Source organism: Pongo pygmaeus, chromosome 2 (genome assembly GCF_028885625.2).
Source record: "Pongo pygmaeus isolate AG05252 chromosome 2, NHGRI_mPonPyg2-v2.0_pri, whole genome shotgun sequence".
NCBI classification, from domain to species: domain Eukaryota; kingdom Metazoa; phylum Chordata; class Mammalia; order Primates; family Hominidae; genus Pongo; species Pongo pygmaeus.
Window position 1 is genome coordinate 45,181,384 of NC_085930.1, and position 288,358 is coordinate 45,469,741.

The 288,358-nt window shown below is 38.6% G+C and overlaps 4 protein-coding genes, 2 long non-coding RNA genes and 1 pseudogene across 14 annotated transcripts in view; 2 read left to right on the forward strand and 5 right to left on the reverse strand.

Annotated features, from left to right (window-relative positions):
* Window positions 1-24,071: 24,071 nt before the first annotated feature.
* Window positions 24,072-60,759, reverse strand: BTLA (B and T lymphocyte associated). 2 transcript variants are annotated; one of them, XM_054481568.2, is made up of 5 exons: window positions 60,558-60,759; window positions 40,695-41,009; window positions 32,481-32,624; window positions 31,068-31,114; window positions 24,072-27,698 (listed from the first exon to the last, which is right to left on the reverse strand). In XM_054481568.2, exons 1-5 carry the CDS (start codon window positions 60,643-60,645, stop codon window positions 27,423-27,425), a joined length of 870 nt encoding a protein of 289 aa, XP_054337543.1. In that variant the 5' UTR covers window positions 60,646-60,759; the 3' UTR covers window positions 24,072-27,422. The 2 variants fall into 2 exon arrangements, with proteins under 2 accessions (XP_054337543.1, XP_054337544.1); XM_054481569.2 differs by lacking the exon at window positions 32,481-32,624.
* A 26,922-nt stretch (window positions 60,760-87,681) lies between these two features.
* Window positions 87,682-89,773, reverse strand: LOC129033819 (olfactory receptor 7E24-like; annotated as a pseudogene).
* A 6,828-nt stretch (window positions 89,774-96,601) lies between these two features.
* ATG3 (autophagy related 3) lies at window positions 96,602-125,506 on the reverse strand. 2 transcript variants are annotated; one of them, XM_054480021.2, is made up of 12 exons: window positions 124,983-125,494; window positions 121,917-121,958; window positions 117,439-117,488; window positions 114,347-114,417; window positions 112,688-112,795; window positions 108,194-108,243; window positions 105,925-106,006; window positions 102,257-102,291; window positions 101,846-102,001; window positions 100,609-100,736; window positions 98,388-98,456; window positions 96,602-96,872 (listed from the first exon to the last, which is right to left on the reverse strand). In XM_054480021.2, the coding sequence occupies exons 1-12, from the start codon at window positions 125,052-125,054 to the stop codon at window positions 96,791-96,793; spliced, it is 945 nt and encodes a 314-aa protein (XP_054335996.1). In that variant the 5' UTR covers window positions 125,055-125,494; the 3' UTR covers window positions 96,602-96,790. The 2 variants fall into 2 exon arrangements, with proteins under 2 accessions (XP_054335996.1, XP_063517700.1); XM_063661630.1 differs by having other exon boundaries at window positions 96,602-98,456; window positions 124,983-125,506.
* A 147-nt stretch (window positions 125,507-125,653) lies between these two features.
* Window positions 125,654-147,233, forward strand: SLC35A5 (solute carrier family 35 member A5). 5 transcript variants are annotated; one of them, XM_063661628.1, is made up of 8 exons: window positions 125,654-125,772; window positions 126,917-127,065; window positions 132,670-132,768; window positions 134,053-134,183; window positions 137,069-137,136; window positions 143,621-143,781; window positions 144,254-144,401; window positions 145,753-145,923. In XM_063661628.1, coding segments are annotated over exons 1-7 (729 nt in total). In that variant the 5' UTR covers window positions 125,654-125,770; the 3' UTR covers window positions 144,373-144,401; window positions 145,753-145,923. The 5 variants fall into 5 exon arrangements, with proteins under 5 accessions (XP_063517698.1, XP_063517697.1, XP_063517699.1 ...); XM_063661627.1 differs by having other exon boundaries at window positions 143,621-144,401; window positions 145,753-147,233; XM_063661629.1 differs by lacking the exon at window positions 144,254-144,401 and having other exon boundaries at window positions 145,753-147,233.
* Window positions 147,234-148,667: 1,434 nt separating this feature from the next.
* On the forward strand, window positions 148,668-166,631 carry LOC134739155 (uncharacterized). The gene is made up of 3 exons (XR_010125677.1): window positions 148,668-148,847; window positions 159,762-159,847; window positions 160,047-166,631. It is a non-coding gene; the product is annotated as an uncharacterized LOC134739155 (long non-coding RNA).
* A 1,824-nt stretch (window positions 166,632-168,455) lies between these two features.
* On the reverse strand, window positions 168,456-205,733 carry CCDC80 (coiled-coil domain containing 80). 3 transcript variants are annotated; one of them, XM_054480010.2, is made up of 8 exons: window positions 203,643-205,733; window positions 200,747-202,635; window positions 192,862-193,018; window positions 182,091-182,227; window positions 179,843-179,991; window positions 173,165-173,268; window positions 170,349-170,429; window positions 168,456-168,954 (listed from the first exon to the last, which is right to left on the reverse strand). In XM_054480010.2, exons 2-8 carry the CDS (start codon window positions 202,622-202,624, stop codon window positions 168,608-168,610), a joined length of 2,853 nt encoding a protein of 950 aa, XP_054335985.1. In that variant the 5' UTR covers window positions 202,625-202,635; window positions 203,643-205,733; the 3' UTR covers window positions 168,456-168,607. The 3 variants fall into 3 exon arrangements, with proteins under 3 accessions (XP_054335985.1, XP_054335984.1, XP_054335983.1); XM_054480009.2 differs by having other exon boundaries at window positions 203,046-205,733; XM_054480008.1 differs by lacking the exon at window positions 203,643-205,733 and having other exon boundaries at window positions 200,747-202,657.
* An 80,991-nt stretch (window positions 205,734-286,724) lies between these two features.
* Window positions 286,725-288,358, reverse strand: part of LOC129033938 (uncharacterized) — a 12,567-nt gene continuing 10,933 nt past the window's right edge. The window contains exon 5 of the long non-coding RNA XR_008501708.1: window positions 286,725-286,967. This is a non-coding gene — a long non-coding RNA (uncharacterized LOC129033938). The remainder of the gene's footprint in view (window positions 286,968-288,358) is intronic.

A 288,358-nucleotide genomic window follows, 5' to 3' on the forward strand; every position in this document is an offset into this window, starting at 1 on the left:
AACAACTAAAAGCAGAGATGAACTGAATGAAATTGAGATGCAAAAGTCCATAGAAAAGTATAATGAAACCAAGTGTAGGTTTTTTCAAAAAATAAATGGGATTGATAGACCACTAGCTAGACTAACAAATACATGGGGAAACTTTCCATGCTCTTAGAATGGAAGAATCAATATTATTAAAATGGCCATTCTGCCCAAAGCCATTTACAGAGTAAATGCTATTTCTATCAAATAACCAGTGTCATTCTTCATAGAATTAGAAAAACCTATTCTAGAATTCATAGGAAACCAATAAAGAGCCTGAATAGCCAAAGAAATCTTAAGCAAAAAGGACGAAGCTGAAAGCATCACAACATCAAATTATACTACAAAAGTACAGCAACCAAAAACACCATGGTAGTGGTACAAAAACCGACACATAGACCAGTGGAACAGAATAGAAAACTCAGAAATAAAGCTGCACACCTACAACAGTCTGATCTTCAACAAGGTAGACAAAAACAAGCAACAGGGAAAGGATTCCCTATTCAATAAATGGTGTTAACTGGCTAGCTATATGCAGAAGAATAATGCTGGAGCCTTACCTTTCACCGTATACAAAATTAACTCAAGATGGATTAAATGTTGAAATATAAAACCTTAATCTATAAAAATCCTAGAAAAAAATACTAGGAAATACTCTTCTCAATATCAGCGTGGGCAAATAATTTTTGACTAAGTCCTCAAAAGCAATTGCAACAAAACCAAAAATTGACAAGTGGAACCTAATTAAAGAGTTTCTGCAGAGCAAAAGAAGCTATCAACAGAGTAAACAGACAGCCTACCAAGTGGGAGAAAATATTCTAAAGTATGCATCTGATAAAGGTCTAACATCCAGAATTTCTAAGGAGCTTAAACAAATCAACAAGCAAAAATTAGCCTCATTAAAAAATTGGCAAAGGACATGAAGAGACACTTCTCAAAGGAAGACATACAAGTGGCCAAAAAACATGAAAAACTGTCATCAGCACCAATCATTAGAGAAGTGAAAATTAAAACTATGAGATACCATCTCACACCAGTCAGAATGGCTTTATTAAAGTCAGAAAACAATAGATATTGGTGGGGCTGCAGAGAAAAGGGAATGCTTATACACTATTGGTGGGAATGTAAATTAGTTCAGACACTGTGGAGAGCAATTTGGAGATTTCTCAAAGAAGTTAAAACAGAGCTACCATTATACCCAGCAATCCCGTTACTGGGTATATACCCAAAGGAAAATGTATCATTATACCAAAAAGATACAGGCACTCATATGTTCATCGTCATGCTATTCACAATAGCAAATACATGCAGTCAACCTAGGTCCCCATCAATGGTGGACTGGATAAAGAAAACGTGGTTCACATACACCACAGAATACAGCCATAAAAAGAATGAAATCATGTACTTTGCAGCAACACAGATAGAGTTGGAGGTCATAATTCAAAGCAAATTAATGCAGGAGCAGAAAACCAAATACTGCATGTTCTCACTTATAAGTGGGAGCTAAACATTGAGTATACATGGGACATAAACATGAGAACAATAGACACGATGGACTACTAGAGGGGAAAGAGAGGGAGGGGGGCATGTGTTAAAAAACTACCTGTTGGGTACTATCCTCCCTATATTTTAGATATAGTTGGTACATATGCAGGTTTGTTACATGGGTGCAGTATACCCATGTAATATACATTTTTAAATGCATCAATTTTCTTGTTTTGTTCAATTGGAGGATGTAGCTACTAATTAGACATTTTTAAAAAAAATATACATTTAATTACATAGGCCAAAAAATTAATTTTATAGGACAGAATGAGAATACAAAACGTATATAAGTTGAGGGGAATAGAAAAAAGGCAAAAAAAAGGGAAAAAACAAAACATGCTAAATATGAAGAATGAAATAAGAAATAAGTTCAGTGAAATAAATAAACATTAAAAATGAATGAGTTATATAGCTTCAAGACAGAAACTCATTTTTTAAAAACCCAGGTATGTACTAGTTCATATTTATGGTGAAAAAAATAAAAACTACAGTTGTCTCTGGGGGTATGGAATATTGGCTGGGTGGGGACATAAGGAAATTTCTGGAGTGATAGTAGTTGTTCATGTCTCAATATGAGATTCATTTACCCAGGTATATGCATTTTTCTACTCAACAAATGCACCTGTTATTGCATGCAATTTTATATTTAAAAGCTCTAAAAAATGTAACATCTAGTTAATGTTGACAACACGAAAGTAACTGGAAGAATATTTTTGATGGATAAATTGATATTTACAAATTGTCTTGAAATATATCAGTAAAATAAATTGATTGTTGGATGGATAGATATGTGATAATGCAAGTATAGTTTAAGGTTAATAACAACATATGTTGTAAGCAGCAATATTCAGATAGCCAAAAAGTAGAAACAATTCAAATGTCCATCTACTAGTGAATGAATAAACAAAATATGATAGATCCATACAGTAGAATATTATTCATTCATTAAGAGGAAAGAAGACTGATATATGCTACAGCACAGATTAACCTTGAAAACGTTATGTTAAGTGAAAGAAGCTAGACTAAAAGGTCATATCTTGTGTGATTTCATTTGTATGAAATGTCCAGAATAGGCTAATCTGTAGAGACATAAAGTAGATTGCACTCAAAGCATATTATTGGCTGAGGCTTTTAGAATCACCAATAGAGATGTTTTTAATAGTATTGAGGTCTGGGATAGATAGATAACCCTCTTCTTTTCCCTTTTAAGTTGGGCAGTTAGAGTTAGACTCAGAGCTTGACTGATAAAAATCAAAAGGTCAGCCGGGCGCGGTGGCTCACGCCTGTAATCCCAGCACTTTGGGAGGCAGAGTTGGGCGGATCACGAGGCCAGGAGATAGAGAACATCCTGGCTAACACGGTGAAACCCATCTCTACTAAAAATACAAAAAATTAGCCGGGCGTGGTGGCGGGAACCTGTAGTCCCAGCTACTCGGAAGGCTGAGGCAGGAGAATGGCCTGAACCCAGGAGGTGGAGCTTGCAGTGAGCCGAGATAGCGCCACTGCACTCCAGCCTGGGCAACAGAGCGAGACTCCGTCTCAAAAACAAAAACAAAAAAAACAAAAAAAAATCAAAAGGTTAATTTACTACAATCAAAAGATAGATTGGAGCATATAGCTTAAATACAGAGCTACAATGAGTTTTCTAATACTTTATGTAGAATTAAACTGAGATCTTCCTATATTGTCTCACAGACACACGTGCACACCGAGAGACAGAGAAAGAAGGGGGCAAGATAAGCTCCACTACCACTAGGAATAGGAGAGCAGACCAGAATGATCCTGTCACAGATCCAAAGTGAGAGCAAACCCAGAAGTTTGATTCCATGTCACAACTTCACTGGGCAGTTGTATCACTTCTCTTCCCCTTTGGTGAGAAAGGAATAGAGAATTATAATTATTTTTCACATAATATTCAATGTTGAATGGAGCGGAGTAAAAATTCATTTTCATTTTCAGGCACATTAATAATCAGAGATTATGTGTTTCTCCCATTAGATATCTGTCCAAAATGATTTCTTATAATCATGTATATGTGCATAGAATTTTGCAGTTTACAAAAGATTTTCTCATAATTATCTTATTTGACCCTCACAGGGTCCTTCTGGGATGTAGCAAGCTGTGGGGCTTCAAACAGGAATCCTGGAAGTAACTAGGAACCTTGTAATTCTAAAATCTACATGAAGATTCCCATGACACTATTGTTATAGGATTTTTTTATTATAATACATGTCTCATTTGCCATAACATTTCAGACCCATTTTACTTTATTTTAGGACACAAAGGTCCATAAATAATGAGAGGTATCAAAAGGCAGAAAATGAAAAATAAGTGAAATTAGATTAGCATAAACAACCAAATGTATCGTTTCCATCCTCAACATTCTCCCTGTCCATTAGCATCACTTACCTTGTTCAAAACCTGAGGAGTCCTCCTTTATTTCTCCCTCTTCCTAGTCCCACATATCTAGCAGCCAAGTTCTAAAAACTATACCTCCATATCACTCATATATTACCTCCTTTTCAATACCCATCACTGCCTCCCCTCTCCTCACACAAACGTCTGTTAACTGGTTTCCCTAACTCCAGTTCTGCATGTTCCTCGTCCATCATCTATGCTACAGATAAAATGACCTTTCAAAAATATACGTCTGATCACCACCCCTTCCCACCCCTGGTGGAAGATGCTGTCAATGGGGAAAAACCACAGCTATTTTCAACTCTTTTTTCTTAATGCTACTAACTAAAGAATGTAGTTGTGTTCTCACAACTCCCTTGCACTTAGTAATAACTATAGTGCTCATTTTGGGCCACGAGCTATAAGAAATTCTGTTGAGTGGCTTCTGAGAAAGTTTTACTTTTTAAATAAAAGAATCCATGTGCTAAACCTTCCTAACATGAGCCAGTGCTAGTTCTGAAAGAGATAGCTAAGAGTATTATTCTTTTGCCCTGAAACACTCTAATGGAAATAGCATGATTGCATTTCTTCCTGGGATTGCGATCCGTTTGCAAGTGCCCTTTCCTTCCACTATGATCTCTCATTGTTTCCAATTATTGCCTTTTAACACACACATTGCCCCCCTCCATAGCTAATTTTTTTTTCTCAGTAGGTGTACCATTTACCCACATAGTTGGTAATAACAGAAGCTATGCTAATATTTCTCTTTGGCCGCACAACCAGGAAGACTTCATAGTATTTGAAAGGTAAAGAAAAATAGGTTTAGCCCTGCCTCTTGGAAACAGAATCACATTTATAGTTACCCAAATTTGGCTACATGGGACAAAGTTATGATCCAGCCAAAAATATCTGTAAAATTATATATTGTCAAGATAAATGGCATATTGTGTCTTATTCATTTATATCAGCTTTCTTGGGCACATGTAAATTTCAACCCAGGCCTGGTATCCGTAGATAAGGCAAAATGAAAAAATTTTGTGAAGTGAGAAATTTACAAAGTTGTGTAATTTCATTTTCTCCCACCCCTCCTTCTCATCTCCAGATCTTTTGGAATAGTTCCAGTGAAGTCTTCACTTTATTTCCTGTAATATTCAATCATTTGAATGAATAACTCTGAAAATATTTTTTCAATGCCTGTTGAGAAACAAAGGATTCAAATCCCATTCCAATTTTTCAGTGAAATCACTGCTCTGAGCATGAAAGACAATGTGGTATAACCATGTAACATTATTTTTCTTTCTTGAGATGGAGTTTCGCTCTTGTTGCCCAGGCTGGAGATGTTCACTTCTATACATTGGTAGAAGAAAAGCATGTACCCTAATCAAAAGAAATATATTTAAGTGGGCAAAATTGATGGATACTTTGCTTTTCCAGAACCTTGCAAAGTATTCTCAGACGTTGCTTCTCTTACCAGACAAGCAAACCCATTGTAGTACTGTCTCAATCCAGTTAAAGCCTATCTGTGGCCCCCTGGGAATACCAGTAATGAAAGAATAATCCACCTGCCAGCTTTGTACTTGCCTCTGTCATCAAGTAACCTTACTCAAACCATTCCAAGAGATTTCTGTTTTTGTAGATGAAGCTACAGTTTCTTACCACATTAGTCAGGTAGGGGTGCACTGGAGCATAAATTGCACAACAGAGATGGTTCCTCCTTGGCGCAAAGGGTTGGTCTGTCATACTTTAGCATCAGTTAGTCAGTCATTAGCTGTAGGCGGTGGTGGGAGAGTGGATCTTAAATATCTTTTTACTTTATTCCCAGTATAGGGCCAGAACACTTACGTTGCATAAACATCTGGTGGCCATCATCTGAGAGCTATTCTCCAGGAAAGTATGTGGGTAGACATCTGTGATCCATTAGCTGCCAGCACTTACAACAGCTTGGGGATGGGTGTAATTGCTGATAAAAGTGATTTGGGAGGGGCACCAACATCATCTCATATACCTGCTATATCCCACTTATAATCTCACACACACACATAATTGGTTTGAGAACTCTAGCTAAAAATGTATTAAAGAGGAGGCTGAAAAATAGTTTAGAAATATTATTGATAAAGCAGTAGATGTATAGTATGAAGGAAGTTGATGGTGTGCATTGTAAGAGGAAATAATTGCCTACTATCTGGGTCAATTTGGAAAGATAGACACAAACAGATTTAGTAAGGGTAAGCACAATGATAAGCATGAGTGCTCACCAGTTAGAAAAGAATTTTTAAAACTCTGGTGGCAGAAAAATTGTTGCAAGACATTTATATAATTTGAACTTTTACCAGCCGTTCCTTTTGAATAATTATTACCTGCGCCTGATCAGAAATGGACTTGGATATAAAACTTGGGGCCAGCACTTCTTTGTTTCTGTATAAAGATGAAAAAACTAGGGTGCAACATACACATTTGTAATACGTTTTCCATCACTACACCTGGAATGGTCTTATACTAATTTGTCTCCATATTTCTCCTCCTCTCTTGGTCTCTAACCTCCCTGAGGGTAGAGGGTGGATCTTAAATATATTTTTACTTTATTCCCAGTAAAGGGCCAGAACACTTATGTTGCATGAATGAAGAAATGAAAGGAATACTAAGAAAATGGTCTAAGGAGCTACAATCTCATCTCGAAAAGTCACCACTTCAGTGGTAAAAGAATCATTAGATACTTTTGGGTATCTACCCGTTATTGTTCATGGAGGCAGTTTCAGGCTTCAGGTTTGTTTGGCTCACCCATTTTCACTCCCTCAGGGTTATTAGAGTGAAGTTAAGTTCTAATTACAGCTTGATTCTTAAATGCCAAGGGAAAAGAGTAAGGTCAGGAAATAAAAAGTCAATAAGAATTTCCAGCTCAGGCAAAAATAGATTCTTTAGGAAAACAAACAATATTTAACTTATTCTTTGACTGAAAGATTGAGAAGTTGAGTATAAACCTATTCATGTAATGATGACAGAATAGGTTTTAGAGTTATTAACACTGTATTATACTTGAGTAGAACCTAAGAGATCAGAAATTCTAATCTTCCAAATTCAGAAATTATGTAATAATATTGGGTGTTTTTCGTTTTAACAATAAACTTTGGTTTTCCTTAGGCAAAGCAGGAGCTTCCTTTAGATGCCAAGGCGATTTGGGCCAGTTATGCAGAATTTGCCTGTATTAGTTAGGGTTCTCCAGAGAAACAGAACCAATAGGAGGGGGAGAGAGAAAGAGAGGGTTTTTTTGTTTTTGTTTTTTGGTTTTTTGGTTTTTTTTGAGATGGAGTCTCGCTCTGTTGCCCAGGCTGGAGTGCAGTGGCACGATCTCAGCTCACTGAAACCTCCGCCACCCGGGTTCGAGCAATTCTCCTGTCTCAGCCTCCTGAGTAGCTGGGACTACAGGCGCCCACCACCACACGTGGCTAATTTTTGTATTTTTAGTAGAGATGGCATTTCACCATATTGGCCAGGCTGGTCTTGAACCCCTAACCTTGTGATCTGCCTGCCTCAGCCTCCCAAAGTGCTGGGATTACAGGTGTGAACCACTGCACCTGGCCGAGAAAGAGAGCTTTTTAAGGAATAGGCTCAGATGATTACGGAGGCTAGCAAATCCAAAATCTGCAGGGTAAGCCAACAGGCTGGAAACCCAGGGAAGAGTTGCAGTATGAGCCCACAGCAGTCTGCTGGCAGAATTTCTTCTTCCCAAAGGAAGATCAGTTTTTTTTTAAGGTCTTCAGCTGACTGGATGAGGCACATCCACATCATGTAGGATAATCTGCTTTACTTCAAGCCTGCTGATTAAATGTGAATCTCACCTTAAAAATACCCACACAGAAACTTCTAGAATGATGTTTGACCAAATAACTGGGTACCATGGTTTAGCTAAGTTGACACATAAAATTAATCATCAATTGGCCCAATCCTTTGCAAACCTATCAAGTATTCTGCTCCATTTGCCCCTCATAATTCACAGTATAATTTCTCCTACTCTGAGTCTTGTGCATTCATTCACTAGTTCATCATTTAATTCTTATCCCTAATTTTTCCTGGTGGCTTCTGTGTATTTTAAATATCAACCACATCCTCCTCTGAATTAGTTGAGAAGTAAAATTTTCTGTGCTTTTTTTTCCCCTCAATAGGGACTTTTATTCATACTTCCTTTCAAGACTTCAGAGTAAGATCACAGCAATGAAAGAGAATGATCATGAATGAGCAGTTACCCAGTAATCTGGCATTGCAAGCAAATAAGTGATTCATAAGATAAAAGCTCACACCACAGGTTACCACACATTACTAACCAACAGAGATATTCAAGCAACACTTTGAAAGATAATTTCAATGTTTTCTCCATTCTAAGAGTTTGGCTTAGGAGTTTATAGGATTTTTTAAAGGCATAATATAAAGAAAATAAATTTCTTAGGATAATATGTTTCTATTTCACTGAACAGTCCAGGCAGACCAGACAAATCATCAACTGTGAATATGCTCAGCACATTCTTGTTACATTACTTTGGTCATTCTCCCCACTGACTTGAACTTTCACTTGCCAATTCCAACCCCTCCATCAAGGCATTAAAATCAAAAGGAAGAAAGAAAAAAATGCAAAACTTTATATGAGACTATCTTTATCAACTGAGACTCCACATCAAATTCATTCTATATAGTTGATGTTGCCAAAGATAAACAAAGCCAGATACCAGTTAAGGCGGTAAACTTTTTAAACCACCTTAGAAAACTGGCAAGATCTGTTAAAGCTGAATATATGCATAACCAATAATCCAGCAATTATATATGGAGGTATATACCTAACAGAAATGTAAACAAATATGCATCAAAAAATGTGCACGTTTACTTATAGTAATATTATTTATAACAGCCCCAAACTGGAAACAAACCAAATTTTCATCAACAAAAGAAAGTACACTTAAATTGTGAGATATTCATGCATTGGATTACCATAGTACAGAAGAGCTAATTGTTGCTATAAGCAAAAACATGGATGAATACTAACATATAAACGTATAATGTGTGTATTAATCCGTATTCAAGCTGCTGATAAAGACATACCCGAGACTGGCAAGAAAAAGAGGTTTGATTGGACTTATGGTTCCACATGGCTGGGGAGGCCTCAGAATCATGGCGGGATGTGAAAGGCACCTCTTACATGGTGGCAGCAAGAGAAAATGAGGAAAAGCAAAAGCAGAAACTCCTAATAAACCCATCAGATCTCATGAAATTTATTCAATGTCATAAGAATAGTACGGGAAGGACCAATCCCCGTGATTCAGTTACCTCCCCCTGGGTCCCTCCCACAACATGTGGGAATTCTGGGAGATACAATTCAAGTTGAGATTTGGGTGGAGACACAGCCAAACCATATCAATGTAGAATCTCTCAGATACTGGGAGACAGTTCTCCATGAGGCTCTCACTTTCTGCATACCTTGTAAAGCAAAACATTAAATACTTTGTTTCAGATTCTTTTCCAGGATATTTGTATAGCTAACAACATTGGAAGATAAAGATAGTGTCTCCCTTCAGAGCAAAGGGAAGGCATGCTTACTACCCTTTATGAAAGATTTAGGTTCCTTGTGTTTGGAGTTTTCTCTTGTAATGTAACCCACCATTTGAAAAGGCATTTATCTGAACCCATCTGTATCACCCCACAGGACTTGAGGGGCAAGGCAAACTGGCACGACTATGCTGATGGTTATGTTACTTGCTGGGCTGTGAGGAATGATATCCTTTGTCTCAGTCCCAGGAGTCTCATGTCTTCTACCAGCATTCATGAAACTATGAGACCCCAATTTGTCAGCTTACAAGCAGGGTAAAAATCTCAGACCTTTAGGGGTTCTTGATTTTAAACTCAAAAATTACATACTATATGATTCTATTTGTGTCAAGTCCAAAAGCATTAAAACTAACCTATGGCCTCTCCCTCTCCCTCTCCCTCTCCCTCTCCCTCTCCCTCTCCCTCTCCCTCTGCCTCTCCCTCTCCCTCTCCCTCTCCCTCTCCCTCCTTTCTTCGGTTTCCCTCTCCTTCTTTTTTCAGTCTCCCACTGTTATCGAAGCTGGACTGTACTGCCATGATCTCGGCTCGCTGCAACCTCCCTGCCTCGGGCTCCTGTGACTCTCCTGCCTCGGCCTGCTGAGTGCCTGGGATTGCAGGCGCGCGCCGCCACGCCTGAATGGTTTTTGTATTTTTGGTGGAGACGGGGTTTCGCCGTGTTGACCGGGCTGGTCTCCAGCTCCTGGCCTCGAGGGATCTGCCTGCCTCGGCCTCCCGAGGTGCTGGGATTGCAGACGGAGTCTCGCTAACTCAGTGCTCAATGGTGCTCAGGCTGGAGTGCAGTGGTGTGATCTCGGCTCGCTGCAACCTCCACCTACCAGCCTCCTGCCTTGGCCTCTTAAAGTGCTAAGATTACAGCCTCTGCCCCGCCGCCACCCCGTCTAGGAAGTGAGGAGCATCTCTGCCTGGCCGCCCATCGTCTGGGATGTGAGGAGTGCCTCTGCCCGGCTGCCCCGTCTGGGAGATGAGGAGCACCTCTGCCCCGCCGCCCCGTCTGGGAGGTGAGGAGCGCCTCTGCCTGGCCGCCACCCCGTCTGGGAGGAAGTGAGGAGCGCCTCTGCCCGGTTGCCCCATCTGGGAAGTGAGGAGTGCCTCTGCCTGGCCGCCACCCCGTCTGGGAAGTGAGGAGCGCCTCTGCCCGGCTGCCACCCCATATGGGAAGTGAGGAGCGCCTCTGCCCAGCCGCCCCTTCTGGGAGGTGAGGAGCGCCTCTGCCCAGCCGCCCCGTCTGGGAGGTGAGGAGTGCCTCTGCCCGGCCGCCCCGTCTGGGAGGAAGTGAGGAGCGCCTCTGCCTGGCCGCCACCCCGTCTGGGAGGAAGTGAGGAGCGCCTCTGCCCAGCTGCCCCATCTGGGAAGTGAGGAGCGCCTCTGCCCGGCCGCCACCCCATATGGGAAGTGAGGAGCGCCTCTGCCCGGCTACCACCCCCTATGGGAAGTGAGGAGCGCCTCTGCCCGGCCGCCCACTCTGGGAAGTGAGGAGCGCCTCTGCCAGGCTGCCCACTCTGGGAGGTGAGGAGCGCCTCTGCCTGGCCACTCCATCTGGGAAGGTGAGGAGTGCCTCTGCCCGGCCGCCCCGTCTGGGAGGTGAGGAGCGCCTCTGCCCGGCCGCCACCCCGTTTGGGAGGAAGTGAGGAGCGCCTCTGCCCGGCCGCCACCCTATATGGGAAGTGAGGAGCGCCTCTGCCTGGCCGCCACCCCGTCTGGGAGGAAGTGAGGAGCGCCTCTGCCCGGCCGCCACCCCATATGGGAAGTGAGGAGTGCCTCTGCCTGACCACTCCGTCTGGGAGGTGAGGAGCGCCTCTGCCCGGCCGTCACCCCGTCTGGGAGGAAGTGAGGAGCACCTCTGCCCGGCTGCCCCGTCTGGGAGATGAGGAGCACCTCTGCCCGGCCGCCCCGTCTGGGAGGTGAGGAGCGCCTCTGCCCGGCTGCCATCCCGTCTGGGAGGAAGTGAGGAGCGCCTCTGCCCGGCCACCCTGTCTGGGAGGTGTACCCAACAGCTCCAAAGAGACAGCGACCATCGGGAGCGGGCCATGAGGACGATGGCGGTTTTGTTGAAAAGAAGGGGGGGATGTGTGGGGAAAGGAAGGAGAGATCAGATTGTTGCTGTGTCTGTGTAGAAAGGGGTGGGCATAGGAGACTCCATTTTGTTCTGACTAGGAGAAATTCTTCTGCCTTGGGATGCTGTTGATCTATGGCCTTTCCCCCAGCCCCCTGCTCTCTGAAACATATGCTGTGTCAACTCAGAGTTAAATGGATTAAGGGCGGTGCAAGACTGCTTTGTTAAACAGATGCTTGAAGGCAGCATGCTCTTTAAGAGTCATCACCACTCCCTAATCTCAAGCACCCAGGGGCACAAACACTGCAGAAGGCCGCAGGGTCCTCTGCCTAGGAAAACCAGAGACCTTTGTTCATGTGTTTATCTCCTGACCTTCTCTCCACTATTATCCTATGACCCTGCCATATCCCCCTCTCCGAGAAACACCCAAGAATCATCAATAAATTCTTCATAAATTTAAAACAAACAAACAAACAAAAAAAAACTAACATATGATGTTAGAAGTCAAGATAGTTTCCTTGGGGAGCAGGGATGTGGCTTTAAGGAGGCATTGGGGAGTTCTGGTCTTCTAGTTGTTAATCTGGAAGAGTAATTGATTACATAGGTTATCCCATTCAAATTCAACAATCTGTGCATCTATTATTTGTGATTTTTCTCTATAAATATTTATTTCCATAAAATTTCCGCTTAAAAGTGTTTTTAAAGCAGAGGAGTTGGTGACTAGAATACCGCAGATTGCCAAATTAACTAATTAAAAAACATGTGCAACTAATTATTTAGAACTCAAAATAGAAAGGATAAAGAACTGAACAACTAAAAGGTTAAAAAAAATGGAGGAAAGATCCAAGAGGAAAAGTATGCTTTTAGTTGAGATTCCAAATGTAGACGAGAGTCAAAAAATTGACATGTTTAGATATATGCTGTTTGAAATTCAGAATTGCAAAGATAATAAGTGATTTCTACATAGGAAGAACAAAAACAGAAACAAAACAACAGATGAAAAATATATATCTCTTATTTAGAACAGACTTTGTTTATGATGCTCATTTGCAGAACTAAATAAAACTAGCTACAACATTTTGAAAGAGGGAGAAAAAAGTTACCTTATCATGTATATGTGAAGATAACAGAAGTATATTCTCAGATGTAAATGGACTCAAAAGATACATGACTCACTTAACTCACTGGAAACAAAGTAGGGGAACAAATACTCCAGCTGCCTGATAAAGGAATCTAAATCAATATCCAAGAGTAGGAAGACATGGTGCAGAAGAGAAACAGCAAACCATAAAAACAATCCTCAGTACTCTTAATATAGTTATATATTACTCAGAGATGCATACTCATAATTAAGCCTTATATTTGACAAATATGTACAGTTTCTCTTAATTTATTTTATTCTTTCTTTTTAACAAAATTGCATGTTCCTACAAGGCAGAAACCATGGTTTATATGACTTTTCTGTCCTTCCTTGGGCCTGTTGTAGGATTAAAGACATGAAATATAGGAATTGGAGAGAACCAAATAGCCACCCAAGTGCTTGGAGAGAACCTTCCTTGGGCCTGTTGTAGGATCAAAGACATGAAATATAGGAATTGGAGAGAACCAGATAGCCATCCAAGTGCTTGGAGAGAACCAAGTAACGATACCAAGCCCCAGTATGGCATGTAAATTTTGTCTTGAAGACAAACTCGTCAACAGAAGTGGCTTTTTGGAATGTCATATAGATTGATGTAACTGAGTGTCGTGGACATGATAGGAAGGTTATCTCTACAGCCAGTTTTTGTAAACCTTCATTTTTCATCTGAAAAGTTGGTACCCCAGAGAGGATGAGGTAAATGCCTTATTCACAAACTATTCAATCTCTCCCCCATGCTTATTAAATATGTTCCACATTTGTCAGCATGACAGTTAAGACCCAGTATAGTCTTCCTAGGGCTAGGGATATAGGAAGGTCCAGTAATATCTTTTTTCAGATATAATTATTTTTATATGTAAGGAATTCATTTCTTTTCTTAATTTTCTCCAGAGGCCATTCCAGGTACTTCATTTCTCTGGCTGTTACAGGCATAACCCACACCTGATACCTTGAATCATATCTCTCCAACACATATGCAGATGCATGGGTTAGGTTTGTGAGAACATAAGCCTGTAGATTAAAATGGGGACTAAGAAATTAAGAGGAAACAAAGCTTCAGCCAAAAGGCTCTCTAGACCAGATCAAGACAGAATCTAGTCTGGAATGTCTATTGGGTCAAACTTTAAGTAAATGATCAAAAGTAATTCTATAGGTAAGCTTTAAAAATTGAGATCGTGGACATTTCAAGTAGAAATAGGAACTCAGTTATGGAAGACCATAGAATTAGTATAGAAATTCCATATCCTTGGTACTAGGAAATAAGGATAGACTGTATTGAAAAATTAGTTAAGGCCAGGCACAGTGGCTCATGCCTGTAATCCCCACACTTTGGGAGGACAAAGTGGGCAGATCGTGAGGTCAAGAGATCGAGACCATCCTGGCCAACATGGTGAAACCCCATCTCTACTAAAAATACAAAAATTAGCTGGGCCTGCTATATGCCCTTGTGGTCCCAGCTACTCGGGAGGCTGAGGGAGGAGAATCGCTTGAACCCTGGAGGCAGAGGTTGTAATGAGCCAAGATTGTGCCACTGCACTCCAGCCTGGGCCACAGATTGAGACTTTGCCTCAAACAAAAAAAAAAAAAAAAAAAAAGAAAGAAAAAGAAAAATTAGTTAGGCCAGATTATACCTAAATGTAAGAATAAATAATGTCAATTTAATGGAAATTGTTGATTCAGTGGATTTCTATATAAAATAACATTTATTTAAAAATAAATATTTGCAGTGTTTCCAGTATGTATCAGGCATTATTTTGGAAATGAATACATATACATGAAGAATACAACCCCTGACTTCAAGGGATAAGTGAATGAAAGGGTCAGATTACTTTCAGAACACAAAGAAATAATCATAATCCATAATTGTGAGGAAACACAGAATGGGGTAGAAATAATTCTGCTGGAGAACCTATGAAGAACTTATAAAAAAAAGTGACACTTGAATTAAATCTTAAATGAGTGGGAATTGTCCAGGATGCAAAATGGTGGAAAACATGCAGTCAACAAATGGAAGAGAATGCATGTTCAAAGCTACAGAGGTATAAAATATTATGGGAACATAAAGAGCTTACAGGCTGTGAATTAGCAGGAAGGCTGTGGAGAAGAGTATCTTCTTGTTTCCCCATGCACATGCTGAAAAAGTAGAACTCAACACCAATTTTGTAGTGCTATGATTATAAAGACTTAATTTTAAAGACATGCTGAATGCAGTGTGAAAGCAAGTATTACTGTATTCAGGATTTGACTGAAATATCAGTGACCAAACTATTGTATAGAAAGACAATCAAGCTGGGCGCAGTGGCTCACCCCTGTAATCCCAGCACTTTGGGAGGCCGAGGCAGGCGGATCACAAGGTCAGGAGGTCGAGACCATCCTGGCTAACACAGTGAAACCCCATCTCTACAAAAAAAAAAAAAAAAAAAATACAAAAAATTAGCCAGGCATGGTGGCAGGTGCCTGTAGTCCTAGCTACTCGGGAGGCTGAGGCAGGAGAATGGCGTGAACCCAAGAGGCTGAGCTTGCCGTGAGCCAAGATCGCGCCACTGCACTCCAGCCTGGGTGACAGAGCAAGACTCCGTCTCAAAAAAAAAAAAAAAAAAAGACAATCAAATGGTGATCCCCATTTATGTGCTTGCTATCTCTGCAAAGATGCAAAGATTCAGGGACGCTAAGGCTAAGATGATTTATGTTTTCTCTTCTTAGATACTGGCTATGCTTTTCTGTCTATTGGATATGAAGGAAAGTGGCAAAGATAAAGCTGGGGGTGTAAACTGGAACCAAACTGCAAAGACTTTAAAATGTCCTGCTGAAGAATGCGCAGATTATTATCCTTATCTGTGTTGATGTTTAGGAAAAGAGACTACAGAGGGTTGGCTCTGTGACATACAGAGAGAGGGGAGCCAGAAAGCATAGGGGGCTAACAGAAATATGAGAACTTAATGAATCACATTGATAAAGTAAATCCCTATGTATAACAACACTTATTTTGTGATAACATTTATTAAAAACTTTGGAAGAGTCTAGTTACAAACCAGGGCAGAGAAAGCATCCCTGGCAAAGGTACTGAGAATCTGCACTTAAACCCAAACCAATATAAAGCCAATATCCTGCAGTCCCAGGCTGAAGTATTTACCCAAGCAATGTCCTAAAAGGACAAGAAGAGGGGAGCTGTGGCTATAGATATCCAAATTAGAGAGACTGAAACCATCAGGTTTCCTCAAGTCCTGTGAATAAACTTTCCCCAAAATAGGGCAGGGAGGTCTGGGAATAGAGACCAGCTCCAGGAAATTGGGCTGACCAGAATAAATAGGAAAATAGCCCACAGAGAGTTGACCAAAATAATAAGGCAGGGCCCTCTTCCCGCTATTCCCAGGGTCAGAAGTGAGAGGGGGTGGAAGGAGAAATGTTTTGTAACCAAAGGATATAGGCAAATTGGCTTTTCAGAGTACAATATTTTGACAGACTACTGCCTCTATTGCTGAGTGTTCACAAATTCATTTCTCAGTCAGGAATTAGCTAATACTGTGTTTCAGCCTAGGCAAGGGAGTGAGACCCCATCTCTAAATTTTTTCTTTAAAGGAATTAGCTAAGACTGCTTCTAAGCCAAGTTGAAACACTTCAGGAAATTCTCTCAATAGCCAACTGCTCTTGATTCTCTGGGTGTCAAGGGGTAGTGGAGTCACTAGGAATGTTTTGAACTTCATTGTCAGGAGGTGGGATGATGCAGAGGTGGAATAACTATCCAAGCAAGGTAGTTCTGTCCCTGACCAAGGATGTAGCCAACAGGGCTCTTTAAAACCCAACCGTACACATTTTAAAAAGTCTCCTGTTCTGGCTGATATTCATCGGCAATGTGTACATTTAACAGCGACCTCATCAGAAATGTTGATCGGAGCTGAAAGCCATTGTCCTCAGATATGATTTAAATGTAAAAAAGAGCAAAAGGTTGAGGAGTCTGAAAATCCAAAAGCTTCTGGGACTTCATTAAGAATCTTCTAGGGATGAACACCTTCACTATGTCTCTATAATACAAAGTTTTCCTCAAAGCTTCTTCACTTATCCTTTGCTTCAAGCACGCCACCCACTCTGACCCAGTTTCTTCCCATTTCCATTTCTCTCAATTTATTCCCTTCAGTCAGACAACCTGGTTGGACCATCTGCCTGGACATGGATTTAGATTTGCTCTGCATACTACTTCTCTGATGTGCCATTTTAGTTACATATCCTATGACCTATGGGCACCCCACTTGCAGTGCCATGGGCAGCTCGAGCTCTCATGACAACACAGCCTTGGTCTATCCTCCTTTGCTTCCACATCTTAGGTGGAAGATCCTACAGGCAAGGAAAAAATTCATGAAATATTCCAAACAGAAAGCATCATTAATTGGACCTGCTTTAGTAAATACATGAATTAACATTTTTTATTGCCAATGACAGAATTCTAACTTTAACTGGCTTATGCAAAAGAGCAACCTCTTTAAGCACTGTTTCTCATCAACTGAGATTTTCACTGGCTTCTACCTCATAGGGATGTTGTGAGGATCAAATGAGATGAACTATGCAAAACCTGTAGCACACTGCCTGGCACATAGCTGGAATTATATAAAATTAGCTACTTATATATCCAACTGTATTCTGATGGATGGCCAATGACTTCGGAATGTTTGAGAAAAGTAGCTTTTCTCTCACATTAGTTTTCATGCCTCAAGGCCTCTTAATTAAAAGCATCTGTGAGAACCAAATTGTGGTTGCTCTCTTTGTTTCTAGTGTCTTGATTTTGTAACATATGAGAAAAACTGCTTCTGAACATGCTTGACCACACTAAGGCCAGATTGATGCCCTTCCATGAACTCAGAGCACTCAAATAAATGTTAATCTTCACAGTTATCATTAGGTGAGACAATTGCGTATTTATGGCTCTTTCACAGGCTAGAAGCCTTCTAAAAATTTCTTTGAACCCCACAGAGCTTAACACAGGGCCTGGCGTGTAACAGACTTACACAAAAATATGTGTTGGGTGAATTAATGAATGACTAGAACAGCAATTTTTTAGCATTCTGGATATGATACAGAGCTGTAGGGTTGTTTTTCTCTTTTACCTACTGGAGGTATTGTTTTTGTTGTTCCTGGAGATGTGTTTCACTTAGTTCTAGTACATTATTCTTTAAATATTTTACGGATTTACATTTGGAAATATTTTATTTAAGGCTTTAAAAATCATTAATGATTAGAGAAATGTACATGCCCTTTTTCCTTTCAACTTAATAAATAATATTAGGAATTTATGTATATACTTCATATACATAAATTCAAAACTTGGATTTCAGGGCTCTTAATAAAAATCTTTAATTCCATACTTCTGTTAATTTTTGGCATACAAGAAAGCTATATTTCTAAATATATTAACATACATACTTGCTGTATACTATATTATCCACATATTATTTTTAAACAATAATATCACCAGGCATGGTGGCTCCTTCCTGTAATCCCAGCACTTTGGGAGGCTGAGGTGGAAGGATCACTTGAGCCCAGAATTTCAAGGCTGCAGTGAGCTATCAGCATGCCACTATACTCCAGTATGTACAACAGAGTAAGACCCTGTCTCAAAAGAAACAAAGAAACAAACAAAAAATAAAATAAAAATATCAATATGACCATGACAAGCACAAAATGAAGATTAAAATATCTTTATGGTTCTTTTTGTTCTTATAATATATCCCTGCAAGGTTGTATAGTCAAAACACTGAAGTCACTTGACATAATTATTCTATGTGGTATGCCATCAGTCTATTATACATTTAAGTTTGTTTCAGTTTGTTTTCAATTTGAGGAATTGCTTTTTATTTATGAAGTATTATTATTTAATTATGCAAATAATTTTCATTATTTCTAAGTCAAACCCTATACCAAAGTACATTCACTGGAGTCTCATTTCCATCCTTAATCATTGCACACTATTCTCTCCTCCCTCTAAGAGGCAGCCATTTAAAAATTTTTAGTTTTCATTATTTGAACTAAGTGTATATGTACACCTATTAATTTTTATGTCTGTATGTATACGTGTGTGTGACTGTGTGGATAAGTATGTTATATCTACTAATAGTACCACTTTTTGAGATTTCTGAGATGCTTTAAGATATTCAAGATACAATGCAGAATAGGCAGTGTTTTTTTTTAAAAAAAAAAAACAGATTGTTTGAACTTGGAGGTTGTTCTGGGTTTTTGTAGAATTATACATACCACAAAGTCAGTATTTTTAAAGCATTATCAGCGAAAAGAGTTTAAAACTAGGACATTTTGTGTGATATGTGGGTTTTAACAAATGGGATACACTCTGGTTTTCCCAAGACCACTAGGGTGCATTTTTAGCTTACAGATGACAAAACTTACCCTTAACTGCAATTTTGGTTCAATGGTTTATTCCTAAATCCTTGAGTCTCTTCTTTCTTTGACTTTGTCACTGTTTCTCCTTTGTTTTTCCAACATATCGATGTTTCTCCAGGGGCAGGGAGCTGTGGTGAAATATGTCAGGTCTGCCTAAGCTCCATATCTTCTCCCATCACTGTTGTTAGGAACCTCTAGATTCTCTAATTCTTCAATTCTCTTCTCCAGACAAATCTGAATACTTGTTTTTATCTGGAGATTTAAGCCCACCTCAGTCTAGTACACAGTCTGAATGGGAATTATGTTAGAGACTCCTGCATTAAAATGCAGTTGGCTCAGAATTCAGCTTCTTTCATGCTGTTGGGCTCTGTGCTAGTTTCTTATACTACTTGTCTAATCTCTGGACGTTGTCATTTAGATTCCTGACCTCCTGATTGTAGACTGCTCATTTTTGTCTCCTCCTGTGCACACTTAACCTGATGACCATCTTGTACTCTGTCCTTGCCATCAGCATGAGTATTATTTCTCCAATGTAGTGCCATATCTTTGCCTAGTTCAATTCCTTCCTTCTACTGATGGCCCAGCATTGATAACTGGGCAATTGCAAGCATCACCACTCTTAAGCAGGGCTTAATGAGACAATCCTGAGATGGTTTCAGCACAAATCCAAGGCTTTCTTATGAATACTACAGAGTCTAGAACAATCCCAAATTCTTCTCCTGCTCCTCAAGTTGGTGCTGTGGTAAGAACATAGGTTCTACAATCAGATTACTAGGCTGGGATTTAGTTTCTATCACTTATTAGTGATGAGAACTTGGACAAGTTACTTGATGACTGTGGGCCTCAGTTTCCTGATCAGTAGAATGAGAATGATAACCACTTACTTCATAAGGTGATTGTGAGAATTAAACAAGTTGTACATTTAAAAGACTTAGAGCAGTGTTTGACACACAGACAAGCAATCAATAAATGGTAGATATCAATTATTATAAACACTTTATTATTATTGTCAAGGGATCATCAAGAATTATAAGAGGTAAAATATTGTGGAGTGCTTATAAATATATGATTATGAGCCATAGAAAGCCCTAAAGCATAGGTCTCAATTTCATATAGCAGTTAGTCAATCTGTGGGCCAGCTCCACTATTACTTGGAATACTTCCTTGGAAGAGATTGACTATAATACTTCTTAATTTGAAATTTTAAACTTTTTTTTTGAAAGATGCATAATAAACACTAATGTTATTCAAGTAAACTTAGGAATCATATGTTGTCCAATCACATTATAGCATACTATTCAAAGAAAACACACATTTCCAAAAGTTTAAAGAACAACGCAGTCTGTCATTATCCAGTTTGGAGCTAACATTTTTAATTATTTTAAGGTAGATTGTCAATGGCAAATGAGAAAGTTTGAGGTTTCTAACCTGTATTTGGTTGTGACCTCATAGGGTTTGCTAAAATTCTACTCAATACTGTTCTTCCTTGTATTTAACCCCAAATAAAATCATTTATCAACTGTTAAACATTTATTAAGACTTGGATAAGTTTTAATAACATTGTCTAAAATAAAAATAAATTTTATGCCTTTATCAGCATGTCAGTTATGCACATCTGTGATAGCCAAAAAGCTTAAAGAGAAAATCGTTGCCAATAGATCTTTCACAATGTTTTGTATAATATACAGGAAAGAGCTTTGGCTACCTACATTGTATTTAAGTGGCAATTACAACTAAAATTGGTGTTACATTTTGTAATTCCCTCCCCATAACCTACTCTACAGCCACTGGCTGCCTGGCCAACAATCTCAGAATGTGCCATCCTGTTTTGAATGGCTCTTTTCTGCACTTAAAATTCTCTCCTCCCTTTCTTCTGGCTCTAAGAGGAGCACAAATGACATTTTTTGACTTCCCTGAAAGAAGTAGTTGTTTCTTGTTTTTAATTCATTCAGTTCAGTAATTTGACATTCAGCAATTACTTACCATATTCCCAAACTAGGAAAAAGTCATTGTTTCTCTTTCCTCATGTTCTCACTTTAGCTTTGATATAAGGTCCTCCTATGATCTGCCCTCTTGCAGGCTTCTCCTTACAGAAAGAGAATTGATTTAACATACTGGTGTGATGGGTAGAGCTTCTCACCCTTTTAACCACATTAACCTCTGAAAGAACATCTTGCATCAGAGGCAAGGAGGTTGTAGTTATATCTCTGACCCTCATCTGCAATCAAGGAAACTTGAAGCAGGCTGACATTCCCCACATGACTGGCTAGGTATCTTTCTGTAGACTTAACTCTCCTATAAAGGGGTCTCAAAGTCAAGCAAGATTAGATGGGGGAATGGGTAGGAAACATATTTTGGTTTGGGGCCCAAGCTGTGCTTGTCAATCCATCTTTATTATTAATATTATCCCCAATCTGACTCTTCCATTTTTCAGTTGGCTAACAATCTGTAGAGCCAGAGGAGTGTGATTATTTAGGGTTCCCTCAAAACCCTCAGTCTCAGGAACATGAACTCTACTACAATGAACAATATACATAGTTCTTATACTCAAGAAACTTAAAATTCGATGGTGTTTTCACAACATTTTGCACCTATCTCCACAACAGAATTCAACAATGGGATTATAATTTTTTGTTTAACTTCTACTTCTTCATCTATACCATAAGCAGTGTCAGGCAGGAATGAAATCTTTCTCAACCATACTAACCTCAGAACCTAGCAAACTGGTAGGTGCTAACAGGTGGTTATAAATTGGGTGCAGATAAAACAGTTGCCATGGAATGTTTCACCTGACCAACTTCAAAATAAGGGGCTGATTTTAAAGATTAACCCCCAGAACTTATTTTTGAAACTGTAAGTTGATTTCTAACACAGGACTTTCAGTTCTCATGTTCTCAGGTTTAGCAAAACTTCTATAAAATAGTACTGTGCTCTCTCACTTGTCATTTTTACTTTGTGGCCTTTCCTGTTTCTGCCTAAAATAGAACTTTCTAAATTAGTCTATCCTATAAATGTGACTTGGAGTCCTACCACACCTGACTTTGGGTGGGGAAAGATGGGTTCATAAAGGTTGAGTGGAACACAAGATTCACAAACATCAAAGTGCATACTGACTACCTGAAGATCTTGTTAAAATGTAGATACTTATTTAGCATGTGAAGGCTGAGATTCTACATACTAACAAGCTCCCAGACAATTCCCATGCTACTGATGTGAGGGCCATCCTCTGAGTATCAAGAGAGTAGATGACTCACTTTGCAAACACAGTCATTCATTAATTAAACATTATTTAATCATAATATGTGCCAAACACTGAGCTAAAAAACTGGGGAGGAATGTGACATAGTCCTTGCTCAGAAGAAGCCCACAGTCTAATGTTACAGGAAACATAATAAGAAATAAGTGCTATGAATTATACTGAGAGGAAGAGAAGCCACAGACTGAAATAAATTGTTTGCCAGTGGGAGCTAAACAAATGGCACACATGGATGTAAAGATGGAGAAAATACGCCCTGGAGACTGTGAAGATAGTGGGGAGGAGTTGAGGGTTGAAAAATTCCTACTGGATACAATGTCCAGTGTTTTGGTGATGGGTATACTACAAGCCCAACACTCACCATTATACAGGTAATACCCATGTAAAAAACATGCACATATACCCCTTGAATCTAAAATTTAAAAAAGAAAAAAAAAAAGACTACATGCTATCTAGAAAAAGAGACATATTTGATAAAGGTTGTTATCAAAACTATACAGAGAACTCTTAAAATTCAACAAGAAAATGAACAACCCAGTTAAACAATGGGCAAAAGATCTGAACAGACACCTCACCAAAGAGGATACATGGATTACAAATAACTATATGAAAAGATGCACAGAAGTGTATGTCATTAGGGAATTCCAAATTAAAATAATGAGATACCACTACGCACCTATTCGAATGGCAAAATTCCAAAACACTGACAACACTAAATGCTGGCTAGGATGTGAAATAACAATAAGTCTCATTTATTGCCGGTGAAAATACAAAACGGTACAGTTACTTTGGAAGATATTTTGACAATTTCTTACAAAACTCAACATACTTTTACCATACAATCCAGCCGTCATCCTCCTTGGTATTTACCCAAAGGAGTTGAAAATTGAAATGTGAGTCATAACCACAACAATGCTGTCTCACACCTGTCAGAATGGCTACTATTAAAAAGTCAAAAAGTAACAGACACTGGTGAGGTTGCGAAGAAAAGGGAACACGTATACACTGTTGGTGGGAGTGTAAATTAGTTTAACCATTGTGGAAAGCAGTGTGGCAATTCCTCAAAGAGCTAAAAACAGAACTACCATTTGACCCAGCAATCCCATTACTGGGTATATATCCAAAGGAATATAAATTGTTCTGTTTTAAAAACAAACACATGCATATATTCACTGTAGCACTACTCACAATAGCAAAGCATGGAATCAACCTAAATGTCCACCAATGGAAGACTGGATAAAGAAAATGTGGTACATATACACCATGAAACACTACGCAGCCATGAAAAAGAATGAGATCATGTCCTTTTCAGGAACATGGATGGAACTAGAAGCCATTACCCTTAGCAAACTAATATTGCATGTTCTGACTTATAAGTGGGAGCTAAATGGCCGGGCGCGGTGGCTCAAGCCTGCAATCCCAGCACTTTGGGAGGCCAAGGTGGGCGGATCACAAGGTCAGGAGATCAAGACCATCCTGGCTAACAAGGTGAAACCCCGTCTCTACTAAAAAATACAAAAAAAATTAGCCGGGCGTGGTGGCGGGCACCTGTAGTCCCAGCTACTCGGGAGGCTGAGGCAGGAGAATGGCGTGAACCCGGGAGGCGGAGCTTGCAGTGAGCCGAGATCGCGCCACTGCACTCCAGCCTGGGGGACAGAGCGAGACTCCGTCTCAAAAAAAAAAAAAAAAAAAAAGTGGGAGCTAAGTGATGAGAACACATGGAAACATAGAGGGGAACAACAGACATTAAGGCCCACTGGAGGGTCGAGAGTGGGAGGAGAAAGAAGATCAGATAAAATAACTAATGGGTACGAATAGGCTTAATACTTACTTGGGTGATAAAATAATCTGTAAAACAAACCTTCCATGACACTGGTTTACCTGTATAACAGACCTGCCATGTACCCCTGAATTTCAAATTGAAGTTTTTCTAAAACCCTGCACACAAATGTTTAGAGCAGTTTTATTCATAATTGTCAAAACTTGGAAGCAACAAAAATGTCCTTCAGTAGATGAACAGATAAATAAACTGTGGTACATTCTGACAATGGAATATTATTCACCATTAAAAGGAAATGAACTATCAAGCCATGATAAGACATGGGGGAAACTTAAATGCATATTACTAAGTGAAAGAAGCAAATCTGAAAAGGCTACATGGGGCATGACGCCAACTGTATGGCACTCTGGAAAAGGAAAGCAATAGAGGCAGTGGTTGTCAGGGGCTTGGAGGGAGAGATAAATGAGTAGACCATAGAGGGTTTTTAGGACAGTGAAACTATTCTGTAAATCACTATAATGGTGGATACATGTCATTATACATGTCAAAACCCAAAGAACTGCAAGTGTGAACCCTCATGTAACCCACGAACTTTGGTTGACAATGACATGTCAATTCTAGTTACTGATTGTAACAAATGCACCACTGAAGTACAGGATGTTGATGATGGGAGAAACTGTGCATGTGTGGGGGAAGACGGTATAGAAACTCTCAATGCTCTCCGCTTAGCTTTGCTGAACCTAAAAGTGCTCTGAAAAAAGTTTATATATTTAGCAAAATAGATATGATCGCGCCAGAGAATTCATTCTGGGGACTAGATAGTTTCGGTTGGTGCACAAAACTGATCAAATAACCCACATATACCAAACCTAGCCTCTACTAGGTTTCTCAAATTGTGGACACTGGGAAACATATTAAAATTGGTTGGCATGTCCTTTAAAGATGATTAAAGAGCCATTTTCTAGACCTCCTGAATCAGAATTTCTTAGTGCTGCAAGTTAATAGTCTGCAGTTTAGCAAGTTATTGGGGTCACTTTTATGTGTCAGGAGGTTTAAGAATCAGTATTCTATTCATGTCCACACATTTTGGGGTACAAAAGCAGATGCCAAATTGATTTCAAATAAGTTTTAATAACTTTACCTTCTCATTGAGCACAATCAACAAGCTTAAAATTTGTGAAAAACCATTAAATTATCTATGTATTCTTTTTCTCAAACCCTCTATAAATTAATGAAATAAGCCATGTAAATAATAGTGAAATAGATTCATTTGGGAAAATGCATGTATGTCTCTGACACCATTTTGAAAAGGAATAAAAACATAAATGATTTGTGATTTTGGCAAACAGTACAAATATATTAATACATCTTAGAGATGAAATCATTATCAGCATTATCTTTACTACAAGACATACTAAGAATATTTTAAATAAGACGGAAATATTTTGCTTTTAAGTTTGAGAGAATCATGAAGGAACTGTTCAACTTTGTGTGTTCATCTGATAAGAGGACAGCTAAATGTATCCTCCCCATATTTCCTGTTTCTATTTTTAAGAATACCACAAGCAGCTATTCTAACATGTCTTTCTTACATAAGTTGTCCACAAATGCAGCCTGGCTAGAACAGCCTATCTCGAATTGGTTGCTTAAAATTCTAGGTGTAATTGGCAAAATAACAGTGACTCAAAAGAATATCTGCACCCCCAAATCTAAGGAGCTAAAACTTAATGCCGGTGTTACTTAAGAAAATCTCTCCACCACAAAACCTCAGTTTTGTCTTTTTGTATATATACCCCACTTGTACTCTGAACTCCATAATTTCACATATTATTTTCTTTAATGACCTATTTACTCTAGTATTTTGAGCTTCATAAGCAAACTGAAAATATAATGTCAATTTGATCAGTTTCTCGTGCACCATTTCTGTTGTCACCCACCCCACCTAACACACACACACACACACAGAGATCACATTCATTTGTGCAGCAGCTCAGCTCACATATTTGTTCAAATGGATTTTAACCTTTGCTATCCACTTTGTATGAAGACTATTACATTATTCAGTAGCAGCACCTGAAAATTCGAATAGCCTCAAACTGTTGAATAAAATTATAGGCTATTTTTGAAATAGTTTAGCTCAAGTACTTTGGAAAGTCCAAAAATCTGAATCCATCTTTTGCTATACTCTTAAGTGGCTGCAACCTCAGTATTTTAAAATAAATGATTAGCAAACTAAAATATGTCACTACAGATGATTTGCCCTGATTCCTTAGTAAGAAGAACAGCAAGATGCAGATGTGGTGAATGAAAGCAAATTGACCCCTACAGACCAATTAAATATTCTGGGTTTTCCTCCATTCCATTAATTGCACTTTAACTTGCTATCAAGTCAAGCATGAAGCAGTTTAAGCTATCTTCACTTGTCCAATGATACCTATTCTGACTAACTTTTAAACTATTCAGATGCCCATAAGTATATTAATTCAGCAGCATTATGTCACATTCCTATCCATTAGTCTATGTGACCCAAACAGTGAGTCTCTACTTTGCTCATAAATGTGCTATACATTGACTGCTCCATTAATACCTATATTTGCTTATCAATCTAACAGAGTAGATATAAGCATTTGTTTGCCAGATATGTGGAACATCTACCCTATATCCAATTGGTATATTCTATATTTTTATTGCACCATTTATTATTTTCATTTTCTCATATCAAGCCTAAAATGATTTCTCCTTTGCGTTTAAGAAACACCATTCTTAGACTGACACAAGAAAAATTTCTTATTATGGAAGACTGACTTGAAATGTACAATCATTACTGTATTTATGGTTGGTTAGTCAAATTGCATCATTTTGTTTTCAAGAGTGTGTAGTGAACTGATCCAGATAACACAAACCTCTTTTCCCTACAAGTCTTTCCAATAGCTTCAAAGGCAAGATCGAGTTTGTATATTGGGTAAAATGTAGCTAAATTTAAACGTTCTACTATTCTGCTACTCATGATGTCAATCAGTTTTGGAGAGATTTTGTTATTCAAGGCTGTAATATAAAAAGCTCCCAAATAAGTTTCTGAGAGAAATTTTAATCATTTGTCCTATGGACCCTTAAGACCCAAGCACTAACATGAACATTTCTAAAGTAAAAATTCTCAAATTGAGAAATATTATTTGACATCCTGTTGGGCCCAGACAATGATGTCAACATGCTGATCATTCAATGGTCCCTGTTGGAGTCAGAAACAGACTTAACTCCTCACACATATGGATGCATATTCTGTTGGTGCTTCTTTTACATTTCTTGCCAGTCTTGAGTTCGGTCCAATGACAGAATGGTTGAGGGAAGCATAAACAATGCCCGGTTTGTTTTCTTCCAGGCATGGATTAGAATAAACTTCAGACCCTTCCTGCATCCTGAAACAAAGGTCAGGGTCATTATCATAAATTCCAGTTTCTGATAGCAGTACTTGGGAATTTTGCCTGGTGCTTGCTTCTGTTTGCTCACTCTTAAGGTGAGCATCAACCTATAATAGAAAAAAAGATGGTTTTAAGTGACACTTACGGCCATGGTAGTGCACATTCATTAGCAAACTATGAATGAAAGGCTTAAATGGAGTCATGTCCGTTGTGAGAAATAATCTACTGTTCCTCACATACTCTGCTGACATCTACATTTTCAGCTAAATCTCAATTATTAGAGGATGAAAGGCTTGAGAATCACTATGTCACCCCTAAATAGTTATTTTGTGCTTTATTACTGGTCACTTTTGAGGTCACGGAACATTTTTTAATCCCCCTTCAAGATAAAAAGCATAGCCCAAATTGATGGAAAAAGCAAAAAATATCCTATGAAAACTTCAGGCAGTTTATAACATGATGAATAGCATTTAATGCAGTTTAGAATAAAAAGATTAAGGATAAAGCAGAACAGATACCCCCTAAGAGGGCAGAAAGAATAAATATTATGAGTTAGCCAAGATATATTACTATAATTTGAGACCTTAAATTTAAAAATTGATGTCAGTTTTGGAAAGATAAAGCTTAGAAAAAGTTCTAAAACAATATTCCAGTTGTTATTCCTATCAAAAGAAAATCTTTTTTTTTTTTTTGAGATGGAGTCTCACTTTGTTGCCCAGGCTGGAGTGCAGTGGCGGGATCTCGGCCCACTGCAAGCTCTGCCTCCCGGCTTCACGCCATTCTCCTGCCTCAGCCTCCCGAGTAGCTGGGACTACAGGGGCCCACCACCTCGCCCGGCTAATTTTTTGTGTGTTTTTAGTAGAGACGGGGTTTCACCATGTTAGCCAGGATGGTCTCCATCTCCTGACCCCATGATCCCCCCACCTCGGCCTCCCAAAGTGCTGGGATTATAGGCGTGAGCCACCGCTCCCGGCAAGAAAATTCTTACCGTTTCAAATATAGCCAAATATCTTAGAGCTTCTGAGAAAGAGGTGAGTTTGTAAAAACAAAAAGTAAAATTAGTCCTGATGTTTTCTCACTCTTCAGTTATTTATTAGCCACTCCTACCTATACAAAGGTTCACCTGACAAAGAAGATGTGTTCATTCTAGGGGCTATTTCAGTTTTTTAAATTCAAGTTTTGCCCATCGATTTATGCTCTTGACGTCTGGCCTAACTCCTTTAAGGTATCAGGTCCACAGTCTTTGAAAGTCAACATACTTTATCTGGTCCTTTGTCATCCTCATTGTGATGTATGCAGTAGGATGTCTATGGCAGATTTCCTTGGCAGAGCTCTATCATGCAAGCATGTCTGGCTTTACCCTGAGAAGCTAGGTAAGAATTCCTGATACAGTGCCACCCTTTGATGTGGTGGCTGCCCAGAAATAACAGTAAGGCTGAGCGACTGAAAGAGGCAGAGGTTGCTTGGCTAAGATAAAAAGTACTCCCAACTCCACTGAAAGGAGCCTGGTTGAGGTCAGTAGGTGGCACACTAAAGAAGACTGTCAAGTGAACTGAAAAACAGCCTTTAGTCTGCAATATATCAACAGGATCCTGTGATACTTTTCAATCTGTTTAAGCCTGTCAATTCAGTTACCTGTCTCTCATCCCAAGAAATGGCTCATTTCCATGAAAAATTTTGTTAAAATGAATGGAGCAAAAGAAAATATAGTGCTCTGCAGCACCCCTGCCGTGGCACCCTGTCAAAGTGGCTGGGTGCCACAAGGCCAATGCACCACAATGTGGTGGATAGAGATGATAAAGCCAGAAACAGCAATCCCACCTTACATTCTTATGGCAGGTTACAGTATACAAAGCATTTTAAAATTTGTATTTATAGTGTATGTTTAGATATAATTCACATGCCATAAAATTCACCCTTTTAAGTGTACAATTCAGTGGTTTTTATTAGGCAAGCACTTTATACCCTCAAAGGACCATTTTGGATTAAGATCAGAGCTTTGGCTTTTATATATACCAGTTATGTTTGTACCAGTTCCTTTCCTGTCATGTTTATACCAGTTCCTTTCTGTACTTTGATTTCTCCACAGTTCCCAAACTAGTTTTATGTTAAGAAATATTTAGCCCCAAGGATCTAATATGGTATCCTTTTGATTATTTTCTGAAATGCTAGACAACTGAAATGGGGCAAAAATCTTCAAATTCCTGTTAATGTAAAAAAAACACTTTAAAACAAACTTCCCAAACAATTGCACATACAGAAAATACCCTTTTGAATTAAGCTTCAAATCGTAATTTATCCAGCCTACACAGGAAGAAAAATGTCCACAGCTTAACCAACCTGGGTTTTACTTGCACAGTAAATTATTTAGATTTTTATCTTAAATAATTTCATAGCTCTCTGGCCTTATTGTAATCAAGTGAAATTTTTATTATTATTTACTATAGAAAGAAAATAATATTTAAGAAAATTTCCCTATTTGAGGGAACAAAGCCTTAGCACCCAACACAGTGCCTACTGTGTTGCTCATGAAACTGTGTTTTCATGATACTCATGGAAACTTAATAGAAATTGGTCAAGTTGAGTGTACTTGGTTTGGTTTGAAATTAAGCAGCTTGGTGGGGAATGTTGAATGCCATTTAATATTATATATAGAATTATTGGCTGTCTCAATTTTGTCTTTTGTGGATTTTTAAAAGGGTTACTACCTCTTTATCGCTATTCTTCCTTACTGAAACACACACACACATCACGTTCCTTTGCAGTATCTCATTTATGACTGTTTAGTTTTAATTAGAGAGCTTCAGAATGCTTTTCCACAAATATATTGCCTCATCTTGCATTCTTTTTTAGTTCTAATATCTCCATGACATTCAACTCAAAAGAAAAGCCTATATTTACATTCCAAACCTTGTAGGAAAGATTGACTCCAAAATTCCCTTCCTTTAGTCTGAGTGGTCCCTTCCTGGATGAGCCCATACACGTTGTCAGGGACCTCTGTGTAATAACTAAGACAAAGATCATGTCTCTATTTTGCTGGTGCTATTTATGAAGATATCTAATCATTTTATGAGGTTATTTATGGGTTCATTCTTTCATCAGCTCCCTATTCTCTTCCAGAAAGACCTTAAGGTGTTTACATAAAAAATAAGTGAATAGCCTGAAGCCACATAACAGGCAAGAGCAGAGTCAAGTTTGTATGGTTCAGTCTCTGACTTTTCTGTCTTGGATCTGGACTGCCTTCCATGAACTTCCAAAGAACCACTTATTATGAGACTTGTTAACCCTAAAGAGTCTTTGCTGCATAGAGAGCAGAATGCAAAATTCACATTTTTAAAAATGGGTCTATGTATATATATATATATATATATAACATAGAATAATGCCTGGCACATGGCGTTACATAAATTCATTGAATGAATATTAAACACAGTATAACACAAATTGCATTGTTTCAACAGATACATCAAGCTTACCAGGGTAATTTCCCTTCCTGCTGTGTCAGAGAGTTCATTTTGCTTTCCTGGAAGACAAAAAGAAAAAGAAGTAATCAAAAGGAGTAAAGAAAGCAGAAGTAAACCACCTTGCCACCCATGCTTACCCTGTTGAATGCCAGGGATAATGTTGTTAGTTTTGGCTTGTTAATTTGCTTTGCCTAGCACACACTTGTTTGTAAGAATTCACACTGACCAGCTCTCTCTCTGGTTCATCACTTTTCAGTCCACATAGCCCCATGGCATATCTAAGAGGAAGGGCAGGGATCTAGTATATCACTTGGAAGAGACTGGAAGTCCTTGCTCTGGGGACATTCCATACTCAATGCCAGAAATGCTGCTGTCCTGTCACCTGTGCAGCCAAGATCTCCTACTACCTAGTTCACTTTGGATGTGGTAAATCAAAAGATTTATCCCTGACTCCTTTTCTGAAGTTCTGAGAGAGGTTCCAGCAGTCTCAAGAAAGATGATGAAAGATACAGAGAGGCCATAGAAAGAGCCATGGAGCTGCAGATGAAGAATTGGGGTAAGAGAGAATTCTTCAGAATCCAGAGAAGGTTCTGAACTCCAGAAGTTCTCACTCCAAAATACCAGAAGCACTTTTGCCCAGTCAAAGTTTATTCCTGTGTCACACAGAATAAGGGTTGCTCTATCTAGCTCAGTTTCTATAGCTACACTGTAGCTGGTGTTGTGAAAACAGGAATGGGAGAGGATGGAGGAGAAGAAAAAAGAAAGAGAAAACTGAAGTAGTTCAGGCCAAAGCTAGATCAGAATTCTCTATGCTCTCCTCTCTTACTTAACATGCTTGGTCATAACATTGAGGGAGTTCTTGCAAAAGTAGAAAGGAATTATTTTCAAAATATCACACCATTCCCATCATAGCCAAACCCACATTTTTCATATGCATTATTGTTGGGTAAGGATTCAGGTCAAGCACATGTTTATAATGGCAACAGAAAGTACAGACATATTAATTTTCTCTGGGGACATTGGTTCTTCAGTTAGATAAGGGTGTGTGTGGGACTGGCATGATGTGGTGTGGCTGTGAAAAGAGGATAATACAAAATAAATCAGATATCTTGATCTGAGAGATTGTTTCAACTTCCAATCCTGTTAAGGTTTAGAAGAGCTCTTTCTCACACAAACCTAAGATTGATGCAAAGAGAATGATGAAGTCTCAGCAATGTGCTATGCTCGCCACATTGACTCAAGGGAGCCCCAACTAACCCATTTAACTTTTTAGCACAAGTATGAGTTGTCTTCTAGGAAATCATTATCCATGGTTTACAGGGTTGGGAAAGAAAACAACAGGAAGAAACTAAAAATCCTTTAGCCCCAGAAATAAGAATGGCCCCAAATGTGTGGTACTGGGGGCAGAGGGAAAATAGAACCCACCTTGGTGCCTTCTCAGGCAGCAGAACAGGCAGAAACAGGTAGTGATGAGTAGAGGCAATCCCCCCAAAGGAAGTAAACTATACAGGAGCCATGGTCTGCTTGCCATTTCGTCCTTGGAGGGTCGTTCTGAGGCACTTTTTACATCTGGAATGTTAGTAAATGCTAAAGAGAGTTAGGAAATCTGAGATATATTGGGATCAGCAGCACCCCTCTGCATTGTCAGAACTTGAATGAAGGAGATTTCAGGCCAATGCCTCCACTTCCCCTTCAGAGGCATTCCTCAAGAATCCCAGTGCCCTCAGCCACCTCTTGCTTTCTTGCTGAGCAGATGTGGCTCTGCAATAATTTATCTTTTGCAGAAACTCTTTATTCTGATAGAGTTAATCTTCCACAGAACAATCTTCATGATAGCTGTCAGAAGGTACTTCATTAAGCCTTTCTATTTACAGTATCTAACTCTCATATTCATCACTTAAGTAGGAAAACCATTGTCTTTATTTTGTCCCAAGAATTGCTCCAAGTCAGATAGCTAGTGAGTGGCAATGGGAAGCAAGCCAACATGTTTGTAACATGAAATTCAAGTTTCTTCAACACAATGTCCTTTCCTTGTCTCATAACTTATCAGAATCTCCAAATATCTAATACTTTTGATATCCTCAAAAGTGCTCTGTATGGCACAAAGCTAATGCGCATTACTATTGATCAATGTTAATATGCATTGAGGCCCGGTTTGTCTGCAGTTGTTCACAGCTCATTAGCAGGTTGTGAAACAATTTAGTAGGTCACAAATAGCATTTTAAAAAATGAAACAGAAGAGGATAGAAATCATCAGAATGCATCACACACACTAGAGCAGTGGTTCTCAAGCAGGACAATTTTGGCTCCAGAGAACATGTGGCAATGTCTGGAGACATTTTTGGCTGTAACAAGGTAGGGGGAGGGAGGCTGGCAACCAGTGAGTAGAAGCCGGGGATTCTGCTAAACACCCTACACTATACAGGATGCAACCCCCACTTAGTGCAACAAAACATTATCCAGACCAAAATGTCAATGGAGAAACTCTGTCTTATGGTTAAGTATGACCTTACGAAACGTTTTTATATTTGTATGCATTATGGGTTGTGATGTAAGATCTAGTTTTTTTTGTTTGTTTGTTTGTTTTTAATTTTGGGTTACTGTTAACACAATATGAAAAATACTGGAGTAAGATATTCTAAGGTCTGGCCTGGTGGCTCACACCTGTAATCTCAGCACGTTGGGAGGCCGATGCAGGCAGATCACTTGAGGTCAGGAGTTCGAGACCAGCATGGCCAAAATGGTGAAACCCCATCTCTACTAAAAATACAAAAATTAGCTGGGGGTAGTGTGCACCTGTAATCCCAGGTACATGGGAGGCTGAGACAGGAGAATCACTTGAATTCGGTAGGTGGAGACTTCGGTGAACCGAGGTGGTACCACTGCACTCAGCCTGGGTGACAGAGTAAGACTCCATCTCAAAAAAAAAAAAAATTCTATTAATTATATTATAATGTTATTTTGTTTGGCTAGATGCTTGGGTTTGGGGTAAAAATGATTAGAGGCAACTGAAGTTGCACAAAAAGTGGTTTGGTTATTCAGAGTGGTAACAAATGTTGTCTATTGATGCTGCAGCTGCTGTTGAGGTTAGCGAGCAGCCAAACCACTGCCAGGAGTGCCAGAAACAGCTGTCTGGGGGAGGGTCTTGGATAGCAATGGGGACTATGGTTTCTACAACGGATACCCTAATACAAACAAATCTGCTGGATCAAGAAGATCCAACTTCTGTTATTTCTTTAACCACCAAAACAAAACTAATTTCCTTAATTTTACTTGATTAGTTTGATCAAATAAAACTAATTCAGAACAAACTGTTTCTCTATTTCAGAACAAACTCAAGACTCCCCCTAACTTATTTTGAATTTGTTCTGAAATAAAGAAATAAGATAAATAACTGAAATTGATTGAGAAAATGATGAGGGTGTACACTCACATGTGTCCAAAACCAGAGCTAGCCTTAGGGAGGATTCCAGTGTTTGCACACTACCAGAGAATACAAAAATCTATCTCAAGATCAGTAAGCACAATTTGTGGAACATCACTCCAAGATCATTGACACAAAGTAAATATCTGGGCTTATTTTGAAGCTCACTGAAAGACTGTAAATACAACACAATCTTTGTCGGTCTGCTTTGATCTCCTCTTCCCCATTTCTTAAGCATAAGGACACAGTATAGCTTGCACAATGATATCACAGGCACCTGGAATAACAAGAGGCACATTCAGCAGGTGCTCCAAATCAGGGTGGAAGCCCACAAGGACTTCCTGCCCTCTCATTCCACACCCACTTTCCTGCCACAGATAATGATCACATTTTGGGGAAGTTCTTTTTTCTTTTTTTTTTTTTTTGAGACAGAGTCTCGCTCTGTCACTCAGGCTGGAATGCAGTGGTGCAATCTCAGTTCACTGCAGCCTCCACCTCCTGGGTTCAAGTGATTCTCCTGCTTCAGCCTCCTGAATAGTTGGGATGACAGGCGCCTCCCACCGTGCCCAGCTAATTTTTTGTATTTTTAGTAGAGATGGGGTTTCACCATGTTGACCAGGCTGATCTCAAACCCCTGACCTCAAGTGATTTGTCCGTCTCGGCCTCCCAAAGTGCTAGGATTACAGGTGTGAGCCACGACGTCCAGCCTTGGGGAAGTTCTTAATCAGAAACTGACCAAGGGAAGTTTGGGAAGGGTGAAGTGGCAGGCCAATGGATGTTTCAAGGACTGTTCCCCAGCTCCGTCAACTTTTCCCCTAGGACTTTGGCTTGTTTTGCAAGGTGCTTTTCTTCATTCTGGGAGAAGAGTGCTTTCACAAGAGCATCCAAGCCCCAACTCTGTCACAGTCCTGTTCTTACATGAACTTTTAACTTGAACATAAACAGCAAAAGAGGGTCACTTATAAAAACAAGAAAATGTGCAAAATCACTTCAGAAATATATTTCACAGGAAAAAATAAAATATTTTTTATCAGACCTCCAAAATTTCTTTATGAAAAGCATTGTCCTTAAACATATTTCCAAAATATATTTTTCTCCTCACCTTATACTTAGTTCACTGAGCACTTTCAGGTTCAGAAGGAAAAGGAATTTTTCTTTGACCCTCCCTGTTATTTTTGTTTTCACCACTTCACTAAAGAAAAATGCACACCTAGATTAAATTAGTTTTAAATCCACACAGAGTTTAAATTAAAGTTAATTCCTAAACAATCTACCTTTTGTGAAGGAAGTACAAAAAAAAAAAGAAATATTACACAAATTCCGGCCTTCCAGGACATTATAATCTTTCATGAGACCTAAAAGACATTTCCACACATTACTACAGTGAAAGGAAATGATAAATGAGAGGCACAGACCTTAAATGGCATAAAAATTGGTAAAAAGGAGTGATCCCTTCCCCTCAGGTGATCACGAGAGGCTTCCTTAAGAACTTGGAAAATGAGCTGAGATTGAAAGGAGAGGTAGAATTTCCATAGGTGGAGACAGATGAATGGGTGCTCTACAAGTGGCAAGAGCAGCATACACAGGGCAATGATGGAGATGTGGTTATGGCAAGTAAGGCCGTTAGGCTACAACTGAGAGGCTCTAAATGGAATCCAGAAACAATCTAGAAAGGTGGTGGGATCAAACTATGGAAGACTTTGAATGCTGGTAAACAAAGATGAGCCCAATATTGTGACCACTGGGGATGCTATGCAAGAGAGTGTTGTTATGAAGGAAGTGTATGAGGTAAATTAAGTGTATTTGACTGATATTGACCAAAATGGGGAAATACTAAAGACAAAGAGTCCAATCGTAGAATTAATTGGAATTATTTAGAAGGAAGATAATGATGGTGCGAGATGCTCATAGAAGCAATTGGAGGAAACACATCACAGAGTGGAATGTTGTGGAGAGACAAGAGTAGGAAGCCAAAGAAAATTCTCTGGGATTTTCCATGAGGATCAAGAGCATTAATTAACAAACTGATAAGGAAGGGAGTGATAAGAAGGGTAGGTGAGTAGGAAACTAGGAGAGTAGAAATGTTCGAAAAGAAACTGACAAGGCCCTTCATGTCTCCTATTTACCTCTTAGACTTTCTCTTTCACCACTTCATACTTCACATACTTTGTTCCATAAAACCCGCAAAGGCACAGGATTTAGGAGGGAATGTTATTCCCTTTCCCCTAAAGTTGGGTTCTTTCCTTCACAAAATAGATAGATTGTTGATCCTAATCTCAGCCCCAACTTGATCCCTAGAACAGGCACCTTTATACACTTTACAAACTATAGACTATTTTTAGTCATCATGAATGACCCAAATATGGGATAGAGCAGAAATTGTAATGCTACTTTTGTGTAATAGACTTTTGTATCACAATTAATTATTAACTTCTGACCTTGCATCTGACCTTGGCTAAATTCATCTCTCGTATAGAAGTAGATTAGTTCTCATAAAGAAAGACTGAATTACACAAGGCTTCTCTTCCAAGGAAGGTGGACTCAATGCCTCAAAATTTAATTTTATTATACATTATGTTAATATATTATATAAATTAGTTAATAGCACTTATTTATTCAATAGTATATATCATTCTAGAATTAACATTTTGCAGATTTTCCTTATTTTTGTAATTTATTTTGCCTGTTTAAAAAATAGTATTTGTTAAAAATTCAATATTTTGTCTCATTAATGTGAATTAATAAAGCAATTCTTTCCAGAAAGTGTTCATTCCATACATCCTTAATATAGGCTTCTCCAGGTTGATGAAGACAATTTTTGTCCTTTGCATATACTATGTTCTTTAATTCATTTACAAAGAAATATTTAGTGAGCCCCTACCATGTGCCAGGTACCCTGCCATCCATCATACAGAGCAAAGATGTTTAAGACACAGCTTCCATCCTGAAAAGGTTTATAAGCCAGTGCATGGATGGTCACAAGTAATTAGCATCGAGCTTGACGCTATATTTGCAAAAGCAGAGTCCCTAACTCTGCCATCGATTTCTTCTACATTTCATAATTGAGGGTTGTAGCTACTACTCAAGTGCTATGCATTTTTTCATGGGGCTGCTGTAAGAAATTTTAAACTAACTTAAAGCATTTTAAAAGAATTTCAATGGATTCCTTCACTGGGCTACTTTAAGGGAGTTGAAAGACACTCAAAAGTAAGCATATAAAGTAACAAATTAATTTTAAAAAGAACAGTTGTAAAATGTATGCATTCAAGTGAATGATGTCCATAAAGGAACTAAACTGTATGAGGCTGCATCCAGAGTTCAGCCATGCTGCTATTGCAATAACGCTCTTTTGAAATTTCTCCTTCCCAGTAACTTTAAGGGTCAATTTATGAGCAACAAAAGAAACTCCACCTTATTTCTTATAGTTAAAGGGCACTCTTCTTTGATCCAAATATATTTTTATTGTGGTAAAATACATATAACATAAAAATTACCGATTTAATCATTTAAAATGTACAATTAAATGGCATTTAAGATATTCACAATGTTTTGCAAACATGACTACAATCTAGATTCAGAAGATATTTATCACCCCAAAAGGAAACCTTCTACCTATTAAGTAGTCATGCCACATTCTTTATTTCCTCAGCCCCTGGCAACCACCAATCTACTTTCTGTCTCTATGGATTTGCCTATTTTGGATATTTCATATAAACAGAATCACATTGCACGTAACCTTTTGTGCACATCTTCTTTTACTTAGCATAATGCTTCTGAGGTTCATCAATGTTGTAGCATACATTAGTACTTCACTCCTTTTCATGACCGAATAATATTCTGTGTGTGGATAAACTACATTTCCTTTATCCATTCATCAGCTGAACATTTAGGTTGTTTCTACCTTTTGGCTATTGTGAATAGTGCGGTGATAAACATTCACGCACAAGGTTTTGTGTGAACATATATTTTAATTTCATTTGAGTATTTACTTAGGAATGGAATTACTGGGTACTGTGACAACTAGGTTTTATCTTTTGATTTTGAGGAACTGTTAGACCACTTTCTAAAGTGACTGCACCATTTTACATTCTCATCAGCAATGGATAGGGTTTCTATTTCTTCACATCCTTGCTAATACTTTTTATTTTCTGTGTTTTTTTTATTCTAGTCATTCGATGGGTGTGAAGTGGGTTTTCACTGTGACTTTGATTTGCATTTCTCCAGTAACTAATGACATTGAGCATTTTTTTCATATGTTTATTGGCCATTTGTATATTTTCTTTGATGAAATGTCTATTCAAGTCCTTTGCTCATTTTAAAATTAGGTTGACAGTCTATTTGTTGTTGAATTTTAGTGTCTTTTGATGCACAAAAGTGTTTAATTTTTATGAAGTCCAATTTATCTATTTTTGGTGTTATTGTTGATTATGCTTTTGTAATCATATCTAAGAAAGCACTACTAAATCCAAGATCAGAAACATTTATCCCTGTGTTTTCTCTTAGGAAACCAGAGTTTTATTGTTTTATATAATGTAGTTTTTATAGTTTTAGCTCTTCTACTTAAATGTCTGACTTATTTTGATTTCTTAAAATACTGTGTGAGATGGGGGTTCAAATTAATTCTTTTACATATGAATATCCAATTATCCTGGCACCATTTATTGAGACTATTCTCTCCCCACTGAATAATCTTGGTACCCTTATCAAAAATCAATTGACTACAGATGTATGGAGTTTATTCTGGACTCTCAATTCTATTTACATTGATCTCTTTGTCTATCCATATGACAGTACTACTCTTTTTTTTTTTTTTTTTTTTTACAGTCATTGTGTAGTAAGTTTTGAAATAGGGAAGTCTTAGTTTCAGTTTTGCTCTTTTTCAAGATTGTTTTGGCAATTCTGGGTCTGTTGCAACTCAATGTGAATTTTAGGATCAGCTTTTTTATTTCTGCAATAGCAACAAAAAGCTGTTAGGATTTTAGTGGAACTGCATTGAATCTGTAGATCACCTTGGGGAATATTGCTATCTTTACAATATTACATCTTTCAGTCCATGAATACAGAATGTCTTTGCACTTATTTACATATCCTTGAATTTCTTTCAGTCATGCTTTCTTTGTTCAGTGTACAAGTCTTTCACCTCTTTGGTTAAATTTATTCTTAAATATTTTATTTTTTTGATGCTATTGTAAATGGAACTCTTTCCTTAATTTTCTTTGTGGATTGTTTATTGCTAGTGTATAGAAATAGTGGAATTGCTAAATTCATGTATTAGCTTTAATAGTTTTAAATAAATTTTTAAGAATTTTTCTACACATAGGTTCATGCCATCTGTGAATAAAGTTTTACTTCTTCTTTTTTTCTAAGTTAGATATCTTTTATTTCTTGTTCTTGCCTATTTGCTCTGGCTAGGATTTTCAGTTTAATGTTAAATGGAAATGGCAAAAGCAAGGATCCATGTCTTGTTCCTGTTCTTAGGGGGAAAGCTCTAAGCCTTTCACCATTGAATATGATGTTGGCTATAAAATTTTTATAAACCAAGTATTTTTTACTCTCACCTACTCCCCTCTCTATGTATTTTTTCATGTTTTATTCAGCTTGGTTTCCCCGAGCTTAACTTCTATCTGTCCTTCCTCGTTGTCAAAGCATATTAAAGGCCTCTTTCGGGGAACAGGGGACAGAGATGAAGCTCTGAATATTCCCAGAAAATCACTAGGAAGTCAGTTAGTTGTTTGCTGTTTTTCCTCTAAACAAACTGTGAACTATTAAGAAGTGTATAATTGCCTAAGCATCACAAACATAACTTCAAGAAATTGTAATGAACAAAAGTAAAAGAAAAATGAGAAAAAGAGAAAAAAAAAACAAACAAACAAGGACAATCACAGAGCTATTCGCAACTATAGGTATTCACTTTATAATTTTTTCAATATTTCAGTGGTCTACTTTTAGACTTATCAAATAAATTTTATAATCCCTAAAGTCAAAAACAATAACTTTTATTATCTATTTCTCTACTCTCCTCTATCTCACTCACCTCAAACACACACATACACACACATATGTACACACTGGCACATAATAATCTGTGAGGTGTAGCAGATTTCAGATGTGCTATAGGAGTTCCTTTCTAACATAATCACTTGAGAAACTGAACCCCCCTCTTCCTGGAAATATTATGAGAAAAATATCAGATGGTCTAGGTGTTGAGAACTCACCTGTCACATAAAGAGTTGTTGAGTGGCTTTCAATGAGATTAGACTGAAAATTTGCAGAACAGCGGTACGACCCATTGTCATTAGGAAGCACTGGTTCAAAATGTAGAATAAAAAATGAAATGTTATTCTCTTCTTTCCAACTTGTTTGTCTGTCTTCAAGTTTTACACATGTTGTTCCATTGAGCTTGCACCAAGTCACATGAGGCCTGTTAGCACAGTGTTTCACAGGGCATTCTAGTTCAAAGGGATATCCTGCTAAGATGGAGTGTTCAGATTGTCTCTTTATATAAAGCTGTACATCACATGATTCCTTCCCTAAAAGATAAAAACAAAACTAAAATCAAATATGTTCTTCTGGAAGTACCATATATATGTGATTTCAATAGTTCTCAAGCATTATTTGGTAATTTTCAAAAACAACCCCCCAATTTCTAGTAATTAAGCCTCACTAGCAGAATGTCTCATACATATTAGGCACATAATAAATATGTTTAAAAAATGAAATAAATCATTTAATCTTCTGTCTGTCAGGCCTCTGAGCCCAAGCTAAGCCATCATATCCCCAGTGACCTGAACGTATGCATCCAGATGGCCTGAAGCAACTGAAGATCCACAAAAGAAGTGAAAACAGCCTTAACTGATGACATTCCACCATTGTGATTTGTTTCTGCCCCACCCTAACTGATCAATGTACTTTGTAATCTCCCCCACCCTTAAGAAGGTTCTTTGAAATTCTCCCCACCCTTGAGAATGTATTTTGTGAGATCCACCCCCTGCCCCCAAAACATTGCTCTTAACTCCACTGCCTATCCCAAAACCTATAAGAACTAATGATAATCCCACCATCATTTGCTGACTCTCTTTTCGGACTCAGCCTGCCTGCACCCAGGTGAAATAAACAGCCTTGTTGCTCACACAAAGCCTGTTTGGTGGTCTCTACACACGGACACGTGAGACACTGTCTTAGTCTGTTTTCTGCTACTATAACAGAATACCTGAGATTGGATAATTTATGAATCACAGAAGTTTTATTTGGCTCATGGCTCTGTAGGCTGGGAAGTCCAAGAGCATGGTGCCAGCATCTAGCAAAGGCCTTTGTGCTGCATTATCTCATGGCAGAAAGCAGAAGGTGAAAGGGAGCACACAAGACAGAGAAGAATGGGGGCCAAAATTTATCCTTTTATCAGGCGCCCACTCCCGTGATAACTAATCCATTCCTACAATAAGGGCGTTAATACATTCATAACCTACTGATCTCTTAAACGTTCCACCTCATAATACTGTTACAATAGCAATAAAATTTCAACATGAATTTTGGAGGGTGCATTCAAACCATAGCATTCTGTCCCTGGTCCCCCAAAACTCATGTTCTTTTCACATACAAAATACATTCATTCCATCTCAATAGCCCCAAAAGTTTTAATTTATTGCAGAATCAACTCAAAACACCAAATTCAGAGTCTTATCTAAATCAGATATGGATAAGATTCAAGGCATGATTCATTATGAAGCAAATTCCCTCCAACTATGATCCTGTAAATCAAAACAAGTTATCTACTTCCAAAATATAGTGGTAGGACAGATATAAGATAGATATTCCCATTCCAAAAGGGAGAAATAGGAAAAAATGAGAAAGTAACAGGTCCTAAGTTAGTCCAAAACCCAGCAGAGAAATAAAATGGCATTGCTGGGCTTGGTTGATGCTTCAGCACTCACAAGTTGGAGACTCCTACCTGCAGCTCTCCCAGGCTGATGCTTTAGGCTAATATAGCTCCACAGTTCTGGAGTCTCAGTGGCGGTCCACTCCCAAGGCTCCACTAGGCACTGACATGGGAGTGGACTCTTCCTGGGCCCTCAGACTGTCCACAACATCCTTTGAAATCTACATGGAGGAAGTTGCGGCCCACGCCTCTTGCATTCTGCTAAACTGCACACTTAACAAGTGGGTGCCACCAAGGCTTACCAATTGCACCTTATGGAGTGGTGGGTTGAACTGCACCTGGGCTCACTTGAGCCATGGCTGGAGCAGCCAAGGAGCACTGTGCTGGAATTCAGAGGACAGAAACCTGAGGCAGATCTGGGCAGCAAGCCTGTAAAGGGCATTCCAGTTTCCCCTGAAATCAATTTGCCCTCTGAGCTCTGAGCCTATGATGGGAGGGGCAGCCTCAAAGGCTTTGAAATGTCTTCAGGGCCTTTTTCTCAACTTCTTGAATAGTACTTCACTCCCTTCTATCCATATTAATCTCCTTAACAATGGTCACTAGGCCACACCCTTAGTATTTTCTCCCAAACATGCCTTTTCACTTTTTATATGGCTAGGCAGTGAATTTTCCAAATCTTTCTCTTCTGCTTCTCTTTTAATTATAAATTCCATTTTTAAGTCATTTTTTTCCCTCCTGCCTCTTACTGTATGCAGTTCAAAGTAGCCACACAGCAGCCTAAATGCTTTGCGGCTTAGATATTTCTTCCACCAGATATCCTAAATTATTGCTCTTAATTTCTGCTTTCCATAAAGTCCTAAGACATAGATACACTTCCACCAAGTTCTTAGCAACTGTATGACAAGGATGGCCTTTACTCCAGTTTCCAATGGTTTGTTTCTCATTTCCCTTTAGTTATGCACTTGGTGTTGATTTGTATTTTTTTTATTTTCCAGTAAAGTGAAGGCTAAGCGCATGATCCTGAAAGTATTTTCTTTTAAATTATTTTTTTCTCCACTCTTACAGTTCTTCCTTAGCCTTTCTTTCTACGTTTCGAACTACGGTCTCTCTTAGCAATGTCTAATTCATCTCCTTCATTTATTTATTTCACTCATTTTCATGCATTCTTCTGAATAGATGTACAGTATCATACATTATAATGACAGAAGCATAACAGAGATTATAGCCAAAACTCTCTTTTAAATACAAGACAGCTAAAGGCCTTGCCTGTGATTACACAGCTTGTCAGATGTTGAACCAAGGAGCAAATTTTGACCCTGAGTTTCTCATACGTGTCTATCCAGAACAAGGTTTCACCTTATTTCTACACCCTTGCCAGCATAAATATTCTCATTTTATCTATTTCCTCACACCTAATATACCTTTCACTCACATCCTACTTAAAAACCCTTCCTGCTCACATCTCATTAATCCCTGCTCAGAATAATAGAAACTTGATTGAGTTTCCAGGAATCAGAGTGAGAAAAAGGACCTGCAGAAAACTTTTGGAACCTCTTAATATTTATTTATTTATAACTGCTTTGAGACCTCAAACAAGTTCACTTTAAGACTTCTTGATTCAGTTGCTTCCAAAAGTTTAGAACTAAAATGAAACCAAACTGAAAGGTAAGTTATACGGATGAGGTTTTCAAAAAAATGAAGAGAAAGGGTAAAATATTTTACCAAAAGGAAGTGTACCTGAATGTGGTTAGACTTATGACAAAAAAGTAAGAAGGCCAGAGGCAGAAAGGTCAAGTGAAACTCTTGTCTCCAGAAGTCCGTTCCTCTCCCTGAAGTTAATAGACTCCCTCAGCCTCCTAACTTCCCTTTTCATTTTCTTGGATAAGTCAATAATGGTTTATGGAGCCTGTAAGTCTGTGCTAGAATTATGAACAACAATGAGATGGTTATAGACAAAGATCTTTTACCCTCAAAGAGTTTACCATTTAATTGGTAGACCAGGAGTATCTAACAATGAGGGCACCTTTCTTTTCTTTCTTTCTTTTTTTTTTTTTTGAGACAGAGTTTCACTCTTGTTGCACAGGCTGGAATGCAATGGCGTGATCTCGGCTCACCGCAACCTCTGCCTCCCAGGTTCAAGCGATTCTCCTGCCTCAGCCTCCCGGGTAACTGGGATTACAGGCGCCCGCCACTATGCCCAGCTAATTTTGTATTTTAGTAAAGACGGGATTTCTTCATGTTGGTCAGGCTGGTCTTAAACTACCAACCTCAAGTGATCAGCTCATCTCGGCCTCCCAAAGTGCTGGGATTACAGGCTTGAGCCACCACACCCGGCCAGAGGACACCTTTCTAGAATCAATTTACTATACACCACTCTTTATTTCTTTCAGTTTACTGAGCTGAAAGCAAGGCTTGAGGGACCTTGCATGCTGGTTGTTAGGAAGCCTAGGAATAAATCAGATAGGATGTCTGCATTTGTGGAACTTGCCTTCTAATGGGAAATAAAAATGAATGGCAATTGGGAGAGTGTTATATAACACTGTAAAGAGGTACAAATAAGGCCGGGCATGGTGGCTCATGCCTGTAATCCCAGCACTTTGGGAGGCCGAGGGAGGTGGATCACCTGAGGTCAGGAGTTTAAGACCAGCCTGACCAACATGGTGAAACACTGTCTTTACTAAAAACACAAAAATTAGCCAGGTGTGGTGGTGCGTGCTTGTAATCCAGCTACTCAAGAAGCTGAGGCAGGAGAATTGCTTGAACCCGGGAATTAGAGGTTCCAGTGAGCTGAGATCATGCCACTGCACTCCAGCCTGGGCAACAGAGTAAGACTCTGTCTCAGAAAAAAAAAAAAAAAAAAAAAAAGATACAAACAACTTTGCATGGGTCTGCAGAAGGTTAACTTCAGCCGGGGCAAAGCTTCATGGAAAGGCTACACTTGAGCTGAACCTTGGTGAATGAGCAGCCCTTTGCCAATCAGAGCAGTGCGTGTGACAGGGGAGGTATTTTAAGAGTGAGGAAATGAAACGGAAAAGTCTTAGAGACCGGGAACCTCATGATAGATTTAGATCATTGATACACAACTGGATCATGGTTTTCTGACTTAGTGACATGGAGACCACTGGTTGTTTCAGAACAAATGGAATAAGCATTAGGCAGGAGTTTGAACTTTGCTTATCCACCATGAGAAAATACAATGTCTAATTTTGTGGGGATATTTATAAAGGGCGTGGAAACAGCTACAAATGAGACTATTCATTTGAACATTTTTGTTTCAAATGCTAACACACTGAGCGAATTTGATAGTCCCCCGGTTTTGCTGGTCCTCAGTTTCTTCAAAATAAGATGAAAGGATTGAACTGTAAAAGTAGGAAAGTTCTAACTCACCATCCCCTGACCACACAAACACACACAACTTCACCTTCCTTAATGTGTGACTGAAACTATGAAACCACTTCTAGCCTGCAATTTCTATTTCTATTACAATATATTACCTTTCCATTTAGCCATAGGGCTATCACTTGATGTTAGTGGCACAATTAGACATCACTTCAAGTTCTGTCTTTTGTGACTGTATGCTCCGGAGCAGTGCGCAAAGTGGGTTAGGGGTGGAGAAAAGAGCTAGCTTTTTGTGTTGGTGGCATCACTGATTCACAATAAGATTATGGAAACATTGCAGTTCCTAAATATTCTTATCAGCAGGATAATGATCATTCACAATCACACTGACTGGCACAGGAATTTTTCTTGAATGGAGGAATGAACCAATGATGAATGTAGGATTGCAAGCAGGCATTAGAAATCAAGAGTACTCCCTCTGTGCATGAACAAGGTATTATAATACTTCCTATCTCTCAGAGGCTAACACTGATGTTTGTAGTGTAAAAATGACCCACTGAGACAAATAGCACAATTCTACTTTTTTAAATTAATTATTTTTTTTTAGATGAAGTCTCGCTCTTGTTGCCCAGGCTGGAGGACAGTGATGCAATTTCGGCTCACTGCAGCCTCTGCCTCCCAGGTTCAAGCGATTCTCCTGCCACAGCCTTCCTGGTGGCTGGGATTACAGGCACCCACAACCACGTCCGGCTAATTTTTGTATTTTTAGTAGAGACGGGGTTTCGCCATGTTAGCAAGGCTGGTCTTGAACTCCTGACCTCAGGTGATCCACCCACCTCTGCCTCACAAAGTGCTGAGATTACAGGTGTGAGCCACCGGCCCGGCCGACAAATAGCACAATTCTAATTGTCCATCTGACAAGCTTGTTAAGACCCCTTTTCTGCTTGTTCTGAATTACGCATATCCATCTTATGATACTTAGGACACACAAAGCTATCCCCCAAAAGTTTGTCTTATCAAATAAATATTTCCTGAAGAGGAATAACTATCATAGTTGCTTTTGGCTGTTACTCAACTTCCAACTATCAGTTATTTTATTTCATTTTTTATTTATGTATTTTTTGAGACAGAGTTTTGCTCTTGTTGCCCAGGCTGGAGTGCAATGGAGCGATCTCGGTTCCCTGCAACCTCTATCTCCTGGGTTCAAGCGATTCTCCTGCCTCAGCCTCCCAAGTAGCCGGAACCATCAGTTATTTTTATTCCTGCTCTTATTATCTCTGCTGTTTTTCTCAAGCATTCATATCTGATGATAGGAAATTTTCAATGCTAAAAATGATTAAAATAAATACATGCAGTAAAAGAATAAAAACTTCTGGCCGGGCACGGTGGCTCACGCCTGTGGTTCCAGCACTTTGGGAGGCCGAGGCGGGTGGATCACGAGGTCAGGAGATCGAGACCATCCTGGCTAAGACGGTGAAACCTCGTCTCTACTAAAAATACAAAAAAAAAAAAATTAGCCGGGCGTGGTGGCGGGCACCTGTAGTCCCAGCTGCTCAGGAGACTGAGGCAGGAGAATGGCGTGAACCCAGGAGGCGGAGCTTGCAGTGAGCGGAGATCTCGCCACTGCACTCCAGCCTGGGTGACAGAGCGAGAATCCATCTCAAAAAACAAACCAACAAACAAAGAATAAAAACTTCTACTCCCCCCCAGGCTCTTATATAACGAAATATCCCTTGTTAAGTCACTATAGGTTTAGAAATTCTTTCATTTTTAAAATTTTTATCAAAACCACTAGTGATATATATATTTCACGATCAGGTGGTACCGATGATATTTTATTTTAGGTCTGGAGTACATCATTTGAGCAACCCCTTTCTCTATACGTAAAAATATTTTCAGAAATAATCATGAGATAAAATAAGTAATAAAATGGCCAGAAAAGAAATATAGACAATGAATATTTTCTTGTGCTGAACTTCATGTATAAAACCATACAAATTAAAAAATGTTTAAAAAAATATTAAAATACAAAAAAAGGAAAAACATACAGGTATTTATTCAAACATTTTTATATCCACCTAAACAGTATGAACTTTGATTCTTTAGTCTGATATAATAGTTTATGTAAATAATTGTTCAATAACTAATAAATCGGTTGTATTAAAACTGAAATTCTGCAAATATACAATTTAAGTAACTACTAAATTGTAACACTAAAGTTTTATTTTCTAAAGTTAGTTTCAAAACAACATTAAAAAAATTTCAGTTGTAAAAATATTAATCAATCTAACATTTCATGCATGAAATAAAGTTGCCAAGTCGAAAATTTTATACATCACAATTTGTATCCTTTTCACTGTTTTAAATTTTAAACACAAATAAAAATTCAAGAAGTTTGCACCAAGTGACAAAAATGAAACAGCTCCTGTTCTGCTTCTTTGTCTCAGCATTCTCTGTGGTATTATTGTTTATTTAAAATTGAATGTTAAAAGGCTGGAGTATGTAGTACCATAGAGACCGAGGACACAAAGTTTCCCTGGAGGAAACTGGAGTGATCCTGGACATTATAAATTTGCTATCAAAATGAATACAAGTAGCTGAATTGTATATGTCCAAGGCCAGCTCTATAACTGGGAAGTTCTCTGAGTTAACTTGCAAGTAGAATGCAATGTTTGTCAAATGATATATACTACAAATGTGCTAATTTGAAGTTTACATATATATCATAAAACTCAATGGTAACCATAGTATTTAGAACTTAGACCAAAAATATTTTGAGGGGTAAATATTTCACCTTTGACATATTTCATATTTGCTAGTATGTGGTGATAATTAAAAGGAAACCGGCCGGGCGCGGTGACTCATGCCTGTAATCCCAGCACTTTGGGAGGCCAGGGCAGGCGGATCACCAGAGGTCGGGAGTTTGAGACCAGCCTAACCAACATGGAGAAACCCTGTCTCTATTAAAAAACACAAAATTAGCTGGGCATGGTGGCGCATGCCTGTAATCCCAGCTACTCAGGAGGCTGAGGCAGGAGAATTGCTTGAACCCAGGAGGCGGAGGTTGCTGTGAACTGAGATCGCGCCATTGCACTACAGCCTGGGCAACAAGAGCGAAACTCTGTGTCAAAAAAAAAGAAAAAAAGGAAATCAACTTTTAGTTGTTTTTAAATTCAGTACAGACAATGGACCCACTTGTTCACACCCAGGAGTGTGGATATCCCACTGTCCTTGACACATTAGTAACGACACAGTTTCTAGCACAAAGAAGAGGCTGAAAGTCTTACATCACTTTTCAATTTTGCCATTAGATTTTTATTTTATTATCTTGGATATGATATAATCTCTCAGAGCTTTCAGATCCCTCAAGAGGAAGACAGTCTTTCTGGCTGGGTCAATCAGGAAAGGCTTCATGGGGGAAGATAAATCTCTTTCTTCCTCCAAGCCAACCCCCAGGCAAACTTGGTCCTCCTCTCATTATCACAGTATAATACCATTATCTACCTAATCACATTAGCCAGAACCTGGGGAGCCATCTTAGTCTCCTTCCTTGTCACCGTCCCATTCCATCAGCCACAAAGTTCAATTGATTCAGGATGGAAAATGTCTTCCATATTTGTTACCATGACACTGCCTTAATTTGGATCTCATTCTGTTTCATGTGGATTATTGTCACAGCCTACCAAATGGTCTTCTACATTCCAAACTTGGCCTTGTTTCCCTCCCTCCACCTCAATCCATTCTCCACATCACTGTCACAGTTTCCTTTTTTTTTTTTTTTTTGAGGTGAAGTCTCGCTCTGTAGCCCAGGCTGGAGTGCAGTGGCACAATCTTTGCTCAGTGCAAGCTCTGCCTCCCGGGTTCACGCCATTCTCCTGCCTCAGCCTCCCAAGTAGCTGGGACTACAGGTGCCCACCACCACACCCGGCTAATTTTTTGTATTTTTAGTAGAGACGGGGTTTTACCGGGTTAGCCAGGATGGTCTCGATCTCCTGACCTCATAATCCACCCACCTCAGCCTCCCAAAGTGCTGGGATTACAGGTGTGAGCCACCACACTGGGCCTAGCCCCTGCTTCTTTATGTAAACTCACCATACCCTCATATCCCCACTCCCTAGCAAATGTCTGATGCTATTTTGTGTGACATGCATCATTCTTTTTTTTTTTTTTTTTTGAGACGGAGTCTCGCTGTGTCATCCAGGGTGGAGTGCAGTGGCACGATCTTAGCTCACTGCAACCTCCACCCACTGGGTTCAAGCAATTCTCCTGCCTCAGCCTCCGGAGTAGCTGGGATTACAGGCGCCTGCCACTGTGCCCGGGGAATTTTTGTATTTTTAGTAGAGATGGAGATTCACCATGTTGGCCAGGCTGGTCTTGAACTCCTGACCTTGTGATCCACCCGCCTCGGCCTCCCAAAGTGCTGGTATTACAGGCATGAGCCACCGCACCCAGCCGACATGCATCACTCTTTATAATTACATATGTGTTCATGTTTCTGTCTTCTATCTAGTCTGCTACTTCCTTGATGGTGTGTTACCTTTCTATGTAGTACTGGCTGCACAGCAGAGACAGCTAAGCCCTTAGAGAGGTGGGCTAAAAGGCACTGAGGTGAAGAACATATGCAGCTCAACATACCTGGCAGTGGTTAAGTTATAACTACTAAAGAAAAGCTAGACTTTACAAGTATTCAGTTTGAAAAGGCCTGATTTATGTCCACTCAGGGGTGGATATTAAAAATATTTAACAAGTGACACTCCACGGCCATTCAGCTACACAGACTAGCTGATCAGAAAGGAGTGCCAGCCACAAACAACTGTATAGTCTCATAACTCCCAGCTGAGCAAGTGTAGTTGCTGAGCTGAAGAGAGTAGGTAATTTTTGAAACCAATTAGCCATTAAAAAAAAAAGAGGGTTATGATTATGAATATTTTGTAAAATATCATTATTTCTTATTTTTAAATACCGTATGTTTTGATTATAACCATTATCATGAGGAAAATCTCACCTGAGTTTCACTATGTCTCCATTGAAAAATTCTTACAAATTTATGGAAACTTCAAAGTGTTTGCAACCATTGAAAGAAATGAATGACTGTAATGAATGCAGATTGCCTTAACTTGAGCTAAGAAAGTATCAGAGTTTAACATAGAAATTAAACAAATGATTTTTTGAGAAACTAAAATGATTACTAACGGTATAATATACCAATACTTTTCTGTGACATCAACCAGGATTTTAGCTTCTATCAGAAGATACTATCACAGACAAACAACAAGCAAACCAAAACTTCAGACACATGCTGGGGAGGCTACAGAAGGAAAGAAGTTTTTACACTCAGGAGCAAAAAATCCTCCAGATGATATGTTCTGCCTTACTTTAGAAGGCTGGAATGGTAGAGAGGAGGGGAGAGATGATGGCCACCAGAAGGGAAATAATCTGTCTCACAAATCTTCCCTTGAAATTAGAGTTTAGGGATCCCATAAGGCAGTGGTTTGCACATAGTCAGGGCAAATCCACACACAGCAATAGCAGCCATGGAACCATACTTCAAGGATCTTGGGAGGACATTGACTTGCATACCTTGGGAAATCACACAGACGACATCAGAAAACCCAGATAGCATACTTTCCCATCATAAAGTAGCTGACATACACTCACAAAATCAGAAATGTGGTGACATGAGGTTAGGGTGGGGGAGTTCCACCTCATATAGAAAGTATTCATTTAATGTATTATGTAATGTCTATTAAAGGTATTACTTTAACTCTGTGGTAAATAAACCACTCCATGAGTCAGATGGTCTCAGAAGTACTAGGAATACCTGGAGAAAATTAAATAAGTATGATACACACAAACGTATGTTAAAATCAGAGCTTCCATTGTAAAAGTGACTATTGTTACTTTAAGGAAAACCCTGTGATTGTTCTCACGAGTACAATGAAAACTGACTGGCCCTCAGTCCCTTCTGTAAAATGAAAGTATATTTACATACGTCTTACCTGAAAAACAACACTAAAGATACAGATCATAGACAATACAGATCACAGACAAGGATGTAGTATGCAAGAGTAGATTTAACTTATTCTCTGTGGATATTACCTGATATTGGTCTTTAGACAAGAAGAGCCATTTTCTCCCGGGGTAAACACACACACACACACACACACACACACAATGTAAAATTTCCTTCACAAAAATGGAACTGGAAAGTATTAATGCCAAGAATACACAGGGCATAAATCTACATTTATGCCCATTATTAAAAAAAAAAGACAAAGAACCATGAAACAAGAAAATTGAGAGCATTTTCACAATCATCTTTTATTATTATTTCCTCTTAAAAATCCCCTTCTTATAAAAACATATCTTCTTATATTCATATATGAAACTTTTCTTTAAGTTTACTTTCATATGGTATTAGCACACTTTAAAGCAATTTCTTCTACAGTTAGAATTTCTCATTGTTAGCATAGTATGACTATTTGGCAAGTAAATTTGAAGACTGATCTCTTCAATTCAGTTGTATTGAGCCACTGAAGACTTTAAGCCATCTATCTCTTGATTTTATCATGTTTGAAATAATTCTGAACTTGTTTTGTCTAAAATCAGTCATTCTAGTATTTGTCATTGCTTTTTCCGACATTTAGCAAAGCTTACAATGTCCCCATGTCATTTCCTCTCCTTGAGATATTTAAGAGTAGAACAAGAAGAGATCTTTAGAGGTCATGAGGTCAGATGCCCAATGGAAAGTTTAAGTTACATTTAGGAGATCACCTCCAGAATCACTGCTACACATTCCTTGCCACTTGCTCACAAGTACACTCCACCTCACATTATCTATACGCTGTAGACCCAAACTAGATCCATCTTAACAGAAGGAAAAAAAGAATATGACTAATATTTTCAAAGTTCTTATTATGAGGTAGGCACTTTTAGATACCAAACATGTATTGTTTCATTTGACCCTCACGATGGTTTTATGAGGGAATTACTATTATGGCCTTTATTTTTAAGTTGAGGAAACTGGGTATTAGAGAATATAAGCCACTTGCCCAAGGTCACCAGCTGGTAGGAGGAAGAGTCAAAGCTAGGACTTTAACCCAGGCCTGGCTAACTCCAAAGCACAAGCTCTTATCCAGTAGGGTTGTTGTGAAAGTAAATGAGAACATATAGGAAATATTCTTAACACTATGCTTGGCACATAACAACAACATTAAGTACAAGATATTATTATGTTTTCTTATAGGATGAATTTAGGGAAATCACACAGAAGTTGAGTCATTGTCCAGAGGTGTAAAGCCTATGAATGGTAAAGACAAGATGGAAACACAGAAGGCTCTGCTTAGTGAAAAATTACTCCCAACAACCATTCTAGGGATCAGCAGTGGTGCATAATAACTAGTATATATACCAGGCAAAAATATGTATATATAATAGAGAGAAGAAAGGCAGCACATCCAATATAAGCATGCTCTTCTTTTATGTGGGAGACGAAATTCTACAGAAATATATTAACCAGCAAGGCTTGCCTTGGTCAAAACTAGAAAATTGAAAAAAACTTTGTCCTCTGATAATTTTCTAAGCTTGCTCTCAGGACTTCTTCGTTACATCTCTGCCAAGTCACAAATGTCCCCTTGCAGATCTACCCTATTGGTCACTGACTTTGCTTCTCTAAGCCAGAGGATTCATATGCATTGCACTCCTTAGAGCCCTGTCTATTCTATGTAACAAGGATGAGTTTCTGGTGGTTTTAGTCGGTCAATATGTAATTATCGCCCTTGAATAGTAAAAGCTTCTAGTCAACTTAATGAGTCCTAAAGAACAATGATTTATGATGACAATGTAGAGAATAGCTCTGGTCCAGAGAGACTTTGACTGCCTGTTACACATAGGCCCAGTCCTTCAGAGAGGCTAAGTTTTCCACCTTGGTCACAGGGACTTCAGGAAGAAACATAGGGCAGCAAATGCAGAGAGCATACCTGAGAAGCTGTTGACAGTAGCATCAGTGAACACCTCTGGCATTTGATCAGAAACCAACATGAGTATTTCTAAATATTGACTTCAGTAGAAGGATGGTTACTTGTGATGTTCAGATTAAGTGTGGCTTATGTATTATGATTGGAAAGGGAGAGTCCATCTCTACTTTCTTCCCAGATACTTCCTCGCTCTCTAATACATTCCACCACAGACATCATCACACTGAGATTCATTGGCATTTTCAAAGCCCTTGAAGATACTAAACAATACTTACGTGGAGAGAATCTGCTAAATGTCTTCCAATATTAATTCTCATCTTCTAATATTATAGAGGAAAATGAAGTGGGGCCATAACCCCTCAGACAAAAATCTCAATGCCCCAGCCTCCCATGTATCCAAATACTGGATAATAGGCCATTTGTGATGTGTGTTGAGTTCCAGGTTGTGCTTATAAGATGAACATGGTTATCAAGAAGGCAGAAAAGAGAAATTAAAGAGCTCTGCCAGCTAAACTTGATGTTTTCCTGGGACTGATCTAACACTCTTCTGGACTCTGTTCTAAGTGAATCTCACATTGTATGTGTTCAGATTCTGAGCATACTAAAAATGACACCTCTGCATGCATACACACAGACACATGCACACAAGCCACCTCTTCCATTGAGATAAACATGTAAATCAGGTCCATAACCATGAGAGTATACCAGAAAGGTACAAAATGTTGAGCTTATTTTGAGGTAAGAGAATGGAGAATATTAGAAAAGTGAAGCAAATCGCATATGATACAATTCACTGACACAATACAACTCAAGCGCATGATTCTCAAACACTATTAGCATTTCTTCATGACCAAGGATAAGAGTAGATAATGCTTTTGGCATTTTTCTCACAGTCTTCGTGACAAAAATGCCAAAAGCAATTGCAACAAACTGAAGAACTTCTGCACAGCAAAAGAAACTCTCATCAGAGCAAAAAGGCAACCTACAGAATGGGAGAAAGTTTTTGCAATCTACCCATCTGAAAAAGGCCTAATATGCAGAATTTACAAGAAACTTAAATAAACTTACAAGAAAAAAACAAACAACTGCATCAAGAAGTGGGCAAAGGATATGAACAGACACTTTTCTCTCTTGTGTTTGGAGACAGAGTCTCACTCTGTTACCCAGCTGGAGTGCAGTGGTGCAACCTCACTCACTGCAACTTCTGTCTCCTGGGTTCAAGCAATTCTGCCTCAGCCTCCTAAGTAGCTGGTCTTAACAGGCGTGTCCCACCATGCCCAGCTAATTTTTGTATTTTTAGTAGAGACAGGGTTTCACCATGTTGGCCAGACTAGTCTTGAACTCCTGACCTCAAATGACCCACCCTCCTCAGCCTCCCAAAGTGCTGGGATTACAGGCGAGAGCCACCACACCAGGCCTAAACAGACATTTCTCAAAAGAAGACACTGGCTGGGCGCGGTGGCTCACGCCTGTAATCCTAGCATTTTGGGAGGCCGAGACAGGCGCATCACGAGGTCAGGAGAACAAGACCATCCTGGCTAACATGGTGAAACCCTGTCTCTACTAAAAATACAAAAAATTAGCCAGGTGTGGTAGCAGGCGCCTGTAGTCCCAGCTACTCAGGAGGCTGAGGCAGGAGAATGGTGTGAATCCGGGAGGCGGAGCTTGCAGTGAGCGGAGCTTGCCCCACTGCTCTCCAGCCTGGGCGACAGAGCCAGACTCCGTCTCAAAAAAAAAAAAAGAAGACATTTATGCAGCCAACAAACATAAGAATAAAAGCTCAACATCACTGATCATCAGAGAAATGCAAATCAAAACCACAAGGAGATAACATCTCACGCCAGTCAGAATGGCGATTATTAAAAAGTCAGGAAACAATAGATGCTGGCAAGGCTGTGGAGAATTAGGAACACTTTTATGGTGGGAGTGTAAATTAGTTCAACCATTGTGGAAGACAGTATGGCGATTCCTCGATCTAGAACCAGAAATACCATTTGACCCAGCAATCCCATTACTGGGTATATACCCAAAGGAATATAAATCATTCTACTATAAAGACACATGCACACGTATGTGTATTGCAGCACTATTTACAATAGCAAAGACACGGAACCAACCCAAATGCCCATCAATGATAGACTGGAAAAAGAAAATCTGGTACATATATACCATGGAATACTATGCAGCCATAAAAAAGAATGAGATCATGCCCTTTGCAGGGACATGGATGAAGCTGGAAGTCATCATCCTCAGCAAACTAACACAGGAACAGAAAACCAAACACTGCATGTTCTCACTCATAAGTGGAAGTTGAACAATGAGAATATATGGACACAGAGAGGGGAATAACACAAACCAGAGCCTGTTGGGGAGTAGGCGGAGAGGAGAGGGAACTCAGAGGATGGGTCAATAGGTTAAGCAAAACATCATGGCACACGTATACCTATGTAACAAACCTGTACGTTCTGCACATGTATCCTGTTTTCCTTTTTTAGGAGAAATAAAGAAAAAAAAAGAGTAGATAATAATATCAAGAGTAATTTATAGAAGACTTTTGTGAACTCCAAATTTTTATTTGTGGTTGATTCCCAATTGTCACCCAATGTTACTTTAACAGGACTATTAAACTAATGAAATGTTGGACTAAAAGAAAAAAAATTAGCTAAATATACACAGCACTTAATGGCATGCCATGCACTATTCTAAGTGTTTTACGGAATTAATTCACTTAATAGTCACAACAACCTTATAAGATTATTCTCCCATTTTTTTAGATGAGAAAACTGAGAACCAGAGATTTTATAGTCACAAAACCATTAAACGGCAGACACAGGGTACTAATCCACGCAGTCTGGCTCTAGAGTCCCTGATCTTAGCCACTATACCACACAGCTTCTCCAAGGAACAAAGAAAATAATTATTTTTTGGACCTGATTACAAAAGCCTGTAAATATTTTTCTTTTAACAATTCTGAACTCTACATAGAGATGAAACTCACAAATAATGGAAATTAAGTAGGAAAGTCCCACCATGAGGCAAGATAAATAGTTTTGACCTCAACTTTACGATAGAGGAAACTTTGGTAGTAGGACAGAGGAAGCAAGAAATTTAAAAACTTCTCTGTGATAAGAAAAGTATATTCAAGGCTGCAATGAGCACAGGGTTAATCTTTTCGTGCTTTAATTCAAGAAGTCCTGTAACCACAGAATGCATTCCTAAACATTTATTTAATATATGGCAGGCATTGTTGTAACAATACATAGGCACTTGGCAGAAGACAGAACTCTATCTCTAGCATTCCTCCATATGCACATTTCAATAGGAACAAATAGCTGAAGCCATAGAAATATGCCTTATAAAGATACTGTGCTACAAAACCTGAACTTCAAGGAATGATTTTTTTGACCTAAAGATATGGCCAGTTTGTGGTAGAGCAAAACAATCTGTGTGGGATGTGGAATATGGTGTTTAAAAGCTGGTCCATGGACCATACTAGACCATCATAATAAAGGGAAAAAAATGACACAAGCCAGACCAAAATGGAGACATAGCCCTAACCACTGTATTCTCGAAAGAACCAGAATACAGCTGTCCTTCCCTTACTGAACCAGACTAGGATTGCTTTTTTTAAAAATCACAATAACCAGTAATCAATCAAACAGTTCCAACTGCCTTTATTCTGCATCATATATGGTGCTAGGTGATACCCAGACATTAACTGCAGTGTTCCTGCCTGCCTAAAGGTGGAATCCTTGGTTGATCCTCAACTGAACTAGGGTCTAGGGCAGCCTCAGACAAATGGTCCAGGATGACAGGGCAGACAATGGACAGAGACACTGCCACTTGCAGTCTAGTTCTTGCCAGCATGATCTGCCCATGAAGGGAAGGTATTGACATTTTTATTACTTCTTTCAGGACAGAAACTGTATGCCACACACTGAGGGGCAAGTTTCTTTAATTTTTTGGAGAAATACAAAAAGTAAGCAAGCATACTTTTGTAATAAAGAAGGACCTTAAACAGGAAGTTTGTAGAGAACATTACATTTTTTCCAGCCTTATTATATATGCAGCCTCACTCCTAGGAACAAGGACACAGATCTCACATTGCTTTGAAGTAGGGGGAAAAATCTTCAAAGGCTATCTTTAAACCCTTTGAAAATGTGTTACTGTAAAGAACTCAGCAATTAAGTAAATCACAGGAAATCCCCAAGATATAAGGTAGTTAATGTGGTTTTAAAAAATGGAGCCATTATTTCTGCCTGGGAGAAGAAATTTCACCAAATGTTCCTTCTCTTAACCTATAGCTTTAATTTAATGCAACTGCTGCTGCAATCCATTTTATCAACTGGTATATATCTGACCAGCACTTCACTCAAGTCTTTCCCTTTTTTTTGAGTGCAGTGGTGTGATCTCAGCTCACTGCAACCTCCGCCTCCTGGGTTCAAGCTATTCTGTCTCAGCCTCCCAAGTAGCTGGGACTACAGGCACCTCCCACCACGCCCAGCTAACTTTTATATTTTTAGTAGAGACAGGGTTTCACCATGTTGACCAGTCTGGTCTTAAACTCCTGACCGCAGTTGATCTGCCCATCTTGGCTTCCCAAAGTGCTGGGACTCCAGGCGAGAGCCATGGCTCCCAACCATATTTCATTTTCTGAATAATTTGATTCACTGTATTTTGGGCTAAATATATCGCAAAATATATTGTACTTATTTATTTTATTTTTAACTTTAAAAACTCAACTATTTTAAATAATAATATTAAAACATAATTCTCATTTAATTACATGGAGGTTGCGTGGTGAAAATAATTTAGGAAAAATACCACTAACATTTATTGAGCTTTAAATATGTGCACTTACTATGCTAGGCACTTTACCCATATTATTGCATTTACAGTCTTCACAGCAGCCTCATAATTTAGGTACAATTATTATCTCTATTGTACAAGTGAGGAAACTAAAGAGAAGAGAGAGACTTAATCAATGCCATACAGTAAGTGGCAGAGCCAGTAAACTAACCCAGTTCTAACATCCAAGTTAATTTTTGCAAACACTAGGTTGCACATTGGGAGAAATAAATGTCATATCCCACCATCAATGTGGTTTAGCACTGAAACTCATTGTTCTTAATTTCATAGAGAGTAGTTTATGTATCCTTCAAATGGGGAAGAAATCTATTTAATAATATTTGACTCCAGTTGTAGCTATGTGACTGTAGGCATCTGACGGAAGGTGGAAAATTCAGTCAACCATCTAAGCACCTAGTTGACTTAATACTAGATACTTATAAACATAAAGATGCTTGGGTAACTAAGGACTTTTTTACTTCACATTTGGTTGTATGGCATCCTGGCATCATAGAGACATATTCCAAACTACACAGTTTAAAATTATAGATGGACTTTCCAGAGCACCTCCGTGGTCAGATTTTCTAATTTAAAATTGCAGTAGCCAAACTGATAAATGTGTGCTTGTAAGGAATAATAAGACAGAATACTTAAAACCTGAAAAATCGCTGGGCATGGTGGCTCATACCTGTAATCCCAGCACTTTGGGAGGCTGAGGCAGGTGGATCACTTGAGGTCAGGAGCTCCAGACCAGTCTGCCCAACATGCATTGCATCCATAGCTTGGCTGACTTTCTTAAAAAACAGGTTGATGGCAAGAAAAGAGAACTGAGTAGATGTTATAAATAGTTAAGTACAAATCTATCACTACTTCTTGCGAAAATGCTCTGGCTGCCACACTGATGGTGAACAGATAACTTGTTCTTTCCAAAGTGAGTGTAGTAGAGTGTTGCAGTGCTCAGTTGGGTAGGACAGATGTTGGATAATTGGGGTTATCCAACATCTCTACTAAAAATACAAAAATTAGCTGGGGGTGGTGGCAGGTGCCTGTAATCCCAGCTACTAGGGAGGCTGAGGCAGGAGAATCAATTGAACCCGGGAGGAAGAAGAATCGATTGAACCCGGGAGGCAGAGGCTAAAGTGAGGCGAGATCACGCCATTGCACTCCACCCTTGGTGACAAGCGCAAAACTCTGTCTCAAAAAAATAAAAAAATAAAACCTGAAAAATCAGAAGCTTCTGATGAGCCACTCATAGGCTTTTCCTCTTGATAATATGTGGGTTCCTATGTCAATATAAGGTAGGAAGTGACTTTACAAGAAAAAAGAAATTGCCTTTTTTTTTTTTTTTTTTTTTTTTTTTGCCTGTATAAAGTCTTTGCAGGGGTGGCTAAATATCATCTTTGCAGAATCCAACTTATTTTCTGTGTTCAATTGACAACCGAGTAGGAGCCATTCCCTTTCAACAAAATAGAAGCAATGACGAAAAGTTCTGCTCCTATATTTTGTAGCATTTTCTCAATCGGTATTCTCAAGGCATACATCCCAATGAAGCAAGTATAGAGATTTTATTTAGAGGCAATATTATTTGAGGGTAACCATGGAGATATGTATAACTCCGATTATCCAACAACTGTCCTACCCAACTGGGCCCTGCAACACTCTACTGCACTCACTTTGGAAACGATGAGCTCTCTGTTCATTATCAGTATGGCAGCCAGAGCATTTTTGCAAGAAGTAGTGATAGATTTGTACTTAACTATTTATAACATCTACTCAGTTCTCATTTCTTACCATCAACATGTTTTTAAGAAAGTCAGCCAAGCTATGGATGCGATGCCTATGATTAGGCAGGTGAATACCATGTTCTAATTTAGTTTATGCTCTACCATGTCTTCGGTAAGCAAATGTAACTGCTCGGTTTCATCTACGATTACCCACTTAGTATAAACGTTACACCGTACTAAGTTCAGCAAGGGAAAATATTGCCTCCAAGACCCCCTGAGAAATAAAACCAGAAATAACCTAAGCAGGTGCCTTACCATGGATGTTCCAGATGTCCAGATACGGGATTAGGAAGAAGACCCAAAATAATTTCCCAGTTCCAAGCATGACAGGCAATGTCTTCATTTCCTGCACATATCAGGGAAGAAAAAACTGCTCAAGTAGAAGGCTTTGCTTCGTCTTCTGAGTGCTGCAGAGTTGGGTCAGTTTACCTACCCCAGTGGCATCTGTGAAATAACTAAAAAAAAAGAAGAGAGAGGTGATAAGAGAGGAGAGTAGGAAGAGCCTGGATGATTTTGTGAAACAAAGTGAGCAGAAAGACGATGTGGTACTCTGTTCTGTGGTTTTTGCTTGTTGTCAGGTTGGCTGTTCACTTTCAAACACTCTGATCTGCAAAGCAGCTCAGTCCTTAACTTCTCCTTCCGCTCCACCACGTTTTTGCCCCAGCTTGAGGTTTTTCCTGCACTCAACATTCAGTGAAATGAGCAATTAAACTTTAAAGAAATCTATATTGTTGCAGTCTTTAAGTTGAGATTTTAATCAAATTAAGGTCAGGAAATTTATGGTAAAACTATCAATGGTAAGTATACATTTTCCCCTTTGTGATAGCTTGTGATTATGAAACTTCTTTTATGTAAAAGATTTTAGGTTTCTTTTTTTTCCTGTACATGTCACAGTAAGATGAGGATGCTTACTGTCATTAAACCAGTGAAGATTTATCTGAGGTTATGGAGAAAATGAGTGACAGGAAGCACTTCCTCAACAGAAGAAGGAAAAGCAGCCGTCTTTAATCTGTGGATACATATCAATGGAACAAGATCATCATTAATATTGGCTACATGTTCTCTCTAGATAATAAAGTTCTAATCTAAAGGAGATCTTGAATATTAATTAAAGGAAATTTCCATTTTAAACATTCTTCGTGCAGTTGTTGTCTCGATGAAGTAGAATAGAAACAGTAAAGGAAGAAATGGAAAAGTTCAAGATCAGATAGCACAGGCCACTATAGGTCTGTTTTCTCCACATCCACTTGTAATAATTAGCTTAGCTTATAGTCATAGGAGCTAATCAAATTCACCTGCCATTTGAGACGCCAAATGAGAGATCTAGACTTGTGGCATTAGTGATCATTGACAGAAGTCGATTATATAAGTTTTTTCCTCAGAGACTGATGATTTTATTCCAAGGCCAAACTTCAATGGTTTTAAGTTCAAGGAAAGTTTTAAGAGCAAAGTAAGTGTATAGATTGCTGGCCATTTTGACCTGACATGGGAAACTGATGGGCAATACTTAATTCAGAGCTCCCAATTGAGTTGCCAAGGGTAAATTAAAATTTAAAAACAGTTATCATGTATTTATTGAGTCAAACAGACAATGTGCTATGATTGGAGATGAATGATGAATCAGTTGCTATTGCTGATTTTAAAGAACTCATTCAACCAGTATTACGACTTCCTCACATCCAGTTTTAGTGTTGGTCCTATAATATAGCATAATACAGAGAGGGTACACATAGCCTTTTAGAATTTCTGTTATAATCAAATAAACATCCTGGGAAATATTAATGCAGTATTTTCACAGCTCCTTCCTTTTCCTGCGTTCACAGTAGAGTAAAAGCTTCTTGAGGCAGCTGAAGCAAGGCTCATTGTCCGTTTAAAATGGCCCAGAGGTCAAAAGCCATAACCTTATGGCTTATGGGTTACATAAGCCCAAACCAGAGAGAGATCATATTAACCTTATCTCAGCTTAAAACTGTTATGTCACTATTTTAAATATTTTTCATATAAAAAAGTCCATGCTAATTAGACAAAATTTGGAAAAAATCTTATGTAGCATCTAATATATTTTTAAAAGATTTATATATTTCTTGCTTTTATTAGCATGCCTAGCTCTTTATCCCTCCACAGGTAGAGTCCTGAGTGTCCCACTATAGATAAAACCCTGCCTCTGAATCTCACTCCTGTCTTTGTTCTAGTAAAAAAAAAAAAAAAAAAAAAAAATGGAAAGAAGCCAGACTCAGAAATTTATTATCGCAGTAACAAGTCAATCTTGCCTTAGACTTATAACTTTTGTAATCCCATCATAATTATGTATATTGTTTGATCCAAAAATTACAATTTTCATTTATATTTGCAAATTTAAAGAGTTCACTACATTCTTGAAAACGATGGCATTACATATTGAAACAATTTTAAAAACATGAACGTTTAATCAGTTTTATGTTGAAAGACAAAAAGGAAATAGAATTTAGTATCTTCAAACTCTCTTTACAAACATCTCAGGAACTACTTGGAGGGCAAATTTTTCAGTTCACTTGCAGACTCAGTTGCTTTCATGAATGATGAAGCAGCTATACTTTCTGCAATATTTTTCCCCCAGGTGATCAGAGAACCAGCAATCACAAAACATGACACAGGATCCTGGAAAAGTCTTGCCCCTGATGTTAGACAATCCCAAAGAGATGAATCTTGGTTCTGATCTTTTTAACTTTCCCCAAAAACATTCCATAGCTTTACTGTAAAAGTAGTCCAGCATTCAAAATCTTTGACATTTTTCTTTGTTGTTTTTTTTTTATTTTTATTTTTTATTTTTTATTTTGAGAGGAGTCTGGCTCTGTCGCCCAGGCTGGAGTGCAGTGGCGCGATCTCCGCTCACTGCAAGCTCCGCCTCCCGGGTTCACGCCATTCTCCTGCCTCAGCCTCCGGAGTAGCTGGGACTACAGGCGCCTGCCACCACGCCTGGCTAATTTTTTGTATTTTTAGTAAAGAGGGGGTTTCACCGTGTTAGCCAGGATGATCTCGATCTCCTGACCTCGTGATCCACCCGCCTCGGCCTCCCAAAGTGCTGGGATTACAGGCGTGAGCCACCACGCCCAGCCAATCTTTGACATTTTTTTATTTGATGTCATTTTTTCACTAATGTTATTGTAAGCAATAGTTTCTATACATTACTGTATTTTATAATCAGCCTGGACACTTTTTATAAAATTGGTGGAATTTTTTAATCCTATCCATTTCCATTGAATCAGAATCTCACAAGGTGAAGGCCAGATATCACTATTTTCAGAAAACTCCAAAGTTGATTTTGATATACTAGTTTGAAGGAATATTTAGAAACCAATTATGAGTTGGCAGGGGATATAAGCTTTTGAATCACATATGTGGTATCAAAGCTTTTTCAGTTACTAGCTATAGAACCTTTCATAGATTTTCTATGTTCTTAGAGTCTGTAGTAGACACAGAAATGCACTTCTCAGATCCCCCTTCAAAGATGTGTTTGCTCTTAGATGAGGGGAATGCAATAGGCAGAGTACGTCCAACTGTAAACTTCTCCCAGGTCTGCTTAGTTGAGACACACCTTGACCAAGGTCATGCTTTGCCATGACAGCTTGCATCCAATGATGGAGCAATGAAAGTATACAGATTTCTGGCCATTTTGAACTGACATGGGAAGCTGATGGTCAATACTTGATCCAGAGCTCCCAATTGAGTTGCCAAGGGTATATTAGGCCTACATCACAGTTTCTTCCTCTGATCCCTTCCTTTCACAGTTGTTGATCCCTAATCTATCTATGTTTTCTTCCAGAGAACCAAATCTGCTCCACATTTCATTTTCCAGTTCTTTAAAACGTAGTAACAATACCTATCTCTTTTGTTGGTTAACTGAGGTGATATATGCAGAGTAATCAGTAAATTGCAACTATAATCATTCTGGAACCAAGAAGCCCTGTATTAATAAGCCAAAATTTAATGATGGTGGAACAAGTTGAAAATGGTGGAGCAAGTTGAAAATACTTGCTAATGGGAGTCATTGTTGCATAGAGATCAAGACTCTAAAGTAAATGCCGTAATAAAGCTTTGATTAGCAGAGGAATTGTGTAGCTTAAAGATGGTCCAAATTACAAAAACATTCGCAAAGGGGCCTTAGGTCTATATGTAGCGTCTCATGGTTCCATGTCTTATGAACTAAAAATCAAGTAATATGCACCCAACATTTCCATGATAGTGTTTAAAAAAATTTCATAAGCAATGTTTGATTGTTGAGTGAAGTATTATTTGCAATAATAAAACATAATAAAGTGAGGAAGCCTCACTTTTAGGACAATTGGTCTCCCCAGATGAAGAGAATAGAGTATTCGTAGTTCAAATTCTTATATAACAGTAATCAATTCCAATTGAATAATATTTAGCCCATTTTGATAAAAACTGCTATGGTTTGAGTGTGGGTGTCTCCTTGAAATTCCTATGTTAGAACTTAACCCCTAAAATGATGGCATTAAGAGATAGGGGCTTTTGGAATGTGATTAGGTCATGAGGGCTCTGCCCTCATGAATGGAATTAATGTCTTTATGAAAGAGGCTTCAGGCTGGGTGCTGTGGCTCACGTCTGTAATCCCAAACTTTGTGAGGCCAAGTCAGGAAGATCACTTGAGGCCAGAAGTTCAAAACTAGCCTGGGCAACATAGTAAAACCCTGTATCTACAAGAAACTTCAAAACTTAGCTGGATATGGTGGTATGTGCTTGTAGTTCCAGTTACTTAGGACGCTAAGGCAGGAGGATCATTTGAGCCCAGGAGTTCAAGGCTGCAATGAGTTACGATCGTACCACTGCACTCCAGCCTGGGCAATGGAGTAAGACCCCATCTCTAAAAAAGGCTTCGGAGAGCTGTCTGCACTTCCATCTCTTCTACCATGTGAGGACACAGCATTCATCCCTTTTTGCCCCCTTCCACCTTGCTGTCAGGGGGCAATAAGAAGGCACCATTCTGGAAGCAGAGAACAACCCTCACCAGATACTGTATCTGCTGGAAACTTGATCTTGGACCTCCCACTCTTCAGAACTGTGAGATATATATTTCTCTTCTTTCTAAATTACTCAGCTTTTATAGTGAGCTATGATTGTGCCACTGCTCTCTAGTCTGGGTGACAGAGCAAGACACTGTCTTTAAAAACAAAGGAACAAACAACAAACAAAAATTACTGTTTAAGGTATATTGTCTTACCAGCACAAATGGAAGAAGATAGTCACATAAGTTTCTGCAAAGATGTTTTCCAGGCCATGGTGCATCAATGGTCCCTATTAGAAAGCATCTTTAAGCTAAGGGCGAAAATGTCAATATGACTAATTTTCAGTTGTTAGGGAAATAATACACAGACACACACACACGTTCCTATTCAGAAAAGGGAATACAAGAAACATAGGTAGCCACTGGTCAATAGCCAGGGTGCCCTGCTGCAGCAGTGGGTGAAGTTTCTTAATTAGCCCACGCAATAGCCCCAGCCTCTGATCCTTGGAAGGTCTTTCTAGTTTTTGAAAATAAAGCTCAATGGGAGCAGACTCTGAGGCAGAGACTAGTATGCAGGAAGTTTATTAGGGTGTGCACTGGGAATCATTAAGCGTGGAGACAGAAAAGAGAACCGAATTCAGCAGAGGGTAAAGGGACACGTCAGGATGTGATACAGTCTCAGCAAAGGCCTCAGCAAAGCAGAAGGTCTGAAGCTGGGTTGATCCTTTATAGTTTTGAGTTTGGCCAAGGAGGTTGGGACTTTATATACCTGCAATGACCAGTCATTGGATGCAGGCTGTCTCCAGGAAAGGGGGTTTGCTTTTGGGTAAAGAACTTCTCTTCAGCAGTGGAAAATTCCCATACAAGACTGACGGCTGAGGGCTGTTAGCCAGGAACACTCCCCACAGCTTGGGGAAATAAATTCTTCAGTCCTGAAGAGGATCTGAATGGTGCATCCATAGCTTCCACTACACTAGCTCTCTTTCCTTGATGATCACAGCTGAGGTGGGCATTAGAGAAGATGGCTTTGGGGGATACAGAGCTTCATCATTCTATTTCCTAGTTGTGCAAGTTAGGGTCCAGGTAGACTTTTGGTGTTTAACCTAGTCTATTATAAAATAGTCATAGAGTTCTCTCAGACATCTGGTAGGATTTCTGTCTATTCTCTTTCAGTAAGTTTTGTGCACAAATAACCGCAGTTAAAGAATTTGTGCAGTCGTGGATTTTTCAAGCCAAAGAGATTTACTAGCCATTATGCTCTGCCCAGCCTCCAGTTCACATTATAATGATAGCTAACCTGAGACTATTTAAAATTCGACTTGGTAGAAAGGCAATTCTTAATCTTCTCTTTATGAGCGAGTTCCCACTGTCAGGCAAAGAACTCTTATAGAACTTTTTGGAAGAGAACTCGAGGTCAGAAACTTATCCTCCTTCTAAGGCTACAGTTTTCCAATTGGGGTAAGGAAGCAGCTGGTAAAATAAAAAAATTTTATTTTTTAGAGTGGCTTTCACAGCAAAATTGAGTGGAAAGTACTGAGTTCTCATATAGTCCCTGCCCCCACACATGCACAGCCTCCTTCACCATCAACGTTGGCATTAGGGTAATACATTTATTACAATCCATGGATCTATGTTAACACATCAGCATCACCCAAAATCCATGGTTTACATTAGGGCTCACTCTTGATGTTGTATATTCTATGGATCTTGACAGATGTATAATGACATTTATTCACTGTTATAGTAACATAAAGAATAGTTTCACTGCCCTGTAAATCCTTTATGCTCTGTCTAATCATCCTCCCTCCACCCTAACACCTGGCAACCACTGTTTCCATAGTATTGCTTTTCCCAGAATGTCATATAGTTGGAATCAATGTAGCCTTTTAAAGTTGGCTTCTTTCACTTAGTAATATGCATGTAAGTTTCTTTCATATCTTTTCATGGCTTGTTAGCTCATTTCTTTTTAGTGCTTAATAACATTCCATTACCTGGATGTACCATAGTTTATTCACTTATCTACTGAAGGACATCTTGGTTGCTTCCAGATTTTGGCAATAATGAATAAGCTTCTGTAAGCATCTTTGTGCATGTTTAGGGGAGACATATGTTTTCAATTCATTGAGTAAATATCATAGTTGAATTTTTTAATGCAAGATACCAAATTACTGAAGGCTCAGCCTACTTAGATTGCAGACCACAGGCCCATAGCCTCTCTTAGCCAAGTCCTATTCCTTCTACCTCTAGTTTGAGTTGATCTGCATCTTCATCCTAATATTTTGGTTAATGTTTCAGGCTTAGTCAGCATGGGTTCTGCCATGTAAGGATCGTTTAACACCATATAACTAGGTTCACTAGCTTTCCAGGCTGAAAATTCAAACTCTTAGCATCTTTCTCCCTACTTCCTCCATGAAACCAAAGCCACAGTTTAGAATATGATATACTCTATACACAGTCCTGATAAAAATGACTAGTTCGTACAATAGTCTCTGACTAGTTTAATGAGAAAGGAGTCATTTTAAATTTCTTGAAGTGCCAGAAAATGAACTTAGATGCTATATAGTGAGAAGTAATACAGCAAAGAGAAATGTCCAACTATCCAACAGAGTTGCATTAGCAAAAATCATGCTGCTGCCTCTGTGCTTAGTTCCTATGAAGTCAGAGACTAAACCTTCACCCATACTGTTCTGGAAAAAATTACCTCCATGACAGTGCTATCAGAAAAGTCACATGCCTCATGATGTCCACACCATATTCTAAGTCTTACTCAGCTGTGTGCTCAAAAGCTGTCACATGCAGACTCCCAATTGCAAGGGAGGCTGGGGAATGTGATCTTTAACTTGCCTGCTTCCAGAGTCCCAGAAGATTTGAAGATAAAAAGGAGTTGGAGTTGGAGTTGGAGTGGCTCTCAAACAAGGGTGGTTTTATCCCACAGGGAAATTTGACAATGTTTGGAGACATTTTTGCTTATCACAGCTGGTGTGGGGGTGCTATCAGCATCTGGCAGGTAGAGGCCAGGAATGCTGCTAAACATCTTACAATGCACAGGAGAGACCTCACACCAAAGAATTATTCAGCCCAAAATGTCAACAGTGCAAGGTGAGAAATCCTGGTATAAAGTGAGCAGACCTACTGTTTCTACCTCAAAGTCCCTCCCCTGATTGATTGATAGTCCTTGCTGGCAGTGAAGGCCCTAAGATTCATTTCTGGAGACTCACAAAGCAGAAATCTGAACTCCACAGTCTTATGCTTTCCCCGCTGCCACCTCTCCCTCTGTCACACACATACACACACACACACACAATCACTTATTTTAAAAAGCATTGAAATAAAGATAGAGACTATGTTTTATGACCACCTGAGTTTCAGTCTTCCATCCCACTTCCCACCTGCCCTTGTGTTATTGCATCTTGAATCTAGAAAAGCTTATGATAAATATAAAACTCTTCTTCAATCCAAACTTGAAGAATTTGAGCATGTACCTACATCAGTCTCTCACCAAACTCATCTCTAGTTCCGTTTTAGACTGGGTTCCCTCAGAAGCAAACCCCTGTTCAACGATTTGAGTGCAAGTAGTTTATTTGTAGGTGTTCCTAACATAGTAGAGGGGTGAAAGCGTTAGACAGGAAAGAAAAGGAAGCTATTAATTAGTTTGTTCTCCAGCTGTGGATTACCATTCGTGGATAAGGCATTTAATCCCTACCTCTAGGACTCTGAGAGCCAACACTGAACATAGGCTTCAGTTATCCCACTCAAGGGCTGAGAGAGTTGGCACATTTATGCATTTTATTAGTTTCTTAGAGTTCCTGTAACAAACCACCACAAATGCGATGGCTTAACGCAAATTTATTATACAACAATTCTGGAAGTCAGAAGTCCAAAATGGGTCGTACTGGGACAAATTCAAGGTGACAGCATTGCTGCATCTGAAGGCTCCATGGGAGAATCTGTTTCCTTGTCTCTTCCTCTTCAGCTTTTAGAAGCCATTTGCCTCCCTTTGCAAATAGAAGGTGTGTCCCCTTTATCTTCAAAGCCAGCATCAGAGTATCTTCAAATTTCTCTCTGACTATGAACTCCTTCCACTTCTAAGGAAGAACCCATAGGATAAGATTGAGCCCATCTGGAAAATCCCTCAGCCCTTGAGTGGGATAACTGGAGTGTATGCTTAATGTTGGCTCTCAGAGTCCTGGAGGTGGGGATTAAGTGCCTTATCCAACAATGGTAATCCACAGCTAGAAAACAAACTAATTAGTAGCTTCTATCTCTTTCCTGTCTAACCTTTTCACCCCCAGTTATGTTAGGAACACTTCCAAATAAACTACTTACACTCAAGTCCTTGAATTAGGGGTAGTTTCTGGGGGAACCCAGTCTAAAATACAACTTGATATGAGTTTGGTGAGAGACTGATGGAGGTACGTGCTCAAATTCTTCAAGTTTGGATTGAAGAAGAAGAGTTTTATATTTATCATAAGCTTCCATCTCAAGATCATCACTTAATCACATCTGGAAAGTATCTTTGCCATGTGAGGCAACTTATTTAGATTTTGAGGATTAGGCTGTGGACATCTTTGGGTGGGCCTTTACTCTGTCAACTGCATACATCTCCTCTCATCAGTCATTAGTTGAAGACCGATTCCAAGTATAGCACTAGCACTTCAGCCTGCCACTCGGGTAAGTCAATCAGGCTCTGGTAGTCAGGGAAAGCTCACAGGAAAAGAAAGGCAGGTGCCAGCAACTGGAAATTAGGAAGTGTGCAGCAAAGTGAGAAGGTGAGGGATAGAGGTGGGGATCAGCCACCATCTGCTGCAAAAGGCACAAACACTTTTTTTCTTTTTTTTTTTTTTAGCTTTTGTTTTGTTTTAAGAGAGGAAGGAAGGAAGGGAGACAGGACAAAAATCACAGGCCCTATGCAAAGTTAATGTTTATATACAAGAAAAGTTTATATAAGTGTGGAAGGGAGATGCAGAGTTCAACAAGCAAACCACTGTATTTTTTAACTCTATAGTAAAAGAGAAACACAACTCTGAAGAATCAAAAAACTTTCTCCCTTGGAAAGCAATGTATTAAAAGAAACAAAATACTTTAGAAAACTTTCATGTTCTTAATATGATTCAATAGTTCACCGTTCATTTTGAGAAGATGGTGGTGGCAGCAGCATAGTTTTTAAATCTTTCCAAATACTCACGTCCAAATAAATACGGTAACTATATAACAAAATCAAAAACTCATGAATAATTTTTACAAAAAAAAACAGGTAATGAAGTGTGTCACAGAGTACTATATACAAGTAGATGAAGACAAATTACCAACAGGCATAAATCTGCATACAACAACTTCTGTGCAAGAGGAAGTAGAGGGATGCAATGGGACATCTGACAGAGCTGAGAACAAGAGAACCCTCAAAATAGCTAAGAGGAACTCACTGCAGCACACAGTGGGCCAAATGGGTTCAGCAGCTGAACCTGGGAGGGGTGTTCCAGCCTCTATAAATGTTCAAAACTAAGCCACCATGGCTTCCTCCCAGGAAGCCAACACTGTATAGAAATTGCTGGGAGTGGCATCAAAATAGAAAAGAATAGTAATAATAAAGATGAAGAAAAGAAAAAGTTATTAAAAGGTAGAAAGAAAAACAGTTCAAAAAGCAAGCTACTATATTTTTTTAACTCTCTAAAGAGAAAAAGCAAAACAGAAAATACAGCCCTCTCAAAGTAGAAAAACTACCCTGTATCATTCCTCCTTCTAAAAGTTTGGAAAAAAACTAAGAAACAGGAAAGTGGTGAGGTCAAATCCCATACGAAGTTATTAAAAGAAAAGAGAATAAAGAACAGAATAATTTTCCTACAAACAATGAAAGCATGCCAAAAAGACATGTCCACAGAATAGATTCTTAAATTAAGTAACACAAGATATGAAAGAACAACATAAGTTGGAATCCAAAAAACTCAAAATGAGGCAACAATTCAGAAAAGAATTAGAAATAAAGAAACTCATTTTAGAAACAAAGGCTAAACAATAAGGAACACAAGAATGACTCAACTCAACAGATAATGCCTTTATAAAAAGAGAAGGTGAAAATAAGACTTTTAAAAATGCACAATAAATGAATAGATAAAAAGGACTGAAAGTAACGAATATTGAAAGTAGGCCAAGAAGATTTAATATATGGTTAACAGAAACTCCTTATGAAGAAAATCAAAGCAGGAGAATACTAACAAGTATAATTTTTTAAAAAGCCTCAAATAAAAAAATAATGTTCTCCTAAGACCACTATGTGTGTAATGTGGAACAAAGTAATTGTGGAATCATCTACTTCTACCAATTGCTATGTCTTTGAGAATTATAATTCTCCAATTCTCCATGTAAAGAAAGGAAATACAGATAAAATATAGAGTTAGGTCAAAGACTCTGGAAAGTTGGATAGAATTGGAGATCATTATGCTAAGTGAAGTAACTCAGGAATGGAAAACCAAACAACATATGTTCTCACTCATAATTGGGAGATAAGCTGTGAGGATGCAACAACAAAGGAATGATACAATGGTCTTTGGGGACTCCGGGGAAAGGGTGGGTGGGGCATAAGGAATAAAAGGCTACACATTGGGTACAGTGTACACTGCTTGGGTGATGGGTGCACCCAAATCTCACAGATCACCACTAAAGAACTTATTCATGTAACCAAGCACCACCTGGTCCCCCAAAACTTATTGAAATAAAAAAAATAGCCATTTGACACTGACTAGTTTCCTAATATCTACATCCAGCTGAACCACCCTGGGTAATGAAAAATGTCTATATTTTGCTTCTATATCTGCCCTGATTCTTCTGACTTCAGGGAAAGAAAAGAGGTAGTACAAAAACCAAGGTTTTCAGTAGTAGTAGTAGAACCACCTTCTAAAGAGGACCCAAACAAGACAACAATTGTCCAAGGATGACAAAAGGTTTTAGGGCAGCCATAGTTAAAGACACATTGAGAAGAAAATTTGTAACCTCTGTGGCACACGATAATTTAGCATAACAATTATAACTGTTACTGACAATGTATACCAAGTCATATCAGAATTATAGGAGTTTCCCTTGATCTTGGAACACATATCAATAACACAGTTATACAACTACAGCCCAAACGAAACCAAACACCATTTCATATTTGACAATTACAATTTAGTGTAATTTTTATACTAAATATGCCAAATTATGTCATTTTTGGACTTTAGGGAACCTAATATCTTAAAGGATTAATTAGGTCAGAAAAATACATAATTTTTGATTTGATTTTGGAAAGTTTATTAAATATCAAAGGTTTAAAACACTTGATATCACAGGTCATTGTAAAATAAGTCATTCATTTGACCAAAGTGATAACTCAAGGATTTCAAAAAAAAAAAAAAAAGGTAAGAACCTTTATTCTTTGGGAGAGGAGACTTAATTTTCAAAACAATAAACCCTAATGAAATAGCATGAAGCCTATTAAATTTGTTTTTCAAAATTTTATTAACAGTCTATAAAAGTTTAATCTTGACCATAAGATATAACTTCCATAAGCCTTTTATAACCTTTATAACATTTATTAAAGAGTCAGTTAATGCTTCAAGAAAACCTTGTTAATCTGACTCAAGAGCCCATATACTGGTCTTGCATCAGTGTGCCTTTGACATTAGTGATTAACTTATAGAGAAACTGAACTTATTTTATCTCTCAAAATTGGCCATTACAATCTTTACACATCTCCCTCTTCTGTGATAGTCCCAGGGCCTCAAGGAGTTGAATAGCTTTAATTTCTGGCCCTGTGTTTCAGGAATACAGTTATTTTGATTGGTATCTTCTACTGGGTGTGAAATGAGGCTTCCATTTTGGTCAGTGTTTAAGATTTAGCAGGACATGGTGTCCTTTTTAGACCCAGGAGTCGAAGCCCTGTAACTCAATGTCACAAGGACTTTAAAAGCACATACAGAAAGATACATGAATGTAATAACCTTAATTAAATTTTTTTTATTTCATTCTTTGTCCTAAGCACACCAAAACTGAATAATGATGGCACAGGAATAGTTTTGATAAACCATAAAATCTGGCAGGCCAGTTACCAAAAGGCAAAAGAAAGGACCTTCTGCCCTCCACAGAACATTATGTTGGAAGAAAACATTTCCTTTAGATCTTTCAGAAAACATTGTTAGCATCAGGCCACAACAAACAGAACTCAAGGTAACAAATTTATATGAACTGAAAATGAGTTGAAGGGGAGTATTACTATTTTGCACCCTTTAAAAGGGAAGAGAAAACTGAAAATGGTGAGATGCAATAAAAGTTGAACTTTGAGTTTAAAAAATTAAAATATATTATAATTTATTAAGAGTAAAACAATCCCTTGGCCAGGTGTGGTGGCTCACACCTGTAATTCCAGCACTTTAGGAGGCCGAGGTGGGCGGATCATGAGGTCAGGAGATCGAGACCATCCTGGCTGACACAGTGAAACCCCGTCTCTACTAAAAATACAAAAAATTAGCCAGGCGTGGTGGCGGGCGCCTGTAGTCCCAGCTACTCGGGAAGCTGAGGCAGGAGAATCGCTTGAAACTGGGAGGTGGAGGTTGCAGTGAGTGGAGATCGTGCCACTGCACTCCAGCCTGGGCAACAGAGTGAGACTCCTTAAAAAAAAAAAAAAGAAAAGAAAGAGTAAAACCATCCCTTAAGAAAATTTCATTGTTCTAACCAATTATTTAATGTATAAGTGTTTTTTTCTTACATCAAGCCTAATCTCTAGAAAGACCATTATAATTTCCCTTTAATTATAGACAACTTTAACATATAAAAGTTTTTTGTAATATATAAATTCTCTTATTGTGACTTACACAGACTGTTCATGACATGCTTGGACTTTCTGGTTTGTGCTGAATATCCCTTTTCTTTAAACAACCTGTCATTTTATTCCAGGACTAAACTTACCATAAATGATTCTTTTTCATATAAAATTATGTCTCTTTAAGCTTTCTTACAGAAAAAAAAAAACCTCTTTATTTTTAAAACTTTCTTTATATCTCTTTTATTTTCTGGTTCCTTTTGCCTTGTTTTATACATAACCTTTAAATAAGCTTTGAATTAGACAAAAATTGTTCACCTTTTAAAAAATGACACATTTTTGATTTTAGAAAGAATGCTTTCCTACAATATATTATTGGAAAATACCCAAATAATGGACTATCTATTATTTAATATAACTTTAGATTCTAAATTATAATGAGTTTGTCTACCAGTATTTGTCCCATTACATTTGCCCAATTATTTTATTTTAATCATTTACCTAGATTGTTTATGAAAATTGCAATAGTCATTATTTAAAGTTATGGAACTGCCATTGCAAAATTATAACTGAGACAGTGAAAAAGATCTGACTTAACTGACTCCACCTTGCTTCTAACCTCCAACCTGTCCTTGTTTATTCCTGTGCATAGGCCAAACTAACTTTGGGAGGAACTTAGTTTATAGTTTAGCTTTGAAACAAAGATGGTAACAGTCCTTTTCCAAAACATACCTTACTGCCTGTGGACTAGACCTCCTAAAGCCACAAGATAAGAAGTTATGGTAATCATACTAAATTCAAGATGTAGCTATTTTCATTAAACCAATATCAATGTCTTATTTATTAAAAATTACATAAGCAAAGATAATTCTGTATTAGATTGGGTTTATAGTTTTGTAACCCCTGTGCCAAATTTTGACACCTTATAGAATTTGGCAGGGATAAGTAGGAAATTGCTTGAATAATAAACACAAACAAAAATGTATGCTGGCAATTTGTAAGACATTTCTAATATTAATTTAGCAATAATTTTAAAGCTAGCTTATTTACTAAAGATTTTACTTAAGTTATGTAAACTTGAAAAAGCATTTGACTAGTCCTTTTTCCTGATAACATATTTGATTCAAGCACTTTTATTTTCATAAGCCAATTAATTAGAGCTCCTTTATATATTTTCAGTAGTGAAACATTGTGTACTCAACGCATAAATACATAGATGTATTAGGTATGCTGACAGACGTACACTTTATAGATTCTTAAAGATCTTTTTTCCCTATCTTAAGACTTTCAAATTTTTTTTTGTTTTTTTGAGATGGAGTTTCACTGTGTTGTCCAGGCTGGAGTGTAGTGGTGCGATCACAGCTCACTGCAACCTCTGCTTCCCAACTTCAAAGAATTCTTGTACCTCAGCCTCCTGGGTAGCTGGGATTACAAGCATGTGCCACCACGCCTGGCTAATGTTTTTGTGTTTTTAGTAGAGATGAGGTTTCACCATGTTGGCCAGGCTGGTCTTGAACTCCTGACCTCAAGTGATCCACTTGCCTCAGACTCCCAAAGTGCTGGGATTACAGGAGTAAACCACTGTGCCTAGCCTCAATTTCTTGATAACCTGTTTTACTACCCTAGGCAGTTGTCAGCTAACTAGCCTTAAATTTGCATATTAAAGGAAACAACTCAGGTGAAAATCAAACAGCAAAATTTACATTATAAGGTACTGAAAGAAAAAGTCTCATGTGCTAGAGGGAAATTAAAATGGATTTAATTGCCAATTCAACATAAAATTACATAAATTATAAAGGCCTTTTAAATATGCACACGTGCACACACACACACACACACACACACACACACACACACACACAATCTTATAGCTTTTACTGCAGAACTTAAGCCATGAGGCAAACACAAATTCACCCACTTGCAAACAAAAAGCTTGCTGAGTCCAAACAGTGCTTTGTATCTTAATAGAAAAATAGCAGCACATTTAAAGCTGGCAGAAAGGAAAATAGGGAAAAAAGAGAACTTAGGAACTCTATAGTTTGCAGGTTGACCTTAGTGCTCTTTTTCATTAATGCATATGTGCACAAATACCATATTACTTCCATTTCACATAAACTCTGGCAAGTGGAGATGCCATAAAACCTATGGAGTGCTTGAAAGGGGATCATTCTCCTTGTTTTCTCCTCATTCTTAGATTATTACTTTCTCATTTTTTTTCTTAAAATAACTGAGCTGTGACCTAGCGTTTTTGTGTGGTGTTGCTGCATGCGGGCAAGACTCCACAGTGTGTTACCATTGAGTCATTTTCATTTCATTTTCACCCTCTTAAGTGTTTCAGTTTCTCTCTCCAGAGGTCTATGACCTGTGAGAGGACTCAAAATGCCAGGTGACCAGCCCTTATATGCGTTTCCTGGATGAGCCTTTTTAAAAATTAATTTTTGTTGGGTATTTCCCTGTAGGGCTGCTGCACAGGAGTTCAACCCCCCTACCCCTTGCCCAAACACACCCACAAGGCCTCTGGTCACTCAGCTGAGTCAAGTGTGTACTACAGTTAATTTTGTGTAGTTTAATACTGCTTTTACATTTGTTTATATTTTTCTGAACTGCAAATGGCACCATGTATGGTGTGTGTTTGCTTGTGTCAGTTTTGATAAATAACTTTTTATATTTCATTATATGTTATACATTCATGACAACTTTTTCTTAATTTTTTTGTTATCTCTAGGCTAAGTGGTTCATCTGAGTTTTTTCAAATTGTCACAAATCTCCAAAAAAATTCCAATATATGTATTGAAAAAAATCCATGTATAAGTTGACCTGCACACTTCAAACATTTCAAACCTGTGTTTTCAATGGTCAACTGCAATTTGAGTAAAGTGTATGGATTCCTGTAAATTCCTTTAAAATGCATTTTAAAAGATGAATTAAATGGATGGATAAAGGTACAGATAGAAGGATAGTTACATTGTTACTATAGTAAAATGTTAATGGTAGAATCAAGATGGTGTGCATGAGTGTTCGCTGTAAAATGAATTCAAACTTTGTTGTATGTTGTAAATAAAATGTTGGGAGAAAAGATGGTTTCACTTGTAAGTGCAAATAGAAACTAATTTTATTTTTAAAAATGCTAAATAATACATTCTAACATTATTAGTGACAGTGTAGATATATAAGAACTCATGTTTTTTTTAATTTTTGTGGTGAGTGTATAAATTAGTATAAACTATTTAGAAGATAGCTTAGAATTATTGTATATATTAAAATAGTAAAGTGGCTGCCAACTTTGTATTCTTACTTCCAAGAATTTACTCCATGGGAATTATCACGCAAGTGTGCAAAGATGTAATCAAGACATAAGTCTTGATTATAACAGAAAAAATATAAGCAAATTAAATGACCTGTTAGATGATTAATTGAACATCCATACAACTAAATACTAGGTAACCATTGTTAATCATAATATAGATCTATTAATATATTTCTTGAAGAAGACGGTCCCCTCATATTGTTTAGTGAACAAGGATTACAGGAAAACATAAATGGTACAATCCCAGTTTTGGTTAATGCATACATATCCATATACACATTTACATATATTCATGAACATATACATCTATATATGTATTTAGACACAAAGGGATCATTGAAGGAATATTCACCAAAATGTCAAAAATATTAGCTCCAAGAGATAATAATGAACCTGATTTTTTATTTTCTTCTTTGTACTTGTTTGCAATTTTTACAATGAACTCATAATCCTTTACAAAAGCACTAGTTACTATTTGAGGTTGTACAGCAGGGAGTAAGACAGAAGGAGAAGGAAATATAGTCCAATAATGAAATAAAATGAAGCAGGCTTTATGTGTTTGTATGGATTGATCTCCAAGATTTTTTATGTGATCATTATAGACTGAAGTGTGTTACACCAAATTTCATGCTGAAGTTCTAATACCCAATACCTAAGAATGTGACTGTGTTTATAAATAGGGTCTTTAAAGACGTAACTAAGTTAAAATGAAGTCAGTAGGGTAGGCCCTAATCTAATATGATTTATGTCCTTGTAAAAAGAGGAATTTTGTACAGATATTGACACAGATTCTAACTTGCCCAAACTTCAATCAGGCTCCCTAACCTTCTCCTAGGCCCATCTGTGCACCTCCTTGTAAAATCCGCTTTATCCAAAAACTCATTTAGCAAGAACCCCTCTCCCCCAGTAGCTGATCAACCGTGATATCTGATCAAGTTCCTCATCCTCCACTATCCCACAGGTAATAAATTACCTTGTTCTGTTTTTAGCAAGAATCCTGTGAAGTTGGTTTAGCTGAAATCTTCCTCACCCCTGATGTTTCCTTTTAGTAATTTTCCATCCATTGACCCCCACCCTGCTCCTTGGCTATAAATTCCCACTTGCCCATGCTGTGTTTGGAATTAAGTCCAATCTTTCTCCCACGCTGCAAAATCTCATTGTGGTGTTACCTATACCTATTGCAATGGTCCTGAATAAAGTCTTCTTCACTGTGCTTTAACAAGTATTATTATTATTATTATTTTTGCATTTCTCATTTTCTTTGTAACATATTAAATGTGTTTGCTTTATGTTCTCTGTTTTACAATTTCAAGATCTGAACTTTAGTTTTTTATTTTATTTTACATTCCGGGGTACATAACCTGCAGGATGTGCAGGTTTGTTACATAAGTAAACACAGGTAAACATGTGCCATGATGTTTTGCTGCACCTATTAACCCATCACCTAGGTATTAAGTCCAGTATACACTAACTACTTTTCTTGATGCTCTTCCTCCCCCAACCCCCACCGACAGGCCCCAGGGTGTGTTGTTCCCCTCCCTGTGTCCGTGTGTTCTCATTGTTCACCTCCCGCTTATAAGTGAGAACATGTGGTCTTTGGTTTTCTGTTCCTGTGTTAGTTTGCTGAGGATAATGGCTTCCAGCTCCATCCATGTTCCTGCAAAGGACATGATCTTGTTCCTTTTTATGGCTGCATAGTATCCCATGGTGTATATGTACCACATTTTCAATCTATCCATCTGAGAAAGGTCTAATATCCAGAGTGTGCAAGGAACTTAAACAAATTTACAAGAAAAAAAAAACCAACCCCATTAAAAAGCGGGCAAAGGACATGAACAGATACCTCTCAAAAGAAGTACAGCCAACAAACATGAAAAAAATATGAAAAAAAGCTCAACATCTCTGATCATTAGAGAAATGCAAATCAAAACCGCAAGGAGATACCATCTCACACCAGTCAGAATGGCGATTAGTAAAAAGTCAAAAAACAACAGATGCTGGTGAGGCTGTGGAGAAATAAGAACAGTTTTACACTGTTGGTAGCAATGTAAATTAGAACAACCATTATGGAAGACAGTGTGGTGATTTCTCAAAGACATAGAACCAGAAATACCATTTGACCCAGCAATTCCATTACTGGGTATATACCCAAAGGAATATAAATCATTCAATTATAAAGATACATGCACATATATGTTCATTGCAGCACTATTCACAAACAGCAAAGACATGGAATCAACCCAAATGCCCATCAACAAGCATTATAAAATAATTTTTTTCTTTAACAATATGCATAGAGGAAGAACACCATGTGAACATGGAGACAACCACCTACAAGCCAGAGAGGCCTCAGGGGAAACAACGCTGCTAACATCTTCTTATACTCTAGCCCCAAGAACCATGAGAAAATAAATTTCTGTTGTTTAAGCCATCCTATTCAATCTGTGGTAGTTTGTTATTGCAGCCTTAGCAGATTAATACAGTGATAAAAGCAAAAGCTGTATCAATATATATAACAGTGGCTTTCACATTTTCAATATATATATAGCAGTGGCTTTCAAAATTTCAAATTTGAAATTTTCAAATTTCAATTTTTTCAAATTTCAAATTTTTCACAATCTATAATATGAAATTAATTTTACCACTCTACCCAGTATGCATAGACAGACATAGCTGGAACAAATAACAAAATTTTTTCTTGCTAATGTATGTTGATATTTTGTTTTATTGTATTCCATCATTTCATATTAAGAAAGACACAATAACTGATTTTGCAACTGATGAACTGGCCAAATGTTAAAAAATGCTAGATAAGAAATGCTATTATTTGTTAAAACAACAACAAAGGCCCCAGCAAACTAGATTCTTTGGATAGAGGCAGAAGGGGCATTTGTGAGCATCTATTTTTTAACTTTTTTTTTTCAAAATAAATCTTATGAGAAAATCCAATATATCAAACAGATAAATGCTGAGTTACTTTGGTAGACAGTGGTGGGAAGAGAAGTGGAGCCTTCCTACTTATCCCTGACAGCCATGATGCAGCTCAACAGCACCAATGGCTCTTGAGCACAGGACTTAAAAACCAAATATTTATTCCACTCCTCTCATTTTAGAAAGGGGGACACTGGGGTAAGAGACAAAGCTGTTAGGAGGGCCAGGTGCAGTGGCCCACACCTGTAATCCCAACACTTTGGGAGGCCGAGGTGAGAGGATCACTTGAGCCCAGGAGTTCTAGATCAGCCTGGGCAACAGAGAAGACCCTGTCTCTATAAAAAATTTTTTTTAATTTAAAAAATGTAAAAGATGTTAGGTGATATGGTTTGTGTCCCCACCCAAATCTCATCTTGAAGAGTAGCTCCCATAATTCCCACATGTTGTGGGAGGGACCAGGTAGGAGGTAATTGAATCATGGGGACAGTTTCTCCCATACTGTTCTTGTGATAGTGACTAAGTCTCACAAGTTCCAATGGTTTTATAGGGAGTTTCCCCTTTTGCTTGGCTCTCATTTCTTTCTTGCCTGCTGCCATGTAAGACATACCTTTTCTCCTTCTGTGATGATTGTGAGGCCTCCCCACCCATGTGGAACTGTGAGTCGATTAAACCTCTTTTTCTTTATAAATTACCCAGTCTCGGGTGTGTCTTTATCAGCAGCGTGAAAACAGACTAATACATTAGGAGACTGAGATTGCAAGTTCTAAGCGAGGAGTGTATAGATATAGATGTACCATCATTCTTCAATAATTGGAGAAGTGAGAATCTCAAATATAAAAGAGATCCATCAATAACATCCATCTCTTCCTTCCATTAAAATAAGAAATATAAAAGTAGAAATAATGCTTGGTAAATCTGACACATCTCCAGTAGGCTCATATACTAACTTAAATCTTGTGCTGTTCCATTGCCCTCTGCTGGATGCTCTTAGTATTTGTGGCCTCAAAACTAGAAGTTCTAGTAGTGGTAGTAGTCACAGCAATAGTCATTATTATCATCATTGTCATTTTAGCAGCAGCCCTGTCAAGGTCAAGCACTGTGCCACATGCTTTACATCCAAATCCTCCTGACAACTCTATGGCTAGATAATGCTCTCCTCATTTTGTAGATGTGGAACCTGGGGGTTCAGAGGTAAATAAACAAACCAGAGGTAAATAAACAAACAACTAAAAGTAAGAGACCCAGGAATTAAATATTGGTTCTAAAGCCTAGGCCTTAATTACTTGCTGTTCATTAAACTTTCAATCTGTCAGCTGTGTTGGTGATAAAACTGGAATGATATTACTAGTTGGGATCTTTTGATTCACTGATTATTAACAATGGAATCACAACGATCTTTATTCTAAAAAGCCAAAAATTATTATCTTCCCAAAATTTACCAAAGAGGAAAAGCTTACTCCTCAACAGAGCAGGAGAGCATGTTTTCAGTTTCTCGAAGTGTGATTCGGGAAACTCCTGCATTGGAATCACATGAGGTGCTACTTCAGGACAGAAAATCCTATGCACCAGGATGTATTTTGGAGGTAGAGAGGACAGAGCTTGTTCCTGAGAGCTGGGATATGTGTTAGTGGAGTGAGTGTAGAGAGAAAGAGGAACAAAAGATGGCTCCTAAAAGTTTTGGCTCAGGACAAATTTTGAGGAGAGTAGTGGCATTAACTGAGATGAGAAAGATTATTAGAGGAGCAAGGGTTTTTATTGTTAGTTCAGTTGTGGTAGTTACTTTTTTGGCAGCAGATATAAAACCAGGAGTTTAGGTTTAGATATTATATTTATGTTGCCATATACGTAACCAAATAAAAATGGTAGAGTTAACTACAAATACATTTTAAAAATTCAGATCTATATTTAAGATCTATTCATGTTGTTTCACGTGTATCTCTTTCTAATTGCTGCATAATCCCTTGTAACTCTATCAGTAGTAAGAGACCAGATTACTTCCAACTCCTGTCACCACAACCAACACAGCAGTGAGCATCCTCCTATACAATCCTTTAAGGTCCTCTGCATGTATTCTTTTGTGGTATAAACTCAAGAGCGAGGTATACTCAATTGGATTTGATACTGCCAGGTTACTCCCTAAAATGGCTGTGCTGGTCTATACCCTATCAGCAGTACACAAGAGTTCCTCTACCTTCACATTTCTTTGAATGCTAATAACTATCCAGCCTAATTTTTCACCAGATAAAGAGGCATCTTACTGCTTTAATACATATCTCTCTGATAAGTTTGAGTATCTTTACACACTTGTTGGACTTTTGGGTTTCTGTAAATTGCCTATTAATATTTCATTGTTTTTCTTTCTTTGCCATGTGATAACTACATATTTATGGGATATATAGTAGTTATTTCAATATATGTATACAATGTGTAATGATCAAGTCAGGGTAATTAAGCATATTCATTATCTCAAACATTTATGATGTGAACATTCAAAATAAAAATCCTCTCTTCTAGCTTTTTAAAAAATACACAATATTTCCCTTACAGTGCTACAGAACACTAGAACTTATTCCTCCTCTTTAGCTATAATTTCATATCTGTTAACGAACTTCTCCGTATCCTCTCCTCCCCACTACTCTTCCTTCCCCACTACCCTTCTCAGACTCTAAAAACCACAATTATGCACTCTATGAGCTCTTTTTTGTTTTTTTGGCTCCTACATATGAGTGAGAACATGTGGTGTTTATCTTTCTGCGCCATCTTATTTCAGTTAACATGCCCTCCAGGTTCATCCATGTTGCCACAAATTAGAAGATTTCGTTCTTTTTTATGGCCAAATAGAATTCCATTTTGTGTATATACACCACCTTATCCATTCATCTTTTGATGGACATTTCGTATCTTGACTATTGTTAACAGTGCTACAATAAACATGAAGGTGCAGGAATCTCTCTGATACATAGATTTTCTTTCCTCCGGATAAATACCCAGTAGTGAGATTGCTGGATGGTAGGGTACTTCTATTTTTAGTTTTTTTGAGAAACCTCCATAACGTTTTCCATAAAGGCTAATTTGCCTTTCCACCAACACTGTAAATCTGCATCCTCGAGAGCATTAATTTTTTGTCTTTTGATAATAACCAATTCTAACTCGGATGAGATATCTCATTGTTTTGTTTTGTGTTTACATGGAGTCTTACTCTGTCGCACAGGCTGGAGTGCAGTGGCACAATCTGGGCTCACTGCAACCTCCGCCTCCTGGGTTCAAGCGATTCTTGTGCCTCAGCCTCCCGAGTAGCTGGGACTATAAGCACACACCACCACACTTGTCTAATTTTTTGCATTTTCAGTAGAGACAGGGTTTCACCAAGATGGCCAGGCTGGTCTTAAATTCCTGACCTCAGGTGATCCTCCCACCTCGGTCTTCCAAGATGCTGGGATTACAGGTGTGAGCCACCGCACCGGCCAGAAGTGCCTGCCTTTTTAAGGCTGAATAGTCTTCCATTGTATGAATGAACTGCAGTGTGCTTTTTCATTCATCTGTCCACGAACCCTTGGGTTGCTTCCATATTTTGGCTGTTGTGAATAATGCTGCTATGAATATGGGTGTACAAATCTCTTCCACTCCTGGCTTCTAATTCTTTTTGGTAGGTACCCACAAATGCAACTGCGGGAATATCTGATAATTCTGTTTCTAATTTTTCAAGTACACACCATACTATTTTCCCTGTTCCTTCACGGTTTTACAGTCCCTCCAATCATATTCGAGCATTCCTACTTCCCTCTAGTTTCACCAATGCTTGTTTGTTTATCATATCCATCCTAATGTGTGGTATCACATTATTGGTTTGATCTGTGCTTCCCTATGATTAGTGATTTTGAACATCATTTTCTATGCTTATTGGCCATTGCTGTATCTTCTTTAGGGACACGTATACTCAAGTCTTCTGACCATTGTTAATGGGATGCTTTGGGTTTCTTGTTGTTTAGTTCTAGCTGTTCTTTATATATTATGGATATCAGCCTCTTTTCAGATATATGATTTGCCAATATTTTTCCTAATCCATGGGTTATCTTTTCACTCAGTTCACAGTGTTTTTTGATACACAAAAGTCTTTGTCATTTAGATGTAATCCAAGGAATCTAATTTTCTTTTGTTGCCTATGCTTTTGGTGTCATATCCCAGAAAGCATTGCCCAATCTGATGTCATGAAAGTGTGGCCAATGTTTTCTTTTAGCCATATTATACTTTTAGCACTTGGGGTTAGGTCTTTGATCCAGTTTGTGTTAATTTTTGCACCTGGTGTGACATAGGGTCCACCTTCATTCTTCTGCATGTGGAAATCAAGTTTCTCCAATACCATTTCTTGAAAAGGCTGCTTTTGCACCAATGAACTTTCTTTTTTTTTTGCTTTATTTTAATTTAAGAAATGAATGTAAATTGTTACAAACTTTTAAGAAAGACATTTGGATATATGAGTAAAAAATTTGAAAATGTTTATACTCGCTAAGATAGCAATTAATTTATATGAAAATATCGTGAGAAAATAATCAAAAATAAAGGAAAATATTGTACACATGATATTTCATTATCAATATGATGTGGGGTTCCTTAGGTAAATTTTGGAATATTTAAAGACTGAAATAGTATGTATCAAACAAAGTCATGCTTTGTGACATATTTCTAATACAATCCTCAATTATATAAACCTTCTTTAGTGATTTCCAACTGATCTGGCTGGATTTTTTATTATTATTATTTAATTTATTGACTTTCATATTTTGGCTCTCATGCATACTAAAGATTTTTTTTAGTTTTAACATTTATTATTGTTATTTTTTTAATTATACTTTAAGTTTTAGGGTACATGTGCACAATGTGCAGGTTAGTTACATATGTATACATGCACCATGTTGGTGTGCTGCACCCATTAACTCGTCATTTAACATTAGGTATATCTCCTAATGCCATCCTTCTCCCCTCCCCCCACCCCACAACAGGCCCCTGTGTGTGATGTTCCCCTTCCTGTGTCCGTGTGTTCTCATTGTTCAATTCCCACCTATGAGTAAGAACATGTGGTGTTTGGTTTTTTGTCCCTGTGATAGTTTGCCGAGAATGATGGTTTCCAGCTTCATCCATGTCCCTACAAAGGACATGAACTCATCATTTTTTATGGCTGCATAGTATTCCATGGTGTATATGTGCCACATTTTCTTAATCCAGTCTATCCTTGTTGGACATTTGGGTTGGTTCCAAGTCTTTGCTGTTATGAATAGTGCCGCAATAAACATACGTGTGCATGTGTCTTTATAACCAATGAACTTTCTTAGCATTCATGTTAAAAATCATTTGAACATATAGGTGAGAAGTTATTCCTGGGCTCAAAAACAAACAAACAACAACAGACAACAGATAAGGATACAGCATGAGCCGGGCACGGTTGCTCACGCCTGTAATCCCAGCACTTTGGGAGGCTGAGGTGGGTGGATCACCTGAGGTCAGGAGTTCAAGACCAGCCTCACCGACAGGGAGAAACCCCCGTCTCTACTAAAAATACAACATTAGCTGGGCGTGCTAGCGCATGCCTGTAATCCCAGCTACTCAGGAGGTGGAGGCAGGAGAATCGCTTGAACCCAGGAGGCAGAGGTTGCAGTGAGCCAAGATCGCACCATTACACTTCAGCCTGAGCAACAAGAGCGAAAATCTGTCTCAAAAAAACAAAAACAAAAACAAAAAACAAGCATGATTTCAGGAGCAGGAAGAGAATAGCTTAAACACCAGCATAATGAGAAAGTTAGGAAGCTTCTTACCAAAGCATCTGGAAATATGCAAGAAATTCTTGTGAACTAAAATTTTTGTACTGTACTTATCAAACACTACAACTCACTTACTCCATCTTTCTGTATTTTGGGACCCAATTATCCACTTCTCTTCATTCCCCATCCCACCCCTTTTCTTCCTAGCGTCTGCTAACCACGTTTATACTCTCCACCTGAGATTCCTTTTGTGTGTATGTGTGTGATGGAGTCTCTTTCTGTTGTCCAGGTTGGAGTATATAGGCACAATCCGGACTCACTGCAACCTCTGCCTCCCGAGTTCAAGAGATTCTTGGGCCTCAGCCTCCCGAGTAGCTGAGACTACAGGCACGCGTCACCACGCCTGGCTAATTTTTTGTGTTTTTAGTAGAGACGGGGTTTCACCATGTTGGCCAGGCTGGTCTCGAACTCCTGGCCTCAAGTGATCCATGCAACTCGGCCTCCCAAAGTGCTGGGATTACAGGCCTGAGCCACCACACCTGGCCAAGATTTTCTTTTTTGTTCCTACATGTAAGTGAGGACATGAAATATTTGTCATTTTGTTCCTGGCTTATTTCACTTAATATACAAACCTGCAATCTAATCCATTTTTTTCTGCAGTGGAGAGGATTTTAGTCCTTTTTAGGCTGAATAATACTTCATTGTATGTGTATACCAGTTTCTTAATTGACACAAATTTCTAAAAAGCAAGTATTTTTAAAATGTCTCAGAATGTTAAACTTTAGGGATACTGTGCCCATTTTATTCTTTTCTATTTCCCATTTTATGGATATGCAAGTGTATAATAAAACAGCAATCAATGTGTGTATAAATCTATAAAGTCAACAAATGTAAAATGAAAATGCTAAGTGGTGGCTGGGCGCTGTTGCTCACACCTGTAATCCCAGCACTTTGGGAAGCCGAAGCGGGCAGATCACCTGAGGTCAGGAGTTCAAGACCAGTCTGACCAACATGGAGAAACACTGTCTCTACTTAAAAAAAAAAAAAACAACAACAAAGTAGCCGGGCGTGATAGTGCATGCCTGTAATCCCAGCTACTTGAAAGGCTAAGAGAGGAGAATCGCTTGAATACGGGAGGCAGAGGTTGCAGTGAGCCGAGATCATGCCATTGCACTCCAGCCTGGGCAACAACAGTGAAACTCTGTCTCAAAAAAATAAATAAATAAATAAAGAGAGAAAAAAGAAAAAAAGAAAATGCCAAATAGTAAGAAAAAACAGCATAATAAAAATTTGTATGGTGTTGAAGGACAATGCATTTGAAGATAATATTTGAAGAAATCATATTACAATTAACTTCTGTTCTTACTCATTGGAGTTTGATGCCTCTAAAAACTTCATCACTGGAACCACCTCTGATGCTTTAAAAAAAAAAAAAAAAAATCCACATACCCACACAGGTGCAAGTAAATCAGAATCTCAGGTCATGAGACACAGGCCTCATCATTTGTAAGTGCCCCGGGTGATTTGATTCAAAGCCAAGATTGAGGACGGGTGACATGGATCTCTACACATAATCTGCCTAAATAGATTCTCTAGAAGCAGTTTATAAAGAAGTTCCACATGAACTCTGGAAGAGGATATGAATTTGATGTACAGTATGTCCTCACTTAACATCTTTGAAAGTCTCTTGGAAACTTCACCTTTAAGCAAAATTATGGATAGTGAAACCACTTATTCCTCATCAACATTACAACTAAACAACTTTGAACAAAACAATGGTGTTGGAGGACCTGCTGTACATTGTTTCCATAAAGTCAATTTTCAGGCAATTCCAAAATGAAGTGAGGACTTCCTGTATATAAAAAGATGGTTGTGATTCCACATGGATGACAGGGTTATTGCTCAGAAACTAAACGAGGCCGCCTAGGTATAGAGGATTCAGTCATGAGGTTTATGCTACACAAAGGATCCCAGGATACTCACCCATTCCAGTTAAAGGCATAATGAAAAAAGCAATATTCACATAGGAAAAGTGGAAAGGAATAAAAGCCATCAAGCAACAAAAATAATGGGACTAAGGGGCAGGATTTGCAGATGTAGAGATTTAACATGGTTGCCCTTTCTTACCCACACAAGAAAAAGGATGGAACAGATCATGAGATTCGACTGTTCTGCTGCGCAGCCTCCACAGGGCACTTTGAATGTCCCTGTTTCTCAGGCTGTAGATAAAAAGAGTTCAGCATGGGGATGCCCACAGCATACATCACTGATGCCACCACACCATTCCTGGGGGTGGTGACACAGCTGAAGTCAGGTACACGCCAATGCCTGTTCCATAAAATAAGCAAATAACTGCCAGGTGAGAGCCCCAGGTGGAGAAGGCTTTACACTTCCCATCTGACGATGAAATTTTTAGAATGGAGGGGACAATTTTATAGTAAGACAAAAGGATCCCTGAAATGGGAAGAAAACCGAACAGAATACTGTCTAAATATATGAATATGCTATTGATGACGCCGTCAGAACAGGCAAGGTTGAGAAGTTGAGATGGGTCACAGAAAAAATTAGAGATTTCCACATTCTTGAAGAAGTGGAATTGTAACACAATCCAACTGTGCAGCTGGGAATCCAACAGGCTAAGGAAAAAAGAAACCAAAACTAAGAAGACACAGAGGTGAGGATTCATGATGACTGGGTAGTGCAGGGGTGACAGATGGCCACAAATCGGTCATAGGCCATCACAGTCAGGAGCATGTCTTCTATACATGCAAAAAGGACAAAGAAAGACATCTGTGTCAGGCAGCCCACATGAGAGATGACTCTGCTATGCGACTGCATGTCCACAATCATCTTGGGAACCGTGGCCGAGGTGAAACCAATGTCAGCCCAGGACAGGTTGGAGAGGAAGAAGTACATGGGGGTGTGGAGGTGGGAGTCAGAGCTGACAGCCAGGATGATGAGCAGGTTCCTCAGCACCGTGACCAGGTACAGGGACAGGGACAGCCCAGCGAGGACGGGCTGCAGTTCTGGATCTTCTGAGAATCCCTGGAGGAGGAATTCTGAGACACCTGTGAGATTCTGTGGCTCTGTGTGACTTGAACACCTCTTTTCTTGAGAAGAAAAGAGGATTGGAAAAATAAAAGATAAAAACCAGCCCTTAATGCTGTGTGTATATTTTGGATACAAGCAATTCACAAGGAATATTTTCACATTTGAGGACCATACACCGTCAGCAATATTTCTCAGTTGTGACAAACCCAGAAATCTCAGAATTATTACATGATTTACTTTTTTGCTATTCAACTCTTTCTGTACATACTACTTTAGAGAAAATCTACTGAAGAATGTTAGAAGACCAAAACGCAATATATAACAAATCCATGATCTCAGTAAAATATGGCCTACTCTTTTCAGAAAAAATAAAATGCAAATAAAAATGTTCTCTCTTTAAGAAAAAGATCTCAGTCTAATTGAAAGAAATTCAGAAGCAGTGAAATACACTTTATTTTATTTTGACACTGTGCTACCAATTCCTTTGATGTAGAATATTTAAAAGGACAATACAAGAGCTAGGACCGCATTATCTAAAAACGAAATCAAACCTTACAGTTCTTAATCAGAAGACCTTTTAACATGCCAGTTACTTTTCATATTAATTATCATCCTTAGGTTTTCTGAAATCATTTCTTCATAAAAATACATGCACACTCAAATATGGGAGATGTGTTTCCAAATTAATTGAATATATAACTCTTGGCCGAGCGCGATGGCTCACACCTGTAATTCCAGCACTTTGGGAGGCCGAGGCTGATGGATCACCTGAGGTCAGGAGTTCCAGACCAGCCTGGCCAACATAGTGAAACCGGTCTCTAATGAAAATAAAAAAAATTAGCCGGGCGTGGTGGCGGGTAACCCTAGCTACTCGGGAGGCTGAAGCAGGAGAATCCCTTCGAACCTGGAAGGCAGAGATTGTACACCCTGTGATATTATTTTTGATATCCTAGGGAGATACTGCTCCTGACATCAGAGTGGGCGTACACCCTGTGATATTATTTGTAATATCCTAGAAAGATATTGCTCCTAATATCACAGTGGGTATACACCCTGTGATATTAATTGTAATATCCTACAGAGCTATTACTCCTAATAATACAGTGGGTGTACACCCTGTGATATTATTCATAATATCTTATGGAGATACAACTCCTGATATCACAGTGAGTGTACACCATGTTTGTACACCCTGTGATATTATTTGTAACAACTTAGAAAAATATTACAGCTAATATCAAAGTGGGTGTACACCCTGTGAGGTTGTTATATACTAGGTAGATATCACTCCTAATATCACAGTGAGCGTACACCACATGTGTACACCCTGTGAAATTATTCGTAATACCCTAGGAAGATATTACTCCTAATATCACAGTGGGTGTACACCCTCTGATATTATTTGTAATAAGCTAGAGAGATTTGATTCCTAATATTACAGTGGGTGTATACTGTGATATGATTTATAATGTCATAGGAAGATATTACTCCTAATATCAAAGTGGGTGTACACCATGTGTGTACACTCTGTGATATAATTCGTAATATCCCAGAGAGATATTTCTCCTAATATCACTGTGGATGTATACTCTGTGATATTATTTGTAATATCCTAGAGAGATATTGCTCTCAGTATCAGAGTGGCTATACACCCTGTGATACTATTCATAATATCCTAGAGATATATTACCTCTAATATCACAGTGGCTGTACACCCTGTGATATTATTCTTAATACCCTATGGAGATATTATTCCTAATATTACAGTGCGTGTACACCATGTGTGAAGACCCTGTGATGTTATTCGTAATATCCTAGGGGGATATTACCCTTAATGTCACAGTGGGTGTACACCATGTGTGTACACACTGAGATGTTACTCATAATATCCTAGGGAGAAATTACACCTAATGTTACAGTGGGTGTACACCATGTGTTTATATTCTGTGATGCTATTCGTAGTATCTTAGAAAGTTATTAGTCCTAGTGCCACAGTGGGTGTATACCATGTGTGTACACTGTGATGTTATTTGTAATATCCTAGGGAGACAGTTCTCATAACATCACAGTGGGTGTACGTCATGTATGTACACCCCGTGCACCCCGTGCTGTTATTGGTTATGTCCTGGGTAGATATTACTCCTAATATCAGGGTGGGTGCACACCATGGGTGTACATTCCGTGATGTTATTCATAATATCCTAGGGAGATATCACTCCTTATGTCATAGTGGGTGTACAGCCTGTGATATTATTCGTAATATCCTTGGGACATATTACTCCTGTTATCACAGTGGGTGTACACCCTGTGATAGTATTTGTAATACCCTAGGGAGATATTACCGTATACCCTGTGATATTGCATGTGATATTTTACGGAGCTATTTCTCCTAAAGTCAGAGTGGGTGTACACCCTGTAATATTCTTCCTAATATTAATATCACAGTGGGTGTACACCATGTGTGATATTTTTTCTAATATCCAGTGGGGGAGAGGATAATATTGCTTCCAATATCACAGAAGGTGTACACCCCCCTGTGATATTGTTACTAATATCCAGGGAAGGAGAGGATGACATTCCCAGTATCGCTGGGGGTGTACCACCCCCTGCTGTGATATTGTTCTTAATATCCAGGGGTGGAGAGAATGACATTAATCCCAATATCACAGGGGGTGTACACCACCCGTTTGATATTGTTGGTAATATCCCGGCGGGGGGGCAGAGGATATTACCTCCAATATCGCAGGGTATGTAAACACCCCCTGTGATATTGTTCCTAATGGCCTGTGAAAGAGAAAATATTACTCCCATTATCGCAGGGGGGTGTTCACCCCTGATGATATTGTTTTCTAATATCGAGGGAAGGAGAGGATATTACTCCCAATATCACAGGGGGTGTACACCTTTTTGTGATATTGTGTCTAACATCCAGAGAAATAGAGGATGATATTACTCCCAATATCGCAGAGGGTGGACACCCCCCTGGGATATTGTTCCTAATATCCCAAAGGGGAGAGGATGATATTTCTCCCAATATCGAAGGAAATGTATGCCACCCGTGATATTGTTCTTAATATCCAGAGAGGAAAAGAATGATATTACTCCCAACAGCGTAGGAAATGTATACCCGTGCTGTGATATTTTTCTCAATATCCAGCGGGGGAGAGGATCATATTACTTCCAATATCACAGGGTGAGTACACCCACTCTGTGATCTTGTTGCTAACATCCAGGTTTGGGGAGGACAACATTACTCCCAATATCGCAGGGGGAGTACACCCCCCAGTGACCTTGTTAGTAATTTCCTGGGTGGAGAGGATGATATTCCTCCCAATAGCACAGGGGTGTACGCCCCACTGATATTTTTCTAAATACTCACGGCGGGAAAGGATAATATTTACTCCCAATATCACAGAAGGTATACATCCCTCCTGTGATATTGTTCATAGTATCCAGGGAAAAAGGGATGATACTTTCAAAATAGCCGGGGTTTTCCACGACTCCCGCGCCGTGATGTTGTTCCTAACATCCAGGTGGGCAAAGAATCATATTACTCCAAATATTGCAGGTGGTGTACAACCCCCTTGTAATGTTGTTCCTAATATCCAGGGAAACAGAGAACGATATTACCACCAATATCGCACCAGGTGTACAACCCACTGTGGTTTCATTTCTAAAAACCGTGGGGGAGAGGATATTACTTTCAATATCGCATAGGTGTACACCCTCCACCCCGTGATACTGTTCCTAATATCCAGAGGGCGAGAGGATGGTATTACTCTTAATATCACAGCAATATTGGTGTTTTACAGCAACATTGCAAGGGGTGGATACCCCCCTTTGATGTTGTTCCTAATATCCAGGGGCAGAGAGGATGATATTACTCCCAATATCGCATGCAATGTAAACCACCCCTGTGATATTACTCCTAACATCCAGGCAGAGAGAGGAAGGTATTACTCCCAATATCGCAGCAGGCGTACAACCCCCGTGATTTGGTTTTTAACATCCAGGGGCAGAGGATGATATTACTCCCCATGTTGCAGGGAGTGTACACACCCCTGTGATATTCTTCCTAATATCCAGAGGGCAACAGGACGATATTACTCCCAATATCGCAAGGGTGCACACACCACTGTGAAACACTTCCTAATATCCAGAGGGAGAGAGGATGGTATTACTCCCAATACTGCGGGGGGTGTACACAGCCCTGTGACAATCTTCCTAATATCCAGAGGGAGAGAGGATGATATTACTGCCAATATAGCAGGGGGTGTACACAACCCTGTGATATTGTTCCGAATATCCAGAGCAAAAGAGGATGATGACTCTCAATATCGCAGATGGTGTACTCCCCTCCTGTAATATTGTTTTTAATACCCTGGGAGGGAGAGGATAAGATTACACTGAATATCGCAGGGAATGTACACCCTCTCCCTCTGATACCCTTCCTAATATCCAGGGGAAGAGAGGATAATTTTACTCCCAATATCGCAGAGGCAGTATACCCCACCTGTGATATTGTTCCTAATATCCAAGGGGGGAGAGGATGATACTACTCCCAATATCGCAGGGGTGTTCACATCCCCAGTGACATTTTTCCTAATATCTAGGGGAGAGACAATTATATGACAGCAAATGTTGCAGGGTCTGTACATCCCTTCCTGATATTGTTCCTAATATCCGGGGGGAAGAGGATGATATCAAATATCCAAGGGGGTGTACACCTCCCTCCCGCTACGATATTGTTTTAATATTCATGAGGGGAGACCATGATATTACTCCAAATATCGCAGGGGTTGTTCACACCCCCTGTGATATTGTTTCTAATATCCGGGGGGGGAGAAAATAATATTACTTCCAATATTGCAGGTGGTGTATACCCCACCTGAAATATTGTATCGAATATCCAAAGAGGGAGAGGATGGTATTCATACCACTATCAAAGTGTGTGTACACAATTGTTGGAAGGCTCATACTACTCTATTTCAAGGTTTACCACACTAATCAAGGTGGGGGGAAGGGCAGGCGTGGTGGCTCATGCCTGTAATCCCAACATTTTGGGAGGTTGAGGCAGACAGATCACTTGAGGCCAGGAGTTCGAAACCAGCCTAGCCAAAATGGCAAAACCCTGTCTCTATTATAAATACAAAAATTAGCCAGACGTGGTTGCACATGCCTGTATAATCCCAGTTACTTGTGAGGCTGAGGCACAAGAATCACTTGAACCAGGGAGGCAGAGGTTGCAGTGAGCCGAGATTGCGTCGCTGCACTCCAGCCTGGGTGACAGAGCAAGATTCTGTCTCCAAACAAAAAAAAAAAAAAAAAAAAAAAAAACATGGGCAAGGGGTGATATAAGCAAAAGAACAGGCACTTCAGTAGAACACTACAGTAATGATTGTTTCAGGCAAGATTCATTGATGAATGCTAAAATTACTAAATGAAATTTAATGAGAAACTGGATATTTTTATTACCTCAAAATATCTCTCCCAAAATGTACTGATTACTGCTGTGGCGGTTTCTCCAGAAAGCAAAGATTAATTCTTTTCCCTTGTGGCTATAAACTTCTATAGACTTAGTGACTCACTTCTAACAATGGAAAGGAATAAATATTAACTATATAGAGTAGAGAAACCTAGCAGACACCACCTTAAATAAGTACTGCAAACTTAGTAGTACTAAATGCAATGAGAAAGGCATAATGCAAAGGGAAAGACACATAACTTCTGTGGTATGCTTCCCCAAAATTCATAACCTCAGGCTAATAATGAGGAAACAACGAACAAACAAATGTAAGTTCAGGAGCACTGTACACCATTTCTGACCATCACTCTTCAAAAGTATCAAAGTCATGAAAGACTTTACACAGAGAAACTGTCACAGATTAGAAGAGACAAAGAGATATGACAACTAAATGCAATACAGTATCGTAGTTTAGATTATGAAATAGAAAAAAACAGTGGGAAAACTGAGGAAATGAATAAAATCTGTAGTTGATAGAATCAGTGTTAATTTCTTAGTAAAATATTAACATACAGGAAGCTGAGGAGTATACAGGACTCTTGTTCTACCTTTGGAACGGTTCTATAAATCTTTATAAAATTATTTTAAAATTAAAAGGTAAAAAAGTTAATACCATTTATTATGTATGTAAATCAGATGTTTTAAAATACTATAAAACTAAAATTAGAAATGAACTCGAAGTGAAAATTTGTAAGATTATCCATAATCTGAATTTCAAGCTTTTCCAAACAAATCTATTGTTCATCAAAACTCAGTTTTCAATGAGTGCTATAAATCTGAACTCATAAAAACACATTTATACCATCAACATACCCGCTTTTGTTAATACACTGGATAACCATACAAATATTTCAGTTGTAAAAAAGATCCTGAAATTTAAAAGGTTTGACCAAAAAATTATTTATGCCACCTAGTGGTGACTGAGATAAATATGACTACTTAACAACAAATGAGGGATTGAAGATGCCTATACTTTTGACAAATATAACTTAACTGGGAGAAAAATGCTGACAATGTGGTAACATTTAATATTTGAGATCACGTAAATTAAAGATACACAAAAATAAAACATTCCAGTAAAATCGGTTTAAAAGATCAATTTAAGAAAGGAGAGCAGCTTTCTGGCTACATGAGCAAGCAGAATATTTTCAAGTATATTAGAGGAAGATGTCCATATTTATTATCTCCATATTATACCATATCAAACACCAGAATACCTCCAAATCATTATCTTCATTATGGAGATTTTCTTGCAATACAATAATTGATTGGAAAAGGGAGGAAAATAAAGCAAGCAAGGAGGGTATTCTTAAATGAGGAGGAGAAAATAAAACAAAACTATGGATGAGATTAGCCATTCCACTTTGTGCAGACTACTGAAAGAACAAAGATGAGGCATGTAGTGGTATAAAGAGAATAAAGGGCTTAGGTTTTCCTCCTTGGCTTGCAGTATGTATCCTAGAGCAGAAAACTTGCCTTTCTAAACTCCTATACCAAGATCTATAAACTGACATGACAGAATAAACTTATTATCCCTTTAAATTCTAGTATTCTACCAGGCAATCACAATAAATATTCCCGAATCCTTAATAAAAAATAATTTTGGTGATATCAGTATCAACTTAACACAACAATTAGGAAACAAGTAATAGTACTTAAGAGTTCATGGCACACAGTAAGCACTTCATAAATATTAACTATTAGCAGAACAGGAAAAGGTGAGAGAAAACAAAAGGAACAAAGAAGAGAAAGAAGAGAAGACAGTCTAGCACACAGTATTTTCTAATCCTAGTTTTGAGACTATTACACACTTAATACCTTCCTCATAAATGTAAATCAAAAATAATCTGTCATCATTCTATATAAGACAGATGTCTTCACTTATTGTTACTTAGGGGAAATCAAATCATAACCTTTTAATAAGACGCAAGAAAAACTCTCTTTGCACTGATTTTTATTAAACAAGTAAGGCTGGTAGTGGAACATATTTTTATTTAATGCATAAACATATAATTCCCTTATTAGAGAAACTGTATATATTGATGAATATGGTCAATGGTCACATCTATGGGTTAATTCTTTAAAAATCAGAACCAATAATTAGGATAGATTTTATGCTCTCTTCATTACATTGTGAAGTGTCTTGTGTAGTCATATTCTATTGTTGGAATGACAGCTTGTACAAATTTCAAGAAAATAAGAAGATACCTAAAGGTTTTTAGCTAAGGAAAATAAGACTTGTAAATAGTTCTATGTTTTAAGCCCATGTTGTAATTATCCATTTTATTAAGCCATTAATTTCTCAAAAAAACCCCCACAAAATCTTAAATTAAGTCTATTAAAGAATTCAACTATGCAAATTTGTGTCTATTTAACATGAGGCTCTTTAAGACTACCTGACCACTCATTCGAATATTGAATTTGAAACTTCTTAATGAGTAGGTGTTCATATAAGCACAATTACTTTGACATAAAAATAAAGGGACAAAGCTATACATGTTTAAATGAGTACAAAATGTACTCATTTACTAGACTCCTTTAAGTTTGCTAGAGTTATGTCAGAAAATGAGGCAGAATAGACTATAAAAGTACTATAGCAAAAGAGAAAAAAATTAAATGAAAATCATGTATAGTAGACTGATTCTAGGTTAGTGTATGTATTTGCCAAAGACTCTGCTCTACTGGACTGTCTTTAATTAAATTCTGAAATATTTTTTATGTTCATTGCACTTAAAAACATTAGGAGCTTACTTTTCATCGGGGGAAACCAATTACTATTATGAATTATATAGACAGTCTTCCAAGTTGCTACCTAGCATCCAGCAGAGATGTGCCAGTTAGGCATAATAGGACTTCAGGAGTAAATATGGTTTGGACTGGAAGTTTTTGGTTTGTTTCAATATCAAATCAGTTCAAAGTTCTTCTCAGGGACATACTTTATTAGCAATGCCCCACAGTCTGATTAGATGTGGCGCCTTAGTCTCCACATCTAATCTAACACATAGTAGCAGAAACCACCACCAAGTCAAGTATTAACCTAGCATCAAACTAATTCAAGCTATCTGGCATGTAAATCATTGACTTTGACTGTTTTTGATGAATCTATGCTATGAGTACATGTACTTTAGGATCCAACAGCTTGCTTGGGCATTAACTTGAATTTACTACTTTTGTCAATCCAAGAAAACTGAGTAGGAAAACTATAGCAAGATACAAGAAAGGTGCTACTGTCTTGAGAAAAATGAACATACTATATTTTAAGAATATATAAAGCACTTCACGTAGTACATTACTTTTTAATTAACTAACGTATTTATTTAAGCTGAATCATTTGCTTCAGAGACATCTCAGACTGACACAACCTAATTTTACTTTTACCTGATGGGAAAGTACATTTTTGATAACATGTTAAACTGGAAATGTACATAAGAAAAAGATACGCATTATTATTCTAAATTAGTAGTTACCTCTGTAACAAGGCTGAGCTACTGCTACACATGGGGACATGTTCTAATCAACTAAGCAAGGCATAACTATCACAATATAACATTTTCTAAATAAATTAAAGACTTCCACTAGGATTTTCAGATGAGAAGTTAAAACAAGTTACAGGTACTATGTCATTAAGGTTACACCAAATTTCTCAAAAAAAAAAAAAAAAAAAAAAAAAAAAAAAATCCTAACAGCCATTTTGCCACTAATCTTACACACAGGGAAGGATACATATGAACTCCAAGTTCTCCCCCTCCTTCTGCAACAGTCTCAATGATTTTCTTCATCACCTCAGCATGCCTAGAAGCCAAAAAAAAAAAAAAAATTATTCATGTAGATCGATTAGACCAAAAGAGGAACACATTTTCATTTGCAAAGAAATCGACTCTATTACTATCATTGAATTAATTTTTAATAGTTACATTATAAACTATCTCCCCCACCACTCCCCAATAACTACAAAATATTTATTAAAATAGTTAAATTATAAAATATCTCCCCTCCACTTCCGAAACACAAGATAATAGATTGTTATGCCATGCAAACAGTTTTGCCAGGGGAGGGCATAATCTTAAAAAGCTATGGTAGTCACAGCAGACACAATGGCATTAGTTAGTGTTCTGATAATTGGGACAGATAATGAAGGCAGAAAACCAGAGAAGAGGAAATCATTCCAGGAGAAGATGTGGAATGACAGCTGTTTGCTCTAAGAAACGAAAGAGTCATACCAGGCAAATTAAAAAAAACAAAAAACAAACAAAAAAAAAAGACACATGGTATCAGTTGGACAAAAAAGCAAAGAGGTATCTATAATCTTGTGATCTGGGCTGTTTATTTAGCTGAGAATAAGCCAAAATTGAGAGGGTTTAAGAAAAGCTAATTGGTTAGAGTTGAGAGGTTTGTATTTGTTTCTTTGTCCTAATGGGTATTCTAAAATTTATCCAATTCTATGTAAAAATAAATTTTTTTGCTTATAATAAGAAAGGTATTTATTTATATGAAGTTTTTGTCCTATCTATACATCCTTTCATGGCTAACTGTTCTCTCTCCTGTGCTATAGAAGAGTGATATCAAAGTTACTATCTAGGCACAGAAACCAAGAAAAAGATAATTTTTAAAGAAAGTCTTTTTAACATACCTTGGCTTCAATAATGCTGCTTCAGTTTTTATGACTATAACCTTCATGACAGAGGCAGTCAACTTAGAATACGAGAGTGAATGTATCATTCCAGAGGATTTGAAGGCACAATCTGAGGCAGCCCATGGAATGGTCTAAAATGTCCTTGAAGTTTTATTTTATAGGCACTCAGATTTTTTGAAATACTTATATCCCATTCCACAATATAGTCATCTATTTTATTAAAATGTTTAACATAATTACCAGTTAAATTATTTTTCCCCCAACTGAGTTAAGTTTACACCTCAGAAAGAGATATGCTTCAGTTTGATAAGCATCATCCTAAGACCTTAAACCATAAGAGGAATCAAGAGAATAAATCTAAAAACTGAAAACTTTTTAGATTACATAATTCAAAACTAAAAATAATGGCTCCTAAATTATTTTTCATAGTTAGCAATTAAAGTTTCAGACATAATAAAACTGAAAAAATGAGCAAGGTCTTCCACGGGGTTAAAGTTTGAGAGTAAAGAGGTTGCAGAATACGAGAAGAAAATATTAAAGGTTGTTTTTAACTAGAGGGAAGAGAAAACAAAATGTTTCATCTAACTAGTCAACAGAATATGAGTTTCAGTGAAAAATATTGTTACTAGTATGTTACCAGTATTTTCCAGTCAACTGGGAAAGTTATCTATTAGAAATAACTAACCTAAAGAAATTGGCATGTAGTAACTTTTTTTTAAGAAAAATTCTGAACTAATCATGTATATAGGTTCAGCTTCACAGATTTGGCTCTGTGAAGACACTGATACAAAGAAAATCCCAACTTATAAAATGCACTTGACTTGCTAAGGCTGACGAGCTCTCAACTGAAGAACATACATCCATATATCTCCTTTCACTAATCAATAAAAGAAAGCAAACAGGTCACCTAGAAAAATCAGAAGGTCAACTCTACAGTCTACATTCACAGAAAGGCACAGTCACAACACCGCAAACCGTATCTAAATGATGACTATTTCTGAGTCAAAAACAGAATCTTCCAAACTGTTCTGGAAGCTAAAAAGTGTAGTAAAATCACAAAGATCCATCTATTCTGTAAACACGAACAGAGAACAAAAAAATTCTTAACATATTAAACTTAAATTGGTGGGTTTTTTTTCCTTTTTCTTACATATTTAAGCACAAGAAAATTTCTAAGGAGGACGAGAGAATTTTACCTTTTAGTCAGAAAATTTTTTTCTGTTAGGGTTCTATGTTTAAAGATTCTCAAGTAATAAATCCATGAAATATACAATCACATCAAAAAATATATTTATCTCTACATATACAGACCTGCATGGGTGAACTGAACACATGGGAGGTGGTGGCAGATGAGGGTGATTTTCAATGGTCACTGTTTTCTTCACATGATCCTGACTGATGTCTTCATACATGTGCTCAACTGTTAAAGGCTGCCGTTGCTGAAAGCATAAAAAATGCTTTGAAATTACTATTTAGGGCTGGGTGCAGTGGCTCACGCCTGTAATCCCAACACTTTGGGAGGCTGAGGTGGGCGGATCACGTGGTCAGGAGATCGGGACCATCCTGGCTAACACGGTGAAACACCGTCTCTACTAAAAATACAAAAAATTAGCCAGGTGGGGTGGTGGGCGCCTGTGGTCCCAGCTACTCAGGAGGCTGAGGCAGGAGAATGGCGTAAACCCGGGAGGGAGAGCTTGCAGTGAGCTGAGATCGGGCCACTGCACTCCAGCCTGGGCGACAGAGTGAGACTCCGTCTCAAAAAAAAAAAAAAAAAAGAAATTACTATTTAGAAACTTTCAGCCTAAATCTCAAGGTTTATAATATATTTAGTTCTCCATCTCACATCACTTGCAATTTAGAATTCTAGACTGTTTAGAATGATTTCTGGGAAATTTTACAATTTATTAATATCAAGGGAGGGACAGGAAGGAGTCACAGCCAAGCTCTGTAACAGCTACCCCCTAATGCAGAAAAAAAAATCTCACAAAAAGACGTTTGTGGCTGTCAAAACATTTTATAACTTTGTGACTCATCTTTTAGACTGATTTTATTTTATTGTTTCCCATGTATAGCCATAAGAATGACAGGTTAAACAAGTTGATTTTCTGTCAATTATCCTTTAATTCAATTAAGCAGATGAGTTTTCTGTCTTAAGGGGAAAAATACATAGATACAACAATCCACTCTCTTCACATGTGACATGGTCATTTTGTAAATGCCTATATATCCAACTGATGTAATCCCAAAAAGAATTTAATAACATAAACCAAGTTAAATTTCCCTCACATTTTGAAGGCATAAGCTTAGAGGTCAAGGAATATGTAACAGATTATTTCTGTTTATGTCTTAGCATTATTGTTGTTACACTGAATAATTCATAGTTCATTCAAAATAAGAAAGAATCAAGTTCAACATTAATCATAAAACTGTAAAACAAATGATTTCCAAAATGTGAAACACTGCAATAAATACTTATGGACCTAATGAAGAAATTAAAACCCAACAATTTAAAATATTGATATTAAAATATAATGCTTTTCATTTTTACCTCATCATAGCCAAATAACCATAATCGTGGAGTCTGGTAATATTTATCGTAAGTGATGTAAAGGTCGTAAGTTCTGGTTTGCAAAATAGCATCTTCACCGCCAGCATCAGTTTTGGCTTTACAAGCTTCTACTATTTTCCTTGTATCTAGGGTAGCCTGAAAATAATAAAAGAGAAAAATTTACAACCATTAAATCATTATGAATGTGACATTCTAGAAAACCTATTTTTTCCATTCTATATTTTGTTTACTTAAGAGTAAATGAACTTGGAACTCAAAGCTAAGTTTTATATGCTATAATCAATATGAACAAATTAGAATTTCTTTGAAAGATCAATATATTATTAGTAAGAACACAAATCCCCAAGTTCATCCATTAAAAATTAACTAAAGAAAACTCAATTTACAAACCTCATCTGTTTCCAACAATCCACTCTCTTCATATTCTGTTATAAAAAACAACAAAAGATTAATCAAGTTCAAGAAAATTCTCTAAACCAATTTAAGTATTACTTCACAGTATCATTCAAAAACTGGGGTTTTGCCTTTGTTTTTAACTGAAGATATTGAATAGATATAAGTGAGCTAATTCTATACTTCCAAAGGCAAAAGCCCAGAGAAAGCCAGCATGTTTAAGGCTTGACATAATAATACTGTAGAGTCCTCAGTGGCTCCACAGTGTACACAAGGCTACTTCTATAACTGCATAAACATGTTCATTAAAGTCATCGGTGACCTCCTCTTTGCTGAATCCAGTGGTAAATTCCCAGTTTTCATCTTAATTGACCTATCAGGAACATGTGGCATGATTTAGTCCCTTCTCCTTGGAACACACTTTCTTTCCTTGGCTTTTAAAATATTTTCCTGGCTTTCCTCCCTCATCACTGAGTGCTGTTTCAGTATCTTCTATGCTGGTTCCTCTTCATCACTTCTACTTTAAAAAGAACCATAATATCAAACGCTGCAGTAACCAAGGGCTCAGTTTCTGGACCTTGTCTCTCCTCTATCCATACTTATTTCTGTAACGATTTCATCCAGACTCAATGACTTCAAATATTGATGACTTTCAAATTTATTCCCTGCCTGCAGACTTGGATTATTTATTTTACATCTCCACTAAATAACTAATGAACACTGCAAATATCTCATGTCTGAAACTGAGTTCCTGACTCCCTCTCCAAAGCTAATCACTTTTGATTTTTCCACATCTCAGTTAATGGTATCTTTCTAGAAGCTCAGGTCAAAAACCTTGGAGTCACCCATGACTACTCCACTTGTCACATGACATCCAATCCAGCAACAAATCTCTTTGGCTCAACTCTCAAAATATTCCAGAATTCTACTGTTTCTCATCACTACCAATGTTACGACCCTAGCCCAAGCCACCATCACTTCTTGCCTAGATTATCAAAACAGCCTCCTGTTGTCCCTTTCTCCCTTCAGTCTATTCTCACCACTGCACAGTGATTCTGTTGAAATGTCACTCTTCTACTTGGAGAAGAAAAAAAAAAAAAAACCCTCCAATGGCTTGTCTCATTCAGTTATGTCAAGACCTTATAGAATCTGGTCCCTGGTTACCTCTCTGACTCCACCCTTTACTATTCTCCCTTCTCTCCTATCTGGACATAAGCATACCTTACAATATTTTACACAAGCCAAACACATACCCACCTCAGTACCTTCGCACTCTTCCCTCAAATACCTAGTTTCATTCACTTCCTTCCAGGCCTTATTTAAATGGTGTGTACTTTCAATTAGGTTTTTCTTGACCAACTTATTTAAAAATTGCAACATTCATTCCCACCCCAAGATTCTCTATCCCCTTTCCTCCTTTATTTTTTCCTTAACACTTATAACTAATACAGTATATATTTTGCTTATCTATTTTTTGTCTCCACTGATTAGAATATAAACTCCATGAGATCATGTCTACTGCTTTATCTCCAACACCAAGGACAATACCTGATAAATACTGTTCTGCCCAATAAATATTTGTTCAATAAATGAAAATTACCTTTATATTAGATACCATTAACACAATTGTTCAGCAAAATTACATATATAGCAATTCTTTAACTCTATCTAGGGGGAATATAATAAACATACTAAATGACTATCAGATATTTAAGGCAATCTCACAGCTTGTACTTTGAAAACAGTGCTTTACTCAAAGGGTTCTATGCTACCCCACCATCCCAACTTGGTCAACTATGTCATTCAGAGACAGATGAAATTCAGAAACAATATTTGTGCAAGAAGGTGATGAGTTCAGTTTCTGACAACTATGAGACATCCAGGCGGAAATGAAACTGAAATAAATCTGAAGTTGAGAATATCTAGGCTAGAGGATTTGATATGGGAGTCCCTAGCATACAGATGGTATGTGAGGCTGCTGTGATCAATTTTGGTTACAAGTAATTCATTCAGATTTCCTTAAGGAACAGCAGTTTACCATGAAAATAAGGACAAGAACTCACTAAAATTTAGGAACAGATATAGCTAGGTTTCATGGGGAATTGAAAGTAATTTTGAAAACAGAAAGGTACTTTTGGTCTAGCAAGCATCACTTGCCATTATGGTGTTTCAACTCTACTTGGCACCATCTTCTACTTCTGCATGCTACAAAACATAATCTATCTCACTCTAAATTCTATGTATTTTTGGGATTCAGCTGCCTTACAGCCTTCAATACCTGCCCTTTTTTCATATTCCTTTCCTTTTTCCAACTTCTTACACATGCACCCTATTTACATATATAAATATATTCATATTTAAACTCTCACAAAGTATTGGATGTAATTTATACGCTATCTTTCTTGTTGCACAAATTTTCATGCCAGACTACAGAATGCCATTACAGACTAAAAAATCTGGGAGTACAGAGAGTAATAAGCAAGGGGAAAAAAAAAGAAACCCATGAAACAGTAACATTTCATAGCTGAGGGAAAGAAAAAGAATCACAGAAGATGACTAGAAGAAAGAGTCCAGGAAAGAGTAAGAAAACCCAGTGTTATAGAAACCAAGGGAGGAAAAAAAAAAAAGAGGAAGATATGGTTAACAGAATCAATGCAGAAAAGGTAAGTGTAATAAAGATAAACTGGATTTAACAAAGAGGTCACCCTGGTGACAGCAATTTTTTCATCTACTTTTAAATATCTGAGGTTTCAAATGTATTGAAAAAGATTATCATGCTCATGAAATACAAAGCTTTGAATAATCATGTGCTCACAGACCCATACTGCTCTGTTCTAGTGGGTTTCTCTCTCTTTTAACAATGATTCACTAATGCAGTGATTCTCAACTGGCAACTCTAGGAGGAGGACTTTTCAGAATCTTGGGAAACTGACAGGATTCTGTGTAGTTCAAAAGGCCCCATTAGCCAAGCACAGTGGCTCACACCTGTAATCCCAGCAATTTGGGAGGCTGAGGTGGGCGGATCATGAGGTCAAGAGATCGAGACCATCCTGGCCAACATGGTGAAATCCCGTCTCTACTAAAAATACAAAAATTAGCTGGGTGTGGTGGCATGCACCTGTAGTCCCAGTTACTCAGGAGGCTGAGCAAGAGAATCACTTGAACCCAGGAGACAGAGGTTGCAGTGAGCTGAGATCGCACCACTGCACTCCAGCCTGGCGACAGAATGAGACTCCGTCTCAAAAAAAGAAAAAAAAAAAAAAAGGCGCCATTGAAACTCACTATCTTCAGGTTTTAATAGAAAAATGCTATCAAAGAGGGAAAAGAAAATACAAAATGCATAATAAGCAAACTTTGTTCTGCTCTGAAATAATTCAGTTAGGAATTAATATCTTGCAACCGTACCCAGTATTAAATATTTATGACTAATAGTTATTCCAATAAAAATGATATTGTCCAAGACTATGTTTGGAGTAAAATAGAAGAGTCCAAGATCAAGATAAGTTTTACACTAATGAAATTTATGAACTAAACATATATAAAACACTCACTAGGCTGCTAAATGCTAAACTTACAACTTAATGAAGAATTCTTAATCCACATAAATTACAAATATTCTAAATCAATATTCTAGTGGAATTGAAGCAAATCTAGAACAGGAATACCTTCCATATCTGCAGCTTCTCCTTCATCTTCGTCTTCTTCCTCTTCACATAGTGTTGAGCAATCTTGAAGTCTTATATTGTCCTTTGAAATTAATTATATTTAAAATCACTTAAGTATATACATTAATTTAACACTGAACACCCATGTGCTAGCACAGTGGTAACCACTGTGAAAATAAGAATGACAAGGCAGTTCTTGTCCACAAAAAACTTAAACTCCAATAAAGATAATGAATTCATATATCAATCATTAAAAGTAATGTGCTAAGTGCTGTGACTGAAAAATAACAAAGGTTATTATGGGAGCACTAAGAGTCATCTAAGCTAACTATTTAATTGCCAGTTGCACTTCCAATAAAACAGTATTTTCGGTTAATCAATTCATTAGTATTAGAAAATCAGTTCAAAATTATACTAACTTGTGCACTTATAATTTAAGGGGAAAAAGTACATATTTGTAAATCAAATATAAGCTAAAATATAAATCAAACACTATTATATTCTAATTTGTTAACAATATCTTAGCTGAATTAGGCAAGTTATCAGACTTTACAGTTATTAAAATGCACAAGGTATCAGTTCAATTTCTTAACTATATTAGCTCTAGAGTGAAAGAACAATATTGACGGACAGGTTTAACATCTGGGTATCGTTTTCACAAAATTAATATTCTGAAAATCTGAAGTCAACATAATACGTGGATAAACTGAACATTTAGTTTTACCTAGGTTACATTTTACTTAGGGGTGGTTTAATTTAACACTAGAAACTTAAGTCATATGTTTAAAACTTAAATCATTCTCACACCCAAAATTGAAACCACAAAACCATTGTCAGTGTCTGAGTAATTATTATATGAGCTAATATCTAACAAATTAATCATTAAGAAAAATTTTCATCATATTGGTGATATTTATACTTGATAAAGTAGAATACAATAGAAATTGACAACCAAGATTAATACTTGTGTTTGGATAGCAAGTATTCTAAGTTACAGAAAATACTAAAGGAATTACCATAAGCCCATCCAAGAAAAACACTACTATCTACACTACTGTGCCATTTATCATTCCCAAAGTCTGAAGCATATACAGTAATGGTCAGAGTAAACAAGATCTTCTGAAACAGCAAAGCAATTTGTGTGATTTCTCCGTAAGTCATTCAAACACTCCAAAAAGTCTAATTTCAAAATGATGAATTCTCAGGCCAAAGAACTAAATCTTAAAGCATAAAACTGTACATTAAAAAAAAAACAAACAAAAAAAACAAAACAAAATAAAAACTTGTCTTCGTTTCTATCACTTTCTGTTAAGCCCCAGTAACAAATCTGGAAAGATCCAAGTGACAAAAACACACAAAGAGTATCTTTTAGTAACTGTTGTCGCTAAAGTGTCATAAGACTAGGAACACAATTATTCCATTCAAATAGTCTATCCTCTAAGTGATTTGACGGTTAAAAAAATAATTAAGACAAGGGTGAAAGCATTTTATATTATTTTTTCATATCATTTCAAACAACTACAGGTATATAAAAACATGAAGACAACTGCGGTTATCTCTCCGAGAAATGAAAAGCTGCTAATCTAATACCTACAACAGCCTAAAGTAACTCAAAATTTCCAAGCAAAAAAACTCTACCCAATTATGTTTTACCCTCATAAATCATGCAATAACACTTAACAGATTAAGCTTCTATTCATTCAAAATGTCATGAATTTGAATGATGCAAACTAAAGTTTGCTTTCAAATTTTCAAAAACAAATAAACCCCAAATTACCAGTAATTGAAGAAAATACAGAGAATGATTAAATTGCTTATGGCACTATTTAAGCTATAAAATTTAAATGTTAATATATCATTAGCATCTACTAGTAAGCAAGTAGTTAATTCTACCCCAACATTCTCCACTTATATGACATTTGGTACTAAATACATTTTAAAACAAAAAAGTCATCTCTTTTAAAGTAGCCTAGAAGTTGTTCCAGTCAGTGAAAATTAGTAGTTTGTACAAGTTACAATCTAAAAGCTGTTTTACTTAACCATACTACAAATTAAGGAAAATAAGAGATGCATTAGGCAGCAGTAGTGTTTTGGTGTGTTGAGACAAAAATGAACGGGGAAGAAAATAGCTGGAATTTAAAAGAGCTTGATAATAAATAACCAGGGTTTTTATAAGAAAGATATGGTGATTATATATGTGTGTGTATAGATAGATAGATAGGCAAATAACTAGTCATTAAATTTAAAAATATAACCAATTAACCAGTACCTTATTTTCCAGTGTGATCTCTTTAACTGCTTCGGTTATTCCTGTAATACCTATGTAAAATTCGGCAGAAAAGAATAACTAAAATTAAACTGTAAACACCCTATTTACTTATTAAAGTAATATAAAAATGCTGAAAATTCTCACAATTTCTCTGAAATAAGGAGGCAAATAATAGTAGTATCTTTACAAATGAACTCTAATAAGAATAGTCACAATGACACCTCCTCAAATTTTGAAAAACTCATTAATATTTTACCATGAATTACTTTCCTTGTTTGAATCTCTATCGCAACACTTTCTCAGAAACAGAACAGTTTGGCCAGGTGCGGTGGATCACGCCTGTAATCCCAATGCTCTGGGAAGCTGAGGCGGGTGGATCATCTGAGGTCGTGAGTTCAAGACCAGCCTAGCCAACATGGTGAAACCGTTTCTACTAAAAATACAAAAGTTAGCTCGACGTGGTGGCGTGTGCCTGTAGTCCCCGCTACTTGGGAGGCTGAGACAGGAGAATCGCTTGGACCCAGGAGGTGGAGGTTGCAGTGAGCCGAAATCGCACCATTGCACTCCAGCCTGGGTGACAAGAGCGAAACTCCGTCTTAGGAAAAAAAAAAAAAAAAAAAAGGGAAAGAGAAGAGTTTAAAAAACTACAGGACTCATATGTACATTTTAATTAAACTTGCATCAAAATTTTCTCAAAAAGCTATTAGTTATCTTAATATAGGCTGATTATCCCTTATCTGAAATGCTTGGGACCAGAAGTATTTCTGATTTTTTTAGATTTTGGAATATTTGCATAAATACTTACTGGTCAAGTATCCCTAATACAAAAATTCAAAATGCTCTAACGAGCATTTTATTTGAGCATCATACCAGTGCTCAAAAACTTTTGGCTTTTGGAACATTTCATTATGATTTTTCGATTAGGGATACTCAATCTCTTTGTTATTTGCTTCAGAAATGTAGGATACCCAAAGGTACTAATATCATATCACATTTATATGGGGCCTTCTACTGTTTCCACATCTTATTTAATCCTTACAATGACTATCTTATGAGGAAGTTACAGTAATAATGTCTTCCTATGAAGAAGTGAAGTCACTGGAGAGATGACTTGCTTGAGTGTTATACCCAGTTAAATGATGAAATTGGGATTAAAATCCATACAAGCTAACTTTTGGTTCAATTCTCTTGTACTCTACTGGGCAAATATCTCAAAACCTACTTGTCTCAAAGAAAGCATTAAGCAGATGGCAGCACCACCAGTCAGCTAGATAACATTTCTACTTCAAAGTACCTGTCAATGTTAACAAAATAGTTTAACAAGGATAAGAAATATAGTAAGACAATAGCATCTAAAGTTACTAAAGAAAAAACCTAAGTACAGAATATGCTTAGCTCCTTTGTTAATCTTCTAAAATTTTGAGATATCTGTTCAACAGGCCTAAACAAAATAAATAGCTCACTTTCACAAACAAAATAGGTCAAAATCCACAGGTCTAGCACAAAGCTTTTACTTCAGTTTTTCTAGAAATTACTATATAATAGGTATGACTATTTCATAACAGTAAAACCCAAATTTTAACATACAAATTGACCGCGGAACATAAAAACAAGGCAAATCAACCTCTTTGTCAAAATATAATAAGTAGTACACCATTAAAACACTTCTAAAAGTAGGATACAGTTGACAAAGAAAAAGAAAGCTCAAATGACCCTAATGAGAGTAATACTCTAAAGGGTTATGATAATTAATTTTATGTCAACTTGACTAGGTTGTGGCACCCAGATGTTTGGTCAAACACCATTCTAGATATTGCTGTGAAGGTATTTTTGAGATGTGATGAACATTTAAATAAGTAGACTGGATAAAGCAGATTACCCCCTACAAGATAGGGGGATATCATCCAATTAGTTGAAGGCCTTATAAGAAAAAGACTGAGGTCCTCCAGAAGAAGGAATTCAGCCTCCAGAACGCTTTAGGACTAAAGTTGCAATATCAACACTCCCTGAATCTCTAGTCTGTCAGTGTGCCCTGCAGAATTCAGACTTGCCAGCCCACATAATCAGATGAGCCAATTCCTCTAAAAAAAAAACAACAAAAAAAAAAACCAAAAAAAAAAAAAAAACACCAAAAAAACCTATCTACCTATATCTATACCTATACCTATGCAATAGTCCTCACTTATCTGTGGGGGATACATTCCAAGACCCCCAGAGGATGTCTGAAAGGACAGATAGTACCAAACCCTACCTACCTATAGATGACGGTCGACCTGATAACCGAGTTGGCTATTAAGTGACTAATGGCTGGGTAGCATATACAGCACACATACACTAGACAATGGGATGATTCACCTCTTGGGCAGAACGGAGCAGGATAGCAGGAGATTTTATCATGCTACTCCCAACAGTGGGGGCAAAAATTAAAACTGATGAATTGTTTATCTCTGTAATTTTGCACTTAATATTTTTGGACCATGGTTGACTACGAGTAACTGAAACCACAGAAAGCAAAACCTACTCTGTATACATCCTATGGGTTCTGTTTCTCTAGAGAACCATGACTAATACACAAGCTAATAGAAGAAAAAGCCCAGGAAAAGCAAGGATAAAGCAAGGGAAACTGAGTTGAATAAGGAACCAGTATCTGGCCTCATAAGTCACTAACTTGACATCAAAAACAATGCACAATCAATGGTTCCAGTCAGTCAACAGAGAATTTCCTACTGATGTGTTGCCAACATCTTTCAGGCATGGAAAAATCAAAGCAGAAGAGTTAAAAGACTTTCACTACTCAGTGGGGGGAGAAAGAAGGATGATTTTTGAAATTACTTTTAAAAGTTTTTCAATCTGTTATTTCCTTTAGGCTTTGATATAGCACTCGACTCACTAATAAGCCAATAAATTTCAGATCAAGGATCCCAAGTCCTGAATCTTTGCCTATAACTCCATAAGGAAAGAGATGGCAGCATCCTTTATTCAGAGTAGAGGAGAAACTGACCTAAGAAGGAACTTTTACCTGGGCAGATACTTAGCCCTCTGTCTATTGCAGTCTCAACTGAAGGCAGCAATTTTTCCCCCCATGGAACATTCAGCAATGTCTGGAGGCATTTTTGGTTGTTAAAACTGAGGGATGCTACTGGTATCTAGTGGTTACAGGCCAGAGATACTGGTAAGCATTCTACAATGCACAGAAAATAATTATCCATTCCAAAAAACAGTGCCAAGGTTGAGAAACCCTGTTCTATTACTACTAAGGATATATCTCCTAATCTCTAGGACTCAAAGGGAGAAAAATGTCTTTAGTATCATGGACTTAAACTTAGAGCACATTTTCCATTCCAAAAAACAGTGCCAAGGTTAAGAAACCCTGTTTTATTACTACTACTAAGGATATAACTCCTAATCTCTAGGACTCAAGGGAGAAAAATCTGTTTTTAGTATCATGGATTTAAACTTAGAGCACATTTTCTTCATCAAAACTAAGTAATAAATGGTAGTGAGCTTCAGCAGCACATGATAATATGCATTTACATACTTATATAAATATAGTGGCAAAACAGTGTTTTAGGACTTTGAATAAAAAAGTATATTCAGGGTTTCAAATAACTCATAGAAACACTTATAAAAACCTTGCATTCAACTCATTTAACAAATGTTTACTGAACAACTTCTACATCATACACTGTGATAGATACTGAGAATTCAACAATGAATCTTTACCTTCATGAAGCTTACAGTACTGAAAATTTCTTTTAGTCGTTATTTAACAAATAATTATTAAATACTTAATAGATGTCAGTTCTCTGGGTAAATGTGAATACAGTATAGTTCCTGTCGTAGAGGGGCACATAATCCAGCAATGGAATGATAATGACATGTAAGCAAGAGACTGTAAAGCAAAGTAGTATGCATATTCAGCATCTCTGAAGGTCTTTTTTTCCCCTCTTTATTTAGAAACTAAGAAAATAATATTGAGTATTTTCAAATTGCAATGGAAGTAGCAGGTATTATAGAAATTTGGCATACTCTGGCCAGACGCAGTGGCTCATGCCTGTAATCCCAGCACTTTGGGAGGCCAAGGCAGCCAGATGACGAGGTCAAGAGATAGAGACCATCATGACCAACATGGTGAAACCCCATCTCTACTAAAAATACACAAATTAGCTGGGGGTGGGGGTGCACACCTGTAGTCCCAGCTACTCGGGAGGCTGAGGCAGGGGAATCGCTTGAACCCGGGAGGTGGAGGTTGCAGTGAGCAAAGATCGCACTGCTTGCACTCCAGCCTGGTGACAGAGCAAGACTCTTGTCTCAAAAAAAGAAATAAATCTGGCATACTCTCTTTTTTAAAATTTGTCCTCCTGCTTTTTTCATGTAAGTCTATTGGGACAAAACTATGCCTTATGTATCCTCTTTTTTAAATCAAGGCTATTATAAAAGATTATGAAAGAGTTTAATTTAAACTAAATATATGTCATTCTATTCTCCTCTTACCTGTGTTGTGATATGTATCTACCCATCCGCCATCACCATCATCTTCTTCAATGATAGCTTCCAATTCATCTGAATATTCCATCTGTTTGCACCGCTTATAGCACGGCACTATAAAAAAAAAGGTAAATACAGTAACTAGCACATAATCTGCTAACCATAAATCCATTAGAAAGAAGAGCTTAGTCCATAAAATAGGGTGTTTATACCACCAAAATACTAAATGAATATTTCACTTTTAAAGGTGATGAAGAGTTATATTCAGCTCACAGACACATAATTATTTGGCTACATTTACCTTTTCCTAAATTGCTTTGTCAGAAGACAAGTAGAAAAGCTCTATTGGGAATGTTCTATGCATTCCTTTAAAACGATGGTCTGTGAAGAACAGCAGGCCGATGTCAGAGATATCATTGTTCAATTTCAGTCTAATGAATAATAATACCTTATTTTAATGGCTTTACCCTCAGAACATGGAGCTATCAGCTTTCATACTCAGTGGTGGTAAAAGTGACCTCTTGTTTTCAAGGCTAAAGTAACTTTCAATATAAATTTTATAATTCATATTTAAGTTCCAGTTATTCACAATGGATAAAACAGTTTAAAATTCACCAACCTTCTGATTTTTACTTCTTTATACCACACTGGTAAGTTGTTCATACAGCAAATGTGTCAATTAACAGGTATTATTATTCATAAGCCTAAGATTGGGTAATTATATGGTAAAAGCATTATGGTATAAAGTCAACAAATTGCTTTTTAATCTCCTGATTTTTATTTTAAACAATCAGGATATAAATTATCAGCCTTTGTAAAAAGAAATATGCTGTAGAAAAGAAAAAACTGCTGTTTTGTACACTTTATTTTCCCTTTCCTATAATAAGTAAATTGGAACAGAAATCAATGTACTGTTTTGTGATTAGTTAGGAACTATAACAACCTTTTGATGTTGTTTTTAAATTTAACTTAATAAATAAAACACTACCTGTTTCAGCCAGGTGTGGTGGCTCACGCCTGTAATCCCAGCACTTTGGGAGGCCAAGGTGGGCAGGTCACCTGAGGTCAGGAGCTCGAGACCAGCCTGACCAACATGGCAAAACCCTGTCTCTACTAAAAATACAAAAATTAGCCAGGCGTGGTGGCAGGCCTGTAATCCCAACTACTTAGGAGGCTGAGGCAGGAGAATCGCTTGAACCTGTGAGCCGAAATCATGCCATTGCACTCTAGCCTGGGCAACAAAGTGAGACTCTGTCTCAAAACAACCAAAAAAAAAAAAAAAAAAAAAAAACCACTACCTGTTTCAAAATATTTTTGTGTCCTTCAATGACACAATGGATAATAACATCGTCAGCTCTGAGCTTTTAGATGTCATAGGTAGTATAAATTTCATTTTCCATACAAAATTTCAGTCTAAAGAAGATTAAAATCAAATACCTAGAAAGATTATGATGAAGCCAACTTCAAAAAAATCCACTTAGAAGTCTAACTTTCCTTAGGGCCCTCTTCCTTCGTATCTTGACAACTATATGTTTTTGGCAAAAAGAAATAACAGAAAGAGGAGATAAAACTAAGGAAAAAATTTTCAAGCAATAGAAAAACCGAGAGCTTCATTTTAATATACCTCTGTGCAAAATTTATTAATATATGCAACATAATTCTTACCATTTTTGGTTACCAAAAATTGTTTGCCTGTTGGTAGGTATGCCTTCACTTTCAATTCTTCCCCTGTAGCCCTTTAAAAACAGTGAAAAGCACCAAAATACAAAATATATTTTAATAGGCAAATATAGAGCAGAAACTATTGCATATAAATCTCAAAATGATATAATCTATACTTCTTAGCAAATTGGTTTAAAATTGATTTGGGAAGGACTCCATTAAGTAATATATGTCAGGGCATGGAAAAAAGCGCAACAATAATCTAAGTGCAATATACTAAGAGATGCAGATAGACCCAAGAGAATTTGGATTAAATATTAGACGAAAAAGGTAGAATAATATAGAACTATTAAGCAACTATTATGTTTGCCTCTAAACAACAATAAAATATGCTGCTCCTCAGTGAGCTGTAGCCCACTGTATAATCTCTCACATTTTTAATCCTAAAGTACTGCTGCTCATCTTGAGAACAAGAAAAGGCAGAAAAAAAAGCTGCATGACATTATGTAACAATGTAGGTGGCTGGCAAAATCCCTGTTCCTATCACTGGATTAAAATCAGAATTAAGAGACAAAAGATGCTTTGAATCATAAAATGACAATATTAATAATTCTTGAAAACAAAAAACCCTTTTATTGAGTGCTCATTAAGTATAGAATTTAAGTCTCCAACATGTTATTTTCAATTAGTCTTCATAACTCTGAACAGTAGAAAATATAAATATCCCATTTTATAGTTAAGTAAACTAAAGATTAAACAGATCAAGTTGCTTATGATCACAAAACTAGGTGGGAAAGCAAGGATCAACGCCAAGTGACTTCAGGGCTCCTACTCTTAAACACTGCTCCCTCTGTGGGTCCAGAGCCAACTATCTACATTTCTGAGCTGCTCTGGCACCTCTTCTTAAGAATTTGTGGGTCATCTGAAAACGGTGAGAGGTGGAGTGGTATGTGGTGTCTTTCACACATATGAGCATAAATTTGGAGTTCTACTGCCTTTTCAAGCTTCAGTCTAAAGTTCAAACCATAGATCTGGGCACAAGGTAAAGTCAGGAAATGCCCTAATTATTATTTGACAGCCTTCTAGACTTCTTTTGACTAGTCCCAAGTGTCAAATTCAACAATGTCATGGCAACACCCGAAGTTCTGAGGGAAGAGTTAAAATAAGGTCATGATAGCCCTTGTGCACGTGAAGGCATAAGCATGGAAATAACCTGTCTCTAGTGCTGATTTAAAATGAATTTTTCCTTTGGCCCAGCAATTTAGCCAAAAGTGTGGACACTGAAGTGGGGTATAATTGAGTTCTAAGTTACAATAAAAGTATTTAAATCACTCTAATTCATAAAATGGAATAAAACTACTAGTACCTGCTAAAAAGATCCTGTCCATATATACAAGCCCCTACAACAATGCTATAAATCAAATACCTAAACTACTTAATTAAGCTGGTAGAACAAAGCAATCTCAATGAAGAAAATGCTTATCATATTGAAAAAAATCCTGAATCAGTTATTTTCACAAAATGAATACTACTGTAAACCTCATTTCCCTATTTGACTTGAAATACATATAAATTATAGACCAGAACCTAGCTAAATATAGTTTTAACAGAAAATCTGGAATACAGAAAAAAAAAAAAACACCTTTATTAAATCAGAGAGCTTCTATGACATGAACTTAATTTTAAATATAGAACAAAAAAACACATGTAGGAGAGAAAAATACATAAAAACAAACATGAAACTTTAGTCTTTTGGTACATAAATAATGCCCTACAGAATAAAGAGTAATTGAAAAAAGCAGTGACAACTGTTTCAGCTACACGGTAAGTATTAAAATGCAGGAGAATAACAGGCCACAGATGAAAGACAGTTTCAAGCTCTTTAGATATTAAGAAAAACATTATCAATTGGAAACTTATTATAGAATTCCTACCCCCAGTCAAAACTATACCTTTCAACTACAATTGAAAAAAAATTTTTAAGAAAAAAGATACATTAAGTTGAAGCACCTATATACAAACAAGGTGATAATTCCAAACAATTCTAGTTTAAATAAAAGTTCTGCCAATATTGGGATCATTTTTTCAGCTACCAACAGGGAGTCTTTATCATGAGTACTTGGAAGTAATAAAACGTTGTTATTATTCAGAATATTTTAAAATATAGATTGTGAAAACTGCTAAATTGCTTAAAGTACTTTAGTAATTAAAATAAAAGCTATTGAAAAAAAGTAAAGCCTCTTAAAAGCAGATTTATAGTGAAGGCCTTAATTGGTATCATAAACCTTTCTTTTAGCTTTAGCTAGTTTCCTAAAGATGGAGCATACTTTTGAACCTAACAGAAAATGTTTATGTCTTATATTTTAAAGAACATAAAACTGCAAAATCTCTGCATTTATTAATGCCACGAACATGTTCAATAAATTTTGTTAATTTGAAAAAAAAAAAAAAACCTGTTCAATTTTTTTTTTTTTTTTGAGACGGGAGCCTCACACTGTCGCCCAGGCTGGAGTGCAGTGGCACAATCTCTGGCTCACTGCAAGCTCCGCCTCCCAGGTTCACGCCAGTCTCCTGCCTCAGCCTCCCAAGTAGCTGGGACTACAGACGCCCGCCACCATGCCCAGCTAATTTTTTGTATTTTTAGAGATGGGTTTCACCATGTTAGCCAGGATGGTCGCCATCTCCTGACCTCGTGATCTGCCCGCCTCAGCCTCCCAAAGTGCTGGGATTACAGGCTTGAGCCACCGCACCCCGCCAAAAACCTGATCAAATTTTATTAAACTATTTATTATTCAAAGAACCAGGTCAGACTTAGATACCATAAAGAAAAGAAATAATAGTAAAGGAAGTAAATGCATTTTTCTCAAGTAAGTCCATCATATTGTGCTAACATAGCAAAATAACATAGGTATAACACCCACTTGTTCTTCCTTTATTTTGAGTATCACTGGGGGCATTGTTTAACAGAAAAATCTGCTGGGGGGAAAGTTAAACTGGTCATTCTAATTTTCATCCATTAACCTATTTTGCAAATTGCTATAATTCTGAAGCCATGCATTTTACTAATTTTCTATTCTTTACTCAGTATTACTTACCATTGCCATGTTGGACAGTGGTGGACTAGGTGATCTCCAGCTGCCACAAACTATTCAGGATTTAGAAGTAATATGAAAAAAAGGAAAAAGAAAAATCAAACATCACTTAATGTGCAAGGTGGCAAAATACCAAACTGATGGCACTAGGTAACACTGAAATCCAGTAAGCAATAAAAATATAAACAGCACCAAAGCTGCTCTGCCAGCCTCAAGATTTATTTTTGATTATGACTAAACTGCAATGTTTTCTAATGTCCATAAAAAAAGTCAAATTAATCTTGGAAGAAAAAACATCAAGTGCTGTTTTTTAAAAATTGTTTTTATAATTGGATTAAGTAATGCCAAAAGCAGTATCATGAAACTGATAAAGATAAGGCTATCAGATTTAAATTGTCAAAATCCATTTTAAGGATACAAACATGTAGACACATTCTTGCCAATGACTGAAAATACAATAAAAATCTGAAAAAAATTACTAAATAGATACAAGTCTATAATGTAAGTCTACTTTATTATATCACAGGGCATACTTCTTCTTCTTCCTCTTTTATTATTTTTAAAAATTTAAGTAATTTTGAAAGCTTTTTTGCACTTCTAAAAGAGAAATGCAGCACCAAAACAATGGGAAAAAGTTAGAAGCTTTTTGGTCTCACTCTGAAAACACCTACAAAATTAACAAATTGAATTGTCTAACAAACCTTAGACTTCCTAAGCGGGCTGAATATTGTACAAGTTTTTGTTTTTCTTCAGAAATAAAAACCAGATTCAGGGAGATAAACTTTAACCATTTGAGAATTATCAGTTTACACGAACATGAGCTGATCTTACTGGCGAACAGAAATCCTACTTATTTCTGAGGGCAGAAAATTTAAGTCCGTTAAGCATAACTGCAGTGTCCCAACTCAAGCAGGATGGGCATTATCAGACCTCTGAGCCCAAGCTAAGCCATCATATACCCTGTGACCTGCATGTATACATCTAGATGGCCTGAAGCAACTGAAGATCCACAAAAAGAAGTGAAAATAGCCTTAATTGATGACATTGCACCATTGTGATGTTTCTGTCCCACCCTAACTGATCAATGTACTTTGTAATCTCCCCTACCCTTAAGATGGTTCTTTGTAACCTCCCTCACCCTTAAGAAAGTTCTTTGTAATTCTCCCCACCCTTAAGAATGTATTTGGTGCCATCTACCCCATGCCCGCAAAACATTGCTCCTAACTCCACTGCCTATCCCAAAATCTATAAGAACTAATGATAATCTCACCACCCTTTGCTCTTTTTGGACTCAGCCTGCCTGCGCCCAGGTGAAATAAACAGCCTTGTTGCTCACACAAAGCCTGTTTGGTGGGCTCTACACACGGACGCGCGTGACACGCGTATACTTGCTAAATTACTTCTGTTTCGCAACAGCTCTAGCTTAAAATCTTGTATTGTTCATGGGTTTATTACACAGCAAAAAATTACAAAATATTTAATCTCTAATATCTTTCTGAGAAAGTATGTCTACATAAAATACTCTAGTTTAATTTGAGCATATAATTCTAATCAAATAAGAATTCTAAGAATAACCTCTTTTAAGATGAAACATTAACAAGATATAGCAACTGGATTCCTGACAGAAACTTTACGTTTCTGTTCTTTTACTTCAAATAATCTTATTAAACAGCCTAAGACAAAAACCAAAATAAAAACAATAGTCTCTTCCCCAAATTTTGAGCACTTCGAGGTCATTGCAACCAGATGCTACATTTAGCTCTGTGGTTATCAGGAACTCATTTATTACCATTAAAAGTAATAATTTAACTAAATGAAAGCAAAATAATTAAAAATAAAAAATTCTTTCATTGTATTGCCTTGAGGTAACAAGACTAACATTTTATCTCATAGTCTCTATAGCAGCTTCTATTTAAAAAGAAGAACACTAGGAGGCAAGAAAAATGAAAAACAAAAAACAAAAAACAAAAACAAAAAAGAACAAAAAACAAAAAAAAAACAAAAAAACCACAGACTTGCACTGATAATGAATACATGTGTACATCTGCCCTCATTAGCAATGGCCATCACAACTTGCTTCATGTGTTCAAATGATACAAGATTCAAATTTCTAAATGATCAATATTGATTGCAATAGCTTTCTCTTAGAGACTAAAAATGTTCTCTTGTGATCTTTATTATCAGTATATAATACTGACTAACTCCAACAAGAATCAATATTTACATCTTGGTGAGCAATTCCATTCCTCAAGCTAACCTCAATTAATAGTATTCTGCTTAAGTCATACATACATCCAACATTAGCTTTTCCTTTTTTTTTTTGACAATACAGTATCAGATACTAGCTGCCTCTCTTTTTAAGCACAATACTGCCACACCTCTGAACGAAAACAAAAAGATAGCTGATGTCTGGCAGAAACTCAGAAACAGCAAGAGGAAACAAACGAACAAATCAACTCAGTATATAATATTTACACAAAGCAAATGATGCCTTCCCATTTCCTCCCCCAGGCTCATTCTACTCTAACTCAATCCTGTAATTGTGCTCTATCCCAATCCTGCATTATGTGCTAGACACCCAGCTGGGCTAATTTGGCCTTGGATTTTTTTTAGAGAGGAAAATTCATAAATTGATTGATGTTTTAATTAAGTGTAACAGTTATTTATTCTAGGACGAATTCCTGTTTTGAAACTGCTTAATTCTATCCAATGACCACAGACTTTGCATCTCTAACTGCAACTATCTATTCAACAATTAGTCATCTTCACAGAGGAAATAAAACCAAAGAGTGCAAGAACAGCATACTTTCATCTCCACTCTTGATTTCAGATAAAGAGCCATGTTCAAATTACACCTCTGTTTGGCAAGAATGTTAATGATATCCTTAAAATCAAAACTTAGTTTTACTTGGCATTTGAGGTAATAAAACCTAAGGCAGAACAGGATCTTTACAGAATGTCTAGCCCACAACCGTTATTTCATAGATGAGGAAACATGAAGCCGCGGCAGGGATAGTTTAACTGATTTCCTCATTAGGAGAAATTACAGAAATAGGTCTAGAAGGCAGGTCTCCTAGGTTATTTCCATACTACCATGTGTCTTCACCAAAAATAAAAGACAATTTTAGGTAAAAGATTAGTTACGCAAACTACTTTTTTTTGTTGTTTTTTCAGACGGAGTCTCCTTCTATCGCCCAGGCTGGATGGAGTGCAGCGGCGCCATCTCGGCTCACTGCAAGCTCCGCCTCCCGGGTTCACGCCATTCTCCTTCCTCAGCCTCCTGACTAGCTGAGACTACAGGTGCCCACCATCACGCCCGGCTAATTTTTTGTATTTTTAGTAGAGACGGGGTTTCGCCCTGTTATCCTCGTGATCCGCCTGCCTGGGCCTCCTAAAGTGTTGGGATTACAGGCGTGAGCCACCGCGCCCAGCACACAAACCATTCTTAAAACTCACAAGGGGCCGGGCGCAGTGGCTCACGCCTGTAATCCCGAGGCAGGCGGATCACGAGGTCAAGGGATCGGGACCATTCTGGCCAACATGGTGAAACCCCGTCTCTACTAAAAGTACAAAACTTACCTGGGCATGGTGGCCCTCACCTGTATTCCCAGCTACTCGGGAGGCTGAGGCAGGAGAATTGCTTGAACCCGGGAGGCAGAGGCTGCAGTGAGCCAAGATCGTGCTACCGCGCTCCAGCCTGGCGACAGAGGGAGACTCTGTCTCAAAAAAAAAAAAAAAAAAAAAAACCCACAAAGATTTGTAACTAGACAAATTCCATCACAACTGAAAATTGAAAGATCAGTTAATTCTCTAGCTCCACACCTTGGACCTTAACAACAGCAAGCCTTATCACACAATAAGGATTAAAATGTTTCTTTCAAAACAGTGAATAAAGTTCTATTGCCAAAAAGAGGTGTTTTCATTGGCAGAAAAAAAAAATTCAAGCTTAAATTGTCTTTTATTAAGAACAACGTAAGTCTGATAAAACCATAATTATTCATAAAATTGAAGCCTGAAAAGGTTTTTAGCCCAATATTTACTTCTCCAGGGACAACAAAATAGAACTCTTAAGAGAAAACAATATCTAAGTAGTAAGCAAAGTTTTCCAATGAAAAACATGAAAACTCACATTTGATGTAAACAGAACCAGGACACCACAGACACTACAAAGCTTACTGCACAGCTCAATATAACACCAATACAAGTCAAGGATAAGTGACATAGGACTCGTTTTGATCCCTTCTTTCACCCTCATTTCTCAATAAAGAGGAACTACAGAGAAATATGAGAAGTGGCAAATTGACGGGGAAGTTACATCTTTTCTTCTATGGGAAGTAGAAATTCCCATAAATCACAGTCATAAAACCTAATTTTACTCAAATCAAAATTAAAGTTCAAGATGTTTTCTTATGAAGCAGAAAAGCCACCTAGTTTGTTATTATTGTAAAATAAAAAGGCTTCAGTATATCTTCAGCACTCACCTCTTCTGGGGTAATTACACCTGTTTCCTTAAACTTTGATTCCTAAAAAAAGCAGAAAGAAAAACAATATTTTATCATGTTTCACTATCAATTAAATATATTTTGGGGGCAATTATTTGCCTGGTGTCCTTCTAGGCAATAGAGCACATACAAAAAAATTAGTCTATCTATCTAATCTATAATCTATCTAATCTACCTATCTACCTACCTCACTGGTATCTATCTACATCTATCTATCTGTTTCACTCACTGGTAATGACCACAGGAATATACAAGTCTAATGTAGGAAACAGACATGAAAATAATTATAATACTATCGGATCAGTGCTATAATAGAGTAAATCTCTATGTAGAAACTTTTTTTTTTTTTTTTTTTTTTAAGATGGAGTTTCGCTCCTGTTGCCCAGGCTGGAGTGCAATGGTGCCATCTCGGCTCACGGCAACCTCCACCTCCCAGGTTCAAGCGATTCTCCTGCCTCAGTCTCCCGAGTAGCTGGGATTACAGGCATGCGCCACCACGCCCGGCTAATTTTTGCATTGTTAGTAGAGACGGGGTTTCTCCATGTTGGTCAGGCTGGTCTCGAACTCCCAACCTCAGGTGATCTGCCTGCCTCAGCCTCCCAAAGTGCTGGGATTACAGGCGTGAGGCACCGCGCCCAGCCAAGCTCTATGTACAAACATTCTAAGATTTAAATAAAAATAAAGCCTTACAGTGATTCTGTGAAATGAACAAATATCTTTATTTTACAGCACAGCAAAAATGTTTTAAAGATGTTTAGACATCTTACAATTCAGCCAGTCTTATTTAAACTGAATGTTAGAAACCAAATCTAGAAATTATTTAGCATTTTCCCCTAATTCTCATCTCCACCAAGATACTGACACACTATTCTCTAAATTTTTCTAAACTTTAAGTTATATGTAAGATTTTCTGGTAGAGTCTACAAAAATGAAAACACTCATTTATAAACATTATTCATTCAACAAATGTTTACTATGTGCCAGACACTATTTGAGGCAGTGGGGATATTTAGGGGTGAATAACATAAATACAAATTTATTCTTACCCTCATAAGGAGTTTCAACTCCAGTTGAGGAAGAAAAGCCAAATGGTAATGAATAACATACCATAAAGAAAAATGAAGCTGAGAGGAATCTGTGGGTGGCTGGGGAGAGATGGCTATTTAAAATAGAATGGTAAGAGAACAAAGACTTCACTGAATAATGACTTAAAAACCTTAAGGAAAGGAATATGCCATAAGGCTGTTAAGTGCAAAGCGCGTTTCAGACAGAGGGAATAGCACATGCAAAGCCCCGAACCAAGAGTGTGCTTAACGGAATAATAAAGAGATCAGGTTAGCTTAAGCAAGAGCAGTCAGGGGATGGAGCAGATGAGATTGGGGCCTCTACCAATTAAGCAGAACCTTAGAGATGATTGTAAGAACTTCAGTGTTTACTGCATGTACATGCTCCAAACAAAAAATGATTTTTCTTAATTTTTACTTGCTAGGAGAAGGCTATTACTTATTTCCTGAGGATTTTGTTTTTTCTCCTTGCCCTCCCTAGCAGGAAACTGTAAGGATTCTCTCTGTAAACAACAGTTTGCACAGGAGTATCAAGAAGATGGTCATTCATTCTTTCATTTTTACTAAAGACATATACCACACATACTGACATGCCAACAGTTCCTTTTCAGTTTGGTAAGCAACTACGATGGACTCCTGAAAACATAATTCGACATCATACATTTTATATTTAATTTGGGCAGTCTCTTGCTCCTCTCTCCCAGAAACTAAAAAGTTGTAACAATGGTGTATTATTAAAATACTGTATACCTAGGTAGATATATTCTGAAAAGTTAACATAATATGTAAAAACATTTGATTCAAATGTGAAAATTATTTTCCAATCTTAGTTTGACTGAATAATCTTAAAATGACTTTCACAGTAAACAAATGTAAGGAAAGCAACAGTTGAAATTCTCATTTATAATCGCTGGTTTCTTACTTGGCCAATAAGTTATTCTTTTAAAAGGAGTTTTACAAAACGTATTTTAAAAAGTATAGACCTAGTACTTCCCTTTGTCATGGAAAGGGAGCAAAGCAAAACTCTCCACTATTTTTAGCATATTAGGGTATTTCACCCCCACACTGAGATTGGTACATTCTAACTGAAAGCTTAAGAACAACTAGAAAAAAAAAACAAAAACTAAGCAAGAACTTCCCATTAATTTACTATTCTTGCTCACTTTTCAGAAAGCAAAAATGAAGTTACAACAAAACACTCCAAAAGAGTTATAAAAGAAAAACTTGAAGGCAGTTGTAGAAATTTACCTTTGAAAAAAAAAAATCAATCACTACTGTAACAGCTAATGTGTCACAATTTTTTACTTAAAAAATGCTGTACTTAAAAAATGCCAATATATTTTAAAAAATTATACAGCCAGGAGGGTCAAACCGTGCCTCGTTATCACTAATAACCAGCTACGGCTATCTGAAAAGCTTGGGAAAAAGGTTTTGCTCGTTAGATGGGTTCAAGGTTACTGAATGAGATAATGTTGCCAATTTCACCTAGTTCCTCTGAAATCTAAACGAGTTGGGATCCCAGTCACAACTTCCCCACTACAGCGGACTTTCTATGAAACTTACAGGAAAAGTGACCTCACCTCAGGTCTCTTTTGACCTCTATGTCAAACACTAAATTCATTTTTTAAAGAGAAGCAAAATCCTTGCTTAAAAAGGCTAAAAGACTTCCAGTGTTTGGATTTAACGTTCTTCAATCTACTCAGCTGCCGAACACCCTTCCAACCCGACCGCGCAGAGTTATGACGGATGAAGGCAGGAACACGCAAAGAGCGTCGCTCCAAGTTTACCCCTGAGGAGTCAGAAAGCCCTAACGAACAGCCGGTTAAGACTACGGGTGGGGGCTGCACGTTTCCCTGTGTCCCGAGCCCTACCGCCTTCCTACACCTTGCCCCGCCGGAGAAAGCGGGGACTCCTGCGGCGCCTGGTGCCTGAAGAGTCGAGCATGTGCCTGACAGCCCCTGGCAACCCCGGCCTGGCTTACCTTGAGGACCGGGGTCAGGTACTCAGCCACTTCCAGTGCCTTTCCCTTCACAGTATTAATCACATTCTGCATCCTGGGGCCGGAGTAGCGGCCGGCCCCGCGACGGGATGTAAAGTGCAGCCGGGTCAGGGGCCGGGGAGTCAGAAAATGTCCTCGCTGCCACCGACTCGCACCAGCACCCGGCTGGCGGCACCCGAGGGGACGGGACGCGACGCGACGGGACGGGACGGGCGGGACGAGGGGGCGGGGCGGCAAGCACCGCGCGCGAAGACGGGGTGCGCGATCCTCGCGCCCCAGGCAGCCCGCGACGGACCGGACCCAGCTGTCACCCAACCGCGAGGGAGGGCAGCGGGGCCGAAGGGAGACCTGAGGTGAGAAGCGGACGCACACGCACCCCTCGCCCTCTCGGGAGCTGTCTTTCCTCGCTTTGCTTCACTGGCGCCCCTTCCGGCTTCCCTTCCTTCTCACTCACTTGCCGTAGCTGCGCCGCCACCGGGGCCTCACGTGACAGTGGACTCTCCCGGCACGTGACGTGAGAAAGGGGCCGGGCTGGGGCGGGATAAGTCGCTTCTCCCCTCCTTCCGGAAGCGTAACACTGAACGCGCCTGCGCAATGGGTGTCGGGTCCGCTTTTTTCCCAATCCGGACGTAATCGTGGTTTTTGTTCTGCAATAGGCGGCTTAGAGGGAGGGGCTCTTTCGCCTATACCTACTGTAGCTTCTCCACGTATGGACCCTAAAGGCTACTGCTGCTACTACGGGGCCAGACAGTTACTGTCTCAGCTCTAGGATGTGCGTTCTTCCACTAGAAGCTCTTCTGAGGGAGGTAACCGCACCCCGCGGGCAAGGAATTGCGCCTGCGTCTGAGGGGAGGGTGCGCAAGTGAAGAGCCCTACTGCGCATGTGTGACTAGAAGGGTATTCCCGGACTGTGAAGGGAAATCTGGCCGCCTCCTGTCGGGGAGGCGTCCTGTAGGCGTGCGCCCAATCGGGCTGTCAGTATTGGCATTTCTGCCCACTCCCCGCAGGCTCTATGCGCTATTCCTACGGTATGCTGGGAAGCTTTGGGCATGTTACTTACCCAACCTGGGGTTTAGTGTCCTCAGCCTATCAAAAGAGGGCCTTAGACTCATTGATTTCTACGATCTCCTCCATTTCAAACACTAGTTCAGTAAAACTTTACAGCAGTGTTTCAGATATTTCCATTTTGGTCGTTATTGTAATGAAGTCTGTCCTAATAAGCTTTTTCCTCCGAGGGAAAAGAGGAGGAAAATACAATTCTGAAAGTCTTATCTTACAGCAAAATTATTTACTAATAAGAGTAAAAGCGAGGCCGGGCGCGGTGACTCACGCCTGTAATCCCATCACTTTGGGAGGCAGAGTCGGGCGGATCGCGAAGTCAGGAGTTCGAGACCAGCCTGGCCAACATAGTGAAACCCCCGTCTCTACTAAAAATACAAAAATTAGCCGGGCGTGGTGGTGGGCGTTTGTAGTCCCAGCTATTCGGGAGGCTGACGCAGGAGAATCGCTTGAGTCCGGTAGGTGGAGGTTGCAGTGAGCCAAGACCGCGCCGTTGCATTCCAGCCTGGGTGACAGAGCGAGACTCCGTCTCAAAATACATAAATAAAATTTAAAAATAAAAGCTAAAATTGCTTTGAAGAATTCTTTTCTGCTGTTGCAAAGTGTCATTTGCTCACCTGCTACCTTTGTCAGCAGGTCTAATCTGGTTTTACCTTTTCTGTCTCTAGAGTACTCCCTCTTATCAGATTTTCACTTTCCTTTTCTCATAGTTTCTTCTGTATGCCTCAACTTTCTTGGTGCTAATATAGTCATAGCCAAACATTTTTTAAAAATTCCTTTTCTGTCCTCACAATCAATGGTATTTGCGTTTAGGGTCTGCAAACAAGGTTGCTCATGAAAGTGTTTTTCTCTTTAAGGCAATTAAAAAACAGTGGAATGGAAAAACAGTGCTGTAGTCATCCTGTAATATGCTCCTTGTCAACAATGTATACATTCCTGCTAGGTGCCATATTCATTGCTTTAAGCTCAAGTCGCATCTTACTAGTGAAGTATTCTGCCAATGAAGGTAAGTTAAGACTTGGTATATGTATGGAGCACTTCCATCTAATCACACATCTCTCTCGTCTTTGGTTTTCTTATATATAACATGGAGACAATAATGCCTTTTGCTTCATGTGAGTGATAAAGCATATTTAAATTTGATTATTTAACCTTGCATTCCTCAACAAGAAAAAATATTTGATACTGGATGAAATGTGAGTCAGTCAAATACAAAAATCAAACCCTTTGGTGAAGAACCAGTCATAACATTTTACTGTTACTTCAATCAACAGGTGTTTCTGGACCTATAGCAAAATGTGTAATTGTGCCTTATTTTGAAGTAGAAGGATGTATTTGTTTGGTCACTTGGCATTTGTGAGGTACTTACTATTGTAATTATTGTATCAATGGTAAAGTGTCAGCATTATATTGTGCAGTCATATTGTATCAACAGTATAAATTATAAGCTTTGATAAGTGTGTATTTAAGAAATCTATTTTTTTATGTAAGGATTTAAGCAAACACTTTAATTCCACAAAACTGTATTGAGTACTTCTTACTAGTTATTGAGTGAAGGGGTGGGTTGCCCCTCCACACCTGTGGGTGTTTCTCATTAGGTGGAACGAGAGACTTGGAAAAGAAAGAGACACAGACAAAGTATAGAGAAAGAAAAAAGGGGGCCCAGGGGACCGGCGTTCAGCATACGGAGGATCCCTGCCGGCCTCTGAGTTCCCTTAGTCTTTATTGATCATTATTGGGTGTTTCTCAGAGAGCGGGATGTGGCAGGATCATAGGATAATAGTGGAGAGAGGGTCAGCAGGTAAACACGTGAACAAAGGTGTCTGCATCATAAACAAGGTAAAGAATTAAGTGCTATGCTTTAGATATGTGTACACATAAACATCTCAATGCCTTAAAGAGCAGTATTGCTGCTGGCATGTCCCACCTCCAGCCCTAAGGCGGTTTTCCCCTATCTCAGTAGATGGAATATACAATCGGGTTTTACACCGAGACATTCTATTGCCCAGGGACGAGCAGGAGACAGATGCCTTCCTTTTGTCTCAACTGCAGAGGCGTTCCTTCCTCTTTTACCAATCCTCCTCAGCACAGACCCTTTATGGGTGTTGGACTGGGGGACGGTCAGATCTTTCCCTTCCCACGAGGCCATATTTCAGACTATCACGTGGGGAGAAACCTTGGACAATACCTGGCTTTCCTAGGCAGAGGTCCCTGCGGCCTTCCGCAGTGTTTTGTGTCCCTGGGTACTTGAGATTAGGGAGTGGTGATGACTCTTAACGAGCATGCTGCCTTCAAGCATTTGTTTAACAAAGCACATCTTGCACAGCCCCTAATCCATTTAGCCCTGAGTTGACACAGCACATGTTTCAGGGAGCACAGGGTTGGGGGTAAAGTTACAGATTACAGAACAAAATGGAGTCTCCTGTGTCTGCTTCTTTCTACAGAGACACAGTAACAATCTGATCTCTCTTTTCCCCACAATTGAGGATACATAAAATCATGACATGACCTTTAATGGTCTACTGCTTGGAGAGTCAGATGTGTACCTAAGTCTCTACTGCAGTTAACATTTATCTGCCAGGCACTAGGCTAAGTATTAGCAGCGGGTTCAAAGTGCATGAGATACAGACCTTGTCCTCAAGACTTAGTTTATTAGGAGAGGCATAAATGTAAACACATCATGAAAATCCATTATAATAACTGCAATAATTGATATATCCTGAAGATGCAGAGATTGTCTAGAGTATAAAGTTGTATATTGTTTGGTAGGGGATGATGTGGAGTTCAAATGGATCAGAGAACACTTCTCTGATTAGGAGACAGTTGATCCACTAGAAGTCAAGGTGAACAAGGGTATTCAAAACAGAGGCAACAGCCTGTAAAAGGGAACAGAGGCATAAAAAGGCAGGATATGTTGTGAGAACATGTAGTTTGAAATTACCAAGCAAAAAGTTTAAGGACTCGTAGCCAGGCACGGTGGCTCATGCTGTAATCCCAGCACTTTGGGAGGCCAAGGCGGGCAGATCAATTGAGGTCAGGAATTTCAGACCAGGCTGGCCAACATGGTGAAACCCCATCTTTACTAGAAATACAAAAATTAGCTACGAGGGAGACTGAAGCAGGAGAATGAACCCGGGAGGCAGAGATTGCAGTGAGCTGAGATCATGCCACTGCACTCCAGCCTGGGCAACAGAGCAAAACTGCCTCAAAAAAAAAAGAAGAAAAGTTTAAGGACTCAGAAGAAAGAGAAGGAGTGGTTGGCTGGAGAGAGGTTGGTAAGTCTCAGATTGTTAAGGACTTCATATTCCATGGTAAGGAGCTGGGACCTTAGTCTCTAGGCCAGTCTGAGGGATAAGGGATACTTGAAGGATTATAAATAGGAGGGTAAAATGAAGGACTGTTATGGTAGCTGGATGGCAGTGGAAAAGACAGGAAGCTCAATAGCCAGTTAAGGGATTATTGCAAATTAAAGCCATAGGTGATGAAGACTAACTTAGTGTTTTGGAAGTAGTAAGATAGATAAGGAGTATTCAGAACATAGAAAAGACAGGATTTGGAGAATGTATTGAATATGAGAATTAAAAGAGATAACATACTGTATAGCTCCAAGGTTTCTGGTTTGAATGCTGAGTGGATTGACGCTGTTCTTAGCTGAGATGGAGACTATTAGGAGGAAGAGTAGGTTGGGCAGAGTTTGAAAAGATTGTATTGAAGAGGTCAGGAGCTATGTCCTTACTGCAGTTTTCTGCAGTATCTGGCATATCATGCACATGAGGGAAATGCCAATTATATGAATAAATAGGAGGTAGGTTTTCATTTGGATATTTACAGTGGGCAATAAGTTAAATGTTCTAGAATATAGATTTGGGGACATTAATGTTAAATTGATATTTAAAACTTAAGGAACAGAGAGAGGACTCATGCAGAATGAGAAAATAAAGAGGGCCAAACTCCGAGGAATGCCAGCATTTAAGTGGCATGCGGACACTCAGAAAAGCATTAAGGAGACATCGTTAGCAAGATGGGATAACTAAATGCATGTGACTCAGAAAGGAAAGAAAGTTTGAAGACTGAGAAAGAATTGCAACATCATGATAAGCTAAAGATTAAAGGATACCCTTTAGAATTAAGAATGAGAAGATGTTTGATAATCTCAGAGAGGAGTTAGTTTCAGAAATCAGATTACTTGGAGATAAGACCTGAATGGAAAGTGAGTAAAGGGCAGATAAAGAATGTTGATACTGTTTCAGGGAGAGATGGAGAAGGTATGGTAGCTAGAGGGAGTAGTATTTTATATTTTGTTTTTCAGATGGGAGAGTTTTGAGCATGTTTGTAGGCCAAGGGCAATAAGCCAATTAGTAGAGAGGAAGATAAAAAAGATACACTGGGCCAGGTGTGGTGGCTCACGCCTATAATCCCAGCACTTTGGGAGGCCGAGGTGGGTGGATCACAGGGTCAGGAGATCAAGACCATCCTGGCTAACACAGTGAAACCCCATCTCCACTAAAAATACAAAAAATTAGCTGGGCGTGGTGGCGGGCACCTGTAGTCCCAGCTACTTGGGAGGCTGAGGCAGGAGAATGGCGTGAACCTGGGAGGCGGAGCTTGCAGTGAGCTGAGATCATTCCATTGCACTCCAGCCTGGGCAACAGAGCGAGACTCCGTCTCAAAAAAAAAAAAAAAAAAAACAAAAACAAAAACAAAAACAACACTAAAGCCAAAGGAAATGGAGCCAAGTATCTGAGGAGAAGGGAAGATTTGTTTGTTTTGTTTTGACTCAGAGTCTCACTCTGTCTGGAGTGCACTGGCGCGATCTCCGCTCACTGCAACCTCCACCTCCCAGGTTCAAGCATTCTCTTGCCTCAGCCTCCCGAGTAGCTGAGATTACAGGCATGTGCCACCATGCTCAGCTATTTTTTTGTATTTTTAGTAGAGACGTGGTTTCACCATGTTGGCCAGGCTGGTCTCAAACTCCTGACCTCAAGTGATCCACCTGCCTCGGCCTCCCAAAGTGCTGGGATTACAGGCATGAGCCACTGCACCCAGCCAGAAGGGAGGGTTTTAAAAGGGAGATTGGATGAATAGTTGGGCCCTAGCCCCTTCCTCTGGGGCTGAAGGGAAACCAGTGAATGTCATGTAGAAAGGTATGTTAGTGTGGGCAGGAGATGTGTGGAGGGAAGTTACATACCATGTTGTCATATGGTCTGGGATCGGCATGAAAGGACTGCAAGAAAACCACTGAAAAGCAAGAATAAGCTAAAGAACAGTGACAAGGGTTTGAAAGTTATAATCCAAAGTCCTCCCTTCTTATGAGCACATGTTGTCTTATGTGTATCATGATGGATCATGAGGAGTGTCATTGGAGGATAACAGTGTGAGTTAAGTCTAGCATTTAACTGAGAAAAGGGAGATGTTTTGACTGTGCTTTGAATGATGGGGTAAGGTGAACAGGCAGATATTTAAATTTAGGTGAACATTTATTAAGTGCCTACTAAGTGCAAGGTATATGAACGTGACAAACATGGTCCATTTCTTGTAAGGATCTTCCATTGCATTTCACTTCACACACTTCCACTGTGACAAGTAGTGCCATAGAGGTTTAGAGATAGTGCTATAAGAACAGAGATGAATAAAGAATTGATTCTGATTAGTTTGAGAAGGTCAAGGGAAACCACAGGAGAGAAGAAGAAAGTGTTCTGGATAGACAGTGTCCACTTGGCTTTTTTTCCCCTACATTTGGCCAATTTTGGTTTAATGTGACTGAGAGAAGCAAGCGAATGTCTTCAAAACTGGGGAAGATGCATTTCTGAAAATAGTATCCAATAAAGTTTATGTTTATCTTTGGCAAAATTGTAAAGTGAGTTGTTTGTAAGCATTTAGAAGAGACGGGTAACAGTTAAAATGAAGTCATACCAACCAAACCTCACTTCCTAATTCTGTTGATTTGCAATTTAGGATGTAGCTTTCCAACTCATCAGTGGGTTTGGATGTGTCCAAGTATTTCCTCTCGGCCCTAAAGGTAGCAGAGCCCTAGGCCAGTTGCCTCTTGCCTCAGATAGTTTCCTTCTTTACCTCAGTGTACCATTTATCCCAGAGTGCCAAACAAATATTAATGTTTTCTGTGTGTACCGTGATATAAAACAGATTGGAAAACTCTTAAGGGAATGTCATAGACAGAGTGTACCTCAATTTTAGCAAGGCAAAGAAATCACAAGAAGAATTATGAGCTGAGTAATAATTCAGCAGGTCAGTTCCTAACTGATGAGTCAGTGTTGATTGATGGTCAATTTAGTAGGCAGTCTCTAATGCCATGCCACAGAGCTTTCTTTGCCCTTAGTCCTAGCCTCCTCAGCATATTTATTATAGCAACTTGGACGAAGACATGAGAGGCTGTTTAACAAATTCAAGGATAATAAAAAGCCGATTGGGATAGGGATAGCTAATACATTAGGTGAATTGATTAAAAAATCCAAAGGAGCAAAGGCAACTGGAAGAAACTTAATACAACCAGTAGTAAATCCAGCTTTTAAGTTTTAAAACAATTATAAGTTATACTGTATATAAACATACATAGAATATATAGTTAAAAAACATTTCTGTTACATTTCAGAAAACAAGTATGATTATCTTCCAACTACTGTGAATGTGTGCTCAGAACTGGTGAAGCTAGTTTTCTGTGTGCTTGTGTCATTCTGTGTTATAAAGAAAGGTAAGTCTTGAAATGGTACTATATACTTGTTAATCACAGGACCAAAAAATGTTAGAACTGGAAGGAACATTTTATATCATTTAGCTTAGTCCATTAAATTTTATATGAGGAAGCTAAGATACAAACATAAGTATGTTTTAAAGGTGAAGAAACAAACTCAAAAGAGAAAGTGTTATGCAGAGCTGCATAGGAAGGGGAGGAGCTGGGACACCAACTCATGTTTCCTAATGCCCTTCCTATTACTCTATCTTGTTACTTGTTCTGTGATAGTCTCATGCAGTAAGTTAGTTTTTATTCAAATTAAAGATTTTCTAAATCATGTGCTGTCTAACTTGAGATGTATCATATCTCAAAATAGTTCCCATTTCCTACAGGGAGGGTAGCATAGTGCATAGGCATCAAAGAGACTGTTCTGGGGCAGATTATTTTCTCTGAGCTCCAGTTTTCTGAGCTATCACATAGGGATACTAATTCCTTTCTCAAATGTAAAGTATGTAGCCTTCCATGGAATGTATTTGCTCTTTAATATATATTAATTCTTCACCTTAGTTCCCCAATTATTGCGCCTCCGCTCCCTCTGCCTCTTTCATATACCTTCACGCATGAGGTAAACGTAAACTTTAGAGCATTAAAGTGTTTGCCCAGCAAGATGTTTTTTCATACTCCAGGGTTTCAAACTTTGCAGTTTCTTGTTAGTGACTACTTTTCTTAATCTCATAAAACTCATGCATTATTTGCAGGGCCTTAAACTGCCTTTGTTTTTCTTTTTGTTTTACATTCTCTCTGCTACAGTGCCTAAGTGTTTAGAAACCTAGAGATGGAATAATAACTGACTAGGATTACTAAAAGTTAACTTTCTCTAGTTCCACATATAAATTTCGATTTAGTGTCCCCCTTTCCTGATTTGCCCTTGGGGTGGGGGGGGCAAAAATTCCAGTATGAAGGCTTGATTTTTTTTTTTTTTTAAACTTATTCTAACTTGTTGATCTCCCTCTTGGCCTTATGCTCTTACAGCAGTAAGAGAAACCACATATGTATTGAGTTGCCTTAAGTAGTACTTCTGTTATCTCAAATTAACGGGAATTAGGATAACCAGTAGTCCTAAGGTTGTTGCTGATTGTCAGTGATGAAACTGGTGGGTTGAAGAGAGACAGTAACGAAGTGGAGGCACGTTTATAAAGCTCCCTTTAAAGAATTGTATCAGTAATCAAGGGCAGTGTAATTTCTCTAAAAATGTGGGCATTCTCATCAAGGTCAGTTATTTACACTGTATTTCTTTCTAAGATCATCAAAGTAGAAATTTGAAATATGCTTCCTGGAAGGAATTCTCTAATTTCATGAAGTGGTCCATTCCTGCCTTTCTTTATTTCCTGGATAACTTGATTGTCTTCTATGTCCTGTCCTATCTTCAACCAGTAAGTAAATATGAAAAAGAAAATATCATTGAAAAGATGGAGAAATAAATCCCAGAATATTTTTTTTTTTTTATCATTTTTGTTGGCATTGTTAGTTTCTCGTTGTCCTCACTGGCCTTCCTGAGATTTCCCCAGAATTATCTGAGTACTGAATTATCAATGTGCATGCCAGATTGTCTTAAATGGTCAAGATTACTGTATTAAACTGGGCTGACTACCATGGGGGGAGTTGCTCCCTAGACCAAGAAATCTGAAGCCACCTCTTTTTATGTAACCCTAATTAATATGCCTATTTTCTGAGATGTCCTGTGACCACTAACCTCTAATATTAATCTCAGCATCCAGGACCTCATCCAAGAAAACTTCCCTGATTAACTCAGAAAGTTACATACACAATGTACCTTTTTTACACCTGTTTTAATGTAGTTTATATGAATTTTATTTGTATGGTTTTCTTTTCTGTTAGTCCTATTATTTAACCAACAAGTTCTTCAAGGGTAGGGATCATGTCCTCCCAACTAGAAATGCCATCTATAACTGATAATGCTGGAAATACTTCTCATCTTTCTTGGCATCCTTTGTGTCAGTTTAGAAAGCCATTAGTAATCCAAACTGGAGTTTGGTTTTCTGCTTTCACCTATTACTCAGTTTGGGTTATGATAGGTCATATGTATATTTCCCTTTAATATTTTATAAAATGAAGATTTCTATTGCCTTTATTGCCAAAATGTGTTTTAAATTTCTTTAAAAAGTAAATTCAGGCATTTGATTATAAATAGGATTTCTATTGCTACCAGTCTTCTCTGTGAAGTTTCTTAAATATAAGCAAATCAGTTTTAGAGTGGGATGAAAAAGAGGACTCAAGATAGAACTGTATTAGCCTGTTCTCACACTGCTAATAAATACATACCCAAGACTGAGTAATTTATAAAGGAAAGAGGTTTAATGGACTCACAGTTCCACAAGGCTGGGGAGGCCTCACAGTCACGGCGGAAGGCGAAAGAGAAGCAAAGTCATGTCTTACGTGGCAGCAAGCAAGAGAGCTTGTGCTGGGTAACTCTCATTTATAAAACTGTCAGATCTCATGAGACTTACTCACTACCACGAGAACAGTATGGGGGAAACCTCCACCATGATTCAATTATCTCCACCTGACCCGGCCCTTGACATGTGGGGATTACAATTTAAGGTGAGATTTGGGTGGGACACAGCCAAACCCTATCAAGAATTATAGTATAAAACAGGTGTTTGACTTTCCACAATTTAGAAGCTGTGTAACTAGGCAGGCCCAACTGCTTTAAGTTTCAGTTACCCCCTCTATAAAATAAAAATAATAATAATATACTAGTTCAAAGGCAGGGAACTGGGCCAGTTGATTACCTGAAGTTTTCTTCGGCTCTGTACTGCGTGTTGCTAATAAGTGTCCTGTCCATCTAGAATCTGTTCTCTCCTAAATTCTTCCGTTTTTGAGAATTGCTGTCCCCAACAAAATTAGGCAAATTCAATACATTTTATTGTATTTTATCACAGATTCACTCTAAATTTGTGTCTCTTTTCTGTGTCCCCCAGTACCAAAGCAAAATGGCAACTTCCTTATTTTTCTTCCAGCTTATTGCTTTGCTCTTCCTTCCTGATTGTGAACAACCATATATCTTACAGAATGAAACACATGCATACTCTGTGTATTACTGTGCCTGAGCCTATTGAAGGAATTAAATAGAGATGCATGGAATGTTTGGGCCAAAGAGCTCTGATGTTTTATTTATTTTATCCTCTTGCATGGAAAGAGTTTTCAGAATTTTCAGAATTCATCAAGCCAGTCAGGCTGCATGGTTAGGCACTTTTGCACTGCCCTTAATGTGATTGATCAAGGCCACTATTTCCACACTTCGCAGCCACTGTCCTCTTCTCCTCTTACTCATCTCCTAACTAGGGGTTCACAGGCGTTTGCCTACAGAGAAGTACACCGAGAAAACCTTAAAACGGTGGTTCCCATAAGTATTTAATAGAAAAACAACAATGTTATATTCTTGGAGTTGTTGCCATTTTTAATTGAGTTTTATCTTTAATTTAGCTGCATATTAGCTGTATTTGTTTTAATTAGTGGGTATATATGACTGTTAATATCTTTTGGGGGTTAATCACCTTAAAGTGATAGCAAGCAGGAAGGCAGGGTGAAGTACATCCTAAGATTTGCATTAAAAAATTATTACTATTGTCAGATCTAATTATGGGCAGCAATGATGGAATTTCATGTGAGCATAATGTATACATGTTCAGATTAATACTCTCATGTGTGAAGTAGGATTGAATTCGTAAAAACAAATGGTTTTAAAATCTGGCTGATACATTTCTAAGTGTTTAGAACAACTTGAATCAGTGTGCAGGGCTGTCAAGTATGAGTTTGGTATTGAGTTACTGCAGTTCAACCAGGAAAATTGATACAATTCCTAGAATGGTAAAGATGCTTAAAAAAATCTGTACTTCAATTTTCTTACTATTATTAATGGACCATACAGTACCTGCCTTCTATATGACCATAGAAACAATGTTAAAAATCCATAAGGCGCTTTCAGAACTTTGAAAAGTAGGCTTCATAAGTGTAGCAACTGTCATTTCTTGACCTAAACCTTTAGAATTTATAAGTAATTTCAGATCTGTATAAAAAGATTATTTACACAGGCAGTGCCTGGACAATAATTTGATCATATCTACATAAATTTGACAAGTGACAAAACTGGAATTTAATCCTTAGTTGAAATTGCTACCTTAATAACCCCTCTGTTTTTTGACCAAAAAGCTTTTTTTGTCAGGTGAACTGCCAAGCTAGGACATTTCTGAGGTCAGTACTTTGGATTGTAACTCTATCTTCTCTTTCTTTCTAGGCCATGGCTGTTATCTTCTCAAATTTTAGCATTATAACAACAGCTCTTCTATTCAGGATAGTGCTGAAGTAAGTAACTTGCTGTGAAAACATATATCATACTTTAAAATAACATAGCCCGGTTTCAAATGATATACCCAGAACACTGAGCCCTCAGAATCCCAAAGCCGGGATTTTGTTCCTAATTGGCTTTGTGTACTGGGCACATTTAAGCCATGTAGAAAGCGGCTCCAGTGCTAGTCCATCTAAATCCTCTGTAATCAGATGAATGAAAATGTCTTGAGCATCTTAAAAATGAGATAATTGACTGTGTTATAATTAGTATTTTCATATTTAGTGCCAGATTTTCAACAAAGATTAATGAGCTTTTTATGCAAAATCTTTCTGCACTAATAGGGAAGCAAATGGTTCCTAAGATTGTTAATATATTTGTAATTTGGAGTTTGGAGATGATAGATAATGGCCAATTTTTTATTAAACTATTTGAGATGAGGATGTGATTTAAGCACTAATTAGCAGAGGGTGTGTGTGAAGAATCTAGTCAGAATTACAGTTAAGAAGGATAGGTTTTTAAACTTTTAAAAATGTTATCACCAATTTTTACTATCTCCAAGAGGACCGCTGAATAGTAATAAACATTTTTAAGTAAATTAAGCTCTCTTCAAAGCAAAAGCCAGAGTGTCCTAAGGCAGGAAGATGATACAGAATCTGGATACTTAACTTCAGTTTAATTTCTTACTTAATGATAATGATTAAAAAATAAAATTAATTTCTTATTAAATTTGTTGTGTTTTTTTAATTTTACATTATCTTTTTGATTTATTGATTCTCAGTGTGCTGTGTGATAGTATGTTCTTTCATAATTTGTATATATGAAAGGGTGACTGGCTTGGTACAAAGATTTAATTTGTTGAGTCCATGATATACTTAATATATAAATTATATAAGATTCCTGATATATTTTCTTTTACCCTGAGGAAACATTTAATTTGATAGTTAATGTGAGAGATAAGGAAAAAGTGAACATTACATTTAGCCCAGTTTAAATGTTAGAATACATCGAAGTTTGTTCTACGTATCGGTTTGTCAATTTATTTGTGAATTGTGAAAACAATTCTTTAACTAAAAAAAGATATTCCAAAAACATTTTGAAGTCTTTGAAATCAGTTTGAATCTCACTTTGTAGTATAAACAGTTGACTTTTGAGAAAATGTATGCAAGCAATAATGTTTGTATATTGATTCCTGTGATAGATTAGCGATGCACTTCTGTGAAGATAAATAAAATGGTTCCGAGACCATTTCCATATTCCAAGATGATAAAAGGATCACTGTTTAATAAGGGAGTACAGGTCTCAAAAACATGTCTTTTTAAAGTGTTTGTCATTTACTTTAAATGAGTACAGATGGTATTATACTAAAGTTGTAGAATATAAAATTATTACATCAAAATTACATCAATTTAAAACTGAATTTACTAAAGACTAAAAGTATGTATTGCCTGACTTGAAATTGGCCAGTAGCTTTAGTCCTATCCTATAGTAAGTATTCCTTGTTAAATTTTTAAGCATTTAACTATTTGTGTTAAGAAAGTTCATTCTAAGTTTAAATCTAAATCTATTTATACTATACATTTTAAATATTTGCTTTTAATACTAATTATAATATTGATTACATTTTGCTAAGTTTAATAATAACTAACACTAGTATGAATTACAGTTCAAAAAAGTTTCTACATACTTTCTTATTTTCAGAGGAATAATATTGATTCTTAGACATATATGTGCTTTGTTGTTGACATCTCTCTGTTTTGAGTCCTTGGAAAATAACGTGCTAATAATCTAATATTGTCTTTTATGAGAATGCCTTTTAAGTATTTTATTACTTTTTTTTTTTTTTTTTTGGAGACAGTCTTACTCTGTCACCCAGGCTGGAGTGCAGTGGCACCGTCTTGGCTCATTGCAACCTCCTCTTCCCGTCTTCAAGCAATTCTTGTGCCTCAGCCTCCCAAGTAGCTGGGACTACAGATGCACACCACCATGCCCAGCTAATTTTTGTATTTTTAGTAGAGACAGAGTTTCACCGTTTTGGCCAGGCTGGTTTCAAACTCCTGACCTCAAGTGATCCACCCACCTTGGCCTCCCAAAGTGCCGGAATTACCGGTGTGAGCCACTACACCTGGCCTTATTACATTTTTTAACTCTTTTTTCTAATTGTGGTGAAAAAAATGAAAAAAAAATTTACCATCTTAACAGTTTTTTTTTTGGGGTGGGGTGTACAGAGTCTTGCTCTGTCGCCAGGCTGGAGTGCAGGGTCGCAATCTCAGCTCACTGCAACCTCCACCTCCTGGGTTCAAGCGATTCCCCTGCCTCAGCCTCCCAAGTAGCTGGTATTACAGGCACGTGCCACCAAGCCTGGCTAATTTTTTGTATTTTAGTAGAGATGGGGTTTCACCATGTTGGCCAAGATGGTCTCAATCTCCTGACCTTGTGAGCCACCGCGTCCAGCCCATCTTAACAATGTTTAAGCATACAGTTTAGTAGTGTTAAGTATATTCATGTTGTTGTGAAGTAGATGTTGAACTCTTTCACCTTCCAAATTTGAAACTCTAAGTCCATTAAACAACTCTCCTTTCCCCGCCTCACCCTAACCCCTGATCACCACCATTTCACTCTGTTTCTATGAATTTGACTACTTTAGATTCCTCGTATGAATAGAATCATACAGTGTTCGTCTTTTTGTGACTGGCTTATTTCACTTAGCTTAGCATATTGTCTTCACGGTTCATCCATGTAGCATGTGACAGGATTTCCTTCCAATTTTTAAAGCTGAAAAATATCTCATTGATGTATATGCTTTTATTACATTTTGAAGTCAACTTAACTTTGTTCTATTTTGATCTTTTTGGAGTTGGTGGTGTGCATTGGTTTTCCCTATTTAATTTACTCTTTGTGAATCATTTGATGGTCTTTTTGCCCTTTGTGATTAAATCTTGACCTAGGAGTAGCAGCTTAACAGTTCTATCACATATTCTTTGTTTGCCACTTTTCATTTAGAATATTAAATCTGTTGTCTTATACTTGATTGTAGCTGAACTATCAAATACCTTTCCCATACAGGTAAAGAATACAAGGCTACAAAATAAAATAATTAAAAAAAAATTTTTTTAAAGAAAAAAACAAAAAAAATAATTTTTAAAAATTCTTAAAAAGAATATAAGGCTACAAAAGCAGGCAAAAGTAAGTCTGGTAACTACTGCAGGGATTACTTGGAGGAATTTGAAAGTGGGAAAAAGAAAAATATTATCATCTAAATGTCCTATTATTTTTTCTAAAAATAATAAAATACCTAAAGGCATTCTCATAAAAGACAATATTAGATTATTAGCATGTTATTTTCCAAGGATTCAAACTTTATGTGAATGTATAGATTTGTTCTTTGAAGTATAAGCCACTGGTTCATGGTAGAAACTGGTAGCAGGCATTATGCCTTGTAGCTTGCTTCCCTGGTTTGCTTGTAACCTAAGCAAAGTTGTACAATCTTGTTTGCTTTCGCTTTGGGAAATAATACAACCTAAACATTGAGATTGGAGGCAAAAGATAACCAAGACCAGCGCTTATTTTTACCTAAAAAATGTATATAAGTTTCTCTGATTTCCTCAAAGAGAAGGTATGGAAAAAAAATTATTTAAAAATACATTTTGAAACATGGTGGATGTCTAGGAAGTAAGGGTAAAGTTTAGTTACTGTCTGAAACAGCAGAAGAACAAAGAAAAGTGCCAGTCAGTAGTAGTACAAGCATTTCTCCAGAATCATTCATTCACTTGATAAATTTTCTCTGTGATTTCTCATCATAAATCTGCCCCTGTCACTCTCTTTGTGCTACTAAGAAATGTGTTTTATACAGTTTCTTGAGAAAACAATTATGTAAGTCTTTCCATTTAATTGTCTTCATACCCTGCCTTAGTTTACTACCACCAAATATAGAAGTGCTCTTATCTGACACAATTTGAACCTATTGGTTAGTTGCTAGGAAAACTTACAGTGGTGAATCATGTATGTAAGTATATATAGAAAATATCTAAACAATTTATTTTAACTTAGAATATGTAAATATACATGTGTTCATCATTCTTCTAATGTTGAACTAAAGCCCCTCCTTTGAGTATGTGTTACTGATTGAAGTTCCTTAGCTCACCTATATGTTATTAGAAAACAGCTTTTTATCTTCTGAATGATTTACCTTCACTTAGTCTTCCCAAAGTGTTCAACTTAGTTTTCATAAAAACAGCTTCTTGTCTTTTACTCAAAGTTTATCATTTATGTAATCTTTATGTAGTGACAACAGTGAGGTCACCTGTCAAAAACATGTTTAGGAACAGAGATTCTGTGAGCAAACAATTCACTTGGGAGGAGAGGCCCTGAGGAATAGTAGCCTTCTAGCCACAGGCATTCGGCTCTGAGCATCCATTACTATGTTTTACCGAGGCAGTGGAGAGATGAGTGAAGTGAGCTTCCACTGTTTTCTATCAGTTAAACTGAAGAACAAATTCGGTCATGCAGACTCAGTTGTCATTTCAGATTGTCAGCTGACTTTACAGGGTAATTTATTAAGCTTTATTTTCTTTCCAAAAAATCTACCATTTTTAATTTTTAGCTTAATCCTTAATAAATTTTACGTTCCTTAGAACATTACCTTGAATGAGTAATTGTTTACAGAAGGTGTTGTTTAGCTTAAGGATTTCTTTCTTTTTTCTTAATATTAGTGAAAAATGTATAGCTGCTAGAAAACTTTTAAAGGAACTATAGATTATATCATTGCCTCACTTGTATGTGATTTGCAATAATTAATTATAGAATTTTTTTTGTAAAATGGACACCCATTTTTTATCTCTGGTCATTCTATTTGTTTTCCGCTACTTAATGTGTACCAGCTGCACCTTCAGAAATTTAAGTGGTTAGCTCACAGTTTCTTACCTAATGGCATAAGGCTGCGCTAACGCCATCAGTAAGTTCTAGATCTGGCTATTTGAAAATTACATACATATGAGAAAGCATATAATAATGTGCACAGGTATGCTGCTATCTAGGCTAGTCTGTGCATTTAGCAGTTTCAGAGCATGAAGCTTTATATGCACACAACTTCCTATACGTGCATCCTGGAAACTTAGAATTATACTTAGGAAGTGTGATGATGCAGAAGGAAAACATACAAAACCATGGATCCGATCCCTTCTTTAGTCTTTAAGTACATGACCTTAGGGAAATCTGTTATGTTAACTGTTTCCTCCCTTAGAGCAGTAATGCCTAAGTGTATGGTAGGTGCTCAATAAATGCTCCAATGATATAAAAATTCTCATAACTTCTGGTTCCCACCTATTGCTTTACACTTCTGCATTTTTTATGTTCCTCTTTTTTTTCTTGGTGTCCCCCTTCTTTGCGTAACTAACTGATCTTCAAACATCAAGATTTTGTTCCCCCAAGAGGCCTCTTGACAACGCCAGTGAGAGTGAGATATTCCTCTTTGTCAATATTGTACATTCTTGTTGCCTTTGCATAGAGACTCTTCCCTCTGCCTGGATATATCACCACCTCCTTTTTCACATGATAAACTTCAATTTATTTTTCATCTTTTAGCTCAAGTGTCATTTCCTCTTTGAAGCAATACCTGACTATTTACAGATTCTAGTGTTCCTCAGATTACTCCAGTTCTCCCATTAATCACTTTTCACACATACTGAAATCATTTAGTTTCATTGTTTTCTCACTGTTAAAGCATAAATTCCTTGAACATGGAGATAAGTCATCTTTATCTCCCCAGGTTGCCTGGCACATGGTAGCTGCTTATTAAACATCTGTTGAATAGAATGAATCAGCAAAATGGAATAATAATAGTACATGTCCTTTATGTCTCACAAGTTTTTTGCTAAGGAAAATAAATAAAGGATTGTTAGGACTTTGTAAACTGAAATACTGCCCCAAATGACATTTTTCTTTGGCTTGTCAGCCAGCAGTTTGCTGTTTAATGCTCTATGATTAGGCCATGGATCTAGAGCTAACCTTCTCCTTTAAATCTTTTTTGGGTTATGGACACCTTTAAAGATTTGACAAAGCTTTGCAGGATCTCCTGCATAGGGGGAAATTCATCTATACACAAGATTTCTGAAGCTCATCTACATTCTTTCTGGTTCTGGGAAACCAGGTTGAGAATCTCTGCTGTAACTTTATAGTACGATAAAAGTTATTGTGCCAGAGGTCCAAGATAGCTCTAGAGGTAGAAAGGAGGCCATGTTAAACTTGTGGGTTAAAAGGAAACCTACACAGAAGGGAAATGACTTGAGCAGCCTTAGGGGATAGGTGTTATAAAAATGAATTAAAACATTAAATTTGAGAGACAGGCACCAACAGGTTTTCTCTGAGCTTGAATGGTAGGAAATGCTAGCAAAAACTGGGTCCAGTTTATTCAACCAACTACTCAAGTGTCTGAGTTTTCAGTAGAAACTATTGATATGGGGGGAAAACAGTAGTAAAATCTTGTTTTTCATCTTTGAACAGGAGGCGTCTAAACTGGATCCAGTGGGCTTCCCTCCTGATTTTATTTTTGTCTATTGTGGCCTTGACTGCCGGGACTAAAACTTTACAGCACAACTTGGCAGGACATGGATTTCATCATGATGCCTTCTTCAGCCCTTCCAATTCCTGCCTTCTTTTCAGAAGTGAGTGTCCCAGAAAAGACAATTGTACAGCAAAGGAATGGACTTTTCCTGAAGCTAAATGGAACACCACAGCCAGGGTTTTCAGTCACATCCGTCTTGGCATGGGCCATGTTCTTATTATAGTCCAGTGTTTTATTTCTTCAATGGCTAATATCTATAATGAAAAGATATTGAAGGAAGGGAACCAGCTCGCTGAAAGCATCTTCATACAGAACAGCAAACTCTATTTCTTTGGCATTCTGTTTAATGGGCTGACTCTGGGCCTTCAGAGGAGTAACCGTGATCAGATTAAGAACTGTGGATTTTTTTATGGCCACAATGCGTTTTCAGTAGCCCTTATTTTTGTAACCGCATTCCAGGGCCTTTCAGTGGCTTTCATTCTGAAGTTCCTGGATAACATGTTCCATGTCTTGATGGCCCAGGTTACCACTGTCATTATCACAACGGTGTCTGTCCTGGTCTTTGACTTCAGGCCCTCCCTGGAATTTTTCTTGGAAGCCCCATCAGTCCTTCTCTCTATATTTATTTATAATGCCAGCAAGCCTCAAGGTCCGGAATATGCACCTAGGCAAGAAAGGATCCGAGATCTAAGTGGCAATCTTTGGGAGCGTTCCAGCGGGGTAAGTTTGTGAGGGTGCTGCTTTTTGCTTGCTCTTCCCAAATTTAAAGCATAGTTAATTCAAGGAAAAAAATAAAATCAGTACTGATTTGTCAAAGAATGTATTGGATCTCTGAATTTTAAAACCGAATCAACAAACATTCCTTGGACTCCTGATGTTTGCAACGGTTCATGATCAATGCTGTCAGGTGTAGAGAAAAAGTATAAGTCAATCTGAAGGATCTTATGTGTTATTTCATAGAATACTATAGAATTATACACCTGGAAGATACCTCACAGGTTGTCTTGTCCTGTCTCCATAGTTTTACAAGTGAAGAAACAGGCAAAATGGTTTACAGATAATAAAAGAACTGATACACCTATGTCTGACTCCAAGTCCCTTTCTCTTTCTATTCCACCGTAGTTAGGGAAATAAGCTCATTTGTGAGAGAAGTTGGCCTTTCATATTAGTAAGTCTTGTTGAATAGAAAGCCTGGCTCCTCAGTCCACCCTGTGGTTATTTATAAGCCAGTATGCCAGAAGGGCAGGGTTTGTTTATTTCACTAGAAAGGTAGTTTTCAAAAGGATCCTTGCAAGGCGAGTAGGAGGAAAATATTTTCTAGAAAAATGCTTATGCAATTATTCCGAATATCTCCCAGTTGCTTGCAATTGTCTTGGAAGGCTCTGTCAATCATTTTATTGGCAAATTAATGATCTTTTGAAGATTCAATTAAGGAGTTAAATATATGTTAAATAAGTGAAATAGACATCTAGCTTTAGATTTACAATTTTCTTGAACACACAAAATATGAAATATTTTATACAATGAACATTTAACTCTTTGGGAAAAATAATCTATTGCTTAATAACATTCATGGCAGAGCTTCCCTGGGTGTAATGCCTCTGTCGTGATTCAACAGATTCTAAAGATGAAAAAATTAGGATCTTGAGTTTCTGATACCCTGCTTTTAGCCAGAGTGTATATCCAGAAGTCCTGTATTCTTTTCCAACAGCTGATAATGCCATTTGCTCTAATTTTTAAGCAAAGGAAAATCTATATAGGTAACAAGGCCTATGAAGGCCTGTTTCTCTAACCTTTAATCATTTTTCTGCAAGACCAGCAGGTGGTGCTCCTCACTTTGCTCATGTTAGCTTTGAAATTTTGAGTACTGAGTACACCTCACTTTTTTATCCTCTCATACTTCTATAGTTAACTTTCCAAGAACATAAGTATTTATTTAATTTGACCAGGTTATATCTATAGCTTAATGAGGTGAGACCAATTATTTGTTAGTAAGGTTTCCCCTTAGTCATCTTTAAAAATGCTACATTTCCAGTTTTGTTCTAATTACTGTTTTCATGTTTCCTTTTAGGATGGAGAAGAACTGGAAAGACTTACCAAACCCAAGAGTGATGAGTCAGATGAAGATACTTTCTAACTGGTACCCACATAGTTGGCAGCTCTCTCGAACCTTATTTTCACATTTTCAGTGTTTGTAATATTTATCTTTTCACTTTGATAAACCAGAAATGTTTCTAAATCGTAATATTCTTTGCATATATCTAGCTACTCCCTAAATGATTCCATCCAAGGCTTAGAGTACCCAAAGGCTAAGAAATTCTAAAGAACTGATATAGGAGTAACAATATGAAGAATTCATTAACATCTCAGTACTTGATAAATCAGCAAGATGTATTTGCAGATTATTTTCCTTGGCCTTCAAGCTTCCAAAAAACTTGTAATAATCATGTTAGCTTATATATACACATAGAGATCAATTTGCCAGATATTCACAATTATGTAGTTCTAGTTTACATGCCAAAAGTCTTCCCTTTTTTAACATTATAAATAACTAGGTTGTCTCTTGAATTTTGAGGCCCTAGAGATAGTCATTTTGCAAGTAAAGAGCAATGGGACCCTTTCTAAAAATGTTGGTTGAAGGACCTAAATACCTGGCCATACCATAGATTTGGGATGATGTAGTCTGTGCTAAATATTTTGCTGAAGAAGTAGTTTCTCAGACACAAAATCTCAGAATTTTAATTTTTAGAAATTCATGGGATATTTGATTTTTGTAATAATCTTTTGATGTTTTAAACATTGGTTCCCTAGTCACCATAGTTACCACTTGTATTTTAAGTCATTTAAACAAGCCACGGTGGGACTTTTTTCTCCTCAGTTTGAGGAGAAAAATCTTGATGTCATTACTCCTGAATTATTACATTTTGGAGAATAAGAGAGCATTTTATTTATTAGTTACTAATTCAAGCTGTGACTATTGTATATCTTTCCAAGAGTTGAGACGCTGGCTTCAGAATCATACCAGATTGTCAGTAAAGCTGATGCCTAGGAGCTTTTTAAGGGATCCTTTCAGAAGGATCACTTAGCAAACACATGTTGACTTTTAACTGATATATGAATATTATTACTCTAAAAATAGAAAGACCAGTAATATATAAGTCACTTTACAGTGCTACTTCACACTTATAAGTGCATGGTATTTTTCATGGTATTTTGCATGCAGCCAGTTAACTCTCATAGATAGAGAAGTCAGGTGATAGATGATTTTAAAAATTAGCAAACAAAAGTGACTTGCTCAGGGTCGTGCAGCTGGGTGATGATAGAAGAGTGGGCTTTAACTGGCAGGCCTATATGTTTACAGACTACCATACTGTAAATATGAGCTTTATGGTGTCATTCTCAGAAACTTACACATTTCTTCTCTCCTTTCTCCTAAGTTTCATGCAGATGAATATAAGGTAATATACTATTATATAATTCATTTGTGATATCCATGTAATATGACTGGCAAGAATTGGTGGAAATTTGTAATTAAAATAATTATTAAACCTATGTCTTGTGTTGCCACTCTGTCATTTAGGGTGGAATGTGGAGTACTTTTAATCTTAAAAAATAGAGTGAGACAAAAACCTACATAACTTTTAAAACTCTCTTTAAGTAGATCTTCTTAAAATAACAAAGGCATTTTCATCAGTTATGTGAAATAGGAAGATTATATCTATTATGGCGATTTATTTTAAAGGTAAGGGAAATGAGGTACAGTGGGACCTTTTTAGGAAATGTAGCATACAAAACATTTTTATCTCATAAAACATAAAAATTACGAAAATATTCTTACAAAGGTATCACATACAGAATACATTAAATAGCAGATTTCAGTAGTGCATGGAGATTGATTTTCTTATTTACAATTACTTTTTTTCCTCACCTGCCTCTTTGGAAAGCATTTTTTGCACAAAGTTAAGTTTACTTATGTTAACTTGCCACTTAATGAGAGAGGGAGAGAAAGAGTGAGAGCACAAGATCATGTGCTGGAACTAAAAACGTTAAGTTCTATTCGACCCAGCAATCCCTCTACTGGGTATCTACCCAAAGGAAAATAAATCGTTTTATCAAAAAAGACCCTTGCACTGGTATGTTTATCATAGCAGTATTCACAGTAACAAAATCATGGACTCAACCTAAGTGTCCATCAGTGGTGCCTGGAATAAGAAAATGTGGTACATATATACCATGGAATACTTTGCAGCCATAAAAAATAATGAAACCATGTGCTTTAAAGCCACATGGATGCAGCTGGAAGCCATTATCCTAACTGAAATAATTCAGAAACAGAAAATCAAATACCACATGTTCTCACTTATAAGTGGGAGCTAAACAGTGGGTACACGTGGACACAGGATTCCAAAGTGAGAAGGGTGGTGTATTAGTCCATTCTCATGCTGCTATAAAGAAATACCCAAGACTGGGTAATTTATAAAGAAAAGGGGTTGAAATGACTTGGAGTTCTGCATGGCTGGGGAGGAGGCCTCAGGAAACTCACAAGCATGGCAGAAGGTGAAACAGAAGCAAGCACCTTCACAAGGCAGCAGAAGAGAGGGTGCCAACAGGGGAAATGCCAGATGCTTATAAAACCATCAGATCTCATGAGAACTTAACTATCATGAGAACAGCATAGGGGAAACTGCCCCCATGATTCAGTTACTTCCACCTGGTTGCTTCCTCAACACCTGGGGATTATGGGGATTACAATTCAAGGTGAGATTTGGGTGGGGACACAAAGCCTAACCATATCAGATGGGAAGGGCATGAAGGTTGACAAAATATCTATTGGGTACAATGTTCACTGTTTGGGTGATGGGTCCACTAGAAGCCCAAACTTCACCATTATGCAATGTACCATATATACGCAATGTAACAAACCTGTACATGTACCCCCTCAATCTGAAATAAAAGTGTTTTTTTTTTTTTTTTTTTTTTTCCAAGATGTGAAGTTCTGATGTGTATCCACTGGAGGTCTTATGGGCACCACTGGTTTAAGAAGGTCAGAGGTCTAGAAACCGTATCCTACATGCCCCTGAAATGAGGATAGTATAACCTGGAGAGGAGCAATTGTCATGTGAAAAAGGAAGTAGACATTTTTCTGCTCTGGAGAATCAAACTACAGTAAGATTTATACGGTAGTGATTATTATTTTATTATAATGAGGACTTTCCCAAAATAGGTTACTTTTCAACAGTTAAAAGAACCTTCCTGAAGAGTAATAGAGAATAGTAGTAAATTATCACTGAAGTTTTTAGGAAGAGATTGTGTCATCAGGATGTTTTAGAAGAGATTCCTTCATTAGTGTAGAAGTTGGACTGATTTCTAAAGTCCCTTTCTATTTTTGGATTCTCTTCTGCACAGTTACGACCTACACATAATGCACTGAATCGGTTCCCTTGATAGTTTCTGCATAGGCTTTGGTTGTGCCACAACAATCCCATACGGATGCTACTAACTCCCATTGGCCTTGGTGCCCTGGAAAGATTTTTAAAATATCAGCTTTATGTGTTCCCTGAAGTTCTGAAAGAACTCACTAGTAAAATTGCCTAGGCTTGGCACTTTTTTGAGACACTTTATTTTTCCCTCTCACAACATTGTCTATCTCTCTTCCTTTTCCTCTTCTTGGTTCACTCTTGATCATTTGTTTTGCTAAAAAAAAATCAGCCATTCATACAGATTTTTGTGAATGACCTGGTCTAACTGTCATTGGTCCTAGGACTGAACTGTCCAGGAATGTGCCTAATCCTGAGGGAAAGCAGCAACATGGCTGTTGGTTATAGAGAGAAAGATGGCTTAGACTCAAGATCTCAAATCCTTGTCCAGCTGTGTCTTGCTGCCATGGGTTTTCAAGATCCACATACAGAGGGGATAACTTGACAGATTACTCTATAACTCTAAGGCTTTTTTTGCTTCTGGAGTCCCATGTGGAAGCCTTGTCACTTGTTAGCTGGACTAGACTGGATAGATCTGCAGAGAATCTTTCTGCTTTTCTTTATAGACCCAATAGGCTCGATTAAATAGGCCATATCCTCCTTGGCTCCTTTTTTCTTTACCTATGTCCTGATTTTTCCCATGAACGTCTACCTTTCCTGTGGGGAGAAGAGGCAGAGAAAGTCAAGCTCAATGAAGTGTGTTATTTTTTTCTCTAAAACCTAGAGCAGAGTTTCTTAAACTTCCTTTTAAAGGAAAAAAAAATGTCATAAATGTCAGCATGGACTTTTTTCTACTTTACTGTTATTTAAATACGTACAAACAATATGAAGTATAAACTGCTTATACTTTTTATCTGAAAACCGAAACATTTACAAATTAAAATACAAAGCTTTACAACCAATAAGTTTCTATTTCAAATATGAATGTAATGAGAAAGTGATATTTTGCTCAAATAGAATCATAACAGACCCCCAACAGTCCTGCAGAACTTCTTCCGTCACTTGCTGTTTTAGTTCCTTCAAGTACCACCGTATGGCTGTCAAGATAACAGACTTGTTGACTTTGCAAATCATGCATTTAATCCTGCTGTGGATTTATCAACCCATGTTCCTAACAATCCCATACGGATGCTACTAACTCCCATTGGCCTTGGTGCCCTGGAAAGATTTTTAAAATATCAGCTTTATGTGTTCCCTGAAGTTCTGAAAGAACTCACTAGTAAAATTGCCTAGGCTTGGCACTTTTTTGAGACACTTTATTTTTCCCTCTCACAACATTGTCTATCTCTCTTCCTTTTCCTCTTCTTGGTTCACTCTTGATCATTTGTTTTGCTAAAAAAAAATCAGCCATTCATACAGATTTTTAAATTTATTTGCATAGGAATTTATGATTTATTCTCATAATCCTTTGAATTTCCCATTGTAGTTCTGTTTTCTTTCTCATTCTTAATTTTTTGTCTGAAAGTTTTTTCTATTATTTTGTAAAAATATAGGTTCTAACTAGCTATTTCTAATTATTTTTTTCCATTTTTATTGTGGTAAAGTGCACAGCATAAAATTTCGTGTCTTAACCATTGTAAGTGTACAGTTCAGTAGTTATTAAGCACATTTGTATATTTATATTATGCAACCATCACCACTGTCTACCTCCAGAACCCTTTTCATGTTGCAGAACTGAAACTCTATACCCATTAAACAGTAACTCCCCATTCCTCCCTGCCCTCAGTCTATGGCAGCCAACATCCCACTTCCTGTCTTTATGTTTTTGACTATTCTAAATACCTCATTTATAAGTGGAATCATACAGTATTTGTCCTTTTGTGACTGACTTCTTTTACATAGCATGATGTCCTCAAGGTTCATCAGTGTTGTAGTGTGTCAGAATCTCCTTGCTTTTTAAGACAGAATAATATGTCATTTTATGTATATTCTACATTTCTTTATCCATTCATCCATCAATGGACGCCTGGGTTGCTTACAGCAATTTAGCTCTTGTGGATAATGATGCTATGAACATAAGTGTACAAATAATCTCTTAGAGATCTTGCTTTCAATTCTTTGAGTATATATACATGAAAAGTGGGCAAAGGACTTGAATAGGCAGTTCTCCAAAGAAGATATACAAATGACCAACGAGCACATGAAAAGATGATCAACATCACTAATTATTAGGGAAAGGCAAATCAAATCTACCATGAGATGTCACATCACACCCATTACAATGGCCACTAAAACACACACACACACAACAGAAAACAACAAGTGTTAGTATGTGGTGAACTTGGAACCCTTGTATACTGTTGGTGGGAATGTTGGTGGGTATAGCTGATGTGTGTATATATATATATATATATATACACACACACACACCCCTGGATGTGGAATTACTGGATTATATGCTAATTCTTTATAAATTAAAGGGTACATTTTTAATTTTTTGAGGGTCTGACATACCGTTTTCCTTAGAAGCTCTATCGTTTTACATTCCCTCCAACAGTATACAAGGGTTCCAAGTTCCTCATATACTCACCAACACTTGTTGTTTTCTGTTTTTGTTTTTGTTTATTTAGTGGCCATTGTAATGGGTGTGATGATGTAGACTTGATTTCCCTTGCGCTAATAATTAGTGATGTTGAGCATCTTTTTCTGTGCTTGTTGGTTATTTGTATATCTTCTTTGGAGAAATGCCTATTTAAGTCCTTTGCCCACTTTTGAATCTGGTTGTTTGTTTTGTTGCCATTGTTGAGTTTTAGGAGTTCTCTATATATCTTGATATTAATCCCCTATTAGATATATTATTTGCAAATATTTTTTCCTAATTCTGTGTCTTGCCTTTTTACTCTGTTGATAGTATATTTTGATGTACAAAATTTTTAAATTTTAATGAAGTCCAAATTGTCTATTTTTTCTTCTATTGTCTGTGCCTTTGGTGTCATATCCAAGAGATCATTGCCAAATAAAATGTTGTGAAAATTTTTCCCTGTGTTTTCTATTGAGCTTTATAGTTTTAGGTCTCATACTTAGGTGTTGTATACATTTTGAGTTTATATGAGTTTATTTTTGTATATGGTGTTAGGTAAGGGTCCAGCTTCATTCTTTGGCATGTGGACATCCAATTTTCTCAACACTATTTGTTGAAAAGACTGTCTGTTCCCCCATTGATTGGTATTGTTATCCTTGTCAATAATCATTTGACTACATATGTGAGGGTTTATTTCTGGAATCTTTGTTCTATTCCATTGGTCTGTATGTCTGTCTTTATGACAGTACTATACTCTTTTGATTACTATAGATTTGTAGTCAGTTTTGAAATCTAGAAGTATAAGTCCTTGGCTTTATTCTTCATTTTCAAGATTGTTTTGGCTATGCAGGGTCCCTTGATATTCTATATGAATTTTACGATGGGTTTTTCTATTCTGAAAAAAAAAAAAGTATTAAGATTTTGATATGGATTGCATTAAATCTGTAGATCATTTTAGTTAATATTGACAGCTTAATAAAATTGTCTTCCAATTTACATACATCTTTTCATTTATTTATGTCTTTAATTTTCAGAAATGTTTTGTAGCCTTCGTTGTACAGGTATTTTACCTCCATGGTTAAGTTAATTTTCAAGTAATTTATTCTGTTCTTTTTGTTTTTGTTTTTGTTTTGAGACAGAGTATCACTCTCACCCAGGCTGGAGCACAGTGGCATGATCTTGGCCCACTGCAACCTTCACCTCCCAGGTTCAAGAGATTTTCCTCCCTCAGCCTCCCGAGTAACAGATTACAGGCATGTACCACCGTGCCTAGCTAATTTATAGTAGAGATGGGGTTTCACCATGTTGGCCAGGCTGGTTTTGAACTCCTGACCTGAAGTGATCCACCCACCTTAGCTTCCCCAAGTGCTGGGATTACAGGCATGAGCCACCGCACTCAGCCAAGTAATTTATTCTTTTTGCTGCTATTATAAACGGAATTGTTTTCTTAATTTGCTGTTTGGATTGTTCATTGTTAGTATATAGAAATGCAACAGATTTTTTGTGTTAACTTTGTATCCTGATACTTTGCTGAATTCATTTATTAGTTCTAGTGGTGGTTTTGTGGAATCTTTAGGGTTTTCTACACATAAGATCATATCATCTGCAAACAGAGATAATTTTACTTCTTTCTTCTCAATTTGAATGCCTTGCATTTTTTTTTCTGCCTAATTGCTCTAGCTAAGACTTCCAGTGCCATGTTTCATAGAAGTGACAAAAGTGGAGATCCTTGCCTTGTTCCTGATTGTAGAGGAAAAGCTTTCAGTCTTTCACCATTGCTTATGATATTTGGGGTGCGTTTTTTATGTATGGATTGTATGGATTATTTGTTGTATATATGGACTGGATGGATTGGATGTTGTAGTTTTTGTCTACGTTTCTAAGGGTTTTTATCATGAAAGGGAATCAAATGCTTTTTCTGCATGAATTGAGATAATCACATGGTTTTTCTTCATTCTGTTAATGTTATGTATTGCATTGATCATTCCAGGAATAAATCCCATTTGGTCATAGTGTATAATCTTTTTAATATGCTGCTGAATTCAGCTTGCTACTCTTTTGTTGAGAGTGTGTGTGTGTGTGTGTGTGTGTGTGCATGCGTGCATGTGTGCACGTGTGCACATGCAGTTACTCTAATAAAAGTAAATGTTTTGGAGCATAGGCATAGTGTGTTTTCTGATTCAGAGATTCTATTTTGTTCTAGTAGGACCTTTAATTTTTACCAGTTTCTTCATTCTTACCTTCATCACAAGTTTCTAGAGGATGCTACCTTGGTCCAGATCTCACTCCTTTCCCCAGCAATCTGCCTTTCCCAACATTGGCAGCTTTGATCCTCTGTACCATGAAGTCCCTTCTTTTCAACTCCCCAGAAGTCAGTATTATTAATTAACCAGGTCTCAGGCATGTTCTGAGTTTATCTACACTTGCTCTCTGTGGATGGTGAGGATTTTTACATGTTCATAAGAGATATGGGTCCATAGTTTCATTTTCTTGTGGTGTATTTGCCTGGCTTTGGTATCATGGTAATCCTGGCCTCTTAGAATTAGTTAGGGAGTGTTGTCTTCTCTTCAAGTTTTTGAAAACGTTTGAGAAGGATTGGTGTTAGTTCTTTAAATGTTTGTAAAACTCACCAATGAAGCCCTCCAGGCCAGAGCTTTTCTATGTTGAGTGGTTTTTTATTACTGATTCAGTCTCCTTTCTAAGTCTACTCAGGTTTTCTATTTCTTTGTGACTTGGTTTGGTAGGTTTTATGTTTCTAGGTATTTGTCCATTTCATGTATGTTATCCAATTTGTTGGTGTACAGTTGCTGATAGTACTCTCTTGTAATTCTTTTTATTTCTGTAGAATCAGTAGTAATGGCCCCACTTTCATTTGTATATTTTAGTAGTCTCTCTTTTTTCTTAGTCCATCTACCTAAAGGTTTGTCAATTTTGTTGATCTTTTCAAAGAAACAAGAAACACCTTTTGTTGTTTTTCTGGATTATTTTCCTATTTTCTATTTCATTCATCTCTGCTCAACTCCTTTCTTCTGCTAGTATTGGGTAATTTTGTTCTTTTTCTAATTCCTTAAGTTGTAAAGTTAGGTTTTTCATTTCAAATCTTGGTTTTTTTTTTAAATGTTTCTATAGCTATAAATGTTCTCCTTAGCATTCCTTTTATTGTATCGCATAAGTTTGGTATGTATTTCCATTATCATTCATTTCTAAATATTTTTAAATTTCCTTTGTGATTTCTTCTTTGATCCATTCGTTAAGAGTGTGTTGTCTAATTTCCTCAAATTTGTGAATTTTTCAGTTTTCCTTCTGTTATTGATTTATAACTTTATTCTGTTATGGTCAAAGAAGATACTTGTATGACATCTATCTTTTAAAATCTATTGAGACAAAATTCATGACCTATGTATGTTCTATCCTGGAAAATCCCCATGTGCACTTCAAAAGAATTTGTATTCTGTTGTTGATATATAGAGTGTTCTGTATAAGTCTGTTAAATCTAGGTAATTTATTGTGTTGTTCAAGCCCTCTGTTTCCTTAGTTATCTTCTGTCTAGTTGTTCTATCCATTATTGAGAGTGGGATATTGAATTCTGCAAATATTATTGTAGACATTTCTATTTCTTCTTTCAATTCTGTCCATTTTTGCTGTATATTCTTTGATGGTCTGTTATTAGATGCGTAAATGTTTACAGTTATATCTTCTTACTATATTGAACCATTTATTAATATATAATATCCTTCTTTGTCTCTCATAATCATTTTTGATTTAAACTTTATGTCATCTGACATTAATATAGCCACCACTGCTCTCTTTTGGTTATTATTTGCATAGAATACTCTTTTTCATTCTTTCACTTTTAACCTATTTGTGCCTTTAGAACTAAAGTAAATCTCTTGTAGAAAGCAGATAGTTGGATTGTGGTTTTTAAAAAATCCATTCTGCCTATGTATGTCTTTTGTCTATGTCTCTCCAGTTTAACCTATTACATTTAAAGTAATTGCTGATAAAGAGGGACTTACTTTTATCATTTTGCTATTTGTTTTACATATGTCTTAAAGCTGTTTTCCTCTTGTTTTTTGCGTTAATGTCTTCTTTTGTGTTAATTTTATTGTGGTGAAACATTTAAATTTCTTTCTCATTTCCTCTTGTCTACTGTCCTTCCTTTTCAACTTACAGAACTTCCTTTAGCACTTCTTACAGGGCAGGTCTAGTGGCAACAAACTCCCTCAGCTTTTGTTCATCGGTGAATGCCTATTTCTCCCTCACTTTTGAAGGACAGTTTTGCCAGATAGAGAATTCGTGGCTGGCAGGTTTTTGTTTTGTTTTGTTTTGTTTTTCTTTAGCACTTTAAATATATTAGCCCACTGTCTCCTAGTCTTCAGAGTTTCTGATGACAAATCTGCTAATAATCTTATTGGGAATCCCTGTTTGTAATGAGTTGCTTTTTTCTTGCTGCTTTTCAAATTCTCTCTTTGTCTTTGCCTTTCAACAGTTTACATATAATGTGTCTTGGTATGGGTCTCTTTGAGTTCTTGCTACTTGGATTTCATTGAGTTTCTTGGATATTTATACTCATGGCTTTTATCAGATTTGAAAAGTTTTCAGTCATTATTTTTTCAAATATTCTATGTGGCCCTTTCTCTTTTCCTTTTGAACTCTTATAATGAGTGTGTTTGTCTGCTTGAAGATGTTCCATGGGTCCCTTGGTCTCTGTTCAATTTTCTTTAGTCTTTCTGTTCTCAGACTCAATAATTTTCATTGTTGTGTGTTTAGGTTTCCTGACTCTTTATTCCACCTGCTCCAATCTGTCTCTGAGTTCCTCTAGTGAATTTTTTACTTCAGTTTTTGTACCTTTCAGCTCCAGAAAGTTTCCCAAAAGGGAGGAAAGAGAAAAATTGAAGTGGATGGAGAGAAGGAAAAGGGCCCCAGCCTTTTAAATCCCCTAGAAGTCACTTCAATCCAAGAGAAAGTGGCTTAGAACAATGAGAGGAAGTGTAACACCATTAGCTGCAACCATTTTGTCTGCTTTTGTGTGATCAGAAGCAGCAATCAGTTATCAGTGCACAGATATCCAATATTTGGATGACAGGGTAATTTTTTGCAGGATGCTCTCCTGAGTCCTGTATCATAAGCTGTTTGCAGGCTATTTTAGGAACACAGGCACAGTTACCTGCCTCAGGGGTAAGGAGTGTTGAATGGGAAGCTGTTGCTGTGCTAAGAGCTGTAATTGACCAAAATTTAAGACAATTTACAGTCCAAGCCTTCCCTTGGAAATTGTAAGCAGCGAGTAGACTCCAGAGTTCCAAAACAGCCATATCAAACAGATTCTGCCAGTGCAGTGCTGTTGTCTAAGTGGGGAGAGAGATTTCCAGAGCTTCTTGCTCTGTCATCTTCCTAGAATCCTCTCTTTAATTAATTCTTGCTTTATTAAAGTATATCTTGTTTTTTCCTAGGGTTTATGCTCTAATATCTTTTATGTGTAGCTGAAATACATTTTTTTCTTATTTATTAGTTAATATGTTTATAACTAGTAGAATTGTTGCTTGAAGTATGTATACCTTAGGCCAATCTTCAAAGACTTTGAAATATAATATTATTATTATCATTATTTTCCAACTATTCTGTTTCGAGTCAAGGGTAGTGTGTTTGAAGTTTTTATTCACAATAACCTCAATTTTTGTTAATGATTAATTTCTGGTTTTTATATCTTTGGTTAAAGGGTGATATCTATAGTCTACCTTTTATAGAATTATGACTATTTCCTTTATGACAAATTTTGTGAATGTTTCATGAGCATTTAAACAGAAGATATGCTCTCTGTTTCTTAGCACAAAATTTATTACAAGGTTATTGTTATTTTCCCCTTGTATTTTATTTCTGGCTATTTTTATTTTGTATCATTCACCATTTTTTTTTTTGGTGCAAAAAGCTTCATGCCAGTTATATTTTAACTGATTTATGTATGTCCTTAATAATTAAAAGTCACTTTTTCCCATCTAATGCTATTTAATATTAAATTCTATTTGTCATTATTATGGATAATACTGTTTGCATTTTTTATAATGTAAATATTATATGACGTTAATATTGCTAATGTTAATATATTGATACTAATGTTAATATTGGTATCATTAATAATGTTATATTAATTATTGTTACTTGCATATTTTTATTGAATTATTAGGTGTAGTTTGGCCTATCTTTAGTACTCAATAATTTTTTTTGAGAAAGTTGGTATAGGTTTGGTATTTTGAACTGGTCTGAAAGCTTTTTATAATATTTGAAATGTATTACACCTATACTCCTAGTCTGTTTTATTACTAGTGATTAGTTTTACATTTTTAAAAGCAACTTAGAACTAAATGATGTTATCAAGTTCAAAAAATAAAATTATTAATGTACTGTCTTCACTGAAAGATGAGGAACTTAGGATGTGTTTCCTCCCAACTCCCAGTTTGTCTTAATAAGCTCTGGGTATTTTGTCCAGGTCTACTATCCTCTATTGCATCAATTCTAAGACTCATGTTTTAACATATTACTATCTCTGAAATTGGGATGTTTTAAACAATAGCATGTTAAAATAGCTGCTGCCTTGTGATGGTAGTGATGAAGCTGTCTTTGCCTGTACATGCAGGTATTCGGCATGACTGAATAAGTACAACTTCTTGACATTTCAGTCAACACACCACTTAAGGACCATTTGAGGAGAGAATAAAGGTGTTACTTGTCTGAAAATCTTCCTTTGATGCCTCCTGTTAAGAACAAGAACATGACAGCCTCAAATTATACAGAATAGATATCGATAGCTTAGAAAAAAAGTCCTGGAGACAGCAGAGAAACTCCCTTAAGAAATTAGGCATCATCATCAGTTCTCTCAATGGTGCAGAGAACTATTCTGTGTGGAAAACTTCAGACATCTACAGCAATGAATCAAATAGTGATTCAAAAGATTCTGGCTTGAAATGGGAAAATGTTTTAGGAATAGCTTTATTAATTTATTTAGCTTATTGTTTCCCTTTTATGTTATTAGAGAGTGATACATGATAAATCAGTCTTTAAGCACTCTTTAAACAAATATAAAATAAAAATTCTAAGTAATAAAAAGGCATTGTTTTTAGTTAGCGGTGTACTTTCTTAGTGGGATATAAAATTGTGGTGCCACTAGGAATTTATGCTGTCATAATTTAACTTGGAAGTTCCTTTTAAAAAATGTTTTACTATATATAGTTTTTTTTTCAAGAATGAATAGTTTGCCTTTTAGTTTATTAATCCCAGTTATCACAACTAATTGAACTTAATTTGTTCATGACATAACTTCCTCATTCATAACTTTTTAATGCTAATTCATCTATCAGCTGGAAGCAGTCTTAAAATAGATTTTTCTTTTCTGAAAAGGGTTTTGACTGATAAATTTCCTGAGGTTTGGCATATATATATATCTTCAGCATCTAGTAATTATTTACTAACTCTAGATTTTTTCTATTCATCTTACTACTCAAAGAGGTTTTGCATTTTTTGTTACTTTCTATAGCCATTTAATATAAGGGACAGCTTGTCTGGAAAATAATTTGAGTCACCCTTTTTTTCCATCAGAAATTAATCTTTTTTGTTTCATGTAGAATTACCAAGAAGTTAAAGGTTTCCCTGCTCTATTTTAAGTGTGTGTGTGTTTTCTTTGTAGGTAAGCAATTTTTTGAGTGTTTGTATGCCTTTTATATAGGCCCTTTATTTAAGGTTCCTGTGTACTCATATTTAAACAGAGTTTAACATTCCAGTTGGGCCTAATATTTGCCAGAAAAAAAATAGCACAGATAGAATCTTCCTTACCTAATCCCTCTTTTCCTGAACAATGTTTGAATGCCATCTTTAACTTATTCTAAAGGGCTGGAAGCTACTTTAAGGATGTGGAAGGAAGGCAGGAGCCATAGAAAATTGCAGTGAGGGAATTTTGTGGGTGTGTGCTTTTCCTCTACATTGCTTGAAACTCCTGCTTTGAGAGCCAGTTCCACACAGATACAATTACTACTGTCTCCTGTTTGTGAGGAGGGAGTATCAGTTGAATTTTAGTTTCTTCTCTTGTTTTAGATTAAGCCCCCTAATTTGGTGAGAAATCTGGTTAAGTGAAGTTCCTTGAAAGCAGCACACAACTTTTCTCCAAAGCTGTGAAATTGGTAATTAGAATTTTTTATATTTTATACTTATAAATACTATATAATATTTTGTTTTATATTTATGTCTTATACATTTAACGTACAATATAAAATATTTTAACATTTTAGATTTAATATTTTGTATATATGTTAATATATATATTCTGCCCTGCAAAACCAGACTCCACACAGCATAATCAAATAAACCTTTTATTTACAGGCAAAGGATATAGTACAAGAAGAAAAAGAGAATACAGATGACATCGGAGGTCCAAGAGACATTCCATACTTAAGCTTCATAATGTCCTTATTTGCACACATATACCACACTGCCTTCATTTTCTCCAGCTGATAGATTTGTGTAAGAAATCTTGACTTTGAGAGTTCAATGTCATTCCCAACAGGGTCTTTATGTCTGTCTGGTCATGTTATCAGCCAGGCTTACTTAATGTGTTAGGCCAGTTGGAAACCATCATTAAAGAAACTGACCCTGGTGATCACCAGAGTAGTTTCAGACTATAAACAACACATCATAAATCCCACTGCCCTTATCTTGGCCAAGAGACAAAACTGGACATTCTGATGACCCCACAGATTATGACAATGTTTTCTGGTCTAATTAAACCATAGTCTTCATATACCTTTACCACACCTCCTTCCTCCAATTAGGAAGCTAAGTGGGTAAGAAAGGAAAAATAAAGGCAGAGCATAACGATGTCACCCATCTTTGGCCTCTTAGCCGGAGCTGACCCTTGCATGGGCAGTAGACTATAAGTGTGTTAATTATTTTTCCTACTGCAGAGTTTCTTCACGTTGGAATGGTGAATAGGTACACATTTCTCAAAGCTCAAAGTGCAAGTCTAAGGATATTCTCTAGTTTCAATCTTGGTGAAATTTTTTTCTATGAATTCATTACTTTTTAGTTTATTTCAGGGAGGGGGTGTTGTTTTTTAATGAACTAATACAAGTGTCAGCATCTTTCGTGGACATCCAGACAATTTCTTAAAGATGGGAGAGGTAAAAAATCTTCAGGAGAAACTGTGCCTGAACTGTGAGTATCCAGAAGCCATTGACCATGTTAATGGTGGAGCCAATATGAAGTACTTGCTAAATCATGTGGTGCATGAAAAGAAGAGCAATGTTACAATTCCATCCTCCTAAAGACTACATAACCATCATCACTCATCATCTCTCCCTGGTCCCTTCCACCTGCCAAACCCCCATAAAAACCCATAATTGATGATACATATTAGTTTATAATTAACGGTGTACCTAACTGTTCTCTACTAGTCTGAGCCTCTGTACAGAGAAACGTCAGTTTTGTATTCCTGGTTCCTGGAAAAGTACATATAGAATAGTATAAATACAATAAATGTTTGAATTATCGTGTAACTTGAGTCTAAATTTTAAGTTAGTATCCTGTATTAAGAACTGGGTTGACCAAATGGTTCTTTGCACATATCAAGGCTTTCGACTATTCCCAACCAGATCTTCCCAAATTTGGGCATATTCCTGCCTCTGCCTACCCTGTTCTAATTTGGCACTCTAAAGATAGTTCATAAAAAGCAAGCCAAAGATAGAAAAGAGAGCTAAGGCTACAGGAGAAATTTACTCTTTAACATTTGGGGGAAGGAAAATGAGGCTTGTCTACAGCAGGGACTGGCTGTCTTCCAGAAATGGTTTCCCAAGGTGTTCCCTACCTGTCTTTTTCTTGGATATCCTTTTGCATTATAGATAGCCTTGGGAAGGGTGTCACGTTTATCCTATCAGTTACACCTAATCAATTGTAGTCATCTGAGAGCCAGAATTATTGATAGAGGGGCCAGGGAAAGGAGAAAAGGACGAGGAGAGAGGAAGGTATGCTTATTGCAGAGTAGAAAAGCCAAAGAACGTTTGCCCGTGGGCAGTCTTAGCTATTTAAAATCAACCACTTCTTCACCCGGCTCCCTTGGCACATGTATCACCCCATGGATTGGGAGGTGTAGGACCATTCTTTTTCTTTCTGGAAGGAAAGCACTGACATTTAAGCTCTGTGCGGTCTGCTCAGGGGCTGCCCAGTTTGTCCAAGCTTTAGAATATTAGAGAGATTACGCATTTGTGGTCTCAAGTTAGGAAACTGTTGAAGAACAAATATGTCCCTTATTAGAGGGACTCTTTAGATGTTTAGGATGCTCACAATCCTTGCCAACCTGATGTCCTTGGAAGCTCCAGTCTGGCTGTAAGGAGATGATGAGGGGTTCTGTGTATTGGAGGTGATGACCTCATTGAGTCTCAGCCACAGCAGGGCATTATGCAGGAAAGAATTCAATGGAGTTATTTAATACCTTTCCCTATTCCCACAAAAATCTGGAACTGGGTTCTGAACTGAGAAGTCTGGGTTCCCTGAGAATTGAACATCAATTCAACCACAGGAAGCCTCTAAATTTAGCACTCTACTCACAGAAGGCCAAGAAAAATTCACAAATGTCACAAACTTAGGAACTTAGGTATCTAGTCTTCTCTGTCGTTTTGTAATGAGAAACTGAGGCCCATAGGTAAAACATCTCACCTCCAGTCACACAGGTAAGTACATGGCAGGGCAAGGACAGGAACCCAGTTTTCCCAAATCCAGTGGCCTTTTCATGATACCCATTGATTTCTGTGACAGCTGGCCCTTTGCCCGTCATCACCAAATCTTAACTCTTTGGACTTTAATAATGTGCAAAATTAAGAGGAAGTCTGGCACCGGGAGACACAACTCAGAGAGAACTGAGGAAAGTAGTTAGCATGTTAACTGTGCCTTACCTTGACCTGAAGTGAAGAGCACTCACCAAGCCACAACCTGCTATCTGCACACCCCACACCATGAAGTAAAGGACAGCCAAGGAAGAGAAAGGAAAGAAAAGCAATCCGGCAGGGAGAGCAGGGAGCAAAACGATCAGAGGTTCTTTCCAAGGGCCTTCTATTTTTCTACAATCTGCACACATTCAGTACTGAGATACATTAAGAAGGGCCCACTGAGGCCATCATTCACCCTACTCTCGGGCTGCTTCCATCCTCCAGGCTTCTAGAAGTTGAGAACTTATGAGCTTCATTGTTAACTATATTACAGAAAATGGGACCAGCTGGGTTGCGCCCACTCCCCTGTGTCTGGACCTCCTGCCTATGTAGCAGAAAAGGATCTTTCTGCTGAATTAATATTCACCTCAGAGCCCTGGGAGATGTCTGATGAAAAGTAGTTTTTGAAGAGTCTTGTGACAACCAGTAATTTCGGCAAAGCTGTGTCCTCAAGAGTCTGCCAGATTCCCCAACTCTACAGAATGCTTTTCTTTTTAAATACCATAATCCCATAATCTTTCTCAAAAATTATAAAACTGTATTTTATTTTTCTCATTTATTTGGGAGTTTGGGAAGAAATCTGAGAAACTACTCAGATTTGAAACTACCTAGTTTATACTACCAGAAGACAGAGATTCAGGTTAGCTAGCTTGCTAATCCTCACAGTTTCAGAGATATACCTTGTATTTTTCCAGATTATAGGCTTTGAGGACATTTACCAATAGCATCCTCTGAATGTATTTTGGTACTTTTGCTAAGCTATGGCTTATTTTATAGTCCTCCAAATGATGATCTGTGACTTCTCTGCCTGCTCATTAGAGGAAGAAAAGCTCAGATGCATTGCTAACTATTACTTCAATGCCAGTGGAACTGGAGAAATGCTTGAAAAAGTAATCTCAGGTTGTAAAAAAATACTACCTTTTTTTGGTTGCAGGAGCTAGAACCCTATTATTCTGAGAGTAAATTTTCTATTATTCCTATCTAATTCATTTTCTTGGGAGATGAAACTCCCTCTTTTTTTTGGTGGGGGGACAGGGTCTCACTTTGTCACCCAGGATGATGGAGTGCTGTGACGTGATCACGGCACACTGAAGCCTCAACCTCCTAGGCTCAAGCGATTCTCTCACTTCAGCCTCCTGAATAGCTGGGACCACAGACACACACCACCGTACCCAGCTAATTTTTTGTATTTTTTTGTAGAGACGGGGTTTTGCCATGTTGCCCAGGCTGGTCTCGAAGTCCTGGGCTCAAGCGATCCGCTCACCTTGGCCTCCCAAAGTGCTAGGATTACAGGTGTGAGCCCCTCACTGCTCCTGGCTCCCTCATTGTTATATTTCCTGAGGTTGAGATGATTTGGGTCCTTTACTTAGAAATTGTCATCACACAATTTCGGAAAGAAAGGTAAAGAAATCCATTTTTATTGGCAACTTTGGGCTATGCTTCATCCTGGCAAAAATTTAAAAGCAGTACACTTCGACGTGGCTCACCTTCCTGCACACCTCAAGCAGCATGTACAGACTGTCCAAGAAAAAATGAGGAGGAAAATGCTCCACCAAGGAAGAGGGATGAGATGGGAGCATAATTCACACACAAAGAACTGAGTTCTAAAGTCACTTGAGCTTTCTGGAGCTCAGTTGCCTGTAAAACAAGGAAGAATGAATGGTCTTTATGGAAAATGAATGGCAGAATAAGTGATTTATCAAGTTCATTGAACTATAAATTCCATTTTTACTGTCATTTATTTATAACAAAGTTCAGATATAAAGAAAAATCTGAACATACAGTAGGCACAGATAAGCCTATAGCAAATATTCACATGTGGTTTGAATGCATTTATTAATCTCTGTACTTATTAGAATTAATAATACTAAAATGATTTGGAGTATTAATGATTAATAATAGTGGAAAATAGCCTTCCCATTATTGTTAGAGGATGGTGCCATCATGATGCTAAATGCCTATCTGAGGGGAAGCTCATAAATATTACTTGACAATATTACTTGATAAATATTTGTTGAAAAAAGAAATGTAGTAAAGAAGCAAGGATGGCTGGGCGTGGTGGAGCATGGCTGTGGTCCCAGCTAACTTGGGAGGCTGAGGTGGGAGGATTGTTTGAGGGAAGCCGAGTTTGCAGTGAGCCAAGACTGCACTACTGCACTGCAGCCTGGGTGACAGAGTGAGACCCTCTCCAAAAAAAAAAAAAAAACAGAAAGAAAGAAAAGAAAAAAGAAGCAGCAGCAGCAACAAACGGAGGGAGGAAGGGAGAAAGTTTACTTTGATATGCCATATGATTGAAACAAATGCTCTTTTTTCAAAGACAAGGATTATACTCCTTTGCATTCCGGCTACTTTAGTACATTGTAACTTGGTAACCTTTGCCTTGAAAACAAAAAGAATCCCTGGATATAATCTCCTTCCTTGTAATTTTTTTTATAAGATGTCAGTATGGTAATAGGTCCATTAGCAAGTAAGTACAGGCACATCTTATTTTATTATACTTCTCAGATACTGCATTTTTTACAAATTGAAGGTTTGTGGCAACCCTGCATCAAGGAAGTCTGTTGACATCATTTTTGCAATAGCATGTACTCACTTTATGTCTCTGTGTCACATTTTGGTAATTCTTGCAATATTTCACACTGTTTCATTATTATCTCTGTTATTAAAATCTGTAGTCAGCGATCTTTGATGTTACTATTATAATTACTGGGGGCACCACGAACGACACTTATATAACACAGTAAACTTAATAAATGTTGTGTATGTTCTGATTGCTCCAACAACCAACCTTTCTCCAATCTTTCTCCTTCTTCTCAGGCCTCCTTAGTCCCTGAGACACAATATTGAAAGTAGATCAATTAATAACCCTAAAATAGCCTCCAAGTATTTCATGTGAGAGGAAGTTGCAATCTTTCACTTTAAATCAAAAGCTAGAAATGAATAAGCTTAGTGAGGAAGGTGTGTCAAAAGCTGAGACAGGCCGAAAGCTAAGCCTCTTATGCCAAACAACCAAGTTGTAAATGCAAAGGAAAAGTTCTTGAAGGAAATTAAAAATGCTACTTTGTGAATACATGAATGAGAAGAAAGTAAAACAGCTTTATTGCTGATATGGAGAAACTTTGAGTCATCTGAATAGAAGATCAAGCCAGCCACAAAATTCCCTTAAGCCAAAGCCTAATTCAGAGCAAGGCCCTAACTCTCTTCAATTCTATGAAAGCTAAAGGGAGGTGAGGAAGCTTCAGAAAAAAAGTTTGAAGGTAGCAGAGTCTGGTTCATGAGTTTTAAGAAAAGAAGCCTTGTCCATCCATAAAAGTGCAAAGTAAAGCAGCAAATGTTGATGTAGAAGCTGCAGTAAGTTATCCAGAAGATCTAGTTAAGATAATTAATGAAAGTGGCTACACTAAACAATAGATTTTCAAAAGAGATGAAACAGGCTTATATTGGAAGAAGATGCCATCTCAGACTTACGTACCTAGAGAGGAGTAGTCAATGCCTCACTTCAAAGCTTCGACCAACAGGCTTACTCCTTGTTAGAGGTTAACGCAGCTGGTGACTTTAAGTTGAAATCAATGCTCATTTACCATTTCCCCAAATCCTATGACTTTTCAGAATTATGCTAAATCTAATCTGCCTGTGCTCTATAAATGGAGCAACAAAGCCTGAATGACAGCATGTCTATGGACAGCATGGTTTACTGGATATTTTAAGCCCACTTTTTGAGTCTTAACTGCTCAGAAAAAAAAAGAATCTTTTAAAAATATTGCTGTTCGGGCTGGTTGCAGTGGCTCATGCCTGTAAATCCCAGCACTTTGGGAGGCCGAGGCCAAAGTCAGTAGTTCGAGACCACCCTGACTAACATGGTGAAACCCCATCTCTACTAAAAATACAAAAATAAGCTGGGTGTAGTGGCGGGCGCCTGTAAATCCAGCTACTCGGGTGTCTGAGGCAGGAGAATCACTTGAACCCCGGAGGCAGAGGTTGCAGTGAGCCAAGATCGCAGCACTGCACTCCAGCCTGGGTGACAGAGCGAGACTCCATCTCGAAAAAATATATATATATATTATGTTTTATATATATATTATATATTTTATATATGTATATAAAATATATAAATGATCAGTTCCAGACCACCATAATATATATGTATTATATATATATAGCTGTTCATTGACAATATATCCAGTTACCCAAGAACTTGGATAGAGATATATACAAGGAGATTAATGTTTTCATGCCTGCTAACACAATATCTATTGTGCAGCATAGGAATCAAGGAGTCGTTTGCACTTTTCGTAAGGCTATAGCTGTCACAGATTGTGATCCCGCTAATGGATCTGGGCAAAGCAAATTAAAAACCTTCTGGAAAGGATTCACCATTCTAGATGCTGTTAAGAACATCGTGATTCATGGGAGAAGGTCAAAATATGAAGATCAATGAGTTTGGAAGCTGATTCCATCCCTCATGGATGATTTTAAGGGGCTCAAGACTTCATTGGAGGAAGCTCTGCTATAGATATAATGGAAATAGCAAGAGAACTGGAATTAGAAGTGGAGCCTGAAAATGTGACTGAATTGCTGCAATCTCATTACAAAAGTTTAATAGATGAAGACTTGCTTCTTATGAATGAACGAAGAAAGTGATTTCTTGAGATGGAATCTACTCTTGCATAAGTTGCTATGTACATTATTGAAATGACAACAAAGGATTTAGAATATTACATAAATTTCATTAATAAAGCAGCAACAGGGTTTGAGAGGATTGGCTCCAATTTCAAAAGAAGTTGTACTACTGGTAAAATGCTATCATACAGCATCACATGCTGCAGAGAAATCTTTCATGAAGAAAAAGTCAATCAAAGTGGCAAACTTCATTGCTGTCTTATTTTAAGAAATTGCCACCATCACCCCTAACCTTCAGTAACCACCACCATGATCATTCAGCAGCCATCAACATCAAGGCAAAAAGATTATGATCATTAGCAATTTTTAGCAATAAAGTATTTTTAAAATAAAATATGTACATTTTTTAGACATAAAGCTATTATACACTTAATAGACTACAAAAGAGTGTAAACATAACTTTTATATGCACTGAGAAACCAAAAATTTTGTGTGACTCACTTTATTACGATATCCACTTTATTATGGTGGTCTGGAACTGATCCTGTAATATCTCCATGGTATGCCTGTGCTGTACAGGGGGTAAAGTGTGAGGGGTCAAGAATTTTCATGCCAGAAATTCCATAGCAGTCTACTAGAACTCTGGAAGTATCATCTGTGGCTGCAGTGCCAGATTCTGGTGAGGATTTCCTGGGCCCCGATTTATATCTGAAAAAAACACTAAAAACAACAGAAGCAGGGCAGGAAGTGGCTATGATAACAAAGCTGGGCTTGGTACTTTCTCTGGCTTTTGTGGCCAATATTACTGGACTCCTGTGGTATCAAGTTTCATAAAAGAAACTCATACAAAGCAGAGATATCTTAATTATTTTCAGACTGGCATTTCAAAAAGTGTCAATTTAAGTAAGTATTAAAAGTTATTTGTTCTTTGTTTTATCTTTTCAGATGTTTCCTGAAAACATTTGTGGTGTGATCTTTAACAGAGTTTTCACTTACCAATTAATACAAAAATAAGAAAGAGCTTTAAATACATATTTTATAAAATTTTATATGCCAAATAAGGTCCTTTATGTAAGAAAAGGAAAATAATATCAATTTTCAGTACCATTATTTAGCACTAGAGCCCCTGCAGTTAGAAAAACAATTCTTTTAAATGTCTTTATGATTTAAGGTTTCAATAATAACTCATGAATAGGTGAAAGTTTGCTATTTATTTAATCTTAGAAAAACACTGAAAGAAAAAGGCAGGAAATGTAGTACGCAGTGTGGAAGAATGGAGCTGGCCACATGTGGTTTTAGCAGCTGCAGAGGAAACTGGCTGAGTCTAAGGTTACATATTTCTGTTCAGTAAGGGTATCCATGGTGATAACTCTCATGATGACGGTAGTCATCCTGGTAACCATCCTGGTATCCTTGGTGGTAACTATGGTAACCATAGCCTGCATACTCATCTTCTGGGCAGCGCATCCCCAGTGACTGCTGAATCGCCATTTCCTGTCTCCGAAGTTGCATCGAATCAATTAAATCGTACACAATCACCATGGACCACATTGGGGAAGGATACCAGGATTTGACATTTCCGTCTTTTCCAACTAGAAGCATGGAGAAGTACTCCGGGCTCACTTGAAAATAGTTACGAATGTCTTTCACCAAATGGGCTGGTACATCTTCTCGCTCAACAACAGAGCTCCCTAGAATAACATTGGAATAGTTATTGTTAGTGGATTAAACAGTCAGAGCCCATGAAAACATTAAAAGTGTGAGGAAATTACTGTGAGAATAGGGAGGACCTATGAGCCTCGTCTCTTTAGTTCAAAATCTAATTAAAGAAATTTGCTGGGGCTTTTTCTACTAGAAATTAAATGTCCCTGCTGTTCTGCAACATGATTAGGGTCAAACTTTGGGGCACATGATGTGTCTTTTGTAGAAATGTTACAAAGTATAAAACCAATTCCTTAATTTAATCCTGGCAAGATTAATTTCTTTAAAATTTGTCACTAACAAGGATTATATAGTTTGTATTTCTAAGTTTATTTCCAATTAGCTTAGTTACTTCCCTGTAACTACAGCTTTCCTTTTGACACATCTTTATAATAAAAAGCTTATTTCATTGTTAAAAGTGAAAATATCAATTATGTTAAGATCTAGATGAATATTTAAACTATTGTGAATAGTGAAAAGAATAGAGGGGAAGGAGAAAAGGAGCTGACACTTTCAAGTCCGCTGTGTTCGGCATTCTGCCAAGTATTTTACACACATTATTTAAAGAGCTTGGTCTTGGAAGAAAGGACTGGATTTGCTTTCTGAAACCTTCAGTCAATAGTCTTGTTTTGTTTTGTTTTGTTTTGTTTTTGAGATGGAGTCTTGCTCTGTCACCCAGGCTGGAGTGCAGTGGTGTGATCTCGGCTCACCGCAACCTCCACCTCCGAGGTTCAGGCTATTGTCCTACCTCAGCCTCCCAGGTAGCTGGGACTACAGGCGCATGCCACCATGCCTGGCTAATTTTTGTATTTTTAGTAGAGACGGACTTTACCATGTTGGCCAGGTTGGTTTCGAACTCCTGACCTCAAGTGTTCTGCCCACCTCGGCCTCCCAAAGTGCTAGGATTACAGGCGTGAGCCACTGTGCCCGGCTTCTCTGAGCCTTTTAGTGTATGTATCTTTCAGCTTCTCTGAGCCTTTTAGTGTATGTCCTTATCTGTTGAAAGGGAATCAATGAGATATGACCTGTGTGCCTCACAAAACTATTGTGAGAATTAAATGATATAAAATAGAAGAAAATGCTTTGTAAACCATAAGGGCCTATATGGACCCCCAAAAAGCATTATTTTAGTTAAGAAAAATGGATATTTTTACTGTTACTTGGAATGGTTTCTATTAGAAATAATATTAGTCCCTGTACTCCACACCCCTTCCCCTGCATATCCCGTGCACACACAGGCACACATGCACAAGTGCATGAAGTGGGAGGGGGATTCAATGAACTTTGTTCACCTTAGAGATACACCCACTGCTTGCACATAACTTAATGTAATTTAACTGAACTTAACACTAGTTCATACTGTTTCAAGATAACAACACATTACCATTAATTGGGAACAGTTCTAACACTCCCCCAACTTCCTCTCCAACGCCTAAAAGCTTCAGAATGGTTATGTGGCGCAGACCTGAGAGAAAAAAGAAAACCATAGAATTAGAGGAAAGGATTAGAAGTCATCTTTTACTTCAAAGCCCTGATATCTGACAATTAAAAACCTCTTAAATTTAAAAAGAATATAGAGCATAACCTGATTGAGAAGAATAATCCATTTTAAATTTTTACCATAAGGAAGCAAATACTTTCAAAACCTCAAAGAAGATGAACTGTGATTCTCATTCTACTAAATGACAAAAAAAAAAAAAAAGAAAAGAAAAGAAAAGATGAAGCCATGCTGGGTGCGGTGGCTCACGCCTGTAATCCCAGCACTTTGGGAGGCCGAGATGGGCGGATCACAAGGTCAGGAGATTGAGACCATCCTGGCTAACATGGTGAAACCCCATCTCTACTAACAATAAAAAAAATCAGCTGGGTGTGGTGGCACGTGCCTGTAGTCCCAGCTACTCAGGAGGGTGAGACAGGAGAATCACTTGAACCCGGGAGGCGGAGGTTGCAGTGAGCCAAGATGGCGCCACTGCACTCCAGCTTGGGCGACAGAGAGAGACTCGGTCTCAAAAAAAAAGAACAGATGAAGCAATTCATTGGAACATTAAAATATCTGAGCAGATCTAAGCTAGTTAGTGTTCTGAATTTATAACAGCTTTTAGGATAACTTAACTTTCAGAGAAAAGACTACAGACTCCATCAATTGTGATGGTTAAAGAAATTGAAATTGTTCTGCTTCCTCACATAAAACTGTATTGGCTTAAAGGATATGTTTTTATCACTAATTTAGAGGATCCAAAGGGAAGACATTTAAGCAAGCACAGCTTGTCTTCATATCCTCTGCTAAAGTTTCAGGACAGGAGGGAAGGTCATGCCTTGGTAGCTTGTTGGAATTCTTTTGAAGATGAAGTACACATGAAGAGATTCCAGAGAAAGAAAATAGGAGAACAAAGGGGTTGTCAAGCCATCATATCAAGCTTTCATAGTTTTAAATAAAGTTCCAACCTAGTCAGGATAATAACTTGGAACTAATAATAAGGTTGTTGGTGCTGTTTATTGTTCAGGAGAGAAAATTGAACACTGCCATGGGAGGGCACTTCTAAGGAGAAGCTAAAATCTAGGCAAAATGCTATTCAAAAAAATGTTTTTTTCACCTTTACTCTTTTCCCAGAGAAGTGAAGTATTCTGTTCTACATATTGGTTAGTCATGTTTTCAAAAGGGAAGATCATCAATTTATTATTCATTAATTAATAAACGTGAACATGACTTGTTCACATTTCAGGTATAGTACAAAAGGGTTTGCTTTCACAGTGTGACATAGGATCTGTGTGCAGAGATTTAAAAATAAAGTACCACCAAATAGCTGCTACAAAAGCATCTTTGGAAAATTAAAAAACTGTGGCTTTATTTATATTTTTCTTGTAAAGGTTCTTAACTGCTGTAAGAATTTCTATCTTAACTGGCCACATTGGTGGCTACAAATAATTTAAAGTGTGCTTAATAATACTGGCACAATCAAATTGATATGTTAATATAAAGTCTTAAATTATTAACCTTGATAATAGGAGTACAAATGAAAATTTCTGAATTTTCTGTTGTTCTTACTATTACGAGCTTGGTTTTGGCCTTTGAGTTATTTCATATCTTAAAATTAAAATGTACTTATAATTTACACATACTAGGTCATAACAAGGACCTTGGCTCTGTTAATGCTTTACAAAACTTACACTCCTCCCTTTTTAAAAAAAAATCAAGCACAGTTTTGTAACTAGTAGATGATTCTTCCTCCTAATAGAGGCATCAAAATAATGGTGATTCATCTATGTTCTAATGGAGAATTTTTTAATTTGTTGCCCTTAGCTACTTCCCCCTGCCCCTGTCCCTGCCCAGTGAATCTCTCAAAATTCTCCTTCTGCAGAGGCATATCTCATACGAGATTTCACTCATGACTTCTACTTTTGAAATTGTAGTCATCTCCCTGATTTATCATCGAACTTAGTAGTAAGTTCTATATACTATTCATTTTACTGCGTATATATCCATATCCAAAATGACATTAGCTCTTTCAGGACACTAGAATAAAAATGTTTGGTAAATAAAGCATATATTCGTTTTCAAAATACTGAGCGATTCACTACAAAAAAACAGTAAACTATGCTTTTCTTTGGCCTGCTTGTCTTTAAAATAAGGTTTTATTTAAGAGACCTTGCTACTTTCTTAGTGCTCAGTTGTAGATAAAAATCCTTTTTTAAAAAGAATTCATTCACTAAGTCTTCTGAGTTTTGAAGATAAAAATCATTTTTAAGAGAAGGGCAATATAGTCTGCTTCAATTAATACATTATTCCCAGAGCCATTCCTATTTTAAAAAAGACATTTAATCTATGGAGTATCCAGTGATGGTATGTAAGTAGATATTCAAGTATTACCTAAGTGAATGATAACACCTAAGTGAGACAATTTAAAAAAAACTGAAGACAAATGATACAGATCATTAAAAGTAAATCAGAAGATATTTTCAAACACATGAATGAAGAAGAACTAGAGAGGAGAGAATATTGAGGGAAAAAAAAGGTCCACAGTTGACTAAAGCTCCAGTCTAAAAGCAACTTTATACTCAATATAGTAGAGTATGTGTCTGGAAACATGAACAGTCTGAACTAGGAATCATTTTGATGATCTAAGTTTCTATGTTCCATTTTAGAATTGACCGGGAGGAGAGTGGTATGGGAAAGCAGTAATGAGGTGGCTTCCCACTCACCAAAATTGCATGCCTGACCACTGAGGGCAGAGAGCTGCTGTGAATAGGCCCAGTCTTCATCGTTAGGAGCAGAGATCACCAGCAATCTCCTCCTCCACCGGAACCTGGAAAAAAAAGCAGGACACCATTACTGCTTACTGCTTCAAACAATAAAAACCAATGTAGGAAACCAGAGTGACTTAGGCTAGCAATTTTTTTCTGTGCCCAGAAAAAAAAAGAAAAAAACACATGCTTAGAACTGTCCCATAGCTTCTCAAAGCCATTAAACTGCATTGCTACACTCTTGTAGTTTTTCTGTTGTAACTTCACAGTCTTTCTGCTTTGGCATTTGCATGATGTGTCAAGCATGAGTCTGTGGTCACAATGCCTAATGAGGTCACTTGCGGAGAGACAAACTCTCAGATGCAATGAAGACAGGCCAAAATTGTGCATTAAACTGTAGCAATGGAAATGAGAAACTCAGAGGACAACTGAAGAGAACTGGTCTTAATAGAGTTACTGCTAGAGTTTAGAGGGGTTTAAGAAATGAATATGTGGATAGGAGATAGAGTAGAAAAAGATAACTGAATTTTAAGTAGATTACAGTGACAGGAAAGAGGAAAATGGGAGAGTGGTTTAAAGGTTCGAAGAGGATTCCTGGAAAAACAAAACCCTATGTACCTTCCTCAGTAGCCAGTGGTTCTTCCAGAGGCAAATGCAATTTCTAAAATGTACCCTATTATTAACAAGAGCCAATGCTTACGAAGTACTTCTATGAAGTGGAATGATATTAAGCCTAGAACCATAAGATTTTAGAATATATAGTAAACTTAGTTTCTGTTTTTACAGTTCCAACACAGTAGACTAGTAGAAAAAGCTTTTTGTCTTTTTGGGTGTCGTTGAGCACGTCACTCAATTCACCAAAGTCTCAGTTTTTCCTTATTTCTTTTCTTTCCTTTTCTTTTCCTTTCTTTTCTTTTTGAGACAGAGTCTCACTCTGTCACCCAGGCTGGAGTACGGTGGCATGATCTCGGCTCACTGCAAGCTCCGCCTCCTAGGTTCAAGCGATTCTCCTGCCTCATCCTCCCGAGTAGCTGGGACTACAGGCGCCCACCACACCTGGCTAATTTTTGGTATATTTAGTAGAGACGGGGTTTCACTGTGTTAGCCAGGATGATCTTGATCTCCTGACCTGGTGATCTGCCCGCCTCGGCCTCCCAAAGTGCTGGGATTACAGGCGTGAGCCACGGCGCCCGGCCTTCCTTATTTCTAAAATCAAAAACAGCAGCATGTTGTTCACAGGACTGTTACAAAAATTGAACTCTCAAACCTATCAATGCAAGTTAGCCACATGATAACATGGATATAGAAGATTGTGTCTTAATCTGCAGGCTTCTGGGTGTGGAACTTTATCCATTAACAGACATTGACGTTATCCATCATGGCACCATCAAATAACCTATTCAGTCCTTAGGTTTGTGTATCATTTTATAGCTCACTTTCACCAACGCAATATGGTTCTTCATTAGAGCTCAGTGAGGCTGCGGATTATTTTCCCCATGATGCAGATAACAAAACAAGGCTTAGAGAAGCGAATAACTTGCCCAACTAGTAAATCTAAGGCATTACCAAAATACAGACACTTCTCTGATTCCTGGTCCCATGGTTTCCCCGATCTGCTACCCTCAGACACTGATATTTTGGTTGGTGCTATCAGGGTCTGCAAGAGGGTATAAAAGAGAGAGGGTATGCATCTAAGGGGCAACTGTATAGCGTTGTCTCAACTTCCATCTTCACTGGTGTTTTGCTTTTTGCCTTCAGTGCAGGTGACCGCAGGGTGTTAGTGCACTCACAGAGGTGACAGCCAGTTAATTTTATTCATGGCTTCGATCCCTGTGCCCCTTCTAGCATCAGGAGTGAACATGAGAGTTTTCAACCCCAAAGAAAATGGCCTCTTGAGGGAATAGTGGTTTGGGTGAATAAGAGAAAATGATAGTTTGATGAAATACAACCTCTGAATGGATGTCTGTCGTAAGGCTCGCCAAGTATTGCTTGCTGTGACATTACATTCACTTCCTCTGCTTTTTTTTTTTTTAAAGGGAAAGAAAAACTAAAATCTCTACCAAGGACAGGGAGCTGAATGTGTTTGGCACAAAGGACAAGAAAGGAGCCTCTGAGACTGTCCAAGGTTTCTTAGGAAAGGGAATAGTAACTGCTGTCGGATCACAAACACAACAGTCTCAGGTACTTCTCCTGCTTCCTTAGGAGGCATGCCAGACCAGCGCTGGCCCCCTAGCCAGCATCCAAACCAGACCGGCCTTCCTGGCCTCACACAGAGCTGTAGGGTGTCTCAGAAGGAGCTATTTTGGGTGAGGTCTATTTTGGTTTGTTTACCTATGTGCACACTGAATGCAGTCCTGATTGGAGAGGGATGGGATCTCAGACTCCCTGTCCCAGACACAACTAAAAGAAGGTCATTTCCTCTAAGTCATGATTCAGCTTCCCACAGACCTTCACATTAAGACACAAGGTCCCAGCTCACGACACGGAAGGAGACTTCCAAAAGATGTAACAAGAGTTGTGAAACTGACCCAGACCCTTATTTTAGACAAATTGTTTTTCTGTCACTTTAGCTTCCCAGTAAATAAAAACTACAAGCTATGAATGTGTTTGCTTCTCTTAACTGGCATGCCCAAATTAGTATGCATTTGCCCACTCTTTGGGGTTTCTGTCTCAGGGAAAGGTGATTATACCCTGAACCAAATGAGTGCTATTGAAGACTAGACTGGCTTCAGGGTCTGGTCAGCTGAAACTAACCTGTGTAAACCCATCAACCACTCAGCAAATTTGAAGGAAAATTCCCATTTGGATACTGGTTTAATCACAGGACTGTAATTTTTTTTTCATTTCTCTTTGCCTGGGTTTCAATTCTGGAGTATTTACTAAATCTCTTTCTGGTAACTCTTCCTGGATGGCAAAGTTCTCTATAGGACCAGAATAACTGACCCTAGGACTACTAATAAGTAGCATTTATTGACTACTTGCTTTGTACTGGGTCCTGGGCCATCATTACCTTTAGTATTGAATGTACCCTTCACAATAGTCTTAAACAAAAATACACTTATTATTTTCATTTTGCAAATGAGAAAACTGAAGCCCAGAGTGGTTAAGTAATTAGCTCAGGGTCACACAGCTAGTAAATAGAGGAACCTGGAATCAAACTCATTTTGTCTTGCTTGTGCCTTTAAGTAGTACACTATTCCACTTTAATCCTTCAAATAAATTACAATTATTAGCAGAATGATTTTATGAGTTGTGACCACAAGTCAGGCACTGCTATGGGACATCCAAATTGTAATTATATATATCTCTGAATATCCATAAAAGATGTATATTCCTATAATAGTAATGAAGATAAGAGCCCATAAAACTCTTACATTAGGTGGAAAATACATTTACATATCTTAGGATCCTATCTAGTTCAAAAGACTTTATAATATTTGTACTTTGTTAAGAATTAAAAAAAACCCAAAATTTAAGTAATCAACCTACAGGAGTATTACAAGCTTTTGTGAATGAAGAAAATTGAGATAATGTCAGCTTTCCCTTTCAAATTTTGAAACCCTTGACATAGTGGTTATAAAAAAGACACTCTACCTAGGGATGATGAGAAGAATCTCTGAGGATATCTGTAGCTGCCAGTCTCATGACAGATCTCTGGTTTTAAGTAACATCAATGAACTGGATGATAACTGTCTGCTTTATAGGGTGGGCAACCTGAGTTTAATGGGATAGATCACTAACTCTGGAAGATTTAGAATTAAGAAGAAAAAATTTCCAAAGAATCAAAATTATAGTAATATAGTAATAATTATATATATGTTTGTGTATATATAAAATTCTGGTTATATATGTATATATATAAAAAATATATTATTGTGAAGCTTAAGAGAATTTGGCCTAATAAAATGACAACTTTGAAACTCCAAATTAGAATGTGTAATTAAGTAATTGGTTTAGGCATGCGCGTAAGTTGAAATCTTACAGTGTATGCAGTTTTTAGAACATCTGAGAGAACGTTAGAGTCACTGTATTTGTAAAATTAACTTATTAACTTACAGATCTTTAGGTACTCAGAAAGATTTTGTTTAATTTCAAATAATTGAAAGAAATGTATTAAATGTATAATGCCTATGTGAAATGATGAAGTTGTTTAATTACTGGGTTCATAAGCAAGATCAAACATTATTCAAAGCCCTCTTAAAAGTGATGGCAAAAATTTGCTAGGTTATAAATTGGAAATTAAAATTTAGAAGCCTAATTCAGAAGTTTGGGAACTGAGGTCTTGAATTTGTAATTTGAAATATATTTAACACTGTTAAAATAAAAAATAAACTTCTAAAGAATTTCTACCTTAAAAAGAAAAAACAAAAGCACCTCAAGAGCAAAAGAAAAGCTCTTAGCATAAATCTTTTCAATTATCGTCATCTGGAGTGATGATCTTGTATCAGAAGTTGGTGTTTTAGTACCCCCGAGACCAGACAAAGCGCCATTGTCCAGTGAAGCTCAGAGCCCTTTCTCAGTGGAGGCTGCCCCTACGGCTGACTTGATTTTAAGTCCTTATGAAGGTGTGTGCCTTCTATTTCCATTTCGGATGCTTGTACTGCATTGAGAATTTGGATGAAGGAAGAGCCTTGGGTTCCTTTCAGGGCCGACATTCTGTGGTTTTAAGAGTATCTTCCTTTGCTTCAAATTCTAGGCCTTTAGGTTCAGAACCAATAATAATTCACATCATATCTTCTAAAGGAGCATAAGATAAGAAGGTAGATTTGGGGAGTCAAATTGTCCCAGGGACAATGGAGAAAGTTACTTAATCTCCATTGGCTTCAGTTGTCTCTCCTGCAACATGACAATAGTCACAGTATTTAGATCATGGGATTCTTGTAAGGGTAAAACTAGGGAATGAAGGTGACGTGCTTGGCACAGAGATTAGCACACAAAAAGTGTTCACAGGTATAATGGCTATGTGAAATGGAGATGGATGGAGATAGAGCTGCTTGCTATCGTTTTTAATTTTATGGGTGAGACATTTTTTGAGGCAGGTTAATTGAAAAGGATCAACATAGGTAGTGAGTTACAGACTCAAAACTTGGATGAATGGTAAGTTCTGTACCCTTTATATATCATGATGTTACATCCTAGAAGACCCAAGCCTCACAAATCTGTAGAAATTCAGATTACCCACTTACTAATCATATCCTTCTTAATGCTCTGTCTCACATATGGAGAATGTGCTTTTAGAGACATGAGTAAAGATGCTGCTTGGGGGCTCAAGCACTAAGTGTGTATTACATGCTTGCTCGGTTTCTGGAGCCCCTTAACCACACAGTATAGTTGGAGTGGTGTTTATACTGGGACCTCTGTAAGTTTGTTGTGTTTAGTTTTCTGCAGCTTTGCACCTCCTAGGGCCCCAAAGTCTCTGTAGAAGTTTCATCCTACATCGGGGGAGGGGAGGAGAAGGGAGAAAAGTAGATTTGGCAGAGGCGTTTAAACCAAAGCAACTCCACCTTAAATAGGAGCTGGGTAAAATGAGGCTAAAATCTACTGGGCTGCATTCCCAGACGATTAAGGCATTCTAAGTCACAGGATGAGACAGGAAGTCAGTACAAAATACAGGTCATAAAGACCTTGCTGATAAAACAGTTTCCAGTAAAGGGGCCAGCCAAAATCCACCAAAATCAAAATGGCGATGAGAGTGACCTCTGGTTGTCCTCACTGCTACACTCCCGCCACCACCATGACAGTTTACAAATGCCATAGCAATGTCAGGGAGTTACCCTATATGGTCTAAAAAGGAGAGGCACGTACATTCCACCCCTTATTTAGCATATCATCAAGAAATAACCATAAAAATGGGCAACAAGCAGCCCTTGGGGCTGCTCTGTCTATGGAGTAGCTATTCTTTTATTCCTTTACTTTCTTAGTAAACTTGCTTTCACTTTGCACTGCAGATTTGCCCTGAATTCTTTCTTGCGTGAGATCCAAGAACCCTCTCTTGGAGTCTGGATTGGGACCCCTGTCCTGTAACAGATTGAGTTGTTTTTACACTCTTCTCTGGGTATGCTCCTCCCCCATGGACACTGGGGTTGCCACAAGATGGCCTTCAATAAATGACAGTGTCGAAAAATTCATGAAACTGGGTCAAGAGGATTTCTCCTTTTGAGGTCTTAGTGGGGCTTTTGTTGTTTCCTGCAGAGTTGGAAGGAAGCGGAAAATCAAGCACAGTGTGCCAAATCCTGTTTGGAACCAGAAAGGGCCTAGTAAGTAAATATGTAAAATAAAAATGCTACATGCAGAGATCTCCAGATTTACTGACTGAGTAAATTAACTTTCTTGGGAGGTCAGGATTCTATTTTCTGTACCAAAGAAAGAGAAAAAAAAAAAAAAAAAACCAGAGAAAAGACCTATCCAGAGCCACCAAATCAACATTGATGCTTGGAGCTGAAGCCAGCCAGCCTTGTAGCCAGAGACACTTCAACAAGACAAGACGAAGCTCAGTGGCCAGAGATGGGTAGGTTTTTCTCCAAGGAGGGTTACTCTCTGTAAACACATTTGGGATCTGTGTTTCTTTGGCATTTTCATGAGCTCACTCAGAACAAATTTGCACCTTCCTCTTTAGCAACTCCAAAGGTGATATACCTGGATAGGAAGTTCTCAAGGGACTGCTTTTTGTCCTCTTTGCAAACAATGCCTTCCTTCTTCTGCCTCTCCATATCTTTGATTCGAGACTGGAAAGTATCGATCAGATCAAACACAGACTTCATTGTTATTGGCACCTCATAGTATTGCTGTTTAAGAAAGAACAGAATGCATTTAATGTACAAGTGCATTTCTTCTCTCTATTCAGAGGATAGAGAACCTGTGCGAATTCAGAGGAGCTCTGGGGAAATCTTTGAAATCAGAGCCTAGAAGACTCATTGCTTCATAAATGCTCTCCTGCAATAGTACCCTTTGCTGATGTTTTGAGAGTTGGAGTCCATAAAACAACTGCCTCTTTTACAAGGAATTCTTAACTACGCTCCTTTTATTGGAAAGGGTCCATGCCTTCCTCACCATACAAGTCCTAGGTTCACTTCTCTACCTTTGGGACTAAGCTCGTTCTTATTTACTAACACCTGGAGAAGAACTGAGAAACACTGTACCTAACACAGGAAACTAAATGGAATGACATGTTCGAGTGTGTAACCTGAGCAATAAGAGTAGTTTTCCACCAGGGCCTGTTCTGTGGTCCCAGGGATCGTTTTACTGAGTAAGCATCACTTAAGTCATTTTTGTTCACCTATTCTCAGAAATAAGTTGGGATCCAACTTAAAGACAATGAAATTCAGATTCCTGAATCGCAGCTGCCTGGACTTACAAAAGCAACCTGAGATGGATTTAGGGGCTGGCTGAGTGTAATCAGCATAAACTGGAGAGCAGTCTGGACATGGCTTGAAGCTCTGCCCTCTGTGGGAATTCAGTAAATCACAGAATGTGAGAGCTGGTAAGGACCTTACAGATTATCTGGCCCAACCTCTCTCAATAGAGATGAGACTACACATGTGCAGAATTAACTAATGATGCCATCTCTCCAGATCCAGAAATATATTGCATGTTGGGTCAGCTATTCTGATAGCATAGACAGCCTTTTTTTCCCCTGAAGATTCTCACACAAACACGGTATATGGATGACTTTTTCATGAACATTTTTTATGTTCTCCATTTCACATGGTTTCAGAAGCCTGGAATTTTCAAAGAACATTTTGATAAGTTGTTTTAAAAATTGTTTAGGGAATTCTTTAAAGAGGTATTAAGATAAACTTTAGTAAAATGTATTTTCAGTGATATAGTGCCAGTATGCCAGAATTGTTAAGACAGTGGGTTCTGGAGCCAGCCTCTGTGGGAATGAAGTTCAGCACTAACTGCGTGATGACCTTGGGCTAGTTACTTAACCATTCTGGGCCTCTGTTTTTTCCTCTGTGAAACAAAAATAATGTTAGCATTTATCTTAGACGTGTGAGATAAGGATTGCAAAGGGTTGAAGAAAGTGCCAGGCATAAGGAAAGCACTTGATAAAGTGACTATTTTTGTTATTGTTATTATTACATGGTATCGTTTTTCATGGTTCAGAACCTTTGTCCGTAAGCATAGAAAGAAAGTAGGTGTAAAACCCCAAACTTTTGGCCTGCCGTGGTGGCTCATGCCTGTAATCCCAGCACTTTGGGAGGCCGAGGCAGGCGGATCACGAGGTCAGGAGATCGAGACCATCCTGGCTAACACGGTGAAACCCCGTCTCTACTAAAAATACAACAATAAAATTAGCCAGGCGTGGTGGCGGGTGCCTACTGTAGTCCCAGCTACTCAGGAGGCTGAGGCAGGAGAATGGCATGAACCTGGGAGGCGGAGCTTGCAGTGAGCCGAGATCACACCACTGCACTCCAGCCTGGGCAACAGAGTGAGACTCCGTCTCAAAAAAAAAAAAAAAAAAAAAAACCCCTCTTGTCCACATTGGATCAGGAGGCACACTTCTAGACCCCTCTGAGATAGGCCTGTGTTAAATATGGGTTTCTTGAAGGCAGAGACCACTCTTCACCTTTTATCTCCAGGACCTGGCACATCATAGCTATTTAACTAGTGTCTTATGAATGTAAAACATTGGTGTTAGAAGAGAATTTAGTCTGTGTCAAGTAGCTGGGCTGTGGAAAGTCACTCCAACTCAGTCTTTGTCAGAGACCACATTTCTGGACGCAAATTTGTAGGACAACATGGAAAATTTGGCCCATCTCAAAACTTTCCCATTTATAAAATAATTTATGCTTACTTGTACATTGAATGGACTCTTAACAAAACAATTCAGATGTGCTATTCTAAGAAATAGCACTACATTATTCAAAATAAGAAACTGTACCTTGACTCTCAGATCCACGTCTGTTAGCACCATGAAGAAGTCATTGTAGGTCATTCCGTACTCTTTCCTCAGCTCACTGATGAGATGCTGGTCTACCAAGTCTTCATCATCCACCACTCGCATGGGCTTCTCATTATCTTAAGGGAAATAAAATGTGAATGAATATGGGTGTGGCGAGGCAGAAATCACTGGGAAGTGAATGGGTGAAGGCTCTGGGCCTAATCACACCAGCCTTCATTAGTTTTAGATATTCAACTCACTGTGTTTGAACAAAAGTTTTCAGAGTAAATTAATAAATATAGAAATAAACACATGAATAAAGTTTTGAAAGCTACTCTTCTATAGATGATCAAGGCTCCATCTCTGTCCATCCTGTTCATAGCAAACAGGAACAAAGGAAAAAAGTGAGAGTGGAGACTGCTGAGTCATACCTAGGAGAAGACTGCAAGTCACCCAGGGAGTGAGTCTTCACCCAAACTCACCGGGAAACTGGACTGACCCAGACACTTTTGTTAAGTTCTGTTTCCATTAAACATAATTCTGAGTCTAAAACCTGTGTCTGTTCCTCTTTTTTGGTATAGAATTAACTTTGGGACCCAGTAAGCATGTCATATCTATAGAGAAAAATAGAGTTTCTGTTGAAACCTAGTCACAGGTTCATTTGGGCTCCAAAAGAAGTCAAGCTATTCATAATGCAAATTTTGTAAGTGAACACAGTTTAAAACAAAATGTGACAATTTATGGAAATTTTAAATCACTATATGTTTTTTCAATCATCAGCCTCCCCAAATAAATCCTTATAATTCAGAATGGTTCCAGAAGGTGTCACTGGATTAATGGGAAGCATGAAAATCAAGATACCAGTGGCTTTACATGGCAACATGTATGTCAGGAAAGCATTTTAACGTTTTCAAGGACAGAAGAGCTTTATTTACTTCTTCCCGCTCAAACAAGTCACAGTATATCTCTCAACCCTACCTAAGATTTTATCTGCAAAATAATCCCCTATATTAAAAACAAATGTGAAAAAATTAATGTTAGCAAATATATGATAACAGGAAAATTACCAATGAGAGCCTATCACTTATTACCAACATCATTACCCAGTGAATAGTACTGCACTACAATACCATATCACAGTAAAAACAACCACAATTTTGCAAATAAGATGTTATAATTTGAGTAGCACAGACATTACTCTTCATTAATAAAAAGGGGACAATTACAATTTAACTGTTACTTTTGATTAGGATTGTTGAAAGTGTGTAAACAAGGAGCTTTATTTCTCCAAAGCAAATCAAAATGAGAGGGGAAAGAATCAATCTGTTTTCCTTCCCAAAGTCATAACAGTGCTTCATGGAGGTGGTCCAAAGGAAAAGGATCTGAGAACCTAGATGAGAACCAAGCACTGTCTGCAACATAAAAAGTGATAGGCCTCATGCATATAAACTATTTTTCAAATGTACATTTTTGTTATTAGAAAAAATTTAAATTAATTTACAATTTTTAGATTTATATTTTTAAATATATCTTGTTGAGTATTAAAAACAAGTTGCAAAACAAAATGCATAGTATGACTTTATTCCTGGTTATAAGGAAATAAAAACAAAAGAAGATACATTCATATGGAAATACACATAGGAAAAAGTCCACAGGAAGAGGTGAAGTGAAAACTTTTATTGTTTACTCTACATACCTATGTTATTCAAACTTTAACAAGGAACATATTTTACTTTGTGAATAGTAATAATAATAAAGAAAACCATTCAAAAACTGCTTTTTAAAAAATGTTCTTAACAACTAATGTTCTGATTCTAAGACTTTACAAACCAGATTTTATCTTGTACTTGGAAATTACAATTTTTAATTCCCAACATACATTCATCTTGCTTTTGTTCATTCAACGAAATATTTATCACTAATGTCCAGAGTTGGTTCTGTGCCGAGTGCTAGATTCAGAAATCAATAACTCGGACAGAGTTCAAGCTCCTAATTAGAACCAGAATTAGACCACTAGCATCTACTTAATGGATAAAGTCACAAAATCACTGAAGGGCTCAGATGGAAGGAAGTTGGAGATCGTAGTAGATTTTCAATATAACACCAGCTCTTTCCCCCTCCCTATAGCTATACTCTTTGCCCAGTAACTATAGCTTCTTCATATGGGAAATGGGTTGAGCTGTCCTGCCTCTTGACTCTGAGCTCATCTATATCACTTGCTTTGGCCAATGGGATATTAGCACAATGACACAAGCAGAAGCTAGAAATGTGCTTATACATTAGGGATTGTTCTTGCTTCTGCCATTGCCACGAGAATATGCCCACACCAGCTTGCTGGAGGATTAGTCAAGCCAAGTTACCCTGTTCTCATTCTAACCAAGGCTACCCAGGTTAGCCGACAGCCCACTGACCCCCAACATGTGTACAAGCCCAGCCAAGATCAGCAGAACCTCCCACCCAACCTGTAGCTGACTGCAGATGCATGAGCAAACCTAACCAAGCCCAGCCCAGATCAGCTGAACCCTAGAAACTTGTCACTAAATGAATGTTTACTGTATGTGCCACTAAGGTTTGTGGTCTTTGCTACCTCACCTTATTATGGCAATAGACAACTGAATATAGACATTATCTGGCTTCACCCAATCACATTATTAAGGTTGAAACTAAGGAAACTGTAGTGGACACTGTGGTGTGCTGTCCAGATGCTACCTTCAGAACTAAGGTTGCTGTCAATATAAGCAGCTAGATCTCTGACAATTGATCTACTTAGAAGGGAGCCACCTTTCCCCATGTCACACCCCTATCATGGGACAGCTCACATTCAATAATTAATGTAGTAGAAGAGGGGATAGATATAAAAGCTATCCCCTTTGTCTCAAAGTGGACAATTTGGAAGTTCCAACTCTATTGCAGCTCAAATTTTCCCTGTCTAGTCTTGTATCCCTCACCCCTCATAAGTATTGTTTCTGTGTTAACTGCCTGCGGGCAAAATTCAGAGTCTCAGAATCTGTTTCTCAGAAAACCCAATCTGTCACAGACCCTGAGAGGAGGAGTGACTTGCTCAAGTTCACATTGCAGGTTAATGATAGAGTGAGGTTAGGACTCAGGTGACATTACCTCACTCCCACCCAGTGTTCTCTCTGCTATGCCAAAATGCCTCACACTCAAGGGTAGGAAGGACCCAGGACCAAGATTAAAGGCAAACTTTGCTTTACTAGTATATGGCAAGAAACCAATTTCAAAGCCTGTTTTCTTTCAACCAAAATATTTTCTGAAATATTTCAACCAAACATTAGAAATAAAACATTTTGCACTCCCAGATTACAGGAATATCTACATGTTTGTGCTGAGTAGGAGAATCCGCCAAAGCAAAACAATGAAAGTCCTAATCAACACTGGATCAGACTAGGGTGGTGGCAACTCTACAGCAGGACAGAGTCCACTCTAGGCCAGTATGTGTGAAGCTACATCCTGTCTCAGCTCCTGCTCCTGCCACCGGTCTTTCCTGAGCTCTGCATTCTATCTAAATCAGGGCTCAGTGTTGAGTTTCTCTTTAGTCTGGAAAAGCAACATAGACTTGGCAGGTTCTTGTTAAATTTATCCAAACTCTGTTTAAGCTCACTAATGATTGTAAGGATTACAGGGCTTAGAAAGAAAAATTATTTAAAAAAAAATTATTATTATTATTATTGAGATGGAGTCTTGCTCTGTCACCCAGGCTGGAGTGCAGTGGTGCAATCTTGGCTCACTGCAACCTCTGCCTCTGTGGTTCAAGTGATCCTTCCACCTCAACCTCCTGAGTAGCTGGGATTACAGGCATGTGCCACCATGCCCAGCTATTTTTTTTTTTTTTTTTTTTTTGTATTTTTAGTAGAGACAGGGTTTCACCATGTTGACCAGGCTGGTCTCACACTCTTGACCTCAAGTGATTCGCCCACCTTAGCCTTCCAAAATGCTGGGATTATAGGCGTGAGCTACCACACCCAGCCAGAAGAAAAAAGTCTTTAGGAAACATTCTCTAAACTGTCTACATGCTCCTGATCCAGCTGAAATGCTTCATAGATTTAAGCCCATTTGCTGGGATTTGGACTTAAGATTATTGAGGTGAGGGATTCCCAGGGAAGGTGAACTCTGTTATGTGCCGATAAGGTCTGGCCCTAGAAGTGGGACACTTGCCTAGAGTGCTATTCTTTAAAAATTCCAACCCCAAACATCAGCAGTCAAATTCAGGTGGTACTAAATTTCTTCATGTATTTGTCCTTTCGTGACTAATTATAGACAGCAATGACACTGCAGAAAATTCAGCTTCAGTTATAACATATTAAACACCAAATGTGTGCTAGGCATTATGCTTAAAGCTTCCATCTGTAACTGCTTTCCTTGTGACATCCATGGATTCTCCTACTCCAACCCTCTCTTGCCTAAGTTCAGGCAATTCCACTAATGCCTAGACTACTTTAGCCTCTCTCATTGCTTCAAAAGTTCCCAATCTCTTCTAGCAGTTTGTAAAAGTACGATCCACTATCCACCTTCATCACAATCGCCAGGAGTGCTTGTTAAAATTACAATTCTTGGATCCAGATCAATTGACTCAGAATTACTGGTGGTGAAGCCCAGGAATCTGCATTTAAAAAATTTCCTGGGTAGTTGTTATGCACTCTAAAGACAAAGAGCTACTGTCCCAGAGGAGAAAATCTAAATCCTTGTCATAGCATACAAGATCATTATGGCATTATAAACATATCTATTAACTCTTCCTCCATACATTATGCTCCAGCCCTCTATTTTCAGTCTGTAGAAATGTGCCATCTCTTCCTGGAATGCTATCCACGTGAGTACTTCTTATTGTCTGTGAAACCTGTCTTTACCTCACTTGTGCACTCAACATTTTGGCATTCTTCTGTAATAATGCTAATCACCTTGCATTGCAACCAATTGTTTACATATCTGTCTTCCCCCTAGATATGAGTAATTCAACAATAGAGACTGAGTTTTGGTCACCTTTTATATCCTTTCAGCCTGGCACAGTTCCTAGCATACAACCCCGGCATTCAGTAAAGATTTGGTAATCACTTGAACTCTCCCATAAGAAGGATATCATATGAAAAAGACAGTAATAAGGTATAGATAAGGTGAGTGATTCTGGGACTGTGTAGAAAACCCACCATAAAACCTTCACACTTTCCTTTGATCTTGTGAACCCACAACACAGTCTAATGTAATTTGGGAAAACACATTCATATATATTTTTTTCTAAAACTGGTTTTGCATGCATTAGGTCTTTTAAATAAAACATATTTGTAAGGCATTTAAAATATAACTATTCTTTTCAAGAAGTCAGTAGGGGGCCCAAACTCTCTTGGTTGTGCTTCACAAAAGCCAGGTGGTAGATGCCAGCAGAAGCTAAATTCCTTTTATTCTCAAGAACATTGCCAGGAGTGCTGAGCAGTCCATGGCAGGTTATTTCAGTTAGGATAACCTTGGCCTCCAGCTTGGAACTTACTTCCTTTTGATTGGAAATAGGTAAGTTTAAATTACTTTGCAATTGATCTGCTTACTCCTCTTTTACTCTATGAGTGGGTCATTTTCCTATCTACTACCCCACTGTGAGATGAGTGACCTGATTAAATTGATAGGTGGGACTACCCTGGCCATTCCTGATCACTTGTTCTCTAGAAAGAGCAACTTGTCTTATTAATAAATAGTATGTCCTGTCCAAGTGATTTGCTGTCCTACAGATTGACTCCATCAAATCTTAAAGTTATAAATATATTTGAAAAATATATTCAGAAATATTTAGTGACTTCACATGGTTTACATATAAAGTTTGAATTCTTTGTCTTGGTAATAGAAACCTAATTTCAGGTGCCAAACTACATTTCTATCCCTCTCTTCACCTCTTATCCTCTACCCAGCCTTGTGCTCTAGATCAAACCTAATAGCAAATCAGAATCAGCTGAGCAACATTTTAAACTATAGATTCTTGGACCTCATTCCTAAACAAATGAGTCATTATCTTGGAGTAGAAAGAGGAGGTGGGAGTCTGAATTTTTTTCCAATATATATACAGTACCTATGCATTGAGAGGAAAAAGATGACAACTCAGTAGAAAAATGGGCAAACAACACTAAAAAGGAAATATAAATGCTCCCCGAGCATGAAAAGGTGTTCAATCATACTCACAAAATGAGAAATGCAAATCAATACTACCCTATACTGATACCATTTTTCACATATTACACTGGTCAAAAGCATCCAAAAGTTTGATCACACACATTAATTGGAGAGGTCTGGGGAAATAGACACATTTAAACATTGCTATTGGAGTTGCAACATGATTCACCTTGTATGGAAAGAAATCAGGAAGTATCCACTCAGACTACATTTTCTATTTAGTCTAACAATCCTGTTTCTTAGACTCTATTGGAAAGATGCACAAACAATTTCACAATTTAATCGTAACCTTGTTCATATATAGCTCTATGTATGTGTGATATACGTATAAGAACTATTGAAAATAGTCCAAGTGTCCATGGACAAAATGTTTAAACTATGAGAGAATCTCACAATTTTTTGATAAGAAATGGGGAAGATTGCTATATACTCATAAAGAAAGATCTCCTAGAAATATTTTAAGTGAAAAAAGCAAGGTGTGGAACAGTATATATAATATGCTATATTTTGTATAAAAAGAAAAAATATATAGGTATTTATTTGTATTTGTCTAAAAAAGCACTAAATGAATAAATAAGGAATTACAAAAATGATTACCTGTGGGTGCAGGGAGTAGCAGGGTAAAGAGGTCAGGAAGGATACAAGACTTGTCTGTGTACACCTTTTTATATAGCTTTGACTTTGAAAATTAAAAAGAAGTATTTCTTTGACAAATTAAAAACAAAAATACCTTGATAGAGTCATTACCCTATCAAAAAAAAAAAAACTACTCATTTTTCAAGGTCCCTCCATTAAATCAACCTACTTTTCAAAATTCTCTGATATTTTCAATACCTTATCTGATGACTACAACTGGAAGAGCCAATCCCTCCACTACATTCTTCAAACACTTGTTTTGTACATTTGACATATCAGGCACTTTTCCCCCTTGGAATGTCAGGGATTGGTCTTGACACTGATATGCTTGATGTTGGAGGCAGCAAGGGCAGTGGACTAAGAAGACTGAGTAGGTTAGGAGACAGGCTCTCTAGTCTCTAGGGCACAGAATGATTGATAAGTAAAGACTTATCAAAGCAGAGGGGGACACACAGCCACTGTGTGGAAGTCTGAGCACTCATCCAGCCTCTCCTCCCAGCTCAGTGTTGCAGGGTCTAGAGAAGGCAGCTGCCAGGCACTGTCACCACTGATGAAAGGAGAAGTTGGGGACAAAGGGTCTATTTTTCAGGACTGCCCCAGAGGCAAAGCAGCATTTTTGAATTGTTGTGGATCCTGATGACTGTGAGGCTTCTCCAGAAAGAACAATTCTCTTCAACAGGATCAGACAGAAAGGGTATTTTAGACTGATTTGTATACCATCATTCTCATTTTGTTTATTTATCGATTTATTTATCTATTTGTTTTGAGACAGAGTCTCACTTTGTCAGCCAGGTTAGAGTGTACTGGCATAATCTTGGCTCACTGCAACCTCTGCCTCCCAGGTTCAAGCAATTCTCCTGCCTCAAACCCCCAAATAGCTGGAATTACAGGCATCTGCCACCATGCCCAGCTAATTTTTGTATTTTTAGTAGAGATGGGATTTCACCATATTGGCCAGGCTGGTCCCAAACTTCTGGCCTCATGTGATCAGCCCACGTCGGCCTCCCAAAGTATTGGGATTACAAGCATGAGCCACTGCACCCAGCCTACCATTCTCATTTTAAAAATTGACTTATGAAGTCATTAGATAGTAAGAAATCAACATTTTCTCTCTCCTTGTTGCCATATTCCACCTCTATGAACTTTGCCACCTCTCTTGATTACCCCACATGCAATATACTTTGTGCTGACAAAACCAGATAGGCACTGGAATTTGCTCAAGCATAAATAACTTTATTTACATGAAAGCCTAAAATCTTAAGGTAAGTTTCTTGGCATTCATAGGTTCATCAGTGATGTCCAAATACTTTTAGCAAGATGGACCAGCTGGTGAGTACAGCCCACACTGTAGTTGGATGTGTGCCCCTGCTTTCAAGGCCCAGTACAAGTCTGGAATAGTAGGCAGAGCGTGATTTATTTTTAAGGAAAAGTAAGGCCATCTAATAGATTTCCAGCAAAAGTCAGTCAAGGCTGGAGTTTTTTGGTTCACTGAGCCCATGGCTCATGCAATTCTTTTTTTCCCATGGCTGACTCCCAGTCTTGGCTGAAAGTGCTACAGCCTTTCCCATAAGGGTAACCTGGGACATGACACAGGGAAAGAGAGGCCTTCCAAGAATTAGATGCGAAATAAAACAAAAGATCTCCCACCCCAAAATCAGGTCCAGGCTACCATTCAGTGAGGAAAATGCCCAAATCATAATACCTGATTTCCAATAAGGCAGAAAAAAAAAAAAAAAAGACCTGCAGCCCCTCTACAGTTCATATTCAATCCAGATGTCTAGAAAACAGTAGGATTATGCTAAAAAGTTGCCAAGGCAGTACCAGATGCTTATAATGGGACTATATAGAAGTTGAGGTGGAAGATGTAATGATTTTTCCAAACTTCTCTGAAATAAGGAATGAGAACACTTTGTGAAAGGGTTGGTAGGTAACACATTTGACACTGGGAATACCTGGTTTGTGAGGGCTTTCATCACTATCCAGCACCAGTCTTTGTGCTGGATTGAATACTTACTTCCTTTCTGGACATCTGGAGTGTAATTAAGCTCACTGCCCTCATGTTATTATTTGAAAAATCCAGGAAACAAATGGTTGAATCCTAGTTAGCCAATAAATACGTGGCTTTGTAATATTAGTCTCTTGGGCTTCAGTTTTATCACCAAGAATAATAATGCAGCCTGATCTGGATGAGCTGTTGTGAGGGTTCGTGTGTCAACATTCTGTAATCAGCACAAAGCAGTAACAAGTATTTTGCCATTATAGGTGCTCTAATGACAAGTGTGACAGCTCATTGATCTCCAGATGACTACCAGATCAAATGGTGATGCAGAGGATGACCACATAATAGTGCCTATTACCTGACCGGCATTTCTGTATACTATCTTATTTAATCCTGTGAAATAGATATGATTATCTTCTAAACTAAGACTTAGGAGTAGCTTGCCCAAGGTCACACAACAAGTAAATTGTGACTCTGGATTTAAATCTGTCTGTCTCCAGAATTCACTTTGTGTCTTTTGTTTGTATGATCATTATTGTTGTTTTGGTTAAGAAAATTCCTTTTTTGCTTGTTCTCCCCCTAAATTATACACACAATACAGGATAAATGTCCAAAAATAAATCATCAATCCACAATAATTTACGATGGGACATTGGAAAAGATGCTATTTATTTTTCTTTTGTAGCCACCTCAGAGGAAGGTGGGCTATTTAAAGTAGAGAATGCATAACTGATACTTTACCCTGAATCAGCTCTAGAGATCTGCTGTACAATATTGTACCTATAGTTATCAATACTGTATTGTGCACTTAAAAATGTATTAAGAGGGAAGATTTCACATTAAGTGTACTTACCACAATAAAAAAATATGATTTAGAAAGCTAGACCATATTCAAATCAAGTTGACATTATCGTGACATAGTACAACTGGTATGTCTTCAATTACACCAAGATGGTATGTCAGAAAAATCTGTGCGATAATGTTATGTGTATTGAAGTTAAATGTTGACTAACAAATAATTAGTTATATATTACTAGATATATTTTATATTCTTTCAGGTGCTTTTAGATGAAATACATTTTACAGAAACTGCAGAATATGCAAACAATGGAATATGAAGGATTACTCTAAGGGTTTTTTTTTTGTAGTTAAACCATAAACAACAACAAAACAGTAGAAAATGCATATAAGTAAAAAAGCTTTTTAAAAAATAAAGCCGTAGAGATGCAATAATTATAAAATAAACTGGGTGGGTCATATTTTGGGCTTCTGACTATGAGGCTTAACTAATCACAGTAAATCTTGCAACGTTCCCAGGAGAACTGCAATGAGTTAGATCTCAGCTGCCCAACACTGGGCTGTACGCCTCATGAGTCTCACATGCACCATTCATATGTAAAATTGCGAAAACTCTAAATTCAGCCAAATTCTTCTACTCTCCAAAAGGACTTGGGTGCAGTTCAGTCCATATTTTCAGTGACTTTTCATTTATCTTAACAGCTTCTCTCAGTTCTGGTTAATTCCTTCCTCAGGCTTGCCAGAGTCAAGTACTTCCGAGAGTCTGGCAAGTCCCATCTGTGATGAGTCACCTGCAGCAGAGAGTCTGCAGGAAGATCAGATGGGGCTGCTCACAGGCAAGAAGACTCAGTACCCAGAAAAAGTGTCTGAATGCCTCTCTGATTCTCTCCCACACTGTATTACTTTTCCCATTTTCTTCCACCTTACTGACTTTCAGACAATAGAGTGTTTGCGTGTTTTTCTTTTTTACAATGCTGAAAACGAACCGGAACCATCCTGGAATGGCTATTTAAATAAGCAGGCAAACTGACCTGTGTTATCACAACCAAAGAGCCCTCTGAACATCTGCATTTTCTTTTGGATCCCCCATGTACCTCTCCCATAAAGTTTGTCCCACCTTAGATATGAGAAAAACAATAATATAATTAAAATGTTTAAGAGAACCTAGCTGAAAGTGGTCGATTTTCATGGTGCTGTTGTTGGCAGGGCCGAAGATGGTGATCACAGAGATCTTCCTGGTGGCCATCTTGCAGAAACTTTCCAGATATTCATCACGTTGTTGCACATACATATTGTTCTCAGCCTTGGGAGCAGTGATCAGCTGGAGGTGGGTGAAGACAAACAAATACTAATTTATAGTGATAGTTTCACAGTGGGGCAAAACCCAAAGAGATGATTTGGAAGAGAGGGCTGGTAGTGACTGCATCTAAGCTACAGATATTCTGCTGAACAGTTAGCATAATTAGGGCCAAAAAGGGCCATTTGAAAAGGCCTCTTTTTGTCTCCAAGACAGCTTAGAGTTTTCTACTCACTTCCATTATTTACCTCCATTGCTAGTCTCCATGTGTCTCAGTTTTCTTATTTGTGAACTCTGCAAAGGAATACTTATTTTGCAAGGCTGCTGTGAACATTACATGAATACTTGGCATGCAATAATTGTTCAATAAATGTTATTTTCCTTCCCTAATTTTGATCTTCATTATTCTCACTGGCTGATTAGATATTGATTCATTCAGTGGTTACTACTATTACTCACATTTCACAGGGTTAAGAGAGTTTCATAGCCAGGCCCTGGGCACTATGAAACATTCTGTGATTTAGAACTTTTATTAGAAAACCTTGCAGAAAGGTTTTATGATGACTTTTAGGCCTACGTTTTGTCACACAGAATATATTCATTGTCACATTCAGCCTGCACAGAGTTGGTGGTGTTTGTCTTTTGATATTGCAGTTTTCCAACAGGATGTTTTTTACTCTAAGTTTAACATTCTCTTTAGTTCAGACCTGGTATTTTTCACCTAGCCCTCTGTCTTTCATCCTCATTCTGTGACCCCTGCCTTCTGGGGAGAAAAAAGAGGAAAGACAAAGCAATCAAAAGAAATACTTTAGTCACCAGAAATCTGAGAAAATGTAATTTATTTTGGATACAGTAAGGATAACCCTATTTTTAAGAGGTCCTCTTGAATCTTTTCTCTGAGAACGTCTCACTATTTTTTATCTAACCTAATACAAAAGCTTCTCTACTCTCTTGATTAATTTAGCTGCCCTTCCCTGAGCCTTCTCCAATTTTACCAGGTCTTCTTGAGCTGAAGCTAGAACTCTGTTCCACATTCCACAAGCTAGTGGGCATAGTGCTGCTTACCTTGGAGGTGGGAGGATGTGAAATTTTATTGTGATGATGACCAGGTCTTTGTTGAGATCCTTGATCCCAAATAGATCACCAGGCTGATGTCTGCAATGAACGCTGTCTATTTGCTCTTTGTTGCACCATCACTAAGCTCAGAAGCAAACCTCTATAAGTCATTTTTCTGTAAAAAACTTTTTGCATTTGACTAAATACAAATTTATCAGCCAATTTTCTTGCATTTGACTACATTCAAATGTATCAACCAATTTTCTATTTATCCACGTAACCTTATAAACTATTTCCAATATTTACGACTATTAGCTTGGCATTTTTCAGAGCGCAAATCACCAGGCTGTGTACCTCTTCCAAATATTTTATCAAAAATGATTAATAAATCTGGTCTCAGCTTGATCCTGCTGCTTATTTTTCTCTATCAAAGATGTCTGTATTGCTACCTGCAGGCCTTCCCTTCTAAGAATTCTCCCTGCATAACAAAATACTCTCCCTCAAGGAAATTAAATGTGTTCAATAGCCTTTGAATGGAACGTTAACAAAGGTTTTCTGGGATGAAGTTTTTGTTTTGTTTTGTTTTTCAGATCATAATTAATTTTAAATAGACATGCTTTAGTTTATTTTTCATGTGTTTCTATGCCTGCTCATATGGACATTCTGGGTAGGAAATGTTTGTTTTAGGAACATAATTTTTCAAGGGGAAAAACAAAATTTCTCCAAATTTATTCATTGATTCACATTAGCCTTAAAACAAGATTTAAGGCAGCTATAAAAAGATGTGGTGATGATATTTTTAGTTGCTTGGTTTGTTTTTAATTAGCTTTATGGCATCTGAAAATATTTCTTCAGATCTTGATGGGAGCGCAGATACCGAAGTTTTATTTTAAGTTGGTATATTTTAGGTCTTTTTTTCTGACTGTTTTGTGCTCAAAAACACACTATTCCGAAATAAATAAAATGAATGTTTAAGTAAAAACACAAAACAGTAAAAACAAAGGTAAGAGAAAGGGACTTACTGTTCATGGTTTTGGACTCCCTGTTCTAAATTAAGGATAAGCCATATTTAGAATATATTTAGAGGAGTTTCTAGGGCAAAGCTGCTTAGATGTTAGATGACAGAAAATTACCTGTTTCTGTAACTTCAAATTCATACATAGATTCCATTTCATTCATACCATACTTTGCCATAGACCCTTACAATCCGTGGACAGATCATGGTATGACAGGATTTTAAGAGTCCTCAACCCTCCTCTAGTCTTCTCCCCCTTGTGTATATTAAGAATATCAGACAGTATGTAATCACACAGAACCTTATCCTCCCCTGTGTGGTAGGTTCTCTCACATAGCTCTATACATAGTGGCATGAGGCCACAGATACCCAGTGGGAATTTCATTTAAATAAATTAGTGCCTCTGATGTTTATTTTCACTGCAGACCCTTTGCCCAAGAATGCCTTTAACCACCAGTGGGGTGACATTCGTTTTGCAGGACTCATTCCCTAACTTCTGGCCCTCCACGTTTTGGCCCCGGGCTCTCTTTTGCTAATGTCCTCCTATACCTCCCTTACCTGACCTCTTTACCCCCTAGAGCCAGACCCAGTCTAAATTAGGAAATGAAAGGAATCTTGGGCAGAGAGGCACAGACAAAGAATAATTGCAGTCAAAGTCAGGGGGCTGTCATTTCGGTCCTAGTTCAGCTCCCAGCTAGCTTGTAGCCTAAATAAATCCACTTAATCTTCTGAAGCTCAGCATTGTCATTGTTACAGTGAAACAACTTTCCTGCCAACCCATCACATTGTGAGATCTGAGCAAAAGTAAATATATCTGTATATCTTTATAAGAACATAACATGAACTTATTACAGATTGATTTATTCTTAATAAACAAATAAGTGTCCCCCAAGCACATACAGGTATGTCGCCTCTGAATAATTCACCCACAGTCCTTCCTCTGTCTTTGCCCAAGTCACTCCTCCTACCCCAGAAACCTGCCCCCTCCCTTCTCTAAATCTGATTCTTTCTTTCAATGCATTATCCTCCTTAAAGTCTTTTCTAGCATGCAGGGATCACTTCCTCCTTTTAATTACTGTTCTTATTGTCTGCCTCGCCCACTTGGAATTTAAGCATTTCCTTCATCTACTACATAACTGTCACATCTTCCCAGGCAGAATGTAAGTTCCTCAGACTCTATTACTGTCCTGCAGATGGTGGGGGCATAAATGCTGGTCAACACTCCTCAGGTTATGTAGATCACCCCAGTCAGAGAAGAGGAGAGGGACTCAGGAACAAAGGGGTCCCCTGGTTGTTGTGAATGTCTAGGTGCAGGCTACAACTTTACCAGTTGGTAAAAATACTCTCCCTTACATTTAATCTGCTCCTCAAGTTTGCAACAGAGAAAATAGAGAAGACTGACCATCTGAACCCATTTCAGGGACTCTTTCCCTATGTTTTGACATCTCCATCCCTTTCACTTTCTAGTTGGGCAGTATTTTAGACAGTGTTTAAAATGAGAACCATTTCCAGTCCCCTCTTCCTAAAAAGAGCTGCTTAGAGCTCCTCAGTAAACACTATTTTCTGTCACTTGGCCTCTTTCCAGTTTGATAGCAATAAATCAGGGCATGTATCATGAATTTAAACCTGTGTTGTATTTCTTTTTCATGGCTTCTGTTCCAACTGGTGTGTTGGCTCAATGAGCCTCAGAGGATAAGGAAGCCTGTTTGCATAAGTAAAGAGAGCAAACAGCAAAGGAAAAAAGCTAGAGGGAAGATATTTTAAGTCTCAGATTATTCAAAACACTGTGTTAGGCTCAAAACGTTAGATTTTTTTTTTTTTTACAGGATTCTGAAAAATAACTTTCAAGCTAATAGTCTGACTTAGTACAGCAGGAAACCTTAAATTCTTTCCTAAAATTAAACCAAATAAGTAGATGGTTGTCCCAATACAAAGATGTCTGAAGTTAAGTTGGAAATATTAACCCACTTGAATTACAGGAGATTCAGTCACCAAAGAATTCTTAAACTTGCACTTGAATTCATTCAATTCAGCATTTGAGGTCCCTTGTTAATTGACAAGTGAATAGATCTCAGAGTGCAGAATGATGGCTTGTCAGCTATACTCCCCATAGTACAATGTTTTGGTGATAAGCTTACCTATACTCTCACTATCATCAACCTCAAACTGACACCAAGCAGTTTGAAGGATTAGGTTAACTGGTATCCAATCTATTGTTTTTGACTGACTGGAAAGCCCGAGAATTGAGTGCAGAGGACTAGCTGTGTATTAAAGGCAGAAACTCCACATTTGTGCTTAGCAATCCTTTACCACTTATCTGGGTGACTCAAGGTTGAAAATGAATTTTTAAATTTATTTGTATTCATATGTATTAATTTTTTAAATTCATATTTATTAACTGGCAAGATCATTCCTCAGTTTCCCCTTCACTTTATGGCATATCCCACAGGAAGTTCATACCCAAAAGAATTCAGAAAGGGAGATTGGCCTGAATTTGAGCTTTCAACTCAAACAGATCTGAATTCTAATTCTGACTTTACCACATATTAGCTATATATCTTGGGTAACTTCAGGTTCTGTTTTCTCATGTGTAGAAAGGGGTAAATAAATCATTCCTTGAGGGATTGTTTTGAGAATTAAACCACAGAGTCTCAGCAAAGTACTTTGCAGGATGTGCCCTTCTTCATCAACAGGTTTAGAGGCAGGAAGTTTGAAAGACTGAACACTAATCTAAAGATAGGACACCTGGCTCCACCTGCAGCTCCTGTGAAGGCCTATAGGAAGCCATCCACCTGTGACCTACAGCATTGCTGTCAGTGTTTCTGTAATTGTTAAGTAGCAGTTATGTGATATGTCCACATCTAAAGAATGGTATAAATAAAGACAAAGCACTAAGGGTTTACAATAAATGGCAGTTAAGTACCAGGTTACTGAAAAGCTGAGAAGATGAGCTAAAAGTCCTGCACAATTTCTTGGAATGTAAACCTGCTTTCAGTTTGAGTATACTGGCTTCAGTTAAGGCCAGTTGGAGGTAGTTGTTCTCAGCCATACTTAAACAGCTTGAGAGCGCTAAGCCTTAATGAATAGTAATTGAATCACTGAGCTTCCTGAGTAACATTAGCCAAGTTTGATGGGAAAAGTGAGTGGAAAGGGCTAAATGGCCCCGACAATGTTTTTCACCCATTGGTCTACTCTCTGGTGAAAAATTCTTTTCTCTCCATCTTTTGCTTTGGTATCATGTCTATTTCATTTGGTCTTTTCTAATCCATTCTTACTTTAGACATCATTAGCTCTGCAGAAGATACATTTCTGATATGATCATCAGCTGGGCGCACATAGGATCAAAAGTCTGAAAAGCCTTCTGTTAGTATTTTCTTTCTAATAACAAACTTGGTTCTCTCACTAGCCCAAAGAACCAACACTGCCAGGAGCAATTCCAGCTGGTTTCTGTTTTGCCTCACATGACATCAGCAGAAGCTGTCATTTGAGTTTCATTTGCTAGAAATTTATAAGCAGGGATACTGTTAAAAGCAGGATTGGCCCAGCTGGGCTTTCAGATCTCTGACTAAGAGAGTGGGGAGAAGGAGGGAGAAATGAAAAGTATGACTAATATCAGGGATACACTGTGAAAACCCCCTTTTTTGACTCACAAGCTAGCGGCAATGGGAAATATTTGCCAGATGGGTGCACAATTACAATCCTGACATTTTACCATGATTTTTTTTTTTTTTAACCTGACCATGAGGAATATTTTGCCTGCCCTGTTGGCTAAATGAACAGAGTTGGGTGATGTACTTTAGTGGGCTGGACAAAGTTGTAGGTACTCAAGAGGAGAGCATTGGAGCAAACCACTAATTCTTTCCCATGCCCCAGAGAGAGCAGTTTGCCCCCACAGGCTCCCTAACAGACATTCAAGTATCAGGTAGAGTTTTACTCTGAAATCTGATTTCTTTTTTGTTCTAATGGGAACATTCCCACTTAAATATCCAAGCAACCTGATAACCCAAGTTTATATAGACACATTAAGGCTCTGGTTAGATATTGCACCAATATACAGAAAATATATAACAAAACACACAGAGGCATACACACAAATCCTTAGAATTAACCAGAGCTAGGTTTTGCTCTAATACACAGACCTACTATCAATGTAAACAGCTAAGAGAATTTGGGATATGTCCCACTCATGATAAACATCACAAATAACTTTGCTCTGAGTAATATTTCCAATGCACACTTAAACTTTCTGAAACAACATACGATAAATGGGCACCACAGTTCCTCTGCCCAGATCATTAACCAAAATTTAGTTTAGCTGGGAAAACCTAAAAGATCCTCCAAAAAATGCCTTGAGAAAAGAGTGTCTGTCTCTTTTGGTGGCGGAAATGCAGGGTATGTAGTCACCTTGTGCCTTCAGGAGGATGGATGCTGCCCTCAATGGCATGAGTTGATTCTCTCACCCAGGCATCTGAGAAAATCATTCCTGACTCACATTACCCAACATCAGTTTATTGATCTTTTACTCAGAATTAATGGTAACAATATCCTTTTCCTCCTTGACAGCCTGGAGTAAAAAGCTAGTCTTAAGATCCAGGGGTAGAAATTTTGGAGGGGCAGTAAAAGAGGGAAAGAGAAGACAAGAAGAGGAGAAGGAGCCATTTGCACATCACTGATAAAAACTGTCCTTATATTTGGCTCATTCCTGCCCGAAGCCCTCAGTTGGTGGCAAGTGATGGCCAAAACAGAGAGTTGCTGAGATGAATCTGTGACTTACTCAACACGAGTGGTACAAAGAACTGCAGACCGAAGGCAAGTAGGGACGGCTTGTCTCCTTTTTCACACACTGATGCACAGGCACATGCACATACACATTTTACAGAGCCCCCAGAGAAACTGACATCTAGATTTTAAATTCAGGTGTATCTCTAGAGTACCAGAAATTGAAGCAATTAACCCAGTTCCCCACATTCCACCCTTTGGCTCTTCCTAGTAGTTGGACAGAAATGGGAGAGGTAGGGTTTAAGGGGAGAAGATTCCTGCTAGCTCATTTTAAAAGGATCCATGAGGGTCATACCAACAAAAACTCTTCTCTACTCTCTCAGTCATACCCACTCCCCACCCAGGCTGTCTTACTTTCCTCTTTGAGCACTCCAATGTTGATATAGACCTAATTAGGGAAAGAGGGGACCTCTGCTATTGTCCCATAGACATGATTCTAGTTCCTAAGTCAGACAGACAGAAACCCTTTTACTAAGATGTGACTGAAGTCAATGCACTCCCTTTTAGGAATTTCATCATTCTTTTCATCCTTTGGACTTGGTAAAAGGGAGCTTTGTCCAGAAATATCCCTTGGAAGAGAGTGGTAGAAATGGGGGAAGGGTCCCTACAGGTCTAGAAGAAGCTGACTACAGGTGCTCTCCTGGGCTCATGTGTAGGGTCCCCCAGCCATTGACTTTGTACCACAGGGCCATGATTTGTGTGAGCAGAACTTCGTAGGGCACTAAACCAGAAGGAGCTACTGGCCTGCTGCCCTCTTTTGCCAGACTTCTGAGCTTCTTGACACAGTACAGGTTCAGCCACAGTCTGGCATATAGCAATATGATTTTTACAAAACTAACAAGACAGATGTTAACATGCCCTGCCTCAGCCCATAGAACAATGCCTAGGAGAAGGCTACTTACAAGGAGTCTTCGTTTGCCTTCAAAGGACCCCAGCAGGTCGGCCACTGACTTCTTGGGACTCTGTGTGAAGTGTTTGTTGGTGGGTTTCTGATAGCCATCCTGTTCTGTTTTACCTCCTTTTTTCTTTTTGCTCTTCTCTTTCTCTTGCTTGCTCTTTTTCTCAGACTTCTTCATTTGCTTTTCACTCTTAAGTAACTTGTCTGCGTTCTCATTCTTCATCTTTTTTTTCTTCTCCTTCTCGGGTTTCTCAAGCTTTTCATGCTTTTTAGACTCCTTTGCTTTTTTAAGGGGAACGTTCCCCACCTGCAGCTCCTCCTCCAGCTGAGAGGCAGTAGGCCGGCTGAGGTCATACTTCTCCTCATACTCATTACTAAGAATTTTGTCTTGGGCCTTCTTTTTGGGAGGTTTCTCCTTTGCTGGCTTGGGAGGACCTGGCACCACATTTGGGTCTCGGTGGCCATGTTCCCGCCTGTCCATGCGGTTGTCCCGGAAACGGCCTGGGCCAGCAGCCCTTGTGCTGGGCTCTGAGATGGTGGTGGGAGGGGCATTTGTGAAGCTCTCCAAGCTGGTGGCCTTGCTGGGCCTCCTGGTTGTCTGTGGCCTCTCCCTGTGCTGATCCTTCCGGGATGGAGGGTAAAGATTCTCTGAAACTGAGGGTCCCCTGGCAGTGGTCACCTCAGTGGTTGTAGGGGGCCTGTGGGAGGGTGAGGGGGTCCAGGGCTTCTGCGTGGTGGGAAAGGCAGTGGTGGTCATAGGTCTTGCAGCAACTGTTACCACCCGGGACGTGGACCGAGTCACTGTTGTGGCTGGAGCAGGAGGAAGGGTGGTGGCTCTGGGGGTTGAGGGAGGTTGGGGCAAAGCTGGAGTAGTGGCGTCCAGTTTTCTCAGGACCTTCACCCGACTCTCTCTGGTTGGTGGGACTTGTGCTCTCCTTGGGTCCTCTTTCTTCCTCTCGCTGCCCAGGCTTGGCCTTCCTGCTCCCCCTCCACCGTCATTCCCCTCCGCCACCACCTGGCCCTCTACACCAGAGGCCTTACATTTCTGGACAAAGCCCTTCTGCCTGATCTTCTCGATCCTACGGATGGGGCCTTGATCGATGACCTCGTACATGGCTTCCAGCCTAACGGGATATGGGTAGCGCTCCTCCACCTGCAGCGTCTTCTTCAGCAGCACCATGCCAAACTTGCCCTTCTCCAGCTTCAGGAAGCTCATCAGCTTAGGGATGAGGCTAGGGTCCAGGGGCTGCTCCAGGATCTGGCCCTCGCTGGTGATCCTCCTCACCTTGCCTCCTTCCTCACCTGCCTGGTGGAAGAGCACAATCTGTTGGATGTGCCTCTCCGCCAGCTCACAGTACACATCGTCCTTCAGCAGGCTCATCATGAGGCGATAGTAGCCTTCCGAGGCATGAGGGGCTGAGATGACCCATACTCTGTTCTTCCCTGCAAAGCTGGCAAGGATGTTGGGAGAGCTGGACCCCGAAGGGAAACGCAACATTCTTGACCGAGCTGAGGACCCCTCATCTCTGATCATCTCACGCGGAGAGCCCCTGGCTGCTGGTCTTTGCTCAGGTCTCATGGCGGCCCTATTGATGTCCGAGCGGGCTGGCGGCTCTGTTGGGCGAGCTAGTCTCAACACGGGCACATTCCTCCTTCTCTGGAGAGGCTGAAGGTTTGATTCCTCCAGAGTGGATCTCTCAATTCCGCGAGACCTCCCAGTGTGCCTCAGAAACCGAGCTGGCCTACCGCTGTCCGGAGAAACCAAAGGCACTTTCCGCCCTCCATGGCTGCCTCTAATAGTGGCATGGGGGTGGGGTTCTGATCCACACACTAGCCACATGGCCAACAGCATAGTGAAACGGGGTCCCATTCTCCATGTCATTGTGTAATCCACTTTGCGATGTACGGAGGTCATAAAACAAAGGGGAGGGGGAAAAAAGAAAGAAAATCATTTAACTGGAAACAGAGCTGGTCATTTTCTTTTTCTGTATCTCAGCCAAGGGGAGGGGAAAAGGGTGGTTAGAGAGAAGGAGGGAGGTCAGGAGATGGAAAATGGGATGCGATCCTGTTACCTTCAAGCCCCTATAATTTGTTAGTGTTTAACAGAGACAGTTACATTAAGCAGGAAATCCAATTCAGTTTCCCAGTCAGCATGCTTGCACTGTTTCAACTCATGCTCTGGATGCTCCAAAGAAAATGCAAACTAGCATATTAATTATGACAACATTCACATCTCATTCCTTCAAAATAAGCAACAAAGAAACAAATAAACAGATCAAAGACAGAAAGGATTACACACTTACATGGTAGCTCATAGAGATGGAATGCAGAGGGTTGCAAAAGAAATCAGAAGTTTGGTTCCCAGGACAGTTTCCTAGATGAACTACTTTTCCTCCTAGCCCTCTCTCTCTTTACCGAGGGTGAGCAATACAAAAGGGGTGTGCTGCAGCTCCAGCCTTCAGAGTACCGCCACAGATCCACAGCCTGTCCTGATCTGAGAGCTGAGCCGATGCCTTTTCTTTCTGGCTGTGTCTTTCTACCTTCTGGACAAGTAGGATGAGGTGAAAGGAGCTGTCCTTCTAAGTCTTTGTATCTCCATTTGTCTGCAGTTTCTCCTCGGTCTCTTGTGTCTGTGTGTGCCAGTCCCTTGTGCCGACACAGGACGTCCCTTAAATTCCAGTCCTGGCGATTTCTGAATCTCACTCTTTCCCTCTTTAAAGTTCCAGGATCCTTCTTATCTCCCTTTCCCCCACAGTCTGGCTTAGTCTCTTTGTTTCCGGGCGTAAAAGCACTGGGATTAATATGTTTTCCAGGCTGAGGGAAAACACAGGAATGTGATGTCGAAAAGGGACTTTTTTTTTCTTTCCCTATGCTTCTCTCCTCCCTTTATTTCTCCCTACCTTTTTCCTCCTCTTTTTCTTCTTTCTCTTGCCTGGATTCAGTCCCAGAAATGTTAGGACTACCTCAGTTTTGCTCCAAACCAAACTCAAACAACAGCAGCCACTGGAAATCAAGGAAACTTCACTAAGAATTTAGCAGATCAGCAAAACACCGCCTCCTTCCCATTTTAGCACGTTCAGAGTGGACTCAGTGAGGAGTGAGAGAGCTGTTCTTTGGGGTGGGGGAAAGTTTTTAAACTCCACACATCATCATAAATCACTTTAGAATAGGGTGACTGGTGCCTTAACCCCTTCCAAACCAAGTCATCGGGGTAACTTCTCTTCCAGTCTGTTCTTACACTGTACTTTGGAAGGAGAAAATTCTCAGATTTCTGCATCAGGCTACATGCTTTTCTTAGAGACAGATACTCATTTGGGTCAGGGTGCTTGGCTGTGCAGACACAGACAGTATATATGTATTTATAGTCCCATGTGTATATTTTTATATCTTTCTCCCTGCTTTGTGCTTTTAGTTTGAGGTTGGAAAAGCCCATGGAAAACATGACTAGGTTGTTTTTATTTTATGCTAATTGGGGATCATATTACTGTGTTCTTGGTCCTAGTTTCTCCTCGGCATGGAAGGAAGCTGGTAAAAGGTTAGAAATGCAGGCAATGGCTGCAAGTCGAGATTGCAGTTGACTATTACATCAGGGAACAGGCATTATGATCTCTAGCTTCAAAGCTCTGGCTGCAGATGGTAGACTAAGGGCTCCCTTGGAGGTCCCGAGTGTGTGTATTTGTGTGTGTGTGTGTGTAGTGCAATATTTTCCTCTGCAGAGACTTTAGATGTCTGAAGGGCTTTAGGCAATCCATAGAAGTAGACTTATCAGGTTCCAAAAGAGAGAGTGAGGCAGCTTTGGGCTTCTACCTCCTGAGTCTGCCATAAGGATTCAGTGGAGAAGGAAGGGGCGTCAGGTTACATGGATATTTCTTCCGGCCATGCTGGGCGAGCTGACTCTCCACATCACTATTAACTGCCACCAACAGTGGCAAGCCAGGGTTCTCAGAAACCTCCTTGCCAGCTCAGTCATGCTAATAGCGTCCCTCACTGGATCAAACTTCATCCCTAGTTGTTATGCCTTGATCAGCCCCATCTTGCCCTGGTCACATTTGACTTTTTCACATAAGCTACGAGCATGGAACTGAGAAAGTCCTGTATAGAGGTTAACTATAGAGTTGCCTGGCCACACCTTGAAGTCCCAGGGGTACCAAGAAGGATGGCCAGCCCTGCTGTGGCATTCTCTCAGACACCTGTAAGGATAAAAACAAAAGTGGGCTTCAGGCAGAGACCCTCTGTCCACTGGAGTCATAGATTGCAGCCTTCGTGGTATTCACCTGTTGGGTTGATCAACCTAGCCTTGTGCTAAGTTGGAGGGACCTAGATGTTACTTCCTTTCTCATAACTTTCTAATGCGCCCTACACTATCCTTACTGAGCTTTCTCCCTTCTGTCTTTTCATTTCCTTTTCTGTTCTCTCTGCTTATAACAACTACCATTTATTGAGCATTTTCATGTGAACCTTTGGGCTTAGTATTTTTATGAATTCTTTTATTTAACCCTCACAGTATCCTTAGGAAGTAAATAGAATGATCCTCATTTTATAGATGAGCAAACTGAGGCTTGATGAGTTGAAATAAATTGCCTATTGTCCCACAAAAGGTAAGCAGTAGCTCTGAAATTTGAACCCAGGTTTAGAACAGCCTACAAAGCGTGATGATGCCATCCTGCCTCTCTCTTTAATTTTCTACTCATACCTTCAGTTTTTCCCCTTCCTTCAATTCCTTTTTGCATTTCCCATGTTCATAGAAGAGTTTCATTTATTTGTTCAACCAGAGTACTTACACTTTTAGAGTCCTACTGTCTGGGATAATTGTGTAACTGTACTTTTTGCTTTTCTTAATAGGTCCTTAAAGCCCTTTATTATTTTTCTTGAATAAGTCATGACTTACGCAAACCTCTCCATGATGTGCACAACATTTGTCACCTGTGCACTGGTAAAGCTGAAATACAGCCACTTTAGCAAGCTAGAATTGACCCTGAGGAGCCACCCCAACCCTGAGTTGTGCCTGTCTTCCTAGGACCTCAGGCTTTCTTCCCTCTGTGAGCTTCAGTCACCAGATGGCGCACTAAACACACACACCAGAGAGGACCTAACACTCCACCACCTCCACAACCAACGCCTTCCCCCAGTCTCTTCTCACACACAGATACACACCACACACTGGCAAAGTGGGGCTTCTCATGCTTGTTTTCATCTCAATGCCTGAACACTTGCCTGGAGCTTCAGAAAATCCTCCTGAAGAAGTTTTGGAGGCACGGACCTAATAAGAGCAATGATAAATTCTCATTCATTCATTTCCGGGGAGACCTATAATGATTAATGGCTTGTAATAATTCTCAAATCCAAGTCCGTTATTTAAGAGCTCCATATTTTCTAATTCCCCCATTTAGATCTTTCTATTTTTCTGCAACTGAAGAAAGAAACAATTAACCAATTAGTGCCAGGGGTTGGGGGAAGGCGGTGGGGGTTGGTGATATCTGAAAGGAAGACATTGATGTTGAGTCAGAAAAAAGTAAAAGGAAGAAAATGTTAAAGTAGACTTTAGAAATGCTAATTTGGGAATTAACTGATAGGAAACTACCTGACATTGGTTTTGTAGTAATTTGTGGGGAGGAAAGGAAACAATGTACAAACCAGAACTGCTTTAGAGAAACTAGGGTGGGGATAGTTATTTGATGAAAGCTGGAGTGAATGTAAGAAGGCATCCAAAAAGGAGTGTGCTAACTGGTCAGACCCACACTAATCCAAGACTTCAGCAACCTGGGACCAAGGCTTAGGGTAACAAGCTGTGCCAGGCACGCTAGAGAAACCAGGGTTTCTGTCACATGCCGTTGGTTCTCTTGCACAAAGTAACACTCAGAGATGTTACTGAACTGAATTCTATTGCTCAAAAAAAAAAAGCATTTGCTTAAGAAGAAACAAGAATAAAAAGAAAAGGAAGGAAAAACAACATGCTGTTCAGTGTGGTTTTGGAGGGAAACCACCTCTCCTGCTCTGTGATCAGCAGTATCCCCAGCAAGAAAATTAGCTGAGCCATTTTAACACACCTTTGTGGCAGAGGCACAGACAATACTCACACTGAGGAGGCTGCTATGTGTTTTTCCTTTCCGTTTGCAGAACTCAATCAAATGTTCAGTCTTAGACTGCATTTGTGACCTTCAGAATGAAAAAAGAATTCTTCTCTTTCTCAGTATTTTCAATGTAGGACAGACTAAAGAAATAAGTTGCCAGGTCAGACAGAAAGCCAAGGATGACTGTTAATGCGGGGTGCTGCTGCAGCCCAGGTGATACCAGTGAGCTGGGGGGTTCCCAGGTGCCAGTGGGACCTTGACCCCAGCCAGTGTCCAGGCTCTTGACACTGTCAAAAGAATGAATTCAAGAATATTCTAACCTGCCACGTCAAGAGTCTCCTCAATTGTGTTGACCATGCCTTTTATGGGAGCTGCCGGGGACTTCAAGCCCCTTCAGTCTTAGTTATGGCCATTACTGCAGCGGGTGTCCTCTTCTCCCTTCAGAGCTGAGAGCAATTCCTTTTCCAATGGCCCTCCTGCTTGCAGTGAGGACAGGGTCTTGGTGGACTCGCTTGGCTGGGACAGTCCTTTCTCCAGTGTCCTGACTTCTCACACTTGGAGCAGCAACCTTTGCCTGCAGGTTTGCTGTTGAGCCTGTTTGGTCTGCGGTGAAGAGTCTTCCTGGGTGACCCTGAGGTTGCAGGGCACTGTTTACAGTGACTGCTAATCATTTGGGCTGGCTGTCTATCCCATTGTTTGCCATTCTGGGTCATTTCAGCCATTTTAGCTCTGTCCCTATTACTGAATACCCCAAAAGCCACATCAAACATTTCATTAATAGGTGTGTAGAGTCCCAAAGCCAATTTCTGTAATGTTCTTCTTATGTCAGGTGCTGACTGGCTAATAAAGTGTGTCTCTAGAAAAGTTTGGCCAGCATCAGTACTGAGATCAATGTTAGTATATGTCCTTAGGTCCTCCACAAAGGCGCCCCTGAAACAAAGCCGAGTTTTCATCCTTTTCTTATTTCTCTTATTTTATTATAGTTCGCAGGCTTAGTGGTATATTGTTTCATTCCCTTCACCAAACAAGTCACCATATGATTTTTCTTAGATCAACCTGGCCCTGTTGATAGTTCCAGTAAGGGTCATTGCTAGACACGGATGTGGCCCCCACAGTGTATCGTTCAGGATACCCAGCAGACAAGTTGTAAGCATAAGCCTGGGTGCTTTTTCTTTATTCTTCTTTTTTGAGACAAAGTCTCGCTCTGTCCCCTAGGCTGGAGTGCAGTGGTGTGATCTCGGCTCACTGCAACCTCCACTCCCGGGTTCATGCCATTTTCCTGCCTCAGCCTCCTGAGTAGCTGGGACTACAGGCGCCCGCCACCACACTCAGCTAACTTTTTTTTGTATTTTTAGTAGAGATGGAGTTTCACCATGTTAGCCAGGATGGTCTCGATCTACTGACCTCGTGATCTACCCGCCCCAGCCTCCCAAAATGCTGGGATTATAGGCATGAGCCACCGCGCCTGGCCCTCTTGATCCCTGTTTTTTCAGGATCTTATTAGCCCATAGCTTCCAAAGCTATTTCAAGCTTCGTTTTGCTAGTCATGTGAAACTGCTGCTTGGAATTTTCTAATCTCCTCCAACCACCCTGTATTATTCCTTTCTCACAGGGAGGTTCTGAGAAAGCGTAACCCCCAAAAGAAACACTCAGTATTGTCCATGAAGTGTCAACAAAGTCACACATTTAATCCAAAATTGAAGGAAACTGTGTACTTAAAAATAAAAATAAAAGTTACCTAATGGGATAATGGTCAAAGCTCTTGAGAACAGTTGTTAGTGTTCTTTCTTTATGCATTTATTTTTAATTACTTAGAGTTTGCTGGGGAAACCTTGTAGGTACCTTTTTGTCCCTGTAGAAGGTTGCTTAATTAAGAAAATGTCCATCTCCTAGCTAGAACAAATTAAAGATCTTGCCTTAGCAGAAATTAAAGAGCTGTGTGAATGGCCCAAAGATTCAATTTTAAATCTCCAAAGTGAATGATTTAAAGTTCAAATATTTATTGGTTGTTATTTTACGTAAAAGATGTGAACTTGTGGGCATATGAATTTGCTGCTTGGGGGATTAGTGCTTGGGTCTGGAAGGGGTGGATTTAAAGTCTTTATCATTGGTTATTTAATGCATACAAAAGATTTACATCAATTGGATTTGAAGGAGAACATTCCGATTGTACCTCTCTCCGTGCCCTTAGGTATGGCCAAGAAGATAAAGATGATACAATTTTTTTCTCCTTTTTTTCAACCATTCTCTCAAATGTTTGGCAAAAGTGCAGACTTTGCACAGGCAATGACACAGAACCAAGCAGCCTCTCCCCGCTAGAAGTTCACAGCCCATTGGAGAAGGTAAATATTATACTCTCCACAGCAGTGCTGCCAACTTTCTCTGCATGTAAAAGTTCAGTGCTGACTATGGCTGCAGCCAGTATTCACAGAGTTCATTTCTGTTGGAGAATTTGCCTCTTCAATTCCTTGAGCAGGCTTTCCACAGAAAGAGACTTGCCATGGCAGCAACTGTGTGTCACCTATAAGATCTTGCTTGGTATGTCCTTTTGGCTCTGGAGTCCCCAAGAGTCCCAGATACTCTTGTCTGGCAGACAAGTGTTGTAGCTCATTTTCCCAGTCCCAATTTCGGCCCTGCACCTGTCCTGCTAGGACTGCCCTATCCTTTAGTGGTCAGTTCACTGTACTGGCCTTGCACGGTAGGTCTTGACCACATCACTCAGAATATCACCTTACATCAGAAAGTGTGAACCAACAGGATGGTAGCTCATTCATTCAACAAATATTTACTCAATGCAAGGCACTATTCTACTCACTAGGGATATGTCAATGAACATTCCCTGACCCCAGGGAGCTTACATTACAATGGTGGGAAACAGACAATTAAAATAGAAACAAATATACCTACGCCTACATATGTACTTGAAAGAGTTTTTGTTTGTTTGTTTGTTTGTTGCTTTTTTTTTTTAAAGGAAGGGAGTAAAAGTTGATGAAGGGGAAGAGGCCATTTTAGATACCCTTATCCAAAGAAAAGGATTTTAAGTGAGAATGGAAAGCAAGTCACTCAAGTATTGGGGGAGGGGAATAACATTCAGAGTAGAGGGACTGGTGAGTGCACAGGCACTGACACCCAGGCTATTTCACAAGCTTGTTCCAGAAGAGCAATGTTGGCGGATTTTAAGCAAGGATGTGGCAAAGCTTGATATGTGACTTAACAGGAATGCTAGGAATGCTGCCTGGAGAATAGAGTGTGGCTGCAAGAATGACAACAGTTAACCAACCGGTGAGGAAGATAATGTAGTGGTACAAGTGAAAGGTGTAGTCTATTGAACCAGCGTGCTGGTAGCACAGTAAGTGCAGAAAAGTCACTAGATTTGGTATATATCTTGAAGACAGAGCTGACAGGAGCAGTTTGGGGCAGAAAGAATCAAACGTTTTGTTTGAAATTCCTGTCAGACACTCTAATACAGATGTCAGGCAAGCAGTTAGATACATGAGTCTGGACTTCGAGGAGGACTGAAGCTGGAATTATAAATTTGAGAGGCTATTTAAAGCAAGCTTGCCCAACCCGTGGCCCATGGGCCGCATGCAGCCCAGGGTGGCTTTCAATGTAGCCCAACACAATTTGTAAACTTTCTTAAAACATGAGATTTTTTTTTACTTTTTTTTTTTTTTAGCTTATCAGCTATCGTTAGTATATTTTATATGTAGCCCAGGACAATTCATCTTCTTCCAGTGTGGCCCAGAGAAGCCAAAAGATTGGACACCCCTGATTTAAAGCCTAAGGCTAGAAGAAATTACTTAGGGACTGGTAGAGGAAGAAAAAGAGTAAAGAACGTGAAAGAGGAACAGCTAGTGTGATGGGGGAAAGGCAGGAGCACGCAGTGTTTTTCAGTAGCCGGCAGCTGGGACCTTGTTACTTCTTTGGCCCTTTCTCTACAGGTCCTTGCTACATGTGTCCAGATTCAGCTTATTCATCAGTGTCCAGGCCCTGCATCACCTCCTCCACAGGGTTTCCCTGATGCTCCAACCCAGACGGCTCCCTCTTCTCTGAGAAGAAATTCTGTAGAGCATCACTCATCTGATCTTTTTGTACTTCACGCATAGGTTCGTGTTCTTCTAAGCAGATCTTTAGCTTCTAAGAACATAGATTAGTGTTACATTATTTTGCATCCTTCTTATCATTCTGGCATATAGTAAAGGTGCAAAAATTTTAAGTGCATGTCAGTCAAATACATTTGAAAACAAAGATGGAAAAACCCTAGAAGGCAACCCAACTATGAATTATCACTTTAAAGAAGGAAAGAAAAGAAGAAAAAAACTCGACACTGCTATTGAACCAGGGAGTCTCTTTAGCCTCTATGTACTAAATAATGAGTGGAAACAGAAGACATATCACTGTAAATCATCAAAATTAAACCTCTTTTTTTTTTTTTTTGAGACGGAGTCTCACTCTGTCACCTAGGCTGGAGCAGTGGCGCTATCTCATCTCACTGAAACCTCTACCTCCTGGGTTCAAGTGATTCTCCTGCCTCAGCCTCCCGAGTAGCTAGGATTACAGGCATGTGCCACCATCCCTGGCTGAATTTTTTTTGTATTTTTAGTAGAGACGGGGTTTCACCATGTTGGTCAGGCTAGTCTTGAACTTCTGACCTCAGGTGACCCACCTGCCTCGGCCTCCCAAAGTGCTGGGATTACAGGTGTGAGCCACCGTGCCCAGCCTACATTCACACTGTGTGCAACCATCACCACTATCCATCTCTAGAACTTTTCCATTATCTCAAACTGAAACTTGTGACCCACTAAACAATAACTTCCTGTTCTCCCTTTTCCTTAGCCTCTGGTAACCACTATTCTGCTTTCTGTTTCTTTGAATTTGACTGCGAATAGTTATTTTTAATGAATGAAATGTGCCTACCACAATGCTAATACTCAGTTAATGGTGGAGGAAATAATACCTGCGCAAGAGCAGTCATAAACTCTTAACATCCAGCCTAAGGCAAAAGGCTATCAAAACAACATAGATGGCATGCATCTGTAGTTCCAGCCACAAGGGACGCTGTGGTGGAAGGATCACTTGAGCCCAAGAGTTTCAGGCTGCAGTGACTTAGGATCACACCACTACATTCCAGGGTCAGAAGGAACTCAAGGGTCAGACAAAAGTGCTAAGCACTTAACACAAACAGAAATTACTGAAAAACAGGAGATTTACCTGTTAAGTATTAAGTATTACCATGCCAATTTGTCATGAAATCAGAAGCCAGGGCAATATGTGCACTTTGTGTCTTCTGTTTGCTATCAACTCTATGGCTGCAGTAGTCTTCCAATTGGTCTTCCAGCCAGCAGACTCATCCTCTCTAATCCATCCTCCAGTGGCCATCACTATAATTTTCCTAAAATATCAGCGTTTCATTCCTGCTGCAAATTCCTCAACAGTTTTCTTATTGCCCTCAAGTTAACATTTCAGCATCTTAATGAGGCTCACAAGCCCTCCCATGGTCTATTCCACTTCTACCTTGTTGGCTTCCCTACACTCTTGCATGACTACTCTTCAGACCAGCTCTCTCACCAATCCTAGGACACCTCCTCTCTCATATCGTGAAATTCATGATTATAATATTCCTTCCATCTGGAAAGCTCCTCCCTCTCCACTCTGGATCTGCCTGTTAATTTTTATTTACCCTTCAAGACTCTACTCAAATGTCATGTCACAACACTTAGAATAATTTTCTGACTTCTCCCCAACCAGACTGAATTTAGTGCCCCTCTCTATACCTCTATAAGAACCTGTGCGTTTCGCTTTTTAATGTGTATCATTTCTAGTCTGTTCCTCTACTCTAAATGTTAAGCAATTTGAAGGTAAGGACTGTGTCCTCACCATCTAGCACAGTTTGATTAGCAGATGGTAAACTCCCAATTACAATTCATTGAATGAGTGAATGATATAACAAATAAATGCAAACTCATAAGCTTTGTATTCAAGGCAGCATTTCAGAGTAAGCAGAGAACTGTTTTCTAGTTTAGTCAAAAAAGGAAACTCAGTAATTAAGCAAACATTGATAACGGTTAAATATAAATGTGAGAATCTCTGACTATGCCTAGGTATTTGTATTTTATTTCTTTAAACTCACCCAAAGTTCAGCATTACTTAAATATATTTACATTTATATTTATATCTATATCCATCTACACATACAAGCAAATATATATGTTTATAGATATACACATATCTGTAAATATGTATATATACATATAATCTAAACACACAAGCAAATATGTATATATTTGTGTGTGCAGATAGATATATACACACATACATATATATATACATATCTGTAAATTGCTGTACCTATAAGGTTCACACTTAATGTTGCTATTATCTCATTCTTGCAAGGAATAGTTTTTCTTCTCAACGAATACAATGAGATATTTTTTACTCCGTGGCCCTTTCAAGTATGTGCCAAGTAACCAGTCAGATACTGTGAAATGACGTAGTGTGATTTCTGAGCACAGGTCATAAAAGACATTGTGACTTCTGCTTTTCCCTTCTTGGATAACTTGCTCCGAGGGAAGCTAACTGCCATCCTGTGAAAACACTCAAGTAGCTCCTTGGAGAGCTCCATGTGTTAAGGAAATGAGGCTTCCTGGCAACAGCCAGCACTGACTTGTCTTCCTCATGAGTGGGCCATCTCAGAAGCACATTCTCTAGTTCCATTTCAGGCTTTGGGTAACTATAGCCCTAATGAACTTCTCAACTGCAACCTCATGACAGACCCCGAGACAGAACCATTCAGTTATGTTGCACCCAAATTCTTGACCTACAGAAACTGTGTGAAATAATAAATGTCTATTGCTGCTTTAAGTTTGGGGGTAGTTTATTATGTAGCAATAGATAACTAATAACCTTCATATATATGTTGGGGAGGTTCACACATTTTTAAAAACATAGAGAATGTTTAAAAGCAATTGAAAGTAATAAAAAATTCATAGAATTGACTCCATTGCTGGGTTGCAAAGAAGACGTCAACTTGAGTAACCTTTTCATTATTATCCAAACCAGGATTCTGAGAGTGAAAGAGGAACACTTTTAATAATTATAAGAGAACACCAGGTATAAACTGATATGGTTACAGGAAAACCAGGACATGCAGTCACCCTATATGTCATCTGACCTGAAAAGAGATCGGCCAGAAAAAAACTGTCACTGGGTGTAACCAGTGAAGAATGGTGTAACCAGCTCAGGCTGTGAGAAGCAGCCCAGAACACCGGAGAAGAGGCCTGGGAACTTTTTGGACTAAAATGCAGCATTAAATCAAAAATAAAATCTGGAGAATTGAGTAAAAAAAGATGTTGCTTTCTCTAGTGAGCAGAGAACTTCAGAAAGATAACTCAAGCCTCCCCAGGCCTAGAAGTTCCCTGAGCTGGGACATAGGTAGTGATCCTGGCAGTAACAGTGGAAACCTAATGATGGTCTGAAGTTGGATCCAGCTGAAAGGAGTAATGAGATGCCTACAATGTAATATCTGAACGGAGCTTGCTACCCTGAGATTTCCTTCTGTAAAGAAGTTTTTGAGCTGTAACCACCAGATGAGTATGACACAGAAGACACCCTGGAGAAGTCCAAGAGGAATGCATGGCTTCAGGGCTGTGATCATCAGGAGAAAACCACTTGGGGGTTTGAGTGTGGGCCGCACAGATTTACTGGAATTATGAAGCATGCTAGACACACCTTACAGGGCATATTGAATAGTGAACATTCCCATATATGAATGGAGAGCAGAGCCACAGAACCTTTGCTTCCAGTTAAACAGCAGCTTAGTAACATGATTTGGAAATTGGGAAGCAGTGATTCCATTAATTAAGGGTTTTAATAACTTGGTTATTAAAAAGTTTGCCTGGGTCTAAACTTGGAATAAGATGGAAAGAATTTGTTTTTACCATGTTGGGCCTAAATTAACCTGGCTAGACAAAGAGTTGCTTTTTTTAAGAAAAAAAAAAAAGGCAGAAAGAAGAAAGAAGATGTGGTTTAAATTTTATTTTAAGAACAAAATAGCTTATTTTATATATATATACACATACACATATATACATGTATACATATATACACACATATATACATATATACACATATATACATATATACTATATATACACACACATTCTCACATATATATATATTTTTTTGAGACAGAGTTTCGTTCTTGTTGCCCAGGCTGGAGGGCAGTGGTGCAACCTCGGCTCACTGCAATGTCTGCCTCCCAGGTTGAAGCAATTCTCCTACCTCGTCTTCCCAGGTAGCTGGGATTACAGGCACGAACCACCATGCCTAGCTATTTTTGTTTTTTTGTATTTTTAGTAGACGCGTGGTTTCACCATGTTGGTCTCAAACTCCTGACCTCAGGTGATCCACCTGTCTCAGCCTCCCAAAGTGCTGGGATTGCAAACATGAGCCACCACGCCTGACGCTTATTTTATTTTTTAAAAATTGTAGCTTTAATTTTATTTGTAATTTAATAGTGTCTCAAAATAGATGTCCATTAAAACATGACATATGTACACCTATACATGGTGAGCGAATATATCTGAATTATTGAGATTTTTGTACGAGTGATTAAGGTAGAAATAGAGCATAAAACAATGTCTTAAATCCAGAGGTTATTTTTGAGTTTTTTTAAACAAATATTTTATTATGTGCAAGTGAATAATATCCACCCAATTTATTGATATGACAGAGGTACTTGGGGAAATATTTGAAACTGTTTTACACATATTCAGAACTTGACAAACTGACGATTTAAAGAACAAATTTGTCTCCTGTTTTTCAATTACAACGCAGCCAGTTAAATGTTCACTCGACTATTCAAATTCAACTTACTTCTGTGAAAAGAATAACCCAGTTGCTTTTCTTTCTCCTTTTTCTCTACTGTGCTTTCCAGCATCCTTTCAGCTATACTTTCACATGCCCAAATATTAGAGAATATTTCAGCTTACTATAAGGAAAATGTTCTATAAGAGCTATTTAGAGAAGGGGAGAGATGCTTGGGGAGGCAGAAAGCACCCTGTTGGAGAAGGTGTTAAATTAAAGTGGGAGGAGGGATCCTTAACAGATAACTTAAGCATTAGGTGCCTTTTATAAAATGTATGAACTCAGATGTTGGTCATAAATATACAAACTTTGGGGCAAGGCAGCAAGGTAAAGTGTCAGAAGAATGGGTTCTGAGGTACCATTCTCTGTGGGAGTTCTTCAGTTACTTGTTCATCATTAGGAGAAAGGGCTTAGCCTCTGGTTGCCTTCCTTGGTTACATAATCTTTTCATCCCTGAGGGCCCAACCCTAAGGCACTGGTTGCTTATTTGAATGAAGAGCATTTTAAATTCTGGACTTTGAATTTGTTAAAGCTTATCTGGTTGGCTTGGTATCATTTTCTTCTATGTTGGTAAATTCATGCCAGATATATTTATTTAACACAATGACTTTTACGTGAGGCAATAGGACAAAGTCTTCAGCTACCCATCTTGTTCCTACTTCATTAGTTCTCCTTGCCTTGGGAATGGGTAGCCTACCCTCATCTTTGCCCCTGGCTCCAAACACATCCAGCGCAAACACTGAGAACTGCTCTGTGGGACATACCAAGACAGTGTCTCATGCTCTCTGGAATTCATCATAGAAATCTGATGTAGACTACAAATATGTAGATCTTTCTCTTTGTGTTTGTCATCCAGACACCCTATGAAGGCTGGCAAAAACTGTTCTTATTCTCCAAATATTCACTGGCGTGTATTTGTGTAGTAAAATTATGTTTCGGGTTTGGAAATTTTTTTTTTTTTAAATGAACATCTGTTATTCTCTTTCAGTGGAGAGGTTCTCCACACAGCTGAGCAAGGCAGCTTGGCTTCATCCACCATCTATGTAAAGTCACAAATGGAGATTGTTACCCGGCAGCTTTTTGTTGATTGGCTGACCAGCTGCCGCACATCTCCCACAGCTGGTTTGGCTCTGAAAGGCTCATAGGAGAAGAGACAGTCAGGGTCAGCTTGTTCTGTGCACACAGCCCATGGGAGCTCCGGGAGCAGGGATAGATGTTTTGATCAGCCATTACTGCATGCTAAAGTCATAGCCCTGAGTGGGTGTGAGGGCGGGAGAAGGGTTTGGTATGTGCCTTTTAGGATGTTGAATCATAGCAGCTTAGTTTTTAGAGCAATCATTTTTACCTCCTGGTGTCTCTCTTCCCTATTTCTATGATATTAAATTATAGAGAATGTGACCTGTGCTAAGGTAAATGTACTAAAAAGAAAAAAAAGACTGCATTAGTTTTTCCAAAGAAATAAGATCTTTGGGTCCATTTTATGAGTCCCATATTATTTTGAGAAGGAAGTTTGTCTTCAATATGTCTCAGTACTCCTGAATACAAAAATACTTCAGGTTCCACAGTCCACTCCAACTGTGAGCTTCTAGACCCTGGATTTCAAGAGGGCCAAAATACACAGTTAAAAGCACTCTTTCCAAATTCTTCAGCAAAATTATACTGATAGTCATTACAATACATCCTATATGCGGTTGTAGATTACTCTTCCTGACTCGAGGCACACTATTTCTGATTCACAGCTCCAGCCGAGTTATTGTCTTGTTCAATTTCCTCCAATGGCTCACAGCTGTCAAAAGTACAGGTCACACTCTTTAGCTCAGCATTCAAGGTCCTCTATGTTTTGATCCTCTGATCCCAAACTACTTGTCCAAACTCGTTGCCGACTGCTGCCGTTAATGCCTCTTTCAATCCAACCAAATGCATTACATACTGTCTTGTTACTGTTGTTGCCCCTCATTCTCCCACTTCTGCACCTTTGCATGTTCTGTTCCCTGATCTCCTCAAGTCCAAATGCCCCTTAATTGTCTAGATCCAGTTCAAATGCATCTGCTCCATAAAGTCTTCCCTGAGCCCTCTCCAACTGGACCAATCTCTGTCTCCTCCAAATATCAAATCCCTTTCCCCATCCCTCTCTGAAAGCACATATTAGTACTTTCTGCCTGGAGTTACATTAATAGCTCATAGTGCCAGCTGTCCTATCTTCCTCCAGCAGGGGCAGGCAGAACCTATGTCTAGTTTACCTTTCTACTTTTCTTAGGGCCTTACAAATAGCGCATGCTTGATATATTTTTGTTACAAATATAGCAATTAATATTTGTAGAGAACTTCAGAATTTACAAAGTGGGTTCACATTCATTACTTCACTAAATTTTCAAAAGTGAAAGTAGAAAGAACACGATTTTTAAATCACAAATAAGGAGAAGAGAAAGGCAACTGACTTTTAATCAGAATTAACTTTTACTTATTTATCAAACTATTATTTATATCATTATTAATGTCTGCCTCTTCTGCCATATTGTTAAACTCCGTGAAAACAAGAACCATGCCTATTTTTTCACTGTTATATTTCTATTGCTCAGCACGTTGCCAAACATGGTGTTAAAAAGACAAACATTGTTGAATGAATAAATGAGTGAATACCATCAGCCAAGCAGTGGGTTGAGTGTACTATATTTACTGTTTTACTCTCACAGCAGATATTATCTTCATTTCACAGCCAAGGAAATGTAGTCTCCAGGGCACACAGTGCTTATGTTTGTAGCTGGAATTGAAACCCTTATAAAACCCTTCAACTGGTATTATTTTATCGAAACCCTTATAAAACCCTGTTTATATGATTATATTATACGATTATAGGTAGCGTGTGGTTTTCCACCACACAATCAGCCTCCCATGAGGTAGGTGCCTTTGTTTTTCTTTTGTTGATGTTATTGTTGTTGTTTACCCCAATTGCTTTCTAATTCTATTTTTAAAAAGAATTGTTCAGAATTACTGTAACTTGACTTAAATATTTGTCTTTGTAAATTACAGACACCAGAGTTAAAAATAGTGGAAAAAGTGTTAGTCACTATTGCCAAGTCCAATAGTATCATTGTGTGAGGGTAGTTGGGGGTGCATTCTTGGAAGAGAGGGGATAATTTTCTAAAGATTTCTCTACCTCTACTGTAGTTCCTTACTTTCCTCTAAAATAACTGTTTTTTATCTAAGAGCAAATAATAATTAAATTCTCATCTCAATTTATTTTGTGCTAAGTCATCCAGAGGAATATTCATAGTTACATTTTGGTGATTCTCTTTGAAGAGAGGAAATGAATATGTGCTGAGTGACCTCTTTGTCAGGCCGGACCTTTTTTTTTTTTTTTTTTTTTTTTTTGAAATGAAGGCTCACTCTGTCACCCAGGCTGGAGTGCAGTGGCACTATCTCAGCTCACTACAACCTCTGCCTCCTGGGTTCAAGTGATTCTCCTGCCTCAGCCTCCTGAGTAGTTGGGATTACAGGCGGCTGTCACCATGCCTGGCTAATTTTTGTATTTTTAGTAGAGATGGGGTTTCACCACGTTGGCCAGGCTGGTCTCAAACTCCTGACCTTAAGTGATCTGCCCGCCTTGGCCTCCCAAAGTGCTGGGATTACAGGTGTGAGCCACCACACCTGTTCCAATGCCAGAACTTTTAGTGATAAAGTAAATATTATTATCACTGATATATTATTTATTTATTTATATATTTATTTAATTTTTTATAATTTCAACTTTTATTTTAGATTCAGGGAGTACAAGTGAAGATTTGTTACATGGGTACATTGCATGATGCTGAGGTTTAGGGTACCATTGATCCTAACTCAGCTAGTGAGCATAGTACCTAATAGTTTTTCAAGATTTCTTCCTCTCTCCCTCCCTCTCCGCTCTAGTGTCCCCAGTGTCTATTGTTCCCATCTTTATGTCCATGTATACTCAATGCTTAGCTTCCATTTATAAATGAGAACATGCGGTGCTTGGTTTTCTGTTCTCATGTTAATTCACTTAGGATAATGATCTCCAGCTGCATCTATGTTGCTGAAAAGGACAAGATTTTGTTCTTTTTTATGGCTGTGTAGTGTTCCATAGTGTATATATACCACATTTTCTTTATCCAACGTGCTGTCAGTGGGCACCTAGGTTGAGTCTATGTCTTTGCTATTGTGAATAATGCTGCAATAAACATACAAGTATACAAGTATATGTGTCTTTTTGGTAGATTGATTTATTTTCCTTCGCGTATTTACCCAGTAATGGGATTGCTTGTTCAAAAGGTACGTTCTGTTTTAAGTTCTTTGAGAAATCTCTAAATGGCTTTCCACAGTGATTGAACTGATTTACATTCCCACCAACAACATATAATGGTCCCTTTTTCTCCGCAGCCCCACCAGCATCTGTTGTTTGCTGACTTTTTAATAATTGCCATTCTGACTAATGGGAGATGGTATCTCATTGTGGTTTTAATTTGCATTTCCTTGATGGTTAATGATGTTGAGAATTTTTTCATATGTTTTTTGGCTGCTTGTATGTCTTCATTTGAGAAGCATCCATGTCTTTTGTCTGTTTTTTTAATGGGGTTGTTATTTGCTTGTTGAGTTGTTAAAGTTACTTACAGATTCCGGATATTAGACCTTTGCCAGATGCATAGTTTGCACATATTTTCTACCAGTCTGTTTACTCTGTTGATAGTTTCTTTTGCTGTGCAGAAACTCTTTAGTTTAATTAGGCCTCACTTGTCAATTTTTGGTTTTATTGCAATTGCTTTTGAGGACTTAGTCATACATCCTTTCCCAAGATCAAAGTCCAGAATGATATTTCCTAGGTTTTCTTCTAGTATTCTTAGAGTTTGAGGTGTTACATTTGAGTCTTCACTTGATCTTAAGTTAATTTTCTATACAGTGAAAAGTAGTAATCCGGTTTCATTCTTCTTCGTATGGCTACCCAGCTATCCCAGTGCCATTTATTGAATAGGGAGTCCTTCCCTCATGGCTTATTTTTGTTGACTTTGTCAAAGATCAGATGGCTGTAGAAGTGTAGCTTTATTTCTGAATTATCTATTCTGTTCCATAGGTCTACATGTCTGTTTTTGTACCAGTACCATGATGTTTCCTTTACTCTAGCCCTATAGTGTATTTGAAATCAGGTAATGTGGTACTTCCAGCTTTGTTCTTTGTGCTTAGGACTTCTTTGGCTATTCAGGCTCTTTTTTGGCTCCATATGAATTTTAGAATAGTTTTTTCTAGTTCTGCGAAAACTGACAGAGCTAGAAAAAACTAGTTCTGGGAGTTTTTGATAGTTGGATAGGAATAGCATTGAATCTGTAGATAGCTTTTGACAGTATGGCCATTTTAATGGTATTGATTCTTCCAATTCATGAACATGGAACATTTTTTCATTTGTTTGTGTCATCTATGATTACTTTGAGCAGTGTTTTGTAGTTCTCCTTGTCAAGATTTTTCACCTCCTTGGTTAGATGTATTCCTGGGTATTTTATTCTTTTTGTGGCTATTGTGAATGCGATTCAATTCTTGATTTGGCTCTTTGCTTGAACGTTATTGGTGAATAGAAGTGCTACTGATTTTTGTATATCGACTTTTGTATCCTAAAATTTTACTGAAGTCATTTTTCAGTTCCAGGAGCCTTTTTGGCAGAGTCTTTAGGGTTTTCTAGGTATGGAATCATAGAATCAGTGAAGATAGATGGTTTGACTTCTTTTCTTATTTGGATGCCTTTTATTTCTTCCTCTAGCCTGACTGTTCTGGCTAGGACTTCCAGTCCTATGTTGAATAGGAGTGGGGAGAGTGGGCACCCTTGTCTTGTTCCATTTCTCAAGGGGAATGTTTCCAGCTTTCTGCCCATTCAGTATGATGTTGGCTGTGGATTTGTCATAGATAGCTCTTATTTTGAGGTATGTTCCTTCAATGCCTAGTTTGTTGAGGGTTTTTATCATGAAGGGATGTTGGATTTTATCAAAAGCTTTTTCCATGTCTATTGAGAGATCATATGTTTTTGTCTGTAGTTCTGTTTATGTGGTGTATCATGTTTATTGATTTATGTATGTTGAACCAACCTTGCATCCCAGGAATGAAGCCAAGTATGGTCACAATGAATTAACTTTTTTATATCCTGTTGGATTTGGTTTGCTAGTATTTTGTTGAGGATTTTTGCATCTATGTTTATAAGGGATATGTGCCCATAGTTTTCTTTTTTTGTTGTATCTTTGCCAGGTTTTGATATCAGGAGATACTGCTTTCATAGAATGAGTTAGACAGGAGTGCCTCCTTCTCAAATTTTTGGCTTAGTTTCAGAATTGGTAACAGTTGTTTGTATAACTGGTAGAATTTAGTTGGGAATCCATCTGGTTTTGAGCTTGCTGTGGCTGATAGGTTTTTTTTATTACTGATTCAATTTTGGAACTTGATGTTGGTCGTTCAGGGTTCCAATTTCTTCCTGATTCAATCTTGGGAGATTGTGTGTTTCCAGGAATTTATCAGTTTCCTCTAGATTTCCTAGTTTGTGTGAATAGGTGTTCATAGTAGCCTCTGAGGATCTTTTGTATTTCTATATGGTCAGTGGTAACATCACCTTTGCATTTCTTTTTGTGCTGATTTAAATCTACTCTCTTTTGTTCATTAGTAGTCTAGCTAAAAGTCTATTTACCTTGTTTATCCTTTCAAATAACCAACTTTTTGTTTCAATGATTATTTGTATGAATTTTTGGGTCTCAATTTTATTCAGTTCTGCTCTATCACCTCTATTTTAAAAGTAAAAACGTTCCTGCTTTTATTCCTAAGCATGACTTATTTTAAAATTCCAATAAAAATTTAATTTATCATTGAATGTCCAAATCTTCTGCCTTCTCTTTAATATGAAATTTGGGGAAAGATATATTTCTTCTGATTTAACAACATTCTTCATACCTAAAGTCAAAAGGGAAAACTTTGCTTTGTATTTTTCTGTGTCTTTTATAGTGTTTTCACAATGTCGTTGGTGGCCAAATTATTGTGCTTGAAATTTTGTGTTTGGTTAACACAAGCATGCAAAAGAGGAAGTTTAATGTTTAGTGTCTGATTATTACTATTATTTATTAAAATTTTTTGCCTACTTTTTGTCATGCTAGCAGTATCTCCATCTCAACTTGCATATGGGGAGCCAAGTTTGAAAACTAATTCCTTTGAAAGGAAGAATGTTTCAATATTATGGGAATCCAGTTTATCCATATTTACAAGCTTAACTTATTCTACTTTTACTACCTCATCTAATTTGCATCTTTGATATTCACTGTGGCTGTAGTCAGAATCGTTTTCTCTTAATTTATGTGCAGGCCCCAATTACTGGTAAGCAACAGGTATTGGTCACTCACAAACTGTATTAGATCAAAACAGAAGACCTTAAGGCCAAAGTTTTGTGCTTTGACGATTCCCATGAGCCCTTCTTGGTATCCACAGCATGTTCCCATTATTGTGATATGGATTTAAAGAAAGGTTTTAAAAGCATGACAGATTAGCAACATTTAATCATCCTTGTATGGAACCATTGCACTCAAAATGTGATCCAAAACTAACATTACACAGAATCTTTTGTAAAAATTTCTGATCCCATGGCTACCCATGCAGTGCAAAATATTTATGTGAGCAAAAATTTTTCAAAGCAAAGCACTATCAAAAGGGTATTATATCGTGTCTCCTTTTTACTGCCTTCATGGTCTTACTTCATATTTGTGCTAGACACTTTCACTGCAAGAACCCCCTTGAAAGAAACATCTGTAAAGAAAGTTTAAGACATTGAAATGCCAACCCTAAAAAAATTTAAAACTTACCCCTAAACAGAGTTTTCTGAATAATCACATCAACTTAAATAGAAACAGAAGTTCCTGCTCTGAAGATAAGGGACTAGTCTTTTCTTTGGCTCCTGTATCTTCACACATACTTCTGGGCTGTAGATCAGTTCTGCAGAGTTTCCAGGTCCAGAGAAACCAGCATCCTTCAAGAACCACAAGGCAAGAGGATAGTTCCTTGCAAATACCTCTAAAGCTCTGTCCATCTACCCTGTCAACTCTACCTCTCTACCTGCCTGCATGTGATGAGAACAATTTTTCATATCATGGTTCTTAGTCCTGACCCCTCAGGATTTACAACTGTCATGAACCTTGGTGTTAGCTGTCATTCTATGGTCATCAAGGTATCCCCCTTCAAATGTCTGGTTCTGGTCTTTGAATAACTCTGGCCTACTTACAGTCATACGGCCCTCCTGTAAACCCCTCCAGCCTCTTTCTCCCACTGGAATTTCCTACCATAGTAGCTCTTTACTTCCTCTGCCTGATCTAAGCAGGTATAACCCTAGAAGGTTGACCCAGGAGGAGTTGACTTTCTAGGTTTGGACAGGACATACGCAATGCGCATATTAATAATAAATGGAAATAATGTTGAAGGAAGTAGTTACCTGACTAATGTCATGATGTTCTACACACCCATAGCCACTGTCATTCTCTCTCTCTACATGTCTCCATCTCTCTCTCTCTCTCTCTCTCTTCTCTTCTTATTCTGACATGAAGCAGATGAATCAGAATGAGTGAAGGAGAATAGACAAAACAAAACCACAAGCACAACATGAAGGGAAAAATAGTGACACCTTTAATTGATGAGAAATAAACCAGAGAATCCATGAGGGCTATTTTATACAAACATGTAAATGAATATTAACTCCTCAAGTTCAATAACTAACAGTGAGTTATAGGAAATACCTTGCAATGACCAACCATGCACAGAGTACTGCATGTTTTCTTTGCTCAGTTAGCCACATCAAAAGTGTTTTGTACAAACTACTAATGAAAGAAACACATGAGTACAGGCTAAGCATGCTTAGAAATCTCTATGATCTCTCAATCTCCATCTTCCTGGCATAAAGATGTTTCTGTGGGGATTGAAGCAGGAGACACACGTTTACACATTTATGCATATGTATATATATATATATGTATGTATATATATATATATACGTCTCCATTATCAGAAATTCTTCTAGAAATTTTGTGAATTGCTGAGAAGAATGCTCATAATTTTAAGATAATGCTAAAGATACTAGAGAAGAAAAATTAGGAAGTTAGCAACAATCAATAAGTGGGTTTGATTGGTACTGAATGAGGGATGGTAGACATAAATAGCTCACAAAATCCTTACAAAAGAACCTGAAATACCAAGAAGAGTATTTTTCCAAAATTTGGGATTTGACAAAATGAAGACAAAAGATCCATATAAATAGATAAATTGTCAATTACCAAGTAGTTGAGATCTCACAATTCCTTAATATCTGGAAATTTAGAAACATTGAGCTATTTGGTGGTATAGTCCCTATAATTTCATTTTTTAATGATAATTTATATTGTTTCTCACACAGCACTCTTGCTTTTATTAAAAATAAAATTTCTGCCATTTAAAAGTAGTTCCTAAAAACTGATTCATACCCAAGAGACTTGAAGAGAGTGTATGTACCTAAAGGGGTCCATGCAAAGGTTATATCACATTATCACTTCATCATCGACCTATCCTGGGGAAATCATGAGGGGGTTAACCTCTATAGTTAATTTCTCTCTCAGGGTCTATCCCTCAGTTCTAGCTCTTCATCCGTAGCTTCCTGGCCTTCTTTCCTTAGGCATTCCTAGCCCCTACTATGGTGCTCTGCCCTGCCCTCAAAATCTCCCTTCCTGTGCGCTTTTTGTACTCCAAGGGGACAGTTAGCCAATAGGATTCCTCCATCTTCACGATGGTGCTCATGAAGCCTCAGGTCTTTAAGGGTCTTTCTTCCCATTCCCTTAAGTGTTGAGGACTTCTGGAGAACGTGCCTCAGCCTTTGGTTGTCTAATGCAAACGAGAGACTATGGGACAAGGAAAGAGGATCTTTTCTGAAGAAATGCCAGTCAGAAAGGGATCCACAATCAGTCATCCCATAGTTTCCTCCCCTTCTCTTTTATCTCCCCAGATGCATGTGGCCACTATCCCCTGGCCCCAAGTACCTTCAGATCCTCATAGGTATCTTGTTTTAGGTTAAGTTTTTTTTTTTTTTTTTTGAGTCAGAGTCTCGCTCTGTCGCCCAGGCTGGAGTGCAGTGGCGCGATCTTGGCTCACTGCAAGCTCTGCCTCCCGGGTTCACGCCATTCTTCTGCCTCAGCCTCCCGAGTAGCTGGGACTACAGGCGCCCGCCACCAAGCCCGGCTAATTTTTTTGTATTTTTTTAGTAGAGATGGGGGTTTCACCGTGTTAGCCAGGATGGTCTCGATCTCCTGACCTCGTGATCCACCCACCTCGGCCTTCCAAAGTGCTGGGATTACAGGCGTGAGCCACATCGCCTAGCCATCTTAGGTTAAGTTTTCATGTCTCCCTTTGATAAGCTGAGAGGAGTTGGGATTTTCCAGGAGAAGATTTAAGAGGAAACTGTGGGAATACTAATGGAAAGAGACAGGCTAAAAGGAAAACATGCCCTTTCTCAGAAAGACTCAGATCTGAATGCAAATGGTTTGGACTGGGTTGTCTTACTGTTGTGGGAATCTGGCCTCCTGGGTCCTCTCCCATATAATTATCTCTGGGGACTAATGTTTGCAAGCCCCTTTTCAGTCCCCCATTGACCATCCTTCTCTTTTTCCATATCTACGAAGGAGTTGTGTTTGCTTTTCCTGATGGGCAATGGGACTCAGTAAATAATGAGCCATCTTCAGGTAAAGAGAGACCTCAGATTTCCAAGGAAAGAGAGAAATGTAACAAACTGAATTCCCTATTACGGTAAAGGGTAAAGGGGTGCTTTTCAATGCTCTAGTAAAAGGAATTTGGGATCCCTGGCTACAGACATACTAGTAATGGTGCATATATGTCTAGACAGGCAGGGCTCCTGAAATTAGGCACTTGTCCATACCATGTATGAGTACATGATGTCTGATGCCTAGTCACCTTACTTGGCAGAACAGAAAAGCACAGAGACCAAGGAGTCCACAATGTGGGTCGTTCTCTAACCTCCTTCCAAGATACATTGGAATCCCCTGCTAGCAGAGATATTTCTGAGCATGAAAATGGCCCTCAAGTACAAGCTGCAGAAGGGAGGAGGAAAGGAAGTAGTAGACCTGGATATTCTAACCCAGATGACAATTTGTAATTCTAGTTTCAGGATTGAGAGTCTTTGAGAAAGTGCATTGGAACAGGAATTGGTACGCCTGGGTTTTAGGTCTGGTTCCTTATTTTCTTGCTTTACCTCTCTGGGTGTTGGTAGTCTTAAGTCCAATATGAAAAAGACTGAACTAGTGGTTTGTAAGCACTTTCAGCCAATGCTTCTCAAATTGTGTATGGTGAAGTTCTAGTTTTGTTTTTGTTTTATGTACATTTGGTTGCAGACTAGTTCTTTTGAACAATACAATAAAAATAATTGCCAGAAAAGCAAGCACATGCCTAGATGTCACAGAAACACCAAACTGCTACAAAAGTTTCTAAATATTCCTGTCAATATCTGTCCTTATCTTGTCACAGACTGCAGCACCAGTTCTTGGGTCACACGTTGAATAGCATTGCTTAGAATTCCAGCCTTCTGAGTATAAGTTGTGAATCTGGCCAACATGGTGAAACCCTGTCTCTACTAATACAAAAAATTAGCCGGGCGTGGTGGCATGTGCCTGTAGTCCCAGCTACTCAATTAAAGACTGAGGCAGGGGAGTCGCTTGAACCCGGGAGACAGGTTGCAGTGAGCTGAGATCATGCCACTGCACTCCAGCCTGGAGACAGAGCAAGACAAAAAACAAAACAAAACAAAAAAAACCCACAGACAAACAAACAAAAATCCATGAAAGTACAACGCCTTGCAATTCACTTACAAGAAAAATTGACATCAGTATAGTATATATGAAAAAGACTAGGTTGGTCTGTGTATCTGTTTCAGTGGCTCAAGCCACACCTGGGATGTCTACTGAGTTATGGAATAAAACAGTGTCACAAACTATTATAATACAATTTTTGTATAGTTGTTTTTTTTTTTTTTTTTTTTTTTTTTTGAGACAGAGTCTTGCTATGTCACCCAGGCTGGAGTGCAGTGGCACGATCTCAGCTCACTGCAACCTCCACCTTCTGGGTTCAGTTGGCTAATTTTGTATTTTTAGTAGAGACAGGGTTTCACCATGTTGGTCAGGCTGGTCTCGAACTCTTGACCTCGAGCAATCTACCCACCTTGGCCTCCCAAAGTGCTGGGATTACAGGCATGAGCCACCATGCCCAGCCACTCCTTTCTTTTTGAAGTAGAGAAAACAAAAACAAATTCTACCTTCAGCTGGGCCTGCTGCTACAAAATGGAATACATACTGTGTTCAAGGCACTGGGCTAAAACATTCACAGTCACTGTCTTATTTAATACTCACGCAAGGCTATGAGGAAGATATGATTATTATCTCTACTTTACAGATGAACAAATTGAGCCTTAGAGAGGTTACAAAACTGGCACAGTTCAGAAAAATGGAAGTTCTATGATGCAAACACGGGCTCAACTAACTTAAACATGTGTAATATAAGCATTATGCTGTATTATAATTCATAATTATATTTATGGACAACAATAGCTATCTACCAAAATTATGCTCTGTGGTACAATGGAATATTTGCCCTAAATTAGGTCACAGTCTGGAGGGAAAGACAAGTATGTAACAAAAAAGATGGTCAAAGATTGCTGGGAGAACAGAGAAAAGAGAACACCTAACTCTTCCTGGAGGGAATCAGAGAAAGTGCCACATAAAAGGAAACTCGTGAGCTAATGTTTGGGGAATTAGTAGACATTAGCCAGGCAGAAAAAGCTGGTGGTCATTCCTGGCAAAGGAATGCAAAGGCAGGAAGGCTTAAGAGAATCTGGCACATTGCAGAACAGTAAATTCTTTCCATAGTCGGGGTGTAAGATATGGAATTTTGAATACTGAATGGAGGAGACATAAGAGACATGATGGGGAGAAAAGGCAGAAGGCAGAACATGGAGAACTTTGCATGCTATGCTAAGGACTTTGGACTTTTTCCAAGTGTAGCAAAAAAAAAAAAAGCCATTGAAGGAATGTCTATAACATGATCACATTTGTGTCTTAGATAACTTTAAGAATGGATTAGAGGATTGTATAAGGCTTAGGGCCTTGGGTAGAAAAATTGCAATAGTTCGTGACACCATTTTATTTCATAACTCAGTAGACATCCCAGGTGTGGCTTCAGCCACAGAAACAGATACACAGGCCAACCTAGTCTTTTTCACATCTTTCAGAGTTGAAGGTCTAGAACCACCCAGATCTCCTCAGGCCACTCACTCATTCACTAATTTCTTAATTCAATAGACAGCAATTTGACATTTGTTTTCCGAGTGCTAAGATCAGACTTAGAGCAAACTCTTACCATTCAGTTTTTCACAAGACAAACCCACATCCTCTAAACTAAGTCAGATTGAACAGGCTCTTCCCCCTAAGCAGTAGAGGTGTAAAGTTATCATTATGCATGTCTCTCTCTACCCTCCACTCCCCAGCAGTTACCTTTGTGCATCCATCTTACTACCAGAATCCCACCAGGAACACCAGTCATATGGGTCTACGCAGAGTCCCTGCGTTCTAGATAATTACATGTGGTGTCAGAGTGCTGAGCTACCCTTAGGCCAAAGCTCCACAGAGATTTCTGCAGAGGGACTGCAGACTATTGTGGGAGAAGTGCTGAACAGGGTGAAAACTGCATTGACTGAAAGATGTCAGTATCTTTCCTTAGCAGACCAATTTGCAGAAAGATAAAAATTCCTGTGTGGTTTGTAGAGACATTTCAAATAAAACCCACGTCGTATCCACAAAGGAAGTTATTCATTTCAGGCTTACCCATCCAGACAAGATGAAAATTTTGCCTTCTTGCTTGCATAGATTCTTGCACTGGATTCTTCAGTGTAAGAACAGGAACCAACACATCATACCAAAATACTTTATTTTTTGCCATGCTTTTCTTTCCAGATTCTACATTGTTGCTATCTTCAATAGTCTCAATAACAAAAATTTGCTTGACGATCTATTGTGTGCAAATCACTCAACAGGACACAGAAAAAAAATGTGTGAAGAGCATTACTGTCCTTGAGATCAGTCTAACTGAGACAGAAAAAAAGGTTCATAAGAAAAAATAAATAACACATGGAATATATTATGTTTTAAGTACAAGGTACAGGTAATGATTTCATATGAAGAAGAAATTCATCTGAATTGACAGGACAGGGAGGATTAAATTATCAGAGAGAACAATCCTGGAGGGGCTCACAGATGAATAGTATAAACACAAGGATTGGAAAACAATATTTAACATTCACACTACATTGCTAAACTGTTCTAGGCACTATATACATCTTAATTTATTTTATTCCTTATATCCTTATGAGATAAGTTCTAAATGATCTCTTATATTAAAGATGGGGCGAATACAGCACAGAGATTGAGTGATTTGCTCAATGTCATATGGAGCTAAGAGGCTGTCAAGCACTCTTCTATATAACACAGCATAAAACGTGTGAACAACAGGCAGGCTTCATCCAGAGGCAGTAGGAGAGGGTAGGGGTGGGCAATGGTGTGCATGGGGCAGATGGCAAGATCTGAAGGGAGCGGGGACATGCACAGAATTGCCCCCCAAACCCTGATATTCTCAAGGTGTGTGACAGCCTGAAAGCCATTCACTTCTGAATTTTAAGAATCAGCTCATTTTATATTTAAAAACATAGGTAATTTCAAAAGTCAGAACTCAAGTGGTGCAATTTTCCATAATCACAGAGTGCAGTAGTATTGGGATTCAAGGGGAAACTGGGGTAAGTGGTATTTTGTGTATCTACAAAAATGAATATTAACATGGCCTCCAATTGTTAAAATTTACTAATTAGTATTTCTCTAGAATTAGTACTTACAGAGCTAACTGACATTTGTGTGAACATCAATTTTAATTAAAAAACAATCGTGAAGGTTATTTGGCCTCTTAATTTATCCCTCTCTCTGGAATTGTTTCTTACTCCTTCCTCTTTCTGCCAGAAGCCAGAGACAGTAAGCAGTGACATCCTGAACAGGTCATTCCAATGCTCATCATGGTCCCATTTGGGTGGAAATGTGGAGTCAGCTCGCCTCCTCCCCACTCTAGTCAAAGGACACTGCATCTGGTTTAAGGAGAGGAGAGAAGAGTAGAGGGATGTGGCAGAATGGTGACATTGTTGGCATTTTAGGAAGGGAAATCTTTTGTAATCAAAGAATAAACCTCAGTTGAATTGACACTATCTATTCTGGAACAAATTCACCGAACTCTTTTCCACCCCAAAATATGTTACGAAAACAATGATCTCATTTGAAGGGGCAGAGAATGGTTAGATGAAGACTTCATCAGACAAGGTTACTGAAAAGGAAAAAATAAATAAATCAACATCTGAGTTTCGTAAGTGCCTTAAGCTGCTGAGAGGAAAACCAATAACTCTCTCCTCTCTACTCTTCCTCTAGCTCTAATTCAAACATCACACAAAATCCACACTCTTATTTTGAGATTTCGTTTTTTTCTATAGTTTTGTTCCTCTTCCCCTTCCTGAAGTTTTTAATATTTTGAAAACTTTTCCGTCATATGACATTCATTTTCACACCTTTGACAGCTTATGCATTTCTGAGTCCTTTTAGTGAGCCCAGGTCTCCCAGACAAGCCTCACTTCAGGATACAGTGGGGAGGCAGGTTCTTGCCAGGCATGACATAAAATGTCTTTTTTCTTATTGGTTGAACAGAGCCTTTCTACATAGTCCCACAGTGCTATGGAGTCCAGGAAAGGCATGATCAAGGACAGGGCCAACCAGGAGTTATAAACAATATTCCAGACTGCTTAGAGGAGACCCCTCTATGCGGCCTCAACTCCCCAGGACCAGAGAGGGAATGTGCCTTTCCCATCCTCTCCTTGTCTCTGAATAATAGGTGATATTTATTTAAGGTACTCATACTGAAGCCTCCATTTGTAATTGTTCAGATCCCTCTGGAAAAAATTTTTAAAAACATAAAATTGTACAAAGTTCCCTGGTGGGAAAAAAAAACATATCAGGTACTTAATTGCTTAAAATAAACCTTTATTGAATAGATGAAAGCAATAACTTCTGGCATGCAGAGTAAAAACAGAAGCAGTATGATTCTCAGCAGAAGTGAAGTGTCAAAGTAGGACCTGGAGATCGCAAGGGAAGAGGGAGTGGTGTTGTTGGGGGAGCCAGGCACGGAGCGTGATTTGCTCCCTGGAAAGTCAGAGGTGATGGGTGTTTCTCATCTGGGCAGAGAAACAAACACAAGGAGTCAGGATCTGCGGCTTCCTGGGTGGCAACGGGGCCAGACAAGACAGTTCAGATGGGACTAGAAAAGGAAGGAGAGGGGAAGCAATTGGCAAAAGGTTTTCCAATAGTCAGAGATGGTAACAAGCTAGTCCCAGATGCTTGGACCCAAATACTTAGAGCAATAAGTTGACTTTATAAGGTAAATTGTAAACTAGACAGTGCTGATCCATATCTAATTTATACTTCAGGTGACCTCATGATTTTCTAGAAAAAAATTACTAAAAATTTTAATTCTCTTGGTTATTTTCCAGTTTTCTTCAATGCTTCTTGTTAAATTTTAATTTGAATCTCTTTTCCTAAAGCCACCTTGTAAATGAGTATTTTGAGATATTTTGTTTTTTTCTTCCATTTATTTCCTGAATTTAATCAATACTCTTCATTTCTTCCTGGCTGGATTTTGTTCGTTTGTTTTTTGGTCCACTTGGGTTTTTGTTTTTCAATTTTTGATTCACCTCAAATACAGGTAAGCAAGGCTTGAAAGAGATGGGTATTTGTAGAAGCCACAGCCAGGCAGAGAAAGGAGCATCTGCAAAGGCACTGAGGCAGGAGCAATCCTATCTTATTTGAGCAAAATTAAGAAAACCCGCATGGCTGGATTAGAAGAGCAATGGGATTATTTTTATTATGTGTCAGGCACTGTTTAAGGGCTTTAAAAATATTAACTCATTTTGTTCTCAAAACAACACTACGAAAAGGATATGATTTTTAGCCTCATTTCACCAATGAGGAAGTGAGGCACAGACAAGTTAAGTAATTTACTCAAAAACACACAGAAAACAGAGCCGCAGAATAGTCTGGTTCCATCTTTTATACTAGGAGAAGGAGGAAAAGAAAGAGGAGGAGATGGAGAGGAAAGTGGAAGGGGAAGGAGAGGAAGAGGACAGGGAAGACTAGGACAGGTGAAAGGTAACAGGGTACCTCAGCAGGTAGGGTCTCACAGAGCATTTCTAGGACTCCTACTTTTACTCTGAGTGAGATGGAACATCACAGGAAGATTTTAATCAAGGAAGTGACATAATTTGATTTGCACTGGAAATCCCTCTGGTTGCTGGGTTGAAAACAGACTGTAAAAGAGAAACTGATGGAAGCAGGAAGACCAGCAAGGAAGCGATTAAAGTAACGCAGGGTGTCAAATCAGCTGATATTCACGAATTCGGATTTTTCATGCAAAAGAAACCTCATCTTTGTGTTTCTTTAAACATATTGGCAACTAATTCAAGCCTTTGTAAAACATTGCGACCGCTCATTAAAAGACATGTTGACAGACACCACCCCCTCACCCGTAACACACACACACACACACACACATGCGTGCCCTCTGCTCTTGCATTGACTCCTCTCTCAGGACTGAGCTGTTTTTCTGAGGGTGCCACAATGAATCAGCTGCTTAGTCATCTCTGGAGTGCGGGAGCTAGTGGAACAGCAAAGAGGCATTACAAACCCAATAGCGGGTTTCACTTCCTTGAGCAGTATTTATTCTGCTCTCCACCTCATGCTGCCCAAACTGTTGGAGAGGCTCTATCCACTCTCCCTGCCTTTTCAGCCCTTATTCTCCCAAATGTAGCCACAGACGAGGCAAGAGAGACAATCCTGGTTGGCGGCAGACATTATCCTAGCATCATTTTTCCTGCCCCTGGAGACCTGAGATACTGAGTTATAAATGCCCCCTTCACATTTGAAACTCTATTTTGCAAGCCCTAGTAAGGCAGCTGTGCAAAGCTTGCAAGGAGGACAGAAGTGTGCAAACTTTTTTTTATCCCCTCCTTAATAAAATCATACAAATTGATGCAGAGGAGCCCACTAGCCACCAGTGGATATCTGATATCAGTCTGAAAATTTTAGACCTGATTTCTGAGGTGTGCATGAGCTTTGGCCTTTGTTTTAATAACCAAGGGCTGAGATTCTCCTTGAGAAGAAGGTCCTCTCCCATTCTCTATGCATTTTTTATTTGTATAAATTTAAAGGGTACAAGCGAAATTTTGTTACGTGCTTGTATCGCACAGTGGTGAAGTCATGGCTTTTACTGGATTTGTTATCTGAAAAGTGTACTTTGTACCCATTAAGTAATTTCTCATAATCTCCCCACCTTCTGTGCCCCCCAGCCTTCCAAGTCTCTAGTGTCTATCATTCCACACTCTTTGCCCACGTGTACACATTATGTAGCTCCCACTTATAAGTGAAAACGTGCAGTATTTGACTTTCTGTTTCTGAGTTGTTTCACTTAAGGCAATGGCCTCCAGTTCCATCCATGTCACCGCAAAACACATTATTTCATTCTTTTTTATGGCTGAATAGTATTCCATTGTGTATATATACCACATTTTCTTTATCCTATTATCCATTGACGGGACACTTAGGTTGATTCCATATCTTTGCTATTGGCCACACATTTTTTTTAGATGTGGTTACAACAGCAACACACTTGTCAGGTCAGCCTTGGGAAGACAGCAAAACTTCTGTCAGGATATAGAAGCAAATTTATCTTCATAGTAGCTGGCAAGAGAATTTCCTAAGGGGGAAATGGCTTTGATAGCAATGAGGTGGGTAAAAGACATAGCCTTGGTATTAAGTGAAGAAGGAATATAGATGGAAGACTGGGACCAAGCACTGCAGAGGAAATGTGAAGAGTGATGGGAGTCTGGCTGGAGAAGTGGGGGAAGTGGGGGGAGGCTTAGAGAAATAGGTAGCTGCAGGAGGTAGGGGACTGAGCAGTGCATTGGGAGATGTGACTCTTTCTTATGAATCTCCAGATCACCACTAAAATTACCAAAAAAAGTTTGCTGTAAAAACTGGTGACGGGCCTTGGGTATTAAGGTTGGCCTGGGGCAGAAACAGAGTCACCTGCACAAATAAGGGGAAAGGGTCAGGTCTAGGCTGAATTACTTGACACAGGCAGTTAAGTATTATACACAGAGTCAGGATGCAGTTGCAGGACAGGTACGGAGCCAGATCTAAACTATTTATCACTCCAAACTCAGTTCTAGGTGATTATTTCTGGCCCTCATTCAGCCCTCCTCTCTGGCTCTCTGGAGTCTCCTTCCTAGTCTAGCATTTCTAATTCAAGACAGCAAGCACAGTTTAACAATTAAATGAGGGCTTTGTCTCACATGAGGTAGTAAGTGTAGTTGTCAAGAATGATTTAAATCCTGACTTTGCCAGTTTTAGCAGTGAGTACTTGGTTAAGTCCATCTGTTTTCCAATTATGAAATGGTCTAATAGGGTTATCTATCTCACAGGGATGTTATGAATGTTAAATAACTAACATATATAAAGTATCTAATATTATGCCTAGTACATGGCAATATTTTAGTAAATATGTCTACTTATTATTACTTAATACTGGGAGAAAAAAGGGAGTTTAGCCACAATACCAAAACTTCCTTTTCTGTTCACTGAGTATATTTTTAAAAATTTCTATTTGTAGTCATAGTTTTATTTTTTAAATGTTTTGTTATTGAGGTATAATTGACATATAATAAACTATACACACTTAAAGTATCAGTTTGATGAATTTTGAGGCTGTATCTGTATCTATCCATGAAACCATCACTACAATCAAGAGAGTGAACACATATATCATCCCCCAAAATTTCCTTGGGCCCTATCTTAGTCTTTTGGGGCTGCTATAACAAAATATCATAAACTGGGTAGCTTATAAACAACAGAAATGTATTCCTCACAGTTCTTGAGGCTGTACAAGATCAAGTCACTGGCAGATTCAGTCTCTGGTGACTGCTCTCTCTCTGCTTCAAAGGTGGAGCCTTCTTGTATCCCCACAAGGTGGAAGGGGCAAATGAGCTCCCATGGGCCTATCTTATTAGGGGAACAATCTTCTTCATGAGGGCTCCTCCCTCATGACCTCATCACCTCCCAAAAGGGCCCACCTCTTAATGCCATCACCTTGGGGAGTTTGGGTTTCAGCATATAAATTTGGGGGGAACACAAACATTCAGACCATAGCTATTGCCTTGGGAGTCCCTCCCTCCCAGTTTTCCACATCCCCCTTTACCCACTGCACTCCCAGCAAACTACCGATTTGCTTTTTGTCACTTTGATTCATTGGCATTTTCTAGAATTTTACATAAATGTAATCATACTCCGTCTTCTTTCACCCAGGATAACTATTTTAATATGCATCCATGTTGCTCCATGTATCAATTGTTCCTTTTATTGCTAAGTAGTATTCCATTGAATGGATATCATAAAATTTATCTATTCACCTGTAGATAGATATTTGAGTTGTTTCCAGATGTGGGCTACTACAAATAAAGCTGTTATAAGTATTTGTGTACAAGTCTTCATGTGGACATAGGTTTTTATTTATCTCATGTAAACACCTAAGAGAAGTGGCTAGACCCTAGAGTAGATATATTTTTAATTTTTTAAGAAGCTGCCAAACTCTTTTCCAATGTAGTTGTGTCATTTTTACATCTCCGTAAGTAGTTCTTCCACATTTTCATTAACATCTTCATAACAAATTTGGCTATTCTAATAGGTGTGTAGTGTTATCTCATTGGGATTTTAATTTGCATTTTCCTAATGACTAACTATATTGAGCATCTTGGCATTTGCTTACTTGTCATCTGAATATCTTCTTTTTTGTTTGTTTGTTGTTGTTGTTGTTTTTGAGTCAGAGTCTCACTTTGTTGCCCAAGCTGGAGTGCAGTGGCGCAATCTTGGCTCACTGCAAGCTCCGCCTCCCGGGTTCACGCCATTCTCCTGCCTCAGCCTCCCGACTAGCTGGGACTACAGGCGCCCACCACCATGCCCAGCTAATTTTTTTTGTATTTTTAGTAGAGACGGGGTTTCACCGTCTTAGCCATGATGGTCTCGATTTCCTGACCTCGTGATCCGCCCACCTCAGCCTCCCAAAGTGCTGGGATTACAGGCGTGAGCCACCGCGCCTGGCCTGAATATCTTCTTTAATGAAGAGAAGTATCTGTTCAAATATCTTGCCTAGTTTTAAGAATTGGGTAGTTGGCTTTTATATTACTGACTTTTGTAAATTCTTTATATATTCTAGATACAAGTTCTTTTTCAAATACACACTTTACAAATATTTCATCGCAGCCTGTGGCTTGTCTTTTCATTCTCTTAACAGTGTTTCTGATGAGCAGAAAATTATACTTTTTATAAAGCCCAATTTATCTTTTTTTCTCTTTTATGGATAGTGCTTTTGATGTTGGGCAAAAGAAATTTTTGCCTAACAGGTACCAAAGATTTTCTCATATGTCTCATCTAGAAGTTTTATAGTTTTGCTTTTACACTTAGGTCTATAATCCATCTTCCTGTAGTTTTAATATGGCATGAGACATAGACCAAAGTTCTTTTTTTTTGGTTTTGTTTTGCATAAATATATTCACTTATTTCAGTAGAATTTTTTTTTCAGTTTTTTAATTTGGTTAATTATGTTCATTTTTTAAAATATTAAGTCAGTACTACACTACTGGAATAAACACAGTTTGGTCATAATATATTACCCCTTTTACATATTATTGGATTCATATTGCTAAAATCTATTTTAAAATGTTTGCATTTATATTCACGAGGGATATTATACTACAGTTTTCTCTTTTTTAATGTTTTTGTCTGGTTTTGACATCAGGGTAATAGCCTCATAGAATAAGTTGGAACTACTCTTTTAATTCTCGGAAGCGTTTGAGAAGGATTGGTGCCAATTCTTTAAATATTTGGTAGAATTCTCCAGTGAAGCCATGTGGTCTCACACTTTTCTTTGGGAGGTTTTTAATTACTGATTTAATCTTTTCGCTTATTACAGATATGTTCAAACCTTCTATTTTTTCTTGAGTCTGTTTTGGTAGTTTTTGACCCACTGGTTATTCAAGAGTGTGTTGTTTCATTTCCATCTACTTGTAATTTCCTAAATTCCTATCTGTTATTGATTTTGAATAAGTTATTGATTTCTAATAAGTTATTTCATTGTCATCAAAGAACATATTTCATATGATTTTAATCACTTAAAATGTACTGATCTAGATACACTCTTTAAGCCAGGCCTATATTAAGGTTGCCTCTGGCATCTGTCAACATTTACTCCTGATGAGTTGGAGTTTCTTTTGAAGCTAAGTAGTCTTGTGTAGGCTGCATGTCACCAGCGAGGGCTGGGATCAGCCTTCCTATATGGGTTTCTTCCTACTTAAGACCATAAATCATCCGTCTGGTACAATTTCGGGAATGCCCTTCTTTATCTAGTTGGTGGAGCCGAAAGGCATCCCAATCCTAGGCAGATGAGTGTAGTAGGCTGACATAAATGTAATGTTTATACTTGTGAGGTTACTTTGAAAAAGCTATTTTACAAAATTCCAGTGAGTGCTAGGAAGATGTGGTTAGATTTCTGATGGCAGGGCTTTTTTTCATTACAGGTTTCATTTCCCTACCTGGCATTCAGCCAATGTCCCTTTCACTGACTGCTAAAATCAGAACAATAAACCATTCCCTTCCTCAGAGGTCTCAACAAAATTCCACCTCATAACAAGCTCATATTTCCCGGCCTCTGCCAATTCCTTAGGATGCTTCAGGATGTTTTTTCCTTATTCTCTGAAGACCTTAGATACAAGGATTTATAAAAGAGTACATTCAAATATTTTCAGGCAAGTATGATTCAGAGCTCACTTTGGAGTTATTTATCTGAGGAAATATCTAAGCCAATGAGTTGAAACCTAAATTTAGATTGTACAAAGAGAAGAGAAGTAGAATAAGTAGACACATGGGTACATAGAATAGTCCACAGGTTCCTTTTTTTTACATGGCTGCGTGATCATGGTCAGGTCAAAGAACTCTTAGAGGTTTTTTCACTGCTTAAAAACAGGAAAATTAAATAGAGCTTATAAGTATACTGTGATATTCGCCACAAATACAAATGTCCCATTTTTCTTTCATTGCTTCTCTTTGGGACCTGCCAGCAGGCAAAGGGGGATGTCTTACTTATGATTGTGTTTAACACACAGCACATCCCTGACTCAATGAACGGAGAATACCAATTAAATATTTTCTTTAAAAAGTTTAACTTCAGGCTGGGTGCAGTGGCTCATGCCTGTAATCCCAGCACTTTGGGAGGCTGAGGCCGGTCATCACCTGAGGTCAGGAGTTCAAGACCAGCCTGGACAACACGGTGAAACCCCGTCTCTACCAAAAATACAAAAACTAGCTGTGCGTGATGGCAGGAGCCTGTAATCCCAGCTACTCAGGAGGCTGAGGCAGGAGAATTCCTTGAATCTGGGAGACGGAGGTTGCAGTGAGCTGAGATTGCACCATTGCACTCCAGCCTGGGCAACAAGAGCACTTTGGGAGGCTGAAGCGGGTGGATCAACTGAGGTTAGGAGTTTGAGACCAGCCTGACCAACATGATGAAACCTCGTCTCTACTAAAAATACAAAAATTTAGCCGGGGGTGGTGGCGGGCGCCTGTAGACCCAGCTACTCAGGAGGCTGAGGTAGGAGAATCGCTTGAACCCAAGAGGAGGAGGTTGCAGTGAGCCAAGATTGCACCACTGCACTCCAGCCTGGGTGACAGAGTAAGACTGTCTCAAAAAACAAACAACAACAAAAAACAAAACAAAACAAAACAAACAAAAGTTTAACTTCATATGAAATATCAAGTTAAGGGAATTAACATCTAGTTGCAAGAAGGAGTTAAATGACCTGGAACAGAAATTATAAAAATACAAATCTCTAAACCTACGAATGGACTACTGTTTATTACTAAATTCAGCTGTTGCTGTCGCCATTTAATTCAAAGTAACTCTAGTTCTAACTGTAAGATAATAAGAACAAACTTCACCCTGACTTCTTTCCTAGAATCAGGAATTGTTTTTTTCTACCTGAGCTAAAAGGCTGAGGCATCTTGATTCCTTAGTGACTCTAAATAGCCCTAAGTCATAACTTTTAATAACAGTTTTCTTCCCTGATTGGCTAAAAAGACAAATATGACAGGGACTCAAATTATATTTATAATTATGAAAACATTTATCTGTTTTCTCTTTTCCTTCACTGATATGATATGTGGGCCCTAGATATTTTTATTAAAGCTGTCTTAGCACTTTGATTCTGCCAGGGCCAGGCCTTTTTTCTTTCAGATTATTTAAAAACATATTTCAACTGAATAGAATAATGTTAAGCAAAGTTGTATAGTAGTTTTCTCACATACACATTTGTGGGTTGTCTGCTGTGTAGCTTATTTAAAACAAATGTTTGCTACCAGGTTAGATGTCCCCCACCCCCAACCCTTCATAGCCCACATTTACTTAACGTATCCTGGAGGGTAAACATATTGCTAAAGAAAATATCATACATTCTGAATACAATTGAAAATATTTTATTAACCCTTTGTGATTCATTCTTAGCAATGTTCCAATGAGTCCGCTGACTCATAAAATTGAGAATTTTTTAATTATTAGTCAAATATTCATTCTCCTCCTTTTCATTTATACCAGTAGTGGGTGTAGTCCTTATCCTATATTCTCTATGAATATTTCTCAGATACAGTTATAAGGGTGATCCTCCATAGTCCCATGGATTTACCTCTGATTTTGTGTCTTACCTGAGAACAAATCCTAATTTCCAATCCATTTGTCCTTGAGAGAGAAGACACAGCTTTCACATCGTCCTCTATGCACCTTTTTATTTCTGGGAGAAACACCACACTGTCCTGTTTTCCATGTGTTTTAACACTTTGAGTGTTTGAATGAGTCTACAGAGGTATATCGACCCCCAGTCCAATTGCCCGCCAAAATTATATCTCAGTGTTTAAAGTTCCCAGTGTATAAAGTTTCACCATTGAAAATTAAGTCCCAAGAGTGTAGGTTGTCTACCTCCAGGGGTTTTCCTCTAAACACAAGTATCCTTGGGAGGGGCGACCTATTAAACAATAGTGTATCAGAAGGAGTTATTTATTTCTTATATGATGACTCAGGACATGTGGACAGAATATGACAGGAGAGCGGGAAGAAAAAAACAGAATTAGAGAACACTGGTCTAGGACAAAATCCTAAGAGGGAGATCAGATTTGTGGCTCCAGTTAGGAACAGTTTTGGGGTACTCTAGACCTCCACTGGGAGAGGGAGGCAGACTGTTAGAGGAGCACAGAGCCAGAATCAGGAACCAATGGCAAATATTGCCTATTTCACAATGATGGGCAGAGCTAGAGCCTGGTGAATGCGTATTTTATACTCCCCCAAGTCAATTGGGAGATTATTCTGTCAGATGAGGCCACTTCTGCCTCCAAACAATTCACTATGGTCAGTCACATGATGTGGATGCTAGCAAAGTAATAGAAGCATCAGGATAAAACGGGAGTCAAGATCCATCACACATTCCATAGGATCCTCTGTAGATTCCCATCTGGAAGTCCTGGAGTATGGCAGGAATATTTTCCAAAGTATTATGAAATTTCCACTAAGCAGGGTGGGATTATTTTGCCAGAGATTTTTTTTTAAGACATTTTCACATGGGAAACCATGTCTGAAGATTGTAGAGAAGAGTCAGAGGATACTTTTAACTTCAGATTAAATATGTATAAACTTGGAAGCCACAGCTTCCCACACAGGCTTTCAGATAGGCAGAGTGAGTAGATTTAGAAACATATACACAAATATGCATAAATAAATACACATATATATACATTGTGGCTATATTCTACACAGGACAAGATAATTTACAGAACATATATCATTATAGATGCCATGTAGACTCCTAAACTACTTTTGAGTAAAAACAAGCTATTCTTAACAAAAATGATCAAGAAAAAAGTAAAAATCTGTTTTTGTCTGTGATTAAGTCTGTGTAGGTCTTATAATTGTAAGCCCCAAAACTATCTCCTGTTCTTGATGGAGGATCTATGCAGGTATCCCCAAGGCCAAATGACCAGAAGTTGAGGACTGAAAACCACGAGGAGACAGACAGCATCTGGACACAGGCCCACTACAATAAACAGACTCATATATTGCGCCCCACCCATCTCACTCTTCTAATTCCAGAGTCACTAATATGGCATCTGGTGTTCATAACAAAGCAACCTAGCACAGGGATTGGAGAACGGATACAGTCAGTGTTGAACAGCTCCTGCCCTCTGTCTCTGCCTCAGCAACAGTTTTGGTCAGAGGAAGCTGAGCTCTAACCAGATGTCATGGTGAAGCGTCATCTTTCACTGTCTCTCTCGCGATACAACTTTGAGAAGTCCTTAAACCAGCTCAGTCTCAGCCTCTTCATATACAAAACAAGATAATTGGCCCAGGCGGTCCTAATGTTTTTCTAAACTCTTAGAGTTGAGGATCTTAGCATTGGAAACAATCACCATGAACTTACAATGTGAAATGTTGAATAATGGATATAAAATAGAGACTATTAAAATAGTAGGAAAAATAGAGTCATAAAGTGAAAAACTGGGTTTTTAAAAATGGATTTTAGAAACACAAAATGAAACAAATTAATGACAAAGATATGTTTTGCAACCCAAATGAGCTTAGCTAGCTAGCATCTCTTTCCACGGTAACCAATTATCTTTACTTTGCAACACCTCCATCTAGTTGAATTGGTCAACTCAGTTATTAGTCAGTGATCTGAGATAGAAAAAACTTTCCTGGGAGGATTATTGTTCTATTCCTATGGATTCATGACTGTTTTGATACTTAACTTTAGTCAGATACCAAAGAACATCTGGTGTTTCATAAAATGTCACCTTCGAATAGAAATTTGGCAATCATGTGCTGAGTTCTGGAAAATGACATACTGTCTAACCAGAATCCATGTGTGGGCTCCTGTAATAGATCTGAAAAGAAAGTAACTTGGTCTAATTTGCCCAGAAACGCTGACTGTGGGCTCCACTCTAAGGTGACTTTTCTGAGTGGACACATTCTCCAGCACCATTTCTAACATAACCAGTCCACAGATACCAGCTGGCACATGGAGTAGCCAGGCAGGTCAGGGAGGAAGTGGTAAAAACAAAGGGAGAGAGGAATTCCAGAGACAGAGAGCATTAGTGCTGGTTGAGCATTGTGGATTAGTTCTTGTCATTCAAATATAAAGCATGGTCAACTGCATCAAAGGAAAGAAATGACTGATGCTGTTTTATCTGTCTTTACATTCTCCCTTTTATTCTGGGACAAGTATTTGGAGTTTCTTAAGCCCTGGAGCTAGACTGGAGCCCTTCAGCTCCGGACTCTACCACTTAGTTATTATGAACACTTGGGTGGATTACTGATCCTCTCTGTGCCTTGGTTGCCTCTTTTGTAAAATGGAAATAAAAATGCTTTCTATCTCATAGAGTTGCTTTGAGAATTTAAGGACTTAATACACATTAATTTTTAAAAAGATTAGTGCCCAACACAGAGTAAGTACTATGTAAGAATTTGTTATTATGCTAATCTTCAAAAGGGAGAATCAGTAGATAAGATTTTAAAAATTTTTGATAGAGTGCTTGAAAGATGGTCAGATTTAGACTTTATTTCCTTGGAGCATTCTTAATCCTTTACCACCTGGACTTCATCTGATTCCTTCTGCCACCTGCTTCTTTATGGGGGAAAAAAAGAGGCAGAGAGTTCTCAGACTTGAAACAAATTATTACTGTTGCTAAGGTTCCTCTTCTTTTCCACCCCTGGGTCTGCTCAGGAAAGAAAGCAATTTGTAGGTCTGAAATTAACATTTTCCTTCTCTTACCGGGCTTCACTGGCTGAAACAATGTTAGAACTGTCTCATGCTTCCCAGTGAAGATGCGCTTTGTCCTGCAAGCCAGACAGGCTTGCAGGCTATGTCTGACTAGGGATCGACAGCAACTATGTCACTGCTGAGCCACAAACCAAACAAAACTTTAGGGCTTTGGAGTTCAGACAATAGCTGAATTACAAGGGTACTGTCCCAGAAGGGACTGTGCTTATGTTTTGCAGACCTGGACAATAAAATGGCTGTGTCTTTCAAAATAATTGCCCAGGTCTTTGTTTTACTGAGGTGTGCCTTTCCCTTGACAACAGAGAATTTCCAACATGGGGAGAAAGCAGGTTCCCTATCATAATCTTCAGGATAGCTTGATTGACTATAATTTGCAGTCTTTCGAATCTGCAGGACACCAGCAAGCACTGACTTCACCATGCTGGGAAAAAACATACTGGCCCAGAGAGGAGGATGTTGTTTTGATTGGCAACTCAACCAAACAGGGAGATCATTGCAAATTCAGATGGGTGGAGGGTTTCTCAGAAATGCTTAGTAATGGCCAGAGGATATGCCATGGTCTGAGATAGATGCTTAGCCAAAGATAATGTCCCACAGGAGGCTAGTTGGTTTCAAGTAAAACAGGTCCAGGTCTAACAGCCCAGGACTAGCCCTAGGCTCCAAATGGTAAAGGGAGACTCAATGGCCCCCCAAGCATTCTGAACACTCCAAAATCCCCTTCTTCTGGGATGCTCGTTATGTCCAGAGGGGAAAAAAGACTAATAAAACCAATTCTCATTAAGATGTTTAGGCCTGAATGTGACTCTTCTTCCATATTCTAGAGTTATTTAGTTTTTGAAAGAGAACTGTAAAAGAAAGTGATTAATCACCTCCCAGGGTAAATTCCAAAGGTAGAATTCCAGGACATGTGTAATCCATCATATTATCATCACCTATGTCACCACCTTCTTCTCACTCACAAGGCTAATCCTGAAGCACTTTCCTGAACAAACAGTTCAATTCTATAAACATTTAAGGGTGATAATGTGCAAGGATCTGTGATTCTAAACCAGTGGAATGCAGCACAGAAGTTAAGGGGCCTGGGGCAGAAGTCAGACATTGGATAAAATTCTAGCTTCACCTCTTACAGGCTTTATGAGTTCCAACCTCTTGACTTTCAATTTACAAAACAGAACTGATAAACTTACCTCTTTATAAGGCTGCGATGGGGATTTGGTAAGATGAAGGTTTTTGCACAGTGCCTGGCATATAGTAAGGGCTCAGTAGATGTTACTTGTATGCAGTATTAAGTAGAACTCAAGCACATACAAGAGTAGGTTCTTCAAAGCTCAGCTGATAACTACCTCATTGACCACTGAAGTCCTAGCAGCTAGCACAGGATGAATACTCAATTAATATTTGTTAAGTGAATAAAGTTACAAGTTTTTTCCCTGTTTCATTTGCCCACCAGCCCATAACCTTCATCCCTTGCTTCCTCTATCACAAAGGAACTTTGATAGAGTCAGAGGAAAGAGTATCATGAGCAGGTGAAGTTGGCTATGCTAACAGGACTGGTCAAAACTGAAAAAAAAAACAAGAACCCAGTGGGAAGACCGAAGCCTAGGGGAACCAGACAGCTGGGAAGGTCACAACTAGGAACCAGGAACGGGGAGAGACTGAATAAAAGGGCAGGTCCAGGGCATGCGGATTCTGTGTGCTTTTTTTCCCAAGGACTGGCTGTGCTGGGAATTGCAGCAAGCCGAATCCACCAAAGTTGAAATATAAAAGCTTCTTTCAAGTTTTGCCAGGAACTGTCTGTGTGTGACTCATTCCAGGTAGGATGTAAAAGACCATGCTCAATAACCAGACACATATGTATTCATTGTGCTCCACCCTTTTCTCCCTGATTCCTTTCTCCCTCTCCTTCCAGGATTTCCTTCCATTTGCAGGCTTGATGGGAATGGAGAGGGCTGGGAAGCTCTGCTTCTTTACATTTTTAAACTTGAGGCAACAATCTGCTTTTATAAGCATCAGTAAAACCAGAGTGCTGTCCCCTCATTTCTGTGAAAATTAGATTCAGTTTTTGTTTCAAATAAAATAAATGGTGTGCACTCAGATTGCTGAATGCAGAAAGATTGTTGATCGCAAACTTATCAGCTGTTAGTCCTAGGTCTAAAGTTTCCCTCACTCTAGTCAGCCTTTTTGATGTGCTGTGTTCTAACCTCTTCTTACCAGGAATGTTCATCAAGGGGAACATTTCTAGCCTTCGGTTTTAAAGCCCCTAGCTCACCAGCTCACAACCTTATTGAGGAAGAGAAAGTATCATATGGAATTATGTTTTCAGTCTTGCAGACAGTGGTTGCAGATTGCAAGGCCAACCTGAAATAGGTGTGGTTTTTTGTTTTGTTTTCAGCTAAAATTGCTTGTTGGTATTGGCAGGAGGCTTAGTAGAAAAGGAGGGGAGAATTTGTCCCTGGCAGTTTTTACATCCACAAAAAGCCAGCATTTGCTTTGCAAGCACATATCTCCTAAGTTTTGTGGGCTCCTGCCCACAGTGGGCAAGCAGTTTACTCTTTGTCTGCAGCAACTCACTGTGCTTCAAAAGACTCCTTCAAAGTTGATTCCCCATTTGGTTCAAGCTCTCTGACCTACAGCAATTTTACTACTACATCAGCGTTGAGAGTAGACAGCAACATAGACATCAAAAGAAAAAGATCCTTGGCTTATTTTTACACCCTATTGCTCAGCCTTTGTTGTTACTCCATTAGTGATTTTTCTGCTTTCATTTTGTGGCTTTCTACTTCTGTAGCTATTCTTTCTTCAGCTCTTTTAATAAACATTATTCATACTTCCCTTTCCTACTTTTTAAAAATCCTAATTGTCCCAGCTCAGTAGCAGCCTTGCCAGACACAGGCCCAGTGGACCAGGCACCAAAGCTAGGAATGTGGGGCAAGCTGAATCCAGAGGTCACAGGGGTACAGGAAAATCCCAGGACACAAAGGCCCCAATGCACGTTGCACAGGAGAGGCAAGTGACTAAGTTACACACGAAGTAGAGACTAGGTGCTGATGCCAGGAACAAATAGCATAAAAAGTCAACACTAAAGCCAGAATTCAAAGCAGGAGCACTGAGAACCATGGGTCCAATTTCAGAGGTAAATTAGCAACGAATGGCCTTTTAACCACTAGAATAACTACCATTACTTGAATATTGACCATGGACCGGAAACTGCATGATCCCTTACACACATCGAAACTCTGCGTGGGTTAGTCGCCATGATCCCTCATGTGCAGAGGAAGAAACTGAGGCTCAGAACTGGAATTATTTGGCCACACCACACTTTAGACCTAGGTGTGTATGACTATAAGCCATCCTCTTCCCATGAGTCTCACTGCTACTGGATAAGCTTTTGGTGTTCTATGTCTGGCTACCTCTTCTTTTTTTTTTTTTTTTTTTTAAAAAACAAACAAATAAAAAACTCTTTTATTTTAGATTCAGGAATACACGTGCAGGTTTGTTATATAGATAAACTCGTGTCACGGGGGTTTGATATACAGATTATTTTGTCACCCAGGTACTAAGCCTAATACCCAATAGGTATTATTTCTGCTCCTCTCCATCCTCCCACCCTCCACCCTCTGGTAGGCCCCAGAGTCTGTTTTTCCCCTCTTTGTGTCCATGTGTTCTCATAATTTAGCTCCCACTTATAAGTGAGAACATGCGATATCTGGTTTTCTGATCCCATGTTAGTTTGCTAAGGATAATGACCTTCAGCTCCATCCATGCCTCTGCAAAGGACATGTTCACATTCTTTTTTTATAGCTGCATAGTATTCTATGGTGTATATGTGCCACATTTTCTTTATTCAGTCTATCATTAATAGGCATTTGGGTTGATTCCATGTCTTTGCTATTGTGAATAGTGCCAAAATGGACATATGTGTGCATGTGTCTTTATAAAAGAATAATTTATATTCCTTTGGATGTATACCCAGTAATGGGATTGTGGAGTCAAATGGTATTTCTGTTTTTACGTCTTTGAGGAATTGCCACACTGTCTTCCACAATGGCTGAACTAATTTACACTCCTACTAATAGTGTATAGTGTCCCTTTTTCTCCACAACCTCACCAGCATCTGTTATTTTTTTATTTTTTAATAATAGCTATTCTGACTGGTGTTAGCTGGTATCTCATTGAGGTTTTGATTGGCATTTCTCTAATGATCAATGATATTGAGCTTTTTTTCACATGATTGTTGGCTGCATGTATGTCTTCTTTTGAAAAGTGTCTGTTCATGTCCTTTGCCTACTTCTTAATGGTTTTTTTTTCTTATAAATTTCTTTAAGTTCCTTATGGATGGTAAATATTAGACCTTTGTCAGATGCATACTTTGCAAAAATTTTCTCCCACAATGTAGGTTGTCTGTTTACCCTGCTGATAGTTTTTTTGCTGTGCAGAAACTCTTTAGTTTAATTAGATCCCATTGGTCAATTTTTGCTTTTGTTGCAATTGCTTTGGGCGTCTTTGTCATGAAATCTTTGCCAGTTCCTATGTCCTGAATGGTATTGCCTAGGTTGTCTTCCAGGGTTTTTATAGTTTTAGGTTTTACATTTAAGTCTTTAATCCATCTTGAGTTAATTTTTGTATATGCTGTAGGGAAGGGATCCACTTTTAATCTTTCAATTATGGCTAGCCAGTTATCCCAGCACCATTTATTGAATAGGGAATCTTTCCCTATTGCTTATTTTTGTCAGGTTTGTTTAAGATCAGATAGTTGTATGTGTGCAGTCTTATTTCTGGGTTCTCTATTCTGTTGCATTGGTCTATGTGTCTGTTCTTCTACCAGTAACATGCTGTTTTGGTTGCTGTAGCCCTGTAATATAGTTTAAAGTCAGGTAGTGTGATGCCTCCAGCTTTGTTCTTTTGCTAGGACTGCTTTGGCTGTTAAGGCTCTTTTTTGGTTTCATATGAATTTTACAATAGTTTTCCCTAGTTTGAGAAGAGTATCAATGGTAGTTTAATAGGAGTAGTATTGAATCCATAAATTGTTTTGGGCAGTATGGCCATTTTAATAATATTGATTCTTCCTATCCATGGGCATGGAATGTTTTCCATTTGTTTGTGTCTCTCTGATTTCTTTGAGCAGTGGTTTGTAGTTCTCCTTGTAGAGATATTTCACCTCCCTAGTTAGCTGTATTTCTAGATATTTTATTCTTTGTGGCAATTGTGAATGGGAGTTTGTTCCTGATTTGGCTCTCATCTTAACTGTTGTTGGTGTCTACAAATGCTAGTGATTTTTGCACATTGATTTTGTATCCTGAAGGTTTGCCAAAGTTGTTTATCTGCTTAAATAGCTTTGGGAAAGCAACTGAGGGATCATCATGGCAGACGGGAAGCAAGACTGGATTGCAGCTCTGACTCAGATGGACAGAGAAGCGTGTGGAGGTTTGCATCATGAATTTTAGCTCCAGAATGACTGAAGAACAAACCAGGAATCCCTAGAGGATGCACAGACCCTCTGAAGGAAGTGGACTGCTCCTGCAGTACCCGGGAGACACCTCAAATACTGTGAGTCCCCACACTGTGGAAGTGGGAAAGGGAGATCCTCTGATCCCGAACACATCTCCCCACTGGGGAAACTGAAGGTCTAGTTTGCAGGAGAAGTTTCTGACCTTAGCTGGAACAGAGTCAATTTAGAGAGGTAAGCAAAATACAGAAGTAAAAGAAGCAGTGAGAAAGGCCCTGGGAGCTCACTGGGTCCCTAAGCAAGCTATTCCTGCCTGGCATCACAGGGATCCTTTTGGAGGGTGACCAGAGGAGAAGGGAGTAAAACTACACAGGGAGAAGCAAATCCCTAGCTGAAATTTGTAACAATTTGAACCAGGGTGAGAAGCCTCCTGGCCAGAACTTGGGGGAGAGCGCAAATCCGGTATGCAGGCTCCACAGGCTGGGGAAGAACCAAGCCCTTTTCTTTTGCAGCTGGGAGGTGGGTACCCTCGGCAAGTTCTCAAGCCTTCACTGCCCGCAGTCTGGAAACAGACTCAGCACTGTTGGGGGAGCGTGGTGGGAGTGAGACCGGCCTTTTAGATTGCATGGGAGCCAGGTGAGGCCTGTGACTGCAGGCTTTCCCCCACTTCCCTGACAACATGCATGACTTGGCAAAGCAGCCATAATCCTCCTAGGTACACAATTCCATTGACCTGGGAACCTCACCCCCATCCCCCACAGCAGCTGCAGCAAGACCAGCCCAAGGAAAGTCTGAGCTCAGACACTCCTAGCCCTGCCCCCACCTGATGGGCCTTCCCTACCCTCCCTGGTAGCTAAAGACAAAGGGCATATACTCTTGGGAGTTCTAGGGCCCCACCCACCACCAGTTCCTCTCCATACTACCACAGTTGATGCTCTCTGGAAAGCGCCACCTCCCAGCAGGAGGCCAACCAGCGCAAAAATAGAACATTAAAACACCAAATCTAAGAACCCTCACAGAGTCCATTACACCCCCCGGCCACCTCCACCAACACAAGTGCTGGTATCCATGGCTGAGAGACCCATAGATGGTTCACCTCACAGGACTCTGTGCAGACAACCTCCAGTACCAGCCTGGAGCCAGATAGACTTGCTGGGTGGCTAGACCCAGAAGAGAGATAACAGTCACTACAGCTTGACTCTCAGGAAGCCATATTCATAAGAAAAGAGAGACTACTACATCAAGGGAACACCCTGTGGAACAAAAGAATCTGAAGAACAGCCTTCAGCTCTAGACATACCATCTGACAGAGCCTACCCAAATGAGAAGAAACCAGAAAACCAACTCTGGTAATATTACAAAACAAGGCTCTTTAACACCCTCCAAAAAATCACACTAGCTCACCAGCAACAGATCCAAACTCTGTATGTCAGAGCTAACAGTGGGAGATGCAGTCACTCAACTATGAAATTTAAATACAATGGGAATAATTGGATCCCAAGGTGGCAAAGGCCAAGTGGCAGCACTCAACTCAACTGTCAAATGCAAGGTGGGCATAGCTATTGTAATGGACAGCAGAGACCAAGTGGCAATCAGAATAGTATGACTCGTGTAGAGTTCTGGCATTGGCTAATTAATCACGGTGTTCCTAGAAGTGAAATTGATAGGAAGCCTACTGCATTCCTACTTAAATTATACAAACAAACAACTTCTAGATTGAATGGGTGAAAGACTAATTTGAATTATAAAAACAGAGAATCATGGCCTCTCAATCAATTTCCAAACTTGAGCCAGTTTTCAGACCCAGAACCCCTTGAATGAAGGGGAGGCCTGGTCCCCTTGAGGAAGGACCCACTACATTACTGACAATTTATGCAGTGAATCTTTCTCCCATCCTTCCCTAAGGAGACCTCTGGCCTTTTATCAGGGTAACTGCATTGCAGAAAGGGAAATGATCAGACATTTGGGGACTATTGGACACTGGCTCTGAACTGACTTTGATTCCAGGGGACCCAAAACCTCATTGTCGTCCTCCAGTTAAGGTAGAGGCTTATAGAAGTCAGGTAATTAATGGAGTTTTAGCTCAGGTCTGACTTACAGTGGGTCCAGTGGGTCCCCAGACTCATTCTCTGGTCATTTCCCCAGTTTCAGAAAGCATAATTGGCATAGAAATACTCAGCAGCCGGCAGAACCCCCACATTGGCTCCCTGACTGGCAGGGTGAGGGTTATTACAGTGGGAAAGGCCAAATGGAAGCCATTAGAGCTGCCTCTACATATAAAAATAGTAAATCAAAAACAATATCACGTCCCTGAAGGAGTTACGGTGATTAGTGCCACCATCAAGGACTTGAAAGACGCCCAAGTGGTGATTCCCACCACATCCCTGTACAACTTTCCCATTTGGCCTGTGCAGAAGACAGGCGGATTTTGGAGAATGACAGTGGATGATTGTAAGCTTAACTAAGTAGTGACTCCAATTGCAGCTGCTGTACCAGATGTGGTTTCATTGCTTGAGCAAATTAACATATCTCCTGGTAACTGGTATGCAGCCATTGACTTGGCAAATGCCTTCTTCTCCATTCCTGTCCTTAAGGCCCACTAGAAGCAATTTGCCTTCAGCTGGCAAGGCCAGCAATATACCTTTACTGTCCTACCTCAGGGGTATATCAACTCTCTGGCTTTGTGTCATAATCATATTCAGAGAGTTTTTTTTTAAGGTAGAACCTAGCATTTTATTTAGATCGTCATTAAACTGTTGGAATTGAGAACCAGACATACGTAATAAACCTCCGAAAATAGATCCTGAAAGGCACTTTCTGCTTAGGGCAAGCCGTCATGGAATAAGCATGTAAACAAGCTGGCTTCTCTGTACCACACCAGCCAAGTCAGCTTTCTCCGTGGCCAGCCGCACCAGCTCTGCCCTCCCTTCTGTTAACACCAGCCAGACCCCCTGTAGGTCTAACCCAAGGTTTTTCTGTAGGACACCTTGGCCTACCTGGGAATGCTGGAAACATGTTGTTAAAGGAATCACGGTGTTGAGAGAAAAAAAAAAAAAATCTTTTAAAAGCTGCCATCTGAGGTGATGGCTTCTCTGTACTTACGCCGTACCCCAGAATACAATAAATAAGCAATTAGAAAACGTTTAAGTATGAAGGGATTTCCTCCTCCCCACCAAAAGCACTGCTCTCTGAAGGAAGCTGATTTCTCTGTAGCTACACCAGCTGCTGAGAAAGCTCATTGGACCTGGTTTTGAAAATAAAACAAAGTTAAAACCCTGGGAGGAGTTATTGTGCAGTGTGGAGTACTCAGGCTTTCTTATAAAGAAAAAAAAAGTTATCTGGTACCAAAGTGTGCAACCTACAGACCCTCAGGTACTGCCCTGTGACTTCTCTGTATGACATTACAAGGCTGCCAAGTGCCTGTTTTTCTAGAACTAGGAGTTGGTGATGTTTGGCTAGTGCTGAAACCATGCATAGGATTGGTTTACTAAATTAAAACCTTATTACGTACGTTCTCCAAAAGACAGCTGAAAGTGGAGAGATTTTGATTTGGTGCTGTTAGAGGCGGCAATTAAGAGCATAAGCACCAGGGAGATGGTTTAATGGTAACTGCCTTTTTTGATGTCAGGCTGGAGCTCCAACTAGGAACTTGTGTTACATGCAAGATTGATTGGATAGGGAACACTTCCTGACAAAGAGCTACATAATTAGAAATGGGTCAAGTTACAGGGAGGATAAGGGGAGGGCTTCACATTCATAATAGAGCTCAAGACATTACAAATTCATGCTGACAGGGCTGTGGCATTGCCAGACAGAGGCTATAAGTGGAACTACAAGTATTTTATGTGCACATTACAAGGACATTTTCAGCATCTGGTGGGAAAGTCAATGCAATTATGACTTTGGAACATTGGGTGATAGGGCACAAATGTTCAATTTCAAAGCATTATTTACTACAGTGTTGTTTCTAGGCAGTTATATGGATCACCTATGCTCGCTAAATTCATTATAATGGTGAACAAAACACCTAGGGACAGAATAGCAAGCCCAACTTACAGTCCCCCACAAAAGCTAGAATTCATGTCATTGACTAGAGTGACTGCAACTGATCAGGAGCTGAAAGAGGACAGGAAAATTTAGGAAGGAAGGCCCTTTCCCTCAGAGCTTGAAGGCTTCTCTGTAGCCTATGCCAACAAGTCTGGGGAAAAAAGGCTAACACTTTCAATATTTAAGCTTTTTGGGCACTTCCTATGGGAAGCTGTCCCTACCAAAGCGGCCATAGGCTGCAGTCCTCTGATAAATTGGCTTCTTCAGATCAAGATCCCTGGAATATACAAGTCCGTAACTTAATATGTAGCATTAAATTAAAATAAAGCAAAACAATCAGCAAGACTCATTTTCAAGAGCTCTGGCAAATGAGTTCTCTGGGATATGCTAGGAAAAAAATTTGTGTCAAAAGTGTTACTTCCCTGGTGTCCAAACTCCTTGCACAGTCCTTATTAGTAACTGTAGTTGTTTTTCCATCCCTGGCTCAATGAATACGAAAACTTGTCATTATTCTGAGAAATTTCAATTGTCAAAAAGCTCATCTGAGATCACAGAATACTTTCCAAGGTCCCGCCGCCCACACCCTACCATGGTTTTTACATTGTAACAAACCTTTAGCATCCCACTTTATCTCTATTTTCTTAACACCCTTAGGTAAGAAGAGCACAAAGCTCAAATATCAAATCTGGAAGATTCTCTAGAGTAGTTAGCCTAAGCCATGGAGCACTGTGATTTTAAATTTCTCAAATAGCTAAGTCTTCACTAAGGCAGCAGTTCAAAACTGTTCTAGGAATTAAAATATGTTCCCATTTGAGGAGTCTTCCTTCACACCTTCACCTCCTCAGCCTTAAGTATAAATACACACACCCACACCCTCAATACTTGACTAGCAATAGGCTTTACCATCTTTACCTGACAATGACCCCAGGGTGGAGATAGAAATTCTTCTTCACAATCTCTAATAGCTCTCTCAGAGAGATTTTGATCACTTTTTGCTTTGGCAAGATATCACACTGGTCCATTACATTGATGACATTATGCTGATTGGATCCAGTGAGCAAGAAGTAGCAAACACACTGGACTTACTGGTGAGACATTTGCATGCCAGAGGTTGGGAAATAAATCTGACTAAAATTCAGTGACCTTCTACCTCGGTAAAATTTCTAGGGGTCCACTGGTGTGGGGTCTGTTGAGATATTCCTTCTAAGATAAAGGATACTTTGCTGCATTTGATCCCTCCTATAACCAAGAAAGAGACACAATACCTAGTGAGCCTATTTGGATTTTGGAGACAACACATTCCTCATTTGGGTGTGTTATTCCAGCCCATTTATCAAGTGACCCAAAATGCTGCCAATTTTGAGAGGGATTCCAGAACAGGAGAAGACTCTGCAATAGGTCCAGTCTGCTGTGCAAGATGCTCTGCCACTTGGGGCATATGACCTAGGAGATCCAATGGTGCTTGAGGTGTCAATGGCAGATATGGATGCTATTTGGAGCCTTTGGTAGGCTCCCATAGGTGAATCACAGCAGAGGCCTCTAGGATTTTGAGCAAGGCCCTTCTATCTCCTGCAGATAACTATTCTCCTTTTGAGAGACAGCTCTTGGCCTGTTACAAGGCTTTGGTGGAAACTGAATGTTTGACTATGGGCCCTCAAGTCACCATGCAACCTGAATTGCCTTTCATGAACTGGGTGCTTTCTAACCCATCTAGACATAAAGTAGGTCATGCACAGCAGCATTCCATCATCAAATGGAAGTGGTATATATGTGATCAGGCTCGAGCAGGTCCTGAAGGCACAAGTAAGTTACATGAGGAAGTGACTCAAAAGCCCATAGTCTCCACTCCTTCCCCCCTGCCGTCTCTCCCCCAGCCTGCGCCGATGGCCTCATAGGGAGTTCCCTATGGTCAGTTGACAGAGGGAGAGAAGACTAGGGCCTGGTTCACAGATGGTTCTGCACGTTATGCAGGCACCACCCAAAAGTGAAGAGCTGCAGCCCTGTATCCCCTTTCTAGGATATCCCTGAAGGACAGCGGTGAAGGGAAATCTTCCCAGTGGGCAGAATTTTGAGCAATGTACCTGGCTGTGCACTTTGCATGGAAGAAGAAATGGCCAGAGGTGTGATTATATACTGATTCATGGGCTGTAGCCAATGGTTTGGCTGGATGGTCAGGGAATTGGAAGAAGCATGACTGGAAAATTGGTGACAAAGAAATTTGGGGAAGAAGTATGTGAATGGACCTCTGTCAGTGGTCAAAAACTGAAGATATTTGTGTCCCATGTAAGTGCTTACCAATGGGTGACCTCAGTGGAGGAGGAGTTTAATAATCAAATGGATAGGATGGCCTGTTCTGTGGACACCACTCAGCCTCTTTCCCCAGCCACCCCTGTCATTGCCCAGTGGGCCCATGAACAAAGTGGCCATAGTGGCAGGGATGGAGGTTACACATGGGCTCAGCAACATGGACTTCCACTCACCAAGGCTCACCTGGCTATAGCCACTGCTGAGAACCCAATTTGCCAGCAGCAGAGACCAACACTGAGCCCTCATTATGGCACCATTCCTCGGGGTGATCAGCCAGCTACCTGGTGGCTGGTTGATTATATTGGACCTCTTCCACCATGGAAAGGGCAGAGGTTTGTCCTCATCGGAATAGACACTTACTCTGGATATGGGTTTTCCTATCCTCCATGCAGTGCTTCAGGCAAGACTAACAACTGTGGGCTCACGGAATGCCTTATCCACCGTTGTGTTATTCCACACAGCATTGCCTCTGACCAAGACACTCACTGCATGCGGCAGTAGACTCATGCTCATAGAATTCACTGGTCTCACCATGTTCCCCATCATCCTGAAGCAGCAGGATTGATAGCTGGAATGGGCTTTTGAAGTCATAATTACAATGCCAACTAGGAGACAATACTTTGCAGGGCTGGGGCAAAGTCCTCTAGAAGGCTGTGTATGCTCTGAATCAGTGTCTAATATGTGATACTGTTTCTCCCATAGCCAGGATTGATGGGTCCAGGAATCAAGAGGTGGAAGTAGAAGTGGCACCACTCACCATTACCCCTAGTGATTCACTAGCAAAATTTTTGTTTCCTGTTCCTGCGACATTACATTCTGCTGGCCTAGAGGTCTTAGTTCCAGAGGGAGGAATGCTGCCACCAGGAGACACAACAATTCAATTAAACTGGAAGTTAATATTGCCAGTTTGGGCTCCTCCTACCTTTAAGTCAACAGGCTAAGAAGGGAGTTACAGTGTTGGCTGGGGTGATTGACCTAGACTATCAAGATGAAATCAGTCTACTACCCCACAGTGGAGGTATGGAATAGTACATATGGAATACAGGAGATCCACTAGGGCATCTTAGTATTATCATGCCCTGTGATTAAGATCAATGGGAAACTACAACAGCCCAATCCAGGCAGGACTACAAATGACCCAGGCCCTTCAGGAATGAAAGTTTCGGTCACTCCACCAGGAAAAAACCTCAATCTGCTGAGGTGCTTGCTGAAAGCAAAGGGAATACAGAATGGGTAGTAGAAGAAGGTAATCATCAATACCAGCTATGACCATGTGACCAGCTGCAGAAACGAGAACTGTAATTGTCATGAGTATTTTCTCCTTCTTTTGTTAAACACATGTTTGTGCATGTATACACTTGTACTAAGAAGATATCTTAATTTTATTTCCTTTCTCCTTTATCATGTGACATAAGATTTATTGACTTCATATCAGCATTTAAGTATTGTTAACTTTATGTAATAGTATTTGAGTTGAGGATTGGTGGGTTACTGGTTGTACGAAGGATAGTTGTCTTGTTAGACATAATTATGACCCTATCATTTTCTTTATCTGAAGACTATGTATTATCACAGGATATGTATATGGGTTCAAGTTGATAAGGGGTGGACTTGTGATGGTTAATACTGAGTGTCAACTTGATTGGATTGAAGGATACAAAGTATTGATCCTGGGTGTGTCTGTGAGGGTGTTGCCAAAAGAGATTAACATTTGAGTCAGTGGGCTGGGGAAGGCAGATCCACACTTCTTCTGGTAGGCACAATCTAATCAGCTGCCAGTGAATATAAAGTGGGCAGAAAAATGTGAAAAAGAGAGACAGGTCTAGGCTCCCAGCCTACATCTTTCTCCCATGCCGTATGCTTCCTGCCCACAAATCTGATATATGTATATGTATATGTATGTGTATATATATACATTCTATTACTTATGTCCCTCTAAGAGAACCCTAATACACAAGGAAATAGATAGCATAAAGAAAAAAACAATGAAAACTTCAGGAAACATTGGACACACTTATAGAAATCCAAAATGATCTGGAAAGTCTCAGCAATAGAATTGAACAAGTAGAAGAAAGGAATTCAGAGCTTGAAGACAAGGTCTCCAAATTAACCCAATCCAACAAAGACAAAGAAAATAGAATAAGAAAATATGAACAAAGCCTCCAAGAAGTCTGAGATTATGTTAAAACACCAAATCTAAGAGTAATCAGTGTTCCTGAGGAAGAAGAGTAATCTAAAAGTTTGGAAAACATATTTGGGGGAATGATAGAGGAAAACTTCCCCAGCCTTGCTAGAGACCTAGACATCCAAATATAAGAAGCACAAACAACACCTGGGAAAGTCATCACAAAAAGATCATTGCCTAGGCACACTGTCATCAGGTTATCTATAGTTAAGTTGAAGGAAAGAATCTTAAGAGCTGTGAGACAAAAGCTCCAGGTAACCTATAAAGGAAAATCTATCAGATTAACAGATTTCTCAGCAGAAACCTCACAAGCTAAAAGAGATTGGGGCCCTATCTCCTCAAACAAAACAATTTTATCAGCCAAGAATTTTGTATTCAGTGAAACTAAGCATCATATATGAAGGAAAGATACAGTCTTTTTCAGACAAACAGATGCTGAGAGAATTCGCCACTAACAAGCCACCACTACAAGAACTGTTAAAGGAGCTCTAAGTCTTGAAACAAATCCTGGGAACACATCAAAACAGAACCTTTTTAAAGCATAAATCACATAGGACCTATAAAACAAAAATACAATTTAAAAAGCAAAAACAAAAAACAAAGAAATCAAGGTACACAGGCAACAAACAGCACAATAAATGCAATGATACCTCACATCTCAATACTAACATTGAATGTAAATGGTCTAAGTGCTCCACTTAAAAGAACTGCAGAATGGATGAGAACTCACCAACCATCTACTGCCTTCAGAAGACTCACGACACATAAGGACTCACATAAACTTAAAGGGTGGAAAAATGCATTTCATGCAAATGGACACCAAAAGCAAGAAGGGGTAGCTATTCTTATATCAGACAAAGCAAACTTTAAAGCAAAAGCAGTCAAAAGAGATAAAGAGGGACATTATATATAATGGTAAAGGCCTTGTCCAACAGGAAAATATCACAATCCTAAACACATATGCACCTAACACTGGAGCTCCTAAATTTATAAAACAATTACTACTAGACCTAAGAAATGATATAGACAGCAACACAATAATAGTGGGGGACTTCAGTACTCCACTGACAGCACTAGAAATGTTATCCAGACAGAAAGTCAATAAAGAAACAATGTATTTAAACTATACCTTGGAACAAATCGACTTAACAGATACATACAAAACATTTCATTGAACAACTGCAGAATACACATTCTATTCAACAGCTCATAAAACTTCCTCCAAGATAGACCATATGATAGGCCACAAAACAGGCCTCAATAAATTTAAGAAAATTGAAATTGTATCAAGCACTCTCCCAGACCACAGTGGAATAAAACTGGAAATCAACTCCAAAAGGAACCTTCAAAACCATGCAAATACATGGAAATTAAATAACCTGCTCCTGAATGATCATTAGGTCAAAAATGAAATCAAGATGGAAATAAAAAATTTCTTTGAACTGAACAACAATAATGAACAACCTATCAAAACCTCTGGGATACAACAAAGGTGGTGCTAAGAGGAAAGTTCATAGCCCTAAATGCCTAATCAAAAAGACTGAAAGAGCACAAACTGACAATCTAAGGTCATACCTCAAGGAACTAGAGAAATAAGAACAAACCAAACCCAAACCCAGCAGAAAAAGGGAAATAACAAAGATCAGGGCAGAACTAAATGAAATTCAAACAAACAAACAAACAAAAATACAAAAGATAAATGAAACAAAAAGCTGGTTCTTTGAAAAGATAAATAAAATTGATAGACCATTAGCAAGATTAACCAAGAAAAGAAGAGAGAAAATCCAAATAACCTCATTAAGAAATGAAACGGGAGATATTACAACTGACACCACTGAAATACAGAAGATCATTCAAGGCTACTATGAACACCTTTATGCACATAAACTAGAAAATCTAGAAAAGATAGATAAATTCCTGGAAAAATACAAGCCTCCTGGCTTAAGTCAGGAAGAATTAGATATCCTGAACAGACCAATAACAAGCAGCAAGATTGAAATGGTAATTTAAAAATTATCAAAAAAAAAAATTCCAGGACCGGGCAGATTCACAGCAGAATTCTACCAGACATTCAAAGAAGAATTGGTACCAATCATTTTGACATTATTCCACAAGATAGAGAAAGAGGGAGCCCTCAGTAATTCATTCCATAAACCAGCATCACCCTAATACGAAAACCAGGAAAGGACATAATCAAAAAAGAAAACTACAGACCAATACCCCTGATGAACATAGGTGCTAAAATCCTTAACAAAATACTAGCTAACTGAATCCGACAGCATATCAAAAGGATAATCCACCATGACCAAGTGGGTTTCATACCAGGGAAGCAGGGATAGTTTAACATATGCAAGTCAATAAATGTGATACATCACATAAACAGTATTAAAAACAAAAATTACACAATCATCTCAATAGTTGCAGATAAAGCATTGGACAAAATCCAGCATCTCTTTATAATTAAAACTCTCAGCCAAACTGGCACACAATGGACATTGAGCTCAATGTAATAAAAGCCTTCTGTGACAAACCCACAGCCCACATAATACTGAATGAGAAAAAGTTGAAAGCATCCCTTTTGAGAACTGGAACAAGACAAGGATGCCCACTCTCACCACTCCTCTTCAACATAGTACTGGAAGTCCTAGCCAGAGCAATCAGACAAGATAAAGAAATAAAGGGCATCCAAACTGGTAAAAAGGAAGTCAAACATTGTTACTCTTTGCTGACAATATGATCGTTTACCTTGAAAACCATAAAGACTCCTCCAGAAAGCTCCTAGAACTCATAAAAGAATTCAGCAAAGTTTCTGGATACAAGATTAATGTACACAAATCAGTAGCTCTTCTATACACCAACAGCGCCCAACAGAGAATCAAATCAAGAACTCAACCCCTTTTACAATAGCTGCAAAAACAAACGAAAACAAACAGCAACAACAACAAAAGCACTTAAAAATATACCTAAGGAAGGAGGCGAAGGACAACTACAAGGAAAACTACAACACACTGCTCAAAGAAATCATAGATGACACAAACAAATGGAAACACAACCCATGCTCAAGAATGGATAGAACCAATATTGTGAAAATGACCATACTGCCAAAAGTGATCTGCAAATTCAACACAATCCCTGCCAAAATACCACCATTATTTTTCACAGAATTAGAGAAAACAATTATAAAATTCATACAGAACCAAAAAACAGCCCTGATAGCCAAAGCAAGCCTAAGCTATAGGAACAAATCTAGAGGCATCACAATACTTGATTTCAAACTATACTATAAGGCCATAGTCACCAAAACAGGATGGTACCAAAAATTGGCACATAGACCAATGGAACAAAACAGAGAACCCAGAAATAAGCCCAAATACTTACAGCCAACTGATCTTCAACAAAGCAAACAAAACATAAAGTGGGAAAAGGACACCCTTTTCAACAAATGGTGCTGGGATAATTGGCTAGCCACATGTAGGAGAATGAAACTGGATCTTCATCTCTCACCTTATACAAAAATTGAATCAAGATGGATTAAGGACTTAAACCTGAGACCTGAAACTATAAAACTTTTAGAAGATAATATTGGAAAAATCCTTCCAGACATTGGCTTAGGCAAGGATTTCATGACCAAGAACCCAAAAGCAAATGCAATAGAAAACAAAGATAAATAGCTGGGATTTAAACTAAAGAGTTTTGCATGGCAAAAGGGACAGTCAGCAGAGTATGCAGACAACCCACAGAGTGGGAGAAAATCTTCACGATCTGTACATTTGACAAAGGACTAATATCCAGAATCTACAATGAACTCAAATCAGTAAGAAAAAACCAATCTCATCAAAAAGCAGGCTAAGGACATGAATAGACAATTCTCAAAAGAAGATATACAAGTGGCCAATAAACATATGAAAAAATGCTGAACATCACTAATGATCAGGGAAATGCAAATCAAAACCACAATGCAATACCACCTTACTCCTGCAAGAATGGCCATAATCAAAAAACAGTAGATGTTGGCGTGGATGTGGTGACCAGAGAACACTTCTACACTGCTGGTGGGAATATAAACTAGTACGGCTGCTATGGAAAACAGTGTGAAGATTCCTTAAGGAACTAAAAGTGGAACTAGCATCTGATCCAGCAATCCCACTACTGGGTATCCACCCAGAGGATAAAAAGTCATTATACAAAAAAAGATACTTGCACATGCATGCTTATAGCAGCACAATTTGCAATTTCAAAATCGTGGAACCAACCCAAATTCCCATCAATCAGCGAGTGGATGGATAAAGAAACTGTGGTGTATATGTACATATATGATGGAATACTACTCAGCCATAAAAAGGAATTAATTAACACATTTGCAGCCACCTGACTGAGATTTGAGACTATTATTCTAAGTCAAGTAACTTAGGAATGGAAAACCAAGCATCATATGTTCTCACTGGTATGTGAGAGCTAAGCTATGATGAAGCAAAGGCATAAGAATGATAGAATGAATTTTAGGGACTTGCGGGGAAGGGTGGCAGGGGGGCAAGGGATAAAAGACTACAAATAGGGTGCAGTGTATACTGCTCAGGTGATGGGTGCACCCAAATCTCACAAATAACCACTAAAGAACTTACTCATGTAACCAAATACCACCTGTACCCCAACAACGTATGGAAAAATAAAAAGATAAAAAGAAGCTTTTGGGTTGAATTGATGGGGTTTTCTAGATATAGGATCATATCATCTGCAAACAAAGACAATTTGACTTCCTCTCTTCCTTTGTGGATGCCCTTTATTTTTCTCTCTTGCCTGATTGCTCTAGCCAGAACTTCCAATACTATGTTGAATAGGAGTGGTGAGAGAGGGCATTCTTGTCTTGTGCCTGTTTTCAAGAGAAATGGTCCCAGCTTTTGCCCATTCAGTATGATGTTGGCTGTGTACCACATTTTTTTTTTTATCCAGTCTTCCATTGATGGGCATTTAGGTTGATTCCATGTCTTTGCTATTGCAATTAGTGCTGCAGTAAATGTACGTGTGCATGTGTCTTTATGACAGAATAATTTATATTCCTTTGGGTATATACCCAGTAATGTGACTGCTAGGTTGAATGGTAGTTCTGTTTTTAGCTGTTTGAGGAATTGTCACACTGCTTTCCACAATAGTTAAACTAATTTACACTCCCAACAACAGTGTGTAAGCATTCCCTTTTCTCTGCAACCTTGCCAGCATGTTATTTTTGACTTTTTAATAATAGCCATTCTGACTGGTATGAGATGGTATCCCATTTTGTTTTTGATTTGCATTTCTCTAATAATCATTAATATTGAGCTTTTTTCATATGCTTCTTTTGAAAAGTGTCTGTTCATGTCCTTTGTCCACTTTTTAATGAGGTCATTTTTTTACTTGTAAATTTCTTTAAGTTCCTTATAGATGCTGGATATTAGACCTTTGTCAGATGCATGGTTTGCAAATGTTTTCTTTTATTTTGTAAGTTGTCTATTTATTCTCTTGATAGTTTTGTTTGCTGTGCAGAAGCTCTTTAATTAGATCCCATTTATCAATTTTTCCTTTTGTTGCAATTGCTTTTCGCATCTTTGTCATGAAATCTTTGCCATTTCCTACGTCCTGAATGGTATTGCCTAGGTTGTCTTCAAATTTTTTTTTATAGTTTTGGGTTTTACATTTAAGTCTTTAGTCTATCTTGAGTTGATTTTTGTGTATGGTATAAAGAAGGGGTCCACTTTCAAACTTCCACATGTGACTAGCCAGTTATCTCAGTCCCATTTATTGAATAGGGAATCCTTTCCCTATTGCTTGTTTTTGTCAGTTTTTTTAAAGATCAGATGGTTGTAGATGTGCAACATTGTTTCAGGGGTCTTTATTCTGTTCTGTTGACCTATGTTTCTGTTTTTGTACCAGTACCATGCTATTTTGGTTACTGTAGCTCTGTAGTATAGTTTGAAGTTGGGTACTGTGATGTTTCCTATGTTGGTGTTGGAAGCAATATACAAAATGTACAGAAATTGCCAGCATTCCTATATGCTGACAACAGCCTTCCATGGATGTTGTTGATGTGTAGGAATGCTGGCAATTTTTATACATTGATTTTGTATCCTGAAATCTTGCTGAAGTTGTTTATCAGCTTAAGGAGATTTTGGGCTGAGACTATGGGGTTTTCTAGATATAGAATTATGTCATGTGCAAACAGGAATCGTTTGACTTCCTCTTCTCCTATTTGGATGCCTTTTATCTCTTGCCTGATTGCTCTGGCCAGGGCTTCCAATACTATGTTGAATAAGAGTGATGAGATAGGGCACCCTTGTCTTGTGCCAGTTTTCAAGAGAAATGCTTCCAGCTTTTGCCTATTTAGTATGACATTGGTTGTGGGTTTGTCATAGATGGCTCTTATTATTTTGAGGTATCTTCCCTCAATTCTTTGTTTGTTAAGAGCTTGTGACATAAAGAGATGTTGAATTTAATGAAAGCCTTTTCTGCATTTATTGAGATGATCATATGGTTTTTGTCTTTAGTTCTGTTTATCTGATGAATCATGTTTATTGATTTGCATATGTTGAACCAACTTTGCATCCCAGCAATAAAGCCTACTTTCATGGTGGATTAACTTTTTGATGTACTGCTGGATTCAGTTTGTCAGTATTTTGTTGACTTAACATAGACTTTTGCATCTGTGTTAATCAAGGATATTGGCCTGAAGTTTTCTTTTTTTGTTGTGTCTCTGCCATGTTTGCCATCAGGATAATGCTGACCTCATAGAATCAGTTGGAGAGGAGTCCCTCCTCCTCAACTTTCTGGAATAGTTTTAAGAGGAATAGTACCAGTTCTTCTTTGTACATCTGATGGAATTCAGCTGTGAATCTGTCTGGTCCAGGGCTTTTTTGGCTGGTAGGCTATTTATTACTGATTCCATTTCAGAGCTCATTATAGGTCTGTTTAGGGATTCAATTTCTTTTTGATTCAGTCCTGAGAGGGGTTATGTGTTCAAGAATTTATCCATTTCTTCTATATTCTCTAGCTTGTGTGCATAGAGTTGTTCATAGTAGCCTCTAATGGTGATTTGTATTTCTGTGGGGTCAGTGGTAATATCCCTTTTGTTGTTTCTGACTGTGTTTACATGGATCTTCTCTCTTTTTTTCTTTATTAGTCTAGCTAGCAGTCTATCTATCATTATTTTTTTCAAAACCCCACTCCTGGCTTCATTGATCTTTTAGATGGTTTTTTGTATCTCAAAAGCTGTCTTCAGTTCAGTTCTGATTTTGGTTATTTCCTGGCTTCTGTTAGCTTTGCGGTTGGTTTGCTCTTGCTTCTCTAGTTCTTTTTGTTGTGATGTTAGGTTGTTAATTTGAGATCTTTCTAACTTTATGATGTGGGCATTTAGTGCTATAAATTTCCCTCTTAACACTGTCTTAGCTGTGTCCCAGAGATTCTGGGTATGTTGTAGTTTTGTTTTCATTAGTTTTAAAGAACTTATTTATTACTGTCTTAATTTTAGTATTTACCCAAAAGTCATTCTGGAGCAGGTTGTTTAATTTCCATGTAATCATATGGTTTTCAGCAATTTTCTTAGCCTTGAATTCTATTTTTTTGCACTGTGGTCTGAGAGAGTGGTTAGTATGATTTTAGGTCCTTTGCATTTTCTAAGGATTGTTTTATGTCCAATTGTGTGGTCAATTTTTGAGTATGTACCAGGTGCAGATGAGAAGAATATATAATCTGTTGTTTTGGGGTGGCGTGTTCTGCAGAGGTATATCAGATCCACTTGGTCCAGTGTTGAGTTCAGGTCCTGAATATCTTTGTTAATTTTCTGCCTCAATGATCTAATACCGTCAGTGGGATTGTAAAGTCTCCTGCTATTATCATTTGAAAGTTTAAGTCTCTTTGTAGGTCTCTAAGAACTTGTTTTATGAATCTGAGTGCTCCTGTATTGGGTGCATATATATGTAAGATGGTTAAGTCTTCTTGTTGAAGTGAACCCTTTACCATTATGCAATGCCCTTCTTTGTCTTTTTTGATCTCTGTTGGTTTAAAGTCTGTTTTGTCTGAAAGTAGGATTGCAACCCCTGCTTTTTTTCTGTTTTCTATTTGCCTGGTAGATTTTTCTCCACCCCTTTATTTTGAGCCTGTGGGTGTCACTGCATGTGAAATAAGTCTCTGAAGACAGCATGCCATAGGGTCTTGCTCCTTTATCCAGTTTGCAAGTCTGTGCCTTTTCATTGGGAGCATTTAGCCCATTTACATTCATTGTTAGTATTAATATGTATTGATTTGATCCTGTCACCATGTTGTTAGCTGTTTTTATGACAACTTGTTTGTGTGGTTGCTTTACAGTGTCACTGCCCTGTGTATTTAGGTGTGTGTTTTGTAGTGGCTAGTAATGGTCTTTTCTTTCTATATTTAGTGCTTCTTTCAAGAGCTCTTGTAAGGCAGGTCTGGTGGTAATACATTCTCTCACCATTTGCTTGTCTAAAAGGATCTTATTTCTCCTTTATTTAGGAAGCTTAGTTTGGCTGGATATGACACTCTTGGTTGGAATTTCTTTTCTTTAAGAATGTTGAATATAGGCCCCCAATATATTCTGGCTTGTAGGGTTTCTGCTGAGAGGTCCACTGTTAGTCCGATGGACTTCCCTTTGTAGGTGACCTGTCCTTTCTCTCCAGCTGCCTTTAACATTTTTTCTTTCATTTTGACCTTGAAAATCTGACAATTATGTGTCTTGGGCATCATCATCTTGTCAAGTATTTTGTGGGGGTTCTCCATATTCCTGGAATTTGAATGTTTGCCTCTCTAGTTGGGTTGGGAAGTTGTCATGAGTGGTATCCTTAAATATGCTTTCCAAGTTGCTTCCATTCTCCCCATCTCTTTCAGAGATGCCTATGAGTCATATATTTGGTCTCCTTACATAATCCTATATTTCTCAGAAGTTTTGTTTGCTCCTTTTTTTCTCCTTTCTTTATTATTGTCTGACTATCTTATTTCAAAAAGCCATTTTTCAAGCTTGGGATTCTTTCCTCAGCTTGGTCTCTTCTGCTGTTAGTATTTGTGATTGCATTATGAAATTCTTGTAGAGTGTTTTTCAGCTCTATCAGGTTGGTTACATTATTTTCTATACTGGCGGTCTTGTCTTTCAGCTCCTGCATCATTTTACTGTGATTCTCAGCTTCCTTAAATTGGGTTTCAATGTTCTCCTGAATCTCAATGATCTTCATTACCTCAACATTCTGAATTTTATTTCTGTCATTTCAGTCATTTCAGCCCAGTTAAGGACCCTTGCTGGAGACCTAGTGCAGTTCAGGTGGGAGAGGGGCTATGCTACTGGAATCTAGTGGGTAGAGACGAGAAATACTTCTAAACATCTTGAAATGCACAGAATTATCTGATCCAAAATGTCAGTGCTAAGGTTGAAAAGCCTGGGGTAAAAGAAATGGGGGTGTTTAAGCAAGGAAAGAAGGAAAGAAAAAGTTTAAAAGTGTCCTAAATTCTATATGCAAATGTTTTCTCTTCTTTATAGCATTCTTGCTTATTTCACAGATGTGATGGCCTCTCAAAATTCTCAAATAATAGTGTATATATATATACACACACACAAACATATATATGTATGTATATATACATAATTATTTGATACTATGTATATATTATCAAATAATTTTGGTAACAAATACTTATTTGTAACAAAGTAATAAATATATTATCATTGTATGTCATATTATTGTCATATACTATTGTTTGATTCTATTTCTGTATATATATATATATACACACACACATGCACACATCTTTTCTGTTCCTAAAATTATTTGTTTCCTCAGGGTATTCTCATTTGTCTGTTTATGTTTATACATGAGGTTCTACATAGTGACCTCAACCCTGACTGCACATTAGACCAGTGAATTCCAGGCTCTGGGAGTAAGGCCTAAGCATCTCTAGTTTTCTAAAGTTCCCAGGTGATTAGGAGACACAGCTAGTGTCTACATGAACAAGTATCAGAAGCTTAAATGGTTTTCTTTGGTACAAATGAAGCTCTCTGCCCCACCACACTTCCTTAGGTGACTACAGATTTTGATTTTGGAACCCTTGAGAAGAGTTGCATTGGAAGAAAAGGATGGAATTGGAATAAAAGCTGCTGCCACGAAGCACTTAGTCTTCAAAAATTAAATAAACTATTGATGCCCTGGGTGAGTGCAGCAGAAAGACCCACAGAGGCTCATGGGATGGGTGCTAAGCCTCAGGATGGTAGGGAGAAGCATAAGAATAATAGAAATATTGGACGAAGAGCCTGATATAGAGCAGATCCAGCTTTATCAGTTCACTTTCTCTTCTCAAGGGCCACTACCTTCTGCACCTGCTTTCTATAGAACCAAGTTGCTGAGTGCTGCCAACTTAGCTCTGTATTTCCCTTGTTGGGTGGGAAGTGTTGAGTTTCTCCCTAAAAATGTCAATTTATAGTCTCCATCTATATTTGGGAATCAATGTACACTGCCAGTCATTTTTAAGGCACATAGCCACAATTATACACAGCATATTCAACAAAAAGCTGGAAAGTCAGTAAAGTCACAAACATAGAAAAGGAAATGTAGGTGTCCTATCCTACAGAACTGGCCTAATGGTTATGTCAAAGTTCTCCAAGGTCTCCATTACTTTTTCACATTAACTCAAGTATCTGAGGTTTCTACATGGCCTCACAGCATCTCTAGGTTGCAAAGCTCCTCCCTCCTCTGCTTCATCCCTGTCCTCCCACAGATAAGTGCAGACAAGTAACCACAGTCCTGATTTCTATTGGTGTTGGATGAGACCAGCTAACTTCAGAGACCCTGCTCAGACAGTATTAAGAAGGCATATAGCTGGGGTGTGATCACCATGTTTGCGGTGTTTCTTTTGTGTTCATGTTAAGAAAGGCCTCCTCCAGCCTCTCAGCAATGTCAAGGTGCAACAGGGAAAGAAACAGATCAGTGTTACCTCCTCAGGATTGGTCAGTGTGGAAAAAAGCGCTCATGCATGAGGCAACCACAAAGTCAGGGAGAGGACAGTCTTATTTAGCTACACAGACACTTGTGTGAGAGATTCTAGGAACTCAGAATCGCAATGAACTAACACACATTTGAAATAAGGAGCTTTTCAATAAGGATGAAGGGTAACAGATTACAGTTTAGCCCAGAACACACATACTAATTTTGCTTTTATTATATTATATAGAGACATGGGTCCTTCCCCAAAAACAATCTTCTCCATGGGCTGAAATTCATTCACCATATCTTAATTGAGCAGCTAGGAAGAGTTCTGAGCACCGAGGATGCAACAATGAACAAATCAGAACAATTCCCTGTATTATAGAGCCTTACTGTCCAATACAGTCACAATGACCAGCATGTAGCTATTTAAATTTAAATTAATTAAAATCAAACAAGGCCAGGTGCAGTGACTCACACCTGTAATCCCAACACTTTGGGAGGCCAAGCTGGGTGTACCACTTGAGGCCAAGAGTTCGAGATTAGCCTGGCAACATGGTGAAACCCCGTGTCTACTAAAAATACAAAAATTATCTGGGTGTGGTGGCAAGTGCCTGTAATCCCAGTTACTCGGGAGGCTGAGGCAGGAGAATTGCTTGAACCTGGGAAGCAGAGGTTGCAGTGAGCCAAGATCTTGCCACTGCACTCCAACCTGGGCAACAGAGTGAGACTCTGTCTCAAAAACAACAACAAAACAAAACAAAACAAAAAATCTAAACTTCAGTTCCTTGATTGCACTAGCCATATTTTAAGTCCTCAAAAGTCCTCAATATGTAGCTACTTGTTACTGTACCGGCCAGCACAGATGTAGATAATTTCCTTCAGTGCAGTAAGTAATATCGAACAGCACTGTCAAGAGATGGCTTCTGAAACAGTATGGATCTGTGTCTCCACGCAAATTTCATGTCAAATTATAATCCCCAAAGCTGGAGGTGGAGGTGATTGGATCCTGGGAGTGGTTTCTCACGGTTTAACACCATTCCCTTAATGCTGTTCTCATGGTAGAGTTCTCATGATATCTGGTTGTTTAAAAGTATATGGGACCTCTCCCTTCACTCTCTTCCTCCTGCTTTGGCCATGTGGTGCCTGCTCCTGCTTTGCCTTCCACCATGAGTAAAAGTTTCCTGAGGCCGCCCCAGAAGTTGAGCAGAAGCCACTATGCTTCCTGTACAGTCTGCAGCACTGTAAGCCAATTAAAACTCTTTTCTTTATAAATTACCCAGTCTTCGGTATTTCTTTATAGCAATATGAGAATAGACTAATACAGCTTCCAACCTAGAGAAATATCCACCTTTAGTCTCCCACTTTGGTTAAAATTCTGAATGATCCCATTGATATGATTTGGTTCTTTGTCCCCTGCCCCTAACAAATTTCATGTTGAATTGTAGTCCCCAGTGTTGGGGAAGGGACCTGGTAGGAAGTGCTTGGATCATGGGGATGGATTTACCCCTTGCTGTTCTCATGGTAGTGAGTGAGTTCTCCTGAGATCTGGTTGTTTACAAGTGTGTGGCACTTCCCCCTTCATTCCCTCTTCCTCCTGCTCTGGCCAAGTGAAAACCTGCCTTGCTTTGCCTTCCCCTTCCGCCATGATTGTACATTTCCTGAGGCCTTCCCAACCATGCTTTCTGTACACCCTGCGAAACTGTGAATCAATTAAACCTCTTTTCTTCATAAATTACCCAGTCTCAGGTATGTCTTTATAGCAATGTCAGAATGGACTAATACACCCATTATGTAAATGGTTTTTTGAGAAAGGCAGTGCCACAAACCATTATCAGTTCTTTTTTTGTTTTGAGACGGAGTCTCGCTCTGTCGCCCAGGCTGGAGTGCAGTGTCACGATCTCGGCTCACTGCAAGCTCTGCCTCCTGGGTTCACGCCCTTCTTCTGCTTCAGCCTCCCAAGTAGCTGGGACTACAGGTGCCTGCCACCACTCCCGGCTAATTTTTTGTATTTTTAGTAGAGACGAGGTTTCACCTGTTAGCCAGGATGGTCTCCATCTCCTGACCTCTTGATCCTCCCGCCTCGGCCTCCCAAAGTGCTGGGATTACAGGCGTGAGCCACTGCGCCCGGCCCCATTATCAGTTCTTAATGGAGGAGTAGAAAAAGCGTTTCTGCTGGAGTCAAAGATGAATTCAAATCTCTGTCTTGCACTAAGCCAGCTAAGAAAATTCCTCCAGGAATCAATCATTTTATGAAAACAACAATAGTAATTGTACTTCATAGTAATTAAATGAGATGATAGTGTATAATGTGGCTAACTCCAGGGCCTGAACACATAGAGGCACTAAATAAGTAACTGTCATGGAGTAGTCTATTATGAAATGGGTCACAGGACAAATAGGTTTTCATGAATGTAATAACTAGCCAATTAGCTAGGCACTGTTCTAAGTGCTTTACAAATGCAGACTCAGGCCGGATACAGTGACTCATGCCTGTAATCCCAGCACTTTAGGAGGCCAAGGCAGTAGGATCACTTGAACCCAGGAGGTTGAAGCTGCAGTGAGCTATGATTGTGCCACTACACACCAGCCTGAGTGAGGAGCAAGGCCCTGTCTCTTAAAAAAAAAATGCAGGCTCATTCAGTCCTCACAAAAGCTTATGAAGTAGGTGCTATTAGGGGAAATTAGGATAAAGAGAGATTAATTTGCCCAATATTTGGGCTTGTATTAGTTAAAAGTTTTTTTATTATTATTATTCTATAGCTTCATAAACAACTCTGAAATCTCAGTGACTTAACACAGTACAAGTTTTCTTCCTTGCCCAAGTCACAGGCCAACTAGACATTCAGTGAAGGCCGTCATGTAGGGATTCAGAGTTAGTCTGAATCACCAAAGGTGGTAATTACCAACTTTTAGGTTCTCAGAATCCTCTTGTGGACCCTCTGCATCCAGGCTGGAGAAAGAATAAGGAAGAGCTTAAAGCAATCTTTCTCAACCTCAGTATTTGTATGGTTAATTTTATGTGTCAATTTGGCTGGGTTAAGGGATGCCCAAATAGCTGGTAAAATATTATTTCTGGGTATGTGTATGAGAGTATTTCTGGAAGAGACTGGAATTTGAATAAACAGACTGAGTAAGGAAGATATGCCCTCAGCAATGAGGGTGGCAACATCCAACTCATTGAGGGCCTAAATAATACAATAGAGAAAGGACAAATTCTCTCTCTTCTTCAGCTGGAACATCCATCTTCTCCTGCCCTTAGGCATCAGAGCTCCTGGTTCTTGGGTCTTCCAACTCTGGGACTTTTACCAGTTGCCCCTCAGTTCTCTGGCTTTCTGCCTCTAAGTGTCAGGGCTTCAGACCCAGACTGAATTATATCATCAGTTTCTCCAGATCTCCAGCTGGCAAATGTAGGACTTCTAAGACTCCATCATTGTGTGAGCCAATTCTCATAATAAATCTCCCGTTATATGTATGTGTGTATATCCTATTGGTTCTATTTCTCTGAAGAACTTTAATACAGTATTATTGACATTTTGGACTGGATCATTTCTCATTGCTGTTCTGTGCATTGTAAGATGTTTAGCAGTATCCCTGGCTGCCAGTGACCATCCGCCATTTGTGATGAGGGATGGGAGGGTATATGTGTGTGTACATGAGTGTGTGCCCCCTAGTTGAGAATAATGGCTTAAAGGATCACTCCAAGGTTTTAGAGGTTAAGCTAGAAAGTGGTCATATTTCTCTTACTAAAATTTTATTGCCTAGAACTCAAATGGCCACAGATAGCTTCTTGAGGGTTGGAAAATGTAATCCAGCAATGTGTCCAGGAACAAGAGGAAGTCTGGGAAGATTAGATGAGCAATGTTGGATTCGCCTGAGATATATAGACCTCCAAAAACATAATAAAAGCTTCAGAGAAACTAGCAGAGATATGCAGGATATTCTAAACAGTATTGGAGACAAAACCATACACTTTTTTTTTTTTTTTTTTAAGTGGAAGTCTCGCTCTGTCTCCCAGGCTGGAGTAGAGTGGCATGATCTCAGCTCACTACAACCTCCACCTTCCAGTTTCAAGCGATTCTCCTGTCTCAGCCTCCCGAGTAGCTGGGATTACAGGCGCCTGCCATCATAACTTGTTCGTTTTTGTATTTTTAGTAGAGACGAGGTTTCACCATGTTGGCCAGGCTGGTCTTGAACTCCTGACCTCAAGTGATCTGCCTGCCTTGGCCTCCCCAAAGTGTTGGGATTACAGGCGTGAGCCACTGCGCCTGGCCAAAAACACAGGGACTATCAAGATTTTTTTCATGGCTGATATCATCACCCTATATAGTTTTGCCAGAATACAAAGTTAATGCAATAAATCACTAGATGCCATGTTTCCTGGGTAGATATATTTGTCAGATAACATGAAAAAGCAATCAACATTTCCCAGTCATCTGTGGGAAAACTGAACATAGGAATAAAGCTGGGATGATAGGAATGTTTTCATGAGGCTGTCCAGACCCAATCACATTCCAGAAAGATGAATGTCTGCAATATGTATGGCCAGGAGTGCAAGAGAGCTAGAACTGCATTTTTGGGAGAGGGAGAAGTGGAGAATCTTTGGATACATGTCACAAATAATGAAGAGTCAAAAACAAGAAGAGGTAGAAGCAAGAGTAAAGTTGCCATTCATTTACTATCAATAGTTTCAAATAAATATTTTAGCCTACTGTAAAGGCATGTTGTAAAGTTGATTAATAAGTGACATTTTCTAGAATCCCACTTGAAGCACTAGCATTTTGTATTTCAAAGCAGGTTAGGTCATTTTTTTTTCTGTACAGAAAAAAACATATGTCTCTTGTAAGGATCATCTAAATCGTAGTTGGCTTCCTAATGGTGTATTAAAAACCTTTAAATAGGTTGGGCACAGTGGCTCATGCCTGTATTCCTAGCACTTTGGGAGGCTGAAGTGGGCAGATCACCTGAGGCCAGGAGTTCAACCTGGCCAACAAGGTGAAACCTCGTCTCTCCTAAAAATACAAAAATCAGCCGGGTGTGGTGGCATGTGCCTGTAGTCCCAGCTACTAGGGAGGCTGAGGCACAAGAATCACTTGAACCCAGGAGACAGAGGTTGCAGCGAGCTGAGATCGAGCCACTGCACTCCAGCCTGGGTGTCAGAGTGACTCTGTCAAAAAAAAAAAAAAAAAAAACCTTAATTTTCCCTGCTTTATGGCAGCCAAATTAAAGTCAAAATGCTTCTTGAGTTTTTTATTATATGGTTTGAGGAAAATTATTTCTCAGCTGCCTAGTTTGGACATTTTTCTCTTTACTATGTAATCATATTGAAAAGAATCTAGAAATGCTCAACTTTCTACCAACTGGCATCAAATCAAATTCTAGGAGCCAAGGCTAGCTTCTCCAACCACACTTAGCTTCATCCCACCCAACCCCTGCCCTAAGTAAAAGACAACAACACTACATCTTTATGCCAATAAAATCAATCTAATTCAGCCTAGGTCATTGGATTAAATAAAAAATAGTCTTCCAATAAATCAAAGTTATTGATAGTCTAAGTCTCACTAAAATTAATAATTTTGTTTTTTGAAAAAAACCACAAAAGCTAATATTAAGTGAAGAAAAGGGAAAAAGGACGGGAAAAAGAAGAAAGGAGGAGAGTAAGATACTCTGAGCTGTAGATAAGTCTTGGTGAGGTAATTTATTTTCAGTCTCATACAATACAAATGGTCCCCAACTTAAAAATGACTTCACATTTTTCAGCTTTATGATAGGCTTATCAGGACATAACCTGATGCATTTCAACTTATGATATTTTCAACTTACAAATAAATGTATGGAGATGTAAGCCCATCATAAAGAACATCTGTAGACCTCATCAGTTACGTTTGCCAGAGAGTGGAAGAAAAGGTCAGTCATGAAATGACATCAACTGATAACTAGAGACAATGACTTTTCCCTAGATGTTTCTAGTAAGACACAAATTAGTAAACACAACTAATAGATGCATGCACATGTACATTAATTCACCAAATAGTTATTGAGAAGTGCTATATGCAAAACACTCTCCTAAATTGGCAGGTGAGGGATGGAAAAGGTGAGAAAAATGTAATATGTTTCCTCAACAAATTTGAAATTTAGTAGGGATGTCAGATAAGTAAACAAAATACAAGTACGCAAAATACTTGTATTTTGACAAAATACTTGTCAGATACAAGTAAACAAAATACAAAAAGAACAGAGAGGGGAGGGGAGAGACATGGAGTGGAGAAGAGAAGGGGAGAGGAGGACAGGAGGGGACTGAAGGATTGAAGTTTCCTGACTGAACGAAGAAATGTGGTACAGCTTTTAAAAACAAGAGATCTGAAGAAGTGTAGTGAGGCTGCCAACATGAAGAATATCTCTCCTCTCTGGGCAAGATCAGACTTGGTTCTCTGGATTATGACGAAATGGAAATTTCAGGGCACTAAGAGAAACCACAAGGTTTTACATGCCCTTTATTATCCATCAAATGCAGTGCCAAGCCATCCTCCACAATTACTCACATGGATGTCTGGCCTCTGCCTGAAAGTGGGATTCTTCATTTCTCCAAAGGTTCTGGGCCCCAGGTCTGGCATTGCTCCCTCAGTGACCTGAGGCTGACAGTAGGAGGGTGTGCCTTGCGTAGCACAGTGTCATCCTATCACTACTTTTCTGTTAAATTTGGAATATTATGAGCAGGTTTCTCTTTCTTCTTTTAGAGATACAAAAAGAAAGCAAGCACTGAAGAAAACAGAGTGAATTGGAGAAATGGATTGATTTAGCCAAGTGCCTGTTCTCAGGTGTACAAATGCTTCTGATAAAAGGATCATCTTCCACTACTGTTAAGCCCTGCAGGCTTGGCCTGAGAGAGTCAAGAATAAAGCTGACTGTGCAAACTTGCAAACCTAGTGCATAACACAGAAAATAAAAACATCATTTGCCGATTGTAAAACAAAAAACAAAAAACAAAACAAAACCCAAAAAACTAAAAAGCAAGCAGGCACCTTCCAACCTAAAAAGGCCTTTTAGTAGTGAATTTGGCAATATTACATGTTCTCTTTCCTTGATGCAATATACAGCTCAACTCTTGGAGAGCTACAGTGTAATGGTTAAAAGAATAGATTTGGAATCAGATAGTTTGGGTATGAATTTTGGTTCTAGTGCCTTTTGCTGTGTGACCTTGGACACATTTCTTAACTTTTCTTCAGTTTCCTTCCAAACCTATAAATGTGGGATAATGGTAGTATTACTTTATAGAGTCATTATAAAGTGATTAAAATAAATTCTTTAAAAAATTTATAGTAGTACTAGAGTCACAATATGAGTTTAGTAAATGATAGTAGTGCTTTATAGAGTCATTGTAAAGTGATTAAAAGAAATTCTTTAAAGAATTTAAAATAGTACTAGAGCCACAATATGAGTTTAGTAAATGCTGGTTATTAATAACATTACTTTAGAAAAACAGGGAATAATGATATAATATTAATTCCTGATGTTTTTCATAAGAAGGAAAAATCATGGGTATCAGGGCAGCTCAGGTCCCATGGTGTATGTAGAGGGGCTCTTCCTGAGTGTCTCCCATTACAGTAAAAAAAATTGAGTCAGTGATGGCCCATAGATGTGGAGATACAGCTCTGTTTTCTCTAGAAGTCTGGCTGCCTGTTACTAGATTCCCCTTTGCCAACGAAAATATCTTACACATCACCATCAGAGAAAGACAGTGGCACTAGGCTTGGGAGCCACCATTTATCTGGTTACTCCTGAGATGTTATTTCTGATTTTCACTACCCAACATAGTAACAAATTATTCCAGGTTTGTGTCACATCAAAAATTTTTAAGTATTACATTTACATCTTCCTTCCAGTTATTGATAACACATCATACAGGATTTTGTCAGGAACAAAGACATACACATGGGTTTCTCTACAAGTGTAATTCAGTACATTTTGTTCTATAGAGATCCTACTGCTTCTTTCTTTCTACTAAAACATCCACTCTCCATCTCTCTCTCACTCACTCTTGCTTTCTCTCTCTCACCCCTCCCCTTGCTATCTTTCTCTCTTCTTCCCTTCATACTGTTTAGCTCATGATATACTATCATACTAGTCTGTCCAAGTTCTTTTTATCACCATACCCCAACCTGTCCAAATCATTCTCATATGTCTAATGAATTCATGTGTTAACAAATGTACTTTCAAAATGTGCATGATTTTTCTATGTGAATGTATTTTAGAACATATAATTGATATTCTATTATGTATATATCATCCTATTTCTTACTTTTTTTACTCAGTACCATCTTTTTTAGCTCCATACATGGGGCTATGTCTACTTCTAGTCTGCTGGTTCTAACTGCTGCATGATGCTTTCTGGCATTCACCTACCACATGTGGTTATCCACTTTTCCCCCGAAGGACACCCTGATTGCTTCCAATTCCCTATCACCACCAAAACAGCTGCAATAAATTATGAACCTGAGATATATGCCCAAAGGCCAAATTGCTGGGTTGCTGACATACATATAGTAAATCTGACCAAGAGCTGCCACTTTGCTCTTTGATGTGGCTGCACCAGCTGGAGTAGTCTTAGTTATCACCCTTCATACAGCATTTCACAATTGTAAGCCCCATCTCTCTATGTCTTCACAGTGATGTCCTGAAATCGCATTGACCACCTGTGTTAAATGTCAAGTTCTATTAGCTGGTAGCCATTCTCTATGCATTGGAATATATAGTAAGACAAGGTCATAAATTTACTTGTTGATTCTCTTCCTTGATGTTTTCTTGTTAGAACAACTGAGCACTTTCTTGGCAATGGTTCTTCCAATGTGGTATCAGTTAATCACCAAACTTATTTTAGAGTTTTATCTATGGTTTCTTTTCCCCTCATCCTCTTTCATATTTCAGGTTAAATCCCTTTTGAACAGGTTAGAAGTTCTCCTATCAAACACAGGTTTCCTTTTCTCATGGGGTGCACATCACCTTTGCCAAGGCTCAGATGTCCTGGCATGAAAAATCATGGCCTACAACACTTTAAAATAATTTCTGTGGCCAATGGTTCACTTCCCTGGTGCCTTTTCCTGTTCCAAGGCTCCAAATGCTTTGATTTGTAGCCTGGACTTCAAAGTCACCAACAATACATTCCAGATTCCTTTGGCTGTGGTATTATTAATTTCCAAAGAGATCAGCAAAACAGCCAGCAGTTAGTGGGTTTGAGAAGAGATTCAATTGCTGCTACTTTTTCAGAAGATTCAATTACTCCTTTCCTCTGAGTTACTTTCTGTATACATTAACTTCTAGACAATGGTTTCGATTCCATTGTTCTTTTGGGGTATTGTTCCTCCTGACTTCTCTCCTGGATTATTTTCTCCATCTTGATAAAACTGGTGTGAAATTTTCCCATTACAACTGTCCACCTAACTCAGGAGCACAAAAACAGTTTGTTCCATAACTTAGCATAACTCTTGTGATTTCAAATTTCTATTTGTGATGATGGCAGAAAATTAATCCAGTCACTTTCAGATACTTACTCTCATCCAGTCAAATTCAAAAGTATTACATTAACCATTCAATTCACATAAATATTTCTTTCTTTTCTTCTCCAAGCCAGTTTGGGATCAACAGCCCTGGAAAGAATAAAGGGGAATGCCCCTACTTTCTAACATTTGTCCTGCACTATCTCTGCATTACTAAAGAGCTCATTAAGTCTGGTCTCAGGCTCAGCAGCTGACATTAACTAGTAGCTGAAAACTGGCCAAAATGTGACAACCATCTTCTCCCTAGGAAGATTTGTGACTTCAGTTGATTTCAGGAAACTATAGCCACTTCTACCCAGGCAGAAGTCAATGAGCATCCTTTGTGTCTGTCTGTCGCCTTGATTACCAAGTGGCCTCTCAGAGTTGGCAAATAAATGTACACTACCAACTGACACCCAGAGCTCTATAGAGCCACAGGAAAATTACAAAGTCCCACATATTGCAAACCAGGGAAGAAAATTGGGTGTGGCATGCAGGGAAATCTTTGCTTTCTTTGAGCCTTGCTGCCCTGTTTCCATATAGCCCTGTGGTGCTGGCTGCAATTCTAAAGCCGTGCTCAGTAAAACTCATCCAACGTATAGAATGACTTTATGCCCTGCTCTTTGACTCCCCAAACTTTGCAGGGAGACCTATCCAGCAACCCCTCTCCTCATACACAAACATACAGACACATGTTCCTATGCATGCAAAAATGCATACACACATGCACAAATGCATACATACGTGCACACACATCACCACCAACACCAACACCAACACCCCTCTCTGTTTTTCATTTTTAAGCACTCTTTCTTCAGCTGTCTCCTGAAGCTTGTCATTGTCACCTCCCGGGGCAAGGAATAGGAGTAGATAACTTTCCTCAACAACAACCTTTTAATTTGGTAATTTGGATTCTGGGTCATTATTTTCAAGGTGGCTTGTATCCACAACAACCATTTTCAATTAAACTTCCCAGTGGGAAAGGGAGCAGTAGGGGTACATTCCATTACTACGGTTGACTCTTGAACAACAAGGGGACTAGAAGCATTGACTTCCATGCAGTGGAAAATCCATGTATAACTTTTGAGTACCTCAGAACTTAACTACTAATAGCCTACTGTTGACCAGAAGCCTTAGCCATAACATAAAGTCAGTAACGCATACTTTGCATGTTATATGTATTATATACTGTACTTTTACAATAAAGCAAACTAGAGAAAATAAAATATTACTAGGAAAATCATAAGGAAGAGAAAATACATTTACAGTACTATAATGTATTTATGGATTCATAAATTTATGTGTCTGTTTACAAGTTGAACCACCTGTCTAAAATGGTGAGCAACTGCAGCTGCAGACCTCAACCTATGGTACATATCAAGTAATTCAACTTTTTCTTGTAATGTCATAACTTTTCTTGGCTTCTTGGGAGCACTTTTGGCATCACTAGTGGTACTTCATATGGGTCTCATGGTGTTATTCAAGGTTTGCAGTATTGCACTAAACACAATGAAAGATATGTGACAACCATGAGACATCACTTTTTACCTCGATATGCAGTTCACTGGAGAGACAAACTGCTCACAAAGAGACAACTTGCTTAACAAGATGTTTTAAGTGGATATTCATGACACTTGGGCTCACTGCAATAACGACAGGTTATTTTATGCAGCTATGATTTCATACTGCATCTTTACATTTGTTTACATTTCTCTCCACTGAAAATGGCAAATGGCACCATTTATGTTTGTGTGCTTAAGTTTTGATAAATTTAACTTTCATAAGAGATTTGTGTATATTTGATACTAGTAAATTATAAAATAGACTAATATCTACATGTACTTAGGGCATTCTTGGCATACCTAAGTTTTCTTAATTTTTTTTTTTTATATTTCCAGGCTACATGGTTTATCTATGTATTTTTTCAAATTTCCTCTGGGTCTTTGAGTCTTCATTTCTGAAATTTCCTGCATCATATAAAACTTTGATTAGATAAATGTGTTATACTTTTCTCTTGCTAACCTGTCTTTTGTTATGGGAATATCCACTTTAACCCTTAAGATGGGTGAGGAAATTGATTTTTTGTTGCAAATCTCCAAAAAATCTTCCAATATATTTATTGAAAAAAAATTACATGTAAGAGGGCCCATACAGTTCAAACCCGTGTTATTCAAGAATTAACTGTACTTTACATACCACTCTGCTACACAATAATTTATAGAAGCCTTTCTTTCCATTAAGCCAGCTGACAGAATGGTCTTTCTCAAGCAATGGATGGCACAACTATTACTATTTGTAAAGTGAGCCCTTGAAGAGTTCACAATTAGTTAAATCCCCTTCGGTAAAAAAATTCACTTGTTCCTAAAATATGATTTGCAAAACAACAAAATCCCCACCTAGTTGTAGGCAGAGGATATTGAATTCAGAGCAGTACCTACATGAGTACCTAATCTAGGCAAAAGACCTCAAATACAGGCTCTGGCTCAGCCCCTAGGGAAGGCTCTTTAGCAGACATTTATAGTATGATCACAGTGTTTACTAATTCTATAAGAAACCATTAAAACCTCATCTCTGTTAAAAGTCTGAAGAGACTTCTAGATTGTTTCATAATCTTAGCCAAATATTTTTAATTACTTCTTTTTACTGTGCTTGTAATTTTTCTATTTGATAAATAATTTAAGTACTTTTATCTATATTATCATGCACTATTTTACATTACAAATTTTAAGTATTTAAAGAAGTTTTATAAGTTTTTAAATTCACTTTTATAAAATTTGGTACTTTTATTAGAAAAGTTTATAAAAGACTTTGAAATAGGCACAGAGATTACTTGGTGTCTCTTGGTTTTTTCTTAACTACCATGACAAATTACCACTGTAGGGGCAGGAAGATGTGATACTTTTCCTCATCCATCATAAAGGTCAAGGTGGATACTCCTATAACAAAAGACAGGTTAGCAAGAGAAAAGCATAACACATTACTTAACCAAAGTTTAATATGATACAGGAGCCTTCAGAAATGAAGACCCAAAGGCCAGGTGCAGTGGCTCATGCCTGTAATACCAACACTTTGGGAGGCCAAGGCAAGCAGATTGCTTTAAGTCAGGGGTTCGAGACCAGCCTGGCTAACATGGTGAAACCCTGTCTCTACTAAAGTTACAAAAATTAGCCAGGAACCTGTAATTCCAGCTATGTTGGGAGGCTGAGGTATGAGAATTCCTTGTACCCAGGAGGCAGAGGTTGCAGTAAGCCAAGATCGCACCACTGCACTCCAGCCTGGGTAACAAAGTAAGGCTCTGTCTCAAAAAAAAAAAAAAGAAAAGAAAAGAAAAGAAAAAGAATGAAGACCCAAAGACCCAGAGGAAACTATTTTTTATGCATAGGTTTGATGAAGAATGGACAGCTGTATAGAAATGTGACTGGACAAAAGGGTATGATCTAATGGTAATAGATTGAGCGGGGAAACCTGGCAAGACCTTTCTACTCAGATTCTTCTTGGCTTCTCTCTATAACATTCCTTTCCCTCAGGTATGGGGCAGGACCCTTCTGGAATGAGCATCTTATGAAATATTTTCAGGCAAGTTAGGTCAGAGAATTTCTTTTTTGATCAGTTCTCAAGCAGAAAAGTAGGTGAAGGTCACAATGACCTTCTTGCTTCTGAGGCCCTCCCAAGCTCTTTCATTTCTTAATATTTGGGGTAGTGTTTTCTGAGCCCCAACACCATAAACCTAGTAGATCAAAACAACACAAATTTATTATTTTATACCTTTGGAGGTGAGAAGTCTGAAATGGGTCTCACTAAGCTAAAATCAAGATGTTGGTAGAGCCTCTTTTCTTCCGAAGGCTGTAGGGGAAAATCCATTTTCTTGTCTCTCCAGCTTCTAGAGGTCGGTGCATTCCTTGGCTTGTGGCCTCTTCTTCTGTCTTCAAAGCCAGCTGTGTGGTATCTTCAAGTATCTCTCTCTGACTATGACCTCTCCCTCTGCTCCCCTTTTCTATTTTAAAGGACACTTGTGGTTACGCTGAGTCCATCTGGATAAACCAGGACAGTTTCCTTATTTTCAAGTCATTAGATTAGCACTGAATTTCATCTACAACCTTCATTCCCCTTTTCCGTGTAACATAACATATTAATAGGTTTTGGGAATTTAGGACATAGACATCTTGGGGTAGGGGGCTGGTGGGGTACTATTCTGCCTACCACAGTGTGCGTTCACTGGAATGCTCATTGTTTTCTAGTGGACAACCTGGGAGTTATCTGATTCTATAGGAATATTCTCCTTGCTTTGACAAGGCTGTTTACTATTTCCCAGGCCCTGGGCTGTGAATCTCACTTAATGTCTAAACTAGTGATATCCCCATCATACTAAAGAAGAAACTGAGCCTTAGAACCTGTGAGTCACTTGTTCAAAGTCACATGGCACATCTTCTCTTTCTATGGATCTTAGCTTCACTTGCTGGGGCACCTATAACAAGATATAGATTAACAAGAGAAAAGCATACCAATGTATTTATATATTCCATATGCAAAGGTGCCGTATTTTGGAGTAGCATGTCCTGATCCCCATCACTGTTTTATAATTTTATTAGTTGGAGAAACTGAGGGTGATGCAAATAATTCTTCTCTGTAGAAATACAAATGCATTTTGTCTAACTGGTATATAATTGATTCATGCGTTTTAGGAAAGATCTTTTTTTTTATTTTTTATTTTTATTTTTGAGATGGAGTCTTGCTTTGTTGCCCAAGCTGGAGTGCAGTGGCGCAATCTCAGCTCACTGCAACCTCTGCCTCCCGGGCTCAAGCAATTATCCTGCCTCAGCCTCCTGAGTAGCTGGGACTACAGGTGCCCACCACCACACCCGGCTAATTTTTGTATTTTTAGTAGAGACAGAGTTTCACCATATTGGCCAGGCTGGTCTCAAACTCCTGACCTCAAGTGATCCACCTGCTTTGGCCTCCCGAAGTGCTGGGATTACAGGTGTGAGCCACCACGCCTGGCTGAAAAGATCATTTCAAATGTTACATTTTATTGTCCTATAAATATTAAATAGTTCTGCATCAATTAGTAAATTTATTTCTGTATTGCTAAGTGCCTATATGTGTCTATTCTTCAGATTCTCTTTGAATCAGTTTTAACATCTTCATTAATTAATGTATTAAATAAAATATTTGATTCCTTCATTAATTAATGTATTAAATAAAATATTTGATACGTATTCATTTTACATTCAGATGAGAGTGATTATCTTATTTTTTAAAAATTAAATTTTGACATCCTTGAAATTACCCAATAGCCAAGAATTATCTGCCTGAATTATATACAGAAGTTGATACTCTCTAAAACAGTATTTCCCCAGGTACACTCTATCTAACACAAATTCTGTGGGTGTTAATAAATATTCCCTGAAAGAAGGGTTTCATTTTTAAATAATTTGGGGAAATTTTTTATTCAGAGAACCTCTTGCAGCACTAGTATTTTATGTACAACATTTTAGAAAATTTTATTCTAGGCCAAGTGCAGTGGCTCACACCTGTAATCCCAGCACTCTGGGAGGCCAAGGCAGGTGGATCACCTGAGGTCAGGAGTTTGAGACCAGCCCGGCCAACACGGCAAAACCCTGTCTCTACTAAAAATACAAAATTTAGCTGGGAGTAGTGGCACATGCCTGTAGTCCCAGCTACTCAGGGATGCTGAAGCAGGAGCATCACTTGAACCCAAGAGGCAGAGGTTGCAGTGAGCTGAGAATACACCAATGCATTCCAGCCTGGGGAACAGAGTGAGACTCTGTGTCAAGAAAATAAGAGAAAAGAAAAGAAAAGAAAATTTTACTCTAGATTCTTGGATCATTGTAAACTAATCACAAACCATTAGCCAAGACCCACATACAATGATTGTGCTCATGTCAAAAAAATTATTCTATTTCTTTGCCTTAGTTTTCCCACCTTCAAAATGCTCTTGGCTGTCTGGCTGTCTGTAACTTAAGCCTGCTTGCAACCAGTAAGGTTGTAGGTGTATAGGTGTGTCTCAGAACCAAGGGTATCTCTGATTTCTGTTTGATTTGATTTTTCTAGATATTCAAGAGATTGAGATAGGATCTAGAATATCAAATTTTTGATTTATAATGGATCACCAGTGGCCCAAAAGCTCATGTTCATCGTTCAAGATTCCATCTTCCTGGTAATAGTGGGCCTGGTGGCTGGTAGTCAAATGACTCTTTGGTGACTGCGAATCAGAGTAAAGTGAGGTATGCACTCTCTCAGATCAAGTAATAATAACAAAGTATGATAATAATCACTAACACTATTAGATGTTTACTATTTGCCAGGTCCTGGGCTGAACGCGGTGCATAAACTCATTTAATATCTAAACTAATGATATTTCCATCTTACTAAAGAAGAAGCTGAGCCTTCCAGCCAGTGAGTCACTTGTTGAAAGTCACATGGCACAGGTTGAGCTGTGATTGAGGCCCACACAGTAGTGAGCATTATAATACACAGGCCCATAGTCCTTTGGCTGATTGGGGCCAGATGTAGTTCAGATTTCTGAATTTTTAAGATTTGAGAGAAGTAAACAGTTCATATACTGTACATTAAAACACCCCTAGTGGGAACTCTACCTTTTAACATTCCTACTAGGAATATGGGCAGCCTCTCATGATTAAACACATTAATTAATATATCTGTCATAAAACATAAAAATACAAGATAATAAAGACTAACTATGTCCTCATATTGCAGGTAAACGTTGTGGCCAAATAGGTTTCAAAAGAGTTTCCATTTTCAAAGTTTTTTGAGTTTTAGAACTTCACATAAAGGATTCTGGACCTGCACTGTTCACTAGGTTTAGTATCTCTCCCTTCCCGGGGTAGTGCTGACAATACTGCCGATTCTTACTCTTACTTTAGGTTTGATGAACCAAGCTTCTAGCTCCAGGTTTTCTTGAGTCAGGGTAAAATACATTTGGCCTCTAGGGGGAGCTCCAGGCCTCCAGTTTCACTCCACTTCACCACTTCCCCACACCCCAATCTACACCCTGAAAAGCAAAGCGCTCCAACCCCAAAGAGGAGCTGTACACCTGGACATGTCAAGAAGGACTTACATTGAGCCACCATACAAAGACTGTGGTCTCTTTGTCCCAGCATTTTCTTCTCTGGGAGTGTGTCTTCCCACTGCACACGTGGTACAGTAGATGACCAGGAGCTGCTCCGGACCGTGGCTCATCCCACCCTGAGAGAGCAATGGAATGGGCAACGTCGACAGAACAGTGTCCCACAGCGCTTAAGAATATGCAGGCCGGTCCTCCCTTTCCTTGGCAGGCTTTCCTACGCAGGCTTTCCTACCGCCCTTCCTTGCCATCACTCTGGTACAATAGAAAAGTTAGAAGGGCGGTGGCTCACGCCTGTAATCCCAGCACTTTGGGAGGCTGGGGCGGGCGGATCACGAGGTCAAGAGATCGGGGCCATCCTGGCCAGCATGCTGAAACCCCATCTCTACTAAAAATACAAAAATTAGCTGTGCGTGGTGGCGGGCGCCTGTGGTCCCAGGTACTCAGGAGGCTGGGGCAGGAGAATCGCTTGAACCTGGGAGGCGGAGGTTGCAGTGAGCCGAGATCAGGCCACTGCACTCCAGCCTGGCGACAGAGTGAGACTCCGTCTTTAAAAAAAAAAAAAAAAGGAAATTCTTTTTTTTAATGACCTTCATTAAAGGCAGCAGAGGGAGGTCTCCGTGTCCCAAGCCTGCTGCGCAGGGTCCCTCACTGAAACTTGGAATAAAATTTCACCGAAGCAAATGAACATTTTCTGGTTTTCTGCTAAATGTCTGTTTTCTCACATGAGAAAAGTAGCCATAGAAAGACTGTTCCCTAGGTTCCCAGAAAAACACCGTTCCATTCCCATTTAGAAACAACTTATAAATACAGTTGTCTATGTGTGGGCTTTGTTTTGGTTGCATTTCAAACCTGCTTTCTTTCATTTACACCTTCAATTAAGTGCTTTTATACTTTCTCAGGTTCCCATTTATGGGAATTCTCTTGGTTGTGCCTAGAGCTGGTTCATTGCATTCGTTATGTGTTATATTTCACCATTTTAGCTTTCAGAGATAACTGTGTACCCAGGGTTGGTATTCAAAACTCTGAGCAACTGAAAAGGCACAGGCACCAACCAATCAGAACAGATGCTAGCTATAAGCAACCAATGCAGCTGTGCCGTGCCATGCACACAGATGGAGCCTCAGCCTGGCTGATGTGATCTATGTAAGAATCTGGTCTATGATTCCATTCTAGCTTCTATTCCTACTTTGTACTTGACCTACTTGTGAAATATGTCTTCATGTAACATTGAGGAAGGGCAGTAAAAAAAATTTCCATTGCCATAAAAAACACATAATTCATGCTGCAGTGGCAAACAAAAACCAGTGCTAGTGTAACCACCCAAGGGGTTCACCTTGCCCGATGCCTAGACAAAACCCATTCATCAAGACAGGGGAATTGCAATAGAGAAAGAGTAATTTACAGAGACGGCTGTGTGGGAGACTGGAGTTTTATTATTACTCAAATCAAACTCCCTGAGCATTCAGGGAGCAGAGTGTTTAAGGATAACTTGGCTGGGTGGGGGGAAGCCAGTGAGCCAGGAGTGCTGGTTGACAGGGATGAAATCACAGGGAGTCAAAGCTGTCTTCTTGTGCTGAGTCAGTTCTTGGGTGGGGCCACAAGATCAGATGAGCCAGTTTATTGATTTGGGTGGTCCCAGCTGATCCATCAAGTGCAGGGTCTGCAAAGTATCTCAAGCACTGATCTTAGGAGCAGTTTAGGGAGTCAGATTCTTGTAGCCTCCAGCTGCATGACTCCTAAACCATAATTTCTAACCTTGTGGCTAATATTGGTCTAGTCTCCAGGCAAGAAGGAGGTCTGCTTTGGGAAAGGGCTGTTACCATCTTTTTTTTAAACTACAAACTAAATTTCTCTCAAAGTTAGTTCGTCCTATGCCCAGGAATGAACAAGGACAGCATGGAGGTTAGAAGCAAGATAGAGTCAGTTAAGTTAGATCTCTTTCACTGTCTCAGTCATAATTTTGCAAAGGCGGTTTCAATCGTGCTAATTATTCTCACTGCCTACTTATGTGTAGTATGAAAGGAACTATTCCTGGTAGAAGCAGATATCTCTATCTGAAAAGCAGGATGTGGCCTCTAAGAACCTGCTCTTACTTCTAAAAGGACAGGTCCTAAGAGACTGCATCAAGCCTTCAGCTCACAAAGAATTGCTGCTGGTACCATTCAAATTATTCACTCTAGAAAGCCCAAAAATATATTTCTTAAACCTGCTAACTATAACCTTCCGTAATAGCAGCATAGACTACCAGAAGCCAAAAATATACATTTCGTTTAAACAGCTTTAAGCTTTGTGAAGCGTTAAGTACTGAACTGCTCATTGTACATGATTCAAAGTGTCTAACTCAGGGGTGTGTTTTCTGCACACATTAGTCAATGCCATCTCCTGACTAAATATGACATGCCATTTGCAGCTCTACTAGACATTCTAAATATCAGAAAAAAAGAAGAGAACTAAGATGTGAGATTGTTACATGCAGCTGTGAGTAACAGCAAGGGAAAAGCAATAGAACAGAGGTCTCTGGGCAGAAAGTTCCTACCAGAGAAATTCTGGTGGCTTATTCTAATACCCAGGCACTGAGTTAGCTTCCAATGCAAAAGCACAAAATATTAGAAGGAATATTAATATAACCTCTCACTCTATAGAGGAGAAAGCAAAATCTTTCAACTACATCTCAATTTTAGTTGAAGCATTTAGAGGAGTTTTCTGATGGATATACATAAAACCTGCTTTATACAAATTGGTTTTATGGTGTCCTTGGTTGGAGCATCTCTATTACATAAATCATGAAATGACTGCTTTTAGACAAAATTTCCCCTTTAAATTTCTCTAAACTAGGGAACCCGATTTAGAGTATGAAGAACCTTTTTTCTTCTCCCATTCTCTTTTTTTGGGGGCTGATTTTTGGTTTATATTTGTAGGTTCAAGGACAACTCTGTACAGAATTTTGAAAATTCAAACTTCAACCAATTTGCAGATATCCTAACCCAGTACTGTTGAAAGTGTGTTCACAGACTACTGACAACTGTTTCTTATCAGTTTATGACAAGATTC

Bases quoted from the DNA above. Each gene is read 5' to 3' on its own strand.
- ATG3 (XM_063661630.1), bottom strand. From the start codon at position 125,054: ATGCAGAATGTGATTAATACTGTGAAGGGAAAGGCACTGGAAGTGGCT. The intron at 114,418-117,438 runs GTAAGTAATACT...CTGTTTTTAAAG, and splicing joins CACTGTCCAACATGGCAATG to GGCTACAGGGGAAGAATTGA. The intron at 100,737-101,845 runs GTAAAAATGAAA...TTATGCTTTCAG, and splicing joins GGTTATTTGGCTATGATGAG to CAACGGCAGCCTTTAACAGT.
- CCDC80 (XM_054480008.1), bottom strand. From the start codon at position 202,657: ATGACCTCCGTACATCGCAAAGTGGATTACACAATGACATGGAGAATG. The intron at 182,228-192,861 runs GTTCTCTTAAAC...ATTTCCCTTAAG, and splicing joins AATCGACCACTTTCAGCTAG to ATAATGAGAAGCCCATGCGA. The intron at 173,269-179,842 runs GTATATCACCTT...TTTTTTTTCCAG, and splicing joins CTTGAGAACTTCCTATCCAG to GTTCCGGTGGAGGAGGAGAT.
- BTLA (XM_054481568.2), bottom strand. From the start codon at position 60,645: ATGAAGACATTGCCTGTCATGCTTGGAACTGGGAAATTATTTTGGGTC. The intron at 41,010-60,557 runs GTAAGGCACCTG...TTTATCTTTTAG, and splicing joins GGACATCTGGAACATCCATG to GGAAGGAATCATGTGATGTA. The intron at 27,699-31,067 runs GTAAGCTTGATG...TTTCTATTATAG, and splicing joins CAGGAAGGGAAATTACCCTG to GTTGATGCTCACCTTAAGAG.
- SLC35A5 (XM_063661627.1), top strand. The intron at 132,769-134,052 runs GTAAGTCTTGAA...TTTCTTTCTAAG, and splicing joins ATTCTGTGTTATAAAGAAAG to ATCATCAAAGTAGAAATTTG. The intron at 137,137-143,620 runs GTAAGTAACTTG...ATCTTTGAACAG, and splicing joins CTATTCAGGATAGTGCTGAA to GAGGCGTCTAAACTGGATCC.